Here is a 288,358-nt window from a genome sequence, read left to right on the forward strand (position 1 = left end):
CCCCAGCAAAATGGGGAATCGGTGGCCATTTTACGCCATTTTCTCCACCATAAAACGTCCCCATTCCGACATAGCCCCAGAATCGGTGAATCCAGCCCCCTATCTCTTACAGTTTAAAAGTCCAACAAAGAGATGGTGAATTTTTCCATCAAATGGAAGCACAGGCGCAAAATCAATCGGCTTCTGGGAGAGACGGATTATTATCTTTTATTAAATTGTCCCCGGCAATTGCAGTTACATGGGCTTCAACTCAACTCCTGGAATCTACAGGAACTTTAGAAATTTCTGCTGCAGACACAGTGACTAGCCAAGGACTCATAAACAGTCAATTCGCAAGTTTTAAAGAAATATTTCAGCACTGAATTTAATTTGGCTCAGAAAGTAACTACCTACAGTTTAACTTGTAAATTTTGCGTGCTTGTAAAATTTTGCATGCTTGTACATGTGTGAATGGGGTCATGAAAATTCAGAAAGCATGGGTTTACTTTTTAAACATTTTCCTCCTTTTAGTTGGATGGGTTTTTCACTCAATTAAAACTAGCCTCATCTTGTTTTAAACCTCAAGAAAGCCGGTCAGATTCACTTCTTTGCAATCAGTATGTAAATGGTAATCACAGACATTGAGTAAAAATGGGTTTCCTCCGGGTGCTCCGGTTTCCTCCCACAGTCCAAAGATGTGCGGGTTAGGTGGATTGGCCATGCTAAATTGCCCGTAGTGTCCTAATAAAAAGTAAGGTTAAGGGGGGGTTGTTGGGTTACGGGTATAGGGTGGATACGTGGGTTTGAGTAGGGTGATCATGGCTCGGCACAACATTGAGGGCCGAAGGGCCCGTTCTGTGCTGTACTGTTCTATGTTCTATGTTCTATGTAAACTGAAAACAAACCCTGTTACTGTCAGACTTGGAGTTGTAGGACAGGGGAGTCATCGTTACCCATCCACATGTCGCCACAGCAATGTCAAAACTGAAGAGCACCATGTAGGTGAGGAATAGGAGGGAGCCCAGTATAGATTATTGGGGGACACCAGAGATAATAGTACAGGAGTAGAAACAGAAGCCATTGCAAGTGCTACATTTACACGTATGAAAGGAACCAGGTGAGAGCAGTCCCACAGTATACAGCCATGGAGAGGGGCGTTAAGGAGAATGGTGTGGTCAACTGTGCGACCAAAGCTGCAGACACATCCAGGAGGCTGAGGAGATATAGTTTTGCTTTGTCACTGTCAAATGCAGCGTCATTTGTGACTTTGGCAAGAGCCATTTTATAACTGTAGCAGGGACAGAAACCTCTTTGGAGGGATTCAAAGTGGAGTTCCAAGAAAGATGGAAATGATTATGACAGGCGGCAACACATCAAAGAACTTTGGCCAAGAAAGGGAGGTTGGCGATGGAGTGGCAGTTTGCAAGTGCACTAAAGGTCCAGGGTTGGGGTTTTTTCCAAATTAAGCAGCAATTTTAGCGTGGCCAATCTGCCTATCCTGCATATCTTTGGGTTGTGTGGGTGAAACCCATACAGACACAAGGAGAATGTGCAAACTCCACAAGGACAGTGACCCGGGTCTGGGATCGAACCTGGGTCCTCGGCGCTGTGAGGCAGCAGTGCTAACCACTGCGCCACCATGCCACCCTGGTCCAGCATTCTATAGGGAAAGGTGATGATGGCAGATTATAAAGAGAGAGGGACAGTACCTGAAGAAAATAAACTATCAACAATATGAACAAACTTGGGGACCAGGAAGGGTAATTGGGTGGTCAGCAGTGAGTGGCTAAATGATTAGGTGAAGAAATGCATAGAAAGTGGAGGCTGAAATTTGAGTGTATGTGAAGAATGATGAGAAGGAATACGTTTGGCGAGACTGTGTGGGAAGCAGATGAGACGGTAAGATGGGTGCACCTACCACAATTTGGAGTTGAATCAACAAATGTACTCGCTTTTCTGAGTTTATGAGGTCATTAAACCATAATCTACGTTGTGTCCAAGCACAACACTCCTGACGCTCACCTCTTCAGCTACCCCTAACCATACCTTCTTGAGGACCATATGATTCTCCCATTGCTGGGGAAAAATGTATCTCTCCCTCTCTTGACTACATGTATCAGTCATTTCAGTGACGCATCATTCAATCTGGATGCTGCCATTGCTCCATGTCCACCATCCATCACCAATGTCTCCAGTTTCTATCAGTGCGCTGTCCCTTTAAACACAACTGAGATTATGCTGCGTTATTGCATGTCATACCCACTACAGAGCTCAAAACCAAGAAATCAAATTGAAGCTTCAGTTGAGTTATGATCGCAGATTCCTATCCGTTGAGTTATACCCACACAAACACACTCCCTGCCATAACTTGGACGCCACCTTAAGAATACCATTGTATCTTTATGTGTAGTTGCTTTTCTTCCAGCTCAAAAGCACACTACTGTCTTTCTATTCAGTATCGAAATGACAAATACTGATAAAATGTCATCTCAACCACATTCAGCTTTTTTAAACATTGATCATGCGCTCCAGGGGAATTTCACAATGCTGTTCGAATGACGAAGACATGAGTTATGATGCCCAGCGTGGCATCAATGCCAAATCAATCATAGAACTTGGAGGTTGTGGAAACGTGTGTTAAAAAACAGTCCAAAGTCAACAAACAACAATGCATCAGAATTGAAGTGAAGGAAAATAGCCAGGTGAATGGACAACCCACTGCCACCTGCTTCTCACCAAGTGGGCAAATTAACTCCATGAGTCAACCTATGCAGCAAAACTGTTATAAATTCCTTCCTATCGCAAGCTGATTCTGCCACTTTTCTGGGGAGAAACAGGTTCTGGGTTCATTCTAAGTTATTGCCACTTGGATGCCTGTTTTCCAATCAGATTATCCTGTCAAACCAAGCATTACCAGGAGACATATAATTCACACCACCATCATTTTGACTTTAAAGTGCAATGTTCCAATACAACAAGCCACTTCTCACTCATTTCTTTTGGGCATAATTACTTATTCCACAATCCCAGTGGGGAGCTCCGGTCAAAGGGAGTTGTTGTAAAAAGAATCATTGACAAGCATTTTGAAGGAGCATTGAGATAGCCAAGCCCATGAAGGACATGTTATCATACTGGAATCTTAGGAAAAGAATGCTGAGGTGCTACATTTTGTCATCTATGATATGTGCTGCGGAGATATGGATAGCAAGCAAAGAGACTATTGGACTTCCGGTTGCGGCGATGCGGAGCTAAGCCGCATGTTCGGCAGCTCCCGCTATTTTTGGACTTTCGGCTTTTTTGAGGGCCCGCAGCGGCGCTGGTTGGACTTTTCCCCGGGTGGGAACACAGCCACTGTGCTCAGCTGCCGGTGGATGGGCTGGACCAGGAGCGGAGCGGTCAGAAAATCGAATTTGAAGCAGAGAAAGGTGCGAGGCAAGGAAAACAAGATGGCGGCGGGCAGGGAACCGGCAGCATGGCAGCAGTGAGCGCAGGAGCAGCTGGAGCCGTATAAGGCCTCGCTGGACAAGATCATGATGACCCAGATGGCTCAGGCTGCGGCGATCCGGAAGCTACAGCTAAAGACCTCGGAGAACGAGGACGGGCTCCTGGGCCTGGCAGTGAAGGTGGAGGCGCACGTGGCGCTTCACAAGAAATGGTTCGCAATGATGGAGGAGATGGAGAACCGCTCCCGTCGGAAGAACATGCGGATTTTGGGCCTCCCGGAGGGGCTGGAAGGTTCGGATTTGGGGGTCTACATGGTCATGATGCTGAACTCGTTGGTGGGCACGGGGTCGTTCCGGGGACCCTTGGAGCTGGAGGGGGCCCATCGAGTGTTGTTGCGGAAGCCCGGGCTGAACGGGCCGCCTAGGGCGGTGCTGGTCCGCTTTCACCGCTTCGTTGACCGTGAGTGTGTGCTGAGATGGGCGAAGAAGGAAAGGAGCAGCAAGTGGGAGAATGCAGACATTAGAATCTATCAGGACTGGAGCGCGGAGGTGGCGAAGAGAAGGGCTGGCTTCAATCGGGCGAAGGGTGTGCTTCACAGGAAGGGGGTGAAGTTTGGCCTGTTACAGCGGGCTCGCCTTTGGGTCACTTACAAGGACCGCCAGCTCTACTTTGACTCTCCGGAGGAGGCCTGGGCTTTTGTCCAGGCAGAGAAATTGGACTCGAGCTGAGGACTGGGGGGCTGTGGAATGATGCTGTGGTGGTATGATTAGCATAGCTGCCTGCCATTGGTGCAGAACACCGGCTTACCATTGGCCCTGGTCGGTCATGTGCCTCTCGATTGGTGGTTGCGTCGCATCGGGGGGGTGGGTCGTTGGTATGGCGGGGGTAGCCGGGGTCAGCAGGTGTTGGTTGACTTACGGAAGAACAATGTTAGGGGTTACGCAGCTAGGGGGGCCCAGCTCTGGGGGGGGGGGGGGGGGGGGGGGGGGGGGTACCGGGTTGCTGCTGCAGGGGGCCGTAGGGAAACGGCTGGTGAAGGGGGGGGGGGGCTGGGAGGGGGGGTCTGCCACTATGGGGAACGGGCCTGGGGGGTTCCCTGGGCACGCGGTGAGCCGAGGGAGAGCTGTGACTGATCGGCGAAGAGGGAGGGGGAAGACCCCCCAGATTTGGCTGGCCACATGGAATGTGAGGGGGATGAATGGACCAGTGAAGTGGTCCCGGGTCTTGGCACATCTGAGGGGGCTGGGAGCAGATGTAGCTATGCTCCAGGAGACGTACCTTAAGGTGGCGGATTAGGTGAGACTGAGAAGAGGCTGGGTGGGACAGGTGTTTCACTTGGGGTCGATGCGAAGAATCGAGGGGTGGCGATCTTAGTCGGTAAGAGCTTGTCGTTTGTTGCGTCTAATGTGGTGGCGGACAGTGCAGGTAGATACGTAATGGTGAGTGGTAGGCTTCAGGGGGAGCGGGTGGTTCTGGTCAATGTGTATGCCCCCAACTGGGACGATGCGGGCTTCATGCGGCGCATGCTGGGCCAGATCCCAGACCTGGAGACGGTGTGTTTGATCCTGGGTGGGGACTTTAATACGGTGCTGGACCCGGCTCTAGATCGCTCGAAGTCGAGGACGGGTAAGAGGCCGGCAGCGGCCTCGGTTCTGAGGGGGTTCATGGATCAGATGGGAGGGGTAGACCCTTGGAGGTTCTTGAAGCCGGGGGGGTAGGGAGTTCTCCTTTTTCTCCCATGTTCACAAGGCTTATTCCCGGATTGACTTTTTTGTTCTCAGCAGGGCGCTGATCCCGAGAGTGGTGGGGGCGGAGTATTCGGTGATAGCCATATCTGACCATGCTCCACATTTGGTGGACCTGGAGCTGGGGGAGTGGAAGGATCAGCGCCCGCTGTGGAGGCTGGATGTGGGGCTTCTGGCAGAGGAGGAAGTGTGCGGGCGGGTCCGTAGGGGTATAGAGGGGTATCTAGAAACCAATGATAACGGGAAGGTGAAAGTTGGGGTGGTTTGGGAAGCGCTGAAGGCAGTAGTCAGAGGGGAGCTGATATCCATTCGGGCATACAGGGAGAGGGGGGAGAGGATCGAGATCGAGAGGCTGGTGGAGGAAATGGTAAGGGTGGATAGGAGGTATGCGGATGTCCCGGAGGAGGGGCTTTTGAGGAAGCGGTGCAGACTCCAAGCGGAGTTTGATATACTGACCACCCAGAAGGCGGAGGCGCAGTGGAGGAGGGTGCAGGGGGCGGATATGAGTACGGGGAGAAGGCGAGTCGGACGCTGGCCCACCAGCTCCGGAAGCGGGAGGCAGCGAGAGAGATAGGAGGAGTCACAGATGCAGGAGGGAACTTGGTGCGGGGTGGCAGGGACATCAATGGGGTGTTCAGATCTTTTTACGAGGGGCTGTACCGGGCGGTGCCCCCTAGGGAGGTGGGCGGAATGGACCGCTTTCTGGATAGACTGGAGTTCCCAAGAGTAGAGGATGAGCGAGTGGAGGGTCTGGGGGCCCCAATCGAGTTGGAGGAGCTGATGGAGGCACTGGGAAGTATGCAGACAGGGAAAGCGCCGGGACCTGACAGGTTCCCGGTGGAATTTTACAAAAAGTTTTCAGATCTGCTGGGCCCGCTGCTTGTGAGGACCCTGAACGAGGCGAGGGAGGAGGGGCTCTGCCCCCGATGATGTCCAGGGCAATCATCTCTTTGATCCTGAAGCGGGACAAGGACCCCCTCCAGTGTGGGTCCTATAGGCTGATCTCGCTCCTTAACGTGGACGCAAAGTTGTTGGCAAAGGTACTGTCCAGAAGGGTGGAAGATGTGGTCCCGATGGTTATCCATGAGGACCAAACGGGGTTTGTGAAGGGGATGCAGCTGAATGTAAACGTACGGCGGCTTCTGAATGTTCTGATGATGGCGCCGGTGGCTGGGGAGGTGGAAATAGTACCATCGATGGATGCGGAGAACGTTTTTGACAGGGTGGAGTGGAGTTACCTATGGGAAGTGCTGAGGAGGTTTGGGTTTGGTGAGGGATTCATCAGCTGGGTGAGATTGCTGTACAGCTCCCCGGTGGCGAGTGTGGTGACGAACAGGAGGAGGTCGGAGGACTTCCGGCTTTCCCGGGGGATGAGGCAGGGGTGCTTGTTAAGAGGGTTTGTTTTTGCGACGGTGTGCTTGTTATGTATTGTTGTTCGTTATTAATTTATTACTTTGTATTGGGGGAGATTTCTTTTCTGTTTCTGTGTAAATTAACACCTTGTTTACTTTATCCGTGGGGAGAAAATTTGTTGTTGAAAATTTTTAATAAAAATTATTTTAAAATAACAAAGAGACTATTGATAGCTGAACACATTCGAGATGTGGACACGTTGGAGGATGTTTTGGATGTCCCACAAGGACAGAAAGACTAGTGAGGAAGTCTTGGGAATGGATGGAGAAAAGGGGAAATTAGTTCATAACATGAAAGAGAGAAAGATACAATACTCTGAGCACACTATTGGAGCAAAGAACAAAGAAAAGTACAGCACAGGAACAGGCCCTTCGGCCCTCCAAGCCTGCGCCAACCATGCTGCCCGACTAAACTATCTTCTACACTTCTGGGGTCTGTATCCCTCTATTCCCATCCTATTCATGTATTTGTCTAGATGCCCCATAAACGTCACTATCGTCCCTGCTTCCACCACCTCCTCCGGTAGCAAGTTTCAGGCCACCACTACCCTCTGTGTAAAAAAATTGCCTTCTACATCTCCTCTAACCCTTGCCCCCCGCACCTTAAACCTATGCCCCCTAGTAATTGACACCTCTACCCTGGGGAAAAAGCCTCTGACTATCCACTCTGTCTATGCCTCATAATTTTGTAGACCTCTATCAGGTTGCCCTTTAACTCCGTCCTTCCAGTGAGAACAAACCGAGTTTATTCAACCTCTCCTCATAGCTTATGCAGATGGTAGACAGACAATTATTGGAGGGGAAAATTGATTGAATATGTAAGAGAGGGAATAACCTGCACATCTTTGGAAGCAGAGAAGAAAATGAATATAGCAGACTGGATGCAGCTGGCTTATACGGAATGTGTATGGGCATCACAGGCGACAACAGTGGAGAACTATGGCAGCAACCTTCTGGGAAGAAGATGGCACCAATAATTCTCCAGGATTATGACTCCCCCAAAGCCTCTCCACTGTCACCCAAGGGGATGGGACTGCACTCACCTGATTCCATTCTTAGCTATCCAGTCATAACCAAAGTACCAGGTGCAATCATTTCACTTTCTGCTCACGCACCATCATCTCTGGTGCCCCTCGAGAATCTACCCGTGATCCCCTCCTATTTCTCTTATGACTTAAAGAAGGATAGGAATGGGAGCTCAAGTAAGTGGATAGGATGGGGTTGTGGGGTCGTTGGGATGGGAGTTGTAGGGGAGGGGTGGTGGTTGGGTGGTCAGTGCGGGGGCTGGGTGGTCAGTGGGGGGGGGGGAAGCATTCAGGCATTCAGTGGCGGGGGGTCAGGTGATCTGTGGAAAGTGTTGAGTGGTCGGTGTTGGGGGGGGGTCGGCATGGTTTTTGGGGTTGGGTTGTATTCAGGGGTGTGGCGCTTGGTTGGTGGATGAGGAGTAGTCAGGAAGTCAGGAGAGTATTTGAGGGATGGGTAGAGTAGTGGGGTAGGGTAGCCGTTGTGATTCCAAAAATGAGCAAAACAAGTGTAAGGCATGTCTTGTTATGCTCTTGGCATAGCATAAGCTGCTTCCTTGATGTTCACTCTGACAAAGGAAGGTTCAGATGTGGAAATAACTTCAACACATTTATTAAACTATTTACAATTCTCCTACTCAGATTTGCCACTACTGTTAATCCTCAGACTGATGAACCAGTCTGCTACAATCCACGTGGTGGGTGTGATGTTAAATCAACCCTGTGTCTGTACTCACTGAGTGTCTCCACTGGAAAGAGGAAGATCATGTGTGCTGTGTCCTTTATATATGGGTTGGTGCAATGCCCCCCTGTGGTAGTGTCACCTCTGTGTGTATCGTGAATGCCCATTGGTCGTGTCCTATCTGACGGACATATTGGTTGAGTGTCTGTGTCATGTCTCTGGTGCTCCCTCTAGTGTCTATCTAGTCTACGTGTACTTACATTAACCCCTTGTGTATCTACAGTGATGCCTATCACCACAAGGCATTCATGAAGTTCAGATGTTTCTCTTGAAACTGATCCCTTTTGTCCATTTTCCAGCGCAATGAGAATCAGTTTCCCCCTTATTGGCCTTTGGAATTGGCAAGACGGCCAAACGTACAACCTGAATATTTTCTTTCTTTTCACGAGAGGTCTGAATGAAGCAAAATACATGTCGAAACATGTTGACATTTTTGCTGATTCATAGATTGTTCTCCTGCAGCACATCTCCCATGAAGTGCTGCACCCTGACAATGATTTTTTATATGTATTGAAGGGGTGTGGGCTTCGCTGGCTAGGCCAGCATTAATTGCCTATCCCTAATTGCCCTTGAGAAGGTGGCAGTGAGCTGCCTTCTTGAACCACTGCAGTCCACATAGTCCATCCCACACCGGGGGGGGGGGGGGGGGGGGGGGGGGGGGGGGGGGGGGCGGAGGGCCAGGAACAGTGATATATTCCAAGTCAGGATGGTGATTGGCTTGGTGGGGCATTCCCAGGTGGTGGTGTTCCCATGTATCTGCTGTACTCGTCCTTCTAGATGGTTGTGGTATAAGCAGGTTGACCTCTTTACCCTCCAGTATCACTAGAAAGCATTTGACTGACTGGAACATCTTTGAGACTAATCTCCACTATATATTCCGAGGCCCTGTCTGACCTTTCAGGTGTGTATAAAAAATCCGCCAGCGTATTTCAAAGAAGAGCAGGAGTATATTTAAATACCAAATATTTATCCCAAGACCAACCTCATTAAAAAGCAGATTATCTGACCATTATCTCATTGCTGTTTCTAGAACCTCGCTCTGCTCAAATTAGCTGCCATGCTTCCCACACTAATGTGTTATGATCTCCGTGGAGACCCATAACTTTTCAAAGAAAAACGAATTTCCCAGCAACTGGCAGAAATAAACTAATGGACAAGATTTCGTATTTTTCATATACTTTTCCTGTAACAGAGAAATGTCAACATGAACCAAACACTATTCAACTGACAGTTAATATATTGAACTGAAGAAAAGATCCTTTCACATTAGCAGTTCATAGTTAATGCAATTGATGTATATTTCACAGCTCCTTCCACTGTGCACTGTACTTTTAGCAAATCTGCATTATCTCACGTTCCTGTCCCAAGATGCTCTCAGCTTTTTGGCAGGCTCACTTTTCCCGATAAGCAAGATTGAATGTTCCAGTATCTTTTGTAAATTGTCCCACTCCACCTAAATGAATCAACTTCCTCTAGCAAGTTACTCCTTGTTCCTTAAATCTCCCAAACATGCAGTAATCAAGCTACAATTGGAATGCACTGCACATTACCTTATTTGGATCCCTGGGCAGTTAGCGAGGTAGGGTCAGGTGACAACCCAACCTTTGGTGTATTTTAAACACATGGGACGGGATTCTCCGACCCCCCCACCGGGTCGGAGAATCGCCGGGGGTCGGCATGAATCCTGCTCCTGCCGTCCTCCTAATTCTCCGGCCCCCCCAAAAATCGCCCCGACGTGAATTGCGCCGCCGGCCTCAGAGAATGGCGGGGACCGGCGCGACGCAATGTGCCCCGGGGCCGCCCGAATTCTCCGGGCCATGATGGGCCAAAGTCCCGCCTGTTTAATGAGGGTCCTGCTGGCGTAAATCAAGGTTAGTCCCTACTGGCGGAACCCAGCTCCATGGGGGGCCTGCGGGGTGCCGGGGGGGGGGGGGGGGGGGGATCTGGCCCCGGGAGGTGCCCCCACGGTGGCCTGGCCCGCGATCGGGGCCTACCAATCCGCGGGCGGGACTGTACTGTGGGGGCACTCTATTCCTCCCCATCAGCCTTGTACCGATCCGCGATGGCCAACGCGTAGATGAACCCCCCTGCGCATGCGCGGGGATGACGCCTGCGGACGCTGGCGCTCTCGCGCTTGCGCCAACTCACACTGGCCAGCGGAGGCCCTTCGGCACCGGTTGGCGTGGCACCAAGCCCCTTCCCGCCGGCCGGCGCGACGCAAATCACTCCGGCGCAGTCACAGCCCCCGAATGTGCAGAGGATTCCGCACCTTCGGGGCGGTTCGACGCCGGAGTAGTTCCCGCCAGGGTTTGCGTGTTTTTTGACGCCCCGCCCATTTTATCTGTGCAAAACAGGACAACAGCCAAGGTGCTGAAGGAACAAGAACCCAAGTGGGCTCCTTCTCCTCTCACTCCTCCTCTTTCCACCCAACTTATAAGCTTTTGAACTCTATCTATTGACTGTAACTACTCCAGGTGCCGTAGACAGAGATTTCTGAAATGGGTTCACCTGTCTCCAGAAGAATAACTGAACCATCTGCCTGTATCTTTAAATTGCCTCGACACTAGAGGCATCAAACAGCAGGATACTCAAATTCAGCCTGAAGCCAGCCAAGTCGCCAACCTCCATGAACTGTACACCTCTTTAATTTTACTGTACTCTAACTTGTTTAATCTGTCCTTCCTGACTCTGTAATCTATTTGTGTTTGTGTGAATTTTGACTGTGCATGCGAAAGTCAGAGAATATTTTAGTGTTTTACTTACACCGGGTTAATTACAATAAAAGCTTCTCTCTCTCTTTGTTAAAACTCAAGGAAACCTTGAGCACATACCTTCCTCAAGCCAACTTCCTAAAGGGAGGTAATAGTTTTAAAGTTTTAATCTTTGCTTTACATTATTCTTTACACTTTTCTGCACTTTGATCCATGCTTTAGTTGGGCTTAATGGGCAGCCGGCCATTATTTTCGGGGATTTTTACCATCAGTATTTTTATTTACTTATTTGGGTAATGCTGCTGCCATTTGAATCGTCTTGGACGATGCAGTAAGGAATGGAATTTATTTGGAGTAGACTGAACATGTTTCCTGATTCCAATGAAGAAGACGGGTTCATGGAGGTCACATAATGCAGATCCTCTTAATATTCAGTATTATATCTATGCTGTCTCTACCATGGGACCTAGGTTTACAGGGCCCTCCATGTGAATCCACTCCTAAAGAAACAGTTTTCATTCTTCTAGATCCTTCCAAGCCACCTCAGGGTTACCTGCCAAGGGTGGCATGGTGGCGCAGTGGTTAGTACTGCTGCCTCACGGCACTGAGGACCCGGATTCGATCCCACCCCCGAGTCACTGTCTGTGTGGTGTTTGCACATTCTCCCCGTGTCTGCGTGGACCTTACTCCCACAACCCAAAAGATGTGCAGGTTGGTGGATCGGCCATGCTAAATAAAAATAATCTTTATTGTTACAAGTAGGCTTACATTAACACTGCAATGAAGTTACTGTGAAAAGCCCCTAGTCGCCACACTCCAGTGCCTGTTCGGGTTCACGGAGGGAGAATTCAGAATGTCCAAATTACCTAACAGCACGTCTTTCGGGACTTGTGGGAGGAAACCGGAGCACCCGGAGGAAACCCACGCAGACGCGGGGAGAATCTGGAGACTCCGCACAGACAGTGACCCAAGCCGCGAATCAAACCTGGGACCATGGAGCTGTGAAGCAACAGTGCTAACCACTGTGTTACCGTGTTGCCCCTCTTGCCCCTTAAATGGAATTTATTTTTTTTTTTTAAAAAGGGACACCTGTCACATCATCCACTTCACAATACACACATTTATCGAGTCATTTTTGTTATTAAGTGATATAACACTATAATATTAACCCCAGTAAAACATCAGAACAATTGGATGTCATTTGGTTCCATTATATACATGGGAACAAAACGGATAACATATTTCACATCATGAGTTGTAGTTGTAGATCAATTTTCTTATTAAACCTTTCAAAAAACATCAAAAACTGCCATTAAGTTAAAAAGTACATTGCAAGTAGAAAAATTAGAAAGCGTTAGAGTCATTTTGATCCCTTAGAATGGGTAGGTTGGGCGTGAGTGGGATGTTAAAACATTTACATTTCAAAACAGACCCCAACCTGCAGACTTCTGGTTTTAATTTGAGGTGGGAGCGACCACTCCATTCTCAGAAGGCAACAATCAGGTGACTAAAATATTTTAAGACAGGAAGGTGTCTCCAATGTAAAAGATTTACTACTTGTAGCTAATGCTGCCTTGGTTACCAGGGCTCTGGGGAATTACCCACTCGTTAATTGGAGGGGTGAGAAGCAGCACATCCAGAAGGATTTGCGGGACTGCTTGTGGGCCAGGAGCAGCAGGAGTATTTTCTCCAGGCCTAACAAACAAACAAACTTCTTTACAGACCCTGTGATGGGCCAAGATCCTGGCCTCCACAATTTCCCATCCACACGATCTCCACCCTGACCTGAATCTGAAGAGCCCAACATTGACCTTTCCCTGATTTCCGACCTCAATCCCCATCCACCACAGCCTGTAAACTCCAACCACCCTCTCCAGCTCTAGGAGATGGCCACATCAAAGTGTGGAAATAAGGTTTCACTAGCTTGAACAAAAATGTAATTAGTCTTGTTTGGTTTAAGCTTGTTGCATTTACTGGCACAATGCCTATACAAAGATAGAGCAGAGTAAGTTTGCTCAAGGAATAGATAATCAGTTTATACAAGGAGGTTCTAAATATTATCATTGAAATTCAAATAATTTACATGATGTTCAGCCGGGGGAAGTTATTCTTGCAAGTTGAAATAGTTCCATTACATACTTCAGGATAAAATATGGGAGTTAATGCTTCAGACCGATGTCCTTGCAGCAAAACACTTTTTCAGAGCTATATATTGTTACTCTATGTTCCAAATATGCAAGGATATAAATCTCCTTTGCATAACCAGGCTGTGAGCAAGACCAACATTAAAGAAGCCACATTTCAACTGATGTTTATATTGAGTTGAACTCACTGTATACATCAGCTAAGCATGTACACAGATACAGTTGTGAACAAAATGCTTAAGCTTAAAAAATTTCCTATGACCTGCTACAACCCAACATAGCTGAGAAATAGCAGGGTAAATATTTTAGGAAACTCTTCCAGGGGACTTGATGGTTTGAGCTATAAGGAGAGGCTGGATAGACTGGGACCTTTTTCCCTGGGGCGCCGGAGGCTTAGGGGTAATCTTATAGAGGTCTATGAACTAATGAGGAGCATAGATATGGTAGATAGTCGACATCTTTTCCCAAAGGAAGGGGAGTCTAAATCTAGAGGGCATACGTTTAACATGAGAGGGGAGAGATACAAAAGAGTCCAGAGGATGGTGAGTGTCTGTAACGAGCTACCAGAGGCAGTAGTAGAGGCAGGTACAATTTTGTCTTTTAAAAAGCATTTAGACAGTTCTATGGGAAAGATGGGTGTAGCGGAATATGGGCCAATTGGGACTAGTTTAGTGGTAACAAGTGAGCAGCATGGACAAGTTGGGCTGAAGGGCCTGTTTTCAGGCTGTAAACCTCTATGACTCTTTGGTTCATGGAGCAAGTATAAAGAATACAATCCTATACTTAAACGAAAAATTACTTGAATTTAAAAAGCACCTGACCATATCTCATAACTTCCAATTTGTTCACATCCAATTTTTGAAGAGTAGCTTCCGGTGCTATGTGAAGAGATCTAGCGATCAGTCTGCCTCCCACAAACAGCACATGGGATTAAATAATCTATTTTTGTTTAGGAGAGAACAGGACATCAAACTGCAACAATAGAATTCCTAAGGTGCAGAAAGAGGCCATTTGGCCCATCCTGTCTGCACGAACCCTCTGAAAGAGTACTCCACCTAAGCCCACTCCCCCGCCCTATCCCTATAACCCCACAACCCCAATTAACTCGCACATTTTTGGACACTCAGGCACAATTTAGCATGGCCAATTACCTAACCTGCACATCTTTGGGCTGTGGGAGAAACCTGGAGGAAACCCACACAGACATGGGGAAAAAGTGCAAACTCCACAGTCACCCAAAGCCGGAATTGAACCCAGGTCTCTGGTGCTGTGAGGCAGCAATGCCACTGTGCCGCCCATGTTTCCAATTTAACCGAAAAGGCCTCATATTTAATCCAAAGGCCAATACTTCCAACGTTGGAGGATTCATTTTGTAGTTTTGGGACTACAGAGATTTAAGGATAGCCTAAAAGTCTGTTTGCTCAGATGGTTTCATTTTTAGGCATCACTCGATAGTCCAGCTTGTTTGTTGCCTTAATTCTGAGCAACCCTGAAAGTAGGAGCTGTGGAAACTCTCGTATGTTACGTTTGCAGAGAGAGAGAGAGAGAGAGAGGTTTCCACTGAGGCTGAATAGCTCCTTTTCGAAACATTGGCCAGAATCTTCCCAAACTGTCAAGTGTGTCGGTTTCAGTGAGAGAACTGGTGTGTAGTTCACCAGATTCTCGGACAGTGGGGGGGCGTGGTTTTTGCCATCACTCTGGCAGGCTGTGGCCTGATAGAGCTGGTAAGGCCAACTCCATAGAGATCGGGGTGCCATCATCCTGATCTGCATTAATAATAAACACCCTCCTTGGACACCGAGGAACCCCCCTCCCCCACACACACACGCATGGGCACCGGGGCAACCCATCCCACCACACGTGCATCGTTGCAATCACCCACTCCACCACAGGTATCAGATCACTCCCCTCGCCGCCACAGCCCCCCACCACCCCAAGCATCAGGGCACTCCCCGCAACTCAAATAAGGGAAACGCACCCCAATGGGACACCCCAGGGGGCCTGCCCTGGCACAGACCACTGGCAACCCCACTGCCCAGGAATGTCCCTCTCCCCACAGGGGCTATACCTGTCTTTGCATTTAAAGGAGATTCGTGCGAGAAACAGAGTTAATTATTTGAGTCGTCTGACTTTTCGTCAGAACTGAAGGGAGGGAGAATGTGTTAGAACTGTAGAAACTGCAACAAAAAATAACACCTCAAGAACAAGAGGCCTGGTGTGAGAGGGGTGTTTTGCATTGATGCAATGCGTATATGGAATAAATACTTTTTTTCTAAATGAAAAGGGGCAGTTTAAGATGGAAGAGAAAGTTCAAACTCTAAAAGTTGCCGAACTCAACGTTGATTCCGGAGGGCTACAACGCTCCCCAACCGGAAGATGAGGTGCTGCTCCTCCAGCTTGCGTCGAGCTTCCTTGGAGCATTTCAGCGGGCCAAGGGCGGACACGTGGGAATGAGAACAAGGTGTTAAGTTAAAATGGCATGCAACAGGGAGGATGGGGTCAAGCTTGCAGACTGAGCGAAGGTGTTCTGCAAAGCGGTCACCCAGTCTTACATTTACTGTGAGAAGCACTAATCGTTGTTCGAGCTTGGTGCATTACCCGAGATAGCAAAGGTTTGAGAGAGTAAAGCATCCCTCTTTAAAAATACAGATAGAGAAATTTGCCGACATAGAGTTTATCTTACAGGCAGTAAAACTACAGCAATTTTCAAAACACGGTTACTGGCCTATGCTTGGTTATTTCAAGAATCGGAGAGATAAAGCGATTACTTTAATGCTTGGCACAGTTATTCGTGACAGGTTTTTAAAATTTAGTTATCTAAAAGTGAATTTTCGCAATGCACAGTGTTATGATCCGGCTAGGGAAGAGTAACTTTTTGTTAAGACAGTTCAAAACCCCAGTTACCCACTGGGAGAATAAAGCCACAACATTCCTCAGTTTTAAACAAATAAAATAATCTAATAAACAAGGTCAGGAATGCAAAGCAATTTGCAATATCCAACTTATACTCTTAACATTCAGAATTCACATGCGGTAAATACGAATTAACAAACAAACTGTGGTCGAGCACACACACTACACATTAAAAGTGTTACAATCTCAGCTCGTGCTAATCAGATGAGTCAGTGAAACCGGCTGGATAGATCTTGGGTGGGATGCTCCATTAGCCAACGGCAAAATTGCGGCAGGCGTCGATTTGATGTCAAATTGCAATGCTCCAGCACTTTGCATTCCGGAACACACGTACAGTAAACACCGTTGGCATATCAGCGGGTCCGACCTGGTATTCTCCAGGGCCTCCGCCTCCAATGGGCCAAGTTCCTGACGGCATGGTTCACTTGTGCTTTAAAAAATCGTGAAAATGGGTCATGGCTGCTGAGGCAGAAAGAGGGGATATGGAAAGTGTCCAGCCTCACCGTAGTGTGCTGACAGTTATTCCGCTGGACGGGGAGCTTCTGCCAGGGCTGGGGGTTGTAGCGGGGGTGGCCAGGCACCAAGCATCATTGCCACAGTTGGCAATGCAGCTGCGCACACCGCTAACAGCCCATTTTGGACATAGTGCCATGGGTTGTATAGGTGTCTCCCTTCTCGCCCCAGCCGACCCATCAGTTGTACGGGCACGCTCCAGCGCAACCAGTGCCAGCTTGTTGGCTGGGATGAGTGCGTGTGGGGATTGTAATGTGTAGGTGCGGTTGCAACCATGTCAATCACGGACCTGGCATATCCCACACCATTTTTCATTGGAAGCGATGTGTTCCACGCGGCACCGGTGCTAGCCCCTCAACATAGCGGAATCGGTCCAGGTGCGGCGCCGATTTTTCTGCCGGAAAGGTCCATGGATTCTGCTTTGGCATCAACACTTAGTCTCAGAAACAGAGAATCTTGCCCCATAACTTTATTTTTAGGAGCCGTGGAGGATAGTTACTGAACAAATGCACAGGAGTCTGCTGATGAACTTTTACCACAAGGAATAAAACACTTATTCGGCAAGAAAAATGAACTATATTACACTAAAGAGGTTGGAAAGATCTCAATACCAAAAACAAATCACACTATTCCATAAGCCAGCAATATCTTTACAGACACAGAAATTCATACAAACAACCCACAATATTCAACTTATACTCCAATATTCAGGATAGGGATGAGGTACATGTACAGTAACAGACAAAATGTGGTTAAACACACCACACTCCGAAATAAATGACACATGTGAGTAAAGCAGATTCTATGGATTTCTCAACAACCCACCCAGATGTCTGTCACATTGTGAACCAACTGGTCGAATGGAAACTTTGTCGTTCAGACAAAAGTTTCCAATCTCCACATTTGAAGAACTTACCTTGGAATTCTGATCAAACATCACTCCAACCCAGATGGCTTCAATGAAGACCCACCTCGAAGATTTCAATCTCGCCTTCCGAAATCCCGATCCTCTTCACATTCCAATTTCAGATCCTCGTCTACGCAAAGCAGAATTGCGCTGCTCTAAAAGGCCCAGAGTAAGGAGTCACTAATCTTTGGCTTCTTCCTCAGATCTACAGGGCTTCTCTGGAGTCCATTTTTCTTCAGGTCTGCTCCTCACAGTTCTTTCTTTAACTTGGAGCCTATCTCTCTGCTCCTCTCCTCCAACTTTACTTTTCAGAGGGTGGCACGGTGGTGCAGTGGTTAGCACTGCTGCCTCAGGGCACCGAAGACCCGGATTCGAAACCGGCCCTGGATTATTGTTTGTGTGGACTTTGCACATTCTCCCCATGTCTGCATGGGTCTCACCCCCACACCCCAAATATGTGTGGGGTAAGGGAATCGGCCACGCTAAATTGCCCCTTAATTGGAAAAAAAAGTTTTGGGTACTTTAAATTTTAAAAAACTTTACTTTTCAGGACCTATTTCTGATCCCTGTGGAGACCTCTTTCTGGGACCCATTTCCGATCCTTGTCTTTTTCCTTGCAAACTCGCCCTGTTCTCTTCCGTGTCCTGCTCCCTGGGGCACCTTCCATGGAACGGTGCTCCGGTTCAGGTCACCTGACCTGCAGTCTGATGCCGTTTCACTTATTTGCGTCTATACCCGTGCAGGGCCAGCTCCTGGCCCAAAGATGGTAAAAGACACCAGCTGCACACATACAACCACTTCCCAGACGACGCATGCGCATGAGACCCAAGTTCCCAACTTGCGAGTGCTGGTTTAAAAATAAGTATTTGCATTTTCTAACAAAAGACCGATGTGACTGAGACAGATCATTTGATTTCTTAACTACTTATAAAACCTGGTTAAAATTCTGTCTCTCTCATGAGGAATTTCAACTTCTCACTTTCTAAGATCTGAATTTCCACAAAGGACGTTCTGACTCGGATTGCCTCAATGACTGCTTATCTGCCAATGGTTCAATCGCGTCACTTGAGACTATTCCATTGGATTCACAAAGCTACATTCCTGCCTCTATTTATCAACACGTCCAACTCTTCTGCAGACCGCTAGTTTTACCATGTTGACACTGCCCCCGAGTTTCTCCACATTCCAATCTCTTGGCTACACTGAGCTATAAATGGATCCCAGTGACCTTCTGCCACCTTCTCAGCTCCCCACAACCTCAGAGCCCTAATTGCCTGGAGCTTGCCAGCAGTCCCCAGAGCTTCTCTATGAGCTGCAAACCACACAAGTTCCAAAATGCAACTGAAACCCCACCCCACCTCTCCCCTAACAAACACACAGATAAATTGAAACACGTGAACCTCCTTAAGCTCCTTCATTACGAAATAGGTTTTCAATGTTTACCGAATGCTTTTAAACTAATTTACCTATTAAGAAGGAGGATGTGCTGGAAATGTTAAAAGCATCAGGATAGGTAAGTCCCCTGGGCATGATGGGATATACCCACGGTTACTACGGGAAGCGAGGAAGGAGATTGCTGCGCCGTTAGCGATGATCTTTGCGTCCTCATGTGGTATTGTGCAAAGCAAATAATGGCATGATGGGAAAACTAGTCAAGTTTCTTGGTACGATGAAATTTAAACTGACTTCGCATAACCTAAGGCACAAATACAAGCAGCCAAGGTCAACTTGACCCGAAAACTTGCTGACTCTAAACTCGGATAAAACTCAGTCATCACACCCCAGAGCAGTCTAAATACACAAGGTAAGCTAGAAATAGTTCTTTTCGATACTTAAACAAATCTGCTCCGTTTCTTAAACATGCGACCAAAAGACAAGATAATGATATGAGACCCCGAGTCCTCTAAAGGTCAGCAAGGTAACGCCAGTTTAATGATTATTACTTATGTTTTACTTTTGATCAAATTCCTGACCAAGCTGTATTCACGTTATCTTGATTTTATAATGTATAAATGTCGACCTATTTTTTGTAATACGCAGACTTGGAAGGGAACCAGCAGTTTGTAATTGACTGCCTTCCGACTCCAAGTCTCAGCCATACCGCTAGCAGTTGTAGTTCGTAAATAAAGCTTCGTTTTGCTTACTTAACGAACCTCGTTGAATCTTTCTATCACAGTCCAGAAGCAGGGAAAATATTGATTACGACACTCACTCTCCACTGGAGTAGTACTAGATGATTGGAGGGAGGCGAATGTGTTCCCCTATTCAAGAAAGGGAAATAGGGAAATCGCTGGGAATTACAAACCCATCAGTCTTACGTCTGTGGTGAGCAAAATATCGGAAAGGATTTTGAGAGATAGGATTTGTGATTATTTAGAAAAACATTTAATCTTTGATTAAAGATAGTCAGCATGGCTTTGTGAGGGGCAGGTCATGCCTCACAAGCCTCGTTGAATTCTTTGAGGATGCGATGAGACACATTGATGAAGGTCGGGCAGTAGATGTGGTGTATATGGATTTCAGTAAGGCATTTGAGAAGGTTCCCCATGGTAGGCTCATTCAGAAAGTTAGGGTCCATCTTGGGGTCCATGTACATAGATCCCTCAAAGTTGCCAATCAGGTTGATAGGTTGATAGGGTTGTTAAGAAGGTGTATGGTGTGTTGGCTTTCATTAACAGGGGAATTGAGTTTAAGAACCGCGAGGTTTTGCTGCAGCTTTATAAAACTCTAGTTAGACCACACTTGGAATATTGTGTCCAGTTCTGGTCACCTCATTATAGGAAGGATGTGGATGCTTTGGAGTGGGTACAGAGGAGATTTACCAGGATGCTGCCTGGACTGGAGGGCATGTCTTATGAAGAAAGGTTGAGGGAGCTAGGGCTTTTCTCACTGGAGCAAAGAAGGCAGAGAGGTGACTTGATAGAGGTGTATAAGATGATGAGAGGCATGGAAAGAGTGGATAGTCAGAGACTTTTCCCCAGGGTGGAAATGGCTGTCACGAGGGGACATAATTTTAAGGTGATTGGAGGAAGGTATAGGGGAGACGTCAGAGGTAGGATATTTACACAGAGAGTGGTGGATGTGTGGAATGCACTTGCCAGCAGAGGTGGTGGAGTCAGAGTCATTCGGGACATTTAAGCGACTCTTAGATGTTGAGACCGGAAGGCTGTAGCGTGCCTAACCGGAAGATGAGATGTTTTTCCTCCAGTAAGCGTTGAGCTTCACTGGAACATCGCAGCAGACCAAGGACAGACATGTGGGCTTGGGAGCAGGGTCTTTTGTTAAAACGGCAAGCAACAGGAAGTCAGGATCCTGAATGCGCACAGACCGAAGATGCTGAGCAAAGCGATCACCCAGTCTGCGTTTGGTCTCTCCGATACGGAGGCTGGTGGGATGAAATGTGAGAACGAGGGGGACTCTATCCTTGTGTTGGGTGGGAGTGGAGGGGAGGGGGCGAGGGTAGTGGCGCAGGAGACCACCTTGCCCTGCTGCAATGTTCCAGTGAAGCTCACGCAAACTGAAGGAACAACATCTCATTTTCTGGTTAGCCATGCGACAGCTTTCCAGTCTCAATATCGAATTCAACAACTTCACATGATTAGCTCTACCCCACCTCGACTCATTTGTTTTCGTCCCACTTCATTTTAACTGTCTTTTACCATTTCTTGTCTTTCTTAATATATATTTAAACCCCCCCCCCAATCTTATCCACCTTTCCTTACCCTTTCTCCTCTTTGCTTCCTCCCCCCCCCCAATCTTATCCACCTTTCCTTTCCCTTTTTCCTCTTTGCTTCCTCCTCCTCCCCCCCCCCCCCCCCCATCCATTCACAGTTCACCCTCTGATGTTAGTTTCTCTGCTGTTTGGCCTTTCACATCTTTTGTTCTCTCTGGGGACTGCCATTTACACTCTTTCTCCTTGGTTTCTGTGGCCATTGGCACCTGGTTTCCTGAGCTATGACTCATCTTTCATTCTCGCTCCACAGTATAAATATTTCCCACTTTCTCTGTCTGTTAACTTTGAGAGTCATCGGACTCGAAATATTAGCTCTTTTCTCTCCCTACAGATGCTGCCAGACCTGCTGCGATTTTCCAGCATTTTCTCTTTCGTTTCAGATTCCAACATCTGCAGTAATTTGCTTTTATCCAGTGAAATCATCACAGTATTCTTGATTAATGATTCTATCTGATGATAATCAATAAACCCACTCAAACAAATTCTCATTAACGCTCACGCCTGGAATTTCCACAGAGTTTCTTCCAATTTCCTATCGCAGGTTTGGCAGAATGTTCTCCAGGTTCATCAGCAACTTTCCATCAAAGACACTGAGGAAATGATGGGAACAATGAAAAAATGCTACTCTTCATTGGTAAAATTATGATTGCACAGGACTAGTAAACTGGGAAAATATTAAGAACTCACAGGCTTATATAGGGAAGTGGTTAGGAAGTATATGGAGAGTAGAGGGATAATGGGCTGCTTCTCTTTTTATTCACTCATGGGATATATGGCAGAGCAGGCTTGAGGAGTTGAATGGCATGCCCTTCCACCTATTTCTTATGCACAGATGTTCTCTGTCCTCAGCTGCTGCCTGTTGGTTATAATCACTCAAGGCTGCAGTCAATTCTACCCACACTACTAAATGCCTACAAACCATCTGGGGCCTGGAGATCGGGCATCTCTGGCAGCACATAAATGTAGCCAGCTTGTCTCAGAGAGCTGCAATTTGGTTACAGACAACGGTGGGACTTCACCAATTCCAGAAGGTGACAGCAAGAGTTCCGGAGAACCTAGGTTATCTGATGCCAGTTTGTCTGAGCAGTCATCCTACTTCCCCCACCAGGGTTAGGAAGCCAGGCAACAATCCAATGGCACTGAGAAGTTATCCCAGGGCATGCGAATGTCAGCAGCTTTGCACCAAGGACATGGTGAAAAATCTCAGACTTTGCTTGTGTTGTCAAGGTAAGAACCCCATCCTAGTCTCTGCTCACTTTTTCACTGCCTGCATGACTCTCCTGCCCACCTCAGTCCGCTCTCTGGTGTGGTCTAACCACACTGACACTTCTATCTCCTCACACCTCCACTTTTCCCTTCAGCTCTCATCTGACATTATAAACCATCAATTCCAGCATGATAGGCACTTCCTCAGAAGAAAACCTCAAGATTCTCACAGTGACACACCACATTTGTTCTTGTAGAAGTGTTCCTACTGTTCAACTATGCCTAAAAGCTGCTAATTAAGAACAAAAAGCCCATCTGCACACCCTCTTTCCACTCGAAGGAAGTGTTTTTACCATCATGAGCAGTGGGTAAGTTGTGACCATGGCAAACCTCAGCTACTTTCAGCAGCATTCCCTTCAAACTAAGATCGAACTCTTGCCCCTCTGTTTCATTTCACTGCTGAAGTACAGAAGCCCCTGAGCCATTGGAGGAAGAGGCCATCCTTGTGAGCATGCAATGTCAACCTCACCCAAGAATGCACCAGCTCAGATGTTGCCACCACGCATAGTGCTTGAGGATCACTCTGTCCGACGTGGCTGGAGTGGTATTATTAATGCCATAGTGGCAGACCAACCTTGCTCCCCTAAATGATGGAGCCTCTCACAACTGTCATAGAACCTCAGATAGCTGCTACCTTGGCTTTGGGGGCCAGTGTTGACAGGAGTCTTTGAACATCACCATCACCTCATTACAACCCTCTACAGATACATAGGAGTGCTGAGACAAGGTCCCAGGAAGGGCTTAGCTCCCTGAGGGACATGTAGCTGCAATCCTTTCTCAGGACAGCAGTATGTCTGTTCTCCCCCCACGATATATACCTTGTTAATGCCATACAGCCAGCTGGGCCAAACAGCCTAGGCTCGCTGCCACCTACTCATGGGCAACTGGTTCATGCTAGAGAGATATCCAAGAACAAATTTTGAAACATGACACTATTAAGAAGAAATATTTGACACCTATTAGGCCAAACAAATAATGACACCTGTACCAGTTACATTCTTGATGGGAGAACGAGTTAAAATAAATTTTAAAAAGCAAAAACTGAAATGCAGAAAGACAATGTTAAATGTCTGGGTCATTAAAAGTGAATCATTTTTAAACAAAAGGGACACGTGAATTAATAAATGATGTTTATTTAAAGGATTTGAAGAAGGTTTTCATTGAGATGTTCCTGTCAAACCAACAAATAACTACTTATTGCAGTGCTAATTTGTCATTCATCTTACGTGAACACTTCACTTGAAGGTACATTTTAAAATAGAAAGTAACACACCATTCTCCATCCTCAATGAGTGTCCATTACGATACATCCTTACGATTCTTCATAGTCTGCGTAGCCACTTGCATAAGTTCGGCCCAGATTGAGCGCAGCAAACTCATCACGATAACCCTTAACTGTATCATCAGCCTCTTTGTCTGTTTTCTCTTCTGTTTCATCATCCTCGTCTTCATCATATTCATCATCATCTTCACCATACTCATCATCTTCGTCAACAGTATACGTTCCACTTCCTCCAGATGCCAGATTTTTCCAGTAGTCATTATAACTAGAGGCGCCATCATCGTCAACACCAGATTGTCTGCCAAACTTCAATGTGCGAGCTAAAACACAAACAGAATTTATTTGATGTGCAAGTTAAGATTTATGTTATTTTAGCTCACAGTTTTCAGCAGATGTAACCAAATCATTTAAACTTTACACCACCATGACGTGGAGTGGGATTTTAACCTACGCAAAGCTCATTCACTTACAAGTTAAAACTGGGCCCGTGGAGTTTGCAGAGCAGCTGGTTATGAATCATTTTCTTTTTACGTCTGACATATGTATTCAGATACAAAAGCAAATTCTGACCCCACACAAGAAATAATCTCAAATTTAAACCTAGTACAATAAGTATGTGGTTCAACAGAGCTTTTCTAATTATACTTCCTATGAGAAACAAACATGGCATCATATGTTAATAGTGCAGTCCCTCCAAACGAGAGCTGCTCGAGGGCAAAATGAAAAAGACTTGGCTTTTTGAAGGGCAGTACTGCAGAAATATACCTGAATTAATTGGGTGTCACACACATAGCCCTATTCCTGGAGACTAAAGCACAGGTTCAAGTACGTAGCATCCTGCTGAGCTATTATAAGATATACCCAAATCAAGCATGGCAAAGTCGGATACGAAACAAAACCTCTTCTTCAGCCATCGATCTGAGTTATCCTGAAAAGCTCATTCCTCTCTCACTACTGCATGAGTTGGTATTTTGTATCACTTCGACAGCCAATATGTGAGCAATTTTATGCGGTTGACTCTAGATCCACTACCCAATTTGATTAACAATATCAAAACAATTATATGCAGAAACTAGAAGTACTTAAGATATGGATTTAAAATACGTTCTCCCATCAGTCTAGGATGAAATTGAATCAAATCTCTTGAAGGGCTATACTTCAAATTTTTAGAGCTACAGAACAGTATAAGAATTTATTGACCAAGTAGGTACACCAGGATGACAGTGCATTGTGCACATATTTCTTCCACATACATTAACATACTAAATAGAAATACAACTCAAATTCAAAAGGCATGTCAGTTGCTTTGGAGGAGCATCCAAAAGATCCAGTGAGACTAAATGCCAGGCAAGTGAAACACTTGCGGGAAGAAGTGTCAAAGATTTTCAAGAGGTTCTTGGAGGTGGGTAACAATATTAGCAGCAAAGGGAATTCTGGAGTGAGGTACACAATGACTGAAGGCTCTGCCAGTGATGGACGAGTAGAGGAAATTGATTGAGATGTAGGGAGGGAAGAAGTCCTGCAGAATTTTGCAAACAGGGATGGAGATTTGAACTCTGTGGTGGGAGCTGGTATGTCATTTAAAACGCCCAATGACAGTACAATATTATCCTACATCCATTTTATAATAAAACGTCCTCATGTTTTACGAGATCTTCTTCTAAGCGATGTTAAATAATGCAAACTTTTAATAAAAATAGACCAATACAATATCTGACAAGTGAAGAGGGCGCTCAGTAGAGTGCATACTTCTGCCACACTGTGTTAACTCAATATTATTACAATTATGCAGCTCTCCTTTGAGGGGTTGTCCTGTCTGGTTGAAGCCCTGAAACTACAAAGTTGAAAAAAATATATTTTTATTAAGAGCTTCCATCCCATTGTGGGAGCTGCAAGCATGTGCTCATCCAACAACCTGTTCTGAAAACTCTGCTCACATTTTAACGCCATGATAGATTCCACCACAGCAACGGAGACAAAACACAACATTCTAAATCAACATTCTGAAAAAAAAAGTAAATTTGCCCCATCTCCTAGTGTTAATGGATAATTTCAAAAATTCCAGGATCTAGATCTGCACCTTCACCATACATTAATCAGTTTTTCCTTGGGTCATACCCCATGTACCACATTTCATTGAAATCCATGCAATAATGTTTTGAAATATATTGTTTAAGACAGACAGACTAACAAAAGAGCAAAAACATCACGATTGAACTTACTGGACACGCATAGATCTTTTGTCTCCTGTGTTTCATGACCACATTTAGGACAAGGTGGCACTTTCCCCTTTTCCTGTTTGAAGATCTTGCTGCGAACATGATCATCACAATAGCAGGCCTGAAGGGAAGGGAAGGAGAGGGGAATGAAAAAAAGTGTAACCATTGTTCAAGTTGAACTTGCCATTTAGAAAACAAAATAGGCATGTCCGGTTAAATTACAAAGGGTGAATTTAATTAGCTAATTCTGTGGTGTTCAAATCTCATCAATGGAATAGATAAAAACTGTTTAAAGTCAGTTAGTTTCACCTTACAACGCAGGCAAGAATGTTGTCCCAGGCGATTACAGGAGATGCCTGCAAAGAAATTACGTTCTGATCAGTAATGTAGAAATGGTGATAAACACATCATTAATTGAAACAGGAACTGACCTAGTCCTTACTCTGACCTCACGTAAATCATTTGACAATTTCATAGCCACTCTGAACCATGTTTATTTTGCTGGGTGACTATGGTCATCAAGGAGAGATGTCAATGGTAGGAAATGGAGGAGCTGCTGCACCATAATGTAGCACTTCCAATAGAGTGAGTTACATTTTTCGGAGCTGCAAATGTATTTGCGTTTTGCAGGAATACCCACTAGGTATGGGATCCCCCAAAATCATTTGTTTACTGTCGGGCAACAATCGATCAATGCTGGCAGAACTCCGACCCTATTTGAAATTGATACTATAAACTTTGGATACATGCTGTTAAAACATGTCATTGGACAGCCATTAATTAAAAGCAACTTCAAGAAAAACAACTAATTCATAGTTACATTAAAATCATGGGGGTTTATGAAAAAAAAGTCTGCATCGGATACATTAAAAATGACTCACACTTATAAGTTTCAGAATCCAAAACTTGGCAGCTCGCTTGGTGTTCAAACTGATCATCTTCACACAGGAAATTGTGGCAGAAAGAACAGCGGAACAGCCTTCCTCCTGTAAGGTTACAATATAAATTATGGTCGCAGAGATACAGAAAATGTCCCCGTCAATGTAACAACTTCCTCATAAGCATTGCCATATTTAAAGTAGGCAGTGAACAATGATTTTATGGTTCACTGATTTTCACAACTGGTGCGAGAGAATGGAACCAGGCGAGAGCAGACTCAGTGGCGAGGCTTTAGGGGAGGATAATGTGGTCAACCATGTCAAAGGCCGCAGACAGGTTGAGAGGGAAGAGGCAGGAAAGTTTACTTTTGTCAGTCAAGTAGGTCATCATTTATGACTTTGACGGGAGTTACTTTGGCACTGGGTCAGAGACGGAAACCCGATTGCAGAGATTCAAACTCGGAGTTCCAGAAAAATTGGGCACGTATTTGACAGTAACATTTTCAAGAATTTTGGAGAGGTTGAAGATGGGAAGATAGTTTACAAGGCTAGAGGGTTCAACTGCATCTTGTTTTGAGGAGAGGGATTCTGGTCACAGATTTAAAGGAGAAAGGGACAACATCGGAAAAGAGAGAATGCTTTACAATACCAACTAACACTGGGACAAGGAAGGGACATGGGTGGGAATGAGTTTAGTGGAAATGAGGGAGCAGGACGTGGGACTTATGGGCAAGGTGGGCGGAGAATTGCAAAAGAAATGGGAGAAAGAGAGCTCATGGCAGCGGGCGGGGGGGTGCTTCAGAGGAAGTGTAGCCTGGTAGATGAGTGGAAGGGAGGGACAGGGAAGAGGCAGTTGATTAATCTTAGTGACAAGAAGTCCACATTATCCTTGCACTTATTGCTGCTACAGGTTTATACAGGTGACTGTTCTGTTGTAAGTTATGTTCCTTTAAGATGTGAGTCATATGAGCACTGGTGACATCATAGGTCAGGTGCACAGGCTTTAGGCCCAGTCTTTGTATTCAAGCCTGTGACAGCGCACAGCATAAGAAAAATAAAAACCCTACCTGTTGCATTACAGCAATCCACAGGTTGTATATCCTTGGGCTCTGGCTATGGCCCAGTAAAGAATAACTTGCAGGACAGAACAGAAGCCAGAGGTTATCTTTGCATTCCAGGGTGATCCTGGAATCGTAAAGAGCTTTAGCAGACTAGAGCAGGACCAGATAAAAGGTAGACAGATGTTGTGGTGGATGGTTAAACCACTTGCCACCATATCCTTTGAAGTCCGGTCCCTTGAATTTATAGACACGGAGATAAGGACCATTCCCGAAGGAAAGCCCACGGTGAAAGTGTAGTTATGTTAATGTGTTATATTTTATTGGGTAATTTAGAAAAAGCTATTTTTTGCTTCAAATTTAGTTTTGTTGTTGTGTAATAGGAAAACAGTGTCTGATAAAGGGCCCGTAGTCTCTATCTCTATTGTGCAGTGGTTTCCTAATGCAGGGTGCTATTTGTATTGAAATGCTATCCAGCTGTAGATTGTTAATGCAGTCATTAGGTGGCGCTGTGGGTTAATGGCCCTGATTTATAAAAAACCATTTTGCCACAAGTATTATTGAATCAAAAGCAAGAACAATTGCATATAAAATGTTACAAAAGATCTAACCTGCAAATGCAATACATATACCATGAAACATTTTTTAGAATGCTGCCACATGTTCATTTGTGAAGAATTAGTTTCACAATGGAAGCAAGAAAAAGTGACACCTCAGTGTCCAGTTAAGTGCACAGAACTTTCAATTTGTTTTTTTATGGCAAATTAAAGGGGGCAACTTTTGCTTAACATGCTTGGGGAGCTATGGTGCACGGCCAGTTGGTTAAAGGGAACATGGCTCCTCACAGAAAAAAGTTCCTTACAGATTTCCAAAGCATTGCATAGCAAACCAGCTCAGGTGTGAATGGCACAATATACTGCTGTAGTTTTATGCATTTATAAACAGTGTTATGGTATGTGGCGTGGTGTGCTATACTATACTAATTATTTCAAGATTCCATATGTACAGTATATATAATATAGATATGCTGTTTGCTAGTTAATATTCAGTTTCGTTGAACCCAAATCACTTGTGACATTCAGGATAAGGGTTCGAGGTTGATGGATAACTGAGCCAAAGACTGTGTTTTCTCCCCCATTTCTAAATGGCAAGGGTGACTACACTATCCCCTCTCCAAATGCTCGAGAGGGGTGGGCGGGGGGGGGGGGGGGGGGGTCTTCAGCAGCATGCTACCCCAGGTTCTGTGATCATAGAATTTACAGTGCAGAAGGAGGCCATTCAGCCTATTGAGTCTGCACCGGCCCTTGGAAAAAGCACCCTACTTAAGCCCATACCTCCACCCTGTCCCCATAACCCAGTAACCCCACCTAACTTTTTTTTGGACACTAGGGGCAATTTAGCATGGCCCATCCACCTACCTGCACAGCTTTGGACTGTGGGAGGAAACCGGAGCACCTGGAAGAAACACATGCAGACAGGGGGGGAAATGTACAGCATCCGCACAGACAGTGACCCAAGCGGGAATCGAACCTGGGACCCTGGAACTGTGAAGCAACTGTACTAACCACTGTGCTACCGTGCCGCCCCAAGATCTAGGGACACAACAAAGCCTGAAGACAATTGGAGCCAGGAGCAATCCGAAAACAGGAGAGGTGGAAGAACAACAGATATGGATGGCATGATGATGGGGCTGAAGGTTGCAGACGTGTCCAGCGCAGGGGTCAGACGGGAAGATTGCATTGAGAGGGGTACTACAACTGGAATTAAGAAAACCCTTGGGCAGAGAACAATGTATTCTTAAGATTTTTAAGCACATCCAGTGTGTTTTAAAATGTAATTGGTAAAGAGTCTGTTGCGATATCCATGATGGAGGAGGAATTTTGTTTTTTAAAGCAATGGTAATGACAGTAAGCAAAAGTGGCCAAAAGATTCCAAGGATCCCTTTTTAAAAAATATAACATTACACTCTGCCATTAAAGCAATTACTGCAGTTAAAATAAAATAAAAACATCAGGTTAAATTTACATTATGTTATTTGGTAACCTTTGGCACTGGGAACAAAAGACCTCTTGAACAGACTTTTCCTGGCAATGGGCATTCTAAAGTGCCGGCCCAAAGGGAGACTTTCAAATTCATGATATAAAGAGTGAGAGGGTGATCGATGGTGTCCCGAGCTTTCCTCTGAACTGTGCTGTTAATAAATTATCAAGCTGTTCTGCTGTCTACCAGTGATTAGTGTTGAAAATTCTGGCCATTTCACTTTTACATTTCACACTTGGGTTACGTACCAGATTGTCATATTGCATGTTAAAATACTCTCCACTAGACTTCTGCATACCTTCTCTAAAACATCTGGTCTCACTCCAAAGCCATTTCAGTTTTCTAATTAAAAACAGATGCTGACCAGCCTTTTTTGAAAGATACAGTTGGATATTTTCTGTGAAGCTTAGCTCCTGGTCTATGATCCCAGATACTGGAAATACTCAACAACCTCTACCGGTTGATCATTAAGATACAGGGGTTCACACGTATACAGGTTATTACTATATAAAAGTCGTGGAAACTAGTATTTGTACTGAACTCTTATCTCACAATAAAACAGCTGTGAACTATCAGTAAATGGATATTCACTCTTAAAATACCCAAAACACCTGCATCAATTTAGGTTCCAATTAAATTCCATACCTACTTTTAGCATTGTTATTACCTGAATTGTAGAAGATGATACAGATATGGGGACATGGAATACAATTTACACCACATCCATGGTGGTTACTATTAGTTGATCCCAATGTTGTCACCATCAAGCCATATTACAAAATCATATTTAATAAAAATACATCGTCAACTGTGTGTATCGATGGCCCAGTACAAAACATTTACCCTTCCAGAAAGAGGCAATTCAAGATAACCCTCACCATGGTCCCATACACCTCTCTCACATTCAATACAATCGACATCAGCAAGGGGACAGATACAGGCATGTGTGCTCAGGCACTTCCTCCCGTGACACACCCAAGCCTCACAATAGTCACAAACTGCTCCCTAAGAGGGGAAGAAAGGGGAAAAAAAAGTTATTTTCTTCCTGACTACCTATATTTGAAGTAGATTAAGCTTTAGTGTCATCTATCTGACGTTTATTGTTCACCAATGCTAACAAAGACATTTTTAAAAATACATTTTTAATATTGTTCTCGTAAGGTGCAATAAGACACATTTTATCAGTTACACAATGCAACAAACAAAACTTGTAATCCGCGCTTGGGGATCGATAATCTGCACACACAAACAATCTTGCCCACTGTTTCTTAAATTGAATTATAATCATTCGCCTGGTAATCTTTAATGTTGGACTAATTCAAAATCTGTACAGTAAATTCAACAAAGTAGTTTACAGCAAAATGGTTAAATTTAAATGATTTGTGTAGAAGCAAACTCGCAAAGTAGGTGCACACTGCGTGAGCGTCAAATCCCAGCCACAAAATTGGCCTAAAGGAAAACTCCACCAATTGCACAGACACAGAAAAGCCAAGTGAATACTTACCACCATGGCAAGCCCTGTACTGTAGACACCAGGGTGCTTAACAACACAGTCTGAGCTCTTCAGCATACATTTTGTTTTGCCTGGAGGACAGAAAGATGTAACTTACAAAAAGAAAACACATTGCTTGTGCGTGAAGAAGCTACAATAGAACATAGAACAGTACAGCACAGAACAGGCCCTTCAGCCCTCAATGTTGTGCCGAGCCATGATCACCCTACTCAAACCCACGTATCCACCCTATACCCGTAACCCAACAACCCCCCCTTTTTTTAACCTTACTTTTATTAGGACACTACGGGCAATTTAGCATGGCCAATCCACCTAACCCGCACATCTTTGGACTGTGGGAGGAAACCGGAGCACCCGGAGGAAACCCACGCACACAGGGGGAGGACGTGCAGACTCCACACAGACAGTGACCCAGCCGGGAATCGAACCTGGGACCCTGGAGCTGTGAAGCATTTATGCTAACCACCATGCTACCCTGCTGCCCCAACACTACAGACTAAACTAAATCCTTCAAGATTTGCAGCCAAACCAAAAAGTCTGCTCTCCCCACAGAGGCTAGCCAATCTGCATCTCCACTATTTTCCATTTTAGTTTCACATTTCTAGCATCTGCAATATTTTGGGAAATCTGAGCCACCAGCAATGTTCTCTTTCACTATTTGTTAAGTATTCTTGAGTCTGGGGTTTCATCAGGGTGTCCCTCCTGATTTACCTCATTCCAGATCATATTGCCTCTTCCATGCTGCTGAACACCAAGGTGGCTCAGACCAGTTTGAAGAAAACAGCTCAGCCCATGAGCAGTTCTGATGCTTGTGCCATCTTCCAGAGCAGGGACGCACTCTGCATCACCATACACTCTGCTCGGTCATCAATAGATTACCATGTTCCCAGCATTCTGATCAGGAACAGATCGCATGGCCTAGTTTATTCACCAACACATAGTTTGACCATTATAGGAGTGAAGCTGCCAGAGGCTCTGTTTTTGTACATGTCTTCCATATAAATTTTACCCACTGGCTATCAAGTCATTGACATCCTCCAAGCAATGACCTAATCTGTCCCCCAACCAATTATTTGTTTCAATGCATATGCCTTTTCTTTGTCTTTATCTTTTTCCCTTCTTACCTCAATCTAATCCCCAGCACTCTACATAAATGCTGCTCTTCTTTTGTATTTTATTTTTATCTTATTAGCCATTTCCTATACTGCTTTCCCCCCCCACTCAACAGTTTCCCAATTATTGGGCTTTCCCCCACTTCAACCTTGGGCTGATTTCACTAATTCACCATTTTCTCTTATGATCTGCTACAACCTGGTTTACTCAGACCTATCTTTCTACCAGGGTTTGTAGTTTTCCAGGAACCGATCCTCCATAACATAAAAAGACTTCATGCAGCAGCCAAATCCAAATGGAGCCTGAAAAGTCACAGCGACCTGCGGCAGGCAAAGGTGGGAAAAGCAGTTGTTCTTGGAGACTTCAAGTATCTCAGAACCAGGAAGGGGTGCTCAGAAATACAGCCTGGTGCCAAATAAACACAGTAAGGAGCTGAATAAACCAGTGTGCTCTTGGAACTGAGTGCAAGTCCAGCATCCAGCAAGGGGCAGCACGATAGCATTGTGGATAGCACAATCGCTTCACAGCTCCAGGGTCCCAGGTTCGATTCCGGCTTGGGTCAATGTCTGTGCGGAGTCTGCACATCCTCCCCGTGTGTGCGTGGGTTTCCTCCGGGTGCTCCGGTTTCCTCCCACAGTCCAAAGATGTGCGGGTTAGGTGGATTGGCCATGATAAATTGCCCTTAGTGTTGGATAGGGTTACTGAGTTATGGGGATAGGTGGAGGTGTTGACCTTGGGTGGGGTGCTCTTTCCAAGAGCCGGTGCGGGCTCGATGGGCCGAATGGCCTCCTTCTGCACTGTAAATTCTATGTAATCTGATCTCTCCCTGCTAACAGGACAAACCAATCAGATTAACAGTCACATGTTAACAAGAAAACAGACCAAAAAACAGACCAATCAGGGCCCATAAAATGGGACTCTATCAAACTTTTTTCAAATAATGGTGTTGCTTCACAGATAGCTTGATGTACTGCAGCATGTTATGTTTAATCTAGTGATTATCTACCTTCACAGGAACTGGATTTAATTTAAATTAAGTTTTTTTAATGTAATGGTCATCATAGAATTCCTACAGTGCAGTAGGTCATTCGACCAAGAGAGGCTGCACTGACTATCTGAAAGAGCACCCTACCTCGGCCCACTTCCCCACCTCACCTAATCTAAGGAGCAATTTAACATAGCCAATCCAAAGCACATCTTTGAACTATGGGAGGAAACCGGAGAAAATCCACACAGACACAAGAGAGAATATGCAAACTTCATACAGACAGTCATCCAAGGTCGGAATTGAATCTGGGTCCCTTAGCTGTGAGGTAGCAGTGCTAACCACTCTGCCACAGGGTAACAGCCCAGTTTAAAGAACTATTTTACTTTTTAAATAACCTGGTATCACATTGTTCTTACTAGGAGTTCTTTTTAAATGTCTGTCAGAACCTATGTGGTTTTCTTGCATTTTATCAAGTGAAATTTTAACTTGAACCTATTCTTCACATTGATAAATAAGACAGGTGCTCCAAATCGTCAAATTTGGGGCGCGATTCTCCGCAAATGCGGCGAGTCGTAAAGGCTGCCGTGAAACTGCCCGTGTTTCACGGCAGCCTCCGCGCCCCCTCCCGGGACCCGATTCTCCCCCCCGGGCGGGGCTAGCAGCGCGGCCCCGTGAAGCACGGCATCGCGGGCTTAGTGACCGTCGCTAAGTCCGCGCGACAAGCGTCACAGCGGCTGACGCGCACGATGACATCAGCCGCGCATGCGCGAATGACGTCATCACGCAGATGTGTCAAACCCACGCATGCGCGGACCATCATGCCCCTCAGCCGCCCCGCGGACTGATCCTGCGGGGCGGCGGAGAAACAAATAGTGCACGGGTATCGGACCCGCTGACCGCGATCGGTGCCCACCGATCGCAGGCCCATGCCACCCTTGGCACGGCCGTGGTGCGGCCGTGCCAATCGGTGCCATGGTTGTCCGGGACGGCACTTTGTGGCCGTTTTCACGAACGGTGAGAGCAGGTGTGATTGCGTTCGTGAAAACGGCCGTAAAGGCCTGGGAACTCGGCCCATCGGCCTGGGGAGAATCGCTGTTCGTCGTAAAAAACGGCGAGCAGCAATTCGTGTCGTGAGGCGGGGGAGAGAATAGCGGGAGGGCGGGAACAATGTCGGGAAGGCCCTCCCGCTATTCTCCGACCCGTCGTGGGCAGCGGAGAATCGCGCCCTTGATGTTTTATTAGTGTCAATATTGATGTTTAGTTTAAAATAATCATTTTGGTTCAAATCTAGACCATATGAAATCATTCCATGAGATATTCAGGGGGAAATAAGTTAGGAATCACGATCCTTCTGCACCTAATTCACTCTTTAAAATCTTCACTGCCAAAACCCAAGAACAATCAAGATCATTTCCGTCCCAATTATCATCAGCTACTGCCCTGAAATATTTCTCATCCTGTGACTTCAACATTGATCACACCTCCCCTTGCCATCTCTATGAATTAACTATTCTTGTTCTTCATTAACCTCTTCCACCATACAGGATCTTCTACCCATACACATAATCACAATCCTTGACATTTCTTGTGGCTTCTTAACCCCATAATTTTGATCATGGCCCTCTCCTACCTATGTGCTATTCACAACTTGTACCCCTGACAGCCCTTACGCTTTTAGAATTTCATGTCATCCTGCGTCCAAATCTGAAAAATAAAACATGCCCCACACTTACGACTTTCAAACTCCCAATTGCCTAGCCTTTGGCCTTCCATTCACTAGGACACCTATGGGGCATTCAATGTCCTCAACCCCTGGTATCTGATTTAACATTAATTGATCTAATTGGTCCCTACTGAAACATCACACCAAACTGGATCTCAGTACCGCTAAGCATTTTAAAACAAAGGATGATAAAACAGTTAAACATATGGTGTATCTGTGCTCTGCCTGAAGGCACTAATTCAAGAACATACTTACCACACTGTGCGCAAATAGGTAACTTTTGTACTGAATTGCAGAAGTAACAAAAAGCACGGTTCTTTTGCCGTCTTGTTCAATGAGGAAAGTGAACATGGGAAACAAATGTAAAGTTAGGTCCTGGAGGATCATGTGGTAAGCATCTATTGTACTAGAATTCATATAGCAGTATCTGTATTATAAGTTTAGACAATTAATAGATTTAGGAGCTTACAAAAAGCCAACAGAAACAGAGATTAAGACGTTCCTTTACATCAAGTCAAATTTCTTTATATGTAGTTGAATTGTTCAATATATCATCGCACATATACAACAGGCTAATATGATAATAGTATTACACTGCCATTATCTATGACTAAAGATGTTAAGTGTTAAATCAAAAAACATTGAACAAGGAAAGTATTAAGTTTGGGTATATTTTACCTTTGGCATTTATCACATTCCTGTTTTTATTGGAAACAAAAGAGAAAACCTTATTAGAGCTAAAATAAAATCAAATAAATTTTAATAATTAACTTTTTTCCATTCTAAAGACAGTGAATGTTGGTTAACTTAACTCCCCTCTGAATTGGGTAGCAAGCCACTCAGTTATATTAAACCTAGGAAACTAAGGACAGGCAATAAATACTGGCTATGCCAATAACAGCCACGCCTTGAGAATTATTTTTTAAAAAGCATCAAACCTGTCTGTCACAATTTTCTGCACTACACACAAATCTTTTTCTTCAAGTATTTGGTAAAGTAACGTGCTTCTTGAAAATGCTAACATTAATAGATTCAAACAACTGAATTGTACACACATATCCAACAGTGAATTAGATATTTGCTACAAAGATGGGATTTCACTTTCAAAACCTGGGGTTCAGTTCAGGCAAGCTTGGCTTCATCAGTCTTCACTGGTTGCTCATCCTAAGAGTCCTATATGAAGTGGATTTCAGGCTGGCTCAATCCAGACTCGAGTGGGCACAGGTCTACAGTACAGTATATAACAATAATCTTTATTGTCACAAGTAGGCTGTAAATTAACACTGCAATGAAGTAACTGTGAAAAGCCCCTCGCCACTGCATTCCGGCACCTGTTCGAGTACACAGATGGAGAATTCAGAATGTCCAGTTCACCTAACAAGCACGTCTTTTGGGACTTGCGGGAGGAAACTGGAACACCAACTGTCAATGTAAAACTGTCAATAACGGACAACCTCACTCACCATTGCTGATGTGAGAAATGGAAAAGAAATGCCGCACTGGTACAGAAGGGGGTGCTCTGTTCACATCGTAACAGAAAATCAGCAGGTTTATATCCCAGCACCACTAAACTGTTTCATATAATCTGGTCCTTTGCTGTTAACTTGCATGAAGTAAATCTCATGCAATCTCTGAATTTATCTTCTGACAACTTTTGTATATAAAGCAGCTTTTACATAGTAAAACGCTCCAAGACACAACACGGGTACATTCGCAAACAGAATTTGGTGACATAAGGAGATATATAGCTGTGACACCAAACTAATGGTCAAAGGTGCGTTAAGGGGAGAGGTGGAAATTTAGGAGACGAAATCCAGAACTTAGGACCTGGGTACCTGAACATAGAGTTGTCAATGGTGGAGGGATGAAAATTCCGAACACATAAGAGGGCGGTATTGGAGGAACGCAGCGATAGAGACAAGGATAAGAATCTTTAAAATCGAGGCATTGCCAGAATAGGGGCCAATATGTGTCAAAAGGCACAGAGGAAGGTGTGGGTGAAGAGGACTTAGTACAAGATGGGATCCAGGTAGCAGTGCTCTTCTTGTGAGCTCAAGTTTATAGCAGTAGAAAAGTGGGTGGCTGGCCAGGGCAGAATTAGAAGAGTCCAGTGCGATCATTACAATACTTCAAGCAATTGTCAACATGTAATGGCAATCACTGCTGGTCCCACTGAACTATTACAGGCCACTGTAGCAGTGGTTAGCACTGTGGCTTAACAGAGCAAGGGATCCGGGTTTGATTCCCAGCTTGGGTCACTGCCTGTCCGGAGTCTGCATGTTCTCCCAGTGTCTGCGTGGGTTTCCTCCGGATGCTCCGCTTTCCTCCCACAGGTTCTGAAAGACATGCTTGTTTGGACATTCTGAATTCTCCCTCAGTGTATCCGAATAGGTGCCGGAGTGTGGCAACTAGGGAATTTTCACAGTAACTTCAATGCAGTGTAAATGTAAGCCTATTTGTGACACTAATGAAGATTATCATACAGGAAGTCGGAGTGGAAACGAAATTAATCTTTGTCATCACACCTCCCCAACAGTCAAACACATGGAAACACTCAGCAATGGTTTGGGAAAATCTTCAGCCAGAATAAATGAGTTGGAAATTAAGAATGGAGTGAAAGAAAGGCAGTTTTGGTAGAAGGCTGTGGCTGTGCCTGCTGCTTGAGTGAGTGCATGTGGACAGCCTCCTGACTGCTGCTCTTTACCCACCATGGAGGCATTGCAGGGGTGTTTCGCCACATCCACCACGTCTCTGGCCGCCCGGGTTTGCTTTTCCCGTTCTTTGCGACTTTCAGCCTTCTTTCGGGCCCCGGTCTTCTTCTTGGGCATCGCGGGGAACCGGGTGGGGGGGTGGACCCCTTTGTTGACGGAGCGGGAGAGGTTTGAGGGGAGGCTGAAATCAGCTTAACTCAGTCAAGCGTCCGAGGCACCGGAAGCTGCGCTTCATCACCAGGCGCCGCACTTCCGGCGCGCTTGGGACACGTCACTGAGCCCCCTTTCTCCCATCATCCGTCTGGAGGGCTGGTACCTCACTGGCTTGCTGGCACCATCACCATTAACAACAACAGACACAAGTCTCCATCCACCACATGACTTACTTTTGAACCAAGGGAGAATTAAACCACAGCCAGAGGGAGCTTAGAAAACTCTTCACTAATAATGTTGCTCACTATTAATTTATTTCCTCCGTGCTCCACTGGTCGCAGAAGACGCCAAGCGTACCAGTGGGCACCGCGTGCTCCTTCTGCAGGGCCAACCGGTCACGGACAACACCAGCCATAGCTATTACCCCCATGACCTGCGTCCGACTCGGGCTGAAGAAGCCACCTCGGGATGGCAATTTTGGCCAGGTCCCGGTGAGGGGCTATTGTGTTACTTTAGGCTTAGGTCCCCCAAGATTATCCTGGCATCACCAGGAGTAGGAAGTTAATCTACAGTGAGTAGGGTTGCTAGCTGTGATTAAATGCACTCCTGGAGGTTTCATCATATGACTAGCCCGCTGCAGCTCTTCATCGGTCAGTGCATCCAACCTCGTGGTGCAAAGCAAAAAAATTCATCATCCATTTGGATAATGCATGACTCAGCCGAACAGCATTCCCCCACCATTTTCAATATTTCAATATCTGGTAAAATAATATCTGGGGAAAAAAATCATCTTTTCTAATGCACTGGTGATATTTCTCCAAGGTTGCACACGGCAGTCAATTTACAGGAGTCAATTCCTGGAGACTACAGGCCAACCCTGAAAGGTTGGCAACACAAAGTGAGTGACCTGGGAGGGAATCAAAGACAATTTTTAAAATTTCTTTGAACACTTTTTTTATTCTTTCAAGGGATGTGGGCTTTGGTAGAACAGCAGAACTGGGTTCAGCGGGGTGGAGAGGTGGTCAGGAGGTGGGTAGTGGGTCAGAGCAGTGGAATTGGGGTTTGGAAGGACAGTGGGATGGGGACTTGGGGACAAAAACAGCAGACCTGATTCTTCACGGGGACAGCAGGGGGAGCAGTGGAACCTGGGCCTGATGTAAAAGTCTTGTTTTTTGGACGACTTGTAAAAGTGTGTGCAGTAGATTCTGTGCTGTGCATTATTACTGGGCTAAATCGCTGGCTTTTAAAGGACACCAGCAGCGCGGTTCAATTCCCATACCAGCCTCCCCGAACAGGCACCAGAATGTGGAGACTAGGGGCTTTTCACAGTAACTTCATTGAAGCCTACTCGTGACAATAAGCGATTTTCATTCATTCATTTAATGATTTGTCAAGTCAATAGAGAGGGAAATGTTTAAACTTCTACACTGAAAGGAAAGCTTGATGTCCTCCCAACAACAAAATAAATTTCAGAATTCTTTGCTACATTAAAACAAGCTCACAGCACACAAACATTATCTTCATTTAGTGAGGTGTTATGCTGTGATTAGCTTTAAAATGCAAGATGTTGCAATCCACACTGAGAAAAAAAGAAAAAACTCACTAGATGTAAGAATCTTTCTTGAATAATGCAACCTGAGCATATTGAGAATCAAACATGCAGTTATTATGAAAACCTTCATGCATTAACCAAATAACATTTAGGAAAGAGACTCAGAAAAACGTCATTTAGCTTAATTAGCATTTAATTAATTGGACAACTTCTCCCTGCTGCTAATTGAATTTTTTATTTAAATGAGCTCTTCATTGAGTCAAGTCTGAATGAAAGTTCTTGCAAAGTAGGATAAAATGGACATATTAATTGATATGCTTTCACATAGTATTCAGGTGGGTACAGCAAAGCCCAAGGCTGTTGGAAAGGTCAAACTGCTGAGTGAGTTGGGAGGGGGTGTTGTGAAGTGGGGCATGTTTGAGTGTGCAGTGGGGAAGAGGGGTGTGTAGTGGGGGAAGAGTGACTGATTACAGTATGTGTGAAGTCTGAATCCTACGTGAGTATATAAAATAACAGTTTTTCAGAGTGCTTCAAAAACAGAAGTTCATTGTTTATTGTCGTGTGTACCGAGATGCAGTGAAAAGTATTTTTCTGCGAGCAGCTCAACAGATCATTAAGTACATGGGAAGAGAAACAAATAAAAGAAAATACATAATAGGGCAACACAAGGTCTACAATGTAACAACATAAGCACCGACATCAGATGAAGCATACAGGGTGTAGTGTTAATGAGGTCAGTCCATAAGAGGGTCAGTTAGGAGTCTGGTAACACCGGGGAAGAAGCTGTTTTTGAGTCTGTTCATGCGTGTTCTCAGACTTCTGTATCTCCTGCCCGATGGAAGAAGTTGGAAGAGTGAGTAAGCCGGGTGGGAGGTGTTTTTGATTTTGCTGCCTGCTTTCCCCAGGCAGCGGGAGGTGTAGATAGAGTCAATGAATGGGAGGCAGGTTCGTGTGATGGACTGGGCTGGGTTCACGACTCTCTGAAGTTTTTTGCAGTCCTGGGCCGAGCATAGAACATAGAAAAATACAGCACAGAACAGGCCCTTCGGCCCACAATGTTGTGCCAAACTTTTGTCCATCCCAGGCTGTGATGCAGCCAGACGGGTGCTTTCTATAGTGCATCTGTAAAGGTTGGTAAGAGTTAATGTGGACATGCCGAATTTCCTTAGTTTCCTGCGGAAGTACAGACGTTGTTGTGCTTTCTTGGTGGTAGCGTCGACGTGGGTGGACCAGGACAGATTTTTGGAGATGTGTACCCCATAGGAATTTGAAACTGCTAACCATCTCCACCTCGGCCCCGTTGATGCTGACAGGGGTGTGTACAGTACTTTGCTTCCTGAAGTCAATGAGCAGCTCTTTAGTTTTGCTGGTTTTGAGGGAGAGACTGTTTTCACTGCACCACTCCACTAGGTTCTCTATCTCTCTCCTGTTTTCTGACTCGTCATTATTCAAGATCCGGCCCACTATGGTCATATCGTCAGCAAACTTGTAGATGGAGTTGGAACCAAATTTTGCCACGCAGTCGTGTGTGTACAGGGAGTAGAGTAGGGGGCTAAGTACGCAGCCTTGCGGGGCCCCGGTATTGAGGACTATTGTGGAGGAGGTGTTGTAGTTCATTCTTACTGATTGTGGTCGGTGGGTCAGAAAGTTGAGGATCCAGTTGCAGAGTGGGGAGCCAAGTCCTAGGTTTTGGAGCTTTGATATGAGCTTGGCTGGGATAATGGTGTTGAAGGCGGAGCTGTAATCAATAAATACCATCCGGCAACGACTGCTGGAAGGGGCCGCCCTCGACCTCGCGGCCACAAAGACTCTGGCGCTTTCAATGACGGCCGCCTCCCGTAGTGCGCGCTCTTATTCCGCTAGCCACTCGGCCCACCCGTCCTACCCCTCGTGGACCCCGCAACCGGCCATCCCAGCAGCCGCCCCCGCGCACTACGCCTGCGCTGCTCGCCGCACCGCGCTCCCTGAGGGTCCCCGCTGTTACTTCTGCGGTCAGCAGAAGCACCCCCGCCAACGCTGCCCAGCCCGCACAGCGACCTGCAAAGCTTGTGGCAAGAAAGGCCACTTTGCAGCGGTGTGTCAGTCACGGGCGGTGGCCGCTATCGCACCGCCGTTCCCCCCCTCGCCTCAGCCGATCGCACAATGGGCCCTGCCGTCCGCTTTCCCCGACTCCACGTGCGATCAGTGGCTGCCGCCATCTTTCGCCGCCCCGCCACATGCGCTCCATGGGCGCCGCCATCTTGTCCGCCGCCACCTTCTCCCACACAGGTACTCCAGACGCTGCCATTTTGTCCTCCCCCGGGACGGGGCCACGCGACACAGGTCGCTACCACTACTCGTCGGACTCATCAGACTCGACTGCCGATCGCCCGCTACTCGCCTCCGTTACGCTCGACCAGTCGCAACCTGTCACCCTCTTCCACAACGGTGCTGGTCAACGGCCACGTGACCTCCTGCCTCATCGACTCCAGGAGCACCGAGATCTTCGTCTACCCAGACACGGTAAGGCGCTATTCCCTTGCGGTCCATCCCGCCAACCGGCAGATCTCTCTCACCTCCGGTTCCCACTCTGTCCCAATCCGGGGTTTCTGCCTGGTTAAACTTACTGCACAGGGCGTGGTATTCGACCGTTTCCGCCTGTACATTCTCCCCAACCTCTGCGTGTCACTCTTACTAGGCCTGGATTTCCAGTGCAATCTCCAGAGCCTCACCCTCAAATTCGGCGGACCCCTACCTCCCCTCACCGTTTGTGGCCTTGCGACCCTCAAGGTCGGGCCTCCCTCCGTCTTTGCCAATCTGACCGCAGATTGCAAGCCCGTCGCCACCAGGAGCAGACGGTACAGCATCCAGGACAAGGCCTTCATCAGGTCCGAAGTTCAGCTGCTTCAGGAGGGTATCATCGAGGCCAGCAACAGTCCTTGGAGAGCCCAGGTGGTGGTGGTTAAGACCGGGGAGAAGCACAGGATGGTCGCGGACTACAGCCAGACCATCAACCGGTACAGCAGCTCGACGCGTACCCTCTCCCCCGCATATCTGATATGGTCAATCAGATTGCACAGTACCGGGTCTTCTCTACTATTGACCTGAAATCCGCCTACCACCAGCTCCCCATCCGTAAATCGGACCGTCCCTACACTGCCTTCGAGGCAGACGGTCGTCTGTACCAATTTCTTAGGGTTCCCTTCAGCGTCACGAATGGAGTCTCGGTATTTCAACGAGAAATGGACCGAATGGTTGACCGGTATGGACTGCAGGCCACCTTCCCGTACCTCAACAATGTCACCATCTGCGGCCATGACCAGCAGGACCATGGCACCAACCTTTCTAAATTCCTCCACACCGCATCTCTCCTTAATCTCACGTACAACAAGGAGAAGTGCGTGTTCCGCACAGACCGCTTAGCCATCCTCGGCTACGTAGTCCAAAACGGAATACTGGGGCCCGACCCCGACCGCATGTGCCCCCTCATGGAGCTCCCAATTCCCCACTGCCCCAAGGCCCTCAAACGCTGCCTGGGGTTCTTTGCTTATTACGCCCAGTGGGTCCCACAATACGCGGACAAGGCCCGCCCACTTATCCAGTCCACACATTTTCCCCTCACGGCCGAGGCACAACAGGCCTTCGCCCGCATTCAATCTGACATAGCCAAGGCCGTGATGAACGCAGTAGATGTGACACTGCCTTTTCAAGTAGAAAGCGACGCTTCAGATGTCGCCCTTGCCGCCACGCTGAATCAGGCAGGCAGACCCGTGGCATTCGTTTCACGCACCCTCCATGCCTCCGAAATTCGACATTCCTCTGTTGAAAAGGAGGCCCAGGCAATCGTTGAAGTGGTGCGGCACTGGAGGCATTACCTGGCCGGCAGGAGATTCACTCTCCTCACTGGCCAACGGTCGGCAGCCTTCATGTTCAACAACACGCAGCGGGGCAAGATCAAGAATGACAAAATCTTGCGGTGGGGAATCGAGCTCTCCACCTTTAACTACGAGATCTTGTATCGCCCCGGCAAGTTCAACGAGCCCCCAGACGCCCTCTCCCGAGGTACATGTGCCAGCGCACAAGTGAACCAGCTCCGTGCCTTGCACGGGAGCCTTTGCCATCAGGGGGTCACTCGCTTGTACCATCTAATCAAAGCCCGCAATCGCTGTCGAGGATGTACGGGCAGTCACCAGAGACTGCCAGGTCTGTGCCGAGTGCAAGCCGCACTACTACCGGCCAGATCGCGCGCGCCTGGTGAAAGCGTCCCGCCCCTTTGAACGCCTCAGCGTGGATTTCAAAGGGCCCCTCCCCTCCACCGACCGCAACACCTACATCCTTAGTGTGGTCGATGAATTTTCTAGGTTCCCCTTCGCCATCCCATGCCCGGATATGACGTCTGCCACCGTCATCAAGGCCCTGGATTCCATTTTCGCTCTGTTCCGTTTCCCCGACTACATCCACAGTGACAGGGGAACCTCGTTCATGAGTGATGAGCTGTGTCAGTTCCTGCTCAGCAGGGGTATCGCCTCCAGCAGGATGACCAGCTACAACACCCGGGGAAACGGGCAGGTAGAGAGGGAGAACAGGACGGTATGGAGGGCCGTCCAGCTGGCCCTACGGTCCAGGAACCTCCCAGCCGCTCGCTGGCAGCAGGTCCTCCCTGACGCGCTCCATTCCATTCGGTCACTACTCTGCACCGCAACTAACAGTACACCCCATGGATGTGTTTTTGCCTTCCCTAGGAAGTCTACATCCGGAGTGTCACTCCCGAATTGGCTCATGACTCCGGGCCCAGTCCTTCTCCGTAGGCATGTCCGGCACCACAAGTCGGAACCCCTGTTGGACAAAGTATGCCTACTCCACACCAACCCTCAGTATGCCTACGTGGAGTTCCCCAACGGCCGCCAGGACACAGTCTCGCTCCGGGACCTGGCTCCCTCAGGTGCCGATCCCATGCCCACGCCCCTTTTCCCCCCCGCGCCACCCTCCTTTTCCCCGGCGCCCCCGTATTCGTCACCACCAGGTCCATCCCTCGACCCCCTGCCCACACTGGAGGACACGGAAGATTTCGGCTCGCTCTCGGAGTCATCCCGCCAGCAGCCAACACCGCCAGCACCTGCACCATCGTTGCCATCACAGCCTGTGCCGACATCGCCACCACAGCTACGCCGATCACAGCGGAACATTCGACCGCCGATTCGGCTCAACCTGTAACCTCTAACCGGATGGACTCTTGGTTTTCTTTGTTTGAACCCTTTTGTAAATAGATCATGATGGAACCATCAATTCAGCGAACACGTGTAGTTGGACCTGAACAGAGGCTTTAATACACTTACAACAGAGCCAGCCTATTTGTCGTTGAACTTCAGATGAACTGGCAGGCTGGCTCTAAGGCACTGATCTTTATACATCGGTCCCAGGGGGAGGAGTCCTGAGCGGAGCCAAGGGAGGAGCCCAGTACAAACTCTCACATACTCCAAGAGCGTCTCCCTCTGGTGGTCGGATAGTGCATCTGCACTTACAATGGTGGATAGTGAACATACATACACGGAGTTATATTGGCAACTATATACAGCATTGATCTTACAACGGGTAGATAACGAACATATATATATGGAGTGATATTGGCAACTATATATAGTGTGAATCACATGCACCACAGATCATCCTTTGTATTATAGTTACACGTCACCCCCGCTGGACTCATTTTTTACAGGGGGTGAATGTGGTGATGTAACCACTGTAGATATGTGTACTTGCAGTAGGGGGATGTATAGCTGAACCTGTAATACAGGTTCCTCCGGTAAGCCCCTGCTGCCTAGCTCCACCCACAGGGACCTTGTGTATAAATATGCGTGTGAGTCACTGAGATCCTATTCTACAGCTGCCGCCGGAGGAATAGCATCACACTGCAATAAAGCCTCGATTGTACATGTCTCGAGTCTTTGTGTGCAATTGTTAGCGCCACAAGGAGTATGTAGGTGATGCGCTTCATGACAAACCTCTCAAAGCACTTCATTACGACTGAAGTCAGGGCCACCGGACGGTAGTCATTGAGGCACGTTGCCTGGTTCTTTTATGGCACCATTACGACGGTGGTCTTCTTGAAGCAGGTGGGAATCTCGGAGTTGAGTAGGGATAGGTTAAAGATATCCACAAAACCATCTGCCAGCTGGTCCGCGCAGGCTCTGAGTGCACCACCAGGGATCCCGTCCAGGCCCATCGCCTTCCAAGGGTTCACTTTCAGGAAGGCCGATCTGACTTCGGAAGCTGTGATGGTGGGTATGGGTGAGTTGTGGGCTGCTGGGGCACTCGACAGCAGATTGTTGGTTACCTTCTCAAACCGAGCATAGAATGCATTGGGTTCTTCGAGGAGGGGTGCGCTGATACCGGAGATACTGCTCGGCTTCGCTTTGCAGCCCGTTTTGTTGTTTTGTCCTTGCCACAACCGCTGAGAGTCTGTCTGTGACTCTAGCTTGGTTTGATATTCTCTCTTGGCATCTCGGAGGTCGTACCTGGATTTCTTGTATCGGTCAGGGTCTCAGACCTGTCCTTCAGTAGGGTGTCAATCTCGCGATTGAGCCATGGTTTCCGGTTGGGGAACATACGTACTGCTTTCTTTGGCACGCAGTCGTCCACACATTTGCTGATGAAGTCTGTGAAGGTGGTGGCATACCCGTTTAGGTTGGTCGCTGAGTTCTTAACAATGGATCAGTCCATTGTCTCTAAGTAGTCACGTAAGAGCTCTTTTGTTTCGTTGGACCAGCACTGCACGGCCTTCTTAGCTGGATTCTTCCACTTGAGAGTATGCCAGGAGAAGGAGCACCGTCTTATGGTCTGATTTCCCAAAGTGCGGTCGGGGGATGGAACGATTTTTGAGTAGCAGTGGTCAAGAAGGTTGTCACCCCTGATGGGACAGGAGATGTGCTGGTGGAATTTTGGCAGTACAGTCTTGAGGTTGGCCTTGTTGAAGTCTCCGGACAGGATGAACAAGGCCTCCGGGTGTTCTGTTTCGTAGTTGTTTATAACTGTGTACAGTTTGTCCAGTGCCTTCCACCCTTCTGCCTTGGGTGGAATGTAGGCCACTGTGATAACGGCTGAAGCGAACTCAAGTGGAAGATAGTATGGGATTTAACTGTCAGGTATTCCAGATCCGGGGAGCAGTAGGTCGCCAGGGTTGCCACATCCAAGCACCAGGGAGAGTTGATGTGGAGGCAAACCCCTCCACCCTTTGCTTTGCCTGATGACGTGGTGCAGTCCGCCCGGTGAATTGAGAAGCCTTCAGGTTGTATGGCACAGTCCGGTGAGGCGAGAGTGAGCCATGTCTCTGTGAACAGAGCACACAGCAGTCTCTTACTTCCCTCTGAGAGGTAAGTCTCGCATTAAGTTCATCCAGCTTTTTTTCGATCGTTTGGACGTTTGCCAGGAGTATGCTGGGGAGAGAGCTCTTGAAACCGCGTTGCTTCAGTCTAACCTGCAGACCACCACGTTTCCCTCGCTTCCTCGGTCGGCGTCTATGGCTGGATGGTCCTGGGATCCGATGGGAGAAGTCTGACTTTGTGGAAAGTAGGTGGTTGCGTCTGGCGGGGTCCAGGGCGCTGGCGGGGACCAAGGTGCTGGTTACATTTCCGGGGTCACGTCTAGCAGGGCCCCGGGCACATGGTTTAGGTAGAGGGGTTGCTGGGGGAACATATTTGCGATCTGGATGGGTCCTGGCGTTCTGTGGGCATGGGAATACCTTTCAGCGCGTTTGGGTCCTCACGCGGGTTCTCCACCATTTTGGGGGTCCTGGGTCGTGGGCAGGGGCTTCCAGAGGCAGGTTGGGCAGGGTCCCGTGGTCTGTTCCTTCCTTGGGCACTCCTGGGTGTGGTAGTCACCACTGTTGTATATATCACATACGAGATGTAATATGGTATGACTCTTGTACTACAGGTACGGGGTAGATCCCTGCCTGCTGACTCCGCCCAGTAGGCGGAGTATAAATGTGTGTGCTCACTGAGCTGCAACCATTTCGGCAGCAGCTGCAGAAGGCAACACATCTCTGCTTAATAAAGCCGCGATTACTCTCTACTCTCATCTTGTCATAATTGATAGTGCATCAATTTATTAAGCAGAGATTTTACAACAATAGACCTCTGCATCAAACCTGATCGCCTGCAGCTGCACCCTCAAGCAGACAACGCCAAGTCGGCCTTCGCCCATTGGCTAGCTTGCTTTGACGCCTACATCGGATCTGCGACAGAACCACCCACAGAGGCACAGAAACTCCAGATCCTGAGCTCCGATATTTTTCCCCTCATTCGGGACGCGCCCACCTACGCTGAGGCCATGGCGCTTCTGAAAGAGAACTACACCCAGCAGACCAACAAACTCTACGCCAGGCACATCCTGTCCATGCAGCATCAACTCCCCGGTGAATCTGTGGAAGGTTTCTGGCATGCCCTGCACGCCCTGGCGAGGGACTGCAATTGCCAGGCCGTTTCGGCCATTGAACATTCCGAACTAATCAGGGATGCTTTCGTTACGGGCATAGGATCGTCTTACAGCTGCCAGCGCCTCTTAGAAAGGGCTACCCTCGACCTCGCGGCGACCATGAAACTCGCGGTCTCACTGACGGTCGCCTCCCGTAATGCACAAGTGTACGCCCTCGACCGCACGGCGCCCCCCTCCTGGACATCATGGACCTCACCAGCGAACACCCCATCGTAGACCCCACCAGCGACCACCCCCAGCCAACCCCAAGCCTGTGCCATGCGGCAGCCAGCCAACCCCGAAGGACCCAAGTGCTACTTCTGCGGACAGACAAAGCACCCCCGGCAGCGCTGCCCGGTGCGGAGTGCACCCTGCAAGGTCTGCTGGAAGAAAGGATAGTTCGCTGCTGTGTGCCAGGCCCGCTCGATTGCCGCGGTAACCAGGCCCATTGTTCCTGCACCCCCCCACATGCGACCCGTGGGTGCTGCCATTTTTGCCCCTGCAACCCATGTGCAGCCTGTGGGCTCCGCCATCTTCCTCACCTCAGAACACGTGCAGCCCGTGGGCGCCGCCATCTTCCCCCCATCAGGCTTTGTGCGGCCCGTGGGTGCCACCATCTTTAACACTGCCCGCCACGTGCGCCCATGGGCCCCGCCATCTTCCCCGCCTCAGGACCCCTGCTCGTCGGGCACCTCATTGGGCCGCTCATCGCCTGCAACCGCCATCAACCAGCCAGGGGCCTTCCAACACCAGCTACAGCTCGCCTCCATCATGATCGACCAATCCCGGCCGCACAACCTCGCAACCGCGTCGATGACGGTAAAGGTCGATGGGCACAAGACATCATGCTTTCTTGACTCCGGGAGCACAGAGAGATTCATCCACCCCGATATGGTAAGGCGCTGCTCCCTCGCGGTACACCCCATTAACCAGAGAATCTCCCTCGTTTCTGATCCCACTCCCTGGCGATCCGGGGGTACTGCACTGCCACCCTCACCATCCAGGGCGTAGAGTTCAGCGACTTCCGCCTCTACGTCCTCCTCAACCTCTGTGCTGCCTTGCTACTCGGCCTGGACTTCCAGTGCAACCTCTAAAGTCTCACCCTGAAATTCGGCAGACCCTACCACCCTTACTGTATGCGGTCTCACGACCCTTAAGGTCGACCCGCCTTCTCTGTTTGCAAACTTCACCCCGGATCGTAAACCCGTCGCCATCAGGAGCAGATGGTGCCCAGGACATGACCTTCATCAGGTCTGAGGTCCAGCGGCTGCTGCAGGAAGGTATCATCGAGGCCAGCAACAGCCCCTGGAGAGCCAAGTGGTAGTTGTGAAAACTGGGGAGAAAAACAGGATGGTCGTTGACTACAGTCAGACAATGTACCCCCTCCCACGCATATCTGATATGGTCAATCAGATTGCACAGTACCGGGTCTTCTCGAAAGCGGACCTGAAATCTGCCTACCACTAGCTCCCCATTCGCAAGGCAGACCACCCATACACCGCATTTGAAGCAGACGGCCGCCTTTACCACTTCCTGAGGGTTCCCTTCGGCGTCACTAACGGAGTCTCGGTCTTCCAACGGGAGATGCACTGAATGGTTGACCAGTACGGACTGCGGGCCATCTTCCCGTACCTGGATAACGTCACCATCGGTATGCGGACAAGGCCCGCCCACTCATTCACTCCACCGCTTTCCCCCTGACGGCTGAGGCTCACCAGGCCTGTATGAGGGCGACATCGCCAAGGCCACGATGCACGCGGTCGACGAGACGCTCCCGTTCCAAGTCGAGAGCGATGCATCAGACGTCGCTCTGGTCGCCACCCTCAACCAGGCAGGCAGGCCCGTGGCATTCTTTTCACGCACCTTCCATGCCTCTGAAATTCAGCACTTCTCCATTGAGAAGGAGGCCCAAGCTATCGTTGAAGCTGTGCAGCATTGGAGGCATTACTTGGCCAGCAGGAGATACACTCTCCTCACTGACCAACGGTCGGTAGCCTTCATGTTCAATAACACACAGCGGGGCAAGATCAAAAATGATAAAGTCTTGAGATGGAGGATCGAGCTCTCCAACTACAGTTACGAGATTTTGTATCGCCCCAGTAAGCTCAACGAGCCCCCCCGATGCCCTATCCCAAGGTACATATGCCAGGGAACAAGTGAACTGACTCCGGACCCTACTCAACGCTCTCTGTCACCCAGGGGTCACCCAGTTCTTTCACTTCATAAAGGCCCGTAATCTGCCCTACTCCATTGAGGAGGTCAGGGCTATCGCCAGAGACTACCAGGTCTGCGCGGAGTGCAAACCGCACTTCTACCGGCCAGGCTGAGGCATCTCGTGAAGGCGCCCCGCTCGTTTGCACGCCTCAGCATGGATTTCAAAGGGCTCCTCCCCTCCACCGACCAAAACACATACTTCCTCAATGTGGTCGACGAATACTCCCGATTCCCCTTCGCCATCCCATGCCCACCGTCATCAAAGCACTCAACACCACCTTTGCTGTGTTCAGTTTCCCCGCCTACATCCACAGCGACCGGAGATCTTCCTTTATGAGTGATGATCTGCGCCAGTACCTGCTCAGCAAGGGCATTGCCTCGAGCAGGCCGACCAGCTACAACCCCCGGGGAAACGGTCAGGTACAGCGGGAGAATGGGATGGTCTGAAAGGCCGTTCAGCTGGTCCTCCAGTCCAAATATCTCCCAGTCTCCCGCTGGCAGGAGGTCCTCCCCGACTTCCTTCACTCCTTCCAACTCGACCCTGAGAGGCCCGCCCAGCCGCCTGACCCAGAGAGGCCCACCCAGCAACTCGACCTACCTGGAGATGCTACTCCCCATGAACCTTGCCTTCCCCAGGAAGTCCACCTCCAGGGTTTCGCTCCCAACGTGGCTGGCAGCTCCAGGACCTGTTCCCCTCTGCAAGCACGTGCGGCTCCTCAAGGCGGATCCGTTCGTCGAGAGGGTACAGCTAATCCATGCAAAGCGCAGTATACCTACATGGCTGATGATCGATCAATGACTCCAGAAGCGCGATTGGATGACAATTGAAGGCTTTATTGTACTAGATGTTTCCCCCAGCAGCGCAGGTGCAGAATGCAGCTGCTGGGGAGACACAGGCTCTTATACTCCGCCTTGCTGGGCGGAACCAGCAGGCAGGTTTAACCAATGATATAGCAGTCTCAGCTACCTCCCACACCAATGGTCTTACAGCATTGTCAGGGTACCGTAATACCCCTAATACCGACTACCACAGTGGCGTACCCCGACGGCCGCCAAGACACAGTCTCCCTCAGGGACCTGGCACCAGCAGGTACCCCACCCCCTCCCTCTGCCCCGCTGCCACCCTTCCTGGCCCCAGTACACCTCACCACAGCCCTCGCTCGAGGACGATCCGGCCTCCCCTTGGTCCCACCCGGGGATGAAGATGAGGTCGACACGGTCCCGGAGTCACCGGCGACCGAGCCGACACCTGCATCGCCACCGGGACTGCAGCGCTCACAACGGAGGATCAAGGCACCCGATCGGCTGAATTTGTGAACTTTCCCCAAAATGTTAACCTTAAAATGCATGTAAATAGTTTTCCACCACCCCGGCTGGACTCTTTTTTAACAGGGGGTGAATGTGGTAGTCACCACTGTTGTATATATCACATATGAGATGTAATACTGTAAGATTCCTGTACTACAGGTACGGGGGTAGATCCCTGCCTGCTGGCTCCGCCCAATAGGCGGAGTATAAATGTGTGTGCTCACCAAGCTGCAGCCAGTTTGGCTGCAGCTGCGGGAGGCTACACATCTCTGCTTAATAAAGCCTCGATTATACTCTACTCTCGTCTCGTCGTAATTGATAGTGCATCTCTGGAGTCGGGTCTTGAAGTAGGCCCAGTCGGGCCTCCACGTGGATTTTTCTTTCTTCCATCTCCAGGTAAGTCAAGTTGCTGGGCGGGGCTCTCTGGGTCAGGCAGCTCAGTGGGCATCTTGGGGTCGAGTTGGGCCAGGTCTCGTCGTCGGGGATCGGGAGCTCCGGGGACTGGGCCAGGCGATCCGGGGGCTGGAGTCAGTTGTTAGGCCGGGTTGGGAGCTCCGAGGTCCGGGACGGCTCCAAATCGTGTTCGGAGCTGCACTTCCGGTTTGGACCCGATCCGCTTCAAGGTTGTGGAGGTCAAGTCGGGTCAGGTGAAAAGGACTCCACGGGCCTCGGAGGATGTTCAAGCCTGCAAGAAAAGATAAAAGAGAGAGGTTAGTAATAATATTAGTCATAGAATTAAATTTTTAAATATTAGAACGGTTGTAAAAAGTGGATCTGTTGGGGAGCTCGCAGAGAGTCACCTCGCTCCAGCACCATCTGTGAGAAGTTATTAATTTTGATAGGAAGAACACGGAGAGACAATTTTTTTTTAACGGATTTTATTACAAACGTGTATCAGAACAGGTCACAGCGAACAAACACCCCAGGAAACAATCTTCCCTACAATCAACTATACAGTCTGTACAGAATTTTCCTCTTTTTCAGTCCCCCCTGTCTTGTTATGCTCTTGGCGTAGCATAAGCTGCTTCCTTGATGTGCACTCTGACAAAGAGAGGTTCAGACATGGAGATAACTTTAACACATTTATTAAACTATTAACAATTCTCCTACTCGGGTTCGGCACTACTGTTAATCCTTCTATAGCTACTCAGACTGATGAACCAGTCTGCTACAATCCATGTGGTGGGTGTGATGTTGAATCAACCCTGTGTCTGTACTCACTGAGTGCCTCCACTGGAAAGAGGAAGATCATGTGTGTTGTGTCCTTTACATATGGGTTGGTGTAATGCCCCCCCTGTGGTAGTGTCACCACTGTGTGTATAGTGAATGCCCATTGGTCGTGTCCTTTCTTACTGACCTATTGGTTGAGTGTCTGTGTGTCATGTCTCTGGTGCTCCCTCTACTGTCTAGCTAGTCTATGTGTACTTACATTAACCCCTTGTGTATCTACAGTGATGCATATCACCACACCCCCTTCCCCACGACAAACAGCCCCCCCCCAAACACAGTCACAAACATCTCCCACCTTTCCTCAAACCTGCCTGAAGAGCCCCTTAACTCATACTTTATCTTCTCTAATCGCAGGAAGTTACCGAACTTGCTTCATTATTATTGGGCGGCGAATGCGTACAGGTCACCCAACCAAGCCGCTACCCCCGGTGGAGATGCCGACCGCCACTCCAGCAAAATTTGCCGCCGTGCAATCAGAGAGGCGAAGGCAAAGACATCGGCCTTCCTCCACTCCATGAGCTCCAGCTTCTCTGAAACCCCAAATATCGCCACCAAAGGGTCCGGGTCCACTCCCTCCTCCACTATCCTGGCTAAGATTGTGAACACACCCGCCCAGAATCTTCCCAATTTTTTGCAACCCCAAAACATGTGCGCGTGATTCGCTGGCCCCCGCCCACACCTCTCACACTCTTCTGCTACCCCCTGAAAGAACCCACTCATTCTCGCCCGAATCATATGCACCCTGTGCACCACCTTAAACTGTATCAGGCTCATCCTTGCACATGAGGAGGTCCTGTTTACCCTATGCAGTGCCTCACTCCATTCTCCCCAATTGATCTACCCTCCCGACTCCGCTTCCCATTTCTCCTTGATCTTCACCACCCGCTCGCCTCCCTGCTCCCCCAGCCATTTGTATATATCCCCAATTTTTCCCTCCCCTTCCACATTCAGAAGCAGCAGTCGCTCCAGCAGGGTGTATCCCGCCAACCTAGGGAACCCCTTCCAGACCTTTGATACAAAGTCCCTAACCTGCAGATACCTGAATTCACTCCCCCTCGGCAGCTCTACCCTCTTCCTTAACTCCTCCAGACTGGCGAACCCTTCCTCCAAATACAGATCCCTCACCTTGACCAGCCCCACTTCCCTCCACCTCCTATATACACTATCCATCCCCCCAGCTCAAACCCATGATTCTTGCACAGCGCCATTAGCACCGACATCCCTTCCACCCTAAAATGCCTCCTCAACTGATTCCATTCCTTCACCATGGACTGCACCACTGGGCTCCTTGAATGCCTACTCGGAGGCATTGGTAACGCTGCCGTCACCACAGCCCTCAAACTAGACCCCTTACAAGATTCCTCCTCCATCCTAATCCACTCTACCCCTTCTCCTTCCCACCACCGCAGCACCTTGTCCACATTTGCCGCCCAATAATAATGAAGCAAGTTCGGTAACGCCAACCCTCCCTGCTGCGTCTGTACCAGGGTCCTCCCCACCCTCGGCACCTTCCCTGCCCATACAAAGTCAGAAATTATCTTGTCCTCTTTCCGAAAAAAGGCCTTTGGTATAAAGACCTGGAGAGCTTGAAAGATAAACAATAACCTCGGCAGAAATTCATTTTCACCACTTGGACCCTCCCCGCCAATGTTAAGTGCAGTGTATGCCATCTCTTAAGATCCTCCCTATCCTCTTCCACCAGCTTTGTTAAGTTCCACTTGTGGAGCCCCGTCCATTCCTTCGCGACCTGAATCCCCAAATACGTAAACCTATCCCTCGCTACCATAAATGGCGTCCCCCCTTAATTAGCCCGCTCTGCCGGCTCATTCACCGGGAATACCTCGCTTTTCCCTACATTCAGATTGTACCCTGATGACCCTCCAAACCTCCCCAACAGGCCCATAATCCTTCCCATACTCTCCAACGGATCCTAAACATACAGCAAGAGGTCATCGGCATAGAGCGACACCCGATGCTCCCTCTGTCCCCTCATAAACCCACGCCACTCTGCCGACCCCCTGAGAGCCATCGCCAATGGCTATATGGCCAGAGCAAACAGCAGTGGTGACAGCGGGCACCCCTGCCTCGTACCCGTGTGTAAGTCACAGCTTTGTGAGCTCATATCATTCGTCCTCAACCTTGCCCTTGGTGTCACGTATAGCCACAAATCTCCAAATCCAAACTTTCCCAAAGCCTTGAAAAAGTACCGCCACTCCACCTGATCAAATGCCTTCTCCGCGTCCATAGACACCAACACCTCCGGTAACAGAGCCTCCGACGATTCATCACCACATTCAACAGCCATCTTATATTACTCGCGAGCTGCCTGCCCTTCACGAAGCCTGTTTGATCTTCTGCCACCACCCCGGGGATACACTCCTCCATCCACCCCGCCAACAACTTAGCCAATACTTTCACATCTGCGTTCAATAATGATATGGGCCTATACGACCCACATTCCATCGGGTCCTTCCCCTTTTTCAGAATTACTGTGATTACTGTCCGCGTCATCGTCTCCGGCAACTCCCCCTTCTCCAACGCTTCATTAAATGCCCCCAATGGATGTGGTGCCAGGTCCGTCGCAAATTCCTTCTAGAATTCTGGCAGGTTCCCATTCGGCTTTGGGGCCTTCCCCGACTTCATACCCCTGATACTATCCAGCACCTCCCTCAATCCCAGGGGCTCCTCCAATGCCTGCCTCTTTGCTTCCCCCACCTGGGGAAATTCCAGAAACCTCCCCATGTCCCCCTCCTCTCCTCCCAGGTCCATCTCATAAAGTCCCTGGTAGTACTCCCTAAATGCCTCATTTATCTGCCGTGGCTCCGACACCACATCCCAGCCCCAGTCCGTATCTTCAATATTTTCCTGGGCGCAGCCTGCCTCCGCAGCTGGTGCGTCAGAATGCAGCTCGCCTTCTTCCCATGCTCATATTGCACCTCCCTTGCCCTACGCAGTTGCCCTACCGCCCTCCCTGTTGTCAGCCTGTCAAACTGCCCCTGCAGCTTTTTCCTCCTCGCCAATCCCTCCACGGTGGGCACCCTCGAATACTCCCTGTCCACCTCCACTATCTTGCTCACGAGATGGTCATGTTCCTCCCTCTCTCTATCCGCCCGGGTCTTAAATAAAATAAATTCCCCCTGGACCACTGCCTTCAGTGCTTCCCAAAAAATGGCCACTGGCACCTCCCCATTCTGATCATGGAGAGACATATAAAATATAGTGTGTGATTCTATAGGTGACGCAGAAGCCCACAGACCTAGATGTTTATGTACATAAGTCATTGAAGGTGGCAAAGTAAGCTTTACGCACGTGAAGTAGAAACATCCTGAGTGAGTGAGGCAGCCCAAATGAGGATTGAAATTTGGTAATTTGGAGCAGTGTGCTGATTCAGTGCAGAGTGGGAGGAGGTGCTTTTTCTCTTTTGGTTTGCTTTCTTTCTTCTGGCTTTGTAACTGGTAATCTGCAGGGAGAGATGTGGAGAGCATCCTGGGAAGGTAAGTGGCATAAAGACCTTTTGAAATTGTGGGGGCGGGGGGGAACTGAACTGACATCACAGTAAAGCTATGATCTGATTGGCTAGTAAGGAATCTGCTAATTTTGAATAAAATAATAACATAGAAAAAACTAATCATAACTAATTAATTAATTAGGTAGAGGAATAACTAAACTTCAGGGCAGAGATTAGTATTTAATTTTACAGTAAAAATCTAGCGCCAGAGCCATTTAGTTAATTGTAACTTAATCTAATAACAATTTAATTATTTTTGAATTAAATAACGAGTGCATAAATGTCACTCAGTGGGGTGCAGTGCTCTAACTGCAAGATGTGGCAGATCTGTGACGCATCCAGCGTGTCAGCCGACTACGCCTGCAGGAAGTGTACCTAATGGCAGCTCCTCAGAGACCCATGTGGTTCGGTTGGAGCAGCAGTTGGATGCACTTAGGAGCATGCACGTGGCAGAAAGCATCATAGATAGGAGTTAGAGAGGTACAGGCAGACAGATGGGTGACCGCTAGAAAGGGCAGGCAGTCTATGCAGGAATCCCCTGTGGCTGTCCCCCTCTCTAACAGGTATACCATTTTGGATACAGTTAGGGGGATAGCCTATCAGGGGAAAACAACAGCAGCCAGAACAGTGGCACCACATCTGGCTCTGTTGCTCAGCAAGGGAGGGCAAAGTGCAGGAGAGTGCTAGTTATAAGGGACTCTATAGTCAGGGGCACAGATAGGCGCTTCTGTGGATGTGAAATAGCCTCCAAGGTATGTTGCCTTCCTGGTGCCAGGGTCAAGGATGTCTCTGAACGAACACAGGACATCCTGAAGGCGGAGGATAAACAGGCAGAGGTTGCAGTACACATAGGTACTAGCAACTTAGGTAGGAAGAATGATGAGGTCCTGCAGAAGGAGTTCAGTGAGTTAAGCAGTAAGCTAAATAGCAGGACCGCTAGGGTTGTAATCTCAGGATTACTCCCTGTGCCACATGCCAGTGAGGCTAGAACTAGGAAGATAGTGTAGCTAAACACGTGGCTAAACTGGTGTCGGAGGGAGGGTCTCAGATTTCTAGACCATTGGGATCTCTTCCGGGACAGGTGGGACCTGTACAAGAAGGACGGGTTGCTTCTAAACTGGATGTCGCCAATATCCTGGCTGGGAGGTTTGCGAGTCACTCGGGAGGATTTAAACTAATATGGCATGGGGGTGGGAACCAGACGTTAGCTTAGAAGGTGTCATAACTAAAGGGGAAATACAGAACAAAAATAAGAAAGCAACATCAATCTCAGATAGAGCAAAAAAAGTGACAAATGTGAGAAGGCAAGTGGTCAATGCAGGACTTGAGGGTGTTGTACCTAAATGCGCGCAGTATACGGAACAAGGTAAATGAGCTTGTTGCACATATTGAAATTGGCCGGTACGATGTTGTGGGCATCACAGAGACGTGGCTGCAAGGGGATCAGGGCTTTGATCTAAATATACAAGGAAATGTGTCCTATCGAAAGGACAGGTAGATGGGCAAAAGGGGCGGGGTTGCATTGTTAGTAAGGAATGGAGTTAAATCGATAGCAAGGTGCGATATAGGGTCAGAAGGCATAGAATCTCTGTGGGTAGAGTTGAAGAATTACAAAGGTAAAAAGACCCTGATGGGAGTTATGTACAGGCCCCCTAGCTGGAGTCAGGTTGTGGGGCAGAAAATAAATCAGGAGATAGAAAAGGCATGTAAAAAAGGCAATATTGCAATAATCATGGGGGACATCAATATGCAGGTGGACTGGGAAAATCAGGCTGATAGTGGATCCCAAGAAAAGGGATTTGTGGAATGTCTAAGAGACATTTTTTGGAGCAGCTTGTGACAGAGCCTAGTAGGGAACAGGCAATTCTGGATTTGGTGATGTGTAATGAGGCAGAGTTGATTAGGGAACTTAAGGTGATGGAACCCTTAGGGAGCAGTGACCACAATATGGTAGAATTTACCCTGTAGTTTAAGAGGGAGAAGCTGGAATCAGATGTAACTAGAATCAAATTCCTTGGGCATTGGAACCGGTTCTGGGGGAGGTGGGACCAATACAAACAGGACGAACTGCAGCCGGGCAAGATTAGAACCAATGTGTTTGCTAGTGCTGTTGGGGAGGGTTTAAACTAATGTGGCAGGGGGGTGGAAACCAATGCTGGAATTCGGAGAGAAGTAAAACAGGGACAGAAACAAAAGGCAGCAAGGGGGAAAGTATAAAGCAGAGAAGCCATAGTCAAAAATCAAAAATGGCCACAGTACATGGTACAGCGACTGAGGAGAGCTCAGTGAATAGGCCCAGTAATACTAAAAGGAATAAAACGGGAAGTAAAAAAATAAATGGAAAGCAAAGCAGCTACATGAAGATATGGGTTCAATTATAAGGAAAATTAGGAGAAAAGTTAAAAGGAAAAATAACTTAGGAGAGGTTATTGATAGAGGTGTTAAGAGTCAAAATGGAGGTATAAAAGCCAACATATGGGTACTTTACCTGAATGCTCATAGTATTCGGAATAAGGTTAATGAGTTGGTGGCGCAAATCATCGTGAATGATTACGATTTAGTGGCCATTACTGAAACATGGTTAAAGGATGGTCACGACTGGGAGTTAAATATCCAAGGGTATCAAACTATTCGGAAGGACAGAGTGGATGGTAAGGGAGGTGGTGTAGCTCTATTATTTAAGGATGACATCCGGGCAGTAGTGAGGGATGACATCAGTGCTATGGAGGATAAGGTTGAATCATTTGGGTGGAAATCAGGAATAGTAAAGCGAACAAAATCACTGATAGGAGTAGTCTATAGGCCACAAAATAGTAACACTATGGTGGGGCGGGCAGTAAACAAAGAAATAACTGATGCATGTAGAAATGTTACAGCAGTTATCATGGGGGATTTCAATCTATATGTCGATTGGTTAAACCAGGTCGGTCAAGGCAGCCTTGAGGAGGAGTTTATAGAATGTATCCTCGATAGTTTCCGAGAACAGTATGTAATGGAACCTACGAGGGAACGTGCGATCCTAGATCTGATCCTGTGTAATGAGGCAGGATTGATTAATGATCTCATAGTTAGGGATCCTCTTGGAAGGAGCGATCACAATATGGTGGAATTTAAAATAGAGATGGAGGGTGAGAAGGTAAAATCAAACACTAGTATTTTGTGCTTAAACATAGGAGATTACAATGGGATGAGGGAAGAGCTGGTTAAGGTAGACTGGGAGCAAAGACTTTATGGTGAAACTATTGAAGAACAGTGGAGAACCTTCCAAGCGATTTTTCACAGTGCTCAGCAAAGTTTATACCAACAAAAAGGAAGGACGGTAGAAAGAGGGAAAATCTACCGTGGATATCTAAGGAAATAAGGGAGAGTATCAAATTGAAGGAAAAAGCATACAAAGTGGCAAAGAGTAGTGGGAGACTAGAGGATTGGGAAATATTTAGGGGGCAACAGAAAGCTACTAAAAAAGCTATGAAGAAGAGTGAGATAGATTATGAGAGTAAACTTGCTCAGAATATAAAAACAGATAGTAAAAGTTTCTACAAATGTATAAAACAATAAAGAGTGGCTGAGGTAAATATTGGTCCTTTAAAGGATGAGAAGGGAGATTTAATAATGGGAGATGAGGAAATGGCTGAGGAACTGAACAGGTTTTGGGTCAGTCTTCACAGTGGGAGACACAAATAACATACCAGTGACTGATGGAAATGAGGCTATGACAGGTGAGGGCCTTGAGCCGATTGTTATCACTAAGGAGGTAGTGATGGGCAAGCTAATGGGGCTAAAGGTAGACAAGTCTCCTTGCCCTGATGGAATGCATCCCAAGGTACAAAAAGAGATGGCTAAGGAAGTTGCAAATGCACTCGTGATAATTTACCAAAATTCAATGGACTCTGGTGTGATCCCACAGGATTGGAAATTAGCAAACGTGACACCACTGTTTAAAAAAGGAGGTCGGCAGAAAGCGGGTAATTATAGGCCTGTTAGTTTTATTTTGGTAGTAAGGAAGATACTAGAATCTATCATCAAGGAAGAAATGGCGAGGCATCTGGATGGAAATTGTCCCATTGGACAGACACAGCATGGGTTCATAACTAACTAATTTAGTGGAATTCTTTGAGGACATTACTAGTGCGGTAGACAACAGGGAGCCAATGGATGTGGTACATCTGGATTTCCAGAAAGCTTTTGACAAGGTGCCACACAAAAGGTTGCTGCATAAGATAATGCTGCATAGCGTTAAGGGTAAAGTAGTAGCATGGATAGATGATTGGTTAATTAATAGAAAGCAAAGAGTGGGGATTAATGGGTGTTTCTCTGGTTGGCAATCAGTAGCTAGTGGTGTCCCTCAGGGATCAGTGTTGGGCCCACAATTGTTCAAATTTACATGGATGATTTGGAGTTGGAGACCAAGTGCACTGTGTCCAAGTTTGCAGGCGATGCTAACATGAGTGGTAAAGCAAAAAGTGCAGAAGATACTGGAAGTTTGCAGAGGGATTTGTATAGGTTAAGTGAATGGGCTAGGGTCTGGCAGATGGAATATAATGTTGACAAATGTGGGGTTATCCATTTTGGTAGGAATAGTAGCAAAAGGGATTATCATTTAAATGATAAAATATTAAAACATGCTGCTGTGAAGAGGGACCTGGATGAGTGCATGAGTCGTAAAAAGTTGGTTTACAGGCGCAACAGGTGATTAAGAAGGCAAATGGAATTTTGTCCTTCATTGCTAGAGGGATGAAATTTAAGACATGGGAAGTTATGCTGCAACTGTATAAAGTGTTAGTGAGGCCACACTTGGAGTATTGTATTCAGTTTTGGTCTCCTTACCTGAGAAAGGACGTACTGGCGCTGGAGAGTGTACAGAGGAGATTCACTAGGCTAATCCCAGAGTTGAGGGGGTTGGATTATGAGGAGAGGTTGAGTAGACTGGGACTGTACTCATTGGAATTTCGAAGAATGCGAGGGGGTCTTATAGAAACATATAAAATTATGAAGGGAATAGATAGGATAGATGCGGGCAGGTTGTTTCCACTGGCGGATGAAAGCAGAACTAGGAGGTATATAAACTGAAGTAGATTTAGGACTGAGTTTAGGAGCAACTTCTTCACTCAAAGGATTGTGAATCTATGGAATTCCTTGCCCAGTGAAGCAGTTGAGGCTCCTTCATTAAATGTTTTCAAGATAAAGATAGATAGTTTTTTGAAGAATAAGGGAATAAAGGATTATGGTGTCCGGGCGGGAAAGTGGAGCTGAGTCCACAAAAGATCAGCCATGATCTCATTGAATGGCGGAGCAGGCTCGAAGAGCGAGATGGCCTACTCCTGTTCCTAGTTCTTATGTTCTTATGTTCTTATGTAACAGTATTAAAATTAAATAAGGGTAACTACAAAGACATGAGGGAGGAGCTGACAAGAGTTGATTGGAAAAGGAGCCTAGCAGGGAAGACTGTGGAACAGCAATGGCAGGTGCTTTTGGGGATCATTCGGGAGGCACAACAGAAATTCAATGCAAGGAGGAGGAAACATGCTAAGGAGAGGACAAGGCACCCATGGCTAACATGGGAAGTCAAGGACAGCAGAGAAGCAAAATAAAAAGTATACAAAGTGGTGAGGATTAGTGGGAAGCCAGAGGATTAAGAGGCATTTAAAAGCGAGCAGAGGACAACTAAAAAAGCAATAAGAGGGGAGAAGATGAAATATGAGTGCAAGGTAGCTAGTAATATAAAAGAAGATAGGAAGAGTTTTTTTCAATATATAAAAGATAAGAGAGAGGCAAAAATAGACATTGGACCACTGGAAAATGTGGCTGGAGAAGTCAGAATAGGAAACAAAAAAATGGCAGAGGAATTGAATAGTTATTTTGCATCAGTCTGGGATGCCAGAGCTCCAGAAGAATCAGAGATGAGTGCAGTGGCCATCACTAAGAAGAAGGTTCTGGGGAAACTGAAAGGCCTGAAGGTGGATAAATCACCTGGACCGGATGGACTACACACCAGGATTCGAAAAGAGATAGCTCAGGACATTGTGGAGGCACTGGTGATGATCTTTCAGGAATCACTGGAGGCAGAAGGGTCCCAGAGGACTGGAAAGTGGCTAATGTAACACCCCTGCTTAAGAAGGGAGGGAAGCAGAAGGCGGGAACTTATAGGCCGGTTGGCCTGACTTCAGTCATTGGTAAGATTGTAGAGTCCATTATTAAAGATGAGATCACGGAGTATTTAGAAGTGCATGATAAAATAGGACTGAGCCAGCATGGCTTCGTCAAGGGGAAGTCATGTCTGACAAATCTGAAAGAGTTCTTCGAGGAGGTAACAAGGAAGCTAGACAAAGGAGAAGCAATGGAAATGATTTATTTAGATTTTCAGAAGGCCTTTAACAAGGTGCAGCATAGAAGACTGTGAAATAAGTTAAGAGCCCATGGTGTTAAGGGTAAGATCCTGGCATGGATAAAGGAATGGCTGACTGGCAGAAGGCAGAGAGTGGGGATAAAGGGGTCTTTTTCAGGATGGTAGCCGGTGACTAGTGTGCCTCAGGGGTCTGCTAGGACCACAACTTTTCACAATATACATTAATGATCTGGAAGAAGGAACTGAAGGCACTGTTGTTAAGTTTGCAGATGATACAAAGATCTGTAGAGGGACAGGTAGTATTGAGGAAGCAGGGAGGGTGCAAACAGATTTGGCCAGGTTAGAGTGGGCAATGAAGTGGCAGTTAGAATACATTGTGGAAAAGTGTGAGATTATGCACTTTGGAAGGAGGAATGGAGGCAGAGACTATTTTCCAAATGGGGAAATGCTTAGGAAATCAGAAGCACAAATGGACTTGGGAGTCCTTGTTCACGATTCTCTTAAGGTTAACGTGCAGGTTCAGTCGGCAGTTAGGAAGTCAAATGCAATGTTAGCATTCATGTCGAGAGGCCTAGAATAAAAGACCAGGGATGTATTTCTGAGGCTGTATAAGGCTCTGGTCAAACCCCATTTGGAGCACTGTGAGCAGTTTTGGGCTCATATTTAAGGAAGGATGTGCTGGTCTAGGAAGGAAGACAGCAATATCAAAGACCCCTCCCACCCAGGCTTTGCCCTCTTCCAGACCCTTCCATCTGGCAGAAGATACAGAACTCTGAAGACCGGCACATCCAGACATAGGAACAGCTTCTTCCCCACAGCTACAAGACCCCTCAACAACTCTCCCTCGGACTGATCTGTTCCCTGTAAGAACGTTATTCACAATGCCCTATGCTGCTCTTGATCAAGTATTTGCTTTGTTTGGCCCTTGTTCCGCACTGTAACCAATCACTATTTGTTGATGTACCATTTGTCAATGTACTCTGTCGATTATTCTTTTGTCCACTATGTACATACTGTGTACGTTCCCTTGGCCGCAGAAAAATACTTTTCACTGTAATTTGGTACATGTGACAATAAATCAATCAATCAAATACATGTAATCAGTTATTGTTAAGATTGAAGTTTAAAAGTTTAACTATTGTTTTTCTTTTGTTTTAATTAAGTTTGTTTGTAAAGTTACCATGCCCTATTTCTTATATTATCGCTCCTGGATTGATCTTTCTGCACCACCTTAAAACTTTAAAACGTTATAGTTCTGGTGCACTATCATAGCCACTGTTGAGAGCTGACCAGGTATCAGGAACACCGTGAATAAACCAGCGTTCACCCTTTTGTTCAGCTTCCTGGTTCTTTATGGGTGGGCTGCCTTTAAAGAAGATCAAAGTCCAAAACAAGTTGGAGCAAAGGTTCTGGAGCATTAATTAATTAATCATTGGCACTTGTTTTATACTCAAGGCATTTTTCATCTTTGATTTCTTTCAAGGCAACTTGAAATAGAAATTAACATTCAGGTTACTCGGTTTAGACCTCACAGCATGTGCTGGTCATTTGCCAATTTACTCTGCCATAACATGTCAAAAGGCCAGCTTTCTGTACTATGTATTGAATCATAGGATCCCAATAGTGCAGAAGGAGACCATTCGGCCCATCGAGTCTGCGCTGACCCTTTTGAAAGAGCATCCTACCTAGGCCCAATCCCTGCTCTAGCCTTGTAACCCCACCCAACCTTTGGACACACAGGGGCAATTTAGCATGACCAATTCACCTAACCTGCACATCTTTGGAATGTGGGAGGAAACCTGAGCACCCAGAGGAAACCCACACAGACATGGGGAGAATGTGTAAACTCCACACAAGACAGTCACCCGAGGTCGGAATCAAACCTGGGTCCTTGGCACTGTGAGGCAGCAGTACTAACCACTGTGCCAACATGCAGTGCTGCCCCTATTCTTAAATCCACATCCTTGGAAAGGAGATTAAATGAATTTTTCCCATTAGCAAATGTGAAAAATCTCTTGATTTTCTGCAAACAGGGGGGGGAAAAAATTAACACATGACATGCAAGAAGTTACAGTGGGCAAGCATTTCCCTGACCACTCTTGTGCTGAAATTACGTGGAAATTTACCCCAGTTTGTGAAACAGACTTGCTGATAGATATTTTGCTGAAATTTCCTGCATAGCCTATTTGCTTATGCTGGAATGTAAAAACCAGAAAAGCAAATCAGGAAAATCCATCAGGAACTTAATTGGGCCCCACAACGCCAGTATTTGCACGGGGTAGATGGAGTAGGGGGGACCAGTGGCAGTCCTCTCGCAGGCTAGAGAGACTATAGACCTGGCATACCTATGTTCCTGCCATTATGCCAAGACCGTACTGCAGTTTGGAAAAGAGTTGCGGAGGAAAGCCAATCCAAGTCCAGAGCTAGGCAAGCTGTTAACAAGAAAAGTGATTTTAAAAAGTACTCATTTAAGTAAGGGGCAACTTCCATGATCAATGCATAGAGTTACAGTGTTATAATCAACACTATGGTCCTGAAATTACTTATTTTCACTGTCGCTTTTGGCCACATTATTTCAGCATAGTTACACTTTCAGTGGCGGGTTCTGACATGGGACCTATACTGCTGTGTAATGACAGCAATGATTGCCCTGTAATGACAGCAATTACTGCCCTGTAATGACAGCAATGATAGTAATGTTATTTGTGGGTCTCTCTGTAATCTATCTGATTCTGCAGGCAGCTGCTTAAAAACATGTAAATGCTCAGGGCAGCACGGTGGCGCAGTGGGTTAGCTCTGCTGCCTCACGGCGCCGAGGTCCCAGATTCGATCCTGGCTCTGGGTCACTGTCCGTGTGGAGTGTGCACATTCTCCCCGTGTTTGCGTGGGTTTCGCCCCCGCAACCCAAAGATGTGCAGGATAGGTGAATTGGCCACACTAAATTGCCCCTTAATTGGAAAAAATGAATTGAGTACTCAAAATTAAAAACAAAACATGTAAATGCTCCTGGAGCAAACCCCCCCTCCCCACCCCTCCACCCCACAAAAATATAAATCTCATCCTATTTCCAGTTCTCTCCAGCTTTGACCAAGAATCATCCAGGCTTGGAACGTTAGCTCCGTTCTCGCTGCATAGATGCTGCCAAACCTGCGCATTTTGTTCGAGCTGGGCTCGCTTCTGACAACTGGAAGGACGGTAAGATGTCGGCATAGTTGCGTCTACTCATAGCGGGAGATTATGAGCACCAAGATGCCGTCCCTTGCACTTTTAACAGTGAAAGTGGAGAAGTACTCCAAGGTGGAAGACAATGAGATAACATACAACAATTTGTATTTATACAGCACTTTTAATGTAGTCAAACATCCCAAGGTGTTTTCACAGAAGCTGATCAAACAAGTTTTGACATCGAACTACGTAAGGAAATTTCAGGACAGGTGATCAAAAGCTTGGTTAGAGTTAGGTTTTAAAGAGTGTCTTAAAAGAAAAGAGAAGCACTGAGGGCGAGGTTGAAGGTGGGATTTCTGAGGCTTAGGGTCAAGTCAGCTGAAGAAACGGAGAAGCAATTATAGGATGTGGAAGAGGTCAGAGTTGAACAAACGCAGGTATCTGGGAGGGCTGTAGGACAGGAAGAGATTACAGGGACGGGTGGGGGGCGGGGAGGCCATGGAGAGATTTGAAAATAAGGATGAGTATTTTTAACTATAAATATTGTGGGGCCGGAAGCCAATTTAGGTCAGTAAGCACAGGGGTGATAGATGAATGGGACTTAACATGAGTTATATATATATGGGTAGCAGAGTTTTACAGAAACTCAAGATTATGGAGGGTAGATTATGAGAGGCTGGTCAGGAAACCATTGGAATCGGCAAGTCCTGGCGATTTGGGCCGGAATCAAAGACAATAGGCAGGATTGTCTGGTGGCAAAGGAGGCTCGCCATTAGCTACCGGCGGGATTCCCACTGATGTCTACAGCATTTTGCGTGGCGTGCCCCCCCCCCCCCCCCCCAGTGGAGGGTCGCCTTTGGTCAGACCGGATGATCCCGCTGGAGGAAGGGCCAGATAATCCCACCCAATGGCTTCAATCTTCCCAATATTTAGCTGGGAGGAAAATGCTGTTGGCACCTACATCAAAAGGTTGCAGATAGAATGAGCTGGATAATTTATCATGGTCAGGAGGATATGCCTTCGGGATATTATCACTTGCCAAGGAATTTGGAACTATACCGATTGCTGTATGAATACCTGCAGCCAAGATCATCTCCCTGGGTTACTCCGGCTGTGAAAATGACTCCGCTTTTGTGCCATAGCCATGGGTGAATCATAATATCACATTTAGAGTGCCGTTGGGGAATACATCAATCAGGTTTTTGACTAGTCTTTTTGGAGGACGGGAAAATTCACCCAGTTTGGCAAGATATCAGTTTCATAGAACCATCTCATATTGCTGTGTTTCCCCAAATTGCAGGGTGCAGTGAGTAACATACAGGGAGATTACAGGCTCCTACTGCTCACCTCAATTTCCTTAACAGGAGAGGGTGCCTGCATTCTGTTACCAGATGTAAATATTGCTTCACGTCAAAGCCCCATTTACTGGAATTTGTCATGCGGCATCACCCCCAGGAATTCTGTTCTCCTTAAGCTTGTCCAGGAAGACTTTCAAGTGAACAGATGGGGTTTGTGAGTAACATTGTGGACCTCTTGTCAGAATAGATAAGAGCTACAAGAACAACAATGGGGGAAACTACAAACCTCAGCCAGAAACGTCATTGTGGGTCTAAAGGGATTCTTAAAGGTGCACTTCAGTTGCCGTGATAGGTGAGGGAAGGACTCACAATAGACGCAAAAGGATGCGCTCCACATAATTATAGCCTGCTTGCAAAAGACCCATGAAAAATTCCCATGTAGCTGGTCCTAGCTGCTTTGACAGAACCGCAGAATAGCTACTTAACAATATTGTGGCTCATGGAATAGGAGGGTCAGTGTCAGCTTGGATTAAAAATTAATTTAACGACAGAAACAGCAAGTTATGGTAAATGAAAGAGAAAATGCTGGAAAATCTCAGCAGGTCTGGCAACATCTGTAGGGAGAGAAAAGAGCTAATGTTTCGAGTCCGATGACTCTTTGTCAAAGAGTTATGGTATATGGCTGTTTTTCTGACTGGAGGATGGTGGATCATTGTATCCCCTTAGAGAAATATCGTGATCTATCACTAAGATCACAGTTTTTTCTGCTACACAATATAAACTGGATATTGGAATACAGAGTAAATTTAGGGGGGGAAGGGAGACAGTGAGGATGATGTCAATGGATTCAGAATCTCCCCCATGAATGGAGGTACATAAAGATAAGCATAAATAAGCTACCAAACAGTGACAGACAGAATTTAATATAGAGAAGTGTGACGTGTTGCATTTTGGTAGACAGGATCAGGAGAGGCCCCATAATTAATGGCACAATTCTAAAGAGTGCACAGAGGCAGCAGAATCTGAGGGTTCAAGTGGAAAGGTCTTTGAAGGTGGCAGGATATATTTGAAGAGTAGTTCACAAAACATATGGGATATTGAGTTTCATAAATGGAGATCTCCATGGAGTACAAAAGCAGGGAAGTTACACTGAACCTTTATTAAGCTCTGGTTAGGCCACAACTAGAATATTGTGCCCAGCTTTGGTCACCACAGTTTAGGAAGGATGTGAGAGGGGTTGCAGAGGAGATTTACCAGAGTGCTTCAAGGGATGATGGAATTTCGCTACAAGGCTAGTTTTGAGAATGTGGGGTTTGAGTAAAGAAGGATGAGGTGAAATCTGATAGGTGTGCAAGATTCTGACAGGTTTAGATATGGTAGACAAAGAAAAGATATTTCCATCAGCTGATAGTACAAAGACTAGCGAGGGATTCCACAATGAGTGGCAGTGACTTGGAGCCCACAAGGGTAATGGAAGCAGAGGCAATGAATGATTTCAGAAGGAAATTGGATGGGTCTATGAGGGGAAATACATTTTAAAGGCTATAAGAGTGGGAGAATGAGACTGACTGGAATGCTCCACATAGGACTGACATGGATTTGATGGGCCAAATGGTCCCTTCTGTGCTGAATGATTCTATGACTCGATGACTTGGTTAGACAGACTATTATAAAACTTCTAAATGATGCCTGCAAAGTGCAGCAGAACTCTTGGCCAGCACTGCCAGAATTGTGTATCCCTTGATTTAACATATGATACAATTCTTTCCATCCAGTACCATCCTAGAACATCACACTTCATTCCTTTGACCATATATCTCTAACAAGTCCACATAATGTGAATGAATGTATGAGCATGGCATTAAGGCACACTTCCTTGTATCTCATAAATAGTTCAATACAAAATTAGTGCGCATTCTTCTTTACTAAAATCAACATCAAACATACCATTTTTCTCCTGTTCTACTGTTTCCCCGTTGTGCTCACCTGTGGTCCAGTATCAGGAAATTAGATTGGTTGCTCCTGCGATGCCAAAACAGTCGAGGTGCAGAAAGGAGTAAGAGCATGTTGGAAAACGTATCTGTAATTTAGAAGCAAGGAAGATGTAAGTTTAGTGAGGCATTTGTCAGATAAATAGAGAGAGACAGAGGAGACAGAGAATGGTAGAAGGCCAGAGATGGGAGAAGAATCACTTATCAAATGATAAAGTTCTTATTTTCTTTTGTCCAGCAGTGAATAAAGAGATGCTTGTTTAGGATGGAGTTGCAGCTTTGATTTCAATCAAATTTCTAGGTTGTGAAATTTTGAGTACATTGTCTCATCAATCCTTATTGTGGGCTGCAGAAAGAACATGTTGTTCCTTGTGCTGTTTCATTATAACCATATGTTCCCTAGTTAATGTTCCATTTCTTGGCAACATTGCAGAGAGTGAACATGCTCCCATGTCCTCTGGAGACTCTTGGTTGTGATGTACACTGTCCAGCCTGACCTCGTCCTGTTGTTCATGTACATCTGTTCTTTGCAATTGAATATCACCTTTGCTAAGTTTCCCAGCCAATATTTATCCCTCAACCAGAATGATTAGAAGGTCACTGTCTCATTGCTGTTCTTGGGAGCACATTAGCATCTGCGTTTCTTACATTACAACAGTGATTAAAATTCAAAAGCATTTCATTGACTGGAGTTCTGTGGGACACCCTGAGGTTGTGAAAGATGCTATATAAATGCAAGTTTAAAGCAACTAGACAGAGCCCGAACACACTGGACGAGACCAGACGGAAATGGGAGGACGAACTGGGGACAGAAGTGGGTGGGAACTCTGGACCGAAGAACTGAGCAGGGCCAACTCCACCTCCTCCTGCGCAAGGCTTAGCTTTATGCAATTCAAAGTGGTGCACAGAGCACCCTGACCAGAACCTGAATGAGTAGGTTCCTCCCGGAGGTGGAGGACAAATGTGAACGGAGGGGCGCGTCCCAAACTTGCTGGGTTCTGGACAGCCTTTTCCGAGGCAACATCCAAGGTTGTGGGGTGAGAGAGAAGCCAGGCCTGTCATAATATCCACTCATAGAATTTACAGTGCAGAAGGAGGCCATTTGGCCCATTGCGTCTGCACCGGCTCCTGGAAAGAGCACCCTACCAAAGGTTAACACCTCCACCCTATCCCCATAACTCAGTAACCCCACCCAACACTAAGGGCAATTTTGGACACTAAGGGCAATTTATCATGGCCAATCCACCTAACCTGCACATCTTTGGACTGTGGGAGGAAACCGGAGAACCCGGAGGAAACCCACGCACACACGGGGAGGATGTGCAGACTCCGCACAGACAGTGACCCAAGCCGGAATCGAACCTAGACCCTGATGTATATCATGAGATGCAGACAGACAGTGATTGACACACAGGATAACCAATGAACACACACAACACAGAACAACCAATCACCAGACAGGACACCACCACTATAAAGCCCACAGGGCATTAAGGCTCTCCCTCTCTCACAGGACACGGCTAGGGAGATAATCACAGTGCACAAGCCAGTAAACATCATCACCATGTGGTAGAGAGCTAGTCTGATCAAACCAGTAGGAGGTTATCAGTTAGGTTAATAGAGTGCCAACCCACAGCAGATTCTGTACAGCAATCAGCAGCTTCAATAAAACAGTGTTGGACCATCTCCTGTGTTCGGAAGCCTGTTTCTCGTTTAACTGCATCCAGTTGCAGTCGATGTTAGACCAACACAGATAACACATCAATACCCAAATATGGCAATCTTCGGGGTATCAGAGCAGCCAAAGCTACATATGGGGAAGAGGGCCAACGCCCTGGCTTTCGCTTCCATAATCACTTGCCGGAGAATCCTGCTCGGCTGGCGATTGACAGCCCCACCCACAGCTGCAGACTGTCTCGCTGACCTTTTGGAATTTCTCCACCTGGAGAAGATTAAGTACGCCATCCTAGAGTTGGAGGAAGGTTTCCTAAACGCATGGGGCAGCTTGTCGACCTGTTCCAGAACCTGTTTGGGGCCAGTAACAACGAATAAGATGGGGAAATGGGATAGTTAGAAAGAAAAGGGTGGGGAAAAAGAAAAAAATAAAGACGGGGGGGAACCATAGGAATGTGGAACTCTGGTGGATGGGGTGGGAAGAGGAAAAAAGGCTGGAGGGACACAAAAGGGACAACGTGGGAGGGAGGGGGCAATTCACCTCCAAATCACAGTGGAAACGCAGCCGAAGATGATGGGGGAAGAAAAGAAGGGAGGGGGAGGAAGGGGAGAGGAGGGGGGGGGGGGGGGGAAACACCCCCCCCCCCCCAAAAAAACGACCGGGGACACACAAGGGGGGTGTAAGGGGGGCAGGGAGGGAACACACGCCAAACCAAAGGGCAGTAAAATGTAAATAGGAGAAATTAAGGGAAGGACAAGACAAACCTTTCTGTATAATACAGTAAATAAACACGGCCAACAATGTACAAAGCTGTTTATGAATTTTCAAAATGCCAATAAAAAGATTTCCAAAATAAAAATGCAAGTTTATTCTTTCTTTGAAGGGAGAATAACATGCATTGTTTAATTGAGCATATTCCACTGGCAACACAAATTTGCTGCTAAGTGTTTCTGGCATTGTGCACAGTGAAGATAGAGTTTTGTTCAATTACTAACTGCACTTGCAAGCCTATAATAGGAACTGTCTGCTTTTGCTTTGCTTTCAGATTTCACAATGATATCCCTTTGGCAAAGTATGTTTCTGAGCATTTGATACAAATGTCTCAAATTCCGCTTATTCAGCACTATTAAATCTCTTTGTGGAGTATATGATGTAATTGTGTATATGACCTATAATTGAAAGTTCAATAGGCAATCCCTTGCTCACTTGCTAGTTGTCCTCATAAATGACACGTCCATATCAGTCAGATTAATATTTGGTTGCCCCCTCCCTCCCACTTTATACATATCTTCAGGTGGCAATATCATTCTTCCCATGTCTGCAGGGTATGACCCTTGCATTGGTCTATTTAGTAATATCTTCCCTAGCTACAGAACTGCAGTTAATTGCTACCTTCTTAATCTTTGCCAATGCCCTTCCTGTGATGCTTCCATGAGATGTGGCACACGATAGGTATTCAAATGTCTGCAGACTCCCATCTTTGGCTGTGTAAAAGCGGCACTTCCTCTGGCCAACTGAGATCAAGATTTAATCAGATGGAGAACCACAAAGTGAAATTCACATCCCATCATGTTAGCAAGGCAGGCTGCCAGATCTTAGTACGTTTAAAATGCCCTAATTTTTCTTGTGGGCCGCTTAGCAATCCAAATACATCTAATTATGTTAAACCTGTAATGTCTATTATTTATATTTGTTCTCACTGTTTGTGAGATTTGAAAGGATTCTCTGCTTCAGTAACCTTAATCATCACCTTTGTATGTGCACATTGTGATTTTGAGATACATAGCCACTCCATTATTTCAATTACATTTATCATAAATCTGCTGTAAAGCATGAGGTCATTCTGACATGGTGAAATAAACTGAACAAAATGTTTTCTCGCACACTTTGAGAGTGCTTTAACTAGATATGAGTGCACTCATTTTCAGGCATGCAGTAGAGTGGGGAAATTTCCACATCTGAATGGCGAGGTCTAATGTGCACATGATATTGAGCCTGGTGCCCAGTTATCATCAAGCTGGTGAGCGTGGGCGACAAAGAGACTCCCAGGGTTCCTCAATGACTGAATCGAATTAGACTTTTGTGATGCTAGCCTCAGCTACGTGGTGAAAGGGGATTGAGAAAGATCAGTCATGATCTCATTGAATGGGGGAGCAGGCTCGATGGCCGAATGGCCTACTTCTGCACCTGCGCCTTAATGTCTTATAAAACAATAGCATCAGGAAAGAGGCCAGTCAGGTTGGGAAAGGAGGCAAAGGAAGGTGGGAAGCCAATTATTTTGGAAAAGGGAGCAAGAGAAAAGGGAAACTGGTGATTATGTAGCAGTAGCAGGAGGGACAGGTAACAGGCAAAGAACAAGGTTGGTTAGAGAGGGCAGAGGCAGGTATCAGGAGAAACAGTAGCGATTGAAGTTAGCATTGATCTGTACAGCCCAAGTGGGTTTAGGGTGAAATGTTGGTGATGGAATGGTTTCCTTGGCCTCATTGCTGCACATTCTATTAAGGAGGCTTGAAATGTTTACCTTGCTAGTTCCAGGTGACAGCAATTCCTTTAGGAACCACCAGTTTGGCTGCACATAGACCAGGCTACTACATTTAGGACAATCCAATCTTGCAGAGATGGATGCAAACAGGTATAAAGATCCTTATTTGAAAATTCAACGAGCCAAACATTTTTTTGGATAGTGATTCTTTATTTTCGCCGAGACCCATATGATGAGCTTCTAACTCATAATGAATGGGCGCTTCCTACCTACCCTATTGGATACTTAGAAAGCATTTCACCACCAAATAGTTGACTTATAATGAACAGGAGTTTATTCACCAGCTGAGCAGCTACTTTGTGCTTGTACTCTGCCGCACTCCTAGGGAGTGTTCCCATGTTCCTGACACCTGACCCTTTTTGTAGCCACGTCATCATACAATCACTTGGTCCCCGTTTAGTTGGAACAACTGGTGGCATGAGATGTAACAGTGTGCGCGATCAGAAACTATGTACACATCCATTATGTGACATACAATTAAACGAGTGTTATAACCTGCCTGAATACTATTGGCTGGCGTCTATATGGGTATCCCGAGTATGAACTCTCCCAATGAGGGAGGGGGGGGGCGAGAAATCATTAGCAGTTTCACCTGTATAAATAGAGCTGGCTAGTGTGGTCATGGCTAAAGGAGTGAAGCAGCGGTACTACTACTACTATAACTATTACTTCTACTACTCGTGTCCTGCTACTGCTACTACTATCGCTGCTGTATATATGTAATTTTAAATAAAGTTATTTATTTTGACTCTACAAACTCGTGCTGGATTCTTTGTGGCCCTTTCAAAAACGAGCTAACAATGCATAACTATTTACATACCTAGTGAGGCACAGGTTAAATTGTTGCAGCTGGTGCATAGCTCATCACGTCACCTACATCCTTTTTAATTGTGCAATGATGAAGTTCAAAGGCCAGTTCTAGGTGGTAATATAGTCCTGGAACCTTGAGTTCTGTTTGTTCAAGCGCCCTGAGCATGTGGTTATTCCGATGGGTGATGTTGTTATCTTTCTTAGGCTGGTGTCCTCAATGTGGACAACCTGGAACATTCTGTCAGCATGTTCTTTGGGTGAAGTGGTCACTGCATTGGCCATGGGAGAAGTCTGCTTGTCCACCGGTGTAAAGAGCCCATGCCCAAGGCCAGATGATGGCAGCATAGTAGCACAAGTGGCTAGCACTGTGGTTTCACAGTGCCAGGATCCCAGGTTCGATTCCCCGCTGGGTCTGTGCGGAGTCTGCACATTTTCCCCGTGTGTGCGTGGGTTTCCTCCGAGTGCTCCAGTTTCCTCCCACAGTCCAAAGATGTGCAGGTTAGGTGGGTTGGCCGTGCTAAATTGCCTTTAGTGTCCAAAAAATGTTAAGTGGGGGTTACTGGGTTACGGGGATAGAGTAGATATGTGGGCTTCAGTAGGGTGCTCTTTGTAAGGGCCGGTGCTGACTTGATGGGCTGAATGGCCTCCTTCTGCACTGTAAATTCTATGATTCTATGATTCTAGGATGGTTGCATTGGGCAACTAATGATAGGAATATGAGGGTGAGTTATGTGATGAAACCTCCAGGAATATACTCGACTACGATTGGCAACCACATCTGCAGCACCTCCCCTTGGGTTCTTCCGATATTCAGTTATAGGACCTCATACTAGAACCTCATCTAATCTGTCCATCATAAGACTATAAGATATCGGAGCAGAATTGGGCCATTCTGCCCATCAAGTCTGCTCTGCCATTCGATCATGGCTGATATGTTTCTCATCCCCTTCTCTTGCCTGCTCCGCGTAACCCCTGATCTTTTTATTAATCAAGTACCTATCTACCTCTGTCTTCATCATCCATAAAGTCCCTTGAACACTCCCTCCCTTCAACACATGCAAGCAGGTAATGTTCTACTTCGACAAACCCCTTGCATGCTTCACATATCTGACTTCACAATACTGCTAGTGTTCACCATTACCCATTGAGTGGTAGCATTGTTTTTGCATATTGCAATGTGGCTGAAGGAAGATTAGTGTTCTGTCAGAAAATGTTTCACATAATAGGAGGGGATAAAATCAAACTGGAGGTGGTCCAGCAACATTGTGATTTGCTATCAGTTAAAAAGAGGACTGAGTCAAAGATGGTGTAGCAGGAGGACATGTTCCTGCACAGTGTTTGTACAAAACTGACTATTTGACCATTGTTTTGATCAGAGAGAGGCATTGCTGCACATGCTAAAAACCATTGAAGCTGCAGAGCTGCTAACTGCCCTGAATAATTGTCGACATAATTCGACAGGGATCACTCTGCTTGGGTCACTGTCTGTGTGGAGCCTGCACGTTCTCCCTGAGTCTGCGTGGGTTTCCTCCGGGTGCTCCGGTTTCCTCTCTCAAGTCCCAAAAGACGCGCTGTTAGGTAATTTGGACATTCTGAATTCTCCCACTGTGTACCTGAACAGGCGCCAGAATGTGGCGACTAGGGGATTTTCACAGTAACTTCATTGCAGTGTTAATGTAAACCTACTTGTGACAATAAAGATTATTATTATTGTCTATACCAAATTGTTAGAGAGGGAGGGTGCTCCGGTGGAGGGGATTAAGTGCAAATGGGAGACGAAGTTGGAGGGGAGGTGCGGGCCAGGATGTGGAAAGAGGCCATGCGGAGGGTGTGCGTAGTTAAGCCACATCTAGTTTAAGGTGGTGCATAGGGCCCACATGATGGTGGTGAGGATGAGCCAATTGGATAGGGGATTGGGGGGCTGGGGGTAGGGAGGGATAGGAAGGCGGGTTGTGGTGGGGTGTTGGTATCGGGTGAGATTGGGGATTTGTGGTTTTTTGCTCAGGTTGATGTTTTGGTCTTCTGATATTTTTGTAAAAAGCCTTGAATAAAAATATTTAAACAAAAAGGGAAGACTGACTTTCAACTTCATCTGACAGACCATTGATCTTTACATGCTGGGGAAACTTTAAACTGAAACTTTGCACTCTGAAAGAGAGTTTTTCAAGGCTGCAGATGGGAAGAACATCCTGGTAAAGACCCCTGAGCCCCTCCAGCCCAGCCCAAGCCCCCCTCCCAACCCCCACCTCGGCTGAAGGATCCCCCTCTGCACCATTGAGGCAAGTGTAGGGAGGGTACTTACCCTCTTTCCCCCCTCCGAGACCAAGATACCAGGTTGGGGCGGGGCCTGAGGGGGGAACTGAGGGGGGAGTCTAATGGGGGGACTGAGGGGGGCGGCTTAAGAAGGGGCCATTTGGCGAGCCCATAACAGTTGTGGGGGGCTGCCTTGCCAGAGATTGGGGTGGGGATACTGCAGTGGTGAGGTTTCCAACATTATAGTCCTTGCTGGAAGCGCTGAGACACTGTGCATTGTGATTTGTGTGGAAACAGACCCCCCCCCCCCCCCCCCCCCCCCCGCAGCATTGGCTTCATTAAAGATCCTCACCTGTAGCTGCTTTCACACTGCCATGCTGATTTTATAAGCTGTGGAAGGAACGTATCTTAAACTGCTGTCAATCACTGCTACCTTGACAGTATGTGAGATATTAGTCCCATGACTGGCAGGTCGACTACAAGCAGGAGGACTAAGAGACAATGCATACATTTGGCCTCCTAGTTAACTCTATCTGCATATAGTCTTATCTTCTCACTCCAGGTAGCGAGCATCAAGTCCCCGTATGATTTTTCAAATCTGGGAGAGCTTATTCAGTATAAGTCTAACTGCTGTGGAGTTTAAGCAGTACAGAAATAAAGTAGCTGACTCCGGAAAATCTAACTTTAAGTAGAACTCACAGACAATAGAAACTATTATTGCTGCTTACTGTCTCTACTGGAGATCAGGGGAAATTAAAATACTGCTGACTGGGCTGGGAAGAATAATCTATCTGGTAACGGCTTCTAATAGACATAAGAAGCATGCAAAAAATCATTTCAGTATTTAATTGTGCTTCTGAAGATAGTTACTCACATTTGCATCTAAATTTTGTTTTCTAACTGGCCTTAACAGAGATCTATCTATCTCAACTTCGAAAGTTGTAGTTTATGAAGCGGAGTCAATCATGACACTTAAGAGTGTTACGACACATGTACGACACTAGTATGCAGTCAATTTCAGCCCCACTTGACCCAGAGTCGCAACTCAATTGACATTAAGTATTAATTCTTAGAAAATACCCGAATCTTTGGGGCGGGATTCGCTAAAAATGGGGCTATGTCCCCACACTGGCATGAAAACCGGCACCAACAACTCCGGCGTCAACGGCCCCTGAAAGTGAGGAATTCTCACCATTCTAGGGGGCGAGGTTGCCGCTGAGCCGTCCCCGCAGCTCCAGCTGGTGGGGAACGGCCCACGCATTTGCAGAATGTCCGGCGTATTTCCGCGTGTGCGCGGGGGTTCCCTCCTCCATGCCGGACCCCGGGCAATATGGCGGAGCCCTACAGAGGCCCGGCGTGGAGTAAAGTAGGCCCCCACAGAACCAGCCTGCCCGCTGATCGGTAGGCCCTGATCGCGGGCCAGACCACCTTGGGGCCTCCTTTGGGGTCGGATTCCCCTGTCCCCCCCCCCCCCCCCCTTCCAGGACGGCCCCCGCACACTTACCTTCCAGGTCCTGCCATGTGGGAGGTGAGTAATCCATGCCGGCGGGAGTCGGCCAAATTTGTTGGCCACTTGGCCCATCGGGGCTCGGAGAATCGCCGGGGGGGGGGGGGGGGGCACTGTCAATGGCCTCCAACCGGCGTGTCGGCATCCCGCCGGTGCACGAGAAACGGCGCCGGAGAATGGTGTAGCCAGCGTTGGGACGGTGAGACGTGAGATTCTCCAACACAGCACTGGGTCGGGGAATCCCGGCCTTGGTCTTTGGCTACCTAATAGCTACAGTCACCAGGTTTGTAAATTTAAACACAATTAAGTTTTATTAATAAAAATAACAATTATTAAATAGGCAGAAAATACAACTGGTTAACTATTATCTAATTCCTTACCTCCCTCTTTAACTCATCCCACCCTCTACACCCACATAAGACAGACAATCACAGTAGGCAAAGAGGGGTGGAAAGAAAAATAATATGAAAAGTAAGAGGATAAAAGTCTCTGTTTCAGATGGACATTAGACAGGGTGTTCTTGCTTTCAGTCTGTAATGTTTTTCACTGTAGATTTATCTGGATCTCAAAACTTCTTTGCAGATACAAAAAACCAGCAGGCAGGAAACCATTTTGGAGAAAGAAAGAGAAAGGGAGACCTCCCACCTGACTGAAGCCAATCACTGTCTGTTACCGGGCAGAATAAAGTTTTTGGCCAACCCATTGGCCACCAGCCAACCAATTGAATCGAATCCCTCCGATCTCTCAGGTGCCATAAAGTTCTTCTGCTCAAAACCTACATTTTCATGGCACAGTATACTAATTTGCAACTCCTATGATCCTCATTTCCTCTGCTCGACTTCAAGATACATATCCATTAAATATCCATGGGTCAAAAAATGATAACGACAAAGTAAAAGATATGGGAAACAAGGGAATCAACAGGAAGACCCCTTACAAGAGATAATAAAATAAACATTTGAAGAAATATATCAAAAGCTATGCGGAATGCAACGGAAAATAGGATTAAACAACGCCTACATAAAATTACCATTGGCACAGACAGGATTAGGCGGCACGGTGGTTGGCACTGCTGCCTCACAGCGCCAGGGACCCAGGTTCAATTCCCGGCTTGGGTCACTGTCTGTGTGGAGTCTGCACATCCTCCCCGTGTGTGCATGGGGTTCGCCCCCACAACCCTAAGATGTGCAGGGTAGGTGAATTGACCACACTAAATTGCCCCTTAATTGGAAAAAAATAATTGGGTACTCTAAATTTAAAAAAAAGAATACAACTATTATGTTTAATTCTCCACCTAGTGGCTATGATGTCAACACTATCAGTATTCCGTCAACAAGTATATTTTCCATATTTACTACTAAAGAGGCTGCAAGATGGGTGTGGTGAATGTATAGTACTAGTAATTCATCAGTATATTAGTATCATGTTCTGCCATTGTGTTACAGCTATGTTGTTGTTGACCTTGTGGGCTCCACCTATGGGCCATTGTGTGGCTTCACCCACACGGGGATATGTTGGGGCATGTACAGGCTCTGCTCATGGCTCCTCCCCTTGAAAGGAAGTATAAAGAGCAGTTGACCTGTAGGCGGTCCACAGTATTGTACTAGTCGCAGGCAGGCTCTGTTCTAAACTGATTAAAACCTCGGTTTGCTTCTACTCGTGTCTTTGAGTGAATTGATGGTCGCATCAATGGGCGTAATGTTCTGGTCGCGCACTTCTGAGACTGGAAAGATCAACGGACTTTTAAATGGCCATCAAATTGTCCGTTCCGCCCACAGTGTTTTCCATGGCAGGCGAGACTGGAAAATTTACCCTGCATATTTTTCAAATGCTATTGCAAACAAAAGGCTGAGAACAAAATGTTCAAAGCACCACTGGTAGTATTGAGGGCCAACTACAGAAATTAATAAATGATCAACTTAGCCAATGTGTAACAGTAATCTGATGCGATCATGCTCTGTGACATGCCTTTTCCATTTGAATAGGGCACTGCTCAAAATCCTGAAATCAATCAAACTTGTCTGAATCAATTTCATCTCTTATTGATTGAATTTAATGTGAGAAAGCCCAGATGACCAGACAGTGCATTGATACCACTAAAGTAGCACAAACAAGTTATTGTCATTTCGGAGAGATTATTTTTTAGCATGAAATATTTCTAACAGTTTGATCATAAAAACCAGTAAAAAAATCACCAGGTGCAATGCAAAAATCTATTTAATTGAAGCAATAAAATCTAGGTATAATGTCCCGTGTCTATTCTGTTTTTCATTCATGTGGGGAAAGATGCATTGTAAATAGTGATTTCTATCAGTCAGCCTAATAACACGAGAATCAATTGATGCCCATAAATTCAATATTTAGAAATCTCACCTGAATTTAATATTGGGGCAATTCTGATCATATAATTATATCCCACAAATCAATTTAAAAATGGCATTATTATTGATCGAGTCGAAACCATTTGGGGTTTTATGACTAATTTGCTGCAGTGTCACTGTTCTATTATTATTTTTAAGTTTATAAATGTAATGCCAATTGCAGATAATTTAGAATTTAGAACAGTACAGCACAGAACAGGCCCTTTGGCCCTCGATGTTGTGCCGAGCAATGATCACCCTACTCAAACTCACGTATCCACCCTATACCCGTAACCCAACAACTCCCCCTTAACCTTACTTTTTAGGACACTACGGGCAATTTAGCATGGCCAATCCACCTAACCCGCACATCTTTGGACTGTGGGAGGAAACCGGAGCACCCGGAGGAAACCCACGCACACACGGGGAGGGCGTGCAGACTCCACACAGACAGTGACCCAGCCGGGAATCGAACCTGGGACCCTGGAGCTGTGAAGCATTGATGCTAACCACTATGCTACCGTGCTGCCCACTGCTACCGTGCTGCCCACAACTACCGTGCTGCCCACGGTCTAAATAATGATTTAGAGAAAAGAGAATCCCTGGATTTGATGAAAGAACTGACAGTAGGGTTAAGAAAGGTTAGGTAGAAAGTTAATACTGTAATCATTCAACATAACTAAGATTTCTAAGATTTTGGAGAACATTTGATCTTAAACTTAACAACATAGGAGTAGGATTAGGCCATTCAGCCCATCGAGCCTGCTCCACCATTCAATACGATTACGGCTGACCATCCACTTCAATGCCTTTTCCCCTCATTATTCCCATATCCCTTTATGTCTTTGGTATTTAGAAATCTGTCAATCTCTGTTCTCTAAACATACTCAGTGACTGGGATTTTGCACCGCGTTTGCCACAGCAAATGGTGACGTGGGTGCAAAATTGTGCGAGAGGCCAAAAGCGGGAATCTCGCCGGTGCGATCATCCCCACCCCCACCATTGACGTAATGAGGTTCCGACACAAGAAGGCCAGGAACCACATTTAAATACATCAACATCTTCCCAGCTGTATCATCCTCCCACACTTGAATTTCCCCCGTCGCTGTCATAAGATCACACCGGCAAGGTTTACTAAAGCTGCGGAGAAACATGAATCAGAGACCACACAGAGGTTCACAGGTAAGTACAGCCCAGGTGGGAGAAGGACATGGTCAGGAAATTCCCCTGGCGCTGCGCCCTGGCACTGCCCTCCAGGGGAGGCGCCAGGGAGCAGTCCTGGGGGGGGGGGGGGGGGGGGGGGGGGGGCCTCTGGGGAGTTCCACGTGGAGCGGGAGAGTTTCCCCCTGTGCATGTTGGATGGTTGCCCGTGGCAGGGTCTCCATGTGCGTAGGAGGAGCTTCATCTTTTTTTAATTGGAGCTCGGGGCACCGTTTAGAAATAGTGGCCCGATCTTGGGAATCCTGGCACTGCCGCCTTTTTCTGGTCCTGCCCCGTCAGCATGGCAGTGTGGGCCACGCATCCAGATATATTTTCTTCACAATATGGTGAGAAAAGCAAGCTGTGCAGCTGGAAAGCTGCTTTTCGCCCCTGCACTTCGAAGAAAAAAGGGAACATTTCACCTGGCGAGTCAGCTTCCACAACCATCTGGGGTCGAGAATTACAAAAGTTTACAACTCTGAGTGAAGGAACTCCTCATCATCTCGGATTTAAGTGGCATCCCCCTTACTTTGAAATTGTGTCCCCTGGTTCTAGACTTTTCAACCAAGGGAAACATCTTACCTGCGTCTACCCTGTCTACCCCTTTGAGAATTTTGTAGATTTCAATGAGATCACCGCTCATTCTTCTGTAGTGATTGTCGCTTTAAGAGCACAAAAATCCACACACACACACACATCCTCACACACACACATCCTCACACACACACACACACAAACACACACACACACACAAACCCTCACATCCTCACACACACACAAACACACACACACACACATCCTCACACACACACACACATCCTCACACACACACACACACAAAAAGCCTCACATCCTCACACTCACATCTCACACACACAAACACACTCACATCCACACACACACACACAAACCCTCACATCCTCACACACATCCTCACACACACTCACATCTCACACACACAAACACACTCACATCCTCACACACACAAGCCCTCACATCCTCACACACACACTCACATCTCACACACACAAACACACTCACATCTTCACAAACACACACGCTCACATCCTCACACACACTCTCACATCTCATACACACAAACACACACACCCTCACACACACAAACACACATCCTCACACACACAAACACACTCGCATCTCACACACACACACAAACCCTCACATCCTCACACACACTCACATCTCACACACACAAACACACACACCCTCACACACACAAACACACATCCTCACACACACAAACACACTCGCATCTCACACACACACAAACACACTCACATCCTCACACACACTCTCACATCTCATACACACAAACACACATATCCTCACACACACAAACACACAGACTCACACACACAAACACACTCACATCTCACACACACACACAAACACACTCACATCCTCACACACACACACACATCCACACACACACACAAACACACTCACATCCTCACACACAAACACACATCCACACACACACACAAACACACTCACATCCACACACACACACAAACACACATCCTCACACACACAAACACACCCACATCCTCACACACATAAACACACCCGCATCCTCACGCACACACAAACACACTCACATCCTCACACTCACAAACACACCCACATCCTCACACACACAAACACACTCACATCCTCACATGCTCATCCTCACACACAAATACACTCACACACACAAACACACATCCTATACACACAAACACACATGCCATATACAAACAAACATACTCACACTCACATCCTTACACACACAAACACACTCACATCCTCGCACACACTCATCCCGCATCTTCACACACACAAACACATTCAACTCTCTCTGAGGCCTACACCACCCCCACGCTCCTTTCCCAAGGCCTGAACCCCACATTTTTTTTCAATAATCTTTATTGTCACAAGTAGGCTTACATGAACACTGCAATGAAGTTACTGTGAAAATCCCCTAGTCGCTATACCCCGGCGCCTGTTCAGGTACACGGAGGGAGAATTCACCTAACAAGCATGTCTTTCGAGACTTGTGGAAGGAAAACCGGAGCACCCAGAGGAAACCCACGCAGACACGGGGAGAACATGCAAACTCTGCACAGACAGCGACCCAAGCGGGAATCGAACCTGGGATCCTGGCGCTGTGAAGCTACAGTGCTAACCACTATGGTACCATACCAACTGCTGCTTTCCCAAGGCCCGAACTGCACCAACCTCTTTCCTGAGGGCCAAGCCCCACCCGCTGCTTTCCCAGCGCCCTGCCGCTGCTGTTACCTTTATACCACATGCAGCCTCTCCTTGCAGCCACCACCCAGCTTCTGGCCGATTAATCTTCTGCCAGCTCCTGCTTCACCTTGGCCTCATTATTGGCCACAGGCTATAATGCCCAGCAACAGCAAGATGGAACAAGTCAAATAGGCCAATCAGAGCAACACTTCTTTGTGGTAAACCACTGTTACACCTGTATTAGGTGATGCAAGGTCGGACCTGTACTACAGGTTCACCGGTAGTCCCTCCCTGCTGGCTCCGCCCAGTAGGCGGAGTATAAACATGTGTGTCCTTCATTCAGCAGCCATTTCGCCAGCTGCTGTGGGAGGCCACACATCTTAGAGCAATAAAGCCTCAGTTGTATCCAACTCTAGTCTTTGTACAATTGATCGTGCATCACATTCGGAGCACTGGATGTAGCCAATCAGCACCCAGTCCCCTCAGAGGCCTTGCTCTGATGGGCTCATTTGTCTTCTCTCATTCTTTTTAAGTTTTGTGTGTTTGAACTGGCATTTCTGGTCACGTGATGGTCACCAGCTTTGTTGATCCCCTGGAGACCCTTCAGGGACACCTCGGGACTCCAGTTTGGGAACCCTTGTCTTAATCTTTGCAAGTATATTACCTCATATCCCATATGCTTTAATTTTGCTATCCAACCTCCTGCGAGGGACCTTATTAGAAGCCTTTTGAAAATCCTAGTAGACTACATCCACTGACTCCCCTTTATCAATTCTGTCAGTAAAATCTTCTTTTCGGCTTCCAACACTTGATGAGATGCAACACAATTTTATTTAACATCTAACTATTTTACATGTTCAACTGTGGATTGACACTATGCTGACTTGACTGAAGACCTGATGCTAGCCTGACCAGACTTACTGACTACCACATGGTGTTTGCACTGGCTATGCTCACGAGCCCTGACTGTCTCAGAGGCTGGATCCTGAGAGAGCGGGAAAACTGGTGCCCTCTGGCTTTATAGTGGTCGTGTCCTGTCTGATGATTGGCTGCTGTGTTCTGTGTGCTCACTGGTCATCCTGTGTGTCAATCACTGCCTGTCTGCACTCCATTATATACATGGATGTATATTATGACAGTAGTCACTGATCTGCTGCCATGATGTCCTTTCAATTACCCCCAATCCCCCCAATAAAACTCTAGCATATATTACAGCACTCTGATACCTTGCAAAATCATTTGGTACATATGCAACAACAAAATGGTAAGGTTGAGCTCTATTGTCACCCTGGGTATTCATTGTAAATACACAATGTATATTTTGCCTACATGGGATCAGAAACCTGATGAATGGTACCTTAATTTATTTATGAGACTGTTGTAAAGCTGTTGCTGGACATTGAGTGAATTGGAGATAGTGTAAAATACGGGATGATATCCATGACTATGAATAGTTTTACTTTACCCTCGCTATTACAGATGGTTAAGCAAATTATACTTCTGGTGATGGTCTGTTTTATCAAGGAAACTTTCAGATAAAGGTAATTTAGCAGGAAAAAGAATATAATGGACATGTTCGCACTGACCAAAGTATTGAGATTGCAAAAATGAAAATTTGTTTTGAGCCTTGTGGTGAGAAATGTCAGCAGAGGCAAGTCAGCTCGGAGTTGACCCCAACTCTTATGACTTTATTAAAAATTTCTTAATGTTAAATATTAAAGACACTTGCACATATTAAAACTATGAATCTGCAATATAAGCAGATTCTGAGAGGTCATATTCAGGACAAGATTAGAACCTGTGAAACAACATTAATGGACTTGTAATCTGCAAGGACTGATGCGGTATTTTCTAGGCACTGAGTCAGATAGTCAAGGGTTGAACTGAATACAGTCATTAAGACCAATCAGAAAAGGCCAGACAGAACAGGAACCACTGTGAGATAAACAACGATAATATCAGACTGAATCACTGAAGAGGGTTGCATGCAAGATGCATTGATGGGTTAAAATGTTACATGTGAATTAAAATAACCAGAACGTGTTAACATGTTTTCATCATTTTAGCAAGACTATACAAGGCACCACATGTAAAAAGCTCAGGGAAACTTTTAGCCTTCACCAGCATAAGCTGATTAAAATACACGCTTACAACTCTTCCTAATGAGTGCTCATGTGAGTAATTGTCTGTAGCAGTAATCGCAGGGTCACTGAATGCAGTAGGTTGTCTACAATAAATATAAAGCATTAGACCAACATCTCATTGCTACCTCATTTTTGAGCTTGGTTTTCGGGGTCTCGATATAAGTTACTCTGTAAAAATACAATGTATACTTGGCCTATATGGGGTCAAAGATCTAATGAATGATATTGCAATTTACTTTATGAGGCCTCACGGTAGCATGGTGGTTAGCATCAATGCTTCACAGCTCCAGGGTCCCAGGTTCGATTCCCGGCTGGGTCACTGTCTGTGTGGAGTCTGCACGTCCTCCCCGTGTGTGCGTGGGTTTCCTCCGGGTGCTCCGGTTTCCTCCCACAGTCCAAAGATGTGCGGGTTAGGTGGATTGGCCATGCTAAATTGCCCGTAGTGTAGGGTTAGTTGGGTTACGGGTATACGGGTTACGTGGGTTTAAGTGGGGTGATCATTGCTCGGCACAACATCGAGGGCCGAAGGGCCTGTTCTGTGCTGTACTGTTCTGTGTTCTGAGACCGTTGAAAAGCTGTTGCTGGACATTGAGCAGAGAAGGATACCCTAGTTAGGATACCCTTGCCATGAAGATAATGGGCGGGATTCTCTGACCCCCCCCCCCCCCCCCCCCCCCCCGCCGGGTTGGAGAATCGCCCGGGGCCGGCGTCAATCCCGCCCCCGCCGTGTCCCGAATTCTCCGCCACCCGAGATTCGGCGGGGGCGGGAATCGCACTGCGCCGGTCGGCGGGCCACCCGCGGCGATTCTCCGGCCCGCGATGGGCCGAAGTCCCGCCGCTGACAAGCCTCTCCCGCCGGCATGGATTAAATCACCTACCTTACCGGCAGGATTGGCGGCGCGGGCAGGCGCCGGGGTCCTGGGGGGGGTGGGGGCGCGGTGCGATCTGACCCCGGTGGGTGCCCCCTGGCCCGCGATCAGGGCCCACCGATCGGCGGGCAGGCCTGTGCCGTGGTGGCACTCTTTTTCTTCCGCCTTTGCCATGGTCACCATGGCTGAGGCGGAAGAGACCCCCTCCCCTGCGCATGCGCCGGTATGACATCAGCAGCCGCTGACACTGAGGCGCATGCGCGGACTTACACCGGCCGGCGAAGTCCTTTCGGCCCCGGCTGGCGTGGCGCCAAAGACAGTTCACGCCTGCTGGCGGAGCGGGAACCACTCTGGCGTGGGCCTAGCCCCTCAATGTGAGGGCTTGGCCCCTAAAGGTGCGGAGAATTCCGCACCTTTGGGGCGGCCCGACGCCGGAGTGGTTCACGCACTCCGCTACACCGGGACCTCCCGCCCCGCCGGGTAGGGGAGAATCCCAGCCATTGAATTTTGTGGTATGGAGGGTATGGCAAGTAATGGCTGAGTCCAGCAGCAGTATTGTTCCAATGACATGGATGCAAAGCTAAAGAACTGACATTAGTGGCCCTGGCAGACAGAGTGCTAGTGATCTGGTGAGTGCATCTCAGCATCACCTAACAGTTGAATCAGATGATGGGACAAATGATCCCATCTGGAATCTTATCCATGTTGGGGTAGAGATGGGGAGTGTTTCCCACTGTGGAGGCTGACAGGAAACCATGCTATATCTCCCGCCTTGACCTCACTAAGTATGTATCTGGGGTTTAACACCATCTTCCGTGGCAGGACAGTCTTGATTGCACGTGTCCTGCCATCATATCTGCGAGCAATATTTAAAAGGTGTCTAACATCGCTGACCTACTGTTGAAGAAAGAAAATGGACCTTCTGAAGAAAGAAATAGATATCCAGAAAAGATCTGAACCTGGAAGATGGACATTCTCCGTGGCACAAAAGCTGGAAGATCCACCTAATAGATGCTTCCCCCCACCACCCATAGCTACAGTGTTCAGGGTCCAGGGTCACTGGCGGCCTCCATCCTGAACTCTGGAGGCAGCCGGACCTTCTTCAGGTAAGTCCTGACTTCCGCACGCTACGTTGTTCCAGACGTGTTCTGTACTTGCAGGTTTTTCTCCTGGCATCGCAAGGATTCAGGCATGTGGTGAAGATTCCGGTCGGGCCTACATCTGCATCCCATTAACAGGATGAAAATCAGTTTGCCACCAGCCACCAGTGGATTTCCTGATCCACTATGGTAGGGATCTGCAGAAGATCCCACAAGAAATTCATGCTGGCCCATTTGTGGGCCTCCCGCCAAATTCTCCCCACCCGGCTCACCATGCAAACCAGTTGCCAGAGTAACTTTGCTAGAAAACTTGGGAGTGTCGCATCAGGTGTTTTTCCAGAAGGTGATAGGGCTCTTATACGAACCCCCGATGAAACATTGCTCCTCTGCAAGGCCCAGGTATGTCTACCTGGCTGGGTAGACATACCTGGGCCTCACAGAGGAGCAATATTTCATAGGGGGTTCGTATAAGAGCCCTAAACGGTACTCAACTTGATGGCTCAAATGGCCTCCTTCTGCGCTGTAGTAATTCTTTGGTTTTATGGTACGATAGTGGGCTCCGCACATCCCAGTTTAAAATCCTGGGCCGAGCTGGCCTCGACATAGGCAGTGAGATGCCCTCAATTACAACTCGGGAGAGATGATTGGTAATACAAAGGCTTTAATTAGCAGAGAATTAGACAGCTACCGAGAAGTGTGCTCACTGCACACGGCCCACTGAACATTACCTTATATATGGCTCCCTGGTGGGGTGGAGCCGGAGGCGGAGTCCCCCAGGGTTCCAAACCCGGTCTTAAAGGGATCATTGCATTAAAGGTGCAGTAATCATTCATCACAGGCAGCTTGCCCTGCTTTCATGTTTCCGGTTACAGTCCTTTAATTCATATGAGGTGAGACTTCCGTCCATTTCCAGGAGGATATCACACCTCTTAGAGCTGTCGGCCAATTAGAGGCTGGCGAATCTGCACACTAGCAGTGCCAGGCAGGAATGGTGGCAACTGCTAATGCTGAAGCTAGTCCAAAATAGGCGAAATATACATTGCATTTTTACAGGGTAACTTATGTCAACATCCCTACCGATGAACCCGAGGATTCAGGTGCACCCAAGATCTCGGTGGGAGGCTGACAGGCTCCTGTGAGCAAGGCTGGGGGACATGTTAGACAGAGCAAGAGGGAAGGTGAATGTGTGAAGGCAAAACTGTGGGGGGTGAGGGTGTCTGATTAACACAGGGGGAACAAGGCGGAGCCATGCCCTGCCATTCACTGACCAGCAGCCTTCGAGGTTAAACTTACCGGGCTACATTTTGGTGCAGGATTCACATGTTGCTCATTATATTCTTTTGGGTTGAACCAATTAAACTAAATCAAATAAACTGAGTGGCAAATTAAAATGGAAGCCCCTTAAAGAGACATTGCATTAAAGAAAATTGCAAAGGAACCTTAAAACATTGAATTAAAATGTGATTAAAGGGGTCATTAAAACAACAGTCCCTGTCATAATATACACTCATGTATCTCTCTCTCTCTCTCTCTCACTCTCTCTCTCACTCGCTCGACACGGCTAGGGAGATAGTCACAGTGCCAATGAACATCAACACCATGCGGTAGAGAACTAGTCTGGTCAAGCCGTAGGAGGTTATCAGTTATCAACCCATAGCAGATAATGTACAGCAATCATCAGGTTCAATAAAACAGTGTTGGACATCTCCTGTGTCAAAAGCCTGTTTTCCGTTTTATTGCATCCAGTTGCAGTCGATGTTAGACCAGCACAGATAACACATCATGGTACCAGGGAGCTATTAATTCTAACAAACCTACCTCAAGTAAATCTGCAAAGACCAGCACGCAGCCATCCAGCGGCATGGAAAAGACCCAATCTCCTCCGCAACTCCGGATCTCCGGCAACCTCGGCGCCAACTGGAAAGTCTTCAAACAGAACTTCCTCCTGTATATCAAGGTCTCCGATCTCGAGGCAGCTCTGGATGCCCGAAAGATCGCACTGTTCCTGTCGACTGCGGGGGATCACGCCATCCACATCTATAACTCGCTCATGTTTGCCGATGGCGAAGACAAGACGAAGTTAAAGACGGTTCTGCTGAAATTTGACAACCACTGCGACATTGAGGTGAATGAGAGCTTTGAACGTTACATCTTCCAACAGAGGCTTCAGGGTAAGGATTAACCTTTTCAGTCCTTCTTGACCCATCTCCGCATCCCAGCGCAGTCATGTAATTATGACTCGACGGCTGATTCCATGATCCGGGATCAGATCGTTTTCGGGGTCCAGTCCGACTCCCTGCGGGAGCAGCTCCTCAAAATCAAACAGTTGACCCTCGCTGTCGCCATCGAAATGTGTGTTCTCCATGAGCATGCCAGGAATCATTACTCCCGCATCAGGGCGGCAGAAAATGCAAAACTAGCCTCCAACGAGGCAGAAAGGGTGCAGGCCATCGCAAAAATGCAAGGCCTGAGCATCGAGGAGAGTGGCCGTTTCGCACACTTTTCCAGGGTCCCTACGCAGGGTGCGGTACGTTTCAGCGCCACCGTTTCAGCGCAGCTGTTTCAGCGCTAGGACTTTTCAGCGCCAGGACTTTTCAGCGCCAGAAAAAAAAAATTCTCCAATGTTGTCATATAGTTATGACAGAATTTTTTTTGGCACAAAGCAATTTACAAATCTGTAAGTTCATAAAATGAAATAAAACTCAAGTGTTAACTAAATGTTTTTATTGTAAAAGATCCACTTATAAAGATCCAAAAACAGTACATTAAAACAATTTACAAATCTGTAAGTTCATAAAATCAATCATTAAAAGGAAAGCTCATTGGACATTCATTGGATATTCATTGGAAAAAACGCATTTAGTTTGTTAAATTGTGCCCTATTGAACGAAGGTAGTCAATTTCATTCCTGCTACCATATTCGGAAACAATTCTCAATATCCTCTCATCAGCTTTTCTATATTTAAGTAATTTTAATTGAGGTTCATTGCCAGCTAAAAGTTTCTCGAAGTGCTCGTCTCTTCCCTTTTGAACATGCTTAAGGACATCAATGAACTTCCAGATAGTTGGGTGTGACATTAACAGTTCACTTTTCAATCTCCTGTTGGCCGCCTCAGCACAGTTATTTGTTCTGTCATCCCCATCTAATGTTCTTTGATACATATTCCACATCTCGGTAGGAAATAAAGGACTTCGTCTGCCTGCTCCTCGGCGATTAGGACGGCCGATATAATTGTCTTCGAAATAGTTTAAAACCGGAATTAACTCCTCCGGTAAATTACCTGCTAAAGAATCCACATGACTGTCAAGGTCGGCAACTGGCACGAAACATAGGGCAGTTATCATTTTCGAATGTAATGCAAAATCGGGATTGCTCTTATATAAACGCATGAGACCAAAACCAGTTATCTGCCTCAGTATATTTTGAGACAGATGAAAAAGGCAGCCTCTTACTTCTATGTTGGGGAAGGAGTCTTTCATGGCGGTAAAAGCAGCGCGTTCAAAATCACAATTGATAATGGCAGGTCCTGCATTTGTAATCATCTCTTTTACCATCGCAAATAACATCATATAGGTCGCATACTGTTTGTTTTGTAAAAGCGCGTACAATACAGGGTGAACTCCGTTATTTTTCCTAACCATGATGATATAAACTTGATAAAATAGGTGTGGTGCTACCGCAAATGTTCCGTCAGCATACCAAGTCGTGGAAGTTGCCATGTGTTCTAACCAACTCTCTCTCCCAAATATAATAATCCGTTCGTTGTTCGTACCACTATCCTTTAAACAGAAATTTTCCTCGGTTTCTGGGGTGGGTTTATAGATCATGTATTGATGAGGTAACTGAAGCTCTTGAATCGATCTTGGATTATCGGGGACCTGATTAACTTCGTCTCGTTTTCTACGAATAATTTTTCGCATTGCCTGCCTGTTTGGTAACTGTGCCATACCTGCCACGGACATTTTTTCAATGCACTTGTTGATAATCGTACTTGGAGGCTCACAAGTCTTTTCAGCCCGGTCTCTCGCATCAGTTATGACCTTTTCCACTTCGCTAGCAACTGCAGATGGGGGATGAGTATGTTCGTTGATCTTTTCGATCACCTCTCTTTCTAACGTGTGAATGCAGGCCTTGCACCGACCATCCTCATGGCATCGCCAAAACTTAACTTGCTTTTGTTTCTTGCTTTCTTTGTCAAAACGATATATAAAACCTTCATGACAGAACTTCTCTCTGCCTCGCTTGCTTTTCACTGATTCAGCCATGGGTTTAAAGATATGGAACTTACCAAATTTACCAAAAGAAATTTACCAAATAACTAAGTAAGTATAAAAACTTGTTAACAAAACTCTAACTTTATCTAAACAGTAATCATAATAAAACCCCAACAAAATCTAAAGACAGTTAGAACGATGAAACGACCAAATAACTAAGTGTAAAAGCTGGTATACCTGTGTCATACCTGTGACCATACTCAAGAATGATTTCTGAATGAATGAGCGCTGAAACGTCCTGGCGCTGAAATATTTGGCGCTGAAATATTTGGCGCTGAAACGTCCTGGCGCTGAAACGGCAGCGCTGAAACGGCGGCGCTGAAACATCGGCGCTGAACTGTCCCATTCCCCCTACGCATGTGCGCCACGACCGGGTGGACGACGAAGTCGAAGACCCCGATGCGCATGTGCGAACATCGGCCGACCGCACTGCGCATGCCCGATGGCGCACAGAACGCGCTAATGTCAGCATCATGACGTGTCCAAATTGTGGCTCCGCCCATTTAAAGCGGCAATGTCCAGCCAAAGGAAGGTGGTGTCGACAGTGTGGAAAGCCTGGGCATTACGCGGCCTTATGCCGGTCCGCTCCACCGACCAACAGCCAGCGATCCCAGCTGCAGCGCCGACATGTCCGCTGCGTACAACAAGGCATGCAGGACTCGGGTCCCGACAGCCCAACGGACCCCGATGCTGACTGCCTCGAGTCTCTATACCGGGTGGGCATAATCACCACGCGCGAGCTGGCTCCACCGTGACTGCAAACCGCCTTTCAATCCTCACTGTGGACCCTGACGACGAATGGTATGCTGTCGTCACGGTTAACCAGTATTGCATCCGCTTTAAATTGGGCACTGGCGCATCTGCAAACCTCATATCACAGTCGGACCTCGACAACATCCGAGACCAACCTAGCATTCTTCCACCAGCCTGCCAGCTCCTTGACTACAATGGCAATGCCATAGCTGCCAGTGGATCGTGTCAGCTAGGTGTATCTCACAAGGCAATCAAAGCGATGTTACAATTCGAGATTGTCCGGCCTGACAAGGCATCCCTGCTCGGTGCTCGCGCATGCAAACTCCTAAATCTGGTCCAGCGCGTCCAAGCCATGTCCTCGACACCGGCGACTGCCTCGCCCAATGTAAATCTCCAAGCTGAGATAGACGACATTCTCACACAATACCGCAACGTGTTTGATGAAATGGGCACACTCCCATATCGTTACAAGATATTGCTCAAACCGAATGCCATCCCAGTCATCCATGCACCGCTCTGGGTGCCGGCTCCTCTCAAGGATCGTCTGAAAACGCAGCTACGAGAGCTCCAAGACCAGGGTATCATCTCAAAGGTCAAGGAACCAACAGGCTGGGTCAACGCCATGGTCTGCGTCAAGAAGCCCTCTGGTGAACTCCGCATTTGCATTGATCCCAAAGACCTGAATTGCAACATCATGCGCGAGCACTACCCGATCGCAAAGCATGAAGAGTTAACCTGTGAGATGGCTCATGCCAAATTCTTTACCAAGCTAGACGCCTTCCTTGGGTTCTGGCAGATACAGCTGGACGAGTCCAGTCGGAAGCTGTGCACGTTTAACACTCCGTTCGGCAGGTATTGCTACAACCGCATGCCTTTTGGTATCATATCAGCTTCCAAAGTATTTCATCGCATCATGGAGCAAATGATGGAGGGCATCGATGGGGTGCGAGTCTATGTGGACGGCGTGATCATCTGGTCCACGACACTCGAGGATCACATCGCTTGCCTCAAACAAGTTTTCCAGCGAATTCATGAAAACGGCCTCCAGCTCAACAGGGCCAAATGTTCATTTGGTAGATCCGCTATCAAGTTTCTGGGTGACCACATTTCACAGCAGGGTGTGCAACCTGATGCTGACAAGGTGCTGGCCATCAATGCCATGAAGACCCCAGAGGACAAAAAGGTGGTCCTCCGTTTCCTCGGGATGGTGAATTTTCGCAAGAAATTCATTCCCAACATGGCATCGCACACCACAGGCCTCCGGCATCTCGTAAAAAAGTCGACAGTGTTCCAGTGGCTTCCCGGACATAAAGCGGAGTGGCTTGAGCTGAAGGCGAAGCTCACCACAGCCCCAGTACTGGCATTCTTTGACCCAACCAAGGATACCAAGATATCCACAGACGCAAGCCAGGACGGCATTGGGGCGGTGCTCCTGCAGCGAGACGACTCCTCGTCCTGGGTCCAGTGGCATACGCCTCCAGGGCCATGACTCCGACCGAACAACGGTATGTCCAGATCGAAAAGGAGTGCTTGGGTCTCCTGACAGGAGTAGTCAAGTTTCATGACTATGTATACGGCCTGCCAAAGTTCACGGTGGAAACAGACCACAGGCCTTTGTCCACATAATCCAAAAGGATTTAAATGACATGACACCTCGTCTGCAGCAAATTCTTCTTCATCTCCGCCGATATGACTTTGAACTCGTCTACAAACCAGGTAAGGAGCTGATCATCGCGGATGCCCTATCCCGCTCTGTCACCACAACATGGGAACAGGGCGACTTCATTCGCCACATTGAAGCACATGTGCAGTTGTGTGCCAGCAACCTCCCAGCCACTGATGAACGAGTTATACAAATACGCGAAGAAACTGCCAAAGATCCTCTACTGCAGCCCGTGATGAAGCACCTCGACCATGGCTGGCAAAAGGGGCAGTGCCCCCAGTTCTTCAATGTTAACGACGAGCTGACGGTTGTAGAGGGGATCCTTCTTAAACTAGATAGAATCATCATTCCCCGAAGCTGAAGGTCACCTGGGTGTCGAGAAACGTCGACGCAGAGCTCGGCAGGCAGTTTACTGGCCTGGCATCAGCCAGGACATTGCCAACACGGTCCTCAACTGCACAACATGCCAGAAGTTTCAACCAGCTCAGCCCAAGGAAATGCTGCAACAGCACGAGATCGTGACCTCTCCTGGTCCAAGGTGGGGATAGACCTCTTTCACGCCAATGGGCGTGATTACGTGCTCCTGGTCGACTACTTCTCTAGCTACCCGGAAGTGATGAAACTATTGAACCTCACACCCAAGTCCGTCATCAAAGCCTGCAAAGGGAAGTTTGCCAGGCATGGGATACCACTGACGGTAATGAGTGACAACAGTCCATGTTTCTACAGCCAAGAGTGGTCCGACTTTGCACGATCCTACCACTTTAGTCATATCACATCCAGTCCCCATTACCCGCAATCAAACGGGAAGGCCTAGAAAGAGATTCATATTGTCAAGCGGTTGCTGTGCAAGGCTGCAGATTCAGCCTCAGATTTCAGCCTGGCGCTATTGGCATACAGGGCAACCCACTGTCGACTGGTTTGTCTCCGGCGCAGTTGCTCATGAACCGCAACCTGAGGATGACTGTTCCAGCCATCCATGTTCCCGACATTGACCACCTCACGGTGCTGCAGAAGGTGCAGCGATCCAGGGACCATCAAAAGATCACGTATGATGCTCATGCCACGGATCTGCCTGAGCTGGCTCCAGACGATGTTCAGTAAGAAGTCTTACAACACCAGGTTAAAGTCCAACATGTTTGTTTCAAACACTAGCTTTCGGAGCACTGCTCCTTCCTGGAAGGAGCAGTGCTCCGAAAGCTAGTGTTTAAAACAAACATGTTGGACTTTAACCTGGTGTTGTAAGACTTCTTACTGTGCTCACCCCAGTCCAACGTCGGGATCTCCACATCCAGACGATGTTGTTCGCGTTCAGCTGCCTGAGGGAGGTTGGTCAGCCCCAGCTGTTGTCGTCAGACAGGCTGCTCCCAGGTCTTTCGTTGTCCAAATGGCTGATGGCTCCATTTTACGGCGGAACAGGAGGGCGCTGTGTAAAGTTCCCTGCCTATCACCCGACCGCACCTCTCCGCATGTCATCATGCCTCCTCCGGACGTCTTGCACCACGAAGTCACCGATCTGGCAGCGATCCCACCCGTCCACAAGACCACAGAGATGGCAGCCATCCCGCCTGTCCAGGTGCCGGTGTCCCCCCTCCACCTCTGCGGTGATCGACAAGAATGCGTCGCCCACCACAAAGACTGAATCTATAGACTTAAATCTTGTAAATTTTGTTCAGTTTGTTCTGTATCTGCACGATAGACACCTTCCCATGTGCATATGTTCATTCATTCCCCACTTGTACATAGTTATGCATGCATATACAGCCACGTTCCAAATTTTATTTTAAAATGGGGAGATGTCATAATATCCACTCATGTATATCATGACATGCAGACAGGCAGTGATTGACACACAGGACAACCAATGAACACACACGACACAGAACAACCAATCACCAGACAGGACACCACCACTATAAAGCCCACAGGGCATTAAGGCTCTCCCTCTCTCACAGGACACTGCTAGGGAGATAGTCACAGTGCACAGGCCAATGAACATCATCACCATGTGGTAGAGAGCTAGTCTGGTCAAGCCAGTAGGAGGTTATCAGTTAGGTTAATAGAGTGTCAACCCACAGCAGATAATATACAGCAATCAACAGGTTCAATAACAGTGTTGGACCATGTGCCGGAAGCCTGTTTTTCGTTTTACTGCACCCAGTTGCAGTCGATGTTAAACCAGCACAGATAACACATCAGTCCCCATGGTTCCCAGCAGGCATTGAAGGCTTTGATCCTGCCAGCTCTCACTCCAGGGACACCCTGCTGCAAATATAGTCATGGTAGAGGGACAGACAGCCAGGCCGGATGACCCCAATCGATCGCCTGCTGCCTGGTCCTGTTCTGCCTATTAAGAGCAGTGGCTGGATGGAGGCTATTAATTGGGCATTAATTGCCCACTTAAAGGCCACAGTTACCCACCCAAAACCCCTCTGGTCGCCTGAAAAATAGTTGAGGTGATGGGGATTGGTGGATTGGCGGCAGGTAAGCCACTGTTAGCTTGCCATTCTAATTTACCAGCCCACCTCTTTTCCCACCTACGGGTGGCCTGTAAAACTTCAGTCCAAAGATTCTTTATTAGATTACTTCCCTTAGAAAATCTGCTGAGGCAGCCCTCACAGCTTCTTATCTTTTCTGTTGGGGAAGCTTGACATAGTTGTCTAAATGGCATACACATACATAGAACATAGAACAGTACAGCACAGAACAGGCCCTTCGCCCTCAATGTTGTGCCGAGCAATGATCACCCTACTTAAACCCACGTATCCACCCTATACCCGTAACCCAACAACCCCCCCCTTTAACCTTACTTTTTAGGACACTACGGGCAATTTAGCATGGCCAATCCACCTAACCCGCACATCTTTGGACTGTGGGAGGAAACCGGAGCACCCGGAGGAAGCCCACGCACACAGGGGAGGACGTGCAGACTCCGCACAGATAGTGACCCAGCCGGGAACCAAACCTGGGACCCTGGAGCTGTGACGCATTTATGCTAACCACCATGCTACCGTGCTACCATGGTTTGCATTGCTTAACTTCCGTGAGATTAATTAACTGAGAATGTCTGTATTGAAATTGCCATATTTAGAATATGCGCAAATGTCACAAAATCAACTGTAAATAACTCTCATTCCTATGCATACTGAGGGGATATCTATTAAAAATTTAGAATGATGTTAATACCTATTAATTCATTACTTGAAATTCTATCGCATACTCAAATAGGCCTTCAAGTTTTCTAAAGGTTAAAAGTTTACATTAGCCCCGAGTGCAGGGAACATCTAAGTTACCAGCTCTGTTTGGATATATACCTGGAGGGTTTCGATACATGACCTTTTGCCTTCAAATGCTCCATACCACGCTCCCACTATGGATCATCTGAAACATGTATAGTCCAAGGGTCTTGCATTCTATGTTCTATGTTCTATATATAGGGTTAATGGGGAATTGAGTACAGTATTACGCACAAATTGATGTAAGAGAACACATGGCCCAAAGCTAGGGATCAATCTAGTGTTTGACAAAGATGTGTGCATAAACAAGCATGGAGACAGCTCTCATCTTAAACCCTTTACTGTATATTGAGGGTCTGGTTTAGCATAGTGGGTTAAATAGCTGGCTTGTAAAGCAGACCAAGGCAGGCTAGCAGCGCGGGTTCAATTCCCGTACCAGCCTCCCTGAACAGGCGTCGGAATGTGGCGACTAGGGGCTCTTCACAATAACTTCATATGAAGCCTACTTGTGACAATAGGCGATTTTCATATATGTACTTAATTCTTGAAGTAAATAAATACATAGTTAGCCTACGCAAAACTACACAATCTTCATTAAGACCTACCGAACGAGAAGCAACATGTATCCCCATGACGCACTACCTTGCCATGCTAGTAGGGAGGCAAACAGACACTTTATTTTATGGCCCCGATTGTGATGGGGGCAGGGCTGGAAAATGTGGCGAGTTGTTGAAAAGTTAATTGACTTCAGTGGAACCTGAAAATCTTGCCAGCGGGAGGGGCCATAAAATTCCGCCCTTAGTAACCAAAGTGGAGGACTCTTGACTGACAGTCAGACAGCATGTTTGCTGACTCCAATATTAACAATTTTTTAATGTCCATATGATTTTTCTTCCAAGTTGATTGCAGCAGTGTCTGTAAGTTTAATTTTTAGTTTCTGTATTATCCAGGATAATTCCAGAGGATTGACCACACAATAAACATTCCACAATGCAGGTTGTTGCCTCGTAATCGTTTTTTCCTTGCAAACTTCTGTCAACCAGCAGAAATGATGAAAACAGAGGATAAATATCACCGGACAAAAAGAGATGATGATTACCATGAAACTGACACCATGGGCTGGATTATCCACAGCCCCGTGGCGAATTCGCGTTTGGCGCGGGGCGGAGAATCGACTTTAAAGCCCGAATCAGGCCCGGCGCCGCTCCTGCAATTCTCCAGTCCCCGGAGAATTGCTCACCTGTGAATCACGCTGCGCGGCTGGGGGACCATTGCCAGAGCCGCTGCCAGCGATACTCCAATCCCAACCGGCCGATTTCCCGACGTCATGGTTCTAACCACGTCTGGCCGTTGGGGACTCAAGTGCGGCAGCTGTGTGTTATGCTTCTTAAAAGAATGCTAGAAGTCGTTCAGCAGTTGAAAGATGGTTCATTGTGCTCCACAATAAATTACTTAGTTAGCTTTTACTTACAGAATGGCACTTGTAAAGATACTGCTTTTCTATGCTCTGCAACTAGGCCTAACCACTTGCAGCCCTGAGCTCAACTTCCGTCCTGTCCTGCTCCCCTGTCTCTCCAGCCAAAGTGAGCGAGGGCGGGCCTTCGGCGTCACTCTTATATGTCCCCTTGCTGCCCCCTGGTGGTACTTCCATTTCCCATCAGCCCCTTCTGTACACACTCAGGCGAGGATCACTACACTGTGGACTCTGTCCGTGGCCGCTCTCATGGGGGGACGGGGGGGGGGTGTGGTATTGGGGGATCCATCACCGGGGAGGCCTTATGGGCGGCTGGGCAGCGATCGGACCGTTCCGATGCAGGGGCGCGACCCCGATCGGGGGGACCTTCTTTCTTGATGATGGTCCGCGGTCTGAGTCCGCTGTGATGCTCGCCGCTGGAGGCCGCCGCCATGCGCATGCATGGACTCGGAACCAGAAGTGCGGGGGCCCATATCTTGATCTTTATGTCGTCTTTGTCGACAGGAATAGTGCCGGAAGACTGGAGGATAGCAAATGTTGTCCCCTTGGTCAAGAAGGGGAGTAGAGACAACCCTGGTCATTATAGACCTGTGAGCTTTACTTCGGTTGTGGGTAAAATGTTGGAAAAGGTTATAAGAGATAGGGTTTATAATCATCTTGAAAAGAACAAGTTGATTAGCGATAGTCAACACGGTTTTGTGAAGGGTAGGTCATGCCTCACAAACCTTATTGAGTTTTTTGAGAAGGTGACCAAACAGGTGGATGAGGGTAAAGCGGTTGATGTGGTGTATATGGATTTCAGTAAGGCGTTTGATAAGGTTCCCCACGGTAGGCTATTGCAGAAAATAAGGAAGTATGGGATTGAAGGTGATTTAGCGGTTTGGATCAGTAATTGGCTAGCTGAAAGAAGACAGAGGGTGATGGTTGATGGCAAATGTTCATCCTGGAGTTCAGTTACTAGTGGTGTACCGCAAGGATCTGTTTTGGGGCCACTGCTGTTTGTCATTTTTATAAATGACCTGGAAGAGGGTGTAGAAGGATGGGTTAGTAAATTTGCAGATGACACAAAGGTCGGTGGAGTTGTGGATAGTGCTGTAGGATGTTATAGGATACAGAGGGACATAGATAAGCTGTAGAGCTGGGCTGAGAGGTGGCAGATGGAGTTTAATGCGGAAAAGTGTGAGGTGGTTCACTTTGGAAGGAGTATCAGGAATGCAGAGTACTGGGCTAATGGCAAGATTCTTGGTAGTGTAGATGAACAGAGAGATCTCGGCATCCAGGTACATAAATCCCTGAAAGTGGCCACCCAGGTTAATAGGGCTGTTAAGAAGGCATATGGTGTGCTAGCCTTTATCAGCAGGGGGATTGAGTTTCGGAGCCACAAGGTCATGCTGCAGCTGTATATAACTCTGGTGCGGCCGCACCTGGAGTACTGCGTGCAGTTCTGGTCACCACATTATAGGAAGGATGTGGAAGCTTTGGAAAGGGTTCAGAGGAGATTTACTAGGATGTTGCCTGGTATGGAGGGAAAGTCTTACGAGGAAAGGCTCAGGGACCTGAGGTTGTTTTCGTTAGAGAGGAGAAGGCTGAGAGGTGACTTAATAGAGACATATAAGATAGTCAGAGGATTAGATAGGGTGGACAGTGAGAGTCTTTTTCCTCGGATGGTGACGACCAACACGAGGGGACATAGCTTTAAATTGAGGGGTGATAGATATAGGACAGATGTGGAACGCCCTGCCTGCAACAGTAGTAGACTCGCCAACTTTAAGGGCATTTAAGTGGTCACTGGATAGACATATGGATGAAAATGGAATAGTGTAGGTCAGATAGGCTTCAGATGGTTTCGCAGGTCGGCGCAACATCGAGGGCCGAAGGGCCCATACTGCGCTGTAGTGTTCTATGTTCTATGTTCTATGTTCTATATCTGCAGCCAAAGCTGCGTGAAGTTCCCCAGGTCCCTGCTAGCCACCTGCAGGTAAGTGAATTGCTCTATATTTTTTACAGGAAAGTCTGTAGGAAAAGGCCAACGTTTGTACACCGGTGTGGGGACATAGCCCCATTTTTGGAGAATCCAGCCTCATGTTCTAACTGCTTGATCTCAATAGGGGGCTATATCATCCTACAATTATAGCAGTTCAACATCAAAAATAGTAATTGGTACTTGAAGGTTACATTATCAAGTTTACACAATGGGCAGGGTTTTCATGCAAAGGTATGGAGGGGAGGAGGGGATTGGGTTGAGATAAGGAAATCCTGAAGAATGGGTTTCACTCGGGTGTTGCCAAATTTAATGGCAGGTCATGATCAGGATGATTTTCTATTTCCTGCCTACAGCCAGCCAAATTGAGCATCAACCAGACAGAAGAGAGAAGAGAGGGTTGAATCAGAGGCTGCGAGGTGGGTATGGTCAGAGACCAGTGGCTGGGGCAGGGTGGGGGAAGGTGCATGATGGGAAATTGGAGACATGGGAAGGGCTTTCCCATAATGGAGGCATGATGAGGTATGTAAACTGGATCTCCCAGGTAAGTGGAAAGGCAATTACCTCCTCGAATAAGCAGTTCTCGCCATCCTTTAACTGACAAGTTTCTTGAGGCCCAGGAAACCTGGCCAACCAGCATTAATTTGAAATTGTGGAGCAGGGTAGCATTGTGGATAGCACAATTGCTTCACAGCTCCAGGGTCCCAGGTTCGATTCCAGCTTGGGTCACTGTCTGTGCAGAGTCTGCACATCCTCCCTGTGTGTGTGTGGGTTTCCTCCAGGTGCTCCGGTTTCCTCCCACAGTCCAAAGATGTGCAAGTTAGGTGGATTTGACATGATAAATTGCCCTTAGTGTCCAAAATTGCCCTTAGTGTTGGGTGGGGTTACTGGGTTATGGGGATAGGGTAGAGGTGTTAACCTTGGGTAGGGTGCTCTTTCCAGGAGCCGGTGCAGACTCGATGGGCCGTATGACCTCCTTCTGCACTGTAAATTCTATGATGATGATGAATATAAGCCTGCCATTATAACCCCCTGGGTGGATTGGAGGTGGTTAGGAATTCGGATTCATATTTTGAACACTTTAACCTCCCACTGCACCCAAAACCACATATTTTGGGGGGGGTCAAAATCCCACCCATTCTTTCTGAATAGTAATTGAACGCCGATTAATGTGATTTGTCAATAAGTATTGTACTAATATAGGAATTTCTTGAAATAGTCAATATGCAAATCCTTGTGCCGCAATCTATTTACTTGACCATTCAGCAACAAATCAGTAAAAGCACTTCATAAATACATATCCAGTAAATCATCAAACTTCTCAAATTTGCTGCTTGTATTCAGGATACATTTTGTTGTGAATTTACATATCAAGGCTTGTGTTCTCCTCCTGCTGTGTGCCAGGTTAAAAATAAGCAGAGAATCAAGTGCAAGTGACCTTGCATCCTCTCCCCTGTAGAGGGGAAATACCGTTGCAAACAAATATGTAAATAGCCTGAGAGTGCACTTGCTTATTCATTTAAGCAGTGCACATAAGAGGAATGCATACGTAAGTCCCACATTATGGAATTAGCACCATTCTCTTCGTGTAAATTTCCTTCACATAGGAATTGGCATAATCAGGCATTTAGTACGAAAAGATCATCCTGTTATCTGGTTCCATAACCTGCTATTTTACTTAAAGCTAGCACACAATGTAGGAAAATTGGAGTCTCGGTAACAAGGAAGTTTGGGAACTAAATCTTAGAAACCAGCCTTACAGAATGTTTATGCTTGGGTTAGCGTTTTGCATTTAAATGTTTAGATGAGGAATTCCAGAAAGTTATTTCATGTGGCATTTCAAGGAGCCGTACCTTCATGATCAGAACATCCACGCTTGGTATCTCACTTTTTTTAATAGAACTTCCATGTTAGTGATCTTGTTTCCCTATTGATCCTCTTTAATCATCACAGGCAGCCCCAACAAGACTCTGGTGGAAGTGAGGGTGATGTCACATCTTAATTCAGGACTTGTACTTCAGTTGTGCAATGTTGACATTAGCCATAGCACCGGCGAATATGCCTGGTCTCCCAGTCATTCTTTACCTAAATCTTTACCTGTTAACTGCCTACGCATCAAGAAGTCATGGGAACTGTCATAATTCTGGGCTTTGCTGTACATAATTTTGTCCTTATGATGATAGACCATTCATATTCATAGAGGAGCAACCCCTTCTGTACATCATTAATTGCTATTGCGAGTAGGACCATGCATGTACCACTAGATGGCCTGCCATATGCTCAAATCTAGGGCTTTTAACTGCTACTGGCAGCTTTACAAAGGAAAATTAAGGAAATTACTGACCCTGGAAAATAATGTATTGGTAAACTGTTGCAGATGGAGTTCGATCTTTGGATCTGAGTGATCAAAAGACTAATGGGATGTTGTTTTCTTATCTCAAGGGGGCTGAAAGAGGTAATGCTTCATTGTACAAACTTCAGCCAGCTCCCATCCAAACCAATGCATTCAACTTTGGAAAAGGTGGCAAAGGTACACTGGTCTTAGAGGGCATGCCAGAATTACATCAGACCTTAATGGATTAAATGATGATCCCAGCAAGCATAAACATAGCTTGTATTCCCTCAAATTTAGATTTTTGACAGGTGATCCAATTAAGGTGTTTGAAACATCTTAGGGATTTACTTATAAAAATACAGCTGAGTTTATTCCTCCAACTCCATCTACAAGTTTGCTGATGACACGACCGTAGTGAGTCGGATCTCAAACAATGATGAGTCAGAGTACAGGAAGGAGATAGAGAACCTAGTGACATGGTGCAAAGACAACAATCTTTCCCTCAATGTCAGCAAAACAAAGGAGCTGGTCATTGACTTCAGGAAGCGAAGTGTCGTACACATTCCTGTCTGCATCAATGGTGCCAAGGTGGAGATGGTTGACTGCTTCAAATTCCTAGGTGTACACATCACCAACAATCTAGTTTTGGTCCATCCATGTCGATGCTACAACCAAGAAAGCACAACAGCACCTATACAACCTCAGGAAATGAAGGAAATTCAGCATGTCCACATCGACTCTTACCAATCTTTACAGATGCACCATAGAACGCATCCTATCTGGCTGCATCACAGCCTGGTATGGCAAATGCTTGGCCCAAGACCGGCAGAAACTACAGAGAGTCGTCAACACAGTGCAGTCCATCACACAAACCTGCCTTCCATCCATTGACTCTGTCTACACCTCCCACTGCCTTGGGAAAGCAGGAAGCATAATCAAAGACCCCTCCCATCCGGGTTATTCTCTCTTCTAACCTCTTCCATTGGGCAGAAGATATAAAAGTCTGAGAACACGCACTAACAGATTCAAAAATAACTTCTTTCCTGCTGTTATCAGACTCCTGAATGACCCTCTTCACAGACTGAACTGATATCTCCACGGCTCTTCTCTATGGTGTAGCACTACACTCCGTATGCTTCACCCAATGTCTATGTCTATGTATTTACACTGTGTATTTATTGTATGTCTTTTGTTTTTTATGTATGGAACGATCTGTCTGGACTGTACACAGAACAATCCTTGTCACTGTACCTCTGTACACGTGACAATGAATCTAAATCTAATCTAATCCTCATAAGTGATCAAATAGGCAATATATTTTAAACTAAAACAAGTGGTTGTCACTCTGAATGGGCAACACTTGACAGATTTGCACTTTTAACCACACTAAGTGAGATTTGCCGTTTCAAAACAAGAGAGAAAATCTGCACTTTAATACATGTCTGTGCCACCTCCAAATTGTGGTATCTGGCTGATGTGAAGGGGGTGCAGCCCCAGAAGGGGGGGCATTACCTTTACTGTGATATCCTAGGATATGGATCAGCAACCGTTACAACAATTTAGACAGATTTTTCAACTATATGGGAGGACGGGTAGGAAAGTGGAGTTCAGGCCACTATTATATCAACCATGGTCTTATTGGACAGTGGTGCAGGCTCGAGGGTTTAGGTGGCCCATACTCCCGATCCTCCATCTGATTGGGATTTTGAAAATAGGACAAAAGTGCAATACTTAATACATTGCCTTATCACTCAAAAGTCAACAACAGTGCAAATCGATGGGCCGAAAGGCCTCTTTTGGAGCTGCAAAACTCGAGGAGAGGGACGTTTCAGAGAGTTTATTTTCTGAACCACCAAGAAAAACCTGTGAATTGGATAATACTTTCTCACAAGTGCAATGTTAAGAAAACAAGGGGTCAACGGTGGGATCAAACCCGGCCCCGAGTCACTGTCCATGTGGAGTTTGCACATTCTCCCTGTGTCTGTGTGGGTCTCATCCTCACAACCCAAAGATGTACAGGATAGGTGGATTGGCCACTCTTTTGAGGTTAACACAATAGAAGAAAAGGAAACAAACGAGGGACAAACCAAAAAGGTGTCGCTCCTGTTAGGGGCACTGCCCAAACGTAACAAAGATCAATGGAAACTTAAAAACTTCAAATGGGAGTGCAATTAAGGGGGTCAGTAAAGCACTCCAAACCCTGTGGTGCCCACCAGACACAGAAGGCCTCGATGGTGCCTGTGGACACTGCTTGCTCCCTTTCTAGGGACACCCGGCTGTGAATGTAGCCACGGAAGAGGGTCAGACAATCTGGTCGGATGATCCTCTGCGCAGTGCAAAAAGGCATGGAGGGTATATCTGTGAGGTGGCTAGGATTGTGAGGCATCAGCCCCTGAGGAGGTTTCAGGGCTTGGGGCCAATGTGGAATTCCGTCCGAGCAGGGGTTTGCTCAGCCAGGATACCACCGCACACCTGCACGTCCTCCAGACCGCGAGTGTTATCTGATCCGAGCATGACCATTTTGAGGTCTTGGAAGACATTGGCCACGGACCGGGTGTCCACTGCCATGCATTGTGCTAACTTGTGGGGTGTCATCCAGCCCACTCCTCCGCCACCCAGCACGTCCTCGATCCTGGTAAACCGGCAGCCACAGCTCACTCCTCCACCAGCCACTCAAAATGGTTTTGGTGGACATGCGGAATCCTCAGCAAGTGGCTCCTTGATGACAGCCACCACTCCTGACAGTGGGGAGCTGTGGCTTGAGGCGACCATGCTCCAGACTTTGAGAAGGTCCTGGTAAAAGACGGGAAGCACTTGCAGAGTGTAACAAAGACCCTGCAGATCCACGAATAGGAACTGCACGGCATAATTCAGGCCGTGCACCAGTTAGGGGCTGGTGTAGCACAGGGCTAAATCGCTGGCTTTGAAAGCAGACCAAGGCAGGCCAGCAGCACGGTTCAATTTCCATACCAACCTCCCCGAACAGGCGCCGGCATGTGGTTTTTCACAGTAACTTCATTTGAAGCCTACTTGTGACAATAAGCGATTTTCATTTCATTCTTTTTCACCTGGCAGAAGAAATGCGTCGCCAAAGTATGTAAAGGTATCGCTGCAGGGTCTGAAGGCAGAAGATCGACACCTGGGTGCGAAGGCACATCAGTGCCTGGTTACCCTCCCCAACTGGGCAACTCAAAACCTCAGCAGCGACCCAGTGCAGCCTCTTGTTCCAGAAGAACCCTACAAGCATTCTCAGGAGCTTTGTGACAACGTCAAGGGTAGGGGTCAAAGTGACCCAACCGGTACCACAGCAGGGAGGCTATCAGCTGGTTTATGATGAGAGCTTGGCCCCTGTTAGACACCACTCAGAGCAGTCCTGTCCAGCATCCCAAGCGAGCAGTGACCTTGGCCTCCAGCTCCTGCCAGTTAGCCAGCCGGGATTCCTCAGCTGGGCAAAATGGACTCCCAAGTAGAGGAGGCTTGTCTTGCTTCAGGTGAAAGGCCTGAGCTCCTCTGGGAGGGGGTCTATCTGCCACAGACCGAACAGGAGTCAAGAACACTTGGCCCAGTTGAACATGGCAGAGGATGCGATGGAGTACACAGCCTGGCACTCTTGCATCCTCCGCTGGTCAGCGAACAAGAGGAGCAGATCATCAGCGTAAGCCGAAAGGACCACCCAGATGCCTGGCCTGTGCAGAACCAGTCCCGACAACCTCCTCCACAGGAGGCGCAGGAAAGGCTCCATGTAAATAGAATAGAGTTGCCCAGACAAGGGGCAGCCCTGATACACTCCTCTCCCAAAGCGAAGGGGTGCCGAAAGGGACCTGTTAATAATAATACTCTTTATTGTCACAAGTAGGTTACATTAACACTGCAATGAAGTTACTGTGAGAATACCCTAGTCGTCACACTCCGGCGCTTGTTTGGGTACATAGAGGGCGAATTCAGAATGTCTAATTCACCTCACAAGCACCTCTTTCAGGGGATGTGGGACGAACCCGGGATCCTGGCGCTGTAAAGTAACAGTGCTAACCACTGTGCTACCGTGCCATCACCGTACCATTAACCTTAATGAGACACTCTACAGCAGTACAAAAGTCGGATCCGGGCGACGAAATGCGACCCAAACCTGAATGCCTGCAGAATCCTGAACAAATATTTGTGATCTACCCTGTCAAACACCTTCTCCTGATCAAGGGACAGGAGGACGCTTGACAGACCAGCCCTACGGGAATGTTAGACATAGAATTTACAGTGCAGATGGAGGCCATTCGGCCCCTCGAGTCTGTGCCGACCTCTGGAAGGAGCTCCCCACACCTCCACCCTATCCCCGTAACCCAGTAACCCCACGTCAGCTTTTGATTTGATTTATTGTCACATGTACATGTACAGTGAGAAGTATTTTTCTGCGGCCGAGGGAATGTACACAGTACGCATATAATAGACAAAAAGAATAATCAACAGAGTACATTGACAAATGGTACATCAACAAACAGTGGGGAACAAGGGGCCAAACCAAGCAAATACATGAGCAAGAGCAGCATAGGGCGTTGTGAATAGTGTTCTTACAGGGAACAGATCAGTCCAAGGAGGAGTCGTTGAGGAGTCTTGTAGCTGTGGGGAAAAAGTTGTTCCTATGTCTGGATGTGCGGGTCTTCAGACGTCTGTACCTTCTGCCTGATGGGTCTGGAGAAGGCAATGCCTGGGTGGGAGGGGTCTCTGATAATGCTGTCTGTCTTCCTGAGGCAGCGGGAGGTGCATACAGAATCAATGTGGGGGTGGCAAGCTTATGTAATGCGTTGGGCTGAGTTCACCACACTCTGCAGTTTCTTGGACACTAAGGGGCAATTTATCATGGCCAACCCACCTAACCTGCACACCTTTGGACTGTGGGAGGAAACTGGAGCACCCGGAGGAAACCCATGCAGACACGGGGAGAATGTGCAGACTCCGCACAGACAGTGATCCAAGCTGGGAATCGAACCTGGGACCCTGGAGCTGTGAAGCAACAGTGCTAACCACTGCGCTACCGTGCCGCCCACGACAGCAGGCCCAGATGGATGTTGGGCCAGGTCCCGGACCAGATGGATGTTGGTTGGCGTGGATTGTGCGGCCCGGGACCATGTTGGACGGATCAGGGCGGGATCATGCCATGCTAAATTGCCCCTTAATTGGAAACAAAAGAATTGGGTATTTTAAATTTATGTTGAAAAAAAAGACGAAACAAAGGCCACTTTTTGGTTTTGCGAGTATCAAAGGGATTCTTTCAATCCGGGAAGCTGCACATCCCTGTGTGGTTATGCATATACATATATATGTGTGTGTTTGGGGGGGGGGGGGGGGGGGGGGGAAGAGATGCTGACATGTGTGTGCTGTGTGCTCGCCACTCTCACGCCTTCGGGCTCGTTGCGCGAATGCGTCAAAGACCGCGCGTCGGAGCTCAGCGCCTTGCGTCCGACTCCACAGCGGCTGGTGCCGGCTCTCCGGGGAGGAGGGGGTGGTGGGGATGTGTGATCGCCCAAGGCATGCTCTTCTCTTTTCGTTTTTCATTTATTAATTGCGTGGTTCTACCTTCCTCTTCCCCCGCCACCCACCCACCCACACACAGGGCGGTTGGAGCGGCACCATGAGCCGCCTCCTGCAGCATCGAGCCGGACAGCAGCTCCCGTAGCGACTGCGGGGCCTCGACAACGATAAATGTTAACCACATATTATACACACACACACATAAATGTGCGCGCATATCTCCGGAAGAAGAACAAAAGTTATTTTTTTTAAAGAAAGGGGTCGCTTCATCTCGTACGCTTCCTTCAGGAAGAGACAAAAACAATTTTATTTTGAACAATATATGAAATCGGCTCTCCTCTTTGAAGCCGATTGGGATCGACCGAGGGGTCCGTCCGTCCGCCTGGCCTCATCCGTTTGAAGTGATGCCGGTGTCCCTGGTGCAGGCCTGCCGCAGTCTGGCTCTCTCAACATGGCTGCTGTCTTTCTGCTTCGTCCATCTGCTGTGCCTGGACTTCACGGTGGCGGAGAAGGAGGAATGGTACACGGCCTTCGTCAACATCACCTACGAGAGGAGGTCGGAGAAGAGCGAGTGCGGCCGCTACGGGCAGCACTCGCTCAAGCAGGACGCCCGCGGCTGGCTGGCGCCGCCCGCCCAGCACGACAGGCTGGCCTGCGACCCCCAGGCCCGCTTCCAGCTGCCCCCCGACTCCGCCGCCAAGGGCTGGATCGCGCTCATACCCAGGGGCAACTGCACCTACAAGGACAAGATCCTGCACGCCGCCAGGCAGAATGCCTCGGCCGTGGTCGTTTACAACGTGGGGGCCAACAATGTCAACGAGACCATCACCATGCCACATCCAGGTGAGCTGGTTTTTGAGAGGCATTTTGGGGATGGGGACAGCTAGCAATTGTACATTAGGTAACTTGCAAGCTCCACATGTCCTATGCCAAAATAATTACAGTGTGATGTTAAAATGGAATTTAATACATCAGTGTGTTGTTGTATAATGTCTTCTCTGTCTTTCATCCCCCTCCCCGTCCCCGATACAATTTTGATGGCATAGAAAGAAGAACAAATAGTGGTGGTACTTCCAGGTGTTTCCTATAGTAGCCGTACTGCAAACTCCCTGTTGTGCCAACCCTTTAACCCTAACATTGTTAGCCGTAATCCCGCTCTGATCCTAATCCTGAAGTAAGCACCATCCATAATCATTAAATTTATTTGGTTCTGTTATAATAGTATTGGAGTAATAGGATTGCAGTCAGCTTGACCGTTGTTGCTGCCAAATTTGTAGTCTTAAAGCAAAAACTTTAAGTGCCACTAAAAGGGAAATATGTTGTATTTGAATTTTAACACCAGATTATTAATTCTGGATGGTGGTGTCACTTTTAATTATGCAGTAGGTTTAGCATTAAATTGGATTGTATAGTCATTTTTTTTTACATTTCAAGACCAATTAAATTTTGTGATTTTAAACATTGGTCAGAATTCTATCACTCGCAGTGTGAGGCAGTAATTAATTTAAGATTCTTAAAAGGTAAATCAAAATTGATTCTCAGAAATTGTGCTCGCAAAGCATTTTGTACGATTAAGGGAAAAGTAAGAAAAATCAAATGCTGTATATGGAGTGGAACTCACCCCCATTGTCTCCTTTAGAAAGTTTATGAGACAGCCTTGCCGAAATGAGATTTTCGCATTACACAATTAATTTTTTCTTGATGGATAAACAGACATAATGTTCCTTTATTCCTAATTAGCTTTCTTTTTGTCCCTGTACAGGAGGCAGTACTGTACTATTAGTGTAAAACCTAAATTTGGGTACTTTTTGTTCAATTTGTATTAGCTACAGCAGGTCCTTCCACTATGGTTAAAACTACAGGTTCTATTCAAATGTGTATGTATCCTTCCTCATTTGATAGTTATACTCTCATGCAGTTTTGATTTTTATCATGATTGCGTTCTTTAATTTTAATATCTGCCTGATCAGGGAACCTTATGCGGCCTTATTAAAATGTGGCAACAATTGTTTGCAATATTCTAGTTGCCAGTTTATCCTTGGAATCATGGATTAATGCAACATGAGAAAATAAATCTATTTGGTTCAGATGCACATTTTTTTGCTGTATCATACATGTTTTTGAAAAATATAGTCACTTGATTCTTGCCATGGCACAGCGATCGATTTCATATCAAACCATTGCCAAAGTTTTCCTTGATTTACCAAGCTGGAGCTTTAAAAATATTTTTGAAGGCAAAATATTAGACTTTTGGAAAGGTGTCATGCAATGCTTGAAATGTGTACCTTTTAATCCGAAGGTGAATTGAGTGCTTAGGGAAGGGAAGCGGAACAATTTTTTTTTGCACAGATATAGAGTTGAATGTACTTGCAAAATTAGGTTAGGTACTGCCCAAGTAAAATATTTCATTTATGATTCAACACAAAAATAATTTTATGTATTTTTAAAAACAATGTGTGGAGATATTGATTGAAGGCCAGACGGCATTGAAATAGCAGTAGACGATTATTAGTCCCCTTGAACCTGCATCCCCACATTCAATTCCTCTGCTTCAACTCCACTTTTTTGCCTGCTCCATATATTCCTTGAGAGACCAAAAATCTGTCTCCTATAATAGCTCAATGGATCTTCCACAACTCTCTGGGATAGACAATTCCAAAGATTCACAACCCTCTGAGTGAAGAAGTATGTCCTCATCCCAGCGCTAAATAATCATCCTATTATCCTGAAATTGTGTTCCTGTGATTTGGATTCCTCAAGTGTGGGAACAGTCTCTGTCTATTTAACTTGTCAAGTCTCTTTGGTGTCTTATTCATGAATTAATTCAGAATTTTAGTGTAATTGCTAATATTGTTCCTAGGACATTCAGTGCCTTCAGTTTTTGTAGCAAAATATATATATTTTATATTGACAAGGATGGGCATCTTTTATTGTAGATAGCCAATTTTTAAATCACTGGCTGTATATATTTTGCTGAAACTTTATTGCACACAAGAACATGTACATTTAAAGATACAATTAGTGATCATCTATGGTATTGTAATCATTTCCCTGCTCCAATTGAAACCAAAAATAGGAACAAAAAAAGTAAATTGGCTGAAATTTTTCAAAAGATTGCCATCTGTCACTTGAGAGAGATCAAATGCCCAAGGCCAATTTCTGTCTGATTAATAACACCACCCCTCCCACTCTGCAAGTCTTGTTCTGCAATATCAAATATGCTGGGCTACCTGTCACACACAACCCTCATGCTACCAGTGGATTTGCTAAAGGTTTATTTGACTGTGTTCAGGATTATGATGAGAGGGGATCTCATTGAAATTTACAGAATACTGAGAGGCCTAGATAGAATGAATTTGGAGAGGATGTTTCCACTAGTAGGAGAAACTAGAATCCGAGGGCACAGCCTCAGACTGAAGGGCCAATCCTTTAAAACAGTGATGAGGAGGAATTTCTACAGCCAGAGGGTGGTGAATCTGTGGAACTCATTGCAGAAGGCTGTGGAGGCCAAATCACTGAGGGTCTTTAAGACAGAGATAGGTAGGCTCTTGATGAATAAGGGTGTCAGGGTTCATGGGGAGAAGGCAGGAGAATGGGGATGAGAAACATATCAGCCACGATTGAATGGCGGAGCAGATTTGATGGGCCGAATGGCCTAATTCTGCACCTATGTCTTATGGTCTTATGTTTGTGTTACCAACAATGCCAAATGTGATGCTTGAATTATGGTTGAGACTTAATTGGTCAATTTAAAAAATATTTTTTACAGGATGTGGGCTTCGCTGGCTAGGCCAGCATTTATTACCCATCTCTAATTGCCCTTGAGAAGGTGGCAGTGAGCTGCCTTCTTGAACCGTTGCAGTCCCTGTGGTGTAAGTACACCCACTGTGCTATTAGGCAGGAAGTTCCAGTATTTTGCCCCAGCGACAGTGAAGGAAAGGCGATATATTTTTAAATCAGGATGGTGAGTGACTTGGAGGGAAACCTCCAGGTGGTGGTGTTCCCAGGTATCTGCTCTTCTTGTCCTAGATGATAGTGGTTGTGGGTTTGGAAGGTGCTGCCTAAGGAGCCTTGGTGAGTTCTGGAAGTGCATTTTGTAGATGCTGCTGCTACTGTGTATCGGTGGTGGAGGGAGTGAATGCTTGTGGAAGGGGTGCCAATCTAGTAGGTTGCTTTGTTCTGGATAGTGTTGAGCTTCTTGAGTGTTGTTGGAGCTGCACGCATCCAGGCAAGTGGGAACATTCATTACACTCCTGACTTGTGCCATGTAGCGGTGGACAGGCTTTGGGGAGTCAGGAGGTGAGTTACTTGCTGCAGAATTCGTAGCCTCTGATCATCTCTTGTAACCACAGTATTTATAAGCCTAGTCCATTTCCGTTTCTAGTCAGTGGTAACCCCCGGGATGTTAATAGTAGGGGATTCGGTGATGGTAATGCCATTGAATGTCAGGGAATGATGGTTTAACTCTCTTATTGGAGAAAGTGATTGCCTGGCACTTTTGTGGCGTGAATGCTACTTCCATTTGTCAGCCCAAGCCTGGCTGCATTTGCACTGGACTGCTTCAGTGTCTGAGGAGTTGCGAATGGTGCTGAACATTGTGCAGTCATCAGCGAACATCCCCCACATCTGACCTTATGTTGGAAGGAAGGATGAAGCAGCTGAAGATGGTTGTTCCTAATTATATCTATTAATGTAGGTTTAAACTGGTTTGGGATTTAAATCCCATCAGTCTGCAGATTTATTGACAGTCCAGAGGTTTTTAAAGGGAATGAATGTCCCTGGTGTATTTTTCTGATGCTACTTAAATGCAGGAGCTTCAGGGCTTCTGTACATTGCTATGTGAATTGAGACATGATGATTTAAAAAAAAACTAATTGTATATTTGGCCAGCTGAGTCTGTGACAGTTCAAAAGACATATGACAGTGCATGAGTCTCTAAATCGAGCTACAGTGATTCAATTCAAATTTTTGTTTGCCTGATATGGAGTACATCCTCATTCCTTTACATTCCCATTACATTTACCTAAACCTGGAGAACTGGGGTCTGCAGGAGACTGAGATTAAGGAGTCCATCAGGGACCTTTAAAATAGCATGGATTAGCCTACCTGCCAGGAAAGGGCTTGCAAGGTAATCTGGAGCTGAATAAGAGGATTCCTCCTTTTGGTGTCTTAACAAATAAACATAGAACATATATACATAGAACGTACAGTGCAGAAGGAGGCCATTCAGCCCATCGAGTCTGCACCGACCCACTTAAGTCCTCACTTCCACCCTATCCCCGTAACCGAATAACCCTTCCTAACCTTTTTGGACACTAAGGGCAATTTAGCATGGCCAATCCACCCAGCCTGCACATCTTTGGACTGTGGGAGGAAACCGGAGCACCCGGAGGAAACCCACGCAGACGTGGGGAGAACGTGCAGTCTCCGCACAGACAGTGACCCAGCGGGGAAACTAACTGGGGACCCTGGCGCTGTGTAGCCACAGTGCTATCCACTTGTGCTACCATGCTAGTTAGCAATAATGTTCTATATAGTACTGTGGACATGTATGAATCAAGTATTGAATTATTGGTTTTGGCACAGCCAATCCATACAGTTGCAATTTTCTATCACCATTGTGTCAACTTCTCCTCTTCCCTCCATTCCCATTAGAAATTATTGATAACATTCTAATTAAACCAATCACATTTTCTTCTTCCACCATCCCAAAAAGATTCAGCAGGAAGATATTTGAAGATTCTTACATTTGCCTGAGGATTTCAACTCTCTGGGATTTCTGTGCCTACCACTTGTGTTCCTATATGCATATCGCCTGAAGTGTACAGGGCAATCTTTAAAAAAAATTCTGTACAACAGCCCCATCGATTGAAAAGTAATGTAACCCCACTATTCAAGAAAGGAGAGAGAGAAAACAGGTAACTATAGCCAGTTAATCAACATCAATAATAGGGAAACATTTATAATATTACTAGGGACATGGTAACAACAATTGAAGTCATAATTAGAGAGGATGCAGAAAAGATTCATGTGAATGGTTCCAAGGATGAAGAACTTCAGTAATGTAGAAAGATTGGAAAAGTTGGGAGTTCCTTGGTGGAGGGAATTTGATGGAGTTACTGTATTCAGATAGGGAGAAACTGTTCCCATTGGTGGAAGAATTGAGAACCAGAGGGCAAAAAAAAAAATCAGCGGAACGTGAAAACCTTTTTATACATAGCGAGTGATGAGAATCTGGAATGCACTGCCTGAGAGTGTGGTGGAGTCTGGTGCAATTGAAGCATTCAAGAGGGAATTGGATTATTATCTAAAAAGAATGTGCAGAGCTATGGAGAGAAGGGGGTTAGTGGCATAAGATGAATTGTGCCTTCACAGAGCCAGCACAGCATGATGGTCTGAATGGCCACCCCCATGCTATAACCATTCTATGATTTTATTATATCATTAGACAGAGTCAACATGGTTTTATGAAATCTTCTCAGCATCCACCCTGTCAAGTCCCCTCAGAATCCTGCACGTTTCCCAATCTTCTACACTTCAATGGGTATGGACCGAATCTGCACAATCTTTCAATCTATATCACTGACTTAGATCAGAGGGCCAGGTGTAATGTATACCAAGTTTGCTGATGATACAAAATTAGGTGGGGAAGTAAACAGTGAGAAGGCCACAAAGAGCGTAAAGAGATAAAGACAAGTTAAATGGACAAGAGGATGGCAAATGGAATGTATGAGAGTGTAAAGTTAACCACTTTAGAGTATAAGTGTGACAAAGTCTTACTGCAGTTTGAAAGGGGCTTGCCGAGATCGTACCTAGAGTTTTTGATCTCCTTACCTATGAAAGGTTACATTTTCCTTGGAGGAAGTGCAACAAAGGTACCAGCCATTATCCTATTGACAGAGTCTGATGACCTGATGGTCTGTCATTGGAAGACTAGGTGCATATGAATAGCATAACTTTTTTTAATGTAAACTGGAGTGGGCAATCAAGCAGCCCAATTACAGTCTGCTCCAATCTGGAGATTCAAGAGGAGGACCTTTTATTTGAAGGGCTGGGCGGAGTTTAGAGAGAGAGAATCAATTTGGAACAGACAGAGAAGGATATGAGCAAACATGAAATCGGCCATGAAATCTGTTACATGGAGATGGATGTGAACAGGTCATAAAATATGGTCCAAAAGAAGGATGTAGAGGTCACCCAGAGAGGTCATGAAGGAAGCTATTGTTGATTACAGACTTTCAAAAAGGGTTCTAAAGGAATTTGACTTACAGCAGAGAATTGGTTTGTAAATACAAGAATCATCTTTGCCTGTCTATGTAAGTGGAAAGAGAGTTGTGTGTTTAGGGTGAGGTTTGATGGGAACGGATTGTGTTAAGGTAAACGTTCAAATATTGTTTTCTTTTGTTTTAGGAAAGTTTTGTTTGTAAAATAACCAAGCCCTATTTCTTATATTATCACTCCTAGACCGAATCGATTTTTCTGCAGTCTTAAAACTTCAAAAAGAGTTACAGCCTGGTTCGCTATCTTAACCATTATTGAGTGCTGACCAGGCATCCGCGACACAGCAAAAAGTATGTTTTACTTCCCTTACAACTGAGCGCTAGTGGTCAAGCAGGCATTATGGGCTGTGTCGCAAAGATGCACAGGAATTTAAGACACACCAACTCTTGCGTTGGATGTTGATGATGTTTCAAAATGGCGACCAAACAGTGGTTCACTTGTATACTTGGTGAACAAGTTGACCCCTATGGTACTCATTGGAAAATACTTGTCTAAACGGGGCATAGGACTAGAGTGATCTGTACATATCTACAAATCACTAAAAGTAGCAACACTTGTTAATAAATCCATCAAAAAGCAAACCAATCATTGAGGTTCTTTTCCAAAGGGATAGAATTGAAATACAGAAAGCTTGTGCTAAATTTGTAATGGATATTAGTTAGACAAAATTAATAATAATCTTTATTGTCACCCATAGGCTTACATTAACACTGCAGTGAAATTACTGTGAAAAGCCGTTAGTCGCCAGATTTCGACACCTATTTGGGTACAGTGAGGGAGAATTTAGAATGTCCAATTCACCTAACATCACATCTTTCGGGACTTGTGGGAGAAAACCGGAGCACCCGGAGGAAACCCATGCAGAAATGGGGAAAACGTGCAGACTCCGCACAGACAGTGACCCAAGCCGGGAATAAAATCTGGGACCCTGGCGCTGTGAAGCAACAGTGCTAATGACTGTGCTACTGTGCCGCCCATAATTTGGAGAACTGTGAATAATTATAGTAAAAGGATATAGGGACACTGAGAAAGTGAAAAGGGTGGCACTGTGGTTAGCACTACTAACTCACCAGGGACCCAAGTTCAATTCCGGCCTTGGGTGACTGTCTCTGTGGAGTTTGCATTTTCTTCCTGAATTTGCATGGGTTTCCTCCGGGTGCTGCAGTTTCCTTCCACAGTTCAAAGATGTGCAGATTAGGTAGATTGCCCATGCTTAATTGCCCCTTAGTGTCCAGGGGTCAGCAAATTAGATGGAGTTGCGGGGATGGGGAGAGGAAGTGTGCTTAGGTAGGGTGCTTTTTCAGAGGGTTGGTGCAGACTTGATGGGCCGAATGGCTTCCTTCTGAACTATAGGAATTCTATGGTTCTAAGATGTACTGAATGGTAGCATGAATGAAAAGTCAAAGGTTATACCTAACGGGAAAGATTGAGAAAACTGGGAACCTTTTCTGGAGAAAAGAAGATTAACAAAAAGTATTCTTTCATGGGAGTGAATGTCGCTGGTAAGACTAGAATTTGTTCCACATCCCAACTGTCCTGAACTGAATGACCTGCTCAGCCATTTCAGAGGGCAGTTAAGAGTCAACTACACAGCTGTGGTTGATTTCCTTCCCTACAGGACATTAGGGAACCAGATGCGTTTTTACAATAATCGATTAGAGTGTCATGATCACCATTACTGAGACTAGCTTTCAGTTCTAGACTTTATTAATTGAATATAAATTCCACCAGCTGCCATGGTGGGATTTGAACTTGTGCCTCCAGAGGATTAAGCTGGACAACAGGATTACTAGTCCAGTGGCGTTACCACTATGGCACTATTTCCCCGTTTGGGGGAGCAGATAGAGGTTTTAAGATCATGAAAAGAGTTTGATAGCGTAGAAATAATGACGATATTTCCAGTTGTTGGGGAGTGTCGTGTTAAGCACAGTAAGATAACACTGGCTGCAATTGGATGCAGCTTTACCTGAGAGATACTCCAGACCTTGAAATTAGTTCAATATGATTTATTGAACCTGTCACACAGTTGGCTCAATCCTCTGAGTTTGATTCTCTGCTAACCTAGTGTGATTAATTTGTCTGACTGAACCAGACTAGCTCTTAGCCACGTGCTGTAGGAGTTATATGATATGTACACCCTGACTCGCACTGTAGATGTCACCAGTGGAAAGAGGTGGAGTGCGAGTGCCTCGTGCCTTTTATAGTGGGAAACCACCCCCAAGTGTTCTGCCTGCAGATTGGTTATGTCCTGTTCTCTGTATTCATTAGCTGCCTGTTTGTATCTCATTATGTGCATGACTGCATATCATGACATCTCCACTTTTGAAATGTTTTTGTATGACCTATGTGAAAGTATTTACATGTGTAGGCCGAAAAACGAACTTATTTACATACAGTAGCAGATGGGCCGCACAACAGAGCCATCAGCCACACGCACAACATACGATTGGGGAGCGGTCTGTCGAACAACAACAGCTGGAGCTGACCAGCCTCCATAAGGCAGCTTGATCCGAAAAGCATCCACCGGGAGTAGCACAGGCAAATCAGTGGCATGAATACCATAGATCTGTCCTTAGGTCAGGCAAGTGTATGGCTGGAAGAGTCGTCCGCAGGTCCCTGTTCATCAGGAGTTGAGTCAGTGACATGCCAGTAGACAGAGGGGTTGCCCTGTACGCAGGTAGCGCTAGGTTGACGTCAGAAGCAGTATCTGCGGCCTTGCAGATGAGCTGCTTCACTATGTGCACCCTTTCTCAACCTTCCTGTTGAACTGCGGGTAATGCGGGCTGGAAGTGACGTGATGAAACTGATATACCTGAGCAAATCTTGACCATTCTTGGCTGCTGAAGCAAGGACTGTTGCCACTCATGACAGTGAGTGGAATACCATGCCTGGAGAACGTCTCCTTACTGGCCTTGATGACGGTCTTGGATGTGAGGTCCGAGAACTTCACAACTTCTGGGTGGTTAGAAAAATAATCAATGATTAACACAATTATGACCATTGGCATGAAAGCGGTTGATGCCCACCTTGGACCACGGAGAGATCACGATTTTGTGCTGCCGAAGCGTCTCCTTGTCCTGTGCTGGCTGGAAGCATTGACAGGTCGGACAGTTGAGGACCATATTCGAGATGTCCTGACTAATCCCAGGCCAGTAGACAGCCTGCCTGGCTCTGCACCTGCACTTCTCGACACCCAGATGTCCCTCATGGATTTGCCGGAGCACCAAGCTCTGGAGACTGAGTGCAATGACAATGCAGTTCAGCTTGAGGAGGATGCCATCAACTACCGTCAGGTCGTCCTTCACATTGAAGAATTGAGGGCACTGCCGTTTTTGCCAGCCATCGGCGAGCTGGCGCATGACACGCTGCAGAAGAGGATCTTTGGCTGTCTTGTCGCAAATGCGAATCACCTTTTCATCCGATGCCGGGAGGTTGCTGGCCCACAGCTGCACCTGTGATTCGATCTGTTAGTTGAATGCTGGCGGGTCAGCAGGCAAGGTTACGGAGCGGGGCAATGCTACAGAGCGGGACAAGGCATTCGCAATAATGAGCTCCTTGCCAGGCGTGTACACGATTTCAAAGTCATAGCTCCGGAGTCTGAGGAGGATGCGCTGCAGCCGGGGCTTCATGTTGTTCAGGTCCTTGTGGATAATGTGGACCAGAGGCCTGTGGTCCGTCTTGACAGTGAACGTCGGCAGACCGTAGACATAATCGTGGAACTTGAGAATTCCAGTAAGCAGGCCCAGGCATTCCTTTTCAATTTGGGCATACCGCTGCTCGGTGGGTGTCATTGTCCGTGATGCGTAGGCAACCGGTGCCCAGGATGAGGTGTCATCGCGCTGGAGCAACATCGCGTCGATGCCGTCCTGGCTCGCATCTGTCGAGATTTTAATTTCGCTGTCGGGGTCAAAAAATGCAAAGACAGGTGCAATGGTGAGCTTGGTTTTCAGCTCCAACCACTCTGCTTGATGAGCTGCCTGCCACTCAAAGGCAGTAGACTTTTTTACCAGGTGTTTGAGGAGGCCAGGTTTGGGATAAACTTGCCCAAGAAGTTTACCATGCCTAAAAAGCGCAATACCACCTTGTCTTCAGGGGTCTTCATGGCTTCAATGGCCTTGATTTTGTCTGCGCCCGGGCGCACACCCTGTTGAGATATCTGGTTACCTAAGAACTTTAGTGTCGACATGCCAAAGCAACACTTGGCCCTGTTCAGCTTGAGGCCATTGGCATGGACACGGCGGAATACCTGCTGGAGACTAGAGATGTGCTCTTCGGTGGTCGTGGACCATATGATAACGTCGTCCACCTACACACGAACCCCTTCAATGCCGTCCATCATCTGCTCCATGATTCTATAGAAGATCTCCGAGGCTGAGACAATGCCAAACGGCATACGATTGTAGCAGTACCTGCCAAACGGTGTGTTGAAGGTGCAGAGCCTTCTGCTGGACTCGTCCAGCTGAATTTGCCAGATTCCCTGTGACGCATCTAGCTTTGTGAAAAACCGGGCGTGTGCCATCTCACTTGTGAGTTCCTCCCACTTCGGGATGGGGTAATGTTCCCGCATTATATTCTGGTTGAGATCCGTGGGATCAATACAGATGTGCAGCTCCCCCATAGGCTTTTTCACACATACCATTGAGCTGACCCAGTCAGTCGGTTCTGTAACTTTAGAGATGATGCCCTGGTCTTGAAAAGTCTTGAGCTGTGCCTTCAGGCGCTCCTTCAGTGGAGCCGGGACCTGGCCTGGTGCGTGGACCACAGGCGTGGCATCAGGCTGTAACAGGATCTTGTACCGATATGGCAGAGTGCCCATCCCATTGTACACATCCGGATACTGAGCTAGGATGTCGTCAATGCCGGCTTGAAGATCCCCGTTGGGGGAGGTCATTGTGTAGACCCGCTGTGCACGGTGTAGCTGCTTGCATGCTTGTGTGCTGAGCAGGGAGGCCCTGTCTGGCTTGACGATCTCAAACCGTAGCCTTGCGTGATTGCTCTTGTTGGAGACGAGCAGATGGCAAGATCCCAGTGCTGTGATGGCATTGCCGTTATAGTCCAGGAGCTGGCAGGCTGCTGGAAGGAGCTTGGGTGGCTTCTTGATGCAGTTGAAATCCGCCTGTGAAAGGAGATTGGCAGACGCACCCAGCTTGAACTGGATTGAGCATTGACTTACTCGCAGCACCGCACGCCATTCGTCCACAGAATCCACATTTACAAACCTGGTGGTTGTAATTAATGGGCAGCTAAGGACCAAAGACTTTGGATATTTATCTAAGAATTATTGGTGAATTCAATTGTGTTGCGACTCCAGGTCAAGGGGGGCTGGAATTGACCGTGCCCTAGCCCAGGGTATCGTAACACTAACAACATTCAAGAAGCTCAGCACCATCCAGGGCTTTGCAGTGGGCCTGATTGGTATCCCAGCCACCAGCTTAAATAACTCTCTCCACCACCAACTTACAGTGGGCTGCAGTATGTACTATCCAGAGTGCACTGCAGCAACTTATCAAGATGTCTGAAAAGCAGCTGTTACCTGGGAATGCCATCAAATCCAATTTCCTACCAATATTGGACACTAATTTGACTTGGACATCTGTAAGTATTCATTGATCAAAACTGGATTAGAAACTTGGAATGTCCTACCTAACAACACTAGGCACAAAGTTTACTGTGGTTTGAGAAGAAGGCTCACCACCACCCCTCAAGGATAACAAGGGATGGGAATTAAATACCAGCCTTGTCAGTGATGTCCATATTCCAAATGTAAAAAATCAACAGCATTTCCTTTTTCAATCCACAGTCCATTCCCTCACATAGCTGTACTATATTTTTCAGGTGTGGTTGACTTACAAATTGGTATTGGTTATCCTTAATTAGCCAACAATTGTATACTGTATTATAGTCTCTGGAGGCTTGCTACTAATATTAAACAGAGTGCTCTGTAGTTCTGTTTTCTTTTGAACAGCTGCTTTGGCACAACATCCTCATCTCAGCATGCTTAAAGGATTATGGTTGGAGCATCTCCTATATCCTCTTTGACTTCAGTCAGCACTCTTGCCTTTCCCACTTGCAGCCAATTGTTTTCAGTACTATTTCCTTACTTATAGCTATTCCATCTAAGTTCTTGCCTGTTCCCGTCTCCTTGTAATCACAAGGTTCTGGGTTCAAGTCCTACATCAGGGCTGAGCATAAAAATCAAGGCTGACACTTCAGTGCAGTACAGAGGGAGCACTGCACTGCCGGAAATGCTGTTTTTCGGATTAAACGTTAAACTGAGGTCGCATCTGCCTCGGGTGGATGTAAAAGATTCCATGCCACAATTTGACAGAAGAGCAGGGGAGTTTTCCCCATGCCCGAGCCTGTTGAGAGCATAATGGCTGCTGCATTTACTAGAACACTCTTCAGTTAATTGGCTGCAGAGTGCTTTGAGACATCCAGCGTTTCTGAAAAATGCCAGATTAATGTAAGTCGATTTTTCTTTTCTTTTCTGTTCCTTTCGTACCCTTTACTTACATGATCACATTCTAATGTGAAAACCGAAAACCAAGGCAAAGTATTAATTTAGTATCTCCCTCATTTCTTCAGCATTTTAATGAAATTTCCTTTCTTCCAAGGAAAACAACCAGGGAGTTTTGCTTGGGCCAAAGGCATCCATCATAAGTGTAGGTGAGGGTCAGGTTAAGCAGACCAAAGGCTGGAAAGCTGGAATCTCTGTTACTATTTTTCTTAATTCTGTGTGATGCTGCCCCTCGTTGAAAATCTATAGCTGTAGCTCACAAATTTTATTCACAGTGCTTTGTGGACTTATATTACATACACTCTGAACCTGTCTCTGATAATTTTATTAATTTTAATTCCTTAAGTTCTTCAAAATGTTTCTTTTTTATTCCTATCTTTCCCACATTCGTTTGTCCCTTGCCTTGCTTTCTGATTGCTCGTCTTATTTTCCTGCTCCAATGCTATATTAGTTTAAACCGTCAACTACAGTATCAGTTATTCTCACAGCAAGGACTGATTCTAACTTAATTGAGATGAAACCCCTCGATCCCTTGCTGGGCATACTGAACCACAGCTAAATATGAACTATTTCTGCTAACATCTTTTCAGCCACACATTTACTTTGCTTATCTTACATTTCTCTACTAATTGGAGTGCGTGTGACTCAGAGAGTAACTCTGAGATTACTGAGTAGTTCTTTAATCTATCTCCAAATAGCTGAAATTTCTTTTGCAGGATATCAATTATATTTCTCCCTTTGAACCACTGCTCCTGGGAGTTGCCTTCCCTTTCCAAAGCCTTTTTGTTTTGCACCTGCTGCAAAATATTCTTTATTCTGGCACGTGGGAGGCCACAAACCATGCAGTGTTTGCTGCTACCTGTCTATTTACATACTGAAATCAGCAAATGGTATTGTCTTTTTACATTTCATTTCCTCCACTTTGACAACCACGTGTTCCAACTAGTTGTAGTTTGCTCAGATTGCCATTCTCACAAGTATTCAAGTATGATTGTCATTTCAATTGAAGATTAATTTTATTTCCTCTTATCTGGATTAAAACGTGAAAATTAATGTGTCACCTCGTTTTTTGCTGTCCGTTTCATTTTCCAGGCAATCTGGCAGCTATATCGGAATTACTTTGTTAAAATAATACCTTTCAATACATTTTGCATCATTTACCAGCTTTATTAGATTCTTACCAGAGTACTAATTCAATCATCATTTAAATAAATAAGACAAGTGTTCCAGTGTGTGGTTAATTCCAGCCCCACTTGACCCGGAGTCACAACACGGTTGAAATTAACTTTTATTTTTAAAATACCCGAGTTATACCCGTGATTGGAGCTTTGCACACATGTGCATGCATGAACACAGCTCAGTTTGCTTAACCAGAACATCATTATTCACAGGCGTGTAACTTATTTTTTCTTGTAATACAGCAGTGCCTTCAGAGAGCTTGGGCTGGATTCTCCAGTTCCCCAGCCACATGCTTCCCAGCGGCATGCCGTTTGCTCGTGGTGGGATTCTGTCTTCCCGCTGCTTGTCAATGGGATTTTCCACTGAAGTCACCCCACAATGCCAAGAAACCTGCGGGCGGGAATGTGCCGCCAGCAGGAAAAGTGAATCGCAATGACCGGAGAATTCCGGCCCTTGTTTTTCTCAAGTAAACTCTGAATTCATAGAAGGAACATGCCCCAACTTTGCACTATGTCAAATGGTAAGATCAAGTTCATTAATGTCAGTGCTAAAATGGCACATATATATTGTTTCCCTTAAAATGTAACTTAAATTAGAGATCCGGAGTTGAGCTCTTGACAGGATGCTAGTAGATCTGGAGAGTTGGCCGCAAATCTCCATTGTAAGTAGTTTCTTTTTTGGAGTTAAGCCTTCCCATTAATACTTATAAAGATTTGATGCTAGTGGAATAAAGGATCCTTGTTTTATAACCTCAATGAAATCCGGAATCTCATGTAACATAAAACTGTTCTGTTTTCTGTGGGAGGCAAATTTCAAGCGGCAGCAGCAGCTAGTTCCTTTTTTACTACCTCCCTCTTCCACAATTGCCCTGTTGGGTAGTGATGGAAAGTGTTAAGGACTTGCAATAGCAACTAACTGTGAACTGGCCTGTTTTTAAAAATAAACACAAACAGCGCACCAGTCAAATTGCTCAATTTTTTTTTGAAATATTGTTTATTAGACATTTTGTTTAGAGTAACTTGAATTTCTGATGTCCAAAATGATTTACCTATTGAATTCCCTTTTGTAGCTTAATTCCTGGAACATTTCAAAAACCAGAATTTTGGTAGGAATTTTTTCTCTGAATAATAGGCGGGTTCCCAACCACATCTGTGCATTCACAACTTGTACATTTCGCAGAATTCCTCAGCATGCAATCTGTATACACAGAAATTTCAATATCCCAGAACCAATGGATAGATTTCTGAGTTGAAGTAAAGAGAATGAAAGGGTATGTCTCCTCACAGACAAGGGAGCCTCTCTGATACAAAGCACTAACAGTTCATTTGTTGATGGAAAATAAAACATCCTTTAATAAGAACGTGCAATGGCTTTAAGTGAACTTCCTACTTCTTTCCTGCAGGCAAGCAGGGCGACAGACTAGTAATGCTTCAATTATAGTACTGGTTTAAAATTATGTAGATATTTAGTAGTACTTCTAAAAGGCCATTTAAACTTCTTTCAACTACCTGTAGACAGGTAATTTCCAATCACACACACACATGTGATTACACCCAATTCTGTAATGTGCATGCATTTGAGGTCACTTGGGACTCCTCAAATATAATGTATTGTAAATGGCGAGAAACTAGAGAGAGTGGAGGAGCAGAGATATTTAGGGGTCCAAGTACAGAAGGCACTAACAGCTACAAATTCAATTAGAAAGATGAATGGAATGTTGGACCCCATCTCAAGAGGACTGCAATAGAGAAGTATGAACGTTATGTTATGGTTACTCAGAGTTCTTTTTAGCCTCAAACTGGAGTATCAAAATGCAGGAAGAGTATATGAGCTTTGGAGGGGTTGTAGTTCAAATTTGCCAGAGGGATACTGAGATTAAAAGTGTTAAATTATGAGGGCAGTTTTAGTAGAAGCCGTCTGTGTTCACTTGAATATGAAACCAAGATGGTTAGATGAAGTTAAAATAAAGATCGCTCGTGATCTAATTGAATGGTAGAAGAGGCTTGAGAGGATGCATGGCCTACTCTTACTTCTATGTTCCTAAATGGATGGTAAAGAAAAATATTGGCTTTATAAGTCAAAATGTAATAATGTTCCCTTTTTGTTGAGTGTTTCCGATTATTGAAATTTAAAGAATAAATATTGCTAAAGGTTAGGATGTTAAAATTGAATATTAATTTTGTAAACTTGATATTTCAAAGAGTCTGACAAGAAATTAATTTTGGCCTAAATAGATTACTCTGGAACCGATACCAACAGTGGGTAATATTTTCCATAAATAGTTGGAATAGCTTGCGACATATTTGCATTTCTGATACCTCGGTAGCAAAATGGGAAAGCTATTTGTTAAGAGATGATAGTAACAAAAATCATCTGTATTGATGACTAAAACAAAATGTTAAGCAGCACGAGTTCTTATAATATATCATGCTCAGAATTTGGATTAAAGACTAACAGTCAAGTAATATTGGAGCTGGCATATTTTGTCAATTAGCTTGTTCAGTTTGAATAAATATTTTTATATTGGTACATTGATAAATTTGGCTCTTTAAAATGTGAAAAGGAATTGGTTTTGTTCATACAGTTTTAATTTTTCTTTCATCCTTGAAAATATTTTAAAAACTGGTGATTGATCACAGATCAGACCACATAACAGAAAGGCCGGCATTGTTACCAATGAAGGAAATCCATTTTAAACAGTTTAAACAAGAACAGTATACTGTGCAAATGTCAGTGCAGTAGCGTGAAAGTACATAATGCTTGTTGTTGGTTGCAGAATCTTATTGAACAAACGATGCTTTCATTCAAGTTGAATAAAGATACAAAAGTTATTAATGCCACAAAGCTGACAGGTTACTTTGCTGACCACTACTTGCGGAGTGTTCTCTGATGTTAGCACATGCAGCTATGATCCCTGTGTTGGATTTCCTGATGTCCGAATTGAATGTGCCTACCCTGTTCACATACCCAACCATTTATTTTTTTGTTTAATCATCTTTCTCACCTTTTCTTAAATGTTGACAATATCGTTGCCTCACTAATCACTGAAGCTAGTCGACATACCACAGCCCCGCACTTCATATACAAAAAGGTTTGATCTGCTCTATGTTCTGAATTTCTCATATATGATCTTATATCTATAGATTTTCCTCGATGGAAGAAGTAAATTGAGCTCAAAGGCTTTTTTCTTTTTTGCCTCAAATGTAGAAGAACAAAGTCAGTATTTATTCGAATAATGGATAATAAAGAATCTAAGTGTTGTGCATTGTCTGAACTGGGGAGAGTGTTCGTGCGTTTGCTGTGTAAACGGGTGTGCTTTAGCGTTTCATGCTGTCTAAACTGGGGATAGTGTTATTGCTACATGCTGTCTAACCTGGGGATAGTGTTATTGGTACATGCTGCCTAAACTGGGGAAAGTGTTATTGCTACATGCTGTCTAAACTGGGGAAAGTGTTATTGCTACATGCTGCCTAAACTGGGGAAAGTGTTATTGCTACATGCTGCCTAAACTGGGGAAAGTGTTATTGCTACATGCCGTCTAAACTGGGGATAGTGTTATTGCTACATGCCGTCTAAACTGGGGAGAGTGTTAGTGCTACATGCCGTCTAAACTGGGGAAAGTGTCATTGCTACATGCCGTCTAAACTCGGGATATTGTTATTGCTACATGCCGTCTAAACTGGGGATAGTGTTATTGCTACATGCCGTCTAAACTGGGGAGAGTGTTAGTGCTACATGCCGTCTAAACTGGGGATAGTGTTATTGCTACATGCCGTCTAAACTGGTGATAGTGTTATTGCTACATGCCGTCTAAACTTGGGATAGTGTTATTGCTACATGCTGCCTAAACTGGGGAAAGTGTTATTGCTACATGCCGTCTAAACTGGGGATAGTGTTATTGCTACATGCCGTCTAAACTGGGGAGAGTGTTAGTGCTACATGCTGTCTAAATTTGGGAGAGTGTGAGTACTACATGCTGCTTTAGCTGGGGAAAGTGTTATTGCTACATGCAGTCTAAACTGGGGATAGTGCTTTTGCTACATGCTGCCTAAACTGGGGAAAGTGTTATTGCTACATGCTGCCTAAACTGGGGAAAGTGTTTTTGCTACATGCTGCCTAAACTGGGGAAAGTGTTTTTGCTACATGCTGTCCAAACTGGGGAAAGTGTCATTGCTACATGCCGTCTAAACTCGGGATAGTGTTATTGCTACATGCTGTCTAAACTGGGGATAGTGTTATTGCTACATGCTGTCTAAACTGGGGAAAGTGTTATTGCTACATGCTGTCTAAACTGGGGAAAGTGATATTGCTACATGCTCTCTGAACCGGGCAGAGTGTTAGTGCTACATGCTGTCCAAACTGGGGAAAGTGTCATTGCAAATGCCGTCTAAACTGGGGAAAGTGTTATTGCTACATGCTGTCTAAACTGGGGATAGTGTTATTGCTACATGCTGTCTGAACTGGGGATAGTGTTATTGCTACATGCCATCTAATCTGCTAATAGTGTTACAGTATTGCTACATGCTGCCTGAACTGGGGGGAGTGTTAGTGCGATATGCCATCTAAACCGGGGACAGTGTTATAGCTACATGCTGTCTAAACTGGGGAGACTGTATTGCTAACTGCTGCCTAAACTGGGGAAAGTGTTATTGCTACATGCTGTCTAAACTGGGGAGAGTGTTATTGCTACATGCCGTCTAAACTGGGTAGAGTGTTAGTGCTACATGCTGTCTAAACTGGGGATAGTGTTATTGCTACATGCCGTCTAAACCGGGGATAGTGTTATTGCTACGTGCTGTCTAAACTGGGGATAGTGTTATTGCTACATGCCATCTAAACTGGGGAGACTGTATTGCTAACTGCTGCCTAAACTGGGGAAAGTGTTATTGCTACATGCCGTCTAAACTGGGGAAAGTGTTATTGCTACATGCCGTCTAAACTGGGGATAGTGTTATTGCTACTTGCTGTCTAAATTGGGGATAGTGTTATTGCTACATGCTGCCTAAACTGGGGAGAGTGTTAGTGCTATATGCTGCCTAAACTGGGGAAAGTGTTATTGCTACATGCTGTCTAAACTGGGGAAAGTGTTATTGCTACATGCTGTCTAAACTCGGGGAAAGTGTTATTGCTACATGCTGTCTAAACTGGGGATAGTGTTATTGCTACATGCTGTCTGAACTGGGGATAGTGTTATTGCTACATGCCATCTAATCTGCTAATAGTGTTACAGTATTGCTACATGCTGCCTGAACTGGGGGGAGTGTTAGTGCTACATGCCATCTAAACCGGGGACAGTGTTATTGCTACATGCTGTCTAAACTGGGGAGACTGTATTGCTAACTGCTGCCTAAACTGGGGAAAGTGTTATTGCTACATGCTGTCTAAACTGGGGAGAGTGTTATTGCTACATGCCGTCTAAACTGGGTAGAGTGTTAGTGCTACATGCTGTCTAAACTGGGGATAGTGTTATTGCTACATGCCGTCTAAACCGGGGATAGTGTTATTGCTACGTGCTGTCTAAACTGGGGATAGTGTTATTGCTACATGCCATCTAAACTGGGGAGACTGTATTGCTAACTGCTGCCTAAACTGGGGAAAGTGTTATTGCTACATGCCGTCTAAACTGGGGAAAGTGTTATTGCTACATGCCGTCTAAACTGGGGATAGTGTTATTGCTACTTGCTGTCTAAATTGGGGATAGTGTTATTGCTACATGCTGCCTAAACTGGGGAGAGTGTTAGTGCTATATGCTGCCTAAACTGGGGAAAGTGTTATTGCTACATGCTGTCTAAACTGGGGAAAGTGTTATTGCTACATGCTGTCTAAACTCGGGGAAAGTGTTATTGCTACATGCTGTCTAAACTGGGGATAGTGTTATTGCTACATGCTGTCTGAACTGGGGATAGTGTTATTGCTACATGCCATCTAATCTGCTAATAGTGTTACAGTATTGCTACATGCTGCCTGAACTGGGGGGAGTGTTAGTGCTACATGCCATCTAAACCGGGGACAGTGTTATTGCTACATGCTGTCTAAACTGGGGAGACTGTATTGCTAACTGCTGCCTAAACTGGGGAAAGTGTTAGTGCTACATGCTGCCTAAACTGGGGAAAGTGTTATTGCTACATGCCGTCTAAACTGGAGAGAGTGTTAGTGCTACATGCTGTCTAAATTTGGGAGAGTGTTAGTACTACATGCTGCTTTAGCTGGGGAAAGTGTTATTGCTACATGCAGTCTAAACTGGGGATAGTGCTTTTGATACATGCTGTCTAAACTGGGGAGAGTGTTAGTGCTGCATGCTGTCTAAACTGGGGATAGTGTTATTGCTACATGCCGTCTAAACTGGGGAGAGTGTTATTGCTACATGCTGCCTAAACTGGGGAAAGTGTTATTGCTACATGCTGCCTAAACTGGGGAAAGTGTTTTTGCTACATGCTGTCCAAACTGGGGAAAGTGTCATTGCTACATGCCGTCTAAACTTGGGATAGTGTTATTGCTACATGCTGTCTAAACTGGGGAAAGTGTTGTTGCTACATGCCGTCTAAACCGGGGATAGTGTTATTGCTACATGCTGTCTAAACTGGGCATAGTGTTATTGCTACATGCCATCTAAACTGGGGAGACTGTATTGCTAACTGCTGCCTAAACTGGGGAAAGTGGTGTTGCTACATGCTGTCTAAACTGGGGAGACTGTATTGCTAACTGCTGCCTAAACTGGGGAAAGTGGTGTTGCTACATGCTGTCTAAACTCGGGGAAAGTGTTATTGCAAATGCCGTCTAAACTGGGGAAAGTGTTATTGCTACATGCTGTCTAAACTCGGGGAAAGTGTTATTGCTACATGCTGTCTAAACTGGGGATAGTGTAATTGCTACATGCTGTCTGAACTGGGGATAGTGTTATTGCTACATGCCATCTAATCTGCTAATAGTGTTACAGTATTGCTACATGCTGCCTAAACTGGGGAAAGTGTTATTGCTACATGCTGCCTAAACTGGGGAAAGTGTTTTTGCTACATGCTGCCTAAACTGGGGAAAGTGTTTTTGCTACATGCTATCCAAACTGGGAAAAGTGTCATTGCTACGTGCCGTCTAAACTCGGGATAGTGTTATTGCTACATGCTGTCTAAACTGGGGATAGTGTTATTGCTACATGCTGTCTAAACTGGGGAAAGTGTTATTGCTACATGCTGTCTAAACTGGGGAAAGTGATATTGCTACATGCTGTCTGAACCGGGCAGAGTGTTAGTGCTACATGCTGTCCAAACTGGGGAAAGTGTCATTGCAAATGCCGTCTAAACTGGGGAAAGTGTTATTGCTACATGCTGTCTAAACTGGGGATAGTGTTATTGCTACATGCTGTCTGAACTGGGGATAGTGTTATTGCTACATGCCATCTAATCTGCTAATAGTGTTACAGTATTGCTACATGCTGCCTGAACTGGGGGGAGTGTTAGTGCGACATGCCATCTAATCCGGGGACAGTGTTATTGCTACATGCTGTCTAAACTGGGGAGACTGTATTGCTAACTGCTGCCTAAACTGGGGAAAGTGTTATTGCTACATGCTGTCTAAACTGGGGAGAGTGTTATTGCTACATGCCGTCTAAACTGGGTAGAGTGTTAGTGCTACGTGCTGTCTAAACTGGGGATAGTGTTATTGCTACATGCCATCTAAACTGGGGAGACTGTATTGCTAACTGCTGCCTAAACTGGGGAAAGTGTTATTGCTACATGCCGTCCAAACTGGGGAAAGTGTTATTGCTACATGCCGTCTAAACTGGGGATAGTGTTATTGCTACTTGCTGTCTAAATTGGGGATAGTGTTATTGCTACATGCTGCCTAAACTGGGGAGAGTGTTAGTGCTATATGCTGCCTAAACTGGGGAAAGTGTTATTGCTACATGCTGTCTAAACTGGGGAAAGTGTTATTGCTACATGCTGTCTAAACTCGGGGAAAGTGTTATTGCTACATGCTGTCTAAACTGGGGATAGTGTTATTGCTACATGCTGTCTGAACTGGGGATAGTGTTATTGCTACATGCCATCTAATCTGCTAATAGTGTTACAGTATTGCTACATGCTGCCTGAACTGGGGGGAGTGTTAGTGCTACATGCCATCTAATCCGGGGACAGTGTTATTGCTACATGCTGTCTAAACTGGGGAGACTGTATTGCTAACTGCTGCCTAAACTGGGGAAAGTGTTATTGCTACATGCTGTCTAAACTGGGGAGAGTGTTATTGCTACATGCTGTCTAAACTGGGGATAGTGTTATTGCTACATGCTGTCTAAACTGGGGAAAGTGTTATTGCTACATGCTGTCTAAACTGGGGAAAGTGATATTGCTACATGCTGTCTGAACCGGGCAGAGTGTTAGTGCTACATGCTGTCCAAACTGGGGAAAGTGTCATTGCAAATGCCGTCTAAACTGGGGAAAGTGTTATTGCTACATGCTGTCTAAACTGGGGATAGTGTTATTGCTACATGCTGTCTGAACTGGGGATAGTGTTATTGCTACATGCCATCTAATCTGCTAATAGTGTTACAGTATTGCTACATGCTGCCTGAACTGGGGGGAGTGTTAGTGCGACATGCCATCTAATCCGGGGACAGTGTTATTGCTACATGCTGTCTAAACTGGGGAGACTGTATTGCTAACTGCTGCCTAAACTGGGGAAAGTGTTATTGCTACATGCTGTCTAAACTGGGGAGAGTGTTATTGCTACATGCCGTCTAAACTGGGTAGAGTGTTAGTGCTACATGCTGTCTAAACTGGGGATAGTGTTATTGCTACATGCCGTCTAAACCGGGGATAGTGTTATTGCTACGTGCTGTCTAAACTGGGGATAGTGTTATTGCTACATGCCATCTAAACTGGGGAGACTGTATTGCTAACTGCTGCCTAAACTGGGGAAAGTGTTATTGCTACATGCCGTCCAAACTGGGGAAAGTGTTATTGCTACATGCCGTCTAAACTGGGGATAGTGTTATTGCTACTTGCTGTCTAAATTGGGGATAGTGTTATTGCTACATGCTGCCTAAACTGGGGAGAGTGTTAGTGCTATATGCTGCCTAAACTGGGGAAAGTGTTATTGCTACATGCTGTCTAAACTGGGGAAAGTGTTATTGCTACATGCTGTCTAAACTCGGGGAAAGTGTTATTGCTACATGCTGTCTAAACTGGGGATAGTGTTATTGCTACATGCTGTCTGAACTGGGGATAGTGTTATTGCTACATGCCATCTAATCTGCTAATAGTGTTACAGTATTGCTACATGCTGCCTGAACTGGGGGGAGTGTTAGTGCTACATGCCATCTAAACCGGGGACAGTGTTATTGCTACATGCTGTCTAAACTGGGGAGACTGTATTGCTAACTGCTGCCTAAACTGGGGAAAGTGTTATTGCTACATGCTGTCTAAACTGGGGAGAGTGTTATTGCTACATGCCGTCTAAACTGGGTAGAGTGTTAGTGCTACATGCTGTCTAAACTGGGGATAGTGTTATTGCTACATGCCGTCTAAACCGGGGATAGTGTTATTGCTACGTGCTGTCTAAACTGGGGATAGTGTTATTGCTACATGCCATCTAAACTGGGGAGACTGTATTGCTAACTGCTGCCTAAACTGGGGAGAGTGTTAGTGCTATATGCTGCCTAAACTGGGGAAAGTGTTATTGCTACATGCTGTCTAAACTCGGGATAGTGTTATTGCTACATGCTGTCTAAACTCGGGATAGTGTTATTGCTACATGCTGTCTAAACTGGGTATAGTGTTATTGCTACATGCTGTCTAAATTGGGGATAGTGTTATTGCTACATGCTGCCTAAACTGGGGAGAGTGTTAGTGCTATATGCTGCCTAAACTGGGGAAAGTGTTATTGCTACATGCTGCCTAAACTGGGGAAAGTGTCATTGCTACATGCCATCTAAACTCGGGATATTGTTATTGCTACATGCCGTCTAAACTGGGGATAGTGTTATTGCTACATGCCGTCTAAACTGGGGAAAGTGTTATTGCTACATGCTGCCTAAACTGGGGAAAGTGTCATTGCTACATGCCGTCTAAACTCGGGATATTGTTATTGCTACATGCCGTCTAAACTGGGGATAGTGTTATAGCTACATGCTGTCTAAACTGGGGATAGTGTTATTGCTACATGCTGTCTAAACTGGGGAAAGTGTTAGTGCTACATGCTGCCTAAACTGGGGAAAGTGTTATTGCTACATGCCGTCTAAACTGGAGAGAGTGTTAGTGCTACATGCTGTCTAAATTTGGGAGAGTGTTAGTACTACATGCTGCTTTAGCTGGGGAAAGTGTTATTGCTACATGCAGTCTAAACTGGGGATAGTGCTTTTGCTACATGCTGTCTAAACTGGGGAGAGTGTTAGTGCTACATGCTGTCTAAACTGGGGATAGTGTTATTGCTACATGCCGTCTAAACTGGGGAGAGTGTTATTGCTACATGCTGCCTAAACTGGGGAAAGTGTTATTGCTACATGCTGCCTAAACTGGGGAAAGTGTTTTTGCTACATGCTGTCCAAACTGGGGAAAGTGTCATTGCTACATGCCGTCTAAACTTGGGATAGTGTTATTGCTACATGCTGTCTAAACTGGGGAAAGTGTTGTTGCTACATGCCGTCTAAACCGGGGATAGTGTTATTGCTACATGCTGTCTAAACTGGGCATAGTGTTATTGCTACATGCCATCTAAACTGGGGAGACTGTATTGCTAACTGCTGCCTAAACTGGGGAAAGTGGTGTTGCTACATGCTGTCTAAACTGGGGAGAATGTATTGCTAACTGCTGCCTAAACTGGGGAAAGTGGTGTTGCTACATGCTGTCTAAACTCGGGGAAAGTGTTATTGCAAATGCCGTCTAAACTGGGGAAAGTGTTATTGCTACATGCTGTCTAAACTCGGGGAAAGTGTTATTGCTACATGCTGTCTAAACTGGGGATAGTGTTATTGCTACATGCTGTCTGAACTGGGGATAGTGTTATTGCTACATGCTGTCTGAACTGGGGAGAGTGTTAGTGCTACATGCTGTCTAAACTGGGGATAGTGTTATCGCTACATGCTGTCTAAACTGGGGAAAGTGTTATTGCTACATGTCGTCTAAACTGGGGATAGTGTTATTGCTACATGCCGTCTAAACTGGGGAGAGTGTTATGCTACATGATGTTTAAACTGGGGAGAGAGTGGTTGCTCGGGAGAACGTTAGTGCTCGATGCTGCCTAAACTGGGGAAAGTGTTATTGCTACATGCTGTCTAAACTGGGGAGAGTGTTAGTGCTACATGCTGTCTAAACTGGGGAGACTGTATTGCTAACTGCTGCCTAAACTGGGGAAACTATTGCTAACTGCTGCCTAAACTGGGGAAAGTGTTATTGCTACATGCCGTCTAAACTGGGGATAGTGTTATTGCTCTGCTGTCTAAACTGGGGAGAGTGTTATTGCTACATGCTGCCTAAACTGGGGATAGTGTTATTGCTACATGCTGTCTAAACTGGGGATAGTGTTAATGCTACATGCCGTCTAAATTGGGGAGTTTGTGATTGCTACATGCTGTCTAAACTGGGGAGAGTGTGATTGCTAGGGAGTAAATTAGTGCTCCATGCTGTCTAAACTGGGGAGAGTGTTAGTGCTACATGCTGTCTAAACTGGGGATAGTGTTATCGCTACATGCTGTCTAAACTGGGGAAAGTGTTATTGCTACATGTCGTCTAAACTGGGGATAGTGTTATTGCTACATGCCGTCTAAACTGGGGAGAGTGTTAGTGCTATATGCTGCCTAAACTGGGGAAAGTGTTATTGCTACATGCTGCCTAAACTGGGGAAAGTGTCATTGCTACATGCCGTCTAAACTCGGGATATTGTTATTGCTACATGCCGTCTAAACTGGGGATAGTGTTATTGCTACATGCCGTCTAAACTGGGGAAAGTGTTATTGCTACATGCTGCCTAAACTGGGGAAAGTGTCATTGCTACATGCCGTCTAAACTCGGGATATTGTTATTGCTACATGCCGTCTAAACTGGGGATAGTGTTATAGCTACATGCTGTCTAAACTGGGGAAAGTGTTAGTGCTACATGCTGCCTAAACTGGGGAAAGTGTTATTGCTACATGCCGTCTAAACTGGAGAGAGTGTTAGTGCTACATGCTGTCTAAATTTGGGAGAGTGTTAGTACTACATGCTGCTTTAGCTGGGGAAAGTGTTATTGCTACATGCAGTCTAAACTGGGGATAGTGCTTTTGCTACATGCTGTCTAAACTGGGGAGAGTGTTAGTGCTACATGCTGTCTAAACTGGGGATAGTGTTATTGCTACATGCCGTCTAAACTGGGGAGAGTGTTATTGCTACATGCTGCCTAAACTGGGGAAAGTGTTATTGCTACATGCTGCCTAAACTGGGGAAAGTGTTTTTGCTACATGCTGTCCAAACTGGGGAAAGTGTCATTGCTACATGCCGTCTAAACTTGGGATAGTGTTATTGCTACATGCTGTCTAAACTGGGGAAAGTTTTGTTGCTACATGCCGTCTAAACCGGGGATAGTGTTATTGCTACATGCTGTCTAAACTGGGCATAGTGTTATTGCTACATGCCATCTAAACTGGGGAGACTGTATTGCTAACTGCTGCCTAAACTGGGGAAAGTGGTGTTGCTACATGCTGTCTAAACTGGGGAGACTGTATTGCTAACTGCTGCCTAAACTGGGGAAAGTGGTGTTGCTACATGCTGTCTAAACTCGGGGAAAGTGTTATTGCAAATGCCGTCTAAACTGGGGAAAGTGTTATTGCTACATGCTGTCTAAACTCGGGGAAAGTGTTATTGCTACATGCTGTCTAAACTGGGGATAGTGTTATTGCTACATGCTGTCTGAACTGGGGATAGTGTTATTGCTACATGCCATCTAATCTGCTAATAGTGTTACAGTATTGCTACATGCTGCCTAAACTGGGGAAAGTGTTATTGCTACATGCTGCCTAAACTGGGGAAAGTGTTTTTGCTACATGCTGCCTAAACTGGGGAAAGTGTTTTTGCTACATGCTGTCCAAACTGGGGAAAGTGTCATTGCTACGTGCCGTCTAAACTCGGGATAGTGTTATTGCTACATGCTGTCTAAACTGGGGATAGTGTTATTGCTACATGCTGTCTAAACTGGGGAAAGTGTTATTGCTACATGCTGTCTAAACTGGGGAAAGTGATATTGCTACATGCTGTCTGAACCGGGCAGAGTGTTAGTGCTACATGCTGTCCAAACTGGGGAAAGTGTCATTGCAAATGCCGTCTAAACTGGGGAAAGTGTTATTGCTACATGCTGTCTAAACTGGGGATAGTGTTATTGCTACATGCTGTCTGAACTGGGGATAGTGTTATTGCTACATGCCATCTAATCTGCTAATAGTGTTACAGTATTGCTACATGCTGCCTGAACTGGGGGGAGTGTTAGTGCTACATGCCATCTAAACCGGGGACAGTGTTATTGCTACATGCTGTCTAAACTGGGGAGACTGTATTGCTAACTGCTGCCTAAACTGGGGAAAGTGTTATTGCTACATGCTGTCTAAACTGGGGAGAGTGTTATTGCTACTTGCCGTCTAAACTGGGTAGTGTTAGTGCTACATGCTGTCTAAACTGGGGATAGTGTTATTGCTACATGCTGTCTAAACCGGGGATAGTGTTATTGCTACGTGCTGTCTAAACTGGGGATAGTGTTATTGCTACATGCCATCTAAACTGGGGAGACTGTATTGCTAACTGCTGCCTAAACTGGGGAAAGTGTTATTGCTACATGCCGTCTAAACTGGGGAAAGTGTTATTGCTACATGCTGTCTAAACTGGGGATAGTGTTATTGCTACATGCTGTCTGAACTGGGGAGAGTGTTAGTGCTACATGCTGTCTAAACTGGGGATAGTGTTATAGCTACATGCTGTCTAAACTGGGGAAAGTGTTATTGCTACATGTTGTCTAAACTGGGGATAGTGTTATTGCTACATGCCGTCTAAACTGGGGATAGTGTTATTGTAGCATGCTGTCTAAACTGGGGAGAGTGTTATGCTACATGATGTTTAAACTGGGGAGAGAGTGGTTGCTCGGGAGAACGTTAGTGCTCGATGCTGTCTAAACTGGGGAAAGTGTTATTGCTACATGCTGTCTAAACTGGGGAGAGTGTTAGTGCTACATGCTGTCTAAACTGGGGAGACTGTATTGCTAACTGCTGCCTAAACTGGGGAAACTGTATTGCTAACTGCTGCCTAAACTGGGGAAAGTGTTATTGCTACATGCCGTCTAAACTGGGGATAGTGTTATTGCTCTGCTGTCTAAACTGGGGAGAGTGTTATTGCTACATGCTGCCTAAACTGGGGATAGTGTTATTGCTCTATGCTGTCTAAACTGGGGAGAGTGTTATTGCTACATGCTGTCTAAACTAGGGATAGTGTTAATGCTACATGCCGTCTAAATTGGGGAGATTGTGATTGCTACATGCTGTCTAAACTGGGGAGAGTGTGATTGCTAGGGAGTAAATTAGTGCTCCATGCTGTCTAAACTGGGGAGAGTGTTAGTGCTACATGCTGTCTGAACTGGGGGGAGTGTTAGTGCTACATGCCATCTAAACTGGGGATAGTGTTATTGCTACATGATGTCTAAACTGGGATAATGTTATTGCTACATGCCGTTTAATCTGGGGAAAGTGTTATTGCTACATGCCATCTAAATTGGGGATAGTGTTATTGCTACATGCTGTCTAAACTGGGGATAATGTTATTGCTACATGCCGTCTAAACTGGGGAGAGTGTTAGTGCTACATGCTGTCTAACCTGGGGATAGAGTTATTGCTACATGCTGTCTGAACTGGGGAAAGTGTTATTGCTATATGCCGTCTAAACTGGGGATAGTGTTATTGCTACATGCCGTCTAAACTGGGGATAGTGTTATTGCTACATGCGGTCTAAATTGGGGATAGTGTTATTGCTACATGCCATCTAAACTGGGGAGACTGTATTGCTAACTGCTGCCTAAACTGGGGAAAGTGGTGTTGCTACATGCTGTCTAAACTCGGGGAAAGTGTTATTGCAAATGCCGTCTAAACTGGGGAAAGTGTTATTGCTACATGCTGTCTAAACTCGGGGAAAGTGTTATTGCTACATGCTGTCTAAACTGGGGATAGTGTTATTGCTACATGCTGTCTGAACTGGGGATAGTGTTATTGCTACATGCCATCTAATCTGCTAATAGTGTTACAGTATTGCTACATGCTGCCTGAACTGGGGGGAGTGTTAGTGCTACATGCCATCTAAACCGGGGACAGTGTTATTGCTACATGCTGTCTAAACTGGGGAGACTGTATTGCTAACTGCTGCCTAAACTGGGGAAAGTGGTATTGCTACATGCTGTCTAAACTGGGGAGAGTGTTATTGCTACATGCCGTCTAAACTGGGGATAGTGTTATTGCTACATGCTGTCTAAACTGGGGATAGTGTTATTGCTACATGCCGTCTAAACTGGGGATAGTGTTATTGCTACATGCTGCCTAAACTGGGAAGAGTGTTAGTGCTACATGCCGTCTAAACTGGGTAGTGTTAGTGCTACATGCTGTCTAAACTGGGGATAGTGTTATTGCTACATGCCGTCTAAACCGGGGATAGTGTTATTGCTACGTGCTGTCTAAACTGGGGATAGTGTTATTGCTACATGCCATCTAAACTGGGGAGACTTTATTGCTAACTGCTGCCTAAACTGGGGAAAGTGTTATTGCTACATGCCGTCTAAACTGGGGAAAGTGTTATTGCTACATGCTGTCTAAACTGGGGATAGTGTTATTGCTACATGCTGTCTGAACTGGGGATAGTGTTATTGCTACATGCTGTCTGAACTGGGGAGAGTGTTAGTGCTACATGCTGTCTAAACTGGGGATAGTGTTATCGCTACATGCTGTCTAAACTGGGGAAAGTGTTATTGCTACATGTCGTCTAAACTGGGGATAGTGTTATTGCTACATGCCGTCTAAACTGGGGAGAGTGTTATGCTACATGATGTTTAAACTGGGGAGAGAGTGGTTGCTCGGGAGAACGTTAGTGCTCGATGCTGCCTAAACTGGGGAAAGTGTTATTGCTACATGCTGTCTAAACTGGGGAGAGTGTTAGTGCTACATGCTGTCTAAACTGGGGAGACTGTATTGCTAACTGCTGCCTAAACTGGGGAAACTGTATTGCTAACTGCTGCCTAAACTGGGGAAAGTGTTATTGCTACATGCCGTCTAAACTGGGGATAGTGTTATTGCTCTGCTGTCTAAACTGGGGAGAGTGTTATTGCTACATGCTGCCTAAACTGGGGATAGTGTTATTGCTACATGCTGTCTAAACTGGGGATAGTGTTAATGCTACATGCCGTGTAAATTGGGGAGATTGTGATTGCTACATGCTGTCTAAACTGGGGAGAGTGTGATTGCTAGGGAGTAAATTAGTGCTCCATGCTGTCTAAACTGGGGAGAGTGTTAGTGCTACATGATGCCTAAACTGGGGAGAGTGTTATTGCTACATGCTGTCGAAACTAGGGATAGTGTCATTGCTACATGCCATCTAAACTGGGGATAGTGTTATTGCTACATGCTGTCTAAACTGGGATAGTGTTATTGCTACATGCCGTTTAATCTGGGGAAAGTGTTATTGCTACATGCCATCTAAATTGGGGATAGTGTTATTGCTACATGCTGTCTAAACTGGGGATAATGTTATTGCTACATGCCGACTAAACTGGGGAGAGTGTTAGTGCTACATGCTGTCTAACCTGGGGATAGAGTTATTGCTACATGCTGTCTGAACTGGGGAAAGTGTTATTGCTATATGCCGTCTAAACTGGGGATAGTGTTATTGCTGTATGCCGTCTAAACTGGGGATAGTGTTGTTGCTACATGCCGTCTAAACTGGGGCTAGTGTTATTGCTACATGCGGTCTAAATTGGGGATAGTGTAAATGCTACATGCCGTCTAAACTGGGGAGAGTGTGATTGCTAGGGAGAAAATTAGTGCTGCATGCTGCCTAAACTGGGAAGAGTGTTATTGCTACATGCTGTCGAAACTGGGCAGAGTGTTAGTGCTACATGCCGTCTAAACTGGGGAAAGTGTTATTGCTACATGCCGTCTAAACTGGGGATAGTGTTATTGCTACTTGCTGTCGAAACCAGGCAGAGTGTTAGTGCTACATGCTGCCTAAACTGGGGAGAGTGTTATTGCTACATGCTGTCGAAACCGGGCAGAGTGTTAGTGCTACATGCCGTCTAAACTGGGGAAAGTGTTATTGCTACATGCCGTCTAAACTGGGGATAGTGTTATTGCTACATGCTGTCTAAACTGGGATAGTGTTATTGCTACATGCCGTTTAATCTGGGGAAAGTGTTATTGCTACATGCCATCTAAATTGGGGATAGTGTTATTGCTACATGCTGTCTAAACTGGGGATAATGTTATTGCTACATGCCGACTAAACTGGGGAGAGTGTTAGTGCTACATGCTGTCTAACCTGGGGATAGAGTTATTGCTACATGCTGTCTGAACTGGGGAAAGTGTTATTGCTATATGCCGTCTAAACTGGGGATAGTGTTATTGCTGTATGCCGTCTAAACTGGGGATAGTGTTGTTGCTACATGCCGTCTAAACTGGGGCTAGTGTTATTGCTACATGCGGTCTAAATTGGGGATAGTGTAAATGCTACATGCCGTCTAAACTGGGGAGAGTGTGATTGCTAGGGAGAAAATTAGTGCTGCATGCTGCCTAAACTGGGAAGAGTGTTATTGCTACATGCTGTCGAAACTGGGCAGAGTGTTAGTGCTACATGCCGTCTAAACTGGGGAAAGTGTTATTGCTACATGCCGTCTAAACTGGGGATAGTGTTATTGCTACTTGCTGTCGAAACCAGGCAGAGTGTTAGTGCTACATGCTGCCTAAACTGGGGAGAGTGTTATTGCTACATGCTGTCGAAACCGGGCAGAGTGTTAGTGCTACATGCCGTCTAAACTGGGGAAAGTGTTATTGCTACATGCCGTCTAAACTGGGGATAGTGTTATTGCTACATGCCGTCTAAACTGGGCATAGTGTTATTGCTACATGCCATGTAAACTGGGGATAGTGTTATTGGTACCTGCCGTCTAAACTGGTGATAGTGTTATTGCTACATGCCGTCTGAACTGGGGATAGTGTTATTGCTACATGCTGCCTAAACTGGGGAGAGTGTTAGTGCTCCATGCCGTCTAAACTGGGCAAAGTGTTATTGCTACATGCCGTCTAAACTGGGGATAGTGTTATTGCTACATGCTGTCTAAACTGGGGATAATGCTATTGCTACATGCCGTCTAAACTGGGGAGAATGTTCGTGCTACATGCTGTCTAAAACGGGGATAGTTTTATTGCTACATGCTGTCTAAACTGGGGATAATGTTATTGCTACATGCTGTCTAAACCGGGCAGTGTTAGTGCTACATGCTGTCTAAACTGGGGAGAGTGTTATTGCTACATGCCATCTAAACTGGGGATAGTGTTATTGCAGCATGCTGTCTAAACTGGGGATAGTGTTATTGCTACATGCCGTCTAAACTGGGGAAAGTGTTATTGCTACATGCTGTCCAAACCGGGGAGAGTGTTAATGCTGTCTGCACTGCAGCGCATACGTGTTGTACATTGCCTGTACAAGGCAGTGTAGTGCATTGCCTAGACTCTGGAATCTATGTAGCTTCAAACATAATTGCCACGCTGCATTTCACTGATTCCAGTTTCACATTCCAGGCAATGTGCTGGGTGAGTGGTGTCCCATTACACCTACAATGTCCCTGTAATGTCAGTACAGTTCTTCATAAGATGAAATGTCATGGTTAACAAGTACAGCTACAAAAAAATAGAATTAGTAGATTCAAGGCTATAGTGTGTGATTGGGGGGAGGGGGGGGGGGGGGGAGGGTTTAACTGGAGGAATATATGGGTTTGGGTATGGGTAGTCAGTTCTAGCTAATAATAGCAAAAATGTGAGTACAGCAGGGAGCTGACTCCAACCTCCTGGCTTCTGCTTTTATAATAATCTTTATTAGTGTCATAAGTTGGCTTACATTAATATTGCAATGAAGTTACTGTGAAAAGCCCCTGGTCCACACACTCCAGCGCCTGTTCGGGTACACTGAGGGAGAATTCAGAATGTCCACAGTACCTAATGAGCACGTCAGTCAGGAGTTGTGGGAGGAAACCGGAGTGCCCGGTGGAAACCCACACAGACACCGGGAGAATGTACGGACTCCGCACAGACACTGACCCAAGCTGGGAATCGATCCCGGGTCCTCGGCGCTGTGTAGCAACAGTGCTAACCACTGTGCTACCGTGCCGCCCTTCAGCATGAAAGATGGCTGTACATACCACTTCAGAAAGGCTGATTAACATATGGTAACTACCATCAGGGTGATATTCAATACAGCTTTAAATTTAATGTTGCATCTACAAGTTTCCCTGGCATCTTGAAACTGGCCATGTAGTGTGGCAAGAACAATGGAAGTTGGTGGGGCTGAATGAAGCTTACAAAATTGCTGCAATAAATACTCCGTATTCACAACTGTTTTGTTCCTTACTATTGTAAAAGGATTTATTCACTGTACTATTGCTGAGTGTTTAATTTCTGCATTCGAGTTTTCACAAATCACATCTGGATAGGTGTTGCCGTGGCTGTCTTAGATTGGATCTTGGGTGAGAAGCAATATGACCAGTAGTCACAATTGCCTGATGTATAGTGATCTCCAACTGGACATCAGCTAATGGAGCAGCAGAGGTTTACAGGTCGCAGGACACACTACCTGTGACATAGAATGCAAAGATGTAGAATTAGGAGGACTAAAAGGAGCCATGAATTGTCTTTAGCAAACATAATTCCAAGGCTTTTTATGTACATATTAGGAGCAAGGCGATAACAAGAGAAAGAGTAGGCCCACTCGAGGACAATGGGGAAGTTATGCCCACGGGAAGTGGGTGAAATCCTTAATGAGTACTTTGTATTGGTATTCACCAGGGAGAAAGACATGACGGATGTTGAGTTCAGGGATAGGTGTGTGAACGCTCTTAAGAACGCCAATATATCAAAGGAAGAAGTGTCCTCAATTGCAATAAGGTAGACCAGTCCCGGGGGCCGGATGAGATCTAGTTACTGCGGGTGGCAAGGGGAAATATAGCTGGGGCCTTAACAGATTTCTTCACTTCCTCATTGGCCACAGGCGAAGTTCCAGAGGACTGGAGAAGAGCTAATGTTGTACCCTTGTTTAAGAAAGGAAGCAGGGATAATCCAGCAAATTGTAGGCCGATGAGCCTGACATCAGTGTTGGGGAAGCTTTTGTAAAAGATACTGAGGGACAAGATATATGCAAATTTGGAGGAAAATGGACTAGTTAGTGACAGGCAGCATGGTTTTGCATGGGAAGATCATGTCTCACCAACTTGATTGAGTTTTTTGAAGAGGTGACAAAGAAAATGATGAGGGAAGGATGTAGTTTATATGGACAAGGTCCCACATAGCAGACTGGTACAAATTCTAAAATCACATGGGATTTGGGGTGGGCTGGCTCGATGGATACAGAACTGGCTTGGTTATAGAAGACAGAGAGTAGCGGTGGAAGGGTGTTTTTCAGAATGGAGATCTGTAGCTAGTATTGCTGTGCAGGGATCAGTGCTGGACCTCTTGTCGTTTAAAGAAAATATAAATGATCTGGATGAAAATGTGGGAAGTCTGATTAGTAAGTTTGCGGTTGAGGGGCGGCATGGTGACGCAGTGGTTAGTATTGCTGCCTCAGGGCGCTGAGGACCCGGGTCCGATCATAGGATCATAGAATTTACAGTGCATAAGGAGGCCATTCGGCCCACCAGGTCTGCTCCGGCCTTTGGAAAGAGCACCTTAAGGGTGCTCTTAAGTATCCCCATGTCACTGTCCATGTGGAGTTTGCACGTTCTCCCCATGTCTGCGTGGGTCTCACCCCCACAACCCAAAAAGATGTGCATGGTAGGTGGATTGGCCATGCTAAATTGCCCCTTCATTTGGCGAAAAAAAAAATTTTGTACTCTTTATTTTAAAAAGGTTTGTGGATGACACAAAGATTGGCAGAGTTGCCGAGGATTGTCAGAAGATATACAGGATATAGATAGATTGGAGACTTGGCACAGAAATGGCAGATGGAGTTTAATCCGGACAAATGCGAGGTGATACATTTTGGAGGATCAAATTATACTGTAAATGGCAGAACCCTTAGGAATATTAACATACAGAGGGATCTCGGCATGCAAGTCCACAGTTCCCTAAACGTGGCAACACAGGTGGCTAAGATGATTAAGAAGGCATATGGCATGCTTGCCTTCATGAGCCGGGGCATTGCGTACAGGAGTTGGGAAATCATGTTGCAGCTATTGACCTTGATTCGGCTGCATTTGGAGTATTGTGTGTAGTTCTGGTCATCACATTATCAGAAGGACGTGGAAGCTTTGGAGAAAGTGCAAAGAAGGTTCACCAGGGTGTTGCCTGGCCTCGAGGGTGTTGGCTATGGGGAGAGGTCGAATAAACTAGGATTGTTTTCACTGGGAAAATGGAGGCTGAGGGGAGGCCTGATAGAGGTCTACAAAATTATGAGAGGTACAGACAGGGTGGATAATCAGATGCTTTTTTGAAGGGTGGTAGTGGCAATTACAATGTGGCACAGATTCAAGGTGAGAGAGGGAAAGTTTTTTAAAAAAAAAAATATATTTTTTTATTCTCCTTTTTCACAATTTATCTCCCGAATTTACACCCAACAACAAATATCTCAAACCCCATATCAGTAACAACGACCCCATCCTCCCACCATGCCCAGACATCAGCCCACATGTTAACATAAACAAATGACAAAGAAAAAATGGAATCAGGGATTACCCATAGCCACCTTTAGCATACATAGCCCCCCTCTCTCTCTCTTCCCCCCCCCCCCCCCCAACTAATGTTCGATGTTGTCCAGTTCTTCAAAGTGCATAATAAATAGTGCCCATGACTTGTAGAACCCCTCCGAGCTTCCCCTCAGAGGGCAAGTTTAAGGGAGATGTGTGGGATATGTTTTTCACGTAGAGAGTGGTGGGTGCCTGGAACCCACTGCCAGAGGATGTGGTGGAAGCAAGCACATTAGTAATATTTAAGAGGCATCTGGATGGATACATGAATAGGGAGGAAATAGAGGGATACAGACAGAGTAAGGGCAGAAGGTTTTTTTTTAAAGTTCGGCCATTATGATCGGCACAGGCTTGGGAGTGCTGAAGTGTAAGTTCCTGTGCTGTACTTTTTTTTGTTCTTTGTTTGTTCACCCTCAACCTTTGCCTGCAGATCCTTCCAGGGCTCTGCTGGAGAAATATTCAGGATCTCTCAGTTAGCAACTGAGAAATACATTAAACAGGTGACTGGAGTGTTTCCAGTTTGGCAGTTAAATGAAACTCTCATTGAACGATGCCATCACCTTTCGGGTCTGGGGGCGGTTTAGCACAGTTGGCTGGACAGCTTTTTCATGATGCAGAGCAAGACCAACAGCGCAGCTTCAATTCCTGGAACTGCTGAGGTTATTCATGAAGGCCCGTCTTCTCACCCTTGCCCCTTGTCTGAGTTGTGGTGATCCTTGGGTTAAATCACCAGCGGGCAGCTCTCCTCAAAGGGGAAAGCAGACTATGGTCATCTGGGACTATGGTGACTTTACTTACACACATGGGTTTGTGTCTCTGTTTGGCTTCCCACAGTTACAATGTGACTACATGCGTGGGAATCTGCACACTTCTAGTTCAACTAGAAATGTTTGTGGACTGCCAAGTCACATTATAAAGTAATAGAGGTTTGCAGCATGGAAACTGGCCCTTCGGCCCAGCTTGTCTATGCTTCCCAGTTTTTATCACTAAGCTAGCCCCAATTGACCTCATTTGGCTCACATCCCTCTATACCCATCTTACCCATATAACTGTCTAAATATTTTTTAAAAGACAAAATTGTCTCTGCCTCTACTACTCCCTCTGGCAGCTCGTTCCAGACACTCACCACCCTCTGTGTGAAAATCTCTCTCCTCTTATCTTAAACATATGCCCTCTAGTTTTAGACTCTCCTACCTTTGGGGAAAGATGTTGACTACTGTATTTATGTCCCTCATTATTTTATAGACCTCTGAGATCACCCCTAAGCTTCCTACACTCCAGGGGAAAAAGTCCCAGTGTATCCAGCCTCTCCTTGTAGCTCAAACCATCAAGTCCCAGTAGCATCCTAGTAAGTCTTTGTTGCACTCTTTCTAGTTTAATAATATCCTTTGTATAATAGGGTGACCAGAACTGTACATAGTATTCCAAGTGTGGCCTTACTAATATCTTCACCAAGATGTCCCAACTCCTGTATTCAATGTTGTGACCAATGAAACCAAGCAAGCCAAAGGCTTTCTTCACCACCCTGTCCACCTGCGGCTCCACTTTCAAGGAGCTACAAACCTGTACTCCTAGATCTCTTTGTTCTATAACTCTCCCCAGCACCCGACCAGTAACTGAGTAGGTCCTGCCCCGATTCAATCTACCAAAATGCATCACCTCACATTCATCGGCCCACTAGCCCAATTGATCAAGATCCCGTTGCAATTCTAGATAACCTTCAGTGTCCACTATGCCACCAATCTTGGTGTCATCTGCAAACGTACTAACCATACCTTCTAAATTCTCATCCAAATCATTAATATAAATAATAAATAACAGTGGACCAAGCACTGATCCCTGAGGCAGGCCTCCAGTTTGAAAAACAACCCTCTACATACAACACCCTTTGTCTTCTGTCGTCAAGCCAATTTTGTATCCAATTGGCTACCTCACCCTGGATCCCGTGAGATTTAACCTGATGCAACAACCTACCATGCGATACCTTGTCAAAGGCGTTGCTAAAGTCCATGTAGACAATGATGACTGCATGCCCTCATCTACCTTCTTGGTTACCCCTTCAAAAAACTCAATCAAATTCGTGAGACATGATTTTCCACTCACAAAGTCAGTGCTTGGTCCACTAATCAGTCCTTGCCTGTAGATACTGACCCTCAGAATACCGTCTGACAATAGAGCCATAGATCTCATAGAATTTACAGTGCAGAAGGAGACCTTTGGCCCATCGAGTCTGCAATGGCCCTTGGAAAGAGCACCCCACCTAAGCCCATGCCTCAACTCTATCCCTGTAATCCAGTTAACTCCGCCTAACCTTTTGGGCACTAATGTGCAATTTAGCATGGTCAATCCATCTAACCCACACACATTTGGACTGTGGGAGGAAACCGGAGCACCCGGGGGAAACCCACGCAGACATGGCGAGAAACTGCAAACTCCACACAGTCACCCGACGCCGGAATTGAAGCCAGGACACGAGCTGTGAGGCAGTAGTGCTAGCCACCGTGCCGCCCCAATAAAATAATATTTATTAGTGTCACATGTAGGCTTACATTAACACTGCAATGAAGTTATTGTGAAAAGCCCCTTGTCGCAACACTAAGGTGCGTGTTCGGGTACACTGAGGGAGAATTCAAAATATCCAATTCACCTAACAAGCACGTCTGTGACGAGTTGTGGGAGGAAACCGGAGCACCTGGAGGAAACCCATACAGACACGAAGAAAACGTGCAGACTCCACGTAGACTGTGACCCAAGCCAGGAATCGAACCAGGGTCCCTGGCACTGTGAAGTAACAGTGCTAACCACAGACATTAGGCTCATTAGTCTGTAGTTCCTAGGCTTTTTCCTGCAGCCTAAGTAAACAAAGGCACACATTTGCTACCCTCCCATCTTCAGCTGTGGCTGTCGACAATTCAAATATCTCTGCTACGGAACCCGCAATTTCCTCCCTAGCCTTCCATAGCGTCCTGGGATACATTTCATCAGGTCCCGGGGATGTATCTACATTGATGCGCTTTAAGACTTCCAGCACTTCCTTCTCTGTAATATGTACACCCCTCAAGAAATCACTATATATTTCCCCAAGTTCCTTAACATCCATGTCTTTCTCAACAGTAAATACCGATTGAAATGTTCCTCATTTAGGTTTTCATTCATCTCTTGTGGATCCACAGATAGATGGCCTTGTAGATCCTTAAGAGGCGCTACTCTCCGTAGTTACTCTTTTGCCCTTTTATGCATTTGTAGAAGCTCTTTGGATTCTCTTTTGCCTTATCTGCCAAAACAATCTCATGTCCTCTTTCTGCCCTCCTGATTTCTCTCTTAACTCTACTCCGTCAACCTCTATACTCTCAAGGGATCCACCTGATCCTAGCTGCCTATGCATGCCATTTGCCTCCTTTTTGACCAGGGTCTCATTATCCCGAGTCATCCAGCGTTCCCTACTCTACCAGCTTTGCCCTTCACTCCAAAAGGAATGTGCTTACCCTGAAACCACCCACTTGCCAGCCATCCCGTTGCCTGCCAACAGACTCCCCCAATCAACTTTTGAAAGTTTCTGTCTAATACTGTCAATATTGGCCGTGGCCCAATTTAGAATTTAAACTTTGGGCCAGACCTATCATTCTCCATAGCTATCTTAAAACTAATGGAATTATGGTCACTGGTCCCAAAATGATCTCTCACTAACACCCCTGTCACCTTTCTTCCTTATTTCCCAAGACGAGGCCAAGTTTTGCCCACCCTCTAGTTGGGCCATCCACATACATATGAGGAGCGGTTGAGGACTCTTGGCCTGTACTTGTTGGAGTTTAGAAGGCTGAGGGGGATCTTATTGAAACTTACTGCGAGGCCTGGATAGAGTGGATGTGGAGAGGATGTTTCCACATGTAGGAAAAACTAGAACCAGAGGACACAATCTCAGACTGAAGGGATGATCCTTGAAACAGAGATGAGGAGGAATGAGGGTGGTGAATCTGTGGAACTCCTTGCAGCAGAAGGCTGTGGAGGCCAAATCACTGAGTGTCTTTAAAACAGAGGTTTTTGATCAATAAGGGATCGGGGTTATGGGGAGAAGGCAGGAGAATGGTGATATGAAAAATATCAGCCTTGATTGAATGGCTGAGCAGACTCGATGGGCCGAGTGGCCTAATTCTGCTCCTATGCTTATGGTCTTATACTGAATGAGAAATTTCTCCTGAATACACTTAACAAGTTTCTCTCCATCCAAACCCCTAATGCTATGGCTGTCCCAGTCAATGTTGGGAAAGTATTATCATCCTATTTTTCTTGAAACTATCTGTAATCTCCTTACGTATTTTATCCTCGATTTCCCGCTGACTTTTGGGGGCCTGTAGTACAATTGTATCAAAGTGACCTCTCTCTTTTTATTTTTTAGTTCTACTCATATAGACTCAATGAGCGAACCCTCGGATATATCCCCCCTCTGTACTGCTGTGATATTCTCCCTAATCAAAAATACAACTCCCCCTCCTCTATTACCTCCTGTTCTATCTTTCCTACAGCATCTGTACCCTGGAACATTGAGCTGCCAGTCCTGGTCCTTTCAGTAAGAAATATAATATCCCAGTCCCATGTACCCATCCATGCCCTGAGCTCATCTGCCTTCCCGTCGGGCCTCTTGCATTGAAATAAATGCAGTTTAATCTAGACGTTGCTTGCTCTCTGCCCTGCTTTCTCAGACCATCTGTCTGGTCATGCTTTCTACACTCTCCCTGTTTTATTTCTCTTAGCCTTACTGGACTCATTCTCCATGGTCTCTATAGTGTGGCCCTTTTTGATTTTTGACTTTGGTTTCTCAGCCTTTCACTTTTCCCCTTACTGCCTTTTGTTTCTAGCCTCACTTTACTTCCCTCTGACTTCCTGAATTGGTTCCCATCCCTCTGCCACATTAGTTTAAATCCTCCCCAACAGCACTTGCAAACACTCCCCCTCGGACATTGGTGTTCATGTGCAAAAATATATTTCTGTTGATGTGCAGAAGATTTCTGAGGAGTTGCCACGTGTTTTCATCCTGTGGCATTTTGAACTCTCTGATGACTTAGAACCTGAAAGCAGACCTAAAGGGTGACTGCTAGGACCCCTGGGATCACTACTTCAAATTTGGCTACTGACATTAGTCAGAAACTGAACGAAAGAAGCCCGACACGCTGCAATAAGTGATGTGTGACCACTAGATGTTTAATCCGGCAAGCAACAGGCATGCTGAAGGTACACTTCAAGTTCTACGACAGAGCTTGGAGGTAGTCTTCCAGTATGCACTAGCTAGCTTGGTCATGGTATGCTGCATTCTGCATAACATTGCGCAGCAGTGAGATTTGGACCAGCAGGAGGAAAACGGCATAGCATATCTTTTGTAGATCATTGCGATGAGGCGGTAGATGAAGAAAGTGAAGATGTTCTGCTCCAAACATTGCTGTTTGGAATGCTAGGGATGCTGTTGTTAGTACAGGTATACCAGTGGACTGCTGTCAGAAGCAAATGGGATTCCCCCACACATGTCACTCCGATAGTACAGTTCTGCCAACAACCAATCCCTCCTTCCCTATCTCCTCCATTCGTCTCCATCAATTCCTATCTTCCCATTCATCATCCAACAAGTTTTATAAAGTTGTCACTGAGCAAACAAGAATGTGCAAAACCAGGAAGTAGTGGAAAATAACAAAGTTATATACAGTATTCGACAAGCAAACAACAACTTCAGAACATATTTTTTTCTCATACACCTATACGCACACAGAAATTTACTCTTTTTTTCCCTACCCTTCTTAATTGCCTCAACCTTTCCAACTTGACCAGAGCTAAAGGCTAACAGCTCAGATGTTTGTTCTTCGCCAATAAGCTCTCCATTTTGGGAATCCATGAGACTGCTCTACGTGCAATGTCAATCCACTTGGACAGGTCTGTCGCTGCAGGCTGTGATGACTGTAGGAATTTCAGATATATCGTATTATGTGTATTTGGTGCAGTGAGGGTTAAAAGCCTGGGATAGTACGTGATTGCTGCAGCATGTTTTTCAAATTTCTGGTTTGAAGGCAGCAAATACTTTTTGCAGACACGTGCAATTAAAACATCGCAAAAAGTAAGATCATAATTAATTTCATCCGGGGATGTTGTTTGTTGAAGTTGGACCAATGGACTTTGGTTTATATTAAGAGGGTTCCCTTGGGAGTAGATAATTAGAGACATTGGGTGTGATATAACGGCCTCGTCGTGCACGACTTGGTGATGCGATAGGGGGGGCAGTTGAATCCTCTTGTGAGTTCACGACGGTTGAGATGTCTTGCGAGATTAAATTGAACCCAGCGAGGGCGAGATCCAGGTCAGCATATTTAATTAATCCATTAGGTCCATTTGAACATGCGCTTGCTAGATTCTCCCAATGCCTGGGAAGTAACAGTCCACCAACGAGGCCTCGATCAGACGCCATTTAGAACTTGTCCACAATAACGTGGACCAGGTATAACTGCACCTGGGTAGTCTTCTATGCCATTGGAGACCCCTGGGTGGTCAGGGTCGTGTGGCCCATTGTTCTCCATCTGGCTCCTGGGCACCTTGGCACCGCCACCCTGGTCCTGCCAGGGTGGCACTGCCAGATATTGGCTGCTATGAATCAGCAAACTAATTTGAGTTGTATATTTGTGCCTGTGTGTCTTTTAAGGATTGAATTTATCATTATGCCTTCATTAATAGAACTTAAAATTGTAACTTTAATGTAGGTGTTAGTGTTTTAAGAGCATTAGATTTTATCTTTATCTTATCATTTCTACTTTCCTGTTGGGTTTGCTGTACTGTATCTCATTTTATGTCTTTCTATTTTTTCCATTTTGTATTTACTTTTCTTTTATATAATCGTATGTGCTAGATTCAACAATAATTTTCTGCTTTTGTGATTCATTTGTCAGTGTTAGGCATTTAGAGGGTAAGCATAGTATGAGCCAAATGCAAATTAAAGCTTAATCACTCCCAATAATGTGGATTAATCCCTCCAAAATATTATCCATTCTACTATGAGAATGAGATTCTCATTTCTCGCAAATGATTTCAGGTCATAGTGGATGGAACCTCCAAAATTGATGATTAATGAAAGGAGATTAATCAATACAATTAAAATAATTGTTTTGAAGTTATTCCATCATATGGATTAATACGACCACTTCTTGAATCTCTGCAATCCATTTTATGTCTCTGGCTCAAAGTCCCCGTAACCAAAGCTCTAAAACGCATTCTCTGTATCTATGCATTGTTTCTTTCCTTTTCCTTGATCTGTGTAGTTTTTAACAACTTGGGCCACTTTCCTTGAATGCATTATCTCCATTGTCCAGCTCAGTAGGACTAATTTGGTTGGTTCCTCTCTTATCTTCTAATAATAGCCAGAGTATCTTCAGCAATGCCTTCCCTGTCTACCCCTGCAGTATTACCTCTGTAGCCCCCCAAAGATCCATCTGTGGCCCCTTCCTTTTACTCCTTTCCCATCCTGTCCCTAGATGGCATCTTTCACAAATGTAGGATCAGTTTACTAATGTACATTGACAATACGTCTTTCTTGACCCTTCAGCTGCCTCTGGTATCAGAAAGTATGTCTTCATTAGGAAGAACCCAGTTTCCTCCTACTAAACACTGGGAGGACTGAAATCAAAATCTTCGACCCTGTCACAAATTCTGCCACTGGTTCCATCAACCTTCCCAATTACTGATGGGCAGAACCAGACTGTTCACAAGCTTAAAAACCTATTATATCCTGAACAGAGTTTTGGACCCCATATTTCTCTCGATCACAAAAAATACCTATATCTACACCTGTAATAAAGCGTACCACCACTCCAACCTCAACATCTGTTGCTGAAAGCCTTGTCCATGCCGTTGTCACCTGAAAAGCTGACTATTCTGATGGACTACTGACCAGCGTCCCATCCTCCATCATTTGTAAGTTTCAGCTCATCTATAACTGTCTGTCTGTATGGCATGGTAGCACATTGGTTAGCACTGTTGCTTCACAGAACCAGGATCCCAGGTTTGATTCCTGGCTTGGGTCACTGTCTGTGCAGAGTCTGCACATTCTCCCTGTGTCTGCGTTGGTTACCCGGACCGTTCTCCCTGTGTCTGCGTGCGTTTCCCGGACCGTTCTCCCTGTGTCTGCGTGGGTTTCCTCCGGGTTCTCTGGTTTCCTCCCACAAGTCCCGAAAGACATGCTGTTATGTAATTGGGACATTCTAAATTCTCCCTCTGTGTACCTGAACAGGTGCCGGAATGTGACAACTAGGGGCTTTTCATAGCAACCTCATTGCAGTGTTAATGTAAGCCTACTTGTGACAATAAAGATTATTATTATTATATCCAAATTGGTTTCCAGGCTCTGAACACATTGATAATTCTCATCTGTGTTTATATCCTGCATCACCCATCTTTGTGGAACCTCCCATCCCACACTGGCTCCCAAGCTGTCCATTTCTCTAACTGTGGCCCCTTTGCCACTGAGTAGCTGAGTCAACAGCCGTCTGTGGACCATATTTTGGAATTATTTCCCTAAACCCTTCTTCCTCTTCCTTTAAAAACTCCAATATATTCTCAAGGGTCCAATTTTCATTTTACCTTTGAAGTGCTTGAGGTCTTTTTCTGTGTTTTAGTAAGAAAAGTCTTGAATTTCTTTAGTGTGTGGTCTTCGCTGGATCCTTGTGCCCATCCTCTACCCTTTGGAGTGACGTGGCTGAGGAGAAGGCAGCCGGTGGTACTATTGATGTTCTCCTGTTATTCCTCATCAGAGGTGCAGGGTGGAGCTGTGTAAGTTGCTCCAATGCCACAGTGAAAGCTGACAGGGAAGTTCAGATCCAAAGGTGTGTAAATTCCAAGTTGGTGAAGTGAAAGAGGGATAATGGGAGCTTGTCAGAAAGGTACAGCACTAATCGTGGAGATTTTCATCCACATATGGACTGGAAAAATCAGGTGGGCAAAGGTGAGTTTATAGAATGTTTTCAGATTAGTTTCTGAGAATAGTTCTGAAGCCAACCTGAGAGCAGGCTACACTAGACCTGACATTGTGCAACGAGATAGGGTTAATTGATGACCTGATAGTGAAGGTGGCCATAGATAGCAGTGATCATATGTTTGAATTTTAGATTTTGTTTGAGACAGAGAAGAGTCGTCACAGGAGATTAAGCGATAGGTCAATGCAGCGGATATTTAAAGGGACATTTCAGTTCGCACAGAACAGATATTCCGATGCGATGGGAAAATTCTGGGGGGGAGGGGGAGGAAAACCTAACATCTGCGGTTAACTATAAATGTTAAAGACCGTATTAAACTTAAAAGAAAAAGCATATAGTTGCATAAAGACGGGTGGTAGATCAGAAGATTGGACAGAATATAAAGAACAGCAAAGAATGCCAAAAAAAGGAGGGAGAAATTAGAGTACAAGAGAAAGATAGCTGGGAATATAAATTTGGATAGTAAGAGTTTCTATAGATATTTTATGTAAGAAAAGAATTACAAAGTGAGTGTTGGTCCTATAGAAACTTGGGGAATTGGTAATGTAAAGTAGGGCTATGACAGATGAATTGAACAAATATTTTGTATCGGTCTTCATTATAGAGGATCCCAGAAATGGCTGTAAATCAGGAAATGGAAGGGAGGGAGGTACTCAGAAAAATTACAACCACCAGGGAAGGTATTGAGTAAATTGTTGGGGCTGCGGGCTGACAAATTCCTGGATCTGCATGGACTTCTCACAGTAGTCTTGAAAGAAGTGACTAGGGAGATGGTTGATGGATTGGTCTTAATTTTCCAAAATTTCCTAAATCCAGGAAAGGTGTCATTAGATTGGAAAATGGGAGGGAGAAAGAAAGCAGGAAATTACAGGCCAGTTGGCCAAACATCTGTCATAGGGAAAATGTGAGAAGCTATTATTAAAGATGCTATAACAGGGCACATTGGAAAATGCAAGACAATCGGGCAGAGTCAACATAGTTTTGTGAAAGGGAAATAACATTTAACCAATTTATTGGAGTTCTTTGAAGGAGTTACATGTGCTATGGATAAAGGGGAACTGTTGGATGCACTGTACTTAGATTTCCAGAAAGCATTTTTTAAGGTGCCACATCTAAGGTTACAGCGTAAAATAAAAGCACATTAGGGCATAACATAGTGGCATGGATTGAAGAATGGCTAGCTAACAGGAAACTGAGTTGGCAAAATGTATATTTTCTGGTTGGCATTATGTAATAAGTGGTGTGCCACAGAGATTGATGCTTGGGTCTCAACTTTTTATGTAAAAGACTTGGATGAAGGGACTGAGGAAAGCTTTCCCACCCTTTATATATACACACCCACAAGACAGACAAACACAGAGGGGAGGAGAGGTGTGAAAATAATAATTAAAAGGAAAAAAGAGTTTTTGTTTGAGATGGTTATCTTTAAGAAGACCTTCATTCAAAGTAAGCCTTCAGATCCAGGTCTCTGTTTGCAACCTTTAATAGTTTCACTGTAGATTCATTCAGGTCCCTACAGTTTCAGAAATACAGTAACTCACAGCCGTTCTGGATAGAGAGAGAAGAGACCAGCTCCTTCCTCTTAGTGTCCAAGATTCACACTGAGCTCCTTGGGTCTCTGAATATCATTCCACTTGAGCAGGTCCAAATCACCAGTCACCTGTTACCAGGCAGAATATGACCTTTTGGTTAATTCATTGGCCACCAGTCAACCAATCGAACCGAGTTCCACCCCATTTCTCGGGAGTCGAAAAGTATGAGTTCCCCAAGCCTCAGGAAACCTGTTTGTAGCTGGTTAAAGACTGAATTAATTGATTATTTAAAGACATGACTTGACAGCTTCGCAAGTGTTTCTTGTTTCCAACCAAATGCATCCCTGATAAACTTGGAAGCTGTCAAGCTTATGCCTGCTTTTCCATGAGATAGAATTTTTGGGGGGATTGAATGCTCCTCTCACATCCAAACCTGCCTTCCTTTGGCACTTAAAATTCTGCCCAATGTTTCTGTTAAAAAAAATGTTTATGTATTGATGCATTTTGTTTTTTATGTTTAATAAAATGAGGAAATCAGAGCAGTATTGTGATCCTTTTAAGGAATTGGACAATCGTGGCAAAGACATTGGGCGCAATTCAGTGACCCAGTTACACCTGTGCGGATCCGGGCACAAGAGGTGAATCATGTGAGAGACTGAAATCAGGCTCTCCACCGGCCGATCGCAAATCCCCCAACTCGCTCCACCCGGCGCAATCTGGATCTTGCCCTCACTAGCAGGTTCTGTGAGGATGTGTTCCTGCTGGTGAGATCAGCTCGCTGGCATGAAATCAACTAAACATGGCCTCGGCGGGGAAAATTTCGTTGAGGCCAAAAGAAACAGTAAAGTGCCATTGTATAGCGGAGTGTTTTTTGGTACTGCAGCCACCGAGAAACATCCGAAATGGGGCCTTTAACATTTGTCCACTGACCCGCGTCTATTGAATGAATTCTAACAACATGCTGCCTAACAATGTTTACCAATTTCATTTTCCTTTGACTTATCAAAACTTACCAAACTTTCCACGTTGCCCCATGTAATTTTTACTTGACGTTCAGAATAAGACCTTAAGTTTCCGGGAGCTTTTTGCCTCAAAAATTAAAACCCAGTACGCCGAGCCACAAGTATTTGCTCCTTTTTCTCCCTGGACGTGGGCTTTAATTTCAGCATAGCCTGTAATGTGCTGGAACAATGTTTAAAACTTCACATTGCTGTTCTTTCAGGCTTTATTCTATTTTAAAAACAGTCCTGTTTCCCCCAGACTGCTCCATCCAAACAATTTCAACATTTAAAGCACTCCCTGGGTGTGCATTAATGGCAGTGAGCTGCTTTACAGATTAATGAAAAAATCGGATATTGAACAGTGGAAAAAAGGGCAAGCAAGAAAGAAACAATGAGGGACAAAGCCCTGGTTGAAGAGAGAGATTTTGAAAACAGGGAAGAAGGTGGAAAGAGGAAATACCCAAAAGCAAAGAAATAGTGGCTGAAGAAGCATAGGAGCAGGATGCCATTCAGCCCATTGGCCTGTTCTGCCATTGGTTCATTGCCAATCTGTAGCTCAGCTCAATACATCTGCATAATCCATAGTTGATAACTTTACCACTGATGGTTGAGAAGCACGATTGTGAAACACAGAATAAGCAGGTATCACAGGATGCATGTTGTGATGCATGGCTCGAGAAGATTGCAGAGATTGGATAGGGGCTTGTAATGTGACTGAAAACGAGTGGTGAGCCAGTGCAACAGAGAAAGGTTCAAAATTATGGAAACCTGGGACTTTGTGTAGGTGAGTACTTCGGCTGCAGCAGCATTCTGAATCTGGAATAAAATTTTAATAATTTGATAACTTTTGAGAGGATTACTGCACTCAACAGTTTTGGGAGCTGATGTCCCTGCCACTAAGCACACCATTAGCGTAGGATCAGTAAGTTTATAAATTTGTGCAGAATCTGATGTGTCATGCTGTTCATTGAAGGCGCCAAGCTGTATCGACAGATGACAACCAGTATGGGGGGGGGGGGGGCAATTGAATTTTGCAGGTAGAGCTCGAAGTTTGAAAAGATGGTTGCAATACTCCTGCACTTGTTTTTCTTCATTTGGTAGGATGATTGAGATGTGGTCTGAGATCTTAAATACTGCAAATCGTACAATGTGCAAATATAAGCAGCCTGTTGGACTAGGACAGTGAGATCAGAACAAGAGGACGTGGGTTCAAACCTAATACACCAAGACTGGGGTGTAGTAACCATGTAGTTCAGATCCCAACAGAAGCAATTGAAACTGAGGATAACTCCATTTAAAAGATGGTGAGTAAATATATGGTTTGAATTGAGATTTGTAGTTGTACTATAGGCGTAGACAGACAGTCAAATACTCCCAAGAGCAGCACAAAAGCAAAATAGTGTAGAAGTTGGAAATATGAAATGAAAATAAAAGAGTTTAAAGTGACATGAGAGTTCAGGGTGCAATCCTTCTATAATTATTTGAATTCTTAAAATTTTCAAAATCCAAAAAATCCTTCCGTTATCCGGGTTAGACATTGAGAATAGCACTTCAGCTTTTGTCAATGCATAAGTCAATTTAAAAGGACCAACTTGTGCAGGGTGTTGCAGCTTGCCACGTGCTCTTGCAGCATGCTACCTGGTCGTGCAGCTTGTAGGAGCATTGGTCACCAATGGTTCTTAGTTAGGAACATACGAACAGGAGTAGGCCATTCAGCCCCTCGAGCCTGCTCCGTCATTTAATGAGATCATGGCTGATCTGTGGCCTATACACCTTTGCCGGGAAAAAAAATGTATCTCTCTCAAACTAACAACTGTTCTAGCATAAATTACCATTTGTGGAAGAGAGTTCCAAACTTCTACCACACTTTGAGTGTAGAAGTGCTTCCTAACATCTCTACTGAATGGTCTGACCCTAATTTTTAGACTATGCCTCCTAATTCTAGAATCTCCAACCATTGTAAACAGCTTATCTTTATCTACCCTGTCTTCTCCTATTAATATCTTGAAGACTTCAGTCAGATAACCCAATAGCCTTCTCAATTCTAAAGAAAATAGGCCTAATCTGTATAATCTCTCCTCATAACAATCCCTGTAGTCCAGGTATCATTCTTGCAAACCTGCACTGCACTCCTTCCAAGGCGAAAATATCCTTCCTAACATGTGGTGCCCAGATCTGCTCACAGTACTCCAAGTGGGGTCTAACCATGATTTTGCAAAGCTGCAGCATAACCTCTGCGTCCTTATACTCTTGATTTAAAGGCAAGCATTCCATTAGCCGCCTTGATTACTGTCTGCACTTGTTCGTGGCATTTTAAAGATCTATCTCAAGGTCTCTTTGGTCATCCACTGAATTTAACTTCATACCATCTAGAAAGTACTCTTACCTATCCTTTTTTGGTCCTAAATGGATAATCTCACATTTGCTTACATTAAAACCTATCTTCCACAGTTTTGCCCGTTCACCTAGTCTATCAATAGCCCTTTGTAATTTTATGCTGTCATGTACACTGTCTACAAGGCCACCCAACTTTATGTTATCAGCAAGTTTGGATATATGACTTTCTATGCCATTATCCAAGCTGTTAATGAATAACGTGAATGAGACAGAGAGGAGTGGTGGAAGGGAGTGTCTCAAAATGGAGAAAGGTGACTAGTGGTGTTCCACAGGGATCCGTGCTCGGACCACTGTTGTTTGTGATATACATAAATGATCTGGACGAAGGTATAGGTGGTCTGATGAGCAAGTTTGCAGATGATACTAAGATTGGTGGAGTTGCAGATAGCGAGGCGGACTGTCAGAGAATACAGCAAAATATAGATAGATTGAAGAGTTGGGTAGAGAAATGGCAGATGGAGTTCAATCCAGGCAAATGTGAGGTGATGCATGTTGGAAGATCCAATTCAAGAGCGGACTATACGGCCAATGGAAGAGTCTTGGGAAAAATTGATGTACAGAGAGATCTGGGAGTTCAGGTCCATTGTACCCTGAAGGTGGCAACGCAGGTCGATAGAATGGTCAAGAAGGCATACAGCATGCTTGCCTTCATCGGACGGGGTATTGAGTACAAGAGTCGGCAGGTCATGTTACAGTTGTATCGGACTTTGGTTAGGCCACATTTGGAATACTGCATGCAGTTCTGGTCGCCACATTACCAAAAGGATGTGGATGCTTTAGAGAGGGTGCAGAGGAGGTTCACCAGGATGTTGCCTGGTATGGAGGGTGCTAGCTATGAAGAAAGGTTGAGAAGATTAGGATTGTTTTCATTGGAAAGACGGAGGTTGAGGGGAGACCTGATTGAGGTCTACAAAATTCTGAGAGGTATGGACAGGGTGGATAGCAACAAGCTTTTTCCAAGAGTGGGGGTGTCAATTACAAGGGGTCACAATTTCAAGGTGAGAGGGGGAAAGTTTAAGGGAGATGTGCGTGGAAAGTTTTTTACGCAGAGGGTGGTGGGTGCCTGGAATGCTTTGCCAGCGGAGGTGGTAGAGGCGGGCACGATAGCATCATTTAAGATGCATCTGGACAGATATATGAATGGGCGGGGAACAGAGGGAAGTAGATCCTTGGAAAATAGGCAACAGGTTTAGATAAAGGATCTGGATCGGCGCAGGCTGAGAGGGCCGAAGGGCCTGTTCCTGTGCTGTAATTTTCTTTGTTCTTTGGTGTTGGGGCCTTGATTAAGAACAATGTCCTGTGGGACACCACTAGTCACATTCTGCCAATTTGAGTACCTACCCATTGTCCCTACTTTCTATCGCTTTCCACTCAGACAATTTCCCAGCCATGTCAGTACTTTTCCCTCAATTCCGTGGGCTCCTAATAAGAGGACAATGTTCATGGCGACAAAGGTGATTACAGGCACAGGGGGATGATGCATCGTGATCAGCAGTGCCCTAGACGGGGCACTGGTAGTCCTGGTGAACGTGTACGCTCCCAACTGGGACGACACTAACTTTATGGTGGAAATCCCCAACGTAGATATGCACCGACAGGTCATGGGTGGGGTGGGGGGGACACTCTAACTGCGTACAATACCACGGACAGACAGGTCGAATCCCAACACAGGAAAGACCTCCAACATGGCGCAAGAACTCAGCCTATTCATGGAGCAGATGGGAGTGGTGGATCCGTGCCTATTCACCTACCCAGGAGAGAAGGAGTTCTCCTTCATCTCCCAAGTACGCCTATTCACGGATCGACTTCTTGTAGTGGGAAAATCGGTAAGGGCGGAGTACTCCGCAATCGGAATCACCGACCTTGCTCCACATTATGTGATGTGAGATTGGAGATAACCATGCACAATGCCCCCCATGGAGATTGAACACGGCCCTCCTGACCGACAAGGCTTTTTGCAAGAAAATATCACAGGCCATAGACGAGTATATTACTAATAACCAGAACAAGGAGGTCTCACCCGCCATTTTCTGGGAGATACTGAAGGCTGTGATCAGGGGAGAAATTATTGCTTATAAAGCACGAAGAGAAAGGGAAGAGAGGGCGGCTAGGCAAAAGCTAGTCGACTCCATAGTGGAAGTAGACCGGCGATACTCCGAGGCCCCGACCGTAGAGTTCCTGTCGGAGAGGAAAAACCTACAGACGGACTTTGAACTGCTCTCCATGATCCAAAACTGCAGACTGGCTGTCCAACGTGTCGGAATTTCCCAAATGGAGAAAATTAAATTCGCCATCCGAGGGTCGGAAGAAGGCTTCCACAATATCTGGGAACCACTCACTCAGTTGTTCCAAGACCTGTTTGTAGCCAACAACTCGGAAGCCAAAGGTTAGGAGGGGGTAGCCATGATACTGAAAAGAAGGGGGGGGGGCGGCTCAGGAGAACAAGGATCGCAACCAAACCCAACAAGAGAACCGGGGGGGTGGTGGTCAGGTGCAACAACGACCTGAATCAAAGAGAAGAAAAGCAGAGGGAAAATTGTTGGGAAGCAGGGGACCACAATCGCCACTGTAAGGAAGGAATAAAACAAAAGGAAGGGGTAACTGTGATGTAGCTATGCAAATAGTCAAAACCAATCTATATGTAAATAGTTCCCGGACCAGCCTCACTGAACAGGCGCCGGAGTGTGGCGACTGGGGGCTTTTCACAGTAACTTCAGTTGAAGCCTCCTTGTGACAATAAGCGATTTTCGTTTCATTTTCATTTCATTTCTAGTTTTACTTATATTCTCTTGTTTAACTCCCACTGTTTGTTCGTATTTATATTTGTTTTGTATACCAAAATCTCAATAAAAATATTAAAAATATAAACATAGGTATGGGTGTTTCAAAATCAGCTTATTGAAATCTGGGGGAAGTTGTATGAACATTGTAGCATCCTGAGGAGCAAATTGACAACTGAGTTCAGAAGAAAGGTTACAGAGCTGAAGTATTCTCTACATAGATGTTGCTAAACGGTATGAGGTCATGGCGGCATGATAGCACAGTGGTTAGCTCTGTTGTTTCACAGCGTCCCAGGTTCGATTCCTGGCTTGGGTCACTGCCTGCAGAGTCTACACATTCGTCCTGTGTCTGCGTGGGTTTCTTCGTGGGGGGTGTTCGGTTTCCTCCCACAAGTACTGAAAGACGTGCCGGTTAGATGAATTGGACATTCTGAATTCTCCCTCTGTGTACCTGAACAGGTGCCTTAGTGTGGCGACTAGGGGCTTTTCACAGTAACTTCATTGCAGTATTAATGTAAGCCTACTTGTGACAATAATAAATATTATTATTATTAATAAACCTGCTGAATATTTACAGCATTTTCAGTTTAAGTTCAGATCTAGAGCACCCACAGTATTTTGCTTTTGTGTTTTTATAATTGATAGGAATGTACTGATTGAAATAAGGAGCAGACAAAAGGGCTGGAATTTTCCAGCCATTCATGCCGGCGGTATCTTCCAGTCCTGCTGATGGTGTACCCCGCCGCAGGTTTCCTGGCGGCGAGGGATACATTCAACAGGAAACCCTGTTGACAATGATGGGACTAGCAGATGCCGTTGCCAGCCAATAGCAGGCCGCCTCCTCTGCGGTGGGTTGGGTGGAAAATCCCACCCAAGATATTTGCGAATACCTATTGACATGAAGCTGAGACTTGTGGTAGATTAAATTCTGATAACGTTGACCCTTGTTTTAATTGAGGGACATGGATTTTTGGAAGGATTGTCTTGAATCTGAATTACCGTGTTTTGAGTTTGAATTTTGAATGGTGTTTAAACTTTTTTCACCTCTGAATGATTTTACCTTGAATGGTCTTTTTTCCTCTCGTGTTTTGTGTCCAGTGGGGAAAGTTTTTCAACTTAGCCAATGCCTCCTGGTCTGGAGAAAATTCTAAAATCAGTTCGGCTTTTTTCTCTTTTTTTTGTAATGGGGTCATTAGTCAAAGAACTGTAACGAATTGCACTTTATAGATGAGTCACTGTACATGAAGGATTCACGAATAGGCACATTGCAACTCTTGGGAGTAATACAGGATAACATATGTTCTTAAGCAGGATTTCTCCTTCAGTCAACATATGGCACATCCTTGAGACCTTTAAAAGATCTGAGTCAGTCGGGTATAGTTAGTCTATTTTACATCGCTTCCAACTATACACAGAACCCTTCTTCATGATTGCACTGACTGCATTTAGCACCAGGATAGCTGGAATAAGATGAAGTATACTGCTGTCATCTCAAACCCTTGAAATATGCTTACATTCCCAATCTCTCGACCTATGATCGATCAAACCCACTATGTACTGTTGCTGCCTCTGGCTTTTCTGGGTAGGATTCCTGAAATTTTGCAAATGTCCCCAAATTCTGAGTAGGATTCCTGAATTGTTGCCAATGTCGCCAAATTAAAGAGTGACAGTGCTGCTGGTCCTTGACGGTTTTGAACTAGATTAACAGCAATGGTTTCATTTAGCATCTTTAAAAAGGTGACATTAACAAAATATTGTTTACAAGGTTGTGAAAGCAAAATGTACAGTGGCTTTGCCATTAAGATGTCTGTTGCAAGTGTCATGTGAGAGTACCTTTAAAAAATGGGTGTTTATCAAATAGCTGTAGTGGGTGTACCTTTAAGAAATAGGTGTTTATCAAGTAGCTGCATTGATGTCTGAGTGTGGATGGGGCTGGGCTGTTTCTGCTTTTACTTTCGTTTTTAAGCTGGCAGCTACAATGTGTGTTTAGTTTCATTTTCAGAGTTGGAGCTGCATCCAGCCAAACAAGGTGTAATTTTGATCTCTCTCTGCATGAAAAAAATGTCTTCAGATCGCCTAATTTAAAAGTGATAACTGCTCTCAGTAGAGAATTTAAACCTGATGTCTTGGTTAAAGAGGGTATTTGTCTAATAGATGTTGCAAAGAAAGATTAAGGGCTACTTATAGAATACTGTATTCTTTGGGGGGAAGAATTTGAGTTGATAGTTGCTAAGATGTTTACTGTGTGTTTATAAAATGTTAACTGGATTCATATAATAAACATTGTTTTATTTTGAAAGCACTTTAGATCTCTGTGCATCACACCTGTAGAGTGGGCCCTTGTGCTCCCCATAACCAAAATCTATTAAAAGTTGTGGGTCAGGTGAACGCCATGATACACTTTGGGGTTCTCTAAATCCTGGCCCGTAATACAAGCATTTAAGATGTTTGAACATCTGTGAGAAGACATTTTTATTGCTAGTGCAGTCTGATTACTTCTTAAACAGGTATAGGTGAGAAACGTTGGAATAAAGTTTTACAGTTACCTAAGCTTAGCATAAAATGGCAAAACATTGACTAAATAGTCAGATAACTGTCACAATATTTGGAATGATGGATAGCAAACTATACTCGCAAGGCGAATAAAGATGCATACATGAAATAATAATTGAATAGCCATGTTTCAAAAGATCTGTTTTGTTAGCACAAACAAAGTATCTCATTCTGCATTTGAAGTGCAGGATTTCTTTCCTGGTGACAGATTTGATGAATAATTAATTGAAATCTGGTAAAGGCCCCTGATTGTATAATCTGCAACTTTTTAAGAAATGGTTTAATTGAAATAAGACCAAATTCAGCACTAAGTGTGCAGTGATATGGTTTTATTTTTGTTATCTTAATTTGAGTTAAAAATTGCACCTTCGCTTAAACTAACGTGGCAGGGGGATGGGAACCGATGCAGGAAGTTGGAAGGTAGTAAAACAGGGACAGAAGCAAAAGGAAGTAAGGGGAAAAGTGCAAGGCAGAGAAGACATAGTCAAAAATCTAAAAGGGCGACAGTACAAGGTACAGTGACTGAGGGGAGCTCAGTGAATAGGCCCAGTAATAACAAAAGGAATAAAACTGGAGATGTTAAGATTCAAAACAGAGGTTAAAAAACCAACATAAGTGTACTTTACCTGAATGCTCGTAGTATTCGGAATAAAGTAAATGAGTTGATGGCACAAATCATCGTAAATGACTATGATTTAGTGGCCATTACTGAAACATGGTTAAAGGATGGTCACGACTGGGTGTTAAATATCCGAGGGTATCAAACTATTCGGAAGGACAGAGTGGATGGTAAGGGAGGTGGTGTTGCTCTGTTATTTAAGGATGACATCCGGGCAATAGTAAGGGATGACATCGGTGCTATGGAGGATAAGGTTGAATCCATTTGGGTGGAAATCAGGAATAGTAAGGCGAAAAAGTCATTGATAGGAGTAGTCTATCGGCCACCAAATAGTAACGATATGGTGGGGCAGGCAATAAACAAAGAAATAACTGATGCATGTAGAAATGGTACAGCAGTTATCATGCGGGATTTTAATCTACATGTTGATTGGTTTAACCAGGTCGGTCAAGGCAACCTTGAGGAGGAGTTTATAGAATGTATCCGCAATAGTTTCCTAGAACAGTATGTAAAGTAACCTACGAGGGAACAAGCGGTCCTAGATCTTGTCCTGTGTAATGAGACAGGATTGATTCATGATCTCATAGTTAGGGATCCTCTCGGAAGGAGCGATCACAATATGGTGGAATTTAAAATAGAGATGGAGGGTGAGAAAGTAAAATCAAATACTAGTGTTTTGTGTTTAAACAAAGGAGATTACAAGGGGATGAGAGAAGAACTAGCTAAGGTAGACTGGGAGCTAAGACTTTATGGTGGAACAGTTGAGGAACAGTGGAGAACCTTCCAAGCGATTTTTCACAGTGCTCAGCAAAGGTTTATACCAACAAAAAGAAAGGACGGAAGAAAGAGGGAAAATCGACCGTGGATATCTAAGGAAATCAGGGAGAGTATCAAATTGAAGGAAAAAGCATATAAAGTGGCAAAGATTGCTGGGAGATTAGAGGACTGGGAAATCTTTAGGGGGCAACAGAAAGCTACTAAAAAAGCTATAAAGAAGAGTAAGATAGAGTATGAGAGTAAACTTGCTCAGAATATAAAAACAGACAGTAAAAGTTTTTACAAATATATAAGACAAAAAAGAGTGGCTAAGGTAAATATTGGTCCTTTAGAGGATGAGAAGGGAGTTTTAATAATGGGAAATGAGGAAATGGCTGAGGAACAGGTTTTTTGGGTCGGTCTTCACAGTGGAAGACACAAATAACATCCCAGCGACTGATAGAAATGAGGCTATGACAGGTGAGGACCTTGAGAGGATTGTTATCACTAAGGAGGGAGTGATGGGCAAGCTAATGGGGCTAAAGGTAGACAAGTCTCCTGGCCCTGATGGAATGCATCCCAGAGTGCTAAAAGAGATGGCTAGGGAAATTGCAGATGCACTAGTGATAATTTACCGAAATTCACGAGACTCTGGTGGTCCCGTGGATTGGAAATTAGCAAACGTGACGCCACTGTTTAAAAAAGGAGGTAGGCAGAAAGCAGGAAATTATAGGCCAGTGAGCTTAACTTCGGTAGTAGGGAAGATGCTGGAATCTATTATCAAGGAAGAAATTGCGAGGCATCTGGATAGAAATTGTCCCATTGGGCAGACGCAGCATGGGTTTGTAAAGGGCAGGTCATGCCTAACTAATTTAGTGGAATTTTTTGAGGACATTACCAGTGCAGTAGATAACGGGGAGCCGATGGATGTGGTATATCTGGATTTCCAGAAAGCCTTTGACAAGGTGCCACACAAAAGGTTGCTGCATAAGATAAAGATGCATGGCATTAAGGGTAAAGTAGTAGCATGGATAGAGGATTGGTTAATTAATAGAAAGCAAAGAGTTGGGATAAATGGGTGTTTCTCTGGTTGGCAATCAGTAGCTAGTGGTGTCCCTCAGGGATCCGTGTTGGGCCCACAATTGTTCACAATTTACATTGATGATTTGGAGTTGGGGACCAAGGGCAATGTGTCCAAGTTTGCAGATGACACTAAGATGAGTGGTAAAGCGAAAAGTGCAGAAGATACTGGAAGTCTGCAGATGGATTTGGATAGGTTAAGTGAATGGGCTCGGGTCTGGCAGATGGAACACAATGTTGACAAATGTGAGGTTATCCATTTTGGTAGGAATAACAGCAAACGGGATTATTATTTAAACGATAAAATATTAAAGCATGCCTCTGTTCGGAGAGACTTGGGTGTGCTAGTGCATGAGTCACAGAAGGTTGGTTTACAAGTGCAACAGGTGATTAAGAAGGCAAATGGAATTTTGTCCTTCATTGCTAGAGGGATGGAGTTTAAGACTAGGGAGGTTATGTTGCAATTGTATACGGTGTTAGTGCTGCCACACCTGGAGTATTGTGTTCAGTTTTGGTCTCCTTACTTGAGAAAGGACGTACTGGCGCTGGAGGGTGTGCAGAGGAGATTCACTAGGTTAATCCCAGAGCTGAAGGGGTTGGATTATGAGGAGAGGTTGAGTAGACTGGGACTGTACTCGTTGGAATTTAGAAGGATGAGGGGGGATCTTATAGAAACATTTAAAATTATGAAGGGAATAGATAGGATAGATGCGGGCAGGTTGTTTCCACTGGCGGGTGACAGCAGAACTAGGGGACATAGCCTCAAAATAAGGGGAAGTAGATTTAGGACTGAGTTTAGGAGGAACTTCTTCACCCAAAGGGTTGTGAATCTATGGAATTCCTTGCCCAGTGAAGCAGTTGAGGTTCCTTCATTACATGTTTTTAAGGTAAAGATAGATAGTTTTTTGAAGAATAAAGGGGTTATGGTGTTCGGGCGGGAAAGTGGAGCTGAGTCCACAAAAGATCAGCCATGATCTAATTGAATGGCAGAGCAGGCTCGAGGGGCCAGATGGCCTACTCCTGCTCCTAGTTCTTATGTTCTTATGTTCTAAACAGCACATTAAACGCGTGCAATTATGATACTTTTTAAAAAAAAATGTTTTCTCCTTTGTCACATTTTCTCCCAAATTTACACTCACCAACAATAATCAGTAACAAATATGTCAATCCCCATATCAATAACGATCCCATCCTCCCACCAAACCCCAAACAATCACCCATAGTCACCATTAACACACACAGCCTCCTTTCCCCCAACCCTCCCACCCACCCCTCCCCAACTAATGTTCGATGTTATCCAGTTCTTGAAAGTGCATCATGAATAATGCCCATGAATTGTAGAACCCCTCCATCCTTCCCCTCAGTTCAAACTTAACCTTCTCAAGAGCCAAGAATTCCAACAGGTCCCCCCCGCCACGCCAGGGCCCAGGGTGGAGAGGTTGCTCTCCAACCCATCAGGATCCGCCTTTGGGCGGTCAATGAGGCGAAGACTACAACATTTCCTCCGTTTCCAACCCTGGCTGGTCCGCCACTCCGAATATGGCCTCCCGGAGACCCGGGACCAGTTTCATATGCACCACTTTAGAAATAACCCTTCCAGTAATCCTCTAACTTTGGACAGGACCACAACATATGAATGTGATTAGGCCCCCCCCTCCCCCCCCCCCCCTAACGTCCACACACATCTTCTACTCCTTCATAGAATCGGCTCATCCTTGCCCTCATGAGGTGTGCTCTGTATACCACCTTCAGCTGTATCAGCCCCAACCTTGCGCACGAGGTGGAGGCATTCACTCTCTGGAGCACCTCACACCTCCATATCCTCTCCCAACACTTTCTCCCACTTTGCTTTGATCCCTTACAGCGGTGCCTTCTCCTCTTCCAAAATAGCTCCGTAAACCGCTGACACTTCTCCAGTCCCCTTGTCGTCAGCACCTCCTCCAGCAATGTGGAGGCTGGCGCCACCGGGAACTCTGTATCTCCTTTCTGGCAAAATCTCGAACCTGCATGTATCTAAACATTTCCCCCTGCTCCAGCCCATACTTCGCTTCCAGCTCCTTCAGTCCTGCAAACCGACCCCTAAGAAACAAATTTTGACGTGTCTTAATCCCCTTCTCTTCCCATTTCCGAAAATTTTCATCCCACCTTCCTGGCTCAAATCTGTGGTTCCCCGAATCGGCATTTCCCTTGACCCTACCCCCAACCCGAAGTGTTGGCGAAACTGCCTCCAGATTTTCAATGAAGCTATTATTACCGGACTCCCTGAGTATTTCGCCAGAGCTATCTGGAGTGGCGCTGTTGCTAGTGCTTTCAATCCCGACCCCCTGCACAAACTCTCCTCCATTCTGACCCACTGGGAATTAACCCCTCTGACCCAGCTCCGCACCCTCTCCACATTCGCCGCCCAGTAGTAATACATCAGGTTTGGAAGACCCAAACCCCCTGCCTTCCTTCCTTCTGTAGCAGCACCTTTCTAACTCTGGCCACCTTCCCTCCCCATATGTGCAATTATGATACTTGATATGACTTTTTCACAACACAGAAATCGTGACTATTATGATTAATTTGTTTTTGCAATTTGTGCAAAATAATTCTTCGCTTCTGCTGTGTAAATCTCACCTGGGACAGTACAGTCTTGTTGATTTGCACACACTGTTAAATTTAAGAAGATGACATGCTTGTTGATATTCATTGCAACACCGATTCAGGTAATAAACAAGCAAATAGGCCTTTGTTGCCAATTTGGTTATCTTTGCCTTCCTTCCATGTTTGCTAGGCCAGGTAAGGTCTCAACTGCCTTTTCAACATGATGACAAAACACACTTAACTGTACATAGTGTAAACAGTCGAGCAAAAGTAAAATTAATGACCGAAAATTAAAAAATTTAATTAGTTTTCATTAAAAGCTAGTATCAGTCACTGATATATTAGTACCTGCATTTTGAAGCATTTTTCAATTGGATATTTTTAAACCAAACATGGTTGCCTTTTTCTCCATACTGCAATGTTTATGCAAATAGTTTTAGGGCAATGTTTTTGATTAGCTGATGAATTGTATTGATTTTGAACAGCATGTAGGTGGTAGTTAAATATTTAGAATCATTGAATTTACAGTGCAGAAGGAGGCTATTCAGCCCATCGGGTCTGCATCAGCCCTTGGAAAGAGCACCCCAATTAAGCCCATGCTTCCACCCTATCCCCGTAACCCAGTAAAACCACCAACCCCACCTAATCTTTTTGGACACTTAAGGGTAATTTAGCATGGCTAATCCACCTAACCTGCACATCTTTGGACTGTGGGAGGAAATCGGAGCACCCGGAGGAAACCCACGCAGACACGGGGAGAACGTGCAGACTCTGCTCAGACAGTGACCCAAACTGGGAATCGAACCTGGAACCCTGGAGCTGTGAAGCAACTGTGCTACCCACTGTGCTACCGTACTGCCCTATTTAATATCACTATTTATATTTTTGGACGTGAAACCTGTGCCCTCTGCCTGTTTAACAGCAAGGGATACTGAGAGTTGCATTTATTGCTGCCTGCCTGCCAGTTGAGGTGATGACATTGCTATTTTAGTATATCTTCTTTATGCCTCCCATCTTGAACATTTTGTGAAGTAATCCACAAACCTTGTGCACTCCTTATTCCCCAGAGTGCACTGAATATTTCTTATTGTTTTCAAAAGTAATTTTTCTCCCACTCCTCTCCACCGTGGCAGTTTTAGATTAATTCAGGATTACATTTCTATCAAATTATTTTTGGTGTTTTCCGTTTCTCCCCCCAATATTTGACGACTAGTTTTATGTAAATATTTATTTTGCACCAGTTAACATCTTGCTGAATTGGTTACTGTACTTGCATTTACACATTTGGTTGTGTTATTGGTGTCTGTGAGGGGTTGAATGGGGTTAAGCTCGTTTGTGCTTCAGAAATAATTCAACTCTCAAAAAATGTGCCCAGATCTATGCAAGGATTAACAGTGATCTTGCTAGTTGCAGTGTTTAATGGATTTGTCTTAATATTGTGTTAAACTATCAATTGGTGGATATTGTAATGGACCAGAATCTTTGCAAAGCAACTAATATTTATTGACAACTCATAAATAATGAGCAAATAATAAGTAGAGCAGCAATAAGTGTACTTGTAATGGGAATGTCTCTAATGGGTCAGTTATTCATAAACATGCCTTCTGAAGAAATTTAATGATGATGGTTCACCGCACAAAGTCCTGTTTTTTTTTTAAGGGTAAATTCAATAGGTTTTAAGACCTGTAATACTTCGTGTTGATATATTGTAGTTGCATGTTTTAATGCAAAGTCTGAAGCAGAGTATTTGTGTGTTTCAAACAGAATCCCATCTAAACTTCTTGAAATCATGCTTTTTCCCATAACGGTTTAAAAAGATCAGTGCAATACATTCAATGCAGACAGTTCTCGACGTAAGAGGCAGTTTTTTACTCTGATTTCCTTCATTTTTCTTTGGAGCCACTGTGAAACCCACATGCACCAAATACCGAAGAGCGAAACTTATTTTGAACATCAACCAGATCCTCCTCTGATTTGGTCAGAGAATGGGTCAGCAAGAAAAATGTTAGAGAGATTAGAAGCAGCACCGTGGACAGGTTGAGGATCAGAAATAGCTTTTGAACTGAGCAAGTGGTGTCTTTCAATCTCTTAATTATACTTTGAACTAATTTAAAAAAAATTTTTTTAAGAGTATCCAATTCATTTCTTTTTCCAATTGAGGGACAATTTAACGTGGCCAATCCACCTACTCTGCACATCTTTGGTTTTTGGGGGTGAGACTCGCGCGGACATGGGGAAAATGTGCAAACTCCACAGGGTCAGTGACCCGGGGCTGAGATCGAACCTGAGTCCTCGGTGCTAAGAGACAGCAGTGCTAACCACTGTGCCAGCCTCCTTTGAACAATTATTTTTTTCAAATTGGTGAATATATAAATATGGAATTCACATTGCTACATGTAAAGAACTACGTTATGACAATATGGCACTAGATGGAATTCATAGAAAGCGGGAAAATAAATTTCAGTTGAAAATCTGAACACCATTACCAGGCTCCATCAATGAATGAAACAAACTACTCTGGATCAAAAGACACCATCTGTTGTTTAATTAAACTTGTAGTGAACCATTCAAAAATCTGCGAAAGTGGGATCAAATCATCCCAAGAAGGCAACTTTATGTTTTAACTGAATAGTTAATATTGATCATCACATGATCTTAAACAGTCCCAGATTCCTGGGAAAACTATCATGAATATGTGTTAACTATCTTGCAGATAACTGTTATGGTGATGAAATTATTTTCTTGCCTGCATTTCTTATCTTACCTTGTCAGACCAAGGATATATGGCATTAAGGTACACACTAACTAAACAGTTTGTCTTGCAGTCTATTTCTCATGAAACTTGGGTAAATGGCCCAGAATGTTCTGCAAAAATAACAGCAAGTTCATGGTGAATGCTGCTCTTGATTTGCAGCATGCCCCACAATTTGGTGAGAAAATGATGCACTGTTATAAATCTCTACAAATTGTTGGTCTATTTGTGCCACTCTGCTGATAGAGGATTGCTGCCTATGCACTGTAAAAGCAAATTAAGCTTGCAGCAGAAAGTTAGGGCTGCTATTTAATGACATAAGGACCCTGCCAGTAGGCCAATGTATGCTTCTACTGACCTTTCAGTTCAAAATTGGTTATCAATTGATGATAATTGTTTGCACGTGCCACAAATTTCACAAATCAATGCATTTAAGGTGGGGAAATTACAAAAGGAGATAAATCCATCACGAAGAAAAATATATTAGGAATGCAACTAAATGATGGAACTGAAGGAAAACAGCTAGAACTCAATGAAAAATACTTTATGGAGGCAAATACTGCTAATTGATAATATGTGGGCTAGAAACTGATTCTGAAAAACACATCTTTGGGTAATGACCAAAAGAACATTTTTCTTTGAAGCAATGTACATCATATTGGAGTTGGCTTCAAGCTAACGGGTCTAAGGTGGAATATCAAAACTTGGTCGACCTGCCATGGTGTACTCAGTAATCCAATGTCAGAGTCAAATCTTCAGTATTCCAGATTGCTGTTGGATTAGTGATGAAATCATGAAGTGTAGTACCGTTACTAGGATCTGCTGTTCATTTATTACTGATCTAGATGCTCTTGTAACCAGTGGTCTATTGGGGTGGCCATAGTTACAACCAAGTAAAATCTCCCAACAGCTTGCATTTATATAAAGTAGAAAAGTAATGTGGTGGAGGAGGAGAGTTGGGTGTTGTTGGCATACGTGTAGAAGCTGGCACCCTGTGTGTGGCTGATGTTGCTATAGGGCTGAACATAGGTGAGGAAAGGGAAGGTGACAAAGAGATCTTTAGGTGACTTCAGAGATATCGGTGCTGCAGAATTTTAGCTGTTAAGCTTTATCTGTACTCTGATCCATGCTTGGAAAGCAGAAACATTTTTTTGCTAACCTAAAAGGCAAATCGTGTCTGTCACCACTGAGAGTGTGAGAGTGTATGTTCCAGCTCTGAAAAACACAAACGCGGTTTCTCAGTAATTTGATTTTGAGTTTGGGGAGCATGTTCTATGCATACCAGACCCTTTGCTGATCAAAAAATATTGGTTTAAAACTAAATTAAGGATCGCCCAATGATTCCAACCTTTAGGACCATAATTATCACCTTTAGAACCACAATTGCAACCTTTAGCAATCCTACTTCAAAACATGAGGGTGCTGATCAATTTAATAAGCCAATTACATCGTCACAATCTAGACTTCAAAATGACTGTTCATTTTGTTACCTAGAAAGAAAAAAGCAATTCTGTAAACTGTATCCACAATTCAGTTTTAGTAATTCATTCTCATTTTCTGTTTTCCAGGTACAGGCGACATTGTAGCCATTATGATTCCTGAACTGAAAGGCCGTGAGATTATGAGCCTACTTGAGAGAAATATCACCATAATGATGTACATAACAATTGGAACTCGTAATTTACAAAAATATGTCAGCCGTACCTCAGTTGTATTTGTGTCGATCTCGTTCATTGTGTTAATGATCATTTCACTGGCTTGGTTAGTTTTCTACTATATCCAGAGGTTCAGATATGCAAATGCTCGGGACAGAAACCAGGTAAGATCATTTTTAATCCTTAGATTTTAACAAAATTGTTGACTATTTGTTTTATTTTGTTTACAACTTTACATACTCAAAATTGATGTTTAAACACTTGCTGTCATTTGTCTTCGGGATGACAATAGTAGCAACACCTTGGCATTTGCATTTGCCTTTAAGAGAGATGCTATGATCTGGAATGCACTGCTGAAAGGGTGGTGGAAACAGAATTAATAGTAACCATCAAAGGGGAATTGGATAGCCATTCAAAGCGGGGAAAAAATGCAGTGCTGCAGGGAAAAGAGCATGGTCATGGGACTGATTGGATAACTCATCAAAGGATTGAGTGTATTCAACCTTCTGTATGATCATGTTAACCAAATTGGAGATATTAAGTGTAAAAGTTTTTGTCAAAGAGTTGGGTTTTAAGGAAGGAATTAAGAGAAGGGAGGGAGGTTGTTTGATGTTTAGGGAAGAAATTAACAGAGCATGGAGTCCAGGAAGTTGAAGCTGCTGGTATCAGTATTGGGGTAAACGGGTGTGGGGGAGGGTTGTGGTTGTGGATACAATTTACAGATGAACCTCGTTTGAATGTAGAAACATTGAAGAGACTTAAAAATGGACTATGATTTTTTAAAATGTAGAATACATTGCAGGAAATCCTCAGAAGCACCCTGCAGATTAGGATTTCAAAGTTATTGATCTGTTTTTAAAAAATTGTTTTGGGGCTTCAGCCAAGGGTAAGTTACTTACAATGCAGGGTTTAATGCCTAATTGTAACTCGATGTATGCATATTTACCATGATTGGTGTGCAGTGTCACTGAGGAGCTTGTTTTCAAATCACCCTGGGAAATGTCAGTTATAAATAAACACCTTGTGCATTATATAAATAGATGTGCACGCTCATTGCATGAATGAAGAAAATCACTGAACATCTCATGAACAATAAAATAATATTACTGCCCTAGAGATTTTTTAGTAAGATCTTCTCTGTTTTGTTGTTTGATTAATGTTAAGCTTCTTGTTGTCTCCTTTTGGATGTCATAGCAACTTCCTTATTACACACGGTTCCTGTATTCTGATTCAAAATGCATTGAAAATTCAACCCATCTCCGAACATTTATCGTAAAATGAGCCATGTTCATCTGCATTACCAATAATGCCTGTTGGTAGTGCAATGATGTTACAAGGTTTAATATTATGTAATGTTAGATTACAGAACATATGTTGCTTCTGTATGTTGGCTTTGTCAGTATGCATTGCCACATCGTAACCATTAGGCTATGTAGCAATGTGCTGTCGCTGTGTGGACGATGACTTAAATTTATAATAACATGTGGAATAATAAAATAGAAAATATGGTCCAAGCAATCTCCCTCCCCAACCTCCCTGCAGGTGTAGGTCTGTCTTGTATGAGTTTTGAGGTGCACTAGTGAAGACTTTGCCCTCCTAACTAGGTTCATCCCAAACTAGGTGTGTCTGAGCGTGCCCTACTTCTGGATATTTTTGAGTGCAAAACATGAGGCTGTGACCCTCAACATTACCTGCAAATCTGATTATGGAGATTTTACCATTTTGCATTAATTTTTGTTACCCATTCAGGAAATTCAAAAAGGCTGCAAGTAATAAATGTATAGATTTTCAATGTCAGCAATTTAAAGTGAATCAAACTTGAGTATAAAATACCTTGGGAATCTAGTTTATTTATACAATCAAGGTTCTATTATAGTCTCCAGAAAGTTTGTTAATTTTCCAAGATTTCACTGTTTAAAGGGTTAACATGGAAAATTTATGTATCCATGCAAATTAATGAACCATATGTCTAAACCAATCTAATAACTATAATTCGACTTCTCAGCTGGGTGAAGTAGAGCCAATTTTGATTTCCTTTTACTGATACTGTGCTTTGAAGATTGATGATTTTCCAAATTATTCCACAGTGTTAAAAATAATTGAGTTGTAAAAATTGTAAATATGAAATGTGGATGTTCTACCAAATTGCCAAGCCAATCACCTTATTGGACTAATCATGAAGGAGAGCCATTGTTAACATGTCACAGTTAGCAAGTTAACAGTACCTTGTACTGTTGCGTCCAATGTAGTTTGATCAAGAATTTTACATAATTTTCAAATGTTCTCTGGCAGGGTTACTGTGTGTCAGAGAATTTGATGTCTTTAAACTTCTTTTAAACCTGTTGGGAAGAGGTGATTTAAGAAAAAACCAAAAGTGCTATATTTTAGCATTTTGTTCTCATAGCCTACTCAGACTAATCGCAAACTGCTAACATATTACATCAGGCTATTGAGTTCAACTAGAGTAAGTTGTATGCTTTCACCTTGTAGCCCAAGGCATCATGTGGTAGAAGTGTGCAGTGTTTAAGTGGGCAAAAAATGTGGGTTTTCAGCCAATTTGTGTGCTACAGTGACAATTATATGTGGTGGGGAGAGGTTTCAACAAATAATGACATTGTTCATTTACTTAATGTTCAAGCTCCACATGTCAAGATTGCCCATTGGCAAAGCATTAACTTGTGTTTTCCCAAACAAATGGCCGAAATTGTGAAATAAGATCTCCAACACACTGGTAGAACATTAAAAAAATATTTTTTCATGGGAAGTGGCCATTGTTGGCAACGCAAGCATATTTTGCTCATCCCCAGTTGTCCTTGAGAATGTTCTGGTGAACTGGTGCCTTTAACCGCTATAGTCCGTATGATGAAGACACATCCACAGTGCTGTTAGGAAGGCAATTCCTAACCTGATTTTGATCCAGCGACAGTGAAGGAATTGCAAAATAGTTCCAAGTCAGGAAGGTGTGTGCTTGGAAGAGAACTCTCTCAGGCGGTGGTGTTCCCATGTATCTGCTGCCCTTGTTCTTTGAGGTGTCGGAGGTCATGGGTTTGGGAGGTGCTGTGGAACAAGCATTTGTGTGTCACTGCAGTGCATCTTGTATATATTGCTGCCATTGTGCATTGGTGTTGGAGGGAATGAACGTTTTAAGTTGGTGGATGGGGTGCTGGTAAAGTGGATTGTTTTGTCCTTGATGGTGTTGAGTTTCTTGAGTGCTGTTGCATTTGCACTAATGCCATTAAGTGAGAGTATTCCATCATATTCCTGACTTTTGCCTTGTAGTAGATGGACTGCCTTTGGCGAATCAGGTGGTGAGTTACCTGCTCCAGAATTCCCAGTCAATGATCTGCTCTTGTAGATACAGTATTTATATGGCTGATTCCGTTTAGTTGCTGGTTAATAGTAAGGCCCCAGGATGAAGTTAGTTGGTGGGATGGTCAATGCTGGTAATGCCATTGAATGCCATGGGGAGATGGTTAGATTCTGTCTTGTTGGTGATGGTCATTGCCTGACATTGTGTGTTGCAAATGTTATTTGCCACGTATCAGCCCAAACCTGAATATTGTTGAAGTCTTCCTGCATATGGGCATTGACTGCTTCAGTATCTGAGGAGTTGCAAATGGTGCTGAACATTGTGCAATTATCAGCAGACATGCCCATTTCTGACCTTGAAATGGTGGTAGTGGTGGGATGGGACACTACCATGAGATACTCCTGCAGTGAAGAACTACTTCTCGCAGAGGGTGGTGACTTTGTGGAAGTCGCTGCCCCATTGTGCAGTGGAATCTGAGTTATTAAATGGTTTTGAGAAGAAGATTAAAAAATGGTTAAAGGGATATGGGGAACAAGTATAGAGGTGAATTTGAGACCAGGCAGAGATCAGCCAAGATCTGATTGAACGGCGGAGCAGGCTCGAAGGGCTGAATTGCCTACTTCTGCTCCTATTTTCCAACGTTCCTATGGCCTGGGACTGAGATGATTGGTCTCCAACAACCATAACCATCTTCCTTTGGTATAACTCCAACCAGTGGAGCCTTTCCCCCAATCCCATTGACTTCAGATTTGCCAGGGCTATTTGATGCTGCACTCAATCAAATGATGCTTTGATATTAAAGGCAGTCACTCACCTACCTTTTTGAGTTCAGCTCTTTTGTTCACATTGGGTCATCTAACCGAATATTTTCTTATGTGGCTCAGCGTCATGCTTTGTCATAGTCATAGAGTCATAAAGCACAGGAGGAGACCCTTCCGAACATAGTGTATGCACTGGTCATCAAGCACCTAACTATTCTAATCCCATTTTCCAGTACTTGGTCCGTAGCCTTGTATGCTGTGACGTTTCAAGTGCTCTTAAATGTTGAGAGGGTTACCGCCTCTACCACCCTTTCAGGCAGTGAGTCCCAGATTCCCACCACCCTCTGGATGAAAATGTTTTCCCTCAAACCCTTTCTAAATCTCATGCCTATTGCTGTAAATCTATGCCCCCTGGTTATTGACCCCTCTATCGAGGGGTAACATTTCTTCATAAATGTCATTCATAATTTTCTACACCTCACTCAGGTCCCCCGCTGTTTTACAATGTGCATGGAACAGTTTGTTCTGTTAAAGGCACTATATAGATATAAATTGCTTAGCTATCACTGATCAGGTCATTAAAAGGATGCTTGAAATAACTGGATTAACTTTCTGTACAGGAGCTTTATGCTGCTCAATGCATTTGAATGGGAAGTCTGAGATGAGATACCATTTTCAGAACTGCAGAGTGGGATTCTGCCAGCAATTTTATTCCTTCTGTATTTAATTGTGTGCATCTGCCTTGGTTAAAGTTGCTGTGACATTTGTGTATAAGTGGCAGAGAGTGCTATTAGCTTCACTGTTACTTTGACAGCAAATCTTGGGTTAATGTATTTTTAAATTTGATGTTACATTAGTTATATTTTCACTCGTGTTTCTACTGCTGCCAGTGGTCACAAAGTTAATGGTTGTTGATCCCCCCCCATTAAATTATTGAGACTTTGAGTGAGATCCAGCATGTCAGTCTCTGCTACCTCATTTATTTTTCACCAGGTTGTTCACTGAATCTCCCACTGTCACAGTACAAAACTATCATCAATTACGTGCACATTGTTTGCACAGAGGGTGCAGTTTTCTAAGGTGGCAAAAACATGTAATCTTTAGAATTTCTTTGCCAATTTGTGTACCACAATGATAATTATATGTGGAAGGTGAGGTTGAATAAATAATGTCAATGTTAGTTCACTTAACGGAGGTGTAGGTTTCCCATTATTTGAAAAAATTCAGCTCAAGGCCAAGAGGATGGCAATGCGTGGAAGGGAAAAACATTCTTCGGATGTTGGCTTTGCTCCAAAGCATATTATAAAAAGCTCCAGTCCTCAGTGCTAATATTCTTCCATAATGAGGCCCATAATGAGCCTGCTGAGTGTTAGAACCAGCATTAAAAAAGCCCCAAACCTGAAGGTGGGGCAGTCCGTCCAGACTCAAGTTAAAAAGGTGACAGCTCAGTTTTGGTGCACCATACAGCAAAGACTCTAGATTAAAATCCACAACATATATTTGAAAAATGTGACCAATTGAACATATAAAGGAACACATGAAATAGTAGCTAAGATAGCTTTCCAGAGGATATTTTAAGAGACGTGCAAGTAAAATATAGGTGTATGGCATTAAAGAAAACATAGCACCATGGATAAAGAGTCCGATTTATATAGCATCAACAACCTATATTTATATTGCACCTCTAATACAATATAATGCCTCAAGTCATGTCATTGGAGCTCTACAAAACAAAATTAGACACTGAACCACACAAGGTGATATTAGTGCAGGTGACCAAAAGTGAGGTTGCAGAGGTTGGTTTTAAGCAGTGTCTAAAGGGGAGAGAGGGGGAGAGAACCAGTGAGGCGTAAGGAGGGGATTCCAGTGCTTGGGGCCTAGGCAACTGAAAGCACAGCCATCAATGGCAGAGCAGTTAAAATTGGGAATGCTCCAAATTGGGGTGGAGGCATAAGCTTAAGAAGGGTGCTCTTTCCAAGGGCTGGTGCAGACTCGATGGGCTGAATAGCCTCCTGCACTGTAAATTCTATGATGGGGAACTTAATTTTGAAATATTTGGTGGTTAAAAAACAGATTTGTCAAATAGTGAAGGGTCTATCAAAGATTTCATGAGTACATAGGAATAGGTAAATAATTAACGGATGCAAATTAATATGGGTACTTCTGGTGTAGTGCATTTTCAAAGATAAAACAAATGATGAGAGCATATACTTGAAAGATGTGATGAACAGAAACAGCGAGGGATTCAGTTACTTACCTGTAGCCAGGTAAAGCTATTTATAAATAGTGGACAGAATGTACAAGAATAAAAAGGTAATATATTTTACAAAACATTTAGAACACGGCGTACTCTACTGCATGTCATTTAAGAAAGGTGATTAAAGCCATTGAGTCTAGCATTCAATAGGATTATGCCGTAGATGGAAAATGTTAATTATAAGGAAACTTCAGAAATTGGAGCCTTCACTGGAGCAAAAACGTTTGAGAGAAATTAATTTAAATTGATGGTTTGATTTATATGATTTATGTTTAAGGTTGATGGTGAATCAGGAAAGTCAGTAATGAAGGTCTAATTTAAAATTCTCACTCGGAGGATGACGAGAGAGGTCAACAGAAAAGTCTTCATGCATATGGTCAGTCATTGCTTTGCTATAGGAATAGATCATACAGAGTCTGTTTCTATCTTTTAAAGGAAAATTGATTAAATACTTGAAGCTTTGGAGATCAGTGCTAGATATATTTAGAACATAGAACATACAGTGCAGAAGGAGGCCATTCGGTCCATCGAGACTGCACCGACCCACATTAAGCCCTCACTTCCACCCTATCCCCGTAACCCAATAACCCCTCCTAACCTTTTTTGGACACTAAGGGCAATGTAGTGCCAATCCACCTAACCTGTACGTCTTTGGACTGTGGGAGGAAACCGGAGCACCCGGAGGAAACCCACGCAGACATGGGGAGGATGTGCAGACTCTGCACAGACAGCGACCCAGCAGGGAATCGAACCTGGGACCCTGGCGCTGTGAAGCCAGTGCTATCCATTTGTGCTACCGTGCTGCCCTATTTGAAAAGGACTTTTTTATTGTCAAATGTTTCCTATGCTGTATACTTCTGTGGTACTACCAGTGAAACACCCTCGTCCAGTGTTTTTCAAAGCTTTTTTCCCGGGACTCATTTTTGCCGACCGGCTGACCTTCGCAGCACATGCCACGTTCGCTTACCTTTAATGTGAAAGGGGAGACTGCTTGGTCCTCGAGATCTCACTCCACTCCGGTTCACAGGAGGAGAGGGCAGTGCGGATATCAGGTGCAGATTTCAGCCAGTTCCTTTGTGCCGTCTTCATCTTTGTGAAAATGGTGGGCGAAATTCTCCGCACCCGCGGAAAGTCGGCAAACGGTCGTAAAAATCGGGACCGTTTTACGACGGTCGCGAAGGCTTCATTTCCCGACCGATTCACTTCCTGGAAATGGGCTAGCAGCGCGGCCGCGTCAATTACGTGCGTGATGACGACGGAACGCGACGACGACACGAACCCGCCCATGTGACGCCGCCCGACGCCGTAAAAACGCGCGGGCGACCACAGAATCTGTCGGGCAGGATGTCGGAGCCTAGGCGAGCTGCACCTCGCTTTATTGATGCAGACGTCGAGGCGCTGCTCGATGCCGTGGAGCAGAGGAGGGGCATCATCCGCCCGCGGAGAGGGCATCGCCAACCTGCCAGCACGGTACGCCAGGCCTGGCGTGACGTGGCTGCTGCCGTCAGTGCTGTGGGGCAGACCCCTCGCTCAGCAGAGCAGTGCCGAAAGAAGCTACATGACCTCACCAGGTCTGCCAGGGTAAGTGCCATGAGGGTGCCCCCTAGTCACAACCATCCCTCCCCCTTAACTGCCCGGGGGGGGGGGGGGGAGAGGGATTGGGGCAGAGTTATTTGAGGGTGGTTCACAAAGTTGTCACAGACCCAGCGCTCTGGCCCCGAGGAGAGATGCAATCATCTGATGACAACTTGCCCCCCCCCCCAAACTGTGCCAGTATCAGAACGGACTTCTGAGACCTACCGTTTTGTAATGATCTACCTATGTTTCCTCCCCCAACAGGCCAAGGCCGGTCATAACCACCGTGAGCGGCACAAGACTGGAGGGGGTTCGCCCAACATGCACCCCCTCAGCACCTTTGAACAGAGGGCACTGGACCTTGTTGGGGGGTCTGCCACCCGCGATATCGCGCAATGCGAGGTTGGCGGAACTGCAGCAAGTGAGACAACCCTCCCTGACAAACACCCCCCCCCCCCCCCCCCCATCCTCTGTCCCTTCACACACCCTGCCCACTGGGACACCTCCCCATCCTCTGTCCCTTCACACACCCTGCCCACTGGGACCGTCCAGCGGCCTGCCGAGCAAATCGAAATAACCCGTCTCATTCTCTTCCCTAGGACGTGATGCCGAACGACCAGGGCCGTCTGGCTGCAGACGGAGACACGAATCTGCCGCCACCTCACCCGGGGCCTCACAACAGAGGGTGCCCGATCAGCGGGCAGCCCTATCTGCCCCAACCCAATCTGCGGACCAGGACGCACAGAGGGTTCGAGGTCCACCACCACCACCAGAAATGGCCAGGGACAACCCTCCTGTCGCTGAGCGGCCCCACACCCTGGACGAGGACCTAACCATTGAGAGCGTCGGGCTTGCGGCACTGCTTTCTCCCACCACTTCCATCATCCCAGAGATACACACCCCGGCGGGCCTATTTAGTGATGAGTCTCCTGGGGCACAGTCTGGTTGGCACATCACAGATGAGCAGGTACAGCAGGTGGAGGTCGGAGCAACAGAGGGCCCGGACTCGCGGAGGCCAGACCAGGCCCAGGATGCAGCTGGCTCCCAGACGTTTTCGGAGTTCCTGGAGTTTCTCAACCCACCCGCACAGCCGATGCCTCAGGAAACCCAGGGAAACAATGACGGGATGAGGGCTTCCTTCCAGACTCTGCAGACGCTGTTAGAGGAGTCGATCCGCGTCCAAGAGCAGGGAGTGGTGCCGCTCATGGCAGAGACCCAGTCCGACACCGCACGGGTGGCATCCGCGGTGGAGGCAATGGGTCAGGTTATGCAAGACGTTGGGATTAATGTGCACGCGTCATCCTCGGCCCTGGACAGGGTTGCCCTCTCACAGGCAGCAATGTGCCAGAGCCAAACCGACATTGCCGGCGCCCTGCGGGCCATGGCCGAGTCTCAGCAGGTCATTGGCCAGTCGCAGCAGTCAGTCGCCGAGAGCATCAACCGCCTGACACGTGCTGGATGGCGTCGTGCACAATCAGGTTGAGATCGCACAGTCCCTGGCGGGAATGTCTAACTCCCTGGACTCCGTCTCTGCAAACCTTCGGATCCTGGTGGATACCGTTGCAGGCCTCCAGGACTGGCAGCGCCAGGTGTCGGTGGTGCGACGGGGAACCTCCCCGCTCGCACCTCTGTCCCAAAGTGAGGCCCGGGGGCCACCGGGCTCCCCGAGGGAGGAGGAGGTTTCGGGGCCCGTCCCATTAACTCCATCACGGGACGTCCCGGAATTCTCGGCCTCCCCCCGTCCCATCCCTGGTGCATCGGGTGGGCAGCAGGCAGAGCAGGGTGGCACAATGTCACCCGAGACGCCCGCAGAGCAGCCTGGCCCATCAAGGCCGGGTCGCCCCAGGAAACGCTTGGCCAAGGAGAAACGAGTCGAGGGGGGCGATTCGCAGCAATCCTCCTCCACTCCTGCTGTATCATCTGGGGATTCACTTAGACGTAGTGGTAGGGCCCGTAAGGCAACTAAGATAGACACTGAGTAAGTTGGCACGGGTGAAGGGCACAGTTTAGTTGTAGGGGTAGGGCACCTGTAAATAATTGTTAATATTAAACACACTGTTCCACCTTACTTGTAATACCGTGTGATTGTTCCACAGCCACAGGAATCGTGATGGTGACCGAGTGTCGCTGGGGGTGGCGGGTGGTGAAACCTCGGTGCCGGGTGTGCAGTCCCTGCCCCTACCCCCCTCCCACAGCTAGCCCACGCGGGCACGTGATGGAGTGTCAGTGACGAACTCAGCGGCCACCAAGGTGGATGGTTCAGCTATTGCCATGGGTCAGACTCTCTCTAACGATTCTGAGCTCACAGCTCTTCGCAGAGCGGGCTGTCATCATTCCACATGGCACTGATCACACCCGCTGACACAGCCATCAATGTTGTGCCATTCCGTCTGGACCCAGTGATAAGCGTCATGTCGAAGTGGAGCAGTGTACACTGAGGGGGGGGGTTTGGTGGTGGCAGTTGTGTGGTGACCCTCTGCATGACTAGCGATGCAGGTGGTGGTTTGGTGTTCATCGGGGACGTCACATGCGATGCGTGAACCGTGCTGCCACCATGGCATCGCGTGCCCGCCGTCCTTGCCGGGTCCGTCGTGCCGCCTCCTGGACATCACCAGCACCTGGGTCGTGTCTGCGTGCTGCGCCCGCCACTCCGCCAGCGTCCTCCTCCTCCTCCTCCTCCTCCTCCTCCTCCTCCTCCTCCTCCTCTGTGCTGGCACCACTGCCACTAGCTTCTCCCTCCGCCTCCTGCAACAGGTCATCTCCCCTCTGCATCGCGATGTTGTGCAGCGCACAGCAGACCACTACAATGCGAGCGACCCTGTCGGCCTGGTACTGCAGGGCCCCTCCGGAGCGGTCCAGGCACCTGAATCTCATCTTCAGGAGGTCAAGGCAGCGCTCCACCACACCCCTGGTTGCTGCATGGGCCTCGTTGTATCGTGTTTCCGCATTGGTCTGAGGCCTCCGTATCGGCGTCATCAGCCAAGACCTCAGCGGATAACCCCTGTCACCTAGCAACCAGCCCCTCAGCCGGGGGGGACGTCCCTCAAACATCGCAGGGATGAACGACTGCGCTAGTATGTAGGAGTCATGCACACTCCCTGGGAACCTTGCACAGACGTTCATGAACCTCATGTGGGGGTCGCATACCACCTGGACATTAATGGAGTATGTCCCCCTCCTGTTTGTGAACACGTCCCTGTCCACAGCAGGCGGGCGCATGGGGACGTGAACACAGTCGGTTGACCCCTGAACCCTCGGTATCCTGGCCACACTGGCAAATCCACGGGCTCGTGAGTCTTGACTTGCTCGGTCCTCGGGAAAGGTGATGTAGCGATCGGCGATGGCATAGAGGGCGTCGGTCACATCCCGGATGCACCTGTGCACCGATGACTGGGAGATCCCAGAGACGTCCCCGCTCGGAGACTGGAAGGAGCCGGTAGCATAGAATTTCAGAGCGACCGTCACCTTGATGGCTACCGGGATCGCGTGTCCTCCCCCCGTTCCACGTGGGGCGAGGTGCGACAGGAGTTCGCAGATATGTATCACCGTCTGCCTACTCAGCCGGAGTCTTCTCCTGCAGGTGATGTCCGGCATTGTTAGGAAAGAGACCCGGACACGGTACACCCTCGGCTTTGGTCGTCGCCTCTGACGCCGTGGCTGCACCCTCACTCTCTCCTCTTCCTCTTCCTCCTCCTCCTCCTCCTCCCCCCCCCCCCCCCATGCTGCTCGACGACTGGCAACTCCTCGGCCCTTCCCTCTGCTGCTGCAGCTGGCCCTGCAGCCACTGCGGGTTGTGGGTGTGGATGCTGCTGCATCTCCAAATCCAGTAGAGCTGCCCCAACCACTGCGCAGAACATAGCCGTTCTGTTCCCATGCATCGTGCTAACCTACAGAAGGGTGGTGGGGGGCGGAGAAACGGGACATGTTAGACGGACGTTAGTCGACACCTCGGCAGCCGCCAGCCATGGGATACCAGTGTGTCCTGGTGGCCTGGTCGCGCTGCTCACACGCGGGCAGCCTAACCCCTGGTCACTTCCTGCATCCAACGGCCAGTAAACTATGTCCTCCTCACGGGTGCGTCAGTGGCCTGTGGCCGGAAGCCACAGGGGAACCAGCGGCCGTGTCCTCGTCACCTGCACACCATGGCATGGTGGCAGACATTTTGTTACGGGGTTGGACGGCTCACTCTCTACCTAAACCCCCCCCCCCCCTCCGTCGCCCCCCACTGCCTCCCCCGTCTCCCCCACTGCCCCCTCCGTCTCCCCCACTGCCTCCTCCGTCTCCCCCACTGCCCCCTCCATCTCCCCCACTGCATCCTCCGTCTCCCCCACTGCCCCCTCCGTCTCCCCCACTGCCCCCTCCGTCTCCCCCACTGCCCCCTCCGTCTCCCCCACTGCCCCCTCCGTCTCCCCCACTGCCCCCTCCGTCTCCCCCACTGCCCCCTCCGTCTCCCCCACTGCCCCCTCCGTCCCCCCCACCGCCCCCGTTCTGGACCCCCTCCCGTTCCCAGGGATGCCTTCCCCGTTGTGGCCAGACTCGAGCGGTGCGCTGAGCGGTGCGCTGAGCGGTGCGCAGAGTGGTGCCCTGATCTCCTCCAAGCAGTCGTCAGCCAGGCCGACTGGTTGACGAATTTAAAAAGCAGGTGTGTTTCACGACGTCCAAACAGGGCGCCATGACGTCGGGACTTCGGCCCATCCGGGCCGGTGAATAGCGGGGGGGCTCACAGTGGCGATTCTGGTCGTGTCAGGGGCGGGAAGGAGGCGTTTGTCGGGAAACGCGACTCCGACAATTTGCGGGGTTCGGAGAATAGCGGGAGGGCGTCGGAACAGCGTCGCCGTAAAAATTTCCGACGCCCGCTATTCTCCGACCCGTCGTGAGTCCGGAGAATCTCGCCCGGTGCTTCTCCCGTGATTGGGAAAGTTGCGGCCGATCGTTCAATGGCTCTCCCGATATCAACCCGCAACATACCCACAGGTCGTGACCTGTGCTTTGAAAAAGCCTGCCCTAGTCAAACAAAGAGCACAGTATGCAGAATAGAGCAGAGAGACAGGGACTGGGCAAAAAAAATTGGACCATTTTACAACAGTCAATTATAATCTTCCTCTCACACTCTTCAGATGTTCTCACTGCAACATCTAGAACCATAGCCAACACTGAGCACTGAGATTCCTGTTGCCAAAAATAATGATGAGGCTAATGGCTTTTCTTGTCCTTATTTATCTGCATGTTTTATATCAACTCCATGTGAGGGACTGATGCACATTTTAATCTTAAATACCAGAAATTGGTGCCCGAGTCGTGCTACTCAGCTGTTAGTTTTGTGAAAACAGCAACTTGCTGTCTGCTTGAAATGCTTTGTTACACAAAGTTCTTCTATTGTTAAATTGATACAAGCTAAACTTGCCATTGAAGTATTAACGTCTTAATTCCAGTCTAAGTATCCCTTTAACAACTTGCTAAATGTTAATTACTGCAAATCAGTCTCTGGCACTGAAAAAACATTTACTTGCCTTTAAAGCAAATCCTTTCTGTAAGAAACCTACTGTAACCTCACAAAACATGCAAGGGAACAGAGTGCTAATAGCCACAGAAACCACGGGTAAAGAGTGCTAATGGCAGTCCCCAGTGAGAACTCTGTTCCTTTGGTTTCTATGGCTATGACTCATCTTTCATTATCTCCACAGTATAAATAGTTCCCACTTTCCACGTCTTTTAGCTTTGACAAAGTGTCATCTGGACTCGCAACGTTAGCTCTTTTCTCTCCCTACAGACGCTGCCAGACCTGCTGAGATTTTCCATCATTTTCTCTTTTGCGACAGTAGCAATTTTGGATAAGATAAAAAATGATGAAGGACAGGTACTTAGAAGCTGGCAGTACTTAAAAGAATATTATTATATGTTTACCCACATAACTTTAAATATATATTTAAAGTTATCATTTAAATAACTTTATAAAATAACTTATAAAATAACTTTATAAAACTTTATACTAAATATTTAAAGTTATCATTTTAACTGTACCCTGAAGAACTTACTGCTTGCTGGGTACAGAGCAATTAAAACAAATCCGTTTTCAATTGGTCTAGAAATGGACCTTCAAATTATGCACCAGCCTCCAAATTATACCAAGGTTTAGCTGTGCAATTTATTCACAGTCTGATGTGCAACCAACCTAGGGAAATGAGCATCAGCACTATGTATTTTGTTGCTGGCAAATATTGGATTACCTGTGGAGGGAATGGTCACTCCTTTCATAATTTGAATGAAAAAGAGATCACAAATGCTGGATGTTCCGAAAATATGAAATAAATGTATTCTCTAATCTTTGGAGAATGCATTATGTTGCATAAGGTTGTGAAAGTTGGCACTTAAGACCTATAAAATTTAATGCTGCAAAGCAAGAAGAAATAGCATTTCACCATAGAATTACATAACTTGTTCCTGTGTTTCCATTGCCCCTTTTTTTCTTTTTCGCACATAGGAAATTTCCCTGTCTCAGTATTGATGGCCCAGCTGGTCTTTTCCTGTTCATCATTTTCAAATAGATTAATTAATTAATCAAACAAACCGATTAACTAAAATAGTAGTTCAGTAAAGAGGAGGAATCATTTCTACAAGTCCTGCAGAGTGAAAAGTGGAAGTATTCTCTGGCATGAATGTGCATAAGAAACATGCACAAGCTACAAGAAGTGCATTAAAATGTTGATGCGGCATAAGCCAAAGAAGGAAACACGAGGCTTGAAATCATAGAACTTACAGTGCAGAAGGAGGCCATTTGGCCCATTGAGTCAGCACTGGCCCTTGGAAAGTGCACCCCACTCAAGCCCACACCTCCACCCTATTCCCGCAACCCAGTAACCCCACCTAACCTTTTTGGAAACTAAGGGTAATTTATCATGGCCAGTCCACCTAACCTGCACATTTTTGGACTGTGGGAGGAAACCAGAGCACCTGGAGGAAGCCCTCGCAGACACAGGGAGAATGTGCAGGCAAAGATAAGCACAAACTGGCAAATATTCTGAATGATTTCTTCCTCAACCTATTCATTGTACAAGATATGAATACCATGTCCCCCCAAAAAATGAACCCAACTATTCAAGACTGTGATCTAAATGAAGTAGAGATTGCAGACAAGCTCAAAGGGCTAAAAATAAATAAGTTCCCAAGGTCAGCACTCACCGTCACTACAATTGTGAAACTGACCAAACTCTGCTATCATCCGCTTGTGCACAATTAAATGTGGAAATTAAGAGGTTGTTGGTAATGATTTTCTGCTCCTTCACTGGTTATGCCCCTGCATACAGCAATCTTTAGAAATCACTTCAACTGATGTGGTCTTCCTCTTTGCCACTTTAAATATAGGTCAAAAAAGTAGTGCCTTGTTCAGTGAAGTACAACTGGGTTTTTATCAGCATACTAAGCATTTTTATTGTTGAACAACCTCTCTGAGATTGAAAAACTGATTTTATATTTGTGAAATGTCCAGTTTCAAAATAGATAAAATTCTTAAAAGGTTTTGATGTAATTCTTTTTACGATTTATGATATTTCAACTTCTATTTTTCTCCTTTAAGATATTAGTTAAAATCTACTTTTTAAAAAAAAAACCTTTTGGTCACTTGCCCTAATATTCCCTTATGTGGCTTGGGGCACGATTCAATGGAAACATTTCTAAGTTCATTTGTGGCGGGTTTTTCAAGGAGTTTCCTGCCGCCAAGTAACCCCCCCCCCCACCCATTTATTCAATACTCAATGACACTTAGTCACTTTTTACAGCACTGGGGAACTGGACTCTAAGATCGAGCCGCAATTTTGAAAGGGTGCCCCGATCTCTAAGTGAGTTTGTGGGTCCCTCACACCCCCTCCACCCCCAAGTGAGGACACCCTGCTATGGGGTCCATGTGGCCCCCTGTCTTCAGGCCGTCCCACGCCTCCATACAGTACCACCCCTTCCAGGGCCATCACCTGTCATTCCCCCCAATCTCCATGAGGCCCCTACTTAACTGCCCTGCAACCCCCCTCCCCCTGGTTCAACACCCCTCCCACCCCCAACCCCGCCCTCCTTTTATGGGCATAGCCCCCCTCAGGCCCTAATCTTTGGAAGTGCCACCCAGGCACGCTTGCACGCCACCGTGGCACCCAGGCAGTGCCCCTGCCAGCTTGGCAGTGCACCAGGGTACTTTGTCAGTGCCAGGGTGCCAGCTGGTCAGTGCCAACGTGTCCACGTTCCAGGGAGCGTCCCTGCACTGACCACCTAGGGACAACCAATCACCCAGGAGACCCCCAGGTGCCATTCCACCTGGTCTATGCTCTTGTGGACCTATACTGATTGGCGCTTGGCTGCAGCCTCACTGCTCAGGCCAGTGATTTCAGGGATGATTGTGTATCCTGGGTAGGGACGCCTTAAATAGGTTTAAGACCTTTAGTGAGCGGCATTTGGTCTTGCCCCTTTTGGGCGGACTTCAGATTTGACGCCTCACGGGACTTGGGTGAATCCGAGAGGCGCTTCCGGGAAACCCACGGGAGGCTTCACCCGAGATTCACAGGCCGCGTTCTGCTCTTGCTCGAGTGCAACGCGGCCAGAGAATCGCGGCCAGAGAATCGCGCCTTGGGTGTCACATTTAGTTTTATTATGCCTCTGTGACACTTTGGGATATATTATTACAATAATTGTACTGTGTAGATGACATTGATATGCATGTGGCTCTTTATCCAATCAATGTGTCACATTTGGATTGCTCTAACTGTAAATGACATCAGGACTTAAAATACAAGCCTTGGATGGTCTAATATTAACAGTGAAATTGAGTGTTGTGATGTTACACCATTGACTTTTGATTATGATGACATGGGTTTGATGAAACAATACCAATGTTTGCGCGCACACTGAAGCAGAAGTGTTGTATAAGCCTTCTCATGTCAAATGTATTTGGTTAGCATTAGATTTCAGAATGATATACACTTCATATTGACTGTTTTACTTGCACACTGTCGGTGTGTAAACAATAGGCAGAGTTTTGAAAATACTTGATGTTCGTCAGAAAAATGTAGCTGTAGAAATATATTTGCTTAATATATTTTTTTTAAATTTAGACTGCCCAATTCATTTTTTCAAATTAAGGGACAATTTAGTGTGGCCAATTCACCTACCCTGCACATCTTTTGGGTTGTGAGGGCAAAACCCACGCAAACACGGGGAGAATGTGCAAACTCCACACGGACAGTGATCCTGAGCCGGGATCGAACCTGGGACCTCGGCGCAGTGAGGCAGCAGCACTAACCACTGCGCCACCGTGCTGCCCGTATTTGGTGAATATTAATACTAATACTTATGTATTTAATGATCACGTAAATACTAACATATGATAAGTAGTTATTCATTAATAATTTTTTTTTGTATTTGTTCTTGGCACAAAATTCATTACTTTGGGCATCAAGTGCCAATATTTATCAACAGTAGAAGCCCAGAATAAAGATCTCACTATCTAATCATAATGAAGTACCTGTATTTTCACAGTAACTGCTGCAAAAGTCTGAATTCCTCTGCCTCCCGGATTAGCCATTTCACCAGCTTTTTAGAATCATATTGCCAATTTAACTCATTTCAGCTCATAGCTAGCAGAAAGAGGAAATAAAAATATTGCTTCTCTGGGTAAAATGAATCATGAATATCATACCTAATTATTTGATATTTGTGACATTGAATAGGCTTATTAATCATAAAGCCAGCAGCCTTTTTTTAGCATTAATAGTCTACATAAAAATGAGTTTGTGTGGTTCATGTATTTGTCAAAGCAACTTAAATCTTTTTGCCATTTAACTGTAACCTTTTGCTTTCTTTTAATTTAGTTGTAAACTGTAAATTAAACTATTCAATAACAATCAAGAATAGACTGACAATCTGGATGTAAAGGACAAGTCTAATTTAAAAAGTATATATCACATTTTTATGCTGTTCATATGGTGGAGGCTCTGGTGCAATGTAGATAACCTAGGATATACAGTACAGAAACAGACCATTTGGCCCAACCAGCACATGCCGATGTTTATGCTTCACTCCATCCTCCCACACTCATCTTCCCTCCTCTAAATCATAACCCCCTATTCACTTTTCCCTCATATGCTAGCCTAATCTCCCGGAATGCATATTGTATTCATTCCTGTGGCAGTGAGTTCCACATTCTCATCACTTTCGGCAAAGAAGTTTCTTTTAAAATCTCTATTTTATTTTTGGGTGAATATTGGTGGCCTCTAAAACATTACAAGTTGGGATATCCTCCCTGTATCCACTCAAATTGAAACCGTGAAACATTTCATAATTTTAAAGACTCTATTAGATCGCCCCTCAGCTTCCTTTTTCAAGAGAAAAGAGACCTAATCTATTCATCTTTTCCTGAACGATATTTCTGGTATCATCCTTGTAAATTCATTTTGCACCTTCTGCAGTGTCCCTATATCTTTGTTATCGTATGGCGACTAGAATGTAATACTTTAGATGTAGTTTGATACAAGTTTAACATTGCTTCTTTTAATGGTATTACTAACGTGTGACACAACTTTTATTGACTGGTGTACTTGTATTCCAGGATTCCTTACCCTAGCTACGTTCCCAACTCCCAAGTGATAAATGACCTTCCTATTCTTCCTACCAAAGTTTGCTCTTTATATTTGTTGGACACTTCCGATTCAATGTATAAAGTCTGTGAATCCCCCAGTGTTGACTGTAGCTGAACTATTTTGTGCTTGTCTGATACATGGGAGATGCAGTTGGAACACAGAATCTATAATTCTGATTGCCTCATACTTTATCTGTTCGAGTATACACCATAGTTATTGTCTAATGTTGTGTGCAATTCACTCATTGATGGGACATAGCAAAGAATTATGCGTATTTCCATACAATGCTGTGTGGAACGATCAGGTCATTGCATACTTTCTTATCAGCTGTAATTTACATTTGGCTTCATAACCTGCAAGTAATATAGATAATTGCTTGTTAGCAAAGTACAACTTGCCCACTGAACACCCATTCAGAGTAGCTAGCACACTTAATATGCTGTAAGTGTTTTACTTAAAACATACAGCTCCGAATCAGGCTTTTTGTCCTGATTAGTCCATTTTGGCATTTATGCTCCATTCGAGCATTTTCTCCATCCTTCCTCACCTAATTCCATCAACAGAACCCTTCTCCTTTATTTGCTTATGTTTATGTGCACCTATATGATTCACCTCAACCACTGTTTGTGGTAGCGAGTTCCACATTCTTGCTGCACCCTGGTCAAGAAGTTTCTTCTGAATTCCCTATTTGATTTCTTCATGCTTTATATTGATGACATCTAATTTTGGTCTTCCTCACAATTTTTTTGTTCTTGATATGGGCATTGCAGGCTAGACGAACATTTGTTGCCAATCCCTAATTGCTCTTGAGAAGGTGGTGGTGAATCGCCTGCTTGAACTGTGGCAATCATTGTGGTGTAGATACATCCACATAATTGTTAGGAAGAGAAACAATTGGAAATATCGTCTGTATGTCGGTTTTATTCTGCCAACATTAGCAAACAAAGTAAACCAATGACTTAATTGTGGGTGGTTATCCTACCCCTGGGAGACTGATGCAGAGCCTCTCCCACAGTTAAGTGGGCCCAGCCAACATGATTGGCACTGCACCGGCTGCATTAAATCCAGCCCTGAATCTGTTTTGCAGATGCCTCAGAGACATCCCTGTTCCACTAAAGATGCCATGAGACAGCCAGTGACCTTTTTCTATCCCACACCCCACGGAATTCGCTGACACATACAGAATAACTCTGACAGACTTTGGGCAAATTTCCTAATTATGCTGAACTGGAAGATGCCACTTTGGCTTTCCTCCAAAGCAGAAAACCCTGGCTTGTGGCCATTAAATCTTGAGTTTTGCATCCTATGTGCTCTTTATTAAGAGTTAACATTTATAGTTTTACTTAGTTTTCTTTTGTTCACCATATATTTATTGCTGCATTATGTTACGATCCTCATAAAGGTGGAGAGCTTTTTTAAAAAAAAAAAGCAATCCCCACAATGGCAACAAAAAGAAACTGGTAGACAAGATTTCACTTCTTAAAAGTTTTACTGTAATGTACCAACTAAAATCAACATAATTCAAACATTAACATGTGAAGCATATTTCAAATAAAAAGGTAAATTTCACTTTTAATGATCAATATAACAAAGATATGCCTCACATAGTTACAAATATTCATATTTTTACTGAGTCAATCTCTATGTCGGATCTCTCGCTTCCCACTCAATCGTTTTAGTCCTCAAGTTGTATTCAACAGCAGCCATGTTCTGTCCAAAGCCCCCGGAACATGTTACCGATGATGAGACACATGTTTATGAACCCTCTCATGACAGTTCTAATGGTACAAAATCCCCAGAGACTCCTTTCTCTGGCTGAGACAGCAGTAATCCACAATCCCCTGCCTTTTGTTGTCTTCCACTCTGCACTCTCTTCATTACAGCTGTATAACATGCATGGTAACACGGACTTTGGTCTATTCTCAGAGACCTTCTTTAACACCGGGTCTGCTTGAAGACTGCCAAACAGAAAACTGTTCTATTCAGAAAGAACCTTGCTTGTTTCCTCTTTATACAAATTCTCAGTGTGTTCTGAACTGCAAAAGAAAAAGCACTGGCTGATCCAACCCCACTTTCAATTTATCCTTTGCTTCTTAGCTGTACACCCGCAAGGCCACCTTCGGTCGCATGGGTATTTCTTAGAACTTTATTTGGTCATAATCAGGAAAGCAATTGACTGTCTTTCAGAATGCTTCCAAGCTCACTTTGGACTTAAAAGGGGCACTAAAAGAAAATACATGCTTCTCAAAGCATTTGGGTCATCATAATTATACAAAATTATATAATTGTATACAGAATTATTTCAGGCTTGCACAATTAATGATGGATAGGCATCTAAAACATTCCTCAACGAACTAGCAAGTCAAATGACACTATATACTGTACTGTCTGTTACATATCCAAACATGATCCAACTGTAATGTGGTGTCAAGATCATGACTTGAGATGAACCTCCAGTTTTGGGACATTACAGAATATAGTTCTCTCACTGGGGGCGCGGATGGGAAACAAGAACATCAACAATGTTTTCAGGCATAACATCTGAATATTGAGGGATCTATTACAAAACATAGTGTAAATTTATATAGTGCCCTTAATGTAATGAAATGAACAAGATGTTTCACAGGAATATTGTAAAAGAGTATATCACCAATTATAGTTTTGTACTATTAACAATCACTGCTCTTCTAGAACATACAGTTGAAGTGCAGCCTGCCAAAGGTATAAATATTCATCTTTAAACAAAGGTTCAAGGTTTTGTCTTTGTGGGTACTTGCGTGCACAGTCTGGAACCTCATGGGCCATGTACTGAGCCAGCCTAGTTCTATCCTGAAGAATATAGAGAGGAAGGGGCAGGAAATATGCTCAAGATTGTATTTTACCATCACCCTGCCCTGCCCCCTCTATCTACTCGGTTTTCTGAGGAACAATTCCTGCTCCTTCATATTCACTTACCTATATGTGGGTACATGTATTAAGTCTCAGGCTAATGTAGACACGCTGCCTCTGCTTTGTGCGATTTGGCTTTTCTGACGTTGGATGCTGGGGCCGTTTATTTGATCCTAGTTTCCAAATTTCAAATGTTCCATTGTCATCTGAGGGCTGCATTAGGCCAAATACAGGAGGAATGTACATGGGAGTGCTTTAAACGTTCTTGCCGTCGAACAGCCAAGGAAATGTTGGAGCCAAGGAAAAGTAACATTTTAAAATCAAAAGAAAAATTTCCATGCGTTCATCTCCCCGCTGCTGTCACCCCCGTAGTGCATTTCTGTTGTTTGCATTCTTGTAGAAGCCAGGAAGTCTGCCTCCAATATGATAATGTCCCCAGAGTCCAAATTGCAGCTGGGGGTGGGTGGGCAATCTTATGGCCATACGCAAGCACACGCCTGCCTGATTTCCACCAGCTGAACAAGACCATAAAGTTTAAGTTTGTGTTCTCATTTAATTTTCCTTTATCTTGAGCTACTGATATAAACCTACTTTTGGTGTTCTGATTTAGAATTTCTCCACCAATACAGCAGTAACTCTCAAAATCTTTGTCCCACCAATAATGGCTCCCAAAGTCCATCATAGGACTACCCTTCACCTCCCTCACAATGCAAATCTACCAGAGACGCCCCCATAAGAGAGACCCCCACCTGAAACTGCTGTCTAGCTTCATGGCAGGGATTTCTCTTATGGAGGACTTTGAGGCAGGGGTCTCTTCTAATGGGGGCAGGCTTCCAGGCTTGGATCTCTCCGATTGGGGGGGGCGTTCCAGGCAGGGGTCTCTGGTGGAGGTCTCTAATGGGGGAGTCTCTGGTGGGAGTCTCTTTAATTTTAGGGTTTCTGGTGGGGGTCATTCGCGAGGGTCTGTGGTGGGGAGGGGGGGGGGGTCGAGTCACCCTCGTCCTGTGGGGGGGGGAGAGGCACAGATGCCGAACAGTGCTACTGGGCCGCCCGCTCAAAATGGCGGCCCAGTAGAAGATTTGAAAGGAAATCCCTCGCAATACCCACCATGCATAAATTTGCATGTCAAGGGATAGATAGCCTTTGGATATTTGGGCTCCCAGCATGAGTGCAAATCAGTGGCGATTCATTTCCGGCGGGAAAACATAGTCTCTTAAATGGAGAACTCTGACAAATATCTTGCATTTTTATAGCGCTTTTAATGTAGAAAAAGTCCCAAGACACTTCATGTGGTTGTGAAGAATAAGTAATGTTTAATCAAGAATGAAAATTAGGAGTTCTGCTCAAAAAACATTGTTTAGGAGGATGTTAAAGAAAGGGAATGGAGGTAGTGAAGATCTTGGAGAGAATTCCATATATCTTGGACAACTAAAACATGGCCTCCCAAAGTTGAGGCAAAAGAAATGAGAGAAATGCACTAATGAGCAGTATTAGAGCAATGGTGAGTAAGGTCAGGAAGGGAGTGAAGGATGCAGGGTACGTAGAGTGATTCCGTATACTGTATTGATTTTATAAATTTACCCATTCAGTCTTATGAATGTTGAACCACCACAGTGTATAGTAGTAGCTACTTCATACTGTTCTTGTTGTAATGCAAGCTATATTTTGTTTTGCTAGCGTCGTCTTGGAGATGCTGCAAAAAAGGCAATTGGAAAACTTCAAATTAGAACAATCAAGAAAGGTGATAAGGTAATCCATTTTTTAAATTAGCCCGCTCAGTTTTGTTTGCTTTCCTGCTTGATAACACAGGCTTCCCATATTACAGTTTACATTGTTAACATAATTAACCACTACTTTTTCATGGGCAATTGGGATGAGCAATAAATACTAACATCCATGATGCTCACGGGCCATGCACACATGTAGATAGACAAAAGTACCTTAAGTAATGATAGGACAGCCTGCCACATCACTCCATGTTATTCTTTTCATGGATTATAGCGACATTGCCAGTCCAAGGCCTCAATCAAGGTTTCCCAAACTTTTTTAGCCACAGAACCCTTCTGGCCTCCAAAGAATACAGAAGGAACTTCTGAGAAACATTCTTATTGTGTTGAAGAGCCAAACCACAAAAACAGATGGTTTTCACACATTATATACAAACATCCAAAATCTAATTTATAGTCTTTTCTACTTCTTAAGTATCCATTTACTATCATTTTAAAAAACCCTTATTAAAAACCTTCTTAGGTCTTACCTTTTTGTCATTAATAAAGGGAAGAGTGCTGCTGGAATGCTGGATTCTGTTCTCTCCCTCTCTCTCTCACTCACACACACGCACGCACGCACGCACACACACACGCGCATTTGTATCTCTCACTCACACAGACGCAACTCATCTCTCACACATGCATGCACTCTCATCTCACATATAATCTTTTTTTATTATTATTGTCACAAGTAGGTTTACTTAACACTGCAATGAAGTTACTGTGAAAATCCCCTCGTCGCCACACTTCTCCGGTGCCGGTTCAGGTACACTGAGGGACAATTCAGAATGTCCAAATTACCTAACCGGAAATCTTTCGGGACTTGTGGGAGGAAACAGGAGCACCCAGAGGAAACCCACGTAACTTCATTGCAATGTTAAGTAAACCTACTTGTGACAATAATAAAAAAAGATTATGGGCGCGATTCTCTGCTGCCCACGACGGGTCGGAGAATAGCGGGAGGGCCTTCCCGACATTTTTCCCGACCTCCCGCTATTCTCTCCCCCCCCCCCCCCCCCCCCCCCCCCCCCCCCCCCCCCCCCCCCCCCACCCACCCCACCCCACCACGGCCGCCCCACGAGACGAATCGCTGGTCGCCGTTTTTTACAGCGAACAGCGATTCTCCCCAGGCTGATGGGCCGAGTTCCGAGGCCTTTACGGCCGTTTTCACGAACGCAAACACACCTGCTCTCACCGTTTGTGAAAACGGCCGCAAAGTGCCGTCCCAGACAACCATGGCACCGATTGGCATGGCCGCACCACGGCCGTGCCAAGGGTGGCATGTGCCCGCGATCGGTGGGCAGCGGGTCCGATACCCGCGCACTCTTTGTTCCTCCGCCGCCCCGCAGGATCAGTCCGCGGGGCGGCTGAGGGGCATGACGGCCCGCGCATGCGTGGGTTTGACACACATGCGTGATGACGTCATCCGCGCATGCGCGGGTTGGAGCCGTCCAACCCGCGCATGCGCGGCTGACGTCATCGTGCGCGTCAGCTGCTGTGACGCTTGGCGCGCGGGCTTAGTGACGGTTGCTAAGCCTGTGATGCTGTTCTTCACAGGGCCGTGCTGCTAGCCCCGACCGGGAGCGATAATCGGGTACCGGGAGGTGGCGAGGAGGCTGCCGTGAAACACGGCCAGTTTCACGGCAGCCTTTACGACTCTCCGCATTTGCGGAGAATCGCGCCCTACATGTGAGATGAGAGTGCATGCACGGGGAGAACGTGCAGACTCTGCACAGACAGCTACCCAAGCCGGGAATCAAACCTGGGACCCTGGTGCTGCGAAGCAACAATGCTAACCACTGTACTACATATATGCTGGCGATATCTGCTGTGGCTCTCAGCCTCAGAACTTTCTAAACTAGAGACAACACTAAACAAAAATGATGCAAAGCTGGCCAACTATTGCAAGCCCTGGTGCCTTCAGCCCAGCAGCAAAAAACAGTCTCCAGTATATTTCGCCTTTACAATGCCAGCGCTGAGAGGGAACTCAACATCTCATTGAATGGCAAGAGACTGAATTACAAACAACAACCCATTTATCTTGGTGTTACCCTTGACCAAACACTGACAGACAAGAAATATCTGAGCAAGACAGCAGCAAAGATCAAAACTAAACACAACCTCCTCAGCAAAGGTGCTGTTCATGGAGTGCAAATGCTCATACCCAAGGACCTCGGCTCTTGTCATTGTCTACTCGACTGCAGAATACTGTGCACCAATATGATACAATTCAACCCACACCAATCTTGTAAGTACCCAGCTCAACCCAACAATGCATACTATATTGGGTTCTCTCCCATCAACTCAGTTCCCCTGGCTCCCAGTCCTGAGCGATACCTCATCCCCTCACATAAAAAGGAGATTGCAACAGAAAAGCTCTAGGAGAAAGCTTACATCAACTCAAGCCTGCTGCGATATAAGAATTCTGCAAATCCAACTGCTGCTGGTTAAAAGCCTGGGTTGGAGTGTGTTTGACTGCTGCAATCATGTTTTTAAAATAATCTGGGTTTGAACGACAGCAAAGCATCAAAGAGCATGAGGTGATATTAGGCATTGTTAAAAATCTTGGGCTAATGCAAATTGTTTTTGATTAGGATTCCCTGGGGAGTTAATTTGTTTTCAGCTTTGTGAGATGAAGTCATTGCTGGGTAGAGCTAATGCATCAGGCTATTTGGGGAAGCATTTCCAGTATCAGCTCTGATCTGGCTGAAGTTGAGACAGGAGTAAGGCAGTTTGTTCTCATTGTAGGTTAGTTAAAAGAGATTTACTGTATTTGAAGCAGTGCAGACATGCCGGAGGACAAGGGGGAACTGAGACAAGCCAGTTGAAATGGGTTTTGAAGACGTTTCTGCAGGAGTTCAGACCGGAGTCCGTTCTGTAAAGCAGTGCCAAGTGATTTGTTTTTCAAATGATAACTCTGTGCCTTTGGTATTTAAGTAAGAAGTTTACAACACTCAGGTGAGGAAAGAGCAGTGCTCTGAAAGCTAGTGATTCAAAACAAACCTGTTGGACTTTAACCTGGTGTTGTAAACTTCTTACTTAAATACCAAAGGCACAAGAGTTATTTGAAAAAGTCCAAAAGTCCAACAGGTCTGTCTCAAACACTAGCTTTCGGAACACTGCTCCTTCCTCACCTGAGAAAGGAGCTGTGCTCCGAAAGCTAGTGTTTGAAACAAACCTGTTGGACTTTAACCTGGTATTGTAAGACATCTTACTGTGCTCACCCCAGTCCAACGCCGGCATCTCCACATCATTGGTATTTAAGGTGGATTGAGAGCTGATATGGTTTAATTTCTTGTTGTTGAAGTGGAAATAAGGATAGAAATTCAGGGTATCGTATTCACTGTTGTAAGGGCTCTTTCTGTTGATTCCCTTTTTTCCCTTTCTTTATTTTTGCTGTTATCATATTGATCCATGGAAGCTTAATGATCATATATCTTTAATTCGAGCAAGGAAAGCGAGGAAGTCAAAAGGCCATATTCTGCCCGTGAACAAGCGATGATTGGGTCCTGTTGAATCTCAATCTCTCCTCTCTCTCTCCTCTCTCTCTCCTCTCTCTCTTCTCTCTCGTCTCTCTCTTCTCTCCTCTCTCGTGTTGTCTACAGAACAGCTGCAGTATTTATGAAACCGCAGACACCTTAATGAATCGACTGTGAAAATCATTACCCATTGACAGCAGAAATCTTGAACTGAAAGCCTAAATTGAAAGAAGGCATGCTTGAAGACCACCATCTGAAACAAAGACTTTCATCCTTTTATTTATTATTTTACACCCTTCCTCTCCCCTATGTGCCTGTTTGTCTTTGTGTGTGTTTGTGTGTGGAGGGGGGTAAGTTAAAGTGGGAGGTAGGAATTAGATAATAGTTAACTTGTTGTATTTGCTGCATATTTAATTATTGCTGGTAATAAACTTAATTGTGTTTAAATTTACAAACATGGTGACTGCAGTTAATTGGGAAACCAAGGGCCAAAACATTTGGGTGTTTTTCGAAGAATTATTTATTTATTTCAATTGTGTTGCGATTCTGGGTCAAGTGGGGCTGGAATTGACGACGCTCTAGCCCAGGGGGTCGTAACACTTTATTGTGGTTTCGGTCCAGGAAACTGTTGTGTTCTGGTCTGGGATCATAATATTGGACACACCTCAACCGTCTTCGCAATGGCCAAGGCCTTAGTGCAGCAAATCAGCATAAGTGGGACCTTGCAGGGAACCTGGACTGCAACTGTGGTGCACCCCAATCAGTAACTCATCACTGACTACTGTCTCCTGTCAAAATTTAGCAGAGGGCTCAGAGAGCTCCATTTAGCCACTGTGGAAGCTATTGGCTGGCTTGGTGACTACTGCACATGCTTAAAAATAAACGACTGAAGAAAAATGGAGAAAGTTGCAGCCTGTTCAATGCATTCTGCTTAATTCTTCCTTCCCTAACATAATTTTTTCTTCTGGTCTAGAATACCCTCACTAGTGCTGACAGCACTTCAGTTTCTCGTTTAGCTTGGAAAGAAGGTGGAATGGGAATCCAAGCCATCAGAATCTCCTCTGCTTGTTTATCTGCCGCGCTGTGAAAAATCAACCAAAGATTTATGTGTTGCATGAACAGTCTCAGTTACAATTTTTTTCAATGAATAACATTTATATTGGACCTTTAATATAATAAAGTGCCCCAAGGTGCTTCATGACAGCATTACAAAAGCATAATTTGGACACTGAGCCACACAAGGACAAATGGTCAAAAGTCTGGTCAAAGAAATAGATTTTGAGGAACATCTTAAAGGTAGAATGAGAACCAGAGAGTTGGAAAGGTTTAAGGAGAGGATTCCAGACCTTATGGCTTAGGTAGCTGAAGGCACTGCAAGCATTGGTGGAGCAATTAAAATTGGTGCAAATCAAGAGACCAAATTAGATGAGCACAATATCCCAGAACGGCTATCAGGCTGGAGGAGCAATAGCGAGGGGGGAGACCATAGAGGGTTTTGAAAACAAGGATGAGAATTTTAAAATCAGCACTTTGCTCAACTGGAAACCAATGTGGATCAGCAAGCACAGGATTTGGTGCAAGTAAGAATGCCAGCAGGATAGTTCTGAATAACCTCAAGGTACAGAATTCTGGGAAAGATGGACATGCATTAGAAGTGACTGCATGTTCATAAACCTCGGAGAGGAAAGGGAGGTTGATGATGGGACAGTATTTTGTCAGGATGGTGAATTCAAGGTTGGTTTTTGAGGAGAGGAGTGATGTTAGCAGTTGGAGTGGCACTGCTGCCTCACAGCTCCAGGGTCCCAGGTTCAATTCCAGCCTCGGGTCACTGTCTGTGTGGAGTTTGCACATTCTCCCTGTGTCTGCGTGGGTTTCCTCCGGTTGCTCCTGTTTCCTCCCACAGTCCAAAGAAGTGCAAGTTAGGTGGATTGGTCATGCTAAATTGCCCCTTAGTGTCCAAAAGTTTAGGTGGTGTTACGGGGATAGGGCTTGGGTAGGGCACTCTTTCTAAGGCCGGTGCAGACCCGTTGGGCCGAATGGCCTCCTGCACTGTAAATTCTATGATCTAAAGGAGAGAAGCTCAGTACTTAAAAAGGGAGAGAGCCGTTGACCAGCTTGGTTACAGGCGAACCACAAAGGAAAATTGGGTGGTCAGTTTAATGGGAATGGGTCAAGAGAGCAGAAGGTGTGTCTTATGGACAAGATGAGCTTGGAGTAGGCATGAAGGAAGATGGGAAAGGAACTAGACAATGGTGTGCATTCAAGGCTAGGGCAAGGGTAATTTTAGACTGAGGATGTATGGTCTGCTGGAATAGTGGGAGGGAAGGATGTGGCAGATATAGCTGTTCGGATTCTCTCATCCTTAGTGACAAAGAATTCCATGATTACTTAGAACAATGTGGTCGTGCATAGTTTTAATTCTATCCCTTTATTTATATTTTTCCTCCCCTCAGGAAACTGAGTCAGACTTTGATAATTGTGCTGTTTGTATTGAAGGCTACAAATCAAATGATGTTGTGCGAATTTTACCATGTCGGTAAGTTGCCTTAGTAAGTACGACTTTGTTTGCACAGTTTCTCCATGAGAGATAGTATGAAATATTTATATCAATTTTCAAGAGCTGTGGTTTTATTATTATTCAACTGCCCACTTAGATGAATATTATCCAAAGTTATTGCGTAAAAAATTCTGCTCCCTATCATTTGTGAGCAATAGGGGACCTTGCAAAATATCCAATACTTTCTGATCCCTAATCCAACCAATTCTGATAACACCATCAACCAAAAAATTGTATCCTTTGAATGACCACATCCACTAATTTAGTTTACATTTCAGAGAATGCTAATAGGCTTATGATGCGTGAGCTTTTTATTGTTTGTGGATTTATGGTGTCTAAATCTTACAACATATGTACACTAGATCAATATTAATTCCACCTTGTAAAATATTCTTGTACATTTCCTTCACTACATATGCTAAGCTAATTAGTTGATAAATACCGGCTTTATATTCATCTTTTCTGACTATTTGAGATGGCAGGTTGCTAACATTAAGTACTTGGCAGTAATACCTGCATTTGATGAATCTCCTATTATGTTAACCTGGACATCATCCATTTTTTTCCCGCTTTCTTCCATAAAAGTTGTCAGATGTATCCCAGCTGTTCCAGGTGCCTCGCAGATGTTTTTTTGCTGGGTTATTTTAATAATGCATACTTTGGTGATGGCTACATATGTTATGGTTTCCTCAGACTAGACCTGGACTCCATCTACAAATTGATTTGAAAGATTTGCTGAATTTTTAAAAAGCTGAATTTGTGCTTTCCTTTGCAGCAGGCATTCAATTTTACGTTGTATGCAGACTGAGAAAGAAAAGATGGCAAATTATGATTCATGTCAGGGTAACTTTAGTCCAGAATAAAATTACTCAGGCATGCTTATTTTGAACATTGTGCAGCTGTTAGGAAGCTAGTAACATTACACCTAGCAACAGCATTTCTTGTATATTTGTCACATTTTGGGAATATTTTGCATTAGTGTGATGGTTCTGTGTGACGTACGGTTTTGCTGCCAAACTTTTCACAGCCAAAATTCTTTTTTTAAAGAGTAGATTTTTCAAGCAAAATATAAATGGTTTTGACTTTATTATCGATCTTTTGCAAATGTGTAACTAGTTTTGCGGTAAAATATGAAACTAATTTTCCAGATTTTTGTGGGTAGTATAAATGCTTTATTTGTGTCTTCTCACGTTAACCAATTCTAGATTATTTGACGCATCCTCTGAATCCTTTCCTCTAATAATTTACACGTGAAAATACAGTTACACATTTGCAATAGATTGATAGCATTCAGTGCAATCCATTTATATTTTGCTTGAAAAACATACTCTTTAAAAAAATAAAGAACTGAACGATTTGGCTGCAAAACTAATGTGGAATTGTCAGACTAATGTGAATTATTTCCAAAATGTTTGCCCCGGATGTTAATATTCCATGGCAAATTTATAAGATTAGATTAATATGAAATGAATTGAGAATATATGTAAGATTAAGAGATAGAGACAAGATGGATATGATGAGTTAGGCAAGATCAGTCATCATCTCATTGTGGAGAGCAATAGGCAAGAAGTTTATTCCCCAGGAACAGCTTGGTTGGGAGAGGGTGGGTAGTTAACAATTGAGTTTTAGATCATTAGCACAACCCAGCTCCACTTCTGGGCTTACCAGTGGTGTGATGTATGTCCAACCTCCAGTGATTAACTCGCCTCTCCACCTCCAATATTCAACTCGCGCCCCAGTTATAGCCGATTCACTTCTGCGCCAATGGCACAGCCTACCTGCTCGACAGTCAGTCAACTTCTGAATCTGGCCAGGAAACAAAGTCGAAAAATTTAAATTGAGCTGTGCTTTTACACTTGGCAGAACGTCCGAGAACCCATACTTGTGGGTTTCACAACTGCTAAACATCAACCTAACCCCTTCCAATGCCTTGCTTAATGCAGCTATAGTTTTAAGTAGAATTATGCCCTGTTTAAACCATTGTAATTTTCCTTAGGTGGCGTAACCAGTGGAGTAAGATGGTTGTTTTTATCTCGAATGTTCTAAGAAAAGCACATAAAGCATTTGAAAAAAAATGTCAAAGTATCACTGAGCAAAATAGCTTTCAGCCTGTGTTATCTGCTGCTAACAAATTTTATTATTTAGGTGTGCAATTTATTTCAGCTGATAACTGACTAACTTACAGACACCACCTGAAAACAAATAATCTTCATGTAAAAGAGTGTCCAACGGACAATTTCCAGAGCGCACATCTAGAAATTAAGTTGTTGAAAAGGTACATCAAAATTTACGCCCACAACTTCCAGTCTGCAGATCATCAGGGATGGGATGGAAGATGCACATCAGAACCCTGCGGAAGTCCTGATGTGTATGCATGTGCGTGTAAATTTCCAGGGAAGTTTAAGATTCCAGTGAGCATGTTTGAGCTGCTGGTGCCCCTCTGTGAAAGTCTCTGACACTGAACTTGGTGCGGGGACTTTGGCAAGATACGTGGGACTTAACTTACTTAAACGTAGGAAATGTAACACAGTTTAATGACCTATTTTATTTTGTGATTAGCTCAACTAAGCTTCACAACCAATAATCCCAATCACTCAACTACTCGCTCCTCCAACCTGACCTTACTACCCCATGTTCTCCCCGTGTCTGCGTGGGTTTCCTCCGGGTGCTCTGGTTTCCTCCCACAGTCCAAAGATGTGCAGGTTAGGTGGATTGGCCATACTAAATTGCCCCTCGGTGTCCAAAGATGTGCATGTTAGGTGGCGATAGGCAGGGGAGTGGGCCTAGGTAGGGTGATGTTTTGGAGGGTTAGTGCAGACTCGAGGACTGAATGGCCTCCTTCTGCACAGTCCTCTTCCCCTTGTTTGAGGGGTTTGGGGTAGGGAATAGAAATAAATTCCAAGTGTGAGCCCCTTCAAGTCTTTTTGACCACCACTACAATGCAAATATATTGTCACTGATGGAAATATTGCTCATCTAGGACTCCATGATGAAATGAAGGTTACCTTGTTCGATTTCACCAATGACAAATAAACTACAAGTGAAGAAAATTTGAGTTAGAAAATTAACAACAATGCAAATGTGATTGCTCTGAATTCATTAGTTGCAAATAAGCTATTCTAGAATACATGTATATGTCATTAGTTTTCAGCCTGCAGCCTTTAATCTAAGAGTGATAGTTACTATTTTGTACTTAGTTACTTCCTTAAAATTCTTTGATGGTTGATTGAAATTTATGCATTGTGTGTTACAGACACCTTTTCCATAAGACGTGTGTGGATCCATGGCTCCTAGATCACCGTACATGTCCAATGTGCAAAATGAATATTCTGAAAGCATTAGGAATTCCGGTAGGGGCGCTCAAATATTATCAGTAAGATCACTGATGTTGTTCAGGTCTGAATGTCTTTATGTGTCTTTTGTGTGCCTGATGTTGTTCAGGTCTGAATGTCTTTATGTGTCTTTTGTGTGCCTTTTTAAAGCACATGTATGTGTGCATATTTTGTATAAAACACACACACAGTCACACAAGTAATGGTGTGTGTCTTGAGTATTTGTCTTAATGTAATTAATAACTCTGTTTGCACTGTGGTCACAAGATAGTCATGCTGTTGGAGCCAGTTGACGTTTTGGTTTCCCTGTTTAGATTATGTTCACAAATTAAAATATTTTCTATTTTAGCAAAGCGCAGCTTGTATCTTCAAAATGTGTCAGGCTCCAATTGAAAATCAAAAATATTTTGAATGAGGCATAAAATATTTTGTATTTATTATGTTCCTGGGTTTCAACATTCTTTCCATCATATCAACTAAATACATTGCTATGAAGAAACCAACAGAATGTGATGTGGATTCCTAAAAAAAGAAATAAGTACTTATATCCTGCATTGTTGCAGATATATCTTTGTTCAATTCATTGCATTACTTTTCTGTGTTTTTGATTTTGAAGGAAAATTTACTTCTCTTTTTTTTAACTAAGTATCAACTCAGGCGAGAAAAATGGTCTGTAGCCCACCAACTCCACTGCCGGCCTTACCTGCCATATATTTTACACTTGGTCAAAAACTCCTGGAGGCAGGCCCCATGACATGAACCTGCCCTGTTAGCAACCTTGGTCTTCAAGAGATCAAAGGCGCCCTGATCTTAAAGAATAAATTAAAATAAGAAAAAGATCCCACGGACACAGAAGACCCCTCTCCAGCGCAACCCGCTGGCAAAACCCGAGTACTACCCGGACATAACCCTCTTCCTCCCTGGGATTGTACTTATCCATGCGCCCCAGGGGGACCTGTCCCCAGATCCCCATGTGTCAAAACCTGATGTAAACCCTTCCAATGTCACATCAGTAGGAGCGGGAATAATAGAGTGGGGAAGCCTACTCCTGTATTAAAGTGTACATGATGTGGTGATGTCAGTGTTGGACTGGGGTGGGCACAGTAAGAAGTCTTACAACACCAGGTTACAGTCCAACAGGATTTTTTGGAATTACTAGCTTTCGGAGCGTAGCTCTTGCACAAGTGAATCACCTGACGAAGGAGCTACGCTCCGAAAGCTAGTGGTTCCAAAACAACTTTAACCTGGTGTTATTATACTTATTAAAGTGTACGATAATGGGATTCCCGAACTTGCACGACAGGAACCCCATTATGCCATTGGCTGGCGGTGGGGACAATCGGAATGGGAAATTCCGGTAGCATAAAAACTGTTTTGGGGTTCCTGTTGGATTCACAGGGAGCATCTGTGGAGATCGATACAGAGTGAATGTTTTAAGTCAGGTTCTGATGATAGAGGTTATTTTTATTTTGCTTATGCATCCTTACTAATGCCTTCACGTTTGCCCGGAAATGCAAGAACATTTCCAGATTCATATCTGGTCTGAGGTTATTAGTATTTCAGGTTTTCTGGATGCTGGTTAATGTCACTTTTCTTCACTCAGGAAGTACAATTTGCATGCACACGGTGCTTTAACGTTTAAAAATAAATTCACAAGATGTTTCACATTGACATAATAAAAATAGTTTCTGAACTTGAAAGGAAGAGATTATTCAAGTTGGGGATGGCTAGTTCAAATGATATGGGTTTTCTGGAGTTTTCATAAGTGGCAATAGAAGTGCAGAGGTAGATTTAGAGAACAACTTCCAGAAACAGGACTGATATTCAAAAAGGGGTGAGCGATAAACCTAGTAACTACAGACTACTCAACCCAGTGTCTGTTGATGGAAATTTCTAGAGACCACAATCCAGTGCAAAATGAATTGTTATTTGGAAGAATGTGGGTTAATAATTGACAGATTTTCAAACTTGTTAGACGATAAATCATGTCTGACAAACTTGATTGAAATCTTCAGTGAAATAATGTTGATGTTTGATATATGGACTTGCAAAGGGTATTTGACAAAGTGCCATGCAGCAAACTTATCAAAATTAAAGTCCATGGGATATAAAAGGACACTGTCTGTGTGAACATAACCAAGGCAAAGAGCAATAAAAGCAGATGCACTGATTTATCAGACTACAGACAAATGGTGTCCCCCAGTTTGGTTATAATTCCACATTTCTTTGCGATATATTACTGACCTGGATTTAGATATAAAGGCATAATTTCAAAGTTCAAAGATGACACAAAATGTGGAAGTGTTGCAAACAGTCAGGAGGATAGTAAGGGACCTCAGGATGACATCGACAAACTGGTGAAACGGGCAAACACTTGGCTGGAAAAAATTATCCAGAGAAATTTTAAATGATGCATTTTTGAAGGAAGTATGAGGGAAGCCAATGTAAACTTTGTGGTGCAATCTTAAATGGGGAGCAGAAACAAAGACAACCAAGGGTCCACATACACAAATCTTTGAAGACGGCGAGCCAGGTTGATAAGGCTGTTAAAAAGACTTTTGGGATGCTAGGTTTTATGAATAAAGGCACAGGGCTGAAATTTAACTTTCAGATCCGCTAGAAGCAAGGGGAGACCAGCAGTGTGTTGGAAACCTGGACTTTAAAGCAGTAGTTTGTTGTTGACGTTTCTAAAAATTCTGTCTTAGGATGTGAGTATCACTGGCAAAACCAGCATTTGTAGCCATTGAGAAGGTGGAGCTGAGTCTTAACCACTGAATTCCAATTGATTTAGGTACACCAACTGTGCTGTCAGAAAGGGATTTCCAGGATTTTGACCTGTCAACAGTGAAGATACAACTGTATAGTTCCAAGAAAGGATGGTGTGTGATTGGTAGGGAACTTGCAGGTGGTGGTGTTCCAATGTGTCTGCTGCCCTTATCTTTCTCGATCAGTGTTTTTCAAACTTGTTTTCCGAGACAACCGGCCAACCTTCAGGACCCACGCCAGCTCACCTTCGCAACACGCCATTTGTGCTTACATTTAATGCGACTGCTTGGTTCTCACAATCTCACTCCAATCAGATTCACAGAAGAAGAGGGCATTGCGCATGTCAGGGGCAGAGTTCAGCCGGTTCCTTTGTGCTGTCTTCATCTTTGTGAGGACGGAAAATCCAATCTCACAGATGTAGGTTGTTGCAAAGGGCAATAGCAACAGAATGCTTGTTTTACTCAGCACTGGATACTGCTTGGAGATACTACTCCAGAATGCTGACACCCACATGAATTTGTGGCATATTTTTAATGTGCTGTCACAGATGAGGAAGTTCAGTCTCTTCGTGTGGAGTCAGCTGTTAATAATTAATTCTGAAGTCTCGAGCTCAAAAGAATTTTTCACCCACCTCTTTTAAAATTGGAAACTTCTCTGGAAAGTAGCGACAAAAACTGTTGATCTGCGCTGCCAGGTGCAATTGAATAAGGCTTGCAAGTCTATTGACACCCCTTTCCTAATCCTGCTTTCTTTGACGTATCATAGCAGTGTGGGGAACATGTAGACGTTTTGGCTTTGAAATTACACTTGCCAAACTTTCAATGACTTTTGGAAGGCATCAGTGCCAAAAAGCAATCACCATCCTTCCCTTGCAATTTGAGGTTCAGTTTGTTTAGAATTGAAAAGATGTCTGCAAGATAAGACATAGCATCCAGCTCTCATTTGCCAGTAATTCCCTGCACATAGCATACATGGGCTTTGTATCTTGATTTACATTGGCAAAATGAACTGAGCCATACCTTAAGAAATCATCTTTATACCACTTTGTTCCCGATTTCAGTTTCTTCTTAGTAGGCTCTTCACAAGAGGCCCTGGAGCTCTTTATATAGCTCACACCAGCACTGCTTTGTCCTGCTGTAGGCTCTCCTGAGCAGCTCTCTCTAGCAGATTTAGTTGTGAGATCCTGGCTTGTTTATGTCTCTGGCTCTCTCTTCCTTATAACAAAACAATCCATCTTTAGTTCTTCACAATCCTGTTGCCTTCTTTGCTGGCAGCTAGAAAATGGAGGATTCTCTCCTTGATCTCGCGCCAAAGACATGGATGTATAGGGTACGTGACGTCAGTGCACATGCTGGGCGCTACACCTGTTCTATGCCGCTGCTTTTGGTGGGATGATTGCATTGTTCACATTTAAAGGCCGGTCGTGGGTATTCTCAACTTAAAAGCTGGTCGTGGCCAATGGACATTTCTCCTACGACTGATTGCACCACGACCCTCCCAACACCCATCCTCCGGTCACGGTCCGCGTTTGAAAACCTTATTCTAGATAGCAGTGGTTGCTGGTATGGAAGGTGCTGTAGATGGAGATTTGGCAAGTGGCTGCGGTGCATCTTGTAGATGGTGCAAACTAATAATACTTTGTGTCAGTGATGAAGGGAATGAATGTTAAGGTGGTGCGTGGGATGCCAATCAAGTGGGCTGCTTTGTCCTGCATTATGTTGAGATTCTTCCGTGTTGTTGGAGCTGCATTCATCCAGGCAAGGGAAGAGTATTCCATCACACTCCTGACTGGGCCTTGTAAATGGTGGACAGGCTTTGGGGAGTCGGGCGATAAGTTATTTGCTGCAGAATTTCCAGCTTCTGACCTGCTGTCGTATTTATTTGGCTAGTTCAGTTAAGCTTCTTGTGAATGGTAACCCCCAGGATTTTGATAGTAGGGGATTCCTTGATGGTAATGCTATTGAATGCCAAGAGGTGATGGTTAGATTCCCTCATGTTGGAGGTGGATATTGCCTGCCACTTATGTGACACAAATGTTACTTGTCACTTACTAGCCCAAGCCTGAATTTTGTCCAGATCTCTTTGGGAACAGATTGCTTTAAAAGCTGAGGAGTCTCAAGTGGTACTGAACGCTGTAATCGTCAGCAAACATCCACGCTTTTGACCTTAGGATGGAAGAAATGTAATTGATACATACATAGATACATAGAACATACAGTGCAGAAGGAGGCCATTATCTGGGACGTGGAAGCTTTGGAGAGAGTGCAGAGAAGGTTCACCAGGATGTTGCCTGGTTTTGAGGGTGTTGGCTGTGAGGGGAGGTTGAATAAACTAGGATTGTTTTCACTGGAAAGGCGGAGGCTGAGGGGAGACCTGATAGAGGTCTACAAAATTATGATGTTGGACTGTCGGAGGCTTTTTCCAAGGGTGGAAGTGTCAATTACAATGAAGCATAGGTTCAAGGTGAAATGGGGAAAGTTTAAGGGAGATGTGCGGAGTAGATTTTTCGCGCAGAGAGTGGTGGTTGCCTGGAACGTTCTGCCAGAGGATGTGGTGGAAATAGGCACATTAGCAACATTTAAGAGGTCTGGATGGATGCATGAATAGGGAGGAAGTAGAGGGATACGAACCGAGCAAGGGCAGAAGATGTTTTTTGTTTTAGTTCGCGCATCATGATCGGCATAGGCTTGGAAGACCGAAGGGCCTGTTCCTGTGCTGTACTTTTCTTTGTTCTCTTTGTTCTTTGTCAGTGTTGTAGCTGTACTGGAACAGATTGGCGAATGGTGCAGCTAGTTCTGGGGCATCTCTTTAGTACTACTGTTGGGATATTATTAGGGCCCTTAGCATTTCTGTACCTTTTACCTACAAAGTTTTCTTTTATCATGTGGAGTGAATTGAATCGGCCGAATGCTGTCACCTATGAGGCTGGGAACCTCAAGAAAGCTGAGATGGATTGCCCACCGCTTCTGGCTGAAGATGGCTGCAAATACTACGACCTTTTCCACTGACACGCTGGGTTCTGCATCATTGAGAATGTGGATATTTGTGGAACCTAATTCTCCAGTTGGTTGTTTAATTGCACACCACTATTCATGACTCTATGTGGCAGGACTGCAGAGTTTTGATATGATTTCTTGATTGTAGGGTCAATTTCTGTTGTTTTGGCATGCATGTAGACCTGTGATATAGCTTTATCAGCTTGGCACGTCATTTTTCGGTATGCCTGGTACTGCTCCTGGCATGCCCTACTGCACTCTTCATTGAACAAGAGTTGATCTCCTAGCTTTTTAAAACATTTCTCCAATTAAGGGGCAATTTGGCGTGGCCAATCCACCTACCCTCCACATCTTTGGGTTGTGGTGGTGAGACCCAGGTAGACACTGGGAGAATGCGCAAACTCCACACGGACAGTGATCTGGGCCCCTCAGCGCCATGAGGCAGCAGTGCTAAACATGCGCCACTGTGCCGTCCTGATCTAGCTTAATGTATAAGGGATATGCCGGGCCATAAGGTTGCAGATTGTGGTTGAATGCAATTCTGCGTTTGATGGCACACAGTGTCACATGGATAGCCAGATTTGCACTGCTTTTAACCCAGTCACAATATTTGCATCTGACCTGAGGGTTTTTATGACCAGTTAACGTGGCTGGGCATGATGGCAACCCACATTGGTCTCCTTCAGTTCTATTATTTCAAGGAAACCTGAAGGATCAGACATGAAAGATGGTAACGGTGTGATAACAAAGTCAAAACTTGAATGTGCTGCGTCACTTCCCTTTCCATCCTTGATGAGATGAATGTTTGGGAAAGGTGGAAATATGTTTGTGGAGGCCCACTATGACGGATGGGTTTGACATTGCAATAAAATGAGTGTGGGTGTCAACTGTGGTTGGTCAGATGAGAATGTGAGGACATATCATAACTGAGAGGGATAGGTACAGCTGGAGGTGTGTTGGTATGTTGAGAGATGAGCAAGCAAAGGCACGGGGAGGTTGTTCTGACTGTGAGATGTGGCAGGTCCAAGAGGCTTCCAGCGTCCCGGATGGCTTAATCTGCAGAAAGTGCACCCAACTGGAGCTCCTCACAGACCTTGGCATGGTTTGGTTGGAGCAGCAGTTGGATGCACTTAGGAGCATGCAGGTGGCGGAAAGTGTCATAGATAGCAGTTATATAAATGTGGTCACACCCAAGGTGCAGGCAGAGAAATGGGTGACCATCAAAAGGGGCAGGCAGTCAGTGCAGGAATCCCCTGTGGTTGTCCCGCTCTTGAACAGGTATACCCCTTTGGATACTGTCGGGGAAGATAGCCTATCAGGGGAAATCAGCAGCAGCCCGAGCAGTGGCACCACGGCTGGCTCTGATGCTCAGCAGGGAGGGTCAAAGTGCAGAAGAGCAATAGTCATAGGGGACTCTAGTCAGGGGCACAGAAAGGCACTTCTGTGAACGTGAAAGAGACTCCAGGATGGTATGTTGCCTCCCTGGTGCCAGGGTCCAGGATGTCTCCGAATGGGTAGCGGGCATCCTGAAGGGGGAGGGCAAACAGGCAGAGGTCGTTGTACATATTGGTACTAACGACATAGGCAGGAAAGGGCATGAGGTCCTGCAGCGGGAGTTCAGGGACCTAGGCAGAAAGTTAAAAGACAGGACCTCTAAGGTTGTAATCTCGGGATTACTCCCTGTGCCATGTGCCAGTGAGGCTAGAAATAGGAAGATAGAGCAGCTAAACACGTGGCTAAACAGCTGGTGTAGGAGGGAGGGTTTCCGTTATCTGGACCACTGGGAGCTCTTCTGGGACAGGTGTGACCTGTATAAGGACGGGTTGCATCTAAACTGGAGAGGCATAAATATCCTGGCCGCGAGGTTTGTTAGTGTCACACGTGAGGGTTTAAACTAGTATGGCAGGGGGGTGACAGCGGAGCAATAGGTCAGAAGGTGAAAGCATTGAGGGAGAACTAGACAATAGGGCCAGTATGGCTCTGAGGAAGAGCAGGCAGGGAGATGTTGCTGAAAACAGCGGGTCTGGTGGCCTGAAGTGCATATGTTTTAAAGCAAGAAGTGTTCGGGTAAGGCAGATTAATTTAGAGCTTGGATTAGTACTTGGAATTATGATGTTGTTGCCATTACAGAGACCTGGTTGAAGGAAGAACAGGATTGGCAGCGAAACGTTCCAGGATTTAGATGTTTCAGGCGGGATAGAGGGTGATGTAAAAGGGGTGGCTGAGTTGCGCTACTGGTTAGGGAGAATATTACAGCTGTATGAACGAAGGACACCTCAGAGGGCAACGAGGCTATATGGGGAGAGATCAGGAATAAGAAGGGTGCAGTCACAATGTCGGGGGTTTACTACAGGCCTCCCAGCAGCCAGCAGGAGATAGAGGAGCAGATAGGTAGACAGATTTTGGAAACAAGTAAGAACAACAGGGTTGCGATGGGAGACTTCAACTTCCCCAATAATGACTGGGTCTCACTTAGTGCTCGGGGCTTAGATGGGTCAGTTTGTAAGGAACATGCAGGAGGGCTTCTTAAAACATTATGTATATAGTCCAACTAGGGAAAAGACTGTATTGGACCTGGTATTGGGGAATGAGCCCGGCCAGGTGGTAGAAGTTTCAGTAGGGGAGCATTTTGGGAACAGTGACGACAATTCAGTAAGTTTTAAAGTGCTAGTAGACAAGGATAAGAGTGGTCCTAGGATGAATGTGCTAAATTGGGGGACGGCTAATTATAACAATATTAGGCGGGAACTGAAGAACCTAGATTAGGGGCGGATGTTTGAGGGTAAATCAACATCTGACATGTGGGAGGCTTTCAAATGTCAGTTGAAAGGAATTCAGGACCGGCATGTCCCTGTGCGGAAGAAGGATAAATACGGCAAATTTCGGGAACCTTGGATAACGAGAGATATTGTAGGCTTCATGAAAAAGAAAAAGGAGGCATTTGTCAGGGCTAGAAGGCTGGGAGCAGATGAAACCTTTGTGGAATATAAGGAATGTAGGAAGGAACTTAAGCAAGAAGTCAGAAGGCTAGAAGGGGTCACGAAAAGTAATTGGCAAATAGGGTTAAGGAAAATCCCAAGGCTTTCTACACGTACATAAAAAGGAAGAGGGTAGCCAGGGAAAGGGTTGGCCCACTGAAGGAAAGGCAAGGGAATCTATGTATGGAGCCAGAGGAAATGGGCGAGGTACTCAATGAATACTTTGCATCAGTATTCACCAAAGAAAAGGAATTGGTGGATGTTGAGTCTGGAGAAGTGTGTGCAGATAGCCTGGGTCACATTGAGATCCAAAAAGACAAGGTGTTGGGAGTCTTGAAAAATATTACGGTAGATAAGTCCCCAGGGCCTGATGGGATCTACCCCAGAATACTGAAGGAGGCTAGAGAGGAAATTGCTGAGGCCTTGACGGAAATCTTTGGATCCTCACTGTCTTCAGGTGATGGCCCTGAGGACTGGAGAATAGCCAATGTTCCTTTGTTTAAGAAGGGTAGCAAGGATAATCCAGGGAACTACAGGCCGGTGAGCTTTGCATCAGTGGTAGGGAAATTACCGGAGAGAATTCTTCGAGACAAGATCTACTCCCATTTGGAAGCAAATGGACGTATTAGCGAGAGGCAGCATGGTTTTGTGAAGGGGAGGTCGTGTCTCACTAACTTGATAGAGTTTTTTTGAAGAGGTCACAAAGATTGATGCAGGTAGGGCAGTGGATGTTGTCTATCTGGACTTCAGTAAGGCCTTTGACAAGGTCCTTCATGGTAGACTGATACAAAAGGTGAAGTCAGACGGGGTCAGGGGTGAGCTGGCAAGATGGATACAGAACTGGCTAGGTCATAGAAGGAAGAGAGTAGCAATGGAAGGGTGCTTTTCTAATTGGAGGGCTGTGACTAGTGGTGTTCCGCAGGGATCAGTGCTGGGACCTTTGCTGTTCGTAGTATATATAAATGATTTGGAGGAAAATGCAACTGGTCTGATTGGTAAGTTTGCAGACGACATAAAGGTTGGTGGAATTGCGGATAGCGATGAGGACTGTCAGAGGTTACAGCAGGATTTAGATCGTTTGGGGACTTGGGCAGAGAGATGGCAGATGGAGTTTAATCCGGACAAATGTGAGGTAATGCATTTGGAAGGGCTAATGCAGGTAGGGAATACACAGTGAATGGTAGAACCCTCAAGAGTATTGAAAGTCAAAGAGATCTAGGTGTACAGGTCCACAGGTCATTGAAAGGGGCAAAACAGGTGGAGAAGGTAGTCAAGAAGGCATACGGCATGCTTGCCTTCATTGGCCGGGGCATTGAGTATAAGAATTGGCAAGTCATGTTGCAGCAGTATAGAACCTTAGTTAGGCCACACTTGGAGTATAGTGTTCAATTCTGGTCGCCACACTACCAGAAGGATGAGGCTTTAGAGAGGGTGCAGAAGAGATTTGCCAGGTTGTTGCCTGGTATGGAGGGCATTAGCTATGAGGAGCGGTTGAATAAATCTGGTTTGTTCTCACTGGAACGACGGAGGTTGAGGGGCGACCTGATAAAGGTCTACAAAATTATGAGGGGCATAGACAGAGTGGATAGTCAGAGGCTTTTTCCCAGGGTAGAGGGGTCAATTACTAGGGGGCATAGGTTTAAGGTGCGAGGGGCAAGGTTTAGAGGAGGTTACGAGACAAGTTTTTTACACAGAGGGTAGTGGGTGCCTGGAAATCGCTGCCGGAGGAGGTGGTGGAAGCAAGGATGATAGTAACATTTAAGGGGCATCTTGACAAATACATGAATAGGGTGGGAATAGAAGGATACGGACCCAGGAAGTGTTGAAGATTTTAGTTTAGACGGACAGCATAGTCGGCACAGGCTTTGAGGGCCAAAGGGCCTGTTCCTGTGCTGTACTTCTCTTTGTTCTTTATTGGGTAAGAGGCCTTGTACTTGAATGTGCCATGCTACTCACCTTTCCTGCCCCGATGAGATCATGGAACCTTTTGTGATACTGTTTCCTGGAGCAAAGTACCACACTCCTGCTGACCTCTGCCTCTTCAAACTATATTTGCTTTCTGTCAGTGGCTGCCTTCCTTCTGTCCATGAAGAACTGAATCCCCTTGCAGTCCCTTGGAGGCCACTGCATCATGTCTGGGCTGCCTCCTGAAAGAGACTAATGAGGGCGATCATCTAGGTTGCTTGGTTTAATTGATCACTGAACTCAGAAGTTCAGATACTAATGCATGAGCTGGGACTAGTGCACTACTGAAGCTACTATAGTCTCTTCTCACTGCCAGTTTTCTTAATTGTGAACAGGTCTGAAAGTTAAAATTCAGCCTATTGTATCTAAGGACTCTTCCCGCCTTCTCAAGAAAGGGTTAATAGTGAGGTTGAGCTTGATGTTAGATAGTTATATGACTATGTTCCTCTAGAGCTGCAAATTGTGCAGGTCAGAGAGTGTGAATAATTGTTCTTTTGACCAGCTGGTGCCAAAAATGTTCATATTCGGAGATAGAGCTTTGGCAACTCTTGGAAATCGTCTGCTTCTTTACTAAGCGGCAGTCACTTGTCCACAAGCGGTCAATATTTCATTTGTTAACAAATGTTTGACTGTGAGTCATCCAGACTCGAAATGTTAGCTCCCTTCTATCTCCACAGATACTGTCAGACCTGCTGCGAGTGTCCAGTATTTTCTGCTTTTGTTTCAGATTCCAGCATCCGAGGAACTTGCTTTTATCTCATTTGTGTAAAGGGAAGAGTAGGGATGGCTGATTGACTCTATATAGAAGTTGCATGGCAGGTGCCAAGGCGCACTGCTGATGATGGCACATGGTTTGCACATTTAAAAAGCCCTTGTGATTCATAAAGGCAGTAGGGTTGTTCGAATGAGGCAACATAATGCAGTCACACTTGGGGAAGCCTATAATCACGTGAACCCCAAAATCTTATCCTGCAGCTTACAGACAACCAGGGGAGAATTATTAACTTGTTTTCTTCATCAAGCAGACCATCAGCCATGTACTTAATTCAGGCGAGAACTGCAGAGTAACTGATCTGCTGATATTGCCTGTGAGAGTCTGGAAGGAGTCGGGGACAAATAGGTCAAGTAACCTTGAATGCAACAAGCTTTGCAGTGTTAACTGTGCCAGTTAGTTGTAGGTCATCTTTCATTACATAGAATTGAAACCTCTGTATACTCTGCTCCTTAGATAAATACAGGTATGTTGTCCTGGGCCTGTAAATTCCTTGGAGCTTTCCTCTCTGTATCCTTTCAGCTGCAGCTTTTTGCTCTTTTCTCCTGTGCAGTCTCTGTTTCTCCTTCTTAAGAAGCACTTTAGCAGTTCAGAACCAACTAGAAGCACACTCAAAGTGTTTAAAGTGTGGAAACCTACAAGTTAATCCAAGAAAATGCCTCATAAAACTATACTAGTGATGGGCAACCTAGGCTAGTGAATGGGCCATATGTATGGCCCTCCTTCATCTCAGTGGGCCGTAAGTTTGGAATCAGACCTGTTCACTAACCATGACCCCCATTTTTAAGATTAAGGGCATTTAAGACGCACCAAATATTTTATAACAAGTTATAGAAAATGATTAATCATTAAATATTAATAGAACTATCATTAAACTCAAATGGTAAAAACAAAATAAATGTTTGCACTTTGAATGCAGAGGGAGCGCACGGCTCTTCAAGTTGATGTTGTGGGCATTCAGCATGCATCTTGCTTTTAAAAAAAAAAAGTTAGAGTACCCAATTATTTTTTCCAATTAAGGGGCAATTTAGTGTGGCCAATCCACCTAACCTGCACACCTTTGGGTTGTGGGGGTGAGACCCACGAAGACACGGGGAGAATGTGCAAACTCCACACGGACAGTGACCCAGGGCCGGGATTCGAACCCGGGTCCTCAGCGCTGCAGGCAGCAATGCTAACCACTGTGCCACCATGCTGCCCTACATGCATCTTGCTTAACTTGCCCTTGCTTTATGTGCGTATCACTTCAATAATTCCGGTAGGAAAACAACTAAGCTGATGGAAATCAGTGAATATGACAGCCCTACGCATGCACAAAGGTTAACAAAGTGTCTTGTGGGCCGTACTCAACCAAGATTGACCACATATGGCCCCTGGGCTGCAGGTTGGCCACGACTGCGCTATATTGCCTCAGTTGAAAGCTATCAAGGATCCCTTTAAATGTTGCTGGAAATATCTGTTTCCCAACTTGCACTGCTGCTAACGCTGAAAGCAGCTAATTAATTTAAGACTAAAGTTGAAAAGTTCAGCTACACACCAAGTGCAGTATTTACTCACTGAACTATCAGATGACTGACCTAACTACATGGATCTGACCACGTCCAACTCAACCTGCGAATGAAGTGGGAAATTATAACCAAGCCCAGAAAAATGTAATGGTTGGCTGTATTTCTGTATTTTACACAGAATCATATGTGTAGTATGCACTCCAGTACAGTAACACGTCATGATTCGGCCTCACGGTAGCATGGTGGTTAGCATCAATGCTTCACAGCTCCAGTGGTCCCAGGTTCGATTCCCGGCTGGGTCACTGTCTGTGTGGAGTCTGCACGTCCTCCCCGTGTGTGCGTGGGTTTCCTCCGGGTGCTCCGGTTTCCTCCCACAGTCCAAAGATGTGCGGGTTAGGTGGATTGGCCATGCTAAATTGCCCGTAGTGTAAGGTTAATGGGGGGATTGTTGGGTTACGGGTATGTGGGTTTAAGTAGGGTGATGATTGCTCGGCACAACATCAAGGGCCGAAGGGCCTGTTCTGTGCTGTACTGTTCTATGTTCTATGTTCTATGATTCAATGCATATTGATGAACAAATCCTTATTATTGTAGTTCAGTGTTACCAGTTTGGTAACACAGCATTGTATAAAAGGCATTAATTTATGGAATTTTAAACAAAAAAACAATAGTACCAAAGCAACAATATCAATATTGTGCAAGGGCTGAGCCAAATCGTTAGATAAATCTTAATCTCCAGTAAAACTCTTGGATCTTCAGTTTGGCCATGATTAGAAATAAATACAAGCATCATCGTTTGCAGCATATTAAGGTTTTGATGAAAGCAAAATTCATTTACCACAGCTTGCTTAATGAGTTTGAACAAGTGACTTTTTTAGCAAATAATGTGGGGGTTGGTGGGGAGGGACTAAAGTTAGTTATGCAAAGTGATGTATTTAAATTGGTTGGTCTGTTAGCACTGGTCATTGCTCAACTCGCAGTGCTAAGGGAAGATTTGAGGCAGGACTTCCTGAATTATTTCTAAAAGAGAAACATCTGTCACAGTTTAACATGCAGTCTGGTCTGTTGCATCCAAATAAGGAATGAAAATGTTTGCAAAAAATGTTCTTGATTGGCGTTATCTCCTGGGTTGAAAATACAACCACAGACTGTCAATTCTGTTTCATTTATTTTGTTTAGTGTTTCAGGCGGTATTTATCACATTCATTAACATTTTTGTATTTATGACCCTCTAAAAGTTGTCAACCTTTCCAGCTGTCCTCTTCAATCAATTGTTAACCCATGAAATGTGGAAATTATGTGAAATCACAATTTGACACACCTATAGCTTATGTTTTATTTATCAGGACCATGAGAGAACTTCTTGTTTAACTTGTAACTTGTGTCCTTTTTCTTATAGCCAAATGCAGATTGTGTAGACGATGTAACAACCGATTTTGAAGGATCCATAGGTGGGCCACCCACAAATCAAATTACAGGTGCCAGTGATGTGACAGTGAATGAAAGTTCTGTTGGCCTTGATCCTCCTGTTCGAACTGTTGGTCTTTCACAGATCATTCAGGACAATGTTAATGTTCAACAAGTTGAAGAGGTCAACATTACTACTAGCAACAGTAAGTTTGACTTGAAATCATATTACCTTTCTTGTCCCATGCTTTGTTTAGAGATAGGCAAAGAAATGAATTGTACCACTGGGTTGGTCTTAACTCCAAAATTTAAGAATTTGATATTGATTTGTTTTGCCCAAGTTATGTATTTTCAGTTTCCCTCAATTTAGAATCATTTTGTAAAGCACAATTCTAATACCTATCTCAATGCTCCATACGCCACTCCAAAGGGCTAGCATACATTCCTAGGAAACTGTCACCTAAGGAATAATAAAGGGACATGGGAATTGTTGGACAGAAAAGGACCAAGGTCCAGCAAGTTTGCATCAACCATGCTGGTAATTGTATGTTAAAATTACAGACCAGTCAGTTTATCTTCAGTGGTGGGGAAGCTTCTAGAAACAATTATTCAGAATAGAATTAGTAATCACGTGAAAAAATGTGGGTCGATGAGGAAAAGCCAGCATGGATTTCTAAAGGGGAAATCGTATTTAAATAACATGCTGGAGTTTTTTTGAAGAGGTAACAGATAGGGTAGATGAACGTAATGCTGTTGATGTGTACATGGACTTTTAAAAGGATATATTGCCACACAACAGACTTGAGAAAAGTATAGTTTATGGAGTAAAAGGGACAGTGTCAGTTGATAGAGAGTTGGCTGAGTTATAGGAATCAGAGATATTTTTTGGACTGGAGGAAGGTTTATAGTGGAGTTTCCCACGGTCAGTATTGGGACCCTTGCTTTTCCTGATATACATTAATGATCTAGATCTTGGTGTGCAGGGGACAGTTTTAAAGTTTGCTGCTGATACAAGTCTTGGAAGCATTACAAACTGTGTGGAAGACAGTGTAGAACTTCAAAAAGGCAAAGGCAAGTTGGTAGCATGGGCAGATAGGTGGCAGATGAAGTTCAATGCGGAGAAGTGTGAAGTAATACATTTTGGTAGGAAGAACATAGACAGACAATAGAAAATAAAGGGTACAGAAGAACCTGGGTGTTACTGTGCATAGATCATTTAAGGTGGCAGGACAGGTGAGGAGAACAGTTAATAAAGCGTACAGTATCCTGAGCTTTTTTTAAATAGGGGCTGAGAGTACAAGAGCAAGGACATTAAAGTTATTTGCAAAAAAAATAAATAAATGAGGTATGAGAAAAAAACCTTTTCACACAGTGATTCAGGTCTGGAATGCATTGCCTGGAAGTGTGGTGGAGGCAGGTCCAATCGAGGAGGCCTTCAAGTGAATGATTATTTGAATTGAAACATTGTGCAGGGATACGGGATAAAGGCAGGAGAATAGCACAAAGTCTGAATGCTATTTTGGGGAGCTGGTGCAGACACAATGGGTGCCAAATGGCCGCCTCCTGCACTATTAACACCTCTATGATTCTGTGAAAATGATAACTGAGTTGTTAACTAATCATAGCATTCGGTTTCATCAACAAACTCTACATTTAATACATGCCATGACTGAAATTATTCTTATACTGCATCCCAAAATGTTATTTTCTGAAAGAAATGTATTTTCAACCCTTCCTTTATGACGTTTTGAGACATTGAGATGCATCGCATGTTACCAACCCAGTTCCTGTACAGTATTAAAGGATATTGCCAATGCTAGAGTGTTAGTTATTTTTCCAAAGTATATCTCTAGGGGAAAGAAAGAATTTCCCTATTTGTACTCCGCACAGGTTTGGAGGGGTTGGATGGATATGAGCATTGTGAGTGGAGAGTGCTCAGAAGAATGGAAGAGACTCCACAAAATCTATCTTCTCCAAGTTACATCTCTCACACACCATTGGAGACGGATCAGGAGGAGGAGGGCTGGTCCTTGTGGGGAAATGAAGAGGTTGTTACTCTCAACCATTTGGGAGAAACGATTAGGTATGCAGCAATAAATTATATAGTGTGGCATCTCCTGTCTGTGTATTGAAATCGGCACAGTTACCCAGTAACACCATTAGTCAAAAACAATCCACTTTCGCAGGAAAGCCATTTTCAAGCACCACCTGGAGCATTTGTAATTATCTCAGACTTTTTTTCTAATATTTTTGCTTTGCTCTAACAGAAGAATATGTCTGGATCATAGTTGATTTAAAACCTCAATGCATTAAACTATTTTGATTTTATCTGTGACTTAGCAATACTGGTGTTTGGATGTATAAATGGCTAATCCTCGCAATATGAGATAACTTTATTTCCCTAATTTGTTTTGTGCACTATATCATGTGCATGGTGTAAAATTGCTTGTCTCATATCTAAGTTCTAGTACCTGAAAGTCTCAAATACTATCACGGGAATTTCTTTGAGTCTTCTCCCGACACTACACCTGTAGAGACCCCAGGTAGATAAATGAATAGTTAGTGTTTCTGCAGTGGCCCAGACTCTACAGGACTCGAGGCTGGAATCAATATCGAACAGAAATCCCGTGTCTTTTTGGTATAGCTCCTTCAACATGAGTTCTACAACATCAAGGTCAAAGCAGTTCATTGAATTGGTGCCTATGCCACTGGACTAAATACCTTCCCCTGCATCACTGCTACACCTGTAATGTGTACAATCTGCAGAATACACTACAGCAACTCACCAAAGTTACTTTTACAGTGCCTCCTCCCCGCAACTTCTAGCTCTGAACAGAAGCGTAACAGTGTCACAGAGAAGGTCTCGCACCACCTTTTCAGATGCTGGAAGCAATTAGCAGACCAGGCACCAGTCTGTAGAGTGAGAATGTTTGAACTATTGAGTTCATTGTTATGCATTTGAGCATTTAATGATAGGAAATAAAAGGTTAACATTCTAAGAAATAGCTGTGTTTTAATCCCGGAACCAAAAAAGAGAAGTGAACAACAAGAAGTAGGATTCTTTTCATTAGTAAGTGGCTGTGATCAGGCATGGTTTATTTCAGTCTCAAGCATTCCACGTATTTGACTAAAATGGTACTGCTCCACACTACACTCTTGGTCCAGTTCAGCAGAGTTGTGGCGTCAATTAGTAATGATTTGGAGTGCTGCTGTTGGTATGTTCATTAGAATAATAGGGTAGATTATTTTTTTTTTAAATATATGTTAATTGAAAAAGTTTTCATTCTAAGCAAAATATTCTAAAACTATTAATTTAAGTTGCAATGACAAAGAATGCAACAATCAAAGCACTAATTAAGTTAACCCCCCCTCCCCAACCTTAAACTAAATCCTTTAACAACTGACAATGACTAGCTCTTTAAAAAAGGAAATGAATGGCTATCATCTTAGGTAGAACCCTTCTACCGAACCCCTAATGGTGTACTTGACATTTTGGAAATGTAAGAACAACATGAGGTCCCCAACCAAGTTGAGGCATGAGTGGAGTAGGAGACCTCCACCTGAGCAGTACTCCTTTCCAGCTATTATCGAGGCAGAGGCGAGGGCATCTGCCTTCACCCCGATCTGCAGCACCGATGAGTCTGATACCCCAAAAATGGCCACCAGCGGACATGACTCCAGATCGACATTAAGCATCTCTGACATGGTGCTAAAAAAAGAGACCCAAAAGCTTACTAACTTGGGACAAGACCAGAACGTAGGAGTGTGGTTAGCCGTCCTCCGAGAACAACGCTCACACCTGTCCTCCATACCAGAGAAAAAACTGCTCGTCGCTCACCTTAGTCAGATGAGCCTTGTGCACCACCTTGAACTGGATCAGACTAAGCCGAGCACAAGAAGATGTGGAGTTGATCTTGTGAAGAGCCTGTCTCCATAGCTCACCATTTAGAATAGGACCCAATTCAGCCTCCCATTTCTCCTTTACCTCATTCAATGCAGCTGACTCCACTAATAGGATTTGGCCGTATATGCTCAAAATAATCACTCACCAGGCCTGGCCAATGACATAATCCTTTTCAACAGGGAGCAGGGAGGAGGCACTGTAGGGATTCTATGATTATTCCATGGTCCTATGAGGGTGGTGCCAAAGGAAAAGAGGGAAAAACCTTCCACAAAAAATTGCAAATCTGAAAATATCTGAACAGATTGAAACCAGGGATTTTTAATCATTACAAAATTCACTACGATATATTTTATATTTCAGAAATCCAGTTGTAAAATAAAAGTATAGAAGGAATGGGAGAGATAATCTCATTATCAAAGACTACATTCTTGCTCACTCTTCCAACTTCTTCCATCGGGCAGGAAATACAAAAGTCTGAGAAAATGTACGAACAGACTCAAAAACAGCTTCTTCCCCACTGTTACCAGACTCCTAAACGACACTCTTATGGACTGACCTCATTAACACTACACCCTGTATGCTTCACCCGATGCCGGTGTTTATGTAGTTACATTGTGGGTGGATACGTTGACTTGAGTAGGGTGATAATTGCTCGGCACAACATCGAGGGTCGAAGGGCCTGTTCTGTGCTGTACTGTTCTATGTTCTATTGTGTACCTTGTGTTGCCCTATTATGTATTTTCTTTCATTTCCTTCTCTTTTCATGTACTTAATGATCTGTTGAGCTGCTCACAGAAAAATACTTTTCACTGTACCTTGGTACACGTGACAATAAACAAAATCTAATCCAAGAGGGGGAGCAGGAAGAGAGAGAGAGATAGGGAGGCAGAAGAATGACTGAAAAGTCTTATGACTGATCCAGAAAATCACAATTGTGTTCTGCACTTAACAATAATAGGCCTGTGCCATGGGTTTAAATTGCAGCAGATGCACTCTGTGGCTTGTTGCCTGGAAAATCATCTCTAAATTGCTTTATTGTCCAACAGAGAAACTTGTTCATTTTTTGCAATATTTTCTCTGTGCTTAGATTTAATTTGAATGCAGAAGCTAGATTCCAATGAAAGATCTGTTTTTTCCAAGTATTCTTTGAATGATGATAAAATGCCTTACGCAGTGTCCAAAGTTGAAAGATAAGCTTGAAAGTCGGCTTGTGGTCTTAAAATGCAGGTGCAGCATTTTTTGTAAAACTCAATGAAATCAAATGTCTTTGACATTTCTACTTGTTGCTTTGCTATTACTAAGGAGTTTGGCTGCATTGGGATTGATATAGATATAGGTAAGCACATAGAAGCAGATCCTGTAGACCACTTTGGAATTATAGGATCATTAATTGCTGCCATTTGTGGAGCTAGGCCTAGAGAAGAATATTTTGCCGTGAGTTTGAATGAATTTTCTATCTAGTTGAAAGTGATGGTAATGAATAAGACAATAAGTATGTAGTGTGCAATAAAATTAACCTAATGTCTTATGTTCAAGCAATCTGTAAAGAAATATTTAAATTTGCAATGCAAAGATGAAACAAAACAAAATTATTGTTCTAGTGCAGGTTAAATGAAGTCTTCCAAACAATTTTCCCAACGACTGCTGCCTATTCCCTAAAAAAATTATACTGAGTTTTTGAAAGACTGAGGTGTGATCTTTCCAATACTCAGTCATTAATACAAATCTGTCACAGGAGGTACACTGTCGTAGAAAGGAATTACAAGTTGATCTGAGAAGGTGTTGCACATGGGAGTGAGCACCAAGTCCAGTCTTAAGGTAAAATGAGGGAATAACTGGACCAAGGGGAGTGGAGAGAGAAGGGGAATGGGGGAGAGGAGTGGGATGAGGTTAACAAAGGGAAGGAAGAGGCCAGAATTTTTTTCAGCAGGCCCAAATCCCTTACGCTTTGTGATCCCCACATAATTAGCCTCCATTTAAACACTTTGGGCCTGATTTTAGCTCTGTACGTGGATGGGTTTTCAGTGAGCTAAAATGGGGCACTTAAAAAGAGGGATTTTCCCCTCCTTACATTGGTAATATTTACATCTTTAATTCGAGCAGGAGAGCTCTGAATACAGTTATATTCAGGTGTGTCCATGGCTCGGTCCTGCCAAGATTATGGGGAGGCGGTGGCAGAGTGGTATTGTCACTGGACTAATAAACCAGGAACCCAAGGTGTCTGGGGACCTGGGTTCGAATCTCACCACTGCAGGTGGTGAAATTTGAATTCAATAAAAAATCAGGAATTAAAAGTCTAATGATGACCATGAAACCATTGTCAATTGTTATAAAAACCCATCTGGTTCACTAATTTCCTTTAGGGAAGGAAATCTGCCATCCTTGCCTGGCCTGGCCCACATGTGACTCCAGACCCACAGCAATGTGGTTGACTCTTAACAGCCCCCTTAAGGGCAATTAGGGATGGCCAAAAAATGCCAGCGATGCCCACGTCCTATGAGCAAATATTTTTTTAAAAAGCATTAGTGTTCTAACCAAGAATTGTAAACTCAATTCTGCCTGGCTGAAACCTGAACCAAAACAGTTTAAATGTATCCTTAGTGATTTGTTGAGATAATTAATACTATAATAATAGTTTGGTTTATCGGGTAACATATGTTGGCAATGTTCTCTTTGTGAACGTAAGGTAATTACAAAGACAAACATTGGCATAAAAACAATGCACTTTTTTTTTACGTACGTTCTGAATTTTTCTTAGCTGTTATAGATAGCCAGGTTTTCTTTCTCTCTGACTGTCCCCCTCCATTGCATTATTTCCTTTTGAATCCCTGAGTGCTCTTTGTTCATATGTTAGTTTTGACTGTAAATATCAGTGGATTATTTCATCCCTCGGTACATCGCAGTCAAGTATGGTCCCTTCCTTGCCCAATGTTCACATGTTAAGTGAGAAATTGATTAGGAGCAGAAGCTCCAGCTGTTTTTCCCCTCAGTCCTAACCTAGTGGTGCCAAAGCTATTTGCAGCACCTTTAATGCTTGTCCTGCTGAGATCAAGTAATATAGCACATGTAGTGATCAAATTTAAGGCTTACCTGTCTTATTATTCTTTACAACAGTCATAGCCAAGCCACACGGCTTAATGTGTGTTTGGAAGCAGGATTAGTGGTTCTGGGTTAGCAAATTTCTCTGTGCTGGCTGGCTTGCAGAGGGCAGTAGACCAGGTCCAATATTCTGGAATTTATTCGGGAGTATTTATGCATATTTTTGCCACAAGAGTTTAAATGATTGTGATAGAATCCGTCAATAGAGTAGGTGGCACATGACTATGGAAGCAGTGGGATTGATGGGTCTGATTTCCTTTCTCACTCCAGCAATGAATAAATTGCCATCAAAATTATGAGCCAGAAAACAGGAAAGTTGTAATCAAGTATAATAACTCTGTCATGTGATGAACATTATTTTACTTACCTTGATAATACACTTTCTCAGATGCCATGCACCCCTAACTGCATCACTGGTCATGTTTGAAATTTTAATGTGTTGCATTGGGTTGGGTTGGATTGGATTGGATTTGGATTTGTTTATTGTCACGTGTACTGAGGTACAGTGAAAAGTATTTTTCTGCGAGCAGCTCATAAACAGATCATTTAGTACATGAAAATAAAATAAATTAAAAAGAAAATACATAATAGGGAAAGACCAGGTCCACAATGTAAATCAGTGTTTTACACCTTTGATTGATTACTTTGTTACTCACCAAAGCTTAATTGTACAAAAGCTTTATTTCTAATCTAAGTTCAGTTTTCTTCCAAATCACATCCCAGAAACAAATACATGAAGAGTTACTCATCTCACAATGGACCTATAAAAATAACATTTTTCACTTAAATCCACAAATCTCAAACTTGTTGATACATTTTACTGCTATATCTCTTTTGCCTCCTTACACACCCATAACCAAGACCCTACACCCTATTGAGAACCTGAACATCCTAAACACCCAGTTACATGTTCTCCTTCACCTCTATCTCTTCACAATCCACAGTCCTAATAATTATTTTTTGAATTAATCAAGGGAAGTGGGTGTTGTTGTCAAGACCAGCATTTATTTCCCATCACTAATTACCCTTGGGTTGCTGAAATTTGTCTTGTGCATTTACTTTCACAGTAACAAGTAACACTCGCGCCACACAAGTGTCAGGCAATGCCCATCTCCAAAAAGAGAGGATCTATCCATTGCCTCATGATATTTAATGGCATTACCATCGCTGAATCCCCCACTATCAACATCATAAGGGGTTACCATTGGCCAGAAGCTTAACTGGACTAGCCACATAAGTACTGTGGCTACCAAAGCAGGTCAAAGACTGGGAATCCTGTGGTGAATGACTCGCCTTCTGACCCCCCACCTGCCCCAAAGTAAGTTTCTGCAGTGCATCTTGTAGATGGCATACAATACAGACACATTGCCCCGGTGTTGGAAGGAGTGCTGAATAGGTGTTTTGTCCTGGTTAATATTGAGCTTTTTGAATGTTGTTGGAGCTGCACTAATGCAGGCAAGTCAAACGTATTCCCTCACATTCCTGGCTTGTACCTTGTAGGAGGTGAACAGGCTATGGAGAATCAAGAGACATTTTGTGAGATGAATGCTCTGACAGATTATTTATGTGGTTGGTCCAGTTAACTCCCAGGAAGCTGATGGTGGGAGATTCAATGCTGGCAATGCACTTGAATTGCATGGGGAGGTAATTGGACTTTCTCCTGTTGGGAAAGGAACAAAGAAAGTTCAGGGAAAGAGGCAGTGCTTGCTCTGAAAGAGAACCAAAGAGAGAGAGAGATATCCTGAATAATTTGAGATTGATCTTAAAACAACAATGACAGCGTAAATTCATATTGCACCTTTAATGAAATATCCCAAGGCAGGATATCACAGGAATGTTATAAAACAAAATATGACACTGAGTCACATAAAATATATTAGATCAGATGACCAGAAGCTTGATCAAACAGGTAAGTTTTAAGGAGTAAATAAAAGCAAAATAAAAGCGGATGCTGGAAAACTGAAATAAAAACAAAATGCTGGAAAAACACAGCAGACCTGACAACATCTGTGGAGAAAGAGACGGAATTAACATGTCAAGTCTATGTAATATAAAAGGCCTAGCTAGGCAATTCAGAGGCTAAGAAACTTCTTGTAAATTCTTCTCTGACTCCTGTAGGTACACAAAAGAGCACAATCACCATGGGGCGGATCATCCAACTTCCAAACTGTCTTTCATGCACAGTGGTATCATATTTAGCCAGGAACATGCAATGTTTACATTGCGGAAGTTTGTTGGTAATGTTTAACCAGGACAAACTGTTTTATTGCTGTGATCTATTATGGTTTTACCATCCAACATTTAGGGTGGGACCATTGCATTAACATTAACACTCCTGCTTTGTGGTGGAGATTGTACTTGCATTGTAGTCTAGTATTTTATTTGTGTGAAAGTCAAAAATACAAGCTTTTTGACTACATCTGAATACTTGCTACTGGATGGAAGCTGCCAGTATATTTGGTGCACAAGTAGGGTGGTGGTGTGAATGCATTGATTCAATGGTGCCTCTGATCACAAGCTTAATGACAAGGGAAGATTCTTATCGATGGTACCTGGCCTTGTTGTCAGTGAAGTTTGATAACTGCAAGAAGACTATTTCAGTTCAGTCCCTGGTGCTAGGATGTTCATGTCTGTAGAACTGCTATCCTACACAATAGAATACTGTGAATATTGCTAAGAGTTAGTTGCAGTCAAAGTAAATGCCACTATTATTTGAAGTGGTGTAAATTGATTTTTGTGGCTAACTGCATCCAAATTTCTAGGGTAATGAAGACAAAGAGTACTTGTCCAATTTACCCTGAAGTATAATCATGTGATATTTTTGAGGGCAAAATATGCTAATACCTCATCTGTACCTCCTGCGTGATCCATAACCGTTTAATTGTTGGACGTGCACCCGTATGTTTAGGCCCAGATATTGATATTTTATGGACAGTTCACCCGTTGCCAGCAAAAGCTGTTTAGAAGAACAGAAGCAACTGAAACAATCTGATATTGTAGAATAATTAATTCACTGATGATTCAGTGCAATCCCGGGTTCATCGCGTTGCCAGATGGTACATTAGATATAAAGGACAATGATGGCTGTAACTTCCCAGATCCTAGACTCCTAATTAAGAGCAACAGTTGCTGTTTCAATCAGTTTTAGGCAGAATGAGAAACGATTTTTCAGAATTTTCTGTTTCCTTGTGAGATATCATACATGTTATTACGACATGTTTTTGGGATACTTAAGATACCCTTAAATCATTTTCAAAAAACTCTTACTTCACAAAAATTAGGCCCGGAGGGCAAAGAGTTTCAATGCTGGAGAATGAATCACTTTGGGTACTTCAAGCCTGGAACAAACCGATCAGCTGTAGCGCAAGCTTAATGACGAGGGAAAATTCCTGCACTCTGTCCATACTAAATATTTTAACCCATGCTGTGAGAGTCTTTATTCCCCATTTTCTGCATCAGCTCATAATGTAAGTACCTCTTTGTGAAATTACCATGTTAACCCTGGATCGTCCTGATTCTGGCAGTTTTGTGCTTTTGAATCTTGGGGCTATCAAATTAAACCATACATTTTTCATTATTGCCACCAGAGATGGAACTATTCCAGCATTCTAATCTGGAATCAGATCCAATGAGAAGAAAACAACATGCTAGCTCACAACTCCACGCTGCCTTTTTAAAATATTGCTTTAATTCAGATACAATGGGGGGATGGGAATGCTGTTTTCCAGCTTTGGGTTTATGCAGGGAGTTAAATTTCTTAAAAATGATATCCAGTCAGGAGCCTAACATTGTCCCTCCTTCTGGATTGGAAGGCAAATTGGGGAACGCACGCGTGGATGAGAAGTCTTTAATCAGTGAAACTGTGGATCTGCACCATGGACAGGTGAGAGGCTGCTGCTCACAGCACTCTTTCTCTTTGAGTTCTTTCAATGCTAAATGAGTGACTGTCAGCTTCTTGGAAGTAACTTCACCATCTTACACTTACTCACCCTCAGCTGCACTTCCCTGCTGCTAGCCTTCAGGGTGGTATGGGAGTTGATTATACAACTCTACTTTGCACCTCTGATAAAGAGCACGAGGCACTTAGCCACTTGCTGCTCAGCTGAGCAGAGTTGATGAACACAGATACAGCTCCAAGGAGGCAAAATCCCCAACACAGGTTATAAGTTCAGAGGATCAGCTTTCTCATTTTTTCACGGCAGGTTATTGCTGATATCTGCAACCTCCTGGAACAAATCCTTCTTCTGAGTTAACTTGGTGGGCACTCAGTGTAGTGTCCATCCTACTGGCTGTCACTAGAGGACCACTCCAACCCTCAAACCAGATTGTTCCCTCTCCTCAGGTTGTGTGCTGTCTTCTGCAAGGAGGGAAAGAAGAATGGCGTTATATGTTGCCAATAGCACGTGTGGCTCGCAAGAATGGATAATATTTGTGGAGGGTGGCTGTGTGGCATAAGTGTGAGAGGGTGTAAAATGATAGATGTGAACGTTGACTCCACTGATGGGAATGTGGGGAGATGTCTGGAGAGAGAGGAATGAGTGCAGCTACAAGGAGTGTTGTTCTAATGAATACTGTGCAGGAGAATTCTAGGAAAACCAGGTGGAAGGGTGCAGGGTGAAGATTCCGCCTTCCTCTATCAAGTCCAAGGTGGGAAGCCTGCCCAGAGACTAATTAAGCCCTCAAGTGGCCTCCTAAGGGCCTTATCCCAGGAGCAGATGGGAACTCACTATCCAGCAAGGCCACTGCATATCCTAACTCTGTGCCCAATCACGGAACCCAGCATCAGGAATGGCAAACCCTAGAGGGAATCACTCCCTGCCCTTGCTTCCGATTCTTCCCCCCACCTCTACCTGGGGATGCATTGGCAATCTTCAAGGTGGCTCCATTGTAGTACCGACAGTGGCCTTCACTCCTGGTGACGCTGCCAGTACTGGACAACTGCTGGCTCTCGGTTGGGGGCGGGGGGGGGGGGGGGGGGGGGGGGGGGGGCAGGACTAACACTGCCTCCCAGAGAAAAGTGAAGCAGGTTCATTGGTTCTCCAACTGTGGGTGAGAGCTGCATCACCCACATTAAATCCCAGCCAGTGCAAGTCTTGGCACCTGAAAGGCTTATTTCACCTCCTGTGCTCAGTTTCTCTCCCTTGCCCCTACCTTGAGAAAACCTGGATCCGCATGGTGCATTGTTTGCAATTTTGAGGGATCACACTTCTGCTGACTTCCTTGGAGACTCCTTTGGAATGAATTAATTTCATCTGGAGTGCACTGTTCTTATTCCTGCCTTAAAAGATGACCAGACATGATGTGTGGATGATCTTGGTGTTATAATTCTGTGACTAGCTACTACTGTGTGTAAGACTGGCCTGATTCCACTTCATAAACCTGATGTATTCTGTGTGAGCATTTGTGCCGATGAAGCCAGCTGCTTGGTGAAGCCTTTGGAATCCCAGGTCCACAATATAACTCTTTGCTCTTGAATATCTTTATTATTTCATTGATGGAATTACTTGTCATCAATCAGGCTCCTAGGAAAGCATGACCATCTGTGTAACCATGATTTTCCCAATGCTACTTAGGATTGCTCCTTTTGGAGAAGGTGTGGGGAATGAGATGGAGGGTGTCAATAGTTCATGAATATAACAATTGTACTCAACTGCCATCTGTAATGAGAGTTCATTAATGACAAAGTATTTTGAGTAATGGCAGTCCTGACATTTGCACCTAAAGATAGTATTCCAGTTCACAGGGATTGTGGAATTGCTAGTCTTAATAATCAAAGCTTTTTCTATGGTTGATTTTTTCTAAGTTTTTAAACCTGAAGACCTGGATTTGTATTCCAAGTAGGGACACTGTAACTCTATTTGTAGCAGTTTACACTGTACAATTTCAATTATGACTGGCAAAATTTGAGTAACCAGCAGCTTGAGGCTTCTGTTGAATTTTATCATAAATATTAGACAATTAGAATAAAGACACACTTGTTAATTTTGTCTTTTGTTTCTCCCTTCTTGAAGATGATGAAGGACCAGTTGTGAGCAGTGACTCAGACACTTCATTGATTCTGGCTGTTGAAGTTGGACTTTCAGACATGGAGCTCTCGACTGACCAGGATTGTGAGGAGGTGAAATCCTGAGAAGGGTTAATTTTGTCTCTGGATATGGACCAGGCAAACCCACAGAGTGACTGAAACAATGTCCAGTGCACTCAGAACTGGGACGATTGTGAGAGCAATAGCGACAAATCGTTTACTCTTCCTTATACAGATTCTTTAGCATTGGATGTCTTTTTCTTCACAAGGATGCTGCAAGCTTATCTCTTGCCCTCATTCCTATTTTAAAAAGCTGTTAACACAACTCAGTGACTAAAATGAAGAAAATAACAATTTTATGTTGTTTACTTTTTGTTTTATACTTTCAAAGATGGTCAACAATTTGTGTTTTTAAGTTTGTTTTTGCGACTGACTCCAGCTTTTCCAGAGTTTGATCCTAAAATATTTTTATTAAAAGGATTGATCCTGGAATCACTGCCTCAACACTAAAAACATTCAGTCGGTGCTTTTAAGTTATAAACTGAATTTTAAAGTTGGTTCCAAGTGCTGCACTTCTGTGAATCGCTAGCTTTTTTTTGTGGTCAGCTTTAAGTAAAGTTTGTTTTGCTCAGTAAATATTCAGAGCAGTAGCTTGCAAGTATTGAAAAGACTTCTAGAAATTCATCTGCCATCTCTTAACATATCTTTGCCAATAGATGAGCTAGTGATGATATTGTGCAGGTATACAGTGTGCTCTGATGGTAATTTAGACAGAGTGAATGTTCCAGCAACAGCCTGCATGCACTCTTAAGAATTCATGGTGGACTGGGTTGGGTGAATGTTTGTGTGTACAGTTCACATTTGACATTCCCCAAAGTTTTTGACATTGTGGCTATTAACACACACAGCTGAGAAAGTGGCCAAATAGGTTCAACCACAAACTTTAATAGCTTTTAGGTGATTGAGATCAGAATTAATTTTAGTCTTTACACCTACCAACCTCAGCCCAAATATAATTTACATTATAATGTACTTCAAAAGACTTTTCTAATATTCTAAGGAAATTGAATTTTAGTTGCTTATGTCATCTTTCCTAACAATAGCTTATTGTACAGTGAACATATATTAAAATTACAAAATCGTGATACTGAGTCCAAATAAATGACTTCTCAAGTCATGAGATTCTATTACAGCCTTTTTATAGATAGATTCTTCCTTCCCACAAAAGGACCCAATGATGTAATACATAATGTTGAAAACAATGTATAAATTCTCTTTAGATGAAAACAAAAATACCACAAAGTAGCAGAAGTTGTATATTTTTGAAATTACTGTACTGTTTTTGTCTTATATGTGGATTGTTGACTGTTTAGGCATTAGCATTTGAAAATAGGCAATCTTTTACAATTTCAATGATAAAGAACAAATCAAAAGCCCTATGTTGTCCCAAGGACCGTAATGAATATTTATCGTATGATGTATAAACCTTGTAATCACTCCAGTGCATTTTTTGTCTTAGAACAGCACAGCCATAGGCAATGTAGATGGTGCGTTAATCTGAAGATTTTAAAACTTCTTGAGGTTGCAGTCAGGCGGGTTGATATTGAAAGAAAACATGTTTACGTCTATAGACCCAGAATTAGACTGGATAGGAGGTAGAACACAGCAGTCTCTTTAGCACCATTTTATTTGCTGCTTGTGTTTGACAATAAATGTTCAAAATGCAAACATGCTAATGAATTATGGAAATGCAGTTGACTGAAAGTCGTCTGATATTAGCTTTTTAAAACATTATAATTTTTTAAAACTCCAACAGAAGATTAGCGTTGCTTACATTACTGATGGAAATGTGCTTGAGTACAGTTGAGGAACCTTAGTCCGAAATAGATAAACAAATCAGTGTTATTAGTAATGCAAAATAAGCCACTTTCTTCCTCACTCATTCACGTTTATTGTACTATAGGAAAATCATTTGACCCATTTCCTATTTAAGAAAAATAATGCTACAGTCACATGCTTTGTTCTTTGAGGCCTTGCTCAAGAGCTGCACTCGTATTCGCTTTTCTTCTTTTAACAGAAAATCTCCCTAATTATTTCCTGCGCCAGAAAGCTTTTGAATTGTTACGCGAGTGTTTCTTGTTGATATAAACAGTTTCAGATGCTCTCCTCCAGTTGCTGTGCTTTCAGAGAGTAGTCTTTACCTATGTTTCAGTGGTTGGACTATTAGCTCACTTGGCTAAATCGCTGGCTTTTAAAGCAGGCCAGAGCACGGTTCGATTCCCGTACCAGTCTCCCCGGACAGGCGCCGGAATGTGGCGACTAGGGGCTTTTCACAGTAACTTCACTGAAGCCTACTCGTGACAATAAGCGATTTTCATTTTACTTAAGTTTTAGCATTCAAAATTCTTGCATCATTTTCTAGCAGAGCCATTTTATGTTGCATCAAGCTGTGCAACAAATGAACAAATGCAGGGATCAGTGTTTGCACCTCTGCTATTTACATAAATTAGCTGGAGTGTGAAACTAATTGTAAGATTGTCAGATTTGTGGATAATAATAAAGCAGGAAAATAAGTAGAAACTGAAGTCGCAGCTAAGATTTGAGTAATCATAGACTGGTTTGCAGATGGAACATATTTTTCCCCATGTCGTTGATTGTGAGGAAAAAATCTATAGACTGTGGGAAGATATCAATGGACTTGTCAGGTGGGCAGAAAAATGGCAAATGAAATTTAATCTCGTGAATTTTTGCGGCAATGCATTTGAGGTCAGACAAGGCAAGGGAATAAACAATGAATGGTAGGATTCTGAGGAGTGCAGAGACCCTTGCAATTGTAAGTCTATAGATCACTGAAAGTGACGAGGCAAGCAGGTAAAGTGGTCAAGAAGGCATATTGGAGGCCTTTCTGTATTGGACAAGGTCTAGCTATAAGAGCAGGGAGGCCTTGTCACAACGATATAAAGCCGCAACTAGCATTATGCTTACAGTTCGAGTCGATGCATTACAGGAAGGATAAAGTCACTTTCAAGAGGGTATAGAGAAGTTTTACGAGGTTATTGAATGGAGAATTCCAGCTGTGAGGAAAGATTGGATAGGCAGGAATTGTTTCTTTGTATAGCGGAGGCTAAGGAGAGATTTAGTTAAGAGGTATAGATGGAGTGCCTAAGAAGTGCCTATTTCCATTACTAGAGAGAGACAAAGATTTTAAGTAATTGACAGAGGATTAGAGAAGAACTTGGAGTAATATTTTCACCCAGAGTGTGGTGGGGGTCTGTAACTTTTTCCTTGGAAGAATGATAGAGACAGAAATCTTGCATTACATTTAGAAACACATTTGGATATGCACCTGAGGTACTTTAATCTACAGGGGATCAAACATGGGATTTGACTCGATAGGTCTTTTTTGGCTGGCATGGGCAAGATGGGATGAATTGATTCCTATGATTTAAATACTTCCTTGTTTCTATGATTTTTCCTATCTGCATGCCTATTCTTGTCTTGGCAGATGGACTTTGCTTGACCATCAGAAGCCGATGCTGGTCACCACGATGTTAAAGCTAAAGTTTTCTTGGTAGTGAGTCACAGTGTGACGCAAAAGCACAGAAAAATAAGGGAAGCATGATGGCGCAGTGGTTAGCACTGCTGCCTCACAACGCTGAGGTCCCAGGTTCGATCCCGGTTCTGGATCACTGTCCGTGTGGAGTTTGCACATTCTCCCCGTGTTTGCATGAGTTTTGCCCCCAGAACCCAATGATGTGCAGGATCGGTGAATTGGCCACGCTAAATTGCCCCTTAATTGGAAAAAATTAATTGGGTACTCTAAATTTATATTAAAAAAAGCACAGAAAAATTAAAGTGAATAGGAATCATCTTCAGCAACACTTACCTTGGAGAAACACTGTTTGAAGAGTGGGCGGGATATACCGACTGTTCACATCGGCTGGAAATTCCGGTCCCATGCCGGTGCGCATGTTTCCCACCGACGAGGGATGCCGACGGGACCAGTAGGTCACGCTGGCGGGCCACCTCCACAGCCGTAAAGCACGCGGCGGGGTGGTCGGTAAATCCTGCCCAATGTCTCGCATCGAGCAGTAAAGAAGGTACTGGGGGAAGGGAGATTCTCTAACATTGTTCATCGGGTGAGCTTGCCTTCAGCATCAGCTGCCATGCTGGGATCAGCCTGAACTGGCATCAATACATTGACCAGAGTATTCTGCCTGTAGCAGTTTAACTAACCTGCCCTAATGCTGTTATCTCAACTTCAAACTGGTGTAAATCCACATTGACTCTTAATTCCAAACTCTAATCAAATGCAATTCTACCCATAGTGCTGCTTTAATCCACCTACATTATTCTAGGCAGAGGAAAGATTAGGGGTAATTTATTAGCTTGGATAGAGGACTGGCTAACTGGCAGAAGACAGAGAGTCGGGATCAATGGGCCTTTTTCTGGTTGTCAAGATGTAACAAGTGGTGTGCCACAGGATTCAGTCCTCGTGCCCCAACTATTTACAATCTACATGAATGACTTGGATGCAGGGACAGAAGGTACTATCGCCAAATTTGCAGATGACGCTAAAATAGATGGGTAGTAAGTTGCAATGTGGAAAATAATTTACAAATGCATATGGATAGGTTAGGGGAGAAGGAGAAAATCTGGCACATGGAGTTTAACGTGGATAAGTGTGAGGTTATCCATTTTGGTTGGAAAAATGGAAAGACAACTTATTATCAAAATGGAGAGAAACTTCAGAGTGCTTCGGTACAGAGGATCTGGGTGTTGAATCACAGAAAACTAGTCTGCAGGCACAGCAGGTAATAAGGAAGACAAATGGAATTTTGCAATTTATGGTTAAAGGAAGAGTATACAAGTAGGGAAGTTGCTGCAACTGTACAAGGCATTGGTGAGACTACATCTGGAGTTCTGTGGACAGTTTTGGTCCCCTTACTTGAGGAGGTATGTAGGTGCCATTGGAGGCAGTTCACAGGAGGTTAGAACAAAGAACAAAGAAAATTACAGCACAGGAACAGGCCCTTCGGCCCTCCCAGCCTACGCCGATGCAGATCCTTTATCTAAACCTGTTGCCTAAAGAAGAACAAAGAAAATTACAGCACAGGAACAGGCACCTTCGGCCCTCCCAGCCTGCGCCGATCCAGATCCTTTATCTAAACCTGTTGCCTAAAGAAGAACAAAGAAAATTACAAATTGTTCCCAGAAATTGGGGGTTTGTCTTCTGAAGAGAGATTAAGCAATTTAGGCCTATGCTCTCTAGAGTTTAGAAGAATGAGAGGAAATCTAATTGAGGTATATAAGATGATAAAAGGTATTGACAAAGTAGACATAGAGCAGATGTTTTGTGGGACAATCTAGAGACTAGAATCAGAGTTTTAGGATAAGGGGTAGCAGATTTAAAATTACTTCTCTCAAAGAGCCATGAATCTGTGGAATTCACTACCCCAGAGTGCGGTGGATGCCGGGACATTTAGTAAATTTAAGGAGGAGATAAACAGATTTTTGAATAGTGATAGGTTGAAGAGTTATGGAGAACCTGCAGGAAAATGGAGTTGAGGCAGAGATGAGATCAGCCGTTACCGTATTGAATGGCGGAGCAAGCTCGAAGGGCTGAATTGCCTAATTATGCTCCTCGTTCTTATGTTCTTATTTGAACAGGAGTACACATAAAACCATTTTTTGGTTTAGGAATTTATGCAAGGATTTCCGTTTACATCTGTCTAAATGGGCAATACTGTGTGGCTATCGTGGCTATATTAATAGTCAACACATTTTCATTGCTTTTCCACTTAGACTTCTGTGAAGCACTTATGTACTCTTATGTGGCACCCTTGCCAGTAGATACCAAGTCAGCACTGGTTTTGCCTCAGACGTTATGACCATGCCTTTTGCTAAGTGATTTAAAGATGGCATTGTTTGTTGCTGACACTCGGTTGCACTTTATAATTTTTTTCCAAAGAGGAACAGACAGTTGAAAGGAAGGGAAAAGTGGATGATAATCTCGGATTTACACTCCACTTACAAGCCTTGACAAGAATACTAACTCACTCGAGGATTTAATTGCCTGGATTTGCTTACAACTGGCAATTCAAGCCTCGATACACTTCAGCATCAGCAAAGACGCCACACTGGACCTACCAAATATGACCATATATTTGCAGGAATTCTGTCTCCCTTCTCAGTATGGACTACAGTCTGGAATACAATCTATTCCAAACAGCTAAATTGGTGCACAGGCCAAACAGACTACTGTGACCCAACCATGTTTCCCTTTTAGACAGCCTTTTTGTTTCATTTACCTGTTGTTTTCTAGCTTGAGACATAATGTTTGGCAACTTATTTGTCCAAATTTCAGTTTCTCCGAAGAGGGAATTTAAACAACTAGATAACTTTACTTGCTTTACTTACAACGCATGGTCTTCTACCCAGGAACATTGGGTAAAGTGTGGGCTCCTAAGACGTTTGTGCCCCAGGTGACCTTTTCATTTTGAATTAGAGCCCATGTCCTTCAGTATGAATTTTGCTAGGAAAAGCGAGGAGAGGTAATATAAACGTACAGTTCTAATAGGAGTGCTGGAGCAGAGAAACCAAGGGTTTCTGTGCACAAATCATTAAAGGTGCAGGGCAGGTTGAGAAAGTGTTTAATAAAATGTACATGGCTTTATAAGTAGGGACACTGAGTATAAAAGCGAGGCAGTTATGATAAACCTGTACCAAACACTGGCTTGGCCTCAACTAGAGTATTGTGTCCTGTTCTGGGCACCACACCTCACAAAGGATGTGAAGGCATGAGAGAGTGTGCAGAAAAGATTCAGGAAAATGGTTCCAGGCATGAGGAACTTTAGTTACGCGGTTTGATTTGAGGAGGTTGAGGCTGTTCTTTTTAAGAAGAGAAGATTAAGAGGTGATTTGTTTGTGGTGTTGAAAACCATCAGGGGTCTGGTCAAACGAAACTTGGAAAAACTATTTCTTTTGGCAGAAGGATCATGAACCAAAGCACACCAATTTAAGGTGATCGGCAAAAACAGCAATGGCAATATAAACTTTTAAAATGCAGAAAGTGGTTAGGATCTGGAATGCACAGCTTGAGAGTGTGGTGGAACAGATTCGTTCGTGGCTTCCAAAGAGAATGACCTGAAGAGTAAAAATTTACAGTGCTGTGGGGAAAAGGCAGGGGGATTGGGACGAGGTGAGTCCTTCCTATGCTGTAACTATTTTGATTCTATTCTATGCCCAATCTTGAATTTTTGTCTAAGAATGAGGAAAAATGTTTCGAGGATATGTGTTCAATCATTCAATTATTCTCTAATGAAAATCTGCCTTTGCACAATTGTCAATCTTAAACTTGTTTAGGTTTATTTGATCCCACAAAGACTTTTGTTTTAATTAAGGGTTAAAAAAGAAGTTAATGTTTTTAAATATTTGAGCACTTTCAGGCTTGATTCCTTTAACTCTGAATTGTTCAATCTTGACTAAAAATGTATATGTTTTAAAACCCCTGAAAATCATGTTCTCTATCTAAAATTGACACTGATCTGTTTAAATGCAAATTGAAGTCACTGCAGTTGGAAATAGCACTAAATATGTTATGGCTGATGTAGAGATATGTTCAAACATACATATTGCATGTGACTTTTCAAAAGCATTAGCTGCTTCCTTTCCAAATTGATCACATCAAATTTAAACTGTTGAACATAATGCTGAAACTCTTCTTTCACCAAATCTTATTCAGTAGTCTGTGTTCCGATCAAATCCAAATTTTTACTTGTTCAGTCAAATTGAATTCAAGACTTCCATCAGAAAGCTTATTTTAGGTGAGCATGTAAGATTGTCTTTGAGCTTTGAAATGGTTAGATAGGTTTTTGAATATTGTAAATGTGTTTAACCGGGGAAATCTGTTTGCTATTGAGGGCCAGATAAAACCTAATTAAATTTAAAATGTTCAACAACAGTACTCCTAAGCTTATTATTTTCTGAATTATCCAGGTAATCATACTGAAGTTGTATATATTTTTTTTTATCATCAAAGCCTATTCATCTAGTTGCATGGTGGGCCAGCATTCCAGTGTTCAATGCTATTCAGAAATTTGCTGTAGGTTCATAATTTCAATTCATTGATGGCAAGTAGCCTTGGTAGAAATCTAGGGATACTTTGCTGGACTGACTGAACTTGGGTCTGCGGGGAGACATGAAAGGTTAGGGGTGGGCATGAATTATGTTAGGGTTTAGAAAGAAAGACGTTAAGCAAGATTGAGATAAACATAACATTATATTTTCTTGTGACTGCTTCAAACTCTTGATTAACCAAGCATGCCCCAAGTAATCCACTTGTTTTTGTAAATGTCCCTGAGGATTATGGTTCACTTCAAACAGTGGTAACCATTTTGAACCATGTTTTCCTATTCTATACTGCCCACGTTGCAAAATGTTCTAATGGCTTAATTTAGAAGCAAATGAACACAAAGCATATGTTTGTATCTAGGTCAATTCTGGAATGTATTACAGGTCGAGTATCCTTTATCCGTAAATCCGAAAACCAAACACATCCAAAAACCACACTTTTTAAAATCTCATCAATCTTTAGCACGGGGAGTCTAGTTTGCCTCCACTGTTTATCTTGCAATTTGTGTGGTAAATATATCAAAAATAAAGTTTTTGAGGTATCCTGTATTTATTATTCTGTGATGCATCTTGCTTTTCTAACCATTTTATTTACTTTAGACTATTGCTAGCCTAGTCTTCGGCTATTGCAATGTAAGTTTATATGCGGTATCTGAAATCCAATATGCAGTTGACCCCAAGGGTTTCGGATAAGGGATACGGGGCATGTATTTTCAAATAATGCAGATGTTCTTGTGTATTAATTTTGAATTGCTGTTTTGTATGTAAAATTTGTACAATCATTCAACGGCGAAGGCACTTCTTAGTTCCTAAGACAAGAAGACTATTTCTGTGAACATATACAATATGAATTCAGTGCACTATATATGGGTAATAGTACTATCACTTGTAGCTGTTTACTGCTATGACCATTTATATAGAAAACCCATTTCAATCCACACTTGACAAATATTTTTAAGATAAATATACATGGCAAATGCATTCTACTTGAATATGTCAGGATAGTATTTTTTCCATAGGTCATTTAAACATTTTAAAATTACATTGTATGTTACAAATGGTATTTCCCAAAATGATTTTTTAATACATTTTGGATGCAAGTTGTTTTTCCATAGCGGGTGTAAGAATGTGAGATCTGCATTCACCAAAGAAAACACCCATTTTTGTCTTCGTAACATTGCAGAAGCTAACGTGTAAATATATTTTCTTATTAGTTTCTTTGAAATAAAAGTTAGTACATAACTTTGTTCCAAAAACATTTCAACCAGTATCTTCCTTGTGCACCGCAAACGTGTCAAGAATTTTTTTTTTTTTAATGACAACAGAAGGCACTAGGCTGCCATATTTCTTGTACTGGCAGAAAAGACTTCCGGTTAGTATTAATTTAAATACATTATTTGTGCATGGGGGGGTCCCTAAAACAGTATGGTTGACCAGTATTTCAATAATCTTCAATCTTTGCATTGAACTTTACAGCCCAAAAGAGGGAATTCAGCTCAACAAGTCTATAGCTTAAGTCTTGATTGTTACCACTTGAATTATGCCACCAACTTAAAAACCAGAGTCAAAAGAACATCTTTGAATTAAAACAGTACTTGTAATTTCCTCTAAATCTGACTACCGTAACGGGAGAACCTTATACAATGTCTTTGTTTCCCTACTCAAACCAGGGTTTCAAATATGTCAGCAAAAAACATGACCCTTAGATGGAAAATGCCACTGGCCTGTTGGAAGTGCCATTTCAACTATTGTTATAGAACTTTAAAAGCATCACTTGATGACAAATGAGCAATAATTTAAATTTAAAAAGTTAAATAAGCTTATTTTGTGTCTGACTTCAGTACATCAAGCTTGAGTCATGCCACAGTTAATGGGTAAACAGATCAATTCACTTTTCCCATTCCATTGATTTGTTACTAAACACTGGTCTCGATCTAGTGGACAATACCACCTTCAGCAATGCTTAGGGGTTACTTAACTTGACTTATCACAACATATAAATATTTCAGTAGAATTTCTGACCCATGGGATGGACAAATTTATAATTTGATTCACATCTTGCCAAGTATTAGCTGTTTAGGTGCAGAGTGCCTTCTGCTGTCATAGAAGAGCTTTTACTTTTGAAGCAGTTTTATATAGTTACAAATGACAAGTTGAACATTGCAGTTGTTCCTTGAATACTACTGATTTATGATATGGAACCATTAATTATTAAGGCTAACATTTCACCCCCTTGCTGCTAAAACCACTCTCAATTGTGGGTTACCAGCAGGTCAGGAAATGTAGCAGCCAGAAATTATGGATACACCCAGATTGAGTGGCTGAGGCTGATCCAATCATCTTTGCCCAGTAATTCAGTTTTGTTTAGACTTGGCCATCTTCCAGTACAGTGGGTCTCTATTTTGTGTAGTAGAAAAATATTTTTTTTTCCCCCCTCCATCAACTCAGTTGTGCATTGCCTGGGAAAGACCTCATACTACAGGTATTGGAATGTTTCAGCCAGTAAATCTTGCTGTACCCAAGTTCCCAATTTCCAAAGCCCTCAGTTTCACCAACATCAGTCTTTTGTGGTGCAAAGATGAAATGTTCTGGAGACCACGAAAAAGAAAGTTGCATTATACAAATCTAACCATTTCTGATAGCAAACAAATGGAATTAGGCCACCATTCAATGCCAGATTGTTGCTATAAACGGGGTGTTAATGACCCATAAATGAGAGGAGATTGGTCTAGATTTGCTATGTTTGCAAGTGCCATGTATCGTACATTGCCTGTCCTTTCTTTTCAGTGTGGTTGGTACTATGTATATGATTCATTTTTTATCAATTAATCATCAAGTATCTGTTCCCATACACCTTATTTTTATCAAATGCTGTTAAAGATGACTCCGTGTAATCCAAGTTTAGCAGAATATGGCTTTCTGCTGTTAATCATTGGTTATGTAATGCAGCAGAACTTATTGATTGCCTTAAGTTTAACTGATTAGAAGATGTGGGTTTATTTGTTTTTGATGCAACTCGCTGTATTGTTGGGTATGCTGCTTTTGTCCTCCAAAGCATCATTGATTAGAGATATCTGTTTTGCTTTCTCAATGCTATTTCTTCGAAATGCTTTCGTTTCAAATAAATATTTAGTTTGGTAAAGAGTTACGCCAAAGTGGCAAATGGATTGCATTGTGATAACGGTAGAAGTTATTTTTATTTGGATTTTTTTCATATGCTGAAGCCTGCAAGATAATAGACAAAATATTGTGTAGTTGTATTATTAGTTATATACTTTCCTCTGGTATTTTCTTTATGTATGGTCTTGGAATTATTTTCTATTTGAAGTGAGTCATTGCTGAAGTATAATGTATTTCTTCCCCCATATTGCACTTTATATCTTTCAAACAAAAGCTGGCATCCAACGATGTTACTGGGGAAAAAGGGATTTGCCTGATACAATCAATGATAAAGCATATTTCTTTTTCGGTTTGCATTACTTAAAATTGCTTGAACATAGACTTGATGTTTGTATAAAGGGGGAGGGATAAAATTCAAATGTGGAAATGCTATTCAGTTGCCTATTACTACTATTTTGTTAAAAGCAGACAATAAAATGTAAATATGTGCAGCTGTGTTGATCTGTACTAGGTAAGACGTTGCAACTATACAAAGTTTAAAAAATGAGTCCCAATAAATTTTAATTGAATGGTTTTCTTAATAAGTGAGTTCCATGTTTGTGTTTGATTTTAACCATATTAGTGATGCCATTTCGTATGACTTTCCTGAATTTTCAAACTATAGGTTATTTAGTCACCTGGCACAGTATTCTGTCGTTTCCTTTTGACATGCAGCCTACTTCAGTTGGTACAACTGGTTCCTTCAACACCTCGCTTTCCACGCATTACCATAGATTCTTCACAGCAATGGGCTCTTCAAACAGTTACCTTCACTGTCTTCCATTTTTCATAACTAACTAAAGTTTGAAGTATATACTCAACACAAGCTCAATGTGACTAAAGCTCTGTGTACAATCAGATCCTAGTTACCAGACGTTCAAAACTGGATTCTTCTTGGTGCACAGAAATACTCTCTGCACAGAAGCTCTTCTCCGTTAGATTAGATAGGGAATAGAATGTTAAGAGAACATTTATAAGTTATATACTTGTGTTCACTTGGCTCAGAGATAACATTTTGCCCTTCGAGCCTGAAGATTATGGGCTATAGCCATGGTCCAGAACTTGAGACGGTACTTATTTGTATCTTCACGTGTCATTCTTCACAGAGCTCGAAACCAATAGCATTTGGACAGCAGTAGTTTGCCGTTGGAAAGTAGGAACTTTGAAATTGCTAAACGATTAAAAAAAACACTAGTTCACCTTCTACCATTAGTAACACGTTACAACGGTAAATCGCGTTTGACTAATTTGCTAGAGTTCTTCGAAGATGTAACAAGCCAAATGGGTGATGGGGATCCTGTAGATGTAGTATATCTGAACTTCCAGAAGACATTTGATAAGGTGTCGCACAAAAGGTTAATACACAAGGTAATATCACATGGGGTTAATGGTAATTTATTAGCTTGGATAGAGGACTGGCTAACCGACAGAAGGCAGTCGGGATAAATGGGTCTTTTTCTGGTTGGCAAGATATAGCTAATGGGGTGCTACAGGGCTCGGTCCTCGAGCCCCAACTATTTGCAATCTACATTAATAACCTGGATGCAGCGATAAAAGGTACTTCAGCCAATTTTGCAGATTACACTGAAATGGGTGGAATATTAAGTTGCAATGAGGAAATAAGAAATTTACAAATGGATATAGATGGGTTAAGTGAGTGGGCCAAAATTTGGCAGATGGATTTTAACATGGATGAGGGTATCCATTTTGGTCGGAAAAATGGAAAGGCAACTTATCAAAATAGAGAAACTTCAGAGTGCTTCAGTGCAGAGCGATATGGATGTCCTTGTGCATGAATCTCAGAAAACTGGCATGCTAGCGGATACAGCAGGTAATAAGGAAGACAAATGAAATTTTGGACTTTCTAGCTAAAGAAATAGAGTATAAAGGTAGCAAAGTGTTGTTGCAACTGTACAAGGTACTGATGAGACCACAGCTGGAGTGCTGCATACAGTTTTGGTCCCCTTATTTAAGAGATGTAGTTGTAGTAGAGGCAGTTCAGAGGAGGTTCACTAGATTGATTCCACAGATGAGGGGTTTGTCTTATGAAGAGAGATTGAACAGTTTAGGCCTTTACTCTCTCAAGTAGAAGAATGAGATATCTAATTGAGGTATATAAGATGATAAAAGGTATTGACAAAGTAGATATAGAGTTGATGCTTCCTCTTGGGCAATCTAGAATAAGAGAGGTCATAACAAAGGGATAGCAGATTTAAAACCGAGATGAGGAGAAATTACTTCTCTCAAAGGGTTGTAAATCTGGAATTCGCTACTCCAGAGTGCGGTGGTGGCCGGGACATTGAGTAAAGTTAAGGAGATAGACAGATTTTTAATTGGTAATGAGTTGAAGGGTTATGGAGAATAGGCAGAAAAGTAGAGTTAAGGCCGAGATGAGATAAGCCAAGATCGTATTGAATGGTGGAGCGGGCTCGAGGGGCTGAATTGGCTACTCCTGCTCCTAGTTCTTAGGTTCTTTTTGGAGTTGTTAATTAATTATGGCAATCTCTTAATTAGTCTACCAACAAACTCAGAATGGACAAAGAAGAAATTGTAGTTAATGAGAGCTTTGGAAACCAAAGAATCAAAGTCACCATTTTCACCTTGGCATAGTACACCCAGCATATAATGTCTCAAAATGCTCGTATACTTTGTTGTGTTATAATGTGTAGGTGACACAGTGGCTAGCACTGCTGCCTCACAGTGCCAGGGACCCAGATTCAATTCCAACCTTGGGAGACTGGAGTTTACACTTTCTCCCTGTGTGCGTGGATTTCCTCCGGATGCTCTGGTTCCTCCCACAGTCCAAAGATGTGCAGGTTAGGTAAATTTTCTATGCTAAAATTGCCCCTTAGTGTCCAAAGATGTGCAGGTTAGGTGTGTTTATGGGATAGGGCAGGGGAGTGGGCCTAGTTTGGGTGCTCTTTCAGAGGGTCGGTGCAAACTATCGGCTGAATGGCCTCCTGCACTGTAGGAATTTTATGTTCTAATGATATAATATCTTGGGCATATTTACTGTAAAGGACACAAAGCACCAATCACTCGTAAGAGATTTGGTAAACACATTGTGGGTTCATTTATTAAGACTAGGTATATGAGAACAGTTGCATGGATAAAACTTGAAGACATCAGATGTGTGTGTGTGTTTTATGCTCAAAGCAAAAGCGAAACTAAGACTGGATCACGTGACGATTTCCTTCTAAAGGTGTTGGGGAGTTCTGTGAAGAGGGTTACAGGAATCCTGTGGAGGTAGGGTGGGGAATTCCCCTGGGAGTTTAGGGTTGTGGGGATAAATGCCATGGCAGTGTGGTTTGTAGAATAGTTACCAAGAAGCTAGAAATCATTTTAATTCTTCTAACCTTTTCAGGGAGAAGTGCCCCCAGTACATCTTTGGGACACCCCTCAGTTACACTGCCCTGCAGCTCAGACGTTACAGACCCAACAATTCCAGAGATTAATTTTGAATTTATCCCCAGGATGTATAGGCCATGCTCTCTGGTTCTACTATCTACATTTGCTGGTACTTTAAAACCCTAATAAAGGGGGACTTCCAGGGGCGACCATGGACTGAGTGGTCGCACATTTGGTGGCTCCCGCTCATGGTATTTTTTGCAGACCCTTTCCCCGGTTAACAGGTGGATGTGAGGTGGAATATAGAGTGAGGGGAAGATATTGACCCTCTGGTGTGTGGAGCTGAGGGCCAGAACTGGTCGGAAAAGAGAGAATCAGTCAGTTGGAGCTGGTGCAATGCATGTGGAGATGGCGGAGGGGCAGGGAGCGGCCCTGCCGGCTCAGTGTTCGACGGACCAACTGGTGAGCTTCATAAGCAAGAAGTTCACCCAGCAACGGAAGGAGAGTCTGGAGAACATGGCCTGGGCGGTGGATTCGATTACGGCGGTGGTTGACCGCATGGAAACAAAGCTGGCGGCCCAGGGTCAGGCGATACAGAAGATGGAGGAGGTGGTAGGGGAACACTCGGAGCAGTTTGCCTCAATGGCAGCGGAGATGAGGCTGATGGGCGATCAGCAGAAGCGGCTTCAGGAGAATGTTGAGGACCTAGAGAACTGGTCACGCAGGCAGAATATAAGGACCGTGGGCCTGCCGGAGAGGGGTGAAAGCCGATGCTGGTGCATATGTGGCGAGGATACTGGAGAACGTGCTCGGAGAGGGTGCGTTTGTACGGTCTTTGGTTTGTTTGTACTAATGTTGAGTGCACAGGGCACTAATGAGGAAGCCCGAGGGGAACGAGCCGCCGAGGGCGATGGTGGTGCAGCTACACCGGTTCCTGGACAAGGAGTGAACTATGAGTGGGCCAGGCAGACGAGGCACTGCACCTGTGAGGGCAGTGAAATTCGAGTGTACCAGAACCTGACCAAGAGGAGAGCGAGCTTCAACAAGGTCAAGGCAGCCCTCGACAAGAAGGGGGTGAAGTTTGGGCTCCTCTACCCGGCACGTCTGTGGGTGACCTACGAAGGCCGGGAATTGTACTTTGGCTCAGCGGAGGAGGTGGTAGAATTTGTCAGAGAGACAATGGACTGGGAGGAGAAGGTGGACTTTGAACTTTGGTGGAGATACTGGGCTGTTCCGGTTAACTTATGTTTGGGGCCATTTCTTTCTTTTTCGGCTTCAGGTTTGTTCTTTGTTAAGAGATGGGGGTTGGTCTCTTTGTTTGGGCTGGGGAAGGGTTGTTTTTGGTTTGTTTGCACTAATGTTTGAGCGGGGGGAGGGGAGGGGAATCAGCGGGGGATAGGGGATAGGATGTTGGCCGCCATGGTCGAGGGCCATCAGGCTAGCTGGGTAGGCTAGTTCACGGAAACGCAATGAGGGCTGCGTGGGCGGTTAGTGGGGGGATGGGGGTTGTTGCTGGGGGCTCTGGTGGGGTGGGGGGGGGGGCAAGTACTGCTGTCAGGGGAAAGGTATTTAAAGTGTAAGGGGAGGAAGATCGATGATGGTGGGCACCCGAGGGCGGGCCTGGGGAGATGCGGGACACGGGCCGGAGGCTGTCCCAAGAGGGTCTATGATTGATCGGCGGCGGGGGGGAGGAGGGAAGGTGCCCCCCGACCAGGCTGGTCACGTGGAACGTGTGTGGTTTGAATGGGCCAGTCAAGAGGGCCCTTGTTTTGTTTCAAAACTGACCACGTCATCGTCCATTAAGGGTGAAGGGAGATGAATGGAACAATGCAGCCAGCTGGATGTATGTGGAAGCTGTCAATCATAGCCTAGTAAAATCAGTATCAATGAGAAATGAATGAATGGCTTGCAGACCAAATATCTTGAGGGGGGTTTAAACCACTGACTGGTTTTATCTTTCCAGGAATTGAGAGGTGCTGCTTCCTGTGTCTGAGCCAGCAGGTGTATTGCACAGGTGAGCTTTAAAGCAGTAATCTTTTCCCTGCCTCTGTCTGGATTGCTTCTCCAGCTTCCTGACAGGGGTCTCCCTTCTGGGGGACTTCCAGTCTGGGGACGTCTCTTTAATTAGGGGGTCTTGGTGGGGGTGAGGTGGACAGGTCTTGCATTATGGAGAGTGGGTGGACCTCTGATGGACCTTGGAGATAACTATCTCCAAGAGTACTCCCCCCCCCCCCCCCCCCCCCCGAGACAAGAAGGGCTAGCTGCACATGGCATAACTGATGTGCAACCCACACACACATCAGCAGCATGCATATAATGAAAGCCATGCTGCCAGACAAACTATGATCAAGTAGACCATTGGCAGGCTGAAATGATACTTCAGCTGCTTGGACTACTCTGGCAGAGCCTACAATACTTGCCAGAGCTTTTATAAAGATTTGTGGATGTCTGCAGCATGCTGCTCAACCTCGCTGACATGAGGGGGCAGTCCTCATCTCCAGCTGAACAGTGAGCGGTTCAGGAACAGCAGCAAGAAGAGGAAGGGTGGAGGCAACCGAGGCAGACCTTTTCAGCCTGGGTTGTTGATGAAGAACTAATTTGATGTTGAGTAACCACAACCCCAATTTTCCGTTCAAAAACAGCAAAAGCACGCCTCTATCACTGAGCATCAGCTTGGACATAATGCAAAAATAAAAGCCTACACACACCAGATTTATAAATCAAATCATGCTATATTGCCTACAAACATCAACTAATCCCCTTGTGCATTCCTTATGTGCCTGTCTTCAATGTGCATTTTCCTGTCCCAGTGCCTTTAGGTACTAAGTGGGGTGGGAGGGTGAATGCTGTTTTCCTGAGAGGCATTCTTCCAGTGTTGACGTCTCTGTAATCCTAGTAATTTATTGGAGGACAGACTGTTGTGCCACCCTGGAAACCCTTTTGACCATTCATATACTTCTGTAATGGCAGCAGTCTGAGCTCCCGCTGCTGCACTTGGGACATTTGTCAGCTTCTGTTTGTGCTCCAACAGAAGGTGAGATGGTGGCCAGTGAATGCTGCATCATAGCCAGGTCCACAGGGATGAAGTTGGCTACCACTTCTACACTGGGAAGGATGAGCTCCAAACTCTACGCAAAAACCTGAAGTTGGGCCAGACTCCTACATAGAACATGGAACATAGAATTTACAGTGCAGAAGGAGGCCATTCGGCCCATCGAGTCTGCACTAGCTCTTGGAAAGAGCACCCTACTTAGGCCCACGCCGCCACCCTATCCCCGTAACCCAGTAACCCACCTTTTGGATACTAACGGAAATTTATCATGGCAATCCACCTAACCTGCACACCTTGGGATTGTGGGAGGAAACGGAGCACCCGGAAGAAACCCACGCAGACACGAGGAGAACATGCAGACTCCGCACAGGCAGTGACCCAAGCCAGGAATCGAACCAGGGACCCTGGAGCTGTGAAGCAACTGTGCTAACCACTGTGCTACTGCAACCCCCCCCCCCCCCCCCCCCCCAACATGTTCCTTGACATTGGCTGCAGGCTTTCAGACAGGACTGCCAATGCACAAAACAAATTTTGTAGTGCATATCCATCAACATTCTTCCATAGATTGCCCATTGACGTCGCCATCTGAGTCCTCTGCAGTGGAACCCATGTGTGACTTCTTCTGGGTGAATTAGGATCTGCACTATCCAATCCCACATTTTAGCTGCAGTACATTCATGCCTGGTGTCTTGTCACTTGCCCCTAATCTATTATTTTAAGATGTGTCCAGTCTCTCTATGTGAGCTGGTTGCTGTGGGTGTGGAATCACATGATGGTGCGTGTCACCTTCATCACTCTTCTTCGTGTTCCTCCACAGCCTGGTCAGGTTGTAACTCTTGGGTTTGTGAAAGGGAAGAGGCACTAGGGTAAGGTTGTGTTACTAGGAAGGTGGAAAGTAAGAGATGCATGCGTTTATCACCTACAGCTTGGATATGAGAAGAGATTGTGCGATGAGAAGGAAGTGACACATGAGAAGAATTAATTACCCATCATCATTGACTTTCAGCCCTGCTTCTGACTGCGGGATGGCCAACACCATCTTTTCAATGGGGGTTATCATGCCTGTCCCCCTACCTTTAGGGTGGGTCTGCTGCTTCAGGTTATGTGCTGGTTTGTCTTCCAGAGAGGAGTTTGGCTGAAGTGGCTGTCCTGGTTGAACAACTGGCAATGTTTGAAGGCATCAATGTTGGGCATAAATCCTGATTCATGATTACTGATTGATGGAGATTGTTGGCAGGTTAGTGATGAAGGTGCGGAGCACTGTCTGAGATTAGTGTTGCAGTCATAGGAAATATTGTTTGACGATGCATTCACTGACCTTGACCGCTCTTGTGAATTTCTTATGGTATTGCATCCATGCTTTTTAAAAATTCATTTACGGGATGTGGGCGTCGCTGGTTAGGCCAGCATTTATTGCCCATCCCTAGTTGCCCTTTAGAAGGTTGTGGTGAGTTGCCTTCTTGAACCGTTGCAGTCCTTGAGGTGTAGGTACACTCATTGTGCTGTTAGGGAGGGAGTTCCAGGATGTTGCCCCAGTGACAGTGAAGGAACGGTGATATATTTCCAAGTCAGGGTGGTGAGTGACTTGGAGGGGAACCTCCAGGTGTAGGGGCTCCCAGGTATCTGCTGCTCTTATCCTTCTAGATGGTAGTGGTCGTGGGTTTGGAAGGTGCTGCCTGAGGAACCTTGGTGAATTACTGCAGTGCATCTTGTAGATGGTACACACGGCTGCCGCTATTCGTTGTTGGTGGAGGGTTTGAAAGTTTGTGGAGGGGGGAGCAATCAAGCGGGCTACTATGTCCTGGATGGCGTCGAGCTTCTTGAATTGTTGGAGTGCCCTCATCCAGGCAAATGAAGAGTATTCCATTACACTCCTGACTTGTGCCTTGTAGATGGTAGACAGGCTTAAGAGGGTCAGGAGGTTAGTTATTTGCCGTAGGATTCCTGGTCTTTGACCTGCCCTGGTAGCCACAGTATTAATATGGCTAGTCTAGTTCAGTTTCTGATCAATGGTAACCCCCAGGAAGTTGATTGTGGAGGTTTCAGCGATGATAATGCCATTGAATGTCAAGGGGCAATGGTTAGGAGAGGTCATTGCCTGGCACTTGTGTGGCACAAATGTAACTTGCCACTTGCCAGCCCAAGCCTGGATATTGTCCAGGTCTTGTTGAATTTGGACATGGACTGTTTCATTATCTGAGGAGTTGCGAATGGTGCTGAGCATTGTGCAGTCATCCACAAACATCCCCACTTCTGACCTTATGATGGAAGGGAGGTCATTGATGAAGCAGCTGAAGATGGTTGAGCCTAGGACACTGTCCTGACGAACTCCTGCAGTGAGGTCCTGGAGCTGAGATGATTGACCTCCAACCACCACAACCATCTTCCTTTGTGCCAGGTATGACTCCAACCAGGGGAGAGTTTTCCCCCTGATTTCCATTGACTCCAGTTTAGCTAGGGCTCCTTGATGCCACACTCAGTCAAATGCTGCCTTGATGTCAAGGGCAGGCACTCTAACATGCCATTCAGCTCTTTTATCTATGTCTGAACCAAAGCTGTAATGAGGTCAGAAGCTGAGTGACCCTGGTAGAACCCAAAGTGAGCGTCTGTGAGCATGTCCTTGAGCTTTGACTCTTGGCATTGACCTCCACAGCTATTTGCTCCCACTGCCTTTTGAACCAATTTTCTGGAGAACCTCTTGGCTCCCTGTGGATACAGGGGCATATCTCCTACATTCTACCTCCCCCACCAGTGCTGTGCTCACACTCTCTCATGATTTTTCCCTTTATTCTTTCATACATTGTGAGGGTCTATGGAGAGACCAGCATGTGTTGCCCATCCCTAATTGCCCTTGAACTGAGTGGCTTGTTAGTCCATTGCCGAGGGCAGTTAATAGTAAACCACATTGTTGTGGGTCTGGAGTAATATGTAAAGCAGATCAGATAAGGACGGCAGGTTACCTTTCCTAAAGGACATTCGTCAACCAGATGAGCTTTTACAACAATCGATAATAGATGCCACAGTCACCATTACCGAGATAGCTCTATAATTGCAGATTAATTCATTCAATTCCAATTCCACCAGCTGCTATAGTAGTATTTGAATCTGTTTTCCAGGCCATGCTGACTGGTTGAATGACTACTGGTATCTGCTGCAGTCACAATGCATCTCCCAGTTAAGTGTGGTGCTCGAAATTTGATTTTCAGCTGTCCGTTGATGCAGACAACCAACAGCGTAGATAGTGCTGATTGCACCCAGAAATCATTCAGATGAGCACAAAGTGGTCATTCTGTCTGCTATACATTAAATGGTTACAAGTTAGTTGCACATAAGTTTGCTGTGCCTATTTTGAATTACTACCAAATTTCCCCCGATAATATTTTGATGCACTGCGTGTATATTTTTCCTTCTCCCTGATCAAAGGTGGTGCAGTAATATTAATTATTATATCTGACAAATACCTCTTGCTGATCTGAAGAAGGGAGAAAACCTGCGGGGGGAACAAAAACTGGAATGCTATTTATTTGCATTTATTTATTGTCACGTGTACCGAATTACACTAAAAGTATTTTTCTGCGAGCAGCAAACAGATCATCTGATACATGAAAAGGAAAGAAAATACATAATAGGGCAACACAAGGTACACAATGTAAATACATAGACCCTGGCATCGGGTGAAGCATACAGGGGGTGTAGTGTTAACCAGGTCAGTCCATAAGAGGGTTGTTTAGGAGTCTGGTAACAATGGGGAAGAAGCTGTTTTTGAATCTGTTTGTGCATGCTCTCAAACTTTTGTGTCTCCTGCCCGATGGAAGAAGTTGGAAGAGTGAGTAAGCCGGCTACTCACTCATATATTCAAAGATTTGTAGCTATGGTACAATGATTTTTATACATCTTTCAAGTCCGAGATCAACATCATGACAGACACCATTGAGTGCATTAGGGGAAAATAAAATTTTCAGTGACAGCAAATATTTAATAATTCGGCTATGAAGAGTACTCTGGAGTACAGAATCTCCATTGTGTGTGTGCGTGGGTTTCCTCCGGGTGCTCCGGTTTCCTCCCACAGTCCAATGATGTGCCGGTTAGGTGGATTGGCCATGATAAATTGCCCTTAGTGTTGTGTGGGGTTACTGGGTTATGGGATAGGGTGGAGATGTTGACCTTGGGTAGGGTGCTCTTTCCAAGAGCCGGTGCAGACTCGATGGGCCGAGTGGCCTCCTTCGGCACTGTAAATTCTATGATTTCCAGTTAGAACAATTTTTAGCAGCAAATGTTCAACTACAAGTAGTCTTACCACCAGAGGGAGACCCATTGCCACAGTCTGAATCATATCAATAGGGGAACTGGCTCCACCTTGTGTTAATCAACGTTCTTTAGTGAAATCCAAAAATCTACGACTGCTTTGGCAGCTGACTGAAGAGAAGGTGCATTTCCAGTTTCATGAATATTAAACACCATTGTCACCTTCTTCAAAAAACTGTAAATTTCAAGTGCTAGAAATTTATATTCGAAAATATCAGAATTATAATACTGGAATAATCAATATTTATGGCTAGGATCAAGGGGCCATGTATATTGTAGCTACATTTGCTGACAATCTAAAGAAAGGTGAGCAAGCTGTGAGGGAGGCAGAAAGGCCACGATTTTGTCAATATCATCTCATTCCCGAGGTTGGAACCTGAACTGACTGTCACTTCCGCTTTCTCTCTTTTTGTCTTTTCTCATTCAATTATAATTCAAATTCTAATTGTAAACTGTGTGTATGGAAAACGTATGATTTAACGGTGGGGGAAATATTTCATTGGTGAAACTTGCTGTCAGCTGACAATGCTTTATCTATGGATGACCAATTACAGGGCCTCTCTCCTGTTCAGACATGCATCCACTGTTTTAGAGAACCATATTCTTTGGAGAGATGAGGAACCATTGAAGCAGACCAGCTCCATGTTTCAGTGATGCCTCCCTGCGTGTTCTCCTCTAGGCTGTCAGGGAGGAACTCTTTCCACAGGATGGCATAAGAAGGCCCTCCTGCCAGACCCAGACGGCCTGGGGTGGAAGAGAAAGTGAGTAACTGCAGGGTTACCCATCGAACCTGGTTTCAGTGCAAGGAATGGGTCAATGATCTGCTCCAATCCGCAAGAGCAACTGACGGTGTTGCACCTTCAACAGGAGTCCATTGTGTGGTCATCAGTAATGTATATTTGCAAGTTGGCAGCTATGCCTGAAGGATGAATATGGGCACAGTTGTTAGCACTGTTGCTTCACAGTTCCAGGGACTCGGGTTCAATTCCAGTCTTGGGTCACTGTCTGTGTGGAGTTTGCACATTCTCCCTGTGTCTGCGTGGGTTTCCTCCGATGTGCAGGTTAGGTGGATTGGCCATGCTTAATTGTCCCTATGTGCCCAAGGATGTGCAGGTTAGGTTATGGGGTTACAGGGATAAGGTGGGGTGATGGGGGAGTGTAAATGGGTAGCTCATTTGAATGGTCGGTGTAAACACGATGAGCGAAATGGCCTCCTGCACAGTAGGGATTCTATGTGATCAGCCTTACTGCCACGTGGCATTTGAGGCATGTTACACCCTGATGAGAAGGAATGATCTGGCTCCTCTCTATTCAACCTCCTTGGTTGGTTTCAGCCCCACAAGGATATGCCATTTCCAAACCAATGTATTTAACTGTTTTAAGCTGTGAGCAACAAGGAGCCAATTAAATAAGGTTTTCTTGACTGGAAGAAAGAGCAGATGTATTCACCACTAAACCCAAGAAAAGTAATGAAAACGCCACACACACGCACGCGCATACACACAGGTTTCAGAAATAAGGGGAGTTAGTGTAGCCATCTAAGATGGACACTGGGCTACAAAATGGAGAACTGCTAAGGCTGCAGGGAAAAACAGTCTTAGCAAGGACAAGCAGTTTGCAGAAGACTAATTAGCATTCTGCACGCACAGAAACCAGTTTTTGGCCAGGTGCAGAGTTTCAGCCAAAGGTGTAAATGGCAACAGATCTACATAGTAATGAGGTGATCCAGATCCAGACCCCGCACAATAGAAACATTTAAGTATCAATGGATACTTTTGAGTAGACGCCCAGACAGAATGGTGCCACAGTAACCAACACAAAGAACCATAGGGACCGCCCCACCCATCGAGGAACGACCCTCAGATTGGGGGGTTTAGAAGATATCGATTGGGAAAGGCCCAATCGATACATGGCAGGTAAAAGGACTGCCCCAAGGGGGCACGGACTTCTAGGAACTATAAAAGTAGACCCCGCACATGGTTCGGTCTGCTTTTGCTCCGGCTCCGCTTTGCTGCTACATCGCATCCTGACTCCAGTTCCATCACCAGCCGTTGAGCCATCAGCCATCGAACTGTAAGTGCCAATACAACGATCGCTACGTGATCCAGACCTTGCTAGATCCTGACAACTTTAAGTACCTGAGAGTTGCAGACCAAGAATGGGACGAAGGCCTTGTCCCCTGACCTTGCCTGTTCCTGTCTAGATAAGTATTTTAGTTGTTTAGTATTAGAAGTAAGTTAGTCTCTTTAGCGTATGCATGTGTATTTATTATATTTGTTATAATAAATATCAATCGTTTGGACTTACTAATCGGTGTACAGATTTATTACTTTGAACCTGACCTTGATATACTTGTGACGGTGTCTAAATACGGCACCTGGCGACTCCTGAGCATAATTACATACACAGAGCCATAGTAGTGTTAAGCACACGGCCTTTAAACGGAGGCGTGTTAATACACTCCAGTAAAACGAGCAACATTAGAGCACAGTAAAAAATAGTAAACAAATATATGATTAAAGCTCCTTTGATTCTCCTCGAGGTGCATATCTTTAAAACTATGGCTGATTTGAGTTAGCTGGTTTCAAGGATGTGGTCATATGTAGAAGAGGTTGCGATTATGATGCGATCACGGTTCACTGGCGGGTTTCTGGTGGAGTTAGATCCTTGAACCGGATGATACTCTTATTCCAAAAAAGCAGGTGGGAGACAGAGCAGCCTGTTGTCTCTGCTGAAAACTTCCTTGACGCCGTCTGTCACTTGTAATCTCTCTCTAGTGGCTGGGAAACCTTGCCTTGAAATATTTTGTCTATTGTGTAGTTCCAAGAGTTTTGGGTGTCTGTGATTTGTTTGTTTAACACCTTCACTACGGACGTGTGGCCTTGCATTTTTAAGCGGTTTGCTCTGTTTCAGCTCAAACGGCAAAACTTTAGTTGGAAGTTGAAAATTTATGTTTTAAAAAATATAACAGGCCAAAGTGTCCGGAAGTTTGCCTTTTGTTTGTGCTTGGATGCAATATTAGAATGACAGGCCCGTAATTGTGATGGGGATGCAGGCAGATATGGGTGGGGGGGGGGGGGGGGGGGGGGGGGTGGTTAGGTGTCACTTGGAGCCATTAACCTGGCCCTTTTCCACGTATGATAAACGCACCCACAGGGTGGGATGTTCCAGTCGTGGCCCCAAGACCAGAAATTCCTGTCTGAGGTCGATGGGCTTTTACATAATCCATCAAATTTTCCATTCGGCCCACGCCGATTTCACATAAGGTGGAACTGTAAAAAATCTCCACAGACCCTGTGAGAGGAGGCACAGAAGAGGAGGAGTTCCAGATTTGAGGCTCCTCAGAGTTGCCAGAGAGGAAGTGACGGCTATCACTGAGAGGAGGGAGCGCGATTGGTGGCAATTGGCAAGGTTCGACAGGCCAGGAGAAAGGACAAGGAGGCAGCTATTTCTGCTGGTGGTAAATGGGCAAAGAGGATGGAAATGAAACACTTGAACTGTGGTGATTCTTCATCAGAATCTTTTGTTCTCCATTTCAGGTCATCACCAGCCAAGGACCAGGCCGCAGCCAAGACAGGAGCCAGGAGACTCCACCCCCAGGGGCGGCACGGTGGCGCAATGGTTAGCCTACAGCACTGAGGACTCGGGTTCAATCCCGGCCCCGGGTCACTGTCCACTTGGAGTTTGCACATTCTCCCCGTGTCTGCGTGGGTCTCACCCCCACAACCCAAAGATGTGCAGGTTAGGTGGATTGACACGCTAAATTGCCCCTTAATTGGAAAAAAAAAATATATATATATATATATATATATATATATATATATATATATATAAAAAGACTCCACCCCCGGAGATGATGGGCCTCTGGTCGCAGCCACAGGAAACCTACTGGACATGTTGCAGAGGTGAGGGACAAATCTGGCCGAGTTGCCTTGGATCATGCACAGCTTTGTGGAGGGTGTAGATGAGTCCATGCAGGCCATGAATTCTGCCAAATCTCGGACATCGAGCTCATGGCTTCATCCATGGAGAGGATGATAATTGCCATAGACAGCCAGATTGAGAGTATCAAATTTCTTCCAGCCTTTGTGTAATTCTTGGTTTTGCCCCTGAACAGTCTAGTTCTAGTTTTAAGATTGTACCCTCTTGTTCATCCTTCCTCACAAAAATAAATACATTCTCAATATCTACCCTATCAAACCGTTTTAGCATTTTGATCAGATCACCCCTTCGTCTCCTATACTCAAAAGAATACCAACCACATTTGGGGTGGCACAGTGACACAGTGGTTAGCACAGCTGTCTCACAGCTTCAGGAACACGGGTTTAATTCCGGCCTCGGGTGACTGTGTGGAGTTTGCACTTTCTCCCCTTGTCTGCATGGGTTTCCTCCGGGTGCTCTGGTTTCCTCCTACAGTCCAAAGATGTGTAGGTAGGTGGATTGGCTATGCCAAATTTCCCCCTAGTGTCTAAAAAGTTAGGAGGGGTTGTGGGGACAGGGTGGAGGTGTGGGCTTGAGTAGGGTGCTATTTCTAAGGGCTGGTGCAGACTCTTTGGACCGAATGGCCTCCTTCTGCAGTATATGATTCTATAATTCACATTTATGCAACCTGTTGATAGAATGCAACCTTTTAAGACCGAAGCCTCACCGATTCAAATGAAGCGCTGTGTCTTGTTATAAACATAGCAAACACATTTGCTCAAGGATTCTGAAATACCAAATATATGTTGAAGGGTTTACTTTTCAGGTTTGTTCTCCAATTTATTTTGCAGGCGATACAAGTTTAGATTGATTTGCATCTACAGTCCTCTGAAATCTGCGAGCTGTGGCGCTAACAATTGCACACAAAAGACTCGATACGGTACAAGAGAGGCTTTATTACAGTGAGATGCTATTCCTTCGGCTGCAGCTGTAGAATGGCATCTCAGGGAAACTTATGAATATTTATACTGCTCCCTGTGGGCGGAGCTAGCCAGTAGGGGCTTACCGGAAAACCTGTAATACAGTTACTGTCATACATCCCCTAATGCAAGCACACACATATATACAGTGGTAGAAATCACCACATTCACCCCCTGTAAAAAATGAGTCCGGCGGGGGTGACGTGAAACTATAATACATAAACGTGATCTATTTACAGGGGGGGGGGGGGAAGGAACCAAGTGTCCAGCGGGCAACCGTGTGCCTGTCACAGGTTGAGTCGGACCGGCGGACTGCGATGCAGCAGTGGTGGCGACGACGGCGTAGGTGCTGGCGGTGTTGGTGCTGGCCAGTGGCGGGATGACTCCAGGAGCGAGCCAAAATCTTCCATGTCCTCTAGTGTGGGCAGGGGAACGAGGAATGGACCTGGTGGGGCTGAATTCGGGGGTGCCGGGGAAAAGGAGGGTGGCGCATGGGTAGGGAGGAGTATGGGCATGGGATTGGCACCCAAGGGAGCCAGGTCCCTGAGCGGGACTGTATCCTGGCGGCCGTCGGGTAACTCCACGTAGGCATACTGGGGGTTCGCGTGGAGCAGGCGTACCTTGTCCACCAGAGGTTCTGCCTTGTGGTGCCTGACATGCCTACGAAGAAGGACTGGCCCTGGATCAGCGAGCCAAGTTGGGAGCGACACCCCGGATGTAGACTTCCGAGGGAAGGCAAAAACACGTTGATGGAACCATCAATTCACCAGACACGTGTTTCCGATGTGAATCCAGGCTTTAAACGACTTACTTCAGAGCCAGACTGTTACCTGTTGATGAACTCGTAGTGACCCAGGCTGACTCTGGACACGGGTACTTATACAGCTGCAGAAGGGGGAGGAGTCATGGGCGGAACCAAGGGTGGAGCCCAGTACAAGTTCCTAAGTGCTCCCAGCACTACTCCCCCTAGTGGTAGAACAGTGCTACTGCGCTTACAACAACTGTGTGAATTAACATATATAGTAACATATATTACATTCACCACATTCACCCCCTTCAAAAAAATCAAGTCCGGCGGGGGTGGTGGTCTAGTCTATAAAATCAGTCTGTCCGGCGGTCAAATTGTCCACTGAGATCTGCGGAACACCGGGGTTGCAGCCTCTTGCGGTGGCTGGATGGGTGTATTGTGCTGGGGTACAATGGGGGACTCCAGGGAGGGTTGTATCCGAGCTTCATACTCTCCTTGTTCGACTGGGGGCTGGCCGGCGCGGGGGCATGGAACTAGTGGAGCGAGCTCGTGGGCTCAGGAGCGCAAGGGGGCGGCAGCATGGGGTGTAGGGTGAGAGATCCTTCTGTGCGGGTGGGGGGGGGCGCTGGATCCGGCGGGTGCCAGATCCCGGAGGGATACAGTGTCCTGACAGCCGGCAGGGAACTCGACGAATGCGTACTGGGGGTTGGAGTGGAGCAGGCGCACCTTCTCAACAAGGGGGTCGGTTTTGTGCGCCCTGACGTGTTTCCTCAGGAGTACGGGCCCGGCGTCCTCAGCCATGCCGGAAGTGAGACCCCCGTGGTAGTGCCCCTGGAAAAAATGAAGAGCCTCTCGTGAGGGGTCTGGTTGGTCGCCGTACACAAAAGGGACCTAATAGCGTGGAGCGCGTCTGGGATGACTTCCTGCCACTGGGAGACTTGGAACTTTCTAGACCGGAGGGTCAGTAGGACGGTCTTCCAGACCGTCGCGTTCTCCCTTTCCACCTGCCCGTTCCCCCTGGAGTTGTAGCTGGTAGTCCTGCTCGAGGCAATGCCCTTTTCGAGCAGGTACTGACGCAGCTCGTCGCTCATGAAGGATGAACCCTTCGTGAACCCTACGCTGTGTACGTAGCTGGAGAAACCAAACAGGGTGAAGATGCTATGCAGGGCCCTAATGACTGTGTGAGAGGTCATATCGGGGCACGGGATAGCGAATGGAAAAAGGGAGAACTCGTCTACGACGTTTAAGAAGTAAACGTTAGTTGAGGGGAGTGGCCCTTTGAAATCAATCGCGAGGCGTTCAAAGGGCCTAGAAGCCTTGACCAGGTGGGCCCTGTCTGGTCTATAGAAGTGCGGTTTACACTCCGCACAGATCGGGCAGTCCCTGGTAACCGCTTTTACCTCCTCGTTGGAGAAAGGCAGGTTTCGGGCCCTGATGTAGTGGGCAAGCCGGGTGACCCCCGGGTGGCAGAGGTCATTGTGGATGACTTTTAATCGGTCGATCTGCGCGCTGGCACATGTCCTGCGGGATAGGGCATCCGGAGGCTCGTTGAGCTTCCCAGGTCGATATTTGATATCGTAATTGTAGGTGGAGAATTCGATCCTCCACCTCAGAATTTTATCGTTTTTTATTTTGCCCCTTTGCGAGTTGTCGAAAATGAAGGCAACCGATCATTGGTTGGTGATGAGGGTGAACCTCCTACCTGCGAGGTAGTGCCTCCAGTGACGGATAGCCTCCATAATGGCTTGTGCTTCTTTCTCGACTGAAGAGTGTCGGAGTTCTGAAGCGGAGAGGGTACGGGAGAAAAATGCAACTGGTTATTGTGGCTGCAAGAGCTACCCCTGAGGCGTCGCTCTCTACCTGAAATGTGGTGGATTCATCCACCGCCCGCATGGCCGCTTTGGCGATGTCCTCCTTGATGCCGTCGAAGGCCTGGCGTGCCTCGGCTGACAGGGGAAATCGTGTGGTCCTAAAGAGTGGGCGGGCTTTGTCCGCATATTGAGGGACCCACTGGGCGTAGTAGGAAAAAAATCCCAAGCACCGTTTGAGGGCCTTGGGACAATGAGGGGGAGGGAGTTCTAAGCGGGGGCGCATACGGTTCGGGTCGGGGCCCAGGACTCCGTTTTCCATGACATAGCCGAGGATGGCTAGTCTGGATGTGCGGAAAACGCATTTCTCCTTGTTGTACGTGAGATTCAGTTTCTGTGCCGTCTGGAGAAAACGGTGGAGGTTGGTGTCGTGGTCCTGCTGGTCATAGCCGCAGATGGTGACATTGTCCAAGTACGGAAACGTGGCCCGCAGCCCGTACTGGTCCACCATTCGGTCCATTGCTCGTTGGAACACCGAGACCCCATTGGTGACGCCGAAAGGGACCCGGAGGAAATGGAAGAGGCGGCCATCGGCCTTGAATGCCGTGTAGTGGCAGTCCTCCGGGCGGATTGGAAGCTGGTGGTATACAGACTTCAGATCCACCGTGGAAAAGAGCCGGTACTGGGCGATCTGGTTTACCATGTCTGCAATCCTGGGGAGGGGATACGCGTCAAGGAGCGTAAATCTATTTATAGTCTGACTGTAGTCGACCACCATATGGAATGTTTCCCCGGTCTTAACGACCACCACCTGAGCTCTCCAGGGACTATTGCTGGCCTCTATAACCCCCTCACTGAGTAGCCTTCGGACCTCTGCTCTGACGAATACCCTATCCTGCAGGCTATACTGCCTGCTACGAGTGGCTACGGGTTTACAGTCCTTAGTGAGATTGGCAAAGAGAGGAGGGGGGTGGGTTCGCAGTGTAGCGAGGCTGCAGATCGTGAGTGGGGGCAGGGGCCCTCCGAAGCTGAGGGTGAGGCTCTTGAGGTTACACTGGAAGTCTAAGCCTAATAAGAGTGGCGCGCAGAGTTCGGGCAAAACGTAGAGTTTGAACTTCGAGTAGCTAGCGCCTCGGATTGTGAGTGTCGCGGCGGTGCGCCCCTGGATCTGGACCGAGTGGGAGCCTGAAGCGAATGCGATAGTTTGCTGCGCGGGGAAATCGGGGAGCGAACAGCGTCTTACCAGGTCTGGGTGTATGAAGCTCTCCGTGCTCCCGGAGTCGAAGACACATGGCGTTTTGTATCCGTTGATATGGACCTCTGCCATCGAGTTTCGTAGATTCTTTGGTCGTGATTGGTCCAGGGTGACCGCGCTGAGTTGCGGGTAGTCGGCGGCTCGATCAGCTGTGCTGGAGTGGCCCCGTGGTGACTGCCCTCTGTGTTCATAGTTTAGTTCGAATTCCTCCGCTGAGTTGTCCGAGCGCGGAGATGCTGATAGGGCCCGTGGATCGCACGTGACGGGCGGCGAGGAAGATGTCGTCCAAGATGGTGGCCCTCATGAGTCGCGGGTGGAGCCCAGTACAAGTTCCTAAGTGCTCCCAGCGCTACTCTCCCTAGTGGCAGGACAGCGCTACTGCGCTTACAACAACAGTGTGAATTAACATATATATTAACATATATTACATTCACCACACACGTTCATGGGGTGTATTGTTAGTTGCGGTGCACAGCAGTGACCGAATGGAATGGAGCGTGTCAGGGAGGACCTGCTGCCAGCGAGCGGCTGGGAGGTTCCTGGACCGTAGGGCCAGCTGGACGGCCCTCCATACCGTCCCGTTCTCCCTCTCTACCTGCCCGTTTCCCCGGGGGTTGTAGCTGGTCGTCCTGCTGGAGGCGATACCCCTGCTGAGCAGGAACTGACGCAGCTCATCACTCATGAACGAGGATCCCCTGTCACTGTGGATATAGTCGGGGAAACCGAACAGAGCGAATATGGAATCGAGGGCATTGATGACGGTGGCAGACGTCATATCCGGGCATGGGATGGCGAAGGGGAACCTAGAGAATTCATTGACCACACTAAGGATGTAGGTGTTGCGGTCGGTGGAGGGGAGGGGCCCTTTGAAATCCACGCTGAGGCGTTCAAAGGGGCGGGACGCATTCACCAGGCGCGCGCTCTAGCCGGTTGAAGTGCGGCTTGCACTCCGCACAGACCTGGCAGTCCCTGGTGACTGTCCGTACTTCCTCGATGGAGTAGGGCAGATTGAGGGCTTTGACCAGATGGTACAACCGAGTGACCCCCGGATGGCAAAGGCTCTCGTGCAGGGCACGGAGCTGGTTCACTTGTGCGCTGGCACATGTACCTCGGGAGAGGACGTCTGGGGGTTTGTTGAGTTTGCCGGGGCGATACAAGATCTCGTAATTATAGGTGGAGAGCTTGATTCTCCACCGCAAGATTTTGTCATTTTTGATCTTGCCCCGCTGCGTGTTGTTAAACATGAAGGCTACCGACCGTTGGTCAGTGAGGAGAGTGAATCTCCTGCCGGCCAGGTAATGCCTCCAGTGCAGCACTGCTTCAACGATTGCCTGGGCCTCCTTCTCAACAGAGGAGTGTCGGATTTCGGAGGCATGGAGGGTGCGGGAAAAGAATGCCACGGGTCTGTCTGCCTGGTTTAGAGTGGCGGCAAGGGCGACATCTGAAGCGTCGCTCTCTACTTGGAAGGGCAGTGTCTCATCTACTGCGTGCATCCCGGCCTTGGCTATGTCTGAGCAAATACGAGCGAAGGCCTGTTGTGCCTCGGCCGTGAGGGGAAATTGCGTGGACTGGATCAGTGGGCGGGCCTTGTCCGCGTATTGTGGGACCCACTGGGCGTAGTAAGAAAAGAACCCCAGGCATCGTTTGAGAGCCTTGGGGCAGTGGGGGAGGGGAAGCTCCATGAGGGGGCGCATGCGGCTGGGATCGGGCCCCAGTAGTCCGTTTTGGACTACGTAGCCGAGGATGGCTAAGCGGGTCGTGCTAAACACGCACTTCTCCTTGTTATAAGTGAGGTTGAGGAGAGATGCGGTGTGGAGAAATTTGGCAAGGTTGGCGTCATGGTCGTCGTGGCCGCAGATGGTGACATTGTCTAAGTATGGAAACGTGGCCCACAGTCCGTACCGGTCAACCATTCGGTCCATTTCACGCTGAAATACCGAGACCCCGTTAGTGATGCCGAAGGGAACCCTAAGAAATTGATACAGTCGACCGTCCGCCTCGAAGGCAGTGTAGGGACGGTCCGATTTACGGATGGGGAACTGGTGGTAGGCGGATTTCAGGTCAATTGTTGAGAAGACCCGGTACTGTGCAATCTGATTGACATATCAGATATGCGAGGGAGGGGGTACGCGTCGAGCTGTGTGTACCGATTGATGGTCTGGCTGTAGTCCACGGCCATTCTGTGTTTCTCCCCAGTTTTAACCACCACCACTTGGGCTCTCCAGGGGCTATTGCTGGCCTCGAAAATGCCCTCCCGAAGCAGCCGCTGGACTTCGGACCTGATGAAGGCTTTGTCCTGGGTGCTGTACCGTCTGCTCCTGATGGCGACGGGCTTGCAATGGACCGCGAGGGAGCAGCGCCTTACCGTGTCCGAATGGATGAAACTGTACGTGCTCCCGGAGTCGATGAGGCTGGAGGTCGCATGGCCGTTGACAAGCACCATCGTAGAAGCGGTAGCCAGGTTGCGAGGACGGGATTGGTCGAGTGTCATGGAGGCGAGTAGCGGGCGATCGACCGAAGAGTCCGAGTCCGATGAGTAGCGGCAGCGACCTGGGTCCCGTGGTCCCGTTCCGAGGGGAGGACAAAATGGTGGGGTCTGGAGTACCTGCGGGGAAGAAGATGGCGGTGCCCGTGCAGCGTACGTTGCGGGGGCGGGGCAAGATGGCGGCGACCATGGAGCGCACGTTTCGGGGGGGGCAAGATGGCGGCGACCATGGAACGCACATGGAGTCGGAGGATGAAGATGGTGGTGCCCATGGTGCGCACATGGCGGGGGCGGTGAAAGATGGCGGCGTCCACTGATCGCACATGGCCCCGGGGCAGCGGACGGCAGGGCCCATTGCGCGATCGGCTGCGGCGAGGGAGGGAGCTCGGGAGTGATAGTGGCAATTGCGCGGGACTGACACACCGCTGCAAAGTGGCCTTTCTTGCCACAAGATTTGTAGGTCGCGGTGCGGGCCGGGCAGCGCTGGCGGGGGTGCTTCTGCTGACCGCAGAAGGAGCAGCGGGGACCCCCAGGGTGCGTGGTGCGGCGAGCAGTGCAGGCATACTGCGCGGGAGCGGCCCCAGTCGGAGGGGGGATCGGTCCCAGTCGGAGGGGGGATCGGTTGCGGGGTCCACGAGGGGTAGGATGGGTGGGCCGTGTGGCTGGCGGGGTAGGATTGCACATTATGGGAAGCGGCCGTCATTGAGAACGCTAAGGTCTTTGTTGCCACAAGATCGAGAGCGGCCCCTTCCAGCAGTCGTTGCTGGATGGGGTCCGATGCAATACCCATTACAAATGCATCCCGCATGAGTAGATTCCAATGTTCCATAGCCAAGACGGCCTGGCAGTCGCAGTCCCGTACTAATGGGATAAGGGCCCGCCAGAAGTCCTCAATCGACTCACCCGGTTGCTGAACGCGAGTGGAGAGTACATGTCCCGCAAACAGAGTGTTCGTCGACTGAGCGTAATTCTCTTTGAGCAGTTCCATGGCCCAGGCGTAGGTAGGCACGTCCTGAATCAGCGGAAACACGCTGGAGCTCAGCCTTGAGTATAAGAGTTGTACCTTCTTAGCCTCCGATGGTGCAGAGTCTGCTGAGGAGATGCAGGCCTCGAAAACAGCCAGCCAGTGGTTGAAGTCTTTCCTGGCGTGTGGCGACTGTGGATCCAGCTGCAGGCGATCAGGCTTGATTCTGATGTTGGAAAATCTCACTGTAATAAATTGTGGCACTAACAATTGCACACAAAAGACTCGATACAGTATAAGAGAGGCTTTATTACAGTGAGATGCCATTCCTTCGGCTGCAGCTGTAGAATGGCATCTCAGGGAAACTTATGAATATTTATACTGCTCCCTGTGGGCGGAGCTAGCCGGCAGGGGCTTACCGGAAAACCTGTAATACAGGTACTGTCATACATCCCGTAATGCAAGCACACACATTGGTAGAGATCACCACACGAGCAAAAAAAACCTTTTTAAAAATAGGTTCTAATTATTTGTTTTCACTGCGATAAGTTAAGCAATTGTCAGCTGGAAAGTCTCTTGCGTTGGCACTGGTTCCCTCCTCCCCTTGCCATAATAATGCGCCCCAGAAGGACCTTCTGACCGTCCTTTTAAGGAGTAAAACTGGGTTTGTGGTTGGGTATCGGTGGGTGTTTTGGTGGCAGTGATCATAATTCAGTTGGATTGAGCATAGATTTGGTAAAAGACAAAGAAACCAGGAGTGAATATTCTCAATTGGGGAAAGACTAAATTTGGTCATTCAAGATGTGATTTGGAAACAGTGAAATGTAAACAGCTTCTTGAAGATGAATCAGAATTGGAGCAGTGGGAGGTGTTGGGCTATGAGACAGCAAGGGTACAGACCAAATATCTTTTGTCTAAGAAAAAGCTGCAGCTCCCAAATCGAGGTCACGTTGGATATCAAGCAACACACAGAAGCTTTTTTGTCATTTCCTACTCTGTCAGCTACTGGGAGCTCGACACTGTGGAAAGCCTGGGGGACAGTGCAGAAAATGTGGTTGTCTTGTTATGCTCTTGGTGTAGCATAAGCGGCTTCCTTGTGGTGCACATGACAAAGGAAGGTTCAGACGTGGAGATAACTTCAACACGTTTATTAAACTATATACACTTCTATAACTTGGGTTCGACACTACTGTTAATCCTTCTATAGCTACTCAGACTGACTAACTAGTCTGCTACAATCCATGTGGTGGGAGCGATATCAAATCAACCCTGTGTCTGTACTCACTGACTGTCTCCACTGGAAAGAGGCAGATCATGTGTGTGGTGTCCTATATATATGGGTTGGTGTAATGCCCTCCTGTGGTCGTGTCACCTCTGTGTGTATCGTGAATGCCCATTGGTCGTGTCCTAGCTAACTGATCTATTGGTTGAGTGTGTGTGTGTGATGTCTCTGGTGCTCCCTCTAGTGTCTAGCTAGTCTACATGTATTTACATTAACCCCTTGTGTATTTACAGTGATGCACATCACCACAGTGGTGGTGAAATTAAAAGGGATAATAGGAAAGCAAAGAGAAGGCATGAAAAGATGTTGTGAAGCACAATCAAGGAAATCCCACAGATGTTTTATAAATACGTTTCGAGTAAACAGATAACTGTGGAAAGAGTAAGGGCCATTTTGAGACTGAAAGGATAACCTGTTTATGGAGCTGGAGGACATGGGGGGGGGGGGGGGGGGGCAATTCAATGGCCTCGTTTTGCTCGAGAGCGCGACATGACCGGTGAATAGCGAGAGAGGCCAAAACCGAAAAACGGGCTGGGCACCAACCTGTTTTCGATGCAGCTGGCCCGCTCCCATAGGCGAAATCAGAATCCTGCCATAGCGTGGCAAGAAACCAATAATCACCACTCAAGCCCTATTTCCATACAATTAACGGGAGCCACCCCTTATTCAATGGTCTCCCAGCATTCATCGGCCTCCCCAGCAGGTGCTCATTCTGAAGCTGATTAGTACTCCTTTTTAAAAACATGAACCTGGCGGAAGGGCTTCTGTGGGGATCCTGGGTGGTGAGGAGCCATCTTCGCTCACAGGCAATGAGGGCCAGGCATTGGCTTCCTGCCCCTGTGCTAGGAGTGGGGGCGGGGCGGGGGCTGCAGCCCAAGTTGGGGTTGGGCTGGGTGGGGGGGTGGGGGGGGGGGGGGCTCAGCAGGGGCTGCAACTGTGAGTGGGTCCTCCATGCCAACCCCCGGATCGTATGTTCCTGTTCCCGGGGCAAACCTAGTCCCTGCCAGTCTGCCCCACCGATCACCCATTTTGGTGGTATGCGTACAAGCATATCTGTATATAACTGTACAAATGTGTAAAGCCATTTATCAATGTATGTAATCACAGGTATGACCTCCTGACAGTGGGTGGCATTGGACATGCATCATGTGACTGGGTGGACTCGGCAGTTGGTGGTAGGACGCACAGTAGGACAGTTGCAGTTAGAGTAGCTCCCTAGGAACTTGAGAAACATCGTTTGTGTATAGATCTGTTAGTAATCTTCCCACGTGTCCATTGATAAATCATCGTTTGGTTCAACACATTTGTGTTCTGTGTGTGTCTTCATTATCGAGGGAACCACGGAACACAACGGCCACAACTCCCACCGACTGCGGAGGCCACTGGCCATGCGGCTGTAGGCTATCGCTAATTGGGATTTGGCAATCGTGGTGAAGTGAACACTTCACGCAATCCAAGTGGATTCCCATGAGTGGGCGGGCCATGTTGCATGTGGGGCTCATTGCCTAGCATCCGAATCACACCTTGATTCATGGACACTGTGCTTGAACACTGCAGGAAGCAGCACCGCACAAACAGCAGCCAACATCCGAACACCCAGGGGATGGATCCCATGTCTGAGGGGGGGATGGGATTGGTGGTCAGCCCGCATCGCGGAACAAAGAGCCAGAGGTGTCATACTGGTTGTGGTGAGCGTATTATTTTTTTCTTTCTTTAAATAAATTTAGAGTACCCAATTCATTTTTTCCAATTAAGGGGCAATTTAGTGTGGTCAACCCACCTACCTGCACATCTTTGGGTTGTGGGGGCGAAACCCACCAAACACAGGGAGAATGTCCAAACTCCACACGGACAGTGACCCAGAGCTGGGATCGAACTTGGGACCTTGGCGCTGTTAGGCAGCAGTGCTAACCAGTGCGCCACCGTGCTGTCCTTATGGTGAGGGTATTTTAATGTTCCTCATACAAGTACACACCACTACCCACTCTCCGGATGGTGCCACCCACTATCCACCCCCTCCCTCCTTCCCTCCCCATGCTCCACATTGCCCCTCCTCCACCCCACCCCACCCTCACGCACACTCCCCTCCTTACTCCCTACCTCCCCTCCAGTGCTTTCTCAGTGCTCCTCGACGTGCTTGGCCTTCCTTGCACTACCACTACATCTAGGTGTGTCCCAGGATGCACATCAGAGGTGGAGGCAGCCAGCTGCTTACCACGTCCCGTGGCCTTCAGTGCCACAGGGTGTCCTCTGGAAGCTCTGGGGCCGGAGGGCCTTGGGGCACTTGATGGCAGCACATGTACAACCGTGCCGCCCTGTTCTTGGTGCTGTCTGTGAGATACGGCTTCATCAAAGAGGTGGATCTCCGGGGAGCTGGTGGCTACTGTCGCCAGTCCATAGGACGGATCCGGGTTGCAACCCTGTGCCCCCTCCTCCTTGTCGGTGACCATAGGGCTAACATTGCCCACTGAGAACGCTGTGGGGGGAGGCCCCGCAAATCACGCTCATGTGTTTTGGTCCTGCCCAAAACTGGAGGGTTATTGGAGGGAGGACTTTGGGGTAATCTCAAAGGTGGTGCATATGAGACTAGAATCAGGGGCGAAATTCTCCCCTACCCGTGGGGGAAATTCTCTGCACCTTTAGGGGCTAGGCCCGCGCCAGAGTGGCTCCCGCTCCGCCGACCGGCACCAAAACTGGCGCTAACGGCCTTTGGCACCACGCCGCCCGGTGTCGGGGCTGGCAGAAAGGCCTTCGGCTTTCGGCGTGAGTCCGCGCATGCGCCGGAGCATCAGCGGCCGCTGACGTCACCACCGGCGCATGCACGGTGGAGGGGGTCTCATCCGCCTCCGCCATGGTGGAGGCCGTGGCGATGGCGGAAGAAAAAGAGTGCCCCCACGGCACTGGCCCGCCCGCCGATTGGTGGGCCCGGATCGCGGGCCAGGCCACCGTGGGGGCACCCCCCCAGGGTCCGCTCGCCCCGCGCCCCCCCCCCCCCAGGATCCTGGGGGCCCGCTCGCGCCGCCAATCCTGCCGGCACAGAGGTGGTTTAAACCACTTTGGCGGGAGAGGCCTGACAGTGGCGGGACTTCGGCCCATCGCGGGCCGGAGAATCGCCGCGGGGGGCCCCCGATCGGCGGGGCGCAATTCCCGCTCCCGCCGATTCCCGGGTGGCGGAGAATTCCGGCCACGGCTGGGGCGGGATTTACGCCTGCGGGGGGTCGGAGAATTCCACCCCAGGTCTCCTATAAGCCATATTCGGAGTATCGGATCAGCCAGGGTTGTAAGCGGATGCGGAGGCAGATGTCTTAGCCGTCGCCTCGCTGATTGCCCGAAGGCTGTTTCTGTTGGGGTGGAGGTCGTCTTCTTCACCCTGTGCCTCGGTGTGGCGGGGGGGGGGGGGGGGGACTTGTTGGAGTTCTTAACGCTCGAGAAAGTAAAGTTCGAGTTGAGGGAGAGGATGGATGGGCCTTGTTCATCATGCATTTTCGGGAGGGTTGGTTTGGATAGTATAAATTAATGATGATTCTTTTTCATTGGTGTTTGCTCGAAATGTATTTATAAAACATCTTTGGGATTTCCTTGGAGCTGTTTGAGGGTGGGTGCGATGAGGGGATTGCTGCCTAGGCGATTGCCATTCGATTTGTTGTTATTATTGATTATCTGTTGTTGTAAATTTTGATGAAAAGGTGAAAAAGGAGAATAAAAATATTTTTTAAAAAACATTACCCACCGAGGTGTGTGTCTGTGAGTTGGTGGAGGGTGGGGATGATAGCTGTGACGCATTGATGGTGTCATCCTCGGAGCTCTCTTCCAAGGTGTTCTCCTGGGAGGCCAGAGTGGGGCGGGGGGGGGGGGGGGGGGGGGGTGGGGGGGTGGTAACCACAGCTGGGTAATCGGCGGCGGCTGGAAGTCCTGCGGTAGAGTGGCCATGTGGTCACTGGCAGGGATGGCTCAGTCTGTATGGCATTAACAACTCCCATTTGACAGAAGCTCCTGCTGGGGCCCGGTGAATCGTTACCTCTGCGGCGTCCACCCGCCTCCACATTGGTGACTGCTCTGTCCTCAGCTACCCATCACCTCCTGGACCCATTTCATGAGGATTCTTTTGTCCGGCACCACTCCCCCAGTCTGGGCCGTCTCCCAACAATTGTGGGACACCTTCTCCTGCACAGACACAGAGAGGGCATCATTACTGCACGTGTGGTTCACAGTGATGGGGGAGTATGTGAAGGAAGGGTTGGAGGGGTGAAGGGAGGGGGCTGAAAGGAGGGTAGTGGGTGGCCAATAGAAGGTTGGGGGGGGTTGGTCGCATGGGGGTGGGAAAGTTTCGGAAGGGTAGAGTGGCAACTCACGCATGCTGCCCGGTGTAGGTTGTTGACTTTCTTGCGGCTCTGGAGGCCTGTCCTCCTGGTCACGCTGAACAAGCTGAATGGCCACTGACACTTCATCCAAGGTGACACTGGCTGCCCTGTGACTCACCCTCCGGGACCCTTGGGGGCACAGGACATCCCTCCTGACCCCGACCGCATCTCGGAGCCTCCCCCGGTCCGGGTCTCCAAATCCTGGGGCTGGTCGTCTCGGCGCTATGGCTGCGAGCTGAGTGGGGCTGGCTGTGCAAAAGTTTTTAAAGTGCTGATCGACCTTGTTAGCGGGGGGCTGGTGAGAATGGTCCAGGCAAATTAGCAAACAAACCTTCATTTACGGCGTGAAACAAATGAACAAAGAAAAGTCCAGCACAGGAACAGGCCCTTCGGCCCTCCAAGCCCGTGCTGACCATCCTGCCCGTCTAAACTAAAATCTTCTACACTTCCTGGGTCCGTATCCCTCTATTCCCATCCTATTCATGTATTTGTCAAGATGCCCCTTAAACGTCACTATCGTCCCTGCTTCCACCACCTCCTCCGGCAGCGAGTTCCAGACACTCACTACCCTCTGTGTAAAAGAAACTTGCCTCAGACATCTCCTCTAAACCTTGCCCCTTGCACCTTAAAATTATACCCCTAGTAATTGACACCTCTACTTTGGGCAAAAAAAACCCTTGGGGCCTCGTTAAGTGGACCAATTAACGTTGTATTGCATTGCTGGCCTCACCGGTCCAAGTGCAGGGAAGCTGGCAGCAGTTCACGTTCAGTACCACACCTTAGAAATCTTTCTGGAGAATCGCGCCCAGGGTTCTCAATCAATTCTTGCATTTGTATTTACAGAAGAGGGGAAAATATAAGCAATGTTGTTAAGGGGGAGGAGTGTAAAATAGTGGATGGGATAAATTCAGTAATAAATATGCAGGATGAGGCCTAGTATGTTTTTCCCTCTTGTTGGTTCCTTCACTACCTCTCAGACCCAGGTTAGAAACTATATCCAGTACTTGGCCAGCTCAGACAATACTGGTGCTACACCATCCTGAATACATTCTGTGCCCTTGTCACAACCATTGCTTCCTCCAAGTGGGGTTCAACTGATAGTAGACAATACGTGGTAATGGACGTTTCCTTTCCCATGTTGCCATGTTTGTAAATGATACAAAGATCTATAGAGAGACAGCTAGTATTGAGGAAGCAGGGGGGGCTGCAGAAGGACTTGGACAGGCTAGGAAAGTGAGTAAAGAAGTGGCAGATGGAATACAATGTGGAAGGAGGAATGGAGGCATGGACTATTTTCTAAACGGGCAAAGGCTTCGGCAATCTGTTGCACAACGGGAATTAGGAGTCCTAGTTCAGGATTCTCTTAAGGTTAACATGCAGGTTCATTCGGGGGTTAGGAAGGCAAATGCAATGACAGCATTCATGTCGAGAGGGCTAGAATACAAGAGCTGGTGTGTACTTCTGAGGCTGCATAAGGCTCTGGTCAGACCCCATTTGGAATATTGTGAGCAGTTTTGGGCCCCGTATCTAAGGAAGGATGTACTGGCCCTGGAAAGGGTCCAGAGGAAGTTCACAAGAATGATCTGTGGAATGAAGGACTTGTCATATGAGGAGCAGTTGAGGACTCTGGGTCTGTACTGGTTGGAGTTTAGATGGATGAGGGGGGATCTTATTGAGACTTACAGAATACTGAAAGGTCTGGATAGAGTGGATATGGGGAGGATATTTCCACTGGTGAGAAAAATTAGAATCAGAGGATATAACCTCAGACTGAAGGGCCAATCCTTTAAAACAGAGATGAGGAGGAATTTCTTCAGCCAGAGGGTGGTGAATCTGTGGAACTCTTTGGAGGCCAAATCACTGAGTGTCTTTAAGACAGAAATAGATAGGTTCTTGATTAATCAAGGGATCAGGTGTTATAGGGACGAGAAACATATCAGCCATGTTCGAGTGGCGGATCAGACTGGAAGGGACAAATAGCCTAATTCTGCTCCCATATCTCATGGTCATATGTTTGATTTGAAGTCATGAGACTTCACGGGGTCCGGAGTTGATGTTGAGGACTCCCCACTCATCGCTCCCCTGGGTGTGTGCCACACTGGGATGGCAGTGGTGTCTGGGATTGGTATCTGTGAAGTATGATGCCGTGAATATGATTATGTCAGGCTGTTTTGGCACAAGCTTTGCAGGGTTTACAGAGCTAAGTTTGCCGTTTCCAGAGCTGAGGTTAATGCCGGGTGGTCCGTCCGGCTCTTCTTTTTTATTGGTAACTGAGTGGCTATTTTAAGAATCAACCATGTAGCTGTGTCTCTGGAGTCACATGTAGGCCACCAGATCTCTTTCCCTAAAGGAAATGGTTTTATGTTTTATTATAGATATTTATTGGATTCAATTTCCACCATCTGCCATGGCAGGGTTTGAACCCAGGTTCCCCAGAGTATTACCCTGGGTTTCTGGGTCACCAGACCTATGACAATACCACTACACCACCACTTCCCCAGCCATCACACATAAGAGATTTAAAAGGATGTTGCCAGGAATGGGGAATTTTAGCTACGAGGAAAGATTGGATAGGCTGAAATTGTCTCGTGAACAAATGGGGGGTGCAGGAAGATTTAATTGAGGTGTGTAATGTTATGAGGGACCTAGAGAGAGTGGATAGGAAGGACCTATTTCCCATAATGGAGAGGTCAGAGGCTATAGAGAGTTAAACCAGAGGTGGTAGAAAATTAAACCTATACATAGAAGGATTAGAGGAGAGGTGAGAAAGATCTTTTTTATCCAAAGGATGGTGGTGAGGGGGTCAGCAGCGCATTACTTGAAGGGATGATGGAGGCAGGCAGAGTATTTGGATATCCACTTGTGAAGTGCCACAACCTGCAAAGCTACAGATCAAGAGCTGGAACATGGGGTTAAGCTGGAGAGCTATTTTTCGGCCCACACAGACCTGATGGGTTGAATGACCACCTACTGTGCCATAAATTTCTACTACTCAAAGATTTCCCTTTACAGTTCTACAATTACTGTCACCGTGATTTGCACAAGGTTCCGCTGTATCTGCAATTGCTGTTGACTTTTGCAAAATCCTCAAGCCAAATTAGCTTTTGGTTTATTCAGCCGTACCTTTTCTGAGTCGTTGATGCTCGCTGCTACTTAACACAGACACAGGAAAAAATAGACTTGCAGAAAAATAAACCAGTTCAGCTATTTTGCCTGCTCGTGCCGGTCTGAAACGTGACAAGCTTCAGTCATGTGCAGCTTGTGTGACTGAAATTCGGGCTAGAAGTGACCTAATCTCTACAATTTATTGATGAAGCCCACAGCTGACATCAACTCAGTTTGTTCTCTCCACAGATAGTGACTGACCTGGCCAGTGTTTCCACCATTTCCTGTTTTTGTTAAAGTCGCCTTCCTTCTTTACATGTTGAGTGAAGCAGCAATTAGGATTAATACACACTCCAATATTTAGCAAGAGTCTAGCTTAATTCAAAAACTGTCGGATGAAACACAAGGAGGTGGGTATATGATGTTTCGAGTCTGAAATTTGTATCTAAGCATTCTTACTTTCCACTCCCACACAAAAGGCTAAAACGAGCACTGTGGTCTCAGTTAAAAACAGTCATGAAAAGTGCAAATGGTGAGGAACAAGCATGTTCCATGCTGCAAATGTCTGTAATTTCCGTGTGGTTAAATTGGAGGTGGGTTCCACTGCCAGCGGTGACAATGCAGTGGAAGATAAACCACACAAATATTGTACTTGATGTCTCTAAATGCCACAGTAGTCCACTGCAGAAATTGTTACAATTAGATGCTCTAAATTCACTGATTTGTGTGATTGATAACAGTATGACCTATACATACTTTGCCTACTATGGCACATAGTAGAGAACAATTGCACCTTACTTACCTCAGGATTTTCATTTTCAGAAGCCTGTCTAACTTAGAACTAGTAATAGAAACAGAATATTCTGTTAACTCTCAGCACGCCAGGCAATCCGAGTGGAGAGAGAAACATGTATGTTAATGAACCTAGCTGAAACATTGAGATCGTTAATGGGTCGGGAACCCATCAACAGCTACAATGAGCTTTGTCGAGGCTCTTTACCTGAGCCACGGCATTAGAATTCGTACTCTGGATTCCCTGACCAATAAAGGTGGACAGGCAGGATTTCGAATTCAAAGGGTCCTGACATGGGTTACAATAGCTCAGATGGACAGGGATTTATGAGGTTGCAGCAACCACAGGAATGGCAAGGATTGGGCTGGGTAGGGAGGTGAGTGGATATTAGGGGAGGTGGTCCTCTCCTCTGGCCATGGCTGTTTAACTGATCAAAGCCTTCCCAGCCTGTCTGTTTCACTGAAGGAGCACTTGCCATTGTGCACTCGCCTCGTTCACCCCAAGGAGCTACTGACAGGACAGGAAATGTGTCTGCTGGCTGTTGAAACCAGAATTGAGGTTAAAACAGTACTTAATGTAGCTAAGTGTCCTAACCAACAGCTGAAAGGGAGTTCCCCCCTTGCCTTCAATCTTGCCCCGGGTGAGATCCAGAAGAACTTAGGATGATGTCGCGATCCGGACCCAATGTCATTTTTTGGGGAATTTAGCTTCCTGCACACACCAAAAGCCACCTTGCCTTGCCTTGATTGAAGAAAAAAAGCAATGTTTCAGCTCAATGGCCTCCAATCAGAACAGTTTTGAATGTCACAGAGATCTCTGTGATCATGGGTGACCCAGAAACATAAAGGGTGGAATTTATGATGGAATCCTTGCGAAATTGTTGAGAAAGAAGCTGTGTTTATGAAAGCAATCATGTGATCAAACTCGAGCTAGGAGACAGATTGCAATGAAGGCAACAGAGTATGAAGGTCATAGAAACAAATGAAAATCATGTTGACACGAAGTTCAGAACTTCCTCAAGGGGGAATATCGGGAAGAGAAATGGCAGTGGATTTTTAAAAAAACAACAAAAGCAAAGTACTTCCTGATTTCCACCATCAGCAGTATTTTGCTCTTGTCTTTTAGATCTAGATTGGGTTTTCCCTTCTGAATCATTCTAATTTTCCCACTGTACTCTTAACAGAAACTTATTGGGTTGAAATTGAAGCTCATACCCATTTCTTCAGTGTGGTCACAGTCAAGGACCCATTTCAGGGGCCAACATGCTGCTCCCCAGGGACACCTGAAAGATCTCAGCGCTAATACTGAATTTTTCAGACATCGGAGGGTGGCCTTCTAAAACAATCATTAGGCTACTTGCATATGCTAATGAAGGGTTTCACCCATTTTATGATTTCTCTGAGAAATCAGCTCCATCCATGGGCTATCCCATGTTGGACTTACTCCACTCTGGTTTTTGCAGGTGTGAATGCACCCTGGAAACCAACATCCAACAAAAAAATAAGTTTATAGAAAACAACGTTTGATGTCCGGCCAGGAAGAGCAAAACCTCTCTTCCCAGCTCCATCACGCTCATGAGAGCCACTGCTGGTCCATATTCACTACCTTCCCCTTCCCAGTGGCTGCAGTGAAGGTAGTGGCAAGTTGATAGCTTTCGTGGAAGAGATTACAGATGACCTTCCAGGATACTCTTGAGCAGCTCTGGTCCTTGAATGTCTGGCTTTGGGCTACACCAACTCGGGCTGGGCAATAGTAGTCTTGACTGGCTGACTGAGCTGCAACAACAAGGTCAACAGGGGGAGACTGTGGAGTAGTGGTAACATCCCGAGACCAGAACGCCAGATGTCCAGGAAGATCATCTGCCTTCATGGGTTCTAATCCCACCAAGGCAGCTGGTGGAATGTAAATACAATTGATAAAATGTCTGGCATTGAAAGCTAGTCTCCGTATTGGTGACCGTGAAACTATCATCGATTGTCATTAGGAAAAAAAGACCCATCTGGTTCACCAATGCCCGTTAGGGAAGGAAGTCTACCATCCTTACCTGGTCTGGCCTACGTGTGACTCCAGACCCACAGCAATGTGGTTGACTCTTAACTGCCCTCTGAAAAGGTCGAGCAAGCCACTCAGTTCAAGGGCAATTAGGGTTGAGCAACAAGTGCTGGCCTTGCCAGCAGTGCCCACATGCCATGAAAGAATGAATGAAATAACTGGCAGTGAGTGCTAATAGTGGGTTCATCCTGGGGCGGAAGCTCTACAATCCCAGCATTCTGTTGCAGGACAGGCTGGTGGACTGTTGTGTCAGCCTGCATTCCTCTTTGAGTATTGAGATCAGCAGCAAAGATGGCAGCAGTCTGGATTTGCATGGCAACAACCATGAATCTCATTACCTTAATCTAAGCTTCTACCTCAGTACTGAGATACGCGGTGGTTTCCGCCTGTGCTGCAGCAATAGCTCGGACTTGGCTGCTAAATGCCCCATTGTGGCCATGCTGGAAAGGATGAGTTCAAAATTCTGTGTAATGCTCTCTGTAATATTGGAGATGGGCTCCATGCTCCTTGACAGCAATGCCGAATATCTCCATATGCACCATTATCAGTGTTATGTATGTTACACCAATGATGGATCTCGGTGTCTACTCAGAACCCTGGATATGCGTTATCCCTTCTTAGTTCCCAAATAACAGAGATTCCAGGCTGTGTTTTTTGGCAAAGTTTTGTTGACCTTTATTTGTTGGTTTTAGTGCCTACTGGTAAATGTTTGGTTACAATACAAACTTAGGTCAGATTGGTTGTCTTTAGCGAATACAGTGGTTGAGTTTAAAATATAATTTGTGGTAATTCTTCAAATCATGATGCTCAGCACAAAAATGACTGAGTAATTTCGCAAAAGAAAAATGGCAATTTCGCAAAAGCGAGCAGCAAAGAAACAGGTTTCAGAAAATTATAGATTGATTCCAGAATGGATTTTTCCATCTCGACAAGTGATTTTTAAGAAGATTAATATCTTAACGTCTCGCCTTCTTTACAGCTGTGGTTGGCTTTAACTAATTTATAATTCTCCCAATTCAGCCAAATTATTGGTCTGTCAGTTTAAGAGATAAATATTTTGGTGTAATTTTCCATACCGTGGCTTGCCAATTATGCCTCTAATATTTATTAGATTAACACAGTTTTCAAAAAGTCATTATGACCCTGACAGGCTGTTGCCATGGAAACGGGACTGTTCAGGCTTGGGAAAGCAGCTGCATCTTTACAATACAATGGAGTCTTTTGGACCAGTTGACGTCACTGGCCTTGGATTCTCAAGTAAATATTCCCAGCTAAGTTTAATGAAAGAAATTCACTCAAATAATGTTGTAATATGATTATAGCTAATTATTCTGAATGAGTTCTCATTTAAACCTCTTATATTAGACTACAATAGTCAATTTCTATCAACCATCAAAGTTCTCGTTGGAGCCCCATGCAGCAGAACCCATGTGTGACCCCCACCCTCTGGCCCTGTTTCCATAATCTGAGTTGTTTGCGTGATTCCAAGATGTATTGATTTAGAGGGTGACACACAAGTAACATTGTGAAGCAAGGAAGTTTCATAGCAAAGATCATGGGCAGAAATGCTTGGGTAGAAGTGTTTCTCACCCCACTACCCGAAGAATCGGTAGGGAATGCATCCCAATCAATCACACCTATACCACAGCCATTTAACTACAAGCAGTCCCAGGTTTTAAGTCTTGGAGTCCAGAGCCGGGTAAGTGCAAGGGTGGAGGATGGGAGTCTTGATGGGAAGGCTAGGGGGAGGGCGCACACCTGTGGGGGCAGACCTTGGGGGTGATGGGGTGTCGAATGTGCAAATGGGGTCCCTTATGAGGCAAAGCCCCCCCCCCCCCCCCCCCCCGCTTGCCCAGGGCCTGAGCAGGGTGACTTGCTAGGCATCCCCCATATTGAACTGAGCTTCCTCCCTGAACACCTCCCATCAGCCTCAAAATCGAGGCCAAATGGGAAGCCACCCTTAAGTGGCCACTTAAGGACCTCAGTTGGGATGCGAGTGGCCGCCCTAGGTCTCGTCCATCCCACGTACAATTGTGGACAGGTTGAAGGTAGTGGGAATGCATCCTGGGGGATCTGATAGGTCTGCAACCCCACCTACAGGGACTGGTAAAATTCTGCCCCATTACTTGGGTATGTTTTGGTGTAAGTACAACGCTTGAGAGCAATCCTGAAAGACGTGCTGTGAGGTAATTTGGACATTCTCAATTCTCTCTCTGTGTACCCGAACAGGCGCCGGAGTGTAGCGACTCGGGACTTTTCACAGTAACTTCATTGCAGTGTTAATGTAAGCCTACTTGTGACAATAAAGATTTTTTTTTTAAATTAAAAATTAAAGTATAAAATCAGTTATTCTTTGCTGTGAGTTTTGTGCCTCATTTGTAATCACAACAAGGTAAATGACTCTGAAAATTCTAGTAGAACAAGAAGATTAATTTTGCATTACATTGTATCAAATTAAACCAAAGACAAAGCCTCTGTTTTTTTACCACTTCAGTTTTTCATTGAGAGTTTCCCACAAACAATGTTACTTAAGCCCAAAGCACCGGTGGTTTTATGGCTGACAATTGCATACTGCATATATCAAAAACAAATATCCATGTGAATTATGTGGCTGAGAAGACAAGTGTCTTTTAACAGCTCACCAAAAAGGTGCTGAAGGTGTCAGTAAGGTGAAAAATAATTCAACTACTGTGGTTTAACACATCCTAAAGAGGGTGTGACTAAATAGTTCAACATATACTGCAGTGTGTTCTGCAACAATATGTCCTGGAACCAACAAGGGGACAGACCATATTAGATTTAGTAACGAGCAATGATGCAGATTTAAGTAACAACCAAACCGTGTGTGAACTTTTATCTAACAGCGATCGTCGCACAATCAAGTTTGTGCTTCCTGATCGGAAATCGAACAGCTGCTATAATTCTAGATTTAGTTAAAACTGATTTCAGTGGAATGAGACCGAGTCTGCCCGGAGTGAACTGGGAAAATCTACACATGGGAAAAACAATAATGGGTCAATGGGCGGTGTTCCAACAGGAATTTGTGGTAAAGAACCAGGTTATTATACCCTCAGGTGCAAGAGCTCAATTTACCAAAACAGACAGCCATAGACCCCGAAAGAGGGAAAAGTCAAAATAAAATTAAAGGAAAAAGATGCAAAACTAGATTAGATCCCGACAACTAAGAAGGATACAAAGGTCAGTGAAAACAGTCAGAGCTATAAAATGGGGAATATAAAAACAAATTTGCAAGATGCATCAAAGTTAACAGCTTGGAGAGATTATCCGCTCCAGGTTTTGGGGCAAGACTGGTGGCGGGAGCCGGTAATACCATGTGACACAGAAGATGTGGTTTTCACTGACAGGATTTCCCATTCCAATTGCCTCTCACACACCCCCCCCCACCCCCCCAACCACCACCTCTAATGATGTAACAGAAATCCCAATGTTGAACACCAGGATTCCCTTTCGAATGCATTTAAATCATATTACCGGGGCCTTTCACCTGATAGTCCCACCCATTAGGTTGTCTATTCACGCCAGCATCAGGGCACACCAACATGAATCATGGCAGGTCCCCATGACGTGCACCTGGTGAGCAGCTCCCACCGGAGGCATTTAGGGGAGTGCGACCCCCGGAGCAGAGCGGGTCAGCCCAAGCAATACCCTGGCATTGCCCAGGGAGGTGTTCTGGGGGGGGGGGGGGGGGCTGCTGTGTGAGGGGGTGTTTGTGGAAGGGTGTTGTGGATGGGAATGAAAGAGAAAATGCTGGAAAATCATAGCAGGTCTGGCAGGATCTGTAGGGATAGAAAAGAGCTAATGTTTCGTGTCCAATTACTCTTTGTCAAAGCTCACGTTTCAGATTTGTTTCAGATTCCAGCATCCGCAGTAATTTGCTTTTATGGTGTGGATGGGAGATTGTTGTATGTGTGGGGGGGCGAAGTGTGTGGGGGAGGAGGTGTTAGGTGTGTGGGGGGGGGGGGGAGATTCAGTGTGTGGGTGGAGGGTTGTGTATGTGTGGAGGGGGTGGTGTGTGTGTGGGGGGAGGAGTGATGTGCTTGTGGGAGAGAGGCGATGGGTGTGTGTGGGGGATGGGTGTCAGGTGCGCGGGGAGGGGTGATGGGAGTGTGGGGGAGGGGTGATGGGTATGTGGGGGAGGGGTGATGGGTATATGGGGAGGGATGGGAGTGTGGAGGAGGGGTGATGGGAGTGTGGGGAGGGGGGAGGGGTGATGGGTGTGTGGGGGAGGGGTGTTGGGTGCGTGGGGGAGGGGTGTTGGGTGTGTGGGGGAAGGGTAATGGTATGTGGGGAGGGGTGATGGGTGTGTGGGGGAGGGATGATGGGTGCGTGGGGGAGGGGTGTTGGGAGCGTGGGGGAGGGGTGATGGGTATGTGGGGGAGGGGTGATGGGTATGTGGGGGAGGGGTGATGGGTGTGTGGGGGAGGGGTGTTGAGTGCGTGGTGGAGGGGTGGGAGAGGGGTGTTGAGTGCGTGGGGGAGGGGTGATGGGTTTGTGGGGAGGGGTGTTGAGTGCATGGGGAGGGGTGGGGGGGAAGTGTTGAGTCCATGGGGAGGGGTGGGGGAGAAGTGTTGAGTGCGTGGGGGAGGGGTGATGGGTGTGTGGGGGAGGGTTGATGGGTGTGTGGGGGAAGAATGACAGGTATGTGGAGGAGGGGTGATGGGTGTGTGGGGGAGGGTTGATGGGTGTGTGGGGGAAGAATGACAGGTATGTGGAGGAGGGGTGATGGGTGTGTGGGGGAGGGGTGATAGGTGTGTGGGGGAGGGGAGATAGGTGTGTGGGGGAGGAGTGATAGGTGTGTGGGGGAGGGGTGATAGGCGGATTGGGAAAGGGTGTTTGGTGTGTGGGGGAGGATTGCTGGGTGTTGTGTATGTGGGGGGCTGTTATGTCAGGGAACCCTTTAAAAATGGCCCCAATCTTTTAAAAGCGAACTTGCCGGTGAGGCGGACACGTGGGGCACGCCGCTCAACTTTGTTTTTTTATAAGTCCTTTAAGAATATGGGGCTGTATTCTCTGTTTTTGGGACTATGTCCCGACGCCGGCGTCAAAACTTTGGACTTTCACGCCCGAAAAACCGGCATGAAAGGGCCACTTTTTCCCAGCCCTGCAGGGGACTAGCAGGGACCCGGTTTAAATCTCGCAGCTTTTGCTGCAGATACGAGCCCCGCACTTCCCAATCGGAGGCTGCACATATGCATGGTAGCGGCCATGCCGTGCCCCATGGCGGACTCGGACCGCTGAGCTGGACACTAAAACTAGACCTCCCGCTGGAGGCCGCTGCCAATAAAGAGAAAATTCCACCCGTTAGCTGGAATTTTCCAGTCTTCCCCATTGGCGGGGTCTTCTGTTCCTGCTGACAGCGAACCCCATCCTGAGTTTCCCAGCAGCGGAGATGCATACAACGAGAAACCCAATTGACAGCAGCAGGATCAATGTCAGGCTACTTCTGCTACCATGAAACCTGCTACTGAGGACAAGTAAAATTCCACCCAGAGTACCTTTTACAATTTGTTACAATCCCCGTAGAGATCAGTAACCTTTGAAAATGGATGAAAGTTCCCAGTGACCAACAGAAAAAAATTGCAGAAGAAGATTTCACATTCTAAGACTTTTATTGTAACAAACAAACTAAAATCCACACAAACTAAACATTAATTAACAGGCAACTAAGAACCCAACCTAAAGAAACGGTACTTTCGCATTAACTAGCTAACACAACCAAAATATGGTAAGAAGTCTTACAACACCAGGTTAAAGTCCAACAGGTTTGTTTCAAACACTAGCTTTTGCAGCACAGCTCCTGAAAGCTAGTGTTTGAAATAAACCTGTTGGACTTTAACCTGGTTTTGTAAGACTTCTTACTGTGCTCACCCCAGTCCAACACTGGCATCTCCACATCATGTCAACCAAAATATGCTCTTTGAAACATTTTTGCTTTGGGCTGCACTTCTGATAAATATGTGGCATTATAAGACTTATGCACCAAATTACTCCCAGCTTTACAAAAGGCTAATTTCTGCCTCCCACAACAGGCCGACTCCTCCGGTGCCCTTTGAAAAATGTTCCATTCAAGTTGAGTAGGAGTCTATAACTAAAGGTGAGGTGACTGAACATTGACTATTTTCAGCTCATTTGAGAGAATGTAAAGGGTAGGTCACAGCACGGTATTTAAGGAGGAAATCAGTGGATGTAGTAGATTTGGATATTCAGATTGCAACCATCTTCAACTAGAAGTGCCGAGTAGTTGGTACACCACAACCTCCTCCTGATTGAGGTCCCCAGTATTACAGATGCCAGTCTTCAGCCACAGTGATTCATTGCACAGGATATCAAGCAACAGTTGAAGGCACTGGATACATCAAAGGCCTTGGGCCCCAACAATGTCCCAGCTATAATATAAAGATGAACCGCAGTCCTAGCCATACCGTCCTAGTACATCTGCAACACAGACATCTATCTGAAGATGTGGAAAATTGCCATATCTATTGTCTACTCCTAAAAGGCAGGGTAAATCCAATACAGTTAATAACTAGCCCGTCATTCTACAGTCAGTGTTCAGCAAAGTGATGAAAGGTGTCATCAACGGTCTTATCAAGCAGCACTTACTCAGCAACAGCCTGCTCACTGATCCCTAGTTTGGGTTCTCCCTCACTGCAGCCTTGGTCCAAACATGGAAAAAAGAGCTGACACCCAGAGGTGAGAGAAGAGTAACTCTCCTTGACAGCAGGATAGCATTTGACCGAGTGTTGCATCAAGGATCCTTAGTAAAGTTGTAGTAAATCGGAATGAGTGGAAAGCTCGCCACAGATTGGAGTCATACCTAACACAAAGAGAAATGGTTGTTGTCATTGAAGGCCAATCATCTTAGACCCAGGACATTGCTGCAGCAGTTCCTCAGCTGCTTCATCAATGACCTTTCCTCCGTAAAAAGATCAAAAGTGGAGATGTTCACTGATGATTACGTTCAGTAATATTTGTGAGGGCTCAGATACTCAGAAGCAGTCCGTGCCTGCAAGCAGAAAGACCTGGACAACATTTGAGCTTGAGCTGATAAATGGAAAGTGTATGTTTTGCCACATAATTGTCAAGCATTAATCACCAAGGATATCTAGCTATCCTCCTTGACATTCATAGAACATAGAACATAGAACAGTACAGCACAGAACAGGCCCTTCGGCCCTCAATGTTGTGCCGAGCCATGATCACCCTACTCAAACCCACGTATCCACCCTATACCCGTAACCCAACAACCCCCCCCCCTTAACCTTACTTTAATTAGGACACTACGGGCAATTTAGCATGGCCAATCCACCTAACCCGCACATCTTTGGACTGTGGGAGGAAACCGGAGCACCCGGAGGAAACCCACGCACACAGGGGGAGGACGTGCAGACTCCACACAGACAGTGACCCAGCCGGGAATCGAACCTGGGACCCTGGAGCTGTGAAGCATTTATGCTAACCACCATGCTACCCTGCTGCCCCTACTACCCTGCTGCCCCTATGGCATTAGGGCATTCAATGGCATTATCCCTCTATTAACATCCTGGGAGTTATCATTGACCAGAGACTAAAACTGAACTGGACAGGCCATATAAATACTATGATTACAAGAGCTGGTCAGAGAATGGGAGTTCTGTGGTGAGTAACTCATCTTATAATACCCCAAAGCATGTCCAACAAGGCTGATGCACTATCAATGAGCACAGAAACGAGGATGTAGTCCGAATTGAAGGCTTTAATCGACAAGATGTTTCCCCAGCAGCTCAAGTACAGAAAAGG

General features: G+C 45.4%; 2 protein-coding genes and 1 long non-coding RNA gene across 4 annotated transcripts; 1 reads left to right on the forward strand and 2 right to left on the reverse strand.

The window, feature by feature from the left end:
• Positions 1 to 23,648: 23,648 nt before the first annotated feature.
• On the reverse strand, positions 23,649 to 38,304 carry znf330 (zinc finger protein 330). The gene is made up of 9 exons (XM_038792451.1): positions 38,054 to 38,304; positions 36,024 to 36,043; positions 35,601 to 35,671; positions 31,513 to 31,592; positions 30,887 to 31,013; positions 26,914 to 27,018; positions 26,342 to 26,388; positions 26,036 to 26,153; positions 23,649 to 24,133 (listed from the first exon to the last, which is right to left on the reverse strand). The coding sequence occupies exons 1-9, from the start codon at positions 38,171 to 38,173 to the stop codon at positions 23,844 to 23,846; spliced, it is 978 nt and encodes a 325-aa protein (XP_038648379.1). The 5' UTR covers positions 38,174 to 38,304; the 3' UTR covers positions 23,649 to 23,843.
• Positions 38,305 to 52,025: 13,721 nt separating this feature from the next.
• On the reverse strand, positions 52,026 to 69,441 carry LOC119963764. Its single transcript, XR_005460159.1, has 3 exons — positions 69,268 to 69,441; positions 65,164 to 65,250; positions 52,026 to 52,419 (listed from the first exon to the last, which is right to left on the reverse strand). It is a non-coding gene; the product is annotated as an uncharacterized LOC119963764 (long non-coding RNA).
• A 39,686-nt stretch (positions 69,442 to 109,127) lies between these two features.
• On the forward strand, positions 109,128 to 236,242 carry rnf150a (ring finger protein 150a). 2 transcript variants are annotated; one of them, XM_038792454.1, is made up of 8 exons: positions 109,131 to 110,065; positions 174,756 to 175,006; positions 197,928 to 197,999; positions 203,952 to 204,034; positions 207,309 to 207,405; positions 221,772 to 221,985; positions 223,670 to 223,862; positions 234,794 to 236,242. In XM_038792454.1, exons 1-8 carry the CDS (start codon positions 109,627 to 109,629, stop codon positions 234,795 to 234,797), a joined length of 1,353 nt encoding a protein of 450 aa, XP_038648382.1. In that variant the 5' UTR covers positions 109,131 to 109,626; the 3' UTR covers positions 234,798 to 236,242. The 2 variants fall into 2 exon arrangements, with proteins under 2 accessions (XP_038648383.1, XP_038648382.1); XM_038792455.1 differs by lacking the exon at positions 223,670 to 223,862 and having other exon boundaries at positions 109,128 to 110,065.
• The last annotated feature ends 52,116 nt before the right edge of the window (positions 236,243 to 288,358 follow it).

The sequence above is a fragment of the Scyliorhinus canicula genome, chromosome 3 (assembly GCF_902713615.1).
Source record: "Scyliorhinus canicula chromosome 3, sScyCan1.1, whole genome shotgun sequence".
NCBI lineage: Eukaryota > Metazoa > Chordata > Chondrichthyes > Carcharhiniformes > Scyliorhinidae > Scyliorhinus > Scyliorhinus canicula.

Bases quoted from the DNA above. Each gene is read 5' to 3' on its own strand.
- rnf150a (XM_038792454.1), top strand. From the start codon at position 109,627: ATGCCGGTGTCCCTGGTGCAGGCCTGCCGCAGTCTGGCTCTCTCAACA. The intron at 198,000-203,951 runs GTAATCCATTTT...TCCTCCCCTCAG, and splicing joins CAATCAAGAAAGGTGATAAG to GAAACTGAGTCAGACTTTGA. The intron at 204,035-207,308 runs GTAAGTTGCCTT...TGTGTGTTACAG, and splicing joins GTGCGAATTTTACCATGTCG to ACACCTTTTCCATAAGACGT.
- znf330 (XM_038792451.1), bottom strand. From the start codon at position 38,173: ATGCCCAAGAAGAAGACCGGGGCCCGAAAGAAGGCTGAAAGTCGCAAA. The intron at 36,044-38,053 runs GTGGGTAAAGAG...CAATAAAAACAG, and splicing joins ACCCCTGCAATGCCTCCATG to GAATGTGATAAATGCCAAAG. The intron at 24,134-26,035 runs GTAAGTTCAATC...TTTGTGTTTTAG, and splicing joins AAAAGATCTATGCGTGTCCA to CTCGCACATTGAAGTTTGGC.